Here is a 272519-nt window from a genome sequence, read left to right as displayed (position 1 = left end):
ACTGAGATGACTTTAGATTTGGTCTGAATCAGAGAAGGCTCACAATGTGTTTGTTTTAAAGAGAAATCATGAGTAGTACCATCCTTGGTGTTGGAAATGGTCTAAGGATAGCCAAGATCTACAAAAAGGAAATATAAGGGCTAGCTCTTAATTCACCTACCACTCATTCAAAATTTACATTCATTCAGATATGAAATATTTTTATACCAAAAATCATACTATGCTGGAAAGGATGTGGGGGACTCTTTACACTGTTGATGGGAATGTGAATTAGTACAGCATGTGGAAATCACATGGAAATATGTATAGCATTTCCTAACATATGGAAATCAGGGTAGCATTTCCTAACAAATGAAAAAAATTGAGCTATCATTTTATCCAAATGTACCACTCCTTAATATATTCCTGAAACAAAGACTGCATACTCTAATGATAGTTGCATAGTCATGTTTGTTGCTGCACAATTCACAATAGCTAAGTGATAAAAACAACCTAGGTACCAATCAATAAATAAATGTACAAAGAAAATGTGCTATACATACACAGTGGAATATTATGCAGCCATAAAGAAGAATAAAGTCATGTCATTGCACAGAATGGATAGAACTGGAGATCATCATATTACATGAAATAAGCCAGACTGAAAAGGTCGAATATCATGTTTTTTTCTCACATGTGGACTCCAAAAAGAAAAAATTTAAGAGGAGAAAGGGAAAAAGAAATCCTAGGAAAGTAGAAAAAGAAACTATTAGCGAAAGGAGGTGGGGGAAAATTAAAAGGAAAGAGAAAGGAAGGTAATGGGACATGGAAATAAAGTATGTTATATGCATGTACAAATATCCAAAGCAAAACTTACTATTCTATACAAAATAATATGCTCTAAAGTTTGTTTTGTTTTGTTTTTGTTTTTGTATCAGGGATCAAACTCAGGGTCTTGCACTTGCCAGGCAGGTGTGGTGACATTGAATAGTATTTTTAAATATCATACTTTTCAGGGAGGATTTTCACAGTTTTGATGTAAGAGATCAAGAAAAGCAGAGCTTCTTACAACTGAGTCTAGTAACAAATTTAAATAAAAGAAAATTTTATCTTTAAGATTTTAATTAAATTTATTTTTATGATTTTTATGTTTATTAGAGCATTTTTACTTATACCTTTTTTTAGTATTAATCTCTATATAATTATTAGTACTAATCTCTACCTTCATATGTAATTTGTACTGTATTTTAAAGTAGTAAAACATATCTCTAATTATATTTGTATAAATTAGACCTTTATGATCACACTGACTTTCTTTCCTTTGAGTTAATAAGGTTCTATTTACTAAGTGAATTTGTTAGTAGAGAAAAGGAGCACAATGGAAAACTTGATATATAAATTTCACTAAAAGTGCCTCTTTTATATGTCAGTGAAATGGCCAAAGTCTGCCACTATTGTCTGATCATCTAGCCCATTTATTTCAAAAGGAAATCTGTAAAATAATTAAGCTGGGTTGCGAAAGATGGGTCAAGTTAAAATAAACAAAGTTCTTTTGCCATCATTTTCGGGAAAAGGAAATTAAGAGAGAGCAAGTACACTCCAGTCAACATAGGTAATGTTTGTATTTCAAAAGGAAAGAAGTTTGCTTGCTTGTGCTGTAGAGTAATGCTAATAAATGATATTTGCACATGATTGGCCTATTTCTCTAGCAGAAATGTTTAAAGAATGATGGATATCAAAGGCTCTCCGTAAATCGGAAGTTCAACAATGTATGTAGAGCCTCAGTTATGTTTAACTAAAATATTCTCATTGTCATGACTTTCTTTTTGTTGCATTCTCCCCCCTTTGCATTTAAGTTTTTGTTGTGCCTCATGGATTAATTCTGCTGGGCCTCCTGGGGTTGTGATCCTCATTGTCTTTTCCTAGGATATTGTCTAAAATTTTTTGGAGTGCTGGTTTGGTATTCACGAAGTTCCTAAGGTGCTCTTTGTCATGAAAGTATCTTATTTCTCCATCAATTTTGAAAGATAATTTTGCAGGGTACATCAATCTGGGTTGGAGGCTGTTTTCTTTTAGGGCTTGAAATATAGCACTCCAAGCTCTTCTTGCCTTGAGGGTTTGCATTGAGAAGTCTGCTGTGATTCTGATGGATTTCCTTTGTATGTGATTTGTTTCTTTTCTCTAACTGCTTGTAGAACTTTGTTCTTCAGTTGAGTTTCTGGAATCTTAACAATTATATGCCTATGTGTAGATTTGTTTTGATCAAGGCTATTTGGAGTCCTATATGCCTCACTTATCTGTATGTCAAGTTCTCTTCCCCTGTTTGGGAAGTTTTCTGCCATCACTTCTGTGAACATTTTTTTTTTATGTCATTTGCACTCTCTTCTGTTTCTTCATTGACTCCAGTCAGTCTTATCTTATTCATCTTTGTATCGTCTAGCAGCTGCTGGATTGATTTCTCATGGTCCCTTACAATTTTAAAGCAATTTTTCTTTTCCTTGTGACTAACTGCAATCTTATCTTCCATATCTGAAATTCTGTCCTCACATTGGCTCATTCTGCTGCTTAGACTTTCAATGGAGTTTTTAATCTCCTGGAAATCTACCTGCATCTGTGTAATTCCATTTGTTTCCTATGTTGGTATTCCATTGTGTTCCTGAGCTCCTCTCTAGATTTATTAATCATGTCTTATACTATGAGCACAATCTCTGCTGTTATCTGAGTAATTATTTCTGATTTCATTTTTTCCAGATCTTCTTTTGTTGCCAGTTCAGGGAGTCCAGCTGGTTGAGTATCAGAGTGTTCCATCTAGTTTCCCTTTGGGGTTACTGTAGGTGATCTGGAAGTCTTGTTTTGAGACTTGTTTACGTATTTTCTCATTTCGACGGGGGTGAGGTTGGGGGTAGGGGTGCTGCTGGCGCCCACATGGCTCACCTCCTGTGTGCTGGCAGGGGTCTTAACTAAAATATTCTCAATATATCTTCTAAACATGGCTCAAACATAAAATTTTTGTAGCAAAAGCATTTATCGGTACATTTTAGATATACATCATGATAACATTCAGCATAAGGAATTTGTACCAGTACATGATACATCTTGCTTCTTTCTTCCCCATTCCCCCTCCCTTATGTACAAAAGCTTTGTTTCCATTGTTTCCTTAGATTTTCTCTTTTCTCCTTGTCCCTTCTTTTCATACCCCTCCCTCATTCCCCTTCTCATTTGAACATTTTCTTCCCATTTCCCAATGTCTATTATACATTTTAGTCCTTATTTTCACTTTTGGTTTCTCACACCAGAGAAACAATGTGGTATTAAACATGTGTGTCCCATTTATTTCACTTAAGAGTATGGTTTCAAGGTCCATCCTTTCAGCTATAAAATGTGACCCGTGAGCAAGTCTTTGGTTTTGTTTTTGTATGAATACTGCTTTTCTAAAAGGGGAAAACCTTAGATCTTTCAGAAACTTTAGATGTCACTTAATCTTCCTGCTAACAGCACCTTAATTCTGGCCTCCAGGTGGAGCCCGAATGATGTAACCTGGTTGCCAGCCCTCCTGATCTGGGTCCTGCTTGCTTCTCTAGACTTTATGCTCCCATTCTTCACTCCAGCCAAGTAGTCAGACTGCTTTGTGATTGTTTCCTGACTTTGTCCTGGCATGAAGTTGTTCCTGGAAGGGTACTAACTTTGTATCTTTCAATTGGACTTTCTTGAAAGAGTAATTTCATATTCAGTAACAATGTCTAGAAACCAATTTTCTATTAATATTAACTACAGACCTCTTTTTAATGCACAGTAAATGACTTTTATATGTATAATTTTCAAAACCAACCAATTATAGGGTGGCAATATTAATGGTTGGAGAATGAAAAGATCAGCAATATATTGTGTTATCAGCCTTAGAAATTCAGCCCACCAGCTTGCTAACTTCAGGTTCCTGTTCTGTAGCTAGTGTAGCATAGATGGTGTAGCCCATCATTACTTATGTAATTTTCATGTTTCTATTTTGAGTCTAGAGGCCACGCAGGAAACAGAGGTGTCAGTTCAGAATGAAATCATTCCAAATTGAGACTTTAGAAGCATGCATGTTATATCCAAACATAGGCTGGTACCAGGTGATTCTGAACATAAGATGACATTTATCTCTCAGCCTGTTTTTTTGCTGAAGCCCTGTCTCATGCCGTAGTATTATTCTTAATTTATTTATGCTCTCAACTTGGTGAGTAATAGATAGGTTACTGCTCCAACACTGCAGAACACAGCATATATAAGTGCTTTCCCTTAACATCAATGTGAAAGGGAATCTTGGAGTACAAACTACATTCAGTTAGGGAATCTTACAAGTAATATCTCTCATTATTCAACTATCTTGGTATAGTGTGTGTGTGTGTGTGTGTGTGTGCACACATGTGTGTGCATACAAAAATGTTAATTGAAACCAAATTTTACAGGGATGTTCCAGGTATAAACAGAGGGAGCTGATATAGGTGAAGAAGAGTGGGAAAACCCTGCTATCTGCTCCATATGACCCAGAGGTGGCCCTTGGGAAGGCTCCATGGGAAACTCTGAGGTCCTTGGACACATTGTTTTAAAACCATTGACTTGCCTTTACCAGCTTGCTCAAATTGGAATGAAATAAATTTTTAGTTGATTAGACCAAAGGAGAAACCAGAAGCTATAGTTTGGATCTAGTGTCCCTAAAGGTCCTTGTGTTAAAAGCTTGTCTTCTAGAGTGGAGCTACTTGGAGGTTGTAGAACCCTTAGGAGATGAGGCATAGTGGGAGGTCTTAGGTCACTGGGGTTGCCCTTTGACCCTTGAAGGGGATACTGGTCCCCTAGCCCATCTTTCACTTCCAGGTCATGAGGGGAAAGATTTTGCTCTACCACTCACTCTTGCTGTGATATGTTGTCCCCTGACCAGAGGCCTAAAAGCAATGTGCTTTCTTGATCATGTATAGATCCTCAAAATCTGTAAGCCAAAATAAACCTTTTCTGTTTATAAATTGATTATTTTGGGTATTTGTTATAGTGCCAGCATACTGATTAACACACCAATCTTTTTTATTTCCTAGTGTTCAGGCTCCACTACTTTAGCTCAGTTAAAAGTCTTCTTCCAAGTGACTTGAGCTATCAACATCAGACCCTGAAAGCACCCCTTGTTTCCTCTTAATTCTGTACCAGTATCTACACCCAACTTTAGCATATCAACATCTCATCAGACTTCACTACATACTGAAAACAACTTAGGAAGGATGATAGAAAAGTAAACACTTCAGTGGTGGTGAACCTATGGCTTGTGTGCCACAGCAGGCTGTTTTTATCATTGAAAGCTCTAGAAGGTTCGCCGACACCACAGAAAGATTTTCACACATTACCTTAAAGCCACTAGTCTAGGAATGCTCTTCATGGCATTATTTGTAAATGCAATAACTGAGATCCAACTTAAAACAATAGAATGACAAATAAATTGCTCTATATTCACACAATGGAATGCCTAAAAATGCCTTTAAAAAGTGCCTAAAAAAGCCAAGTCACAAAAGACATGAGAAGAACAACTGTTATATAAGTTTAAATATACAAAAAGCATGCCAATTTATTTAATTTATTTTAATAGTAATTGTATGAATATATGGCTCCCCATCCACTGTGGATGAATTTATATTTAAATTCCAAATGGTGCCCGAGGAAGGATAGAGAAGAAAGCCCTTGCTCACTGTTTTTGTAATCCCTGGAGTAGTGGGTTGTAATAGCATGACCCAAAAGGCTGCTTTAGATCCTAATCAATACTAGGAGAGGATTCAGGGTAAGGAGTAGGGGGTGGGTGGAAAATAATAAGTTGAAAGAGAAAATCAAGGGTTGGTGGAATGCAGTTAAGCACATTTTCTTCAGAGGAAACAGAGACAATATAAAAAGGAGAAGTTGCCCACTCTGCCTTTACCACTCATGGTTTTATAGCCTTATTGAGCTGTTCTCTATATACCTTCAACAATCTAATGAATCAAGATCAGCCTATTAACCCCCTTTGGCTTCAATGGCATGTTTCTTTTTTTCAGTCTTATTTCTCATTCAACATAAGCTCCTTCATCTAATTCTAGTAGCTGTCGCTCATCCAGTGGCTCGGTGTGGCAGCTCCAACATTCACCCTGATGATTGCCCCTTGGCAGAAGCCACTGGATAGTTACTGGCATAATTTAGCATTACCCACACTTCACAGATAAATTATCTGATGATCAGAGTTAAAAACAAAACAGGCTGGAGTCAGATAGGAAGAAGTAGATATGGTTACCTATATAATTTGAGGGGCACAGGTTAAGATAAAAATATGAAGTTCCTTGTTAAAAAAAAAAAAAGCAAAAAATAGTGGTAAGTTATTAAAATACAAAGCCTTTTCCTTTCTTCTGCAATATCTCCTTCAACTTGCCATGCTGTTTTTTAAATTTTATTTTTAATGTCAATGAAAGTAAAGAAAAATTAAAATTTTACATTATTGGTATGAATTTTACCATTCATCTTAATATTGTACTAAGCCAGTTTCAAATATAAATACAAGACCACTTCACTCACATGTGCAGTTACCAAAATTACACTTAGTCTACTGTAGTTCATATATACGTATATATTTCATTCTTTTCAGAACAGTCGAAACCCTGCACACAAATAACTGTTTTATTTTACTTTTGATATTTTTGTTCTAACAACAGTATCTTTGGTAATTGATGAATAAGGAAAACCTGGAAGGAAAAGGAGCTATAGATTGCCCTATCTTCCCTCTTCCTTTGATGTTATCATATTCTATGTAAGTAGTTGCCTGACACAGGAAAACAAGTAAGAATGGGTGTGATGTCTCATTATTTTTCAGCATGTCATTGCCTTCTTTCTCTGATTACAACAGATCCTGGTTCCAATTAGAAATGTGGCCTCTAGGGGTTGTCAGTGCCCTGCTTGCTCAGCCATAGACTTAACACACTTTCCTTGCTTCCACCTGGAGTCTCACTAAACTTCCACACACCATGTACACCCAGAATTCTGTGTCAGAGAGCATTGTGAATACTCTACATGAAAGAGGTGGTAAGGAAAGATGACTTCACTTATAAAATACAGGCTCAAAAAGAAAATGATTAGTAACTTTAAGACAGCAACAGAGTATCAAACTAAACATGGGGCCTTTCTGAGTGCAGAGCCTTGGCAACTGCACAGGCTGGATGCCCATGGAGCCAGCCAGCCCTGGAGGAGCTGAGCCGGAGTGAACTCATATCTGATGCCCAGGACAAATCTCTCAAAACGCCTTCTCTAGTAATGCAGGGGAATGTGTTGGCTGTGATCAAGGAATGCCAAGAAGATGAGAAATAAAATTAAAAATATAAAATAAGTAACATTGAACTGGTGCCCTCGGGTTCCGTGATAGTTAATACTACAGTCTGAGGGTGTGTGACCCCTAAAATTCTTATGTTGAATCCTAATCACCAAAGTAATGGCATATATAGAATTCTTGATGGATATTCTTTTTTCTTTCAGTCTTTTTTGGATACATCACACCATTACCTTGGGGCCTTCTGTTTTCCGGTAAGAAGTCAGCTGTTTTCTTTCTTTCTTTTTTTCAAATCCTTTATACTATGGTGCGCTACTTTTCCGTTGCTATTTCAAGACTTTTCTCTTTGTCATTGGCACTTGGCAATATTGTGACGTACCCATGTGCTCCCTTTGAGTTTATCATACTCAGAGCAGTGGCATAGCTAGAGTTTGTGGAGCTTGGGGCGATGCTTCAGTGCAATAGTCAAGGCAATCTTGGAAAGCACTCAGTACAATTTGTGTGTAACAGTTACACACCTAGAAGACACTGCTGCGTTCAGATGACATAGGAAACCATAGCTTAAGGTAAAAGAACCATAAATTATTATCATATAAATTTCCTTTTGGCTAATAATGTGCTTCCCAGGGCAGACCTCCCTCCCCTGGCCTGTACACCACCCCCAACGCACACACACACACACACACACACACACTGACTTGAAATTTATTGATTTCTTTGGATGTGTAGATTAAGAATTTCATCACATTTGCAAATCTTTTACTATTATTTCTTCAAAAATTTCCTGCCCTTATCTCCTTCTTCTTTCCTTCTGGAACTCCTTTTTTTCATACATGGGTATATTTGATGATATTTGTTGGTGTTCAAAATGGCATGCAGAAAATTTATTTTTTTTTCTTTTTCTTCTTGCTTCTCAGATCATCTCAATTGATCTGTCCTTAAGTTAGCTGATTCTTTCTTCTGCCTTCTCAAACCTGCTGTTGAATGCCTCTGGTGAGTTTTTCATTTCACCTATCCTAGTTTTCAATTCCAGAATTTCTATTTGGTTCTTGTTTATAATCTTCATCTCTGTTGATATTGTTTATTTGGTGAGAAAGTATTCTTTTATTCTTTTTCTTTGGTACTGGTGATTGAATCAAAGGCCTTCGTAGTGAGCTACATTCCCAGCCTTTTTTTTTTTTAACATTTTATTTCGAGACAGAGTTGGTAAGTTGCCTGGGCTGGACTAGAACCTGTGATCCTCCTGCCCAGGGTGATGGGACTGCAGACATCATTCTTATATTTTCTTTTAGTTTTTTAGCATGATTTTCTTTAGTTCTTTAATCATATTTGCAATACTTACTATAGTCTGTTTTTAGAAAGTCCAGCACTGAGGCATCCTCAGGCAGTTTTTTGTGGCTTTTTTCCTTTTGTATGGGCTACAATTTCCTGCTTTGTTGCATGTCTTATAATAATTTTTGTTGTAAACTGGACATTAATAATATATGGGGTCACTCCGAAAAATTTGATCAATAGGTTAGGTTGCAGTTTGGTTTATAAGTCCTTCTATTTTTATATGTTGGTGACAATTCACAACTTTTAAAATTTAGCTATTTATTTTCCAGTCTGAGGTATCAAACTAAGGTCCTCACACATACCAGGCAAGTGCTCTACTACTGAGCCACACTCCCAAGCCTTTTTATTCATTTTAAGATGTGGTCACACTTGGTTGGCCAGGTCGAACTCAAACTTGTGATCTTCCTGCCTCTGTCTCCTAAGTAGCTGGGTTTTGTTTTTGTTTTTGTTTTGTTTTGTTTTTAACAATCTTTAGCAGTGACATCCTAAAAGGCCAGAATGCTTTTCCATGAAATTTGCCCCCTTATGACTTTGAAATAATACGTGATGGTCTTCATTTAGTAGAATAAAAGTTAGTGACTTATTCCATTGAAAAACATAAATATGCAAGGCAAATATGCAAAGATGCCTTCCAAAATGTAGTTAACTTTTAAAATTAGTGTTTGTTCTGGAAATTTAGGAAATATAATCTATTTAGTATATCTTTATCCCAGGCTCCTAGGGCAGTGAAGCTCAGCTGGTTCCAGCACCCAGAAGGAAGCTCCCCGCCTCCATCCCAGGCTCCTAGGGCAGAGGGGGTGAGCTGGTCCCAGCACCCAGAAGGAAGCTCCCTGCCTCCATCCCAGGCTCCTAGGGCAGTGAAGCTCAGCTGGTCCCAGCACCCGGAAGGAAGCTCCCCTGCTGCCATCCCAAGCTCCTAGGGCACAGAAGGTGAGCCGCGTGGGCGCCAGAAGCACCCCCCCACCCGTGGAAATGAGAAGACACATAAACAAGCCTCAAAAACAGACTTCAATATCATCTACAGCAGCCCCAAAGGGAAATGAGATGGAACACTCTGATACCCAACCACCTGGACTCTCTGAACTGGCAACAAAAGAGGATCTGGGAAAAATGAAATCAGAAATAATTACTCAGATAACAGCAAAGGTTTTGCTCATGGTGCAAGACATGATTAATAAATCTAGAGAGGACACAGATAAAAAAAATAGAGGATCTGAGGAATATGATGGAATCCCAACATAGGAAACAAATAGAGTCCATGAAACAGATACAAACAGATTTCCAAGAGATTAAAAAACTCCATCAAAAGTCTGCGCAGCAGAATGAACCAATGTAAGGATGGAATTTCAGATATAGAAGATAAGATTGCAATTAGTGAGGAGGAAAAGAAAAATTGCTTTAAAATTGTGAGGGAACATGAGAAATCAATCCAGCAGCTGCTAGACAATGCAAAGAAGAATAACATAAGACTGATTGGAGTCAATGAAGAAAGAGGAGAGAGTGCAGATGACATAAAAAAACTCTTCACAGAAGTGATGGCAGAAAACTTCCCAAGGAGGGGAAAAGAACTTGACATACAGATAAGTGAGGCATATAGGACTCCAGCTAGCCTTAATCAAAAAAAAATCTACACATAGGCATATAATAGTTAGGATTCCAGAAATTCAACAGAAGAATAAAATTCTACAAGCAGTGAGAGAAAAGAAACAAATCACATACAAAGGAAAGCCCATCAGAATCACAGCAGACTTCTCAACGCAAACCCTCAAGGCAAGAAGAGCTTGGAGTGATGTATTTCAAGCCCTAAAGGAAAACAGCCTCCAACCCAGATTGATGTACCCTGCAAAACTATCTTTCAAAACTGATGGAGAAAGAAGATACTTTCATGATAAAGAGCACCTCAGGAACTTCATGAATACCAAACCAGCACTCCAAAAAATTTTAGACAATATCCTAGGAAAAGACAATGAGGATCACAACCCCAGGAAACCCAGCAGAATGAATCCATTGGGTGTGACAAATTAAACACAAAGGGGGAGAATCCAACAAAAAGAAAAAGTCATGACAAGGCTTTTAAAACTTTTGACTTCATCTCCCTAATGAGTGTATAATTCGATCTTATTATTGTACTGATTAGTATTTTTCTGATTCTAGAATTGCACACCATTCCTTGTGCTGTACTGGCTATTTATCATCTTCTTATGTCTACATTTTAATTGGGTTGTCTATTAATGAGCTCTAAGAATTCTTTATATATTCTGCTCATAGGTTATATGCATTGTAAATATGGTCTCTTTAAGGACTACTTTTCATTTTAATGATGTCATTTAAAGTTCTAAAGTTTGATGGAGTCTCATTTATCAATTTTTTTTCTTTTATACATCATGTTTTTTGTATCCTAGGTAATTCTTGCCTACCCTGAATTCATAAATATTTTCCCTTATAATTTCTTCTTAAAGTTTTATACTTTTAGGCTTTCTTATTTAGGTTCATAGATCCCTTCAAGTTATTTTCATGTATGGAAAAAAAGGGTTGAGGTTAATTTTTTATATACGGATACCAGGTGTTCTAGTGCCATTTGCTGAAGACACTATCTCTTCCTTGGCTCTTGAATTGAGTTTAGATTCTATAAAATGCTAATGTTAAATAATCTTTCAAAACTCAGTGGACCATATATGTGTGGTTCTATTTCTAGATTCTCTGTTTTATTCAAATGATCTATATGTCTTTCCTTACACCAACACTTTCTTGATTACTGTAGCTTTAGAAGAAGTCTTAAAATTGGGTGCTAAACATCTTCCAACACTGTTTTTGTTTTTGGCTTTTCTGGGTCCTTTGTACTCCTACATAACTTTAAAATTTCAATATCCAGTTCTTCATTTACAGCAAGTATACACAGACCTGAATTTTTATATATACCTTGTGTTTTCTAATCCTGCTAAATTCAAGTACAAGTTCTAGGGGCTCCTAGAGATATCGTAGTATTTTCTCTGTAGATGATCATTTCATCTACATATAAAGATTTTGCTTCTGCCGTGTCAATCCTATCCTAGTCGTGTCATTTTATTGCCAGACTATTTTGGTTTAGACCTATGTTTCAAAGTCTAATGGACAGATGAAGAGTAGGCATATATGCCCTTGTTCCCCACTTTAGAGAGAAAGCATTGTATCGTCTCCATTCATAGAAGGAGTTTTTGTTGGAAGTATGGAGTACATGTCTTTGATCTGTTGAGAAGGTTCTGTTCTACTTCTAGTCTCCTGATAGCTTTTACCATGAACAGCTGTAGAATTTAGTCCAATACTCTTTCCCCAACTAGTGACAGGATCATAAGGTTTTCTCCTTTCCTCTGTTAAAATGATTGCTTTTGGGGGTAGATCTTCCAATGCTGAACCAACACTGCCATCCCTATAGTAAAACCACTTTCCACATACTGCCAGATCTGACTTCTAAGAGTTTGTTTTGTTAAACAAATTTCTATCTATGTTCATACTTTTTTCTTCTATTATCTTTATCCAGTTTTCGGATTAGCACAATGTTGAGTTCCTAAAATGAGGGGAGAAATGTTCCTTCTTTTTTCTGCCTTAAATGTTTGATATAATTTATCAGTTAAAATGTTTATGAGCCTGCTATTGTCATATAGGTAGGTTTTCAAGCTAGGAATATACTTTCTTTAATAGGTGCTATTCAAATTTTATATTTCCTCCAGAGTTAGTTTCATTAATTTGTCTTCTAAGTTACTTCTTAGAAGTTGTCAAATTTATTTCAAAAAAGATTTTTGTAATATGCTTTCTATATCCTTTTAAATTCTGTAAAATCTGTGGTAATGTCTCCTAAATCTTATATTGTAATTGAAAAAATGTATAACTGATATTGTGTAACAGGAAGAAAAGGTCTAAAAGAGCAGGGGAATTGAGAGGGCTAGGGGAAGGGAAAAAAGGGAAAGGAAAAAATATGAGAAGAGGAAAAAAATGGAAACAAGGTCTTTGCAAATAGGGAAGGGTGGAGGGGGTGAAGGGAGGGCAAGGGAAGGGGGGGAAAAAAAAGAACCAAGAGACTCATGTAATGGTACAAGATCCCAACGATGAATGTAAATATTTTATACCTAAAGTGTACCAATAAAGTTAATAGGGAAAATAAATAAAATAAAGAAGTATATCTTTGGCTGATTTCCTTGGAAGAATTGCATTGCTGCTTCTCACAAATCTTGTCAACATTGACCTCTGGCTCCATGATTCTTCCTTTTCTGGTCCACCTCTCATTTTCATTTCTTTTCTCTATAATATATAATTAAGTATAACTTATATTTTGGGGGATGGTTTGTTTCCAAATCTTAACTATGCTTCATTTTTCTCATTTATAATATAAGAGGTAACTATCTACTTGCTCCACCTAGAAGAGTTGTTGCAAGTTTCAAATTAGATGTCCAGACAAGCATAAACTGGTTCTGCTGCTTCCTAGTTTTATTTATTTATTTATTTATTTATTTATTTATTGGTGCCAGGGATCAAACTTAGGACCTCAAGCTTGCCGGGCAGGCACTGCGCCTGCTGAGCTACATCCTGGTGCCCCCTGTTAATTTCATTTCTTTGAGTTTTTTCCTTTCATACTGAGATTGCTAATAAGATGTATCCTGATTGTTTCCTACTAGTAACCATAGTTTCAATATTTCATGTGCAATGGAATTGTTGCTGCAGATTATCATATGGGATGGGATCTGATATTTTAAATGGCATTTATACTTCAAATGTTAGCAATTTTTTGAGGAATTGTATTCTCTCATCAATTGAGCAAATGTTTTTTTCAAATTTGAAAGCATTCAGAGGAAATCAGAATTAGCAAGAAATATTTCCAATATAAACCAGTATAAATTTAAAAATTCCCATAGGAACATTCCCATCAAAGATATAAAAAAAGATACTTGATAAACTGGTCTGCCATTCCAGGTCATCATTTGGTAGTTAGCAAGGTGGACATTCAGCAGTTGATTATTGGATAAAGTGGCTCTTCGGTGGCTTGGCTTTCTAGGGTTAGCATTCTGCAGCCTGGCCTGCTTGTCTGCATGGGGGAAAGCTTGCTAATAGGAAAGAAAATATGTACAGCCTCTACACAGATATGTTGTCTAATTGTTTATAAGTATAGGTTGATATATTGCTTAGGCAATTAAAAATAGTACAAAACAAGATATTTGAGACAAGTGTGTGAAGAAAATGTGCCAGAGGTAAGAGGTGGTAAGATGAAATATACCTGGGGTTAAAAAGTAGCAAACCAAATGCATCTGATAAATCCCTGCTCACACATTTTACTTATCAGAGGCAATAAAAACAGTATTAAACATGACTATCATAATTTCAATTAGATTCTACTGTATATAACAGACAATCAAAATAACTGTTGCTGAAATGAAACAAGCAATTATTTCCCTCTCACATAAAAGAAATCCAGTAGTGAGCAGTCGAGGGCTGGAACAGAGCTTCTACATGTCATTGGGCAGGGACTAACTTTTTTGTTAGTATCCTGGTACCTAGAAGGTTGCGGTCCCAGAAGGTTGCTGAAGCACCAACCAGCATTCCTGAAATAAGGGCTGAAAAAAGAAGGCAGAAAAGAGACACCTGTCTATTGAATCAGCCCTCATTGGGTAGCATCTCTGGAAGACTCATGCAATCCAGATTTCCTTGTGGGTTTAGAGTCTTAACTATACTTGAATTCAAGGAAGCTGGGCAACATGTGCTTTTGATAATAAAAAGGAAAAAAAAAGAATGAATATTGTATTTGTTATCAGTCTCTTCTCTTTTCTCCTTTTGCATTTGATATTCACAAATATTTCTTATCAACTGCTTAGAAACACGATATTAAACTTTGGCAGAATTATTAAAGATTTTTTTCATGGGGAGCAATATAGAGTAGTCTCCTTTATTAGATGGCAGAATTTATTTAAGAAATATATTTAGGGGCTGGGGATTTGGCTCAGTGGTTTCGCTGCCTGCTGCTCAAGTGCAAGAACCTGAGTTCGATCGCCAGTACCTAAAAAAAAAAAAAGAAATATATTGAAATATTTCATTTTAAGACCTTAATCATATTTTAGAATTTTAGGTGGCACAGTGGCACATGCTTGTAATCCTAGCACTTGGCAAGCTGAGGTAGAACTGTAAGTTTCTTGGGCAACTTAGTGAGAGTCTATTTCAAAATAGAAAGGGTTGGGGATGGAGCTCAATGTGAAGGCCCTGGGTTCAATCCCCAGTACCACCAAAAAAAAAAAAGGTCAATTTCTTTGCTAACATGAATTCAACCAAAACAGATACTTTCTCTGGCTGTTGGTGGCATGGATGCACAGGCCCTAGGAAGATAGTCAATGAAAATGTGGTTATCAGAAGCCAGCCAACAGGGGGCAGGGTGTCATTCCAAGTTTAGTCAAGCACATTCTGATAGTACAAAATGATACTCCGTTGGGGCAATAAGGAAAATATATATATATATATATTTATTGATAACAATGTTTGAGGGTTATGTTTGTGTTTGGGAATTAGAGTATAGCTCTTTGAGCTTCAGCAAAGTGGATCACTTCTTGTTCCACTTACTAAGCAGTTACTCTCCAATCCTCCTCTTCCCCAACACCTAGCAACCACTGACCTGCTTTCTCTTTCTACAGATTATCTAAGGAAACCTCTGATCTCCCATCTTTCCCAACAAAATGTGATATTATTCCCATATACATTTTCATTCAGCTTCCTCCTGATACATTATAATTTGAAAGGTCTTCACCACTTCCCTCACCCTCACACGACCCCCACACATGTGCTTAGACACATTGTGCATTAAAGTGAAGTGATTTTACCTTCAGATTTCTCAGTGATTGAATCTAGTGTCATGTACATACCTACTTACTTAGATTCCTAGGTAGAAAATGTTCCTTTTAATAGAGTCTTGTAATGTTGTTTGTGACTGAGAAGGGCTCTTGGTAAACCTCCAACTTCAGCACATCAGCAACACATAGACCTAGAGACGTGACAATATGAGTATACACCAATGTATTAAAATTCTTGTATTTTTGTTACTTTGTGGGTAAAAAAATCATACATTGAGTTTCCTTTTTTCCTGCCTATATTGCTCATTGCTCCTGAAACTTCTATTTTATGACCATTATTTTTTCAATGAATTGATATTGGAGACGCTACCGTGGGCCAGCCACTGTTCCAGCCAATGAAATGCAACAGTGAACAGGACAGAGAAAATTGCTATCTTCTTGGAGTTTATATTCCAGTGAGGGAGACATAAACAAAGATGTGATAAACTGTCATTATGTGATACATAGTATGAGGCATTGAAGAAGGTAATGGGAGAGAGAACAAGACAAGGGACAGATGATTTTTTAGGTAGGCTCACCCAAAACCTGATGCATGTGAGAAAGTAGGTTGGGGGAATAGCTGAGAAACAAAACTTTGTCTCAAACATTCAAATAATGGTCATTAGTAAAAAGCTTTGAAAATAAACATTTGAGAATTTAAAAAAACTTTTTATTATAAAAAGTTTCAGATTTATACAAATAGGATGGTATAAAGAACCCCCGTGTAACTCGTTACCCCAGGGTTATGACTCTTGTTGTTAGTTCTGTAGTTATAAAGTTGCACGGGTTTTTAAGCAGTCTTACCTAATCCTATTTTACAACTTGGCAAAAAGTTATTTAATTACTATAGAACTCACTTAAATGGGTAGAGACATTGAATTGTGAAAGTCAAATATACATTCTTTAAAAAATGGTACTGTGACCCATAATTGTTGCTCACAAGAGCTGGGTTGTAAAAATACTGAATGAAAAAAATATGTTGAAAGACACAGATATTTCATTTTTAACCTAGATTACAAGAGCATCCAATATCCACCCCCTAAAGTCCCGGGGAACTGTCAATAAAATGATAGCTATATTACTATCTATTCCCAGATTCAAATTAGTGTATCGGACCAGCTTCTTACCTTTATCTGAAATACCAACCCCTTGAATTTCCCAGATGGTTAGGAGATCAGGTAGCACCAATTCCAGCTGATGCCTGGAAGATATATTTCATAGTCATCTAACACAGACAAGCTTTGATTAATTTGCAACCAAATACTCTGTTAATCAGAATATTTGTGCATGTCAGATATGGGCTCTTGAAGCAAAGCACAAGGAAACTAATTTAAATCAGGGACTCTGAGTGGGGATGAAGCAAAGAAAAGCTTAGAAGATCAGAGGATGAGAGAATTTTACGCATTCAGAAAAATTGCCTATGCATTGTATTACGTTAAATATATGGAACTGCTATTTATATAGATAAAAATATTTGAATACCAATAGATACATATACTCCAACCTAATTCATACTGCCATGTTTTATACTCCATGTTCATTTATCTACTCCATAATCAGGATTTCAAAAGACTATATTATAAATTATCAACTAAATATTTAATTATATTCAGGGAAACCTACTAAGAAAAATAGGGTATGCAAAAATAGGTGAAATAAAAAGAATTTTCAGAAATCAGAAATCCATTAGTTAATTATGTGTCCCATGTACATTTCTTAACTAACATGTATGAGACAAATTCTTAGTACTAAATAGGATAAATAGAAAGGTCTCCCTTCCATGAAGTTACTCTAGAAGAGAGAAATATGTAAAGAAACAAATTATCATAAAGGTTCATATGTCCTTCAACAGAAGCATGTAGAAACTATAGTATGAAAGCAGAAAAGTTATGGATGTAATTTTTTGGAGGCCACTTTTTGGAGAACCTACTCTTTGGATTGTAAAATGTGAAGTATAGTTTGTGAGGAGTGTGGGTCTAAGAAAGTATTTCCAATAAAAAGTACTAAGTCTTCTAGGAGTGTGTGTGTGTGTGTGTGTGTGTGTGTGTGTGTGTGTGCTGGAAGAGAAAGTGTACGATAGCGGGTAAAAGAAAAGGCTGCTGGGAGACAAAGCTGGAGCTGCTGGGGGAGGGGCTCTTAATTTACATCGACTTTACTGGATAGGACACGGAGTAGTTTTAGGTAGGGAAACAGGATGATCAGACTTGGATTCCAATATAACCACTTCGGTAGTTGTGTTTGGAGAATGAATTGGAAAAGAAAAGTAGTTAAAAGTAGAGTCATGGAGCATAAAGAACTGTTGGACATCAAGCAAAGTGTGGTTACTGAACAAAACCAATCACCTCCCAAATCTCGTGGGCTGTTTCATAGTGTATGTTTATTGTATTAAGGAAATATCACCTATTTTCATTTGTTATATGGAAAAATAGTACTGAAAATGCATGACTAAAATGAGCAATGTACATTGTTAGAGGTGGTACAAAGAAGTTGTTTGAAAAAGTGTAAAGCCCAGGTCTCGCTCCATACTACCTGCTTAGTTGAAATTCAAGGTAAGTTAAATAACATTCTTCTGCAAAGATCCTTCTTTTGTAGTTAATCCAGGTAGGAGGAAAAAACTAACTCAATTAAATTAACTTTGATCAAATGTCAATTCTATCCTTATTTATGAAAGAAGTTCTTGGAAGAGCAACTGACTGTATGCTCATCATGTCTTGAATATTTTTCAAAAATTTCTTGAAGAAAATAAAGATGAAAGCCTTGAAATACCTTTTAGGGACATGATGTACTTCCCACAACCAGTTTTCTAAATCAATCGCAGTTCGATTTCGGACTACATATGTGGGCCTTTCTTGAGGTACTAAATTATTAGAAGAATAAAAGCACAGGTTAAGCATAACATACAATAGAGTTACATGTTAAAGATGTCTTAACTTTTAATTAAAAACTTCAAGGAATTTAGTCAAACATATATTTTTGTGATATCAAAATAGAAAAATAGAGGAGAACCAAAATGACAGAGTAGAAATTAGCAGCAAAATACAGCCTCTCTGGGACCCAGAATCCAGACACCTGGAAATTAACAACTTAGTGAAAAGAAAAAAATAAGTAGATCTCTGGGAATCAGGAGAAAACTGAAAGGAAAATTAGAAACTACAGAGCAGTTGTAGAAATGGACCACAACACAGAGAAAAAGAACGAAGCAGTCTGGAAGCTTACCCTAGCTTCCCATCTGGGGAACCTGTCTCCACAAACACAAGGAAAGCCTGCAGGGTTGGGAGCTCCAGGGAGAAACAGTGGACTGGGCCAGCAGCATTAAACCCAAGAAAGCCCAGGACTACTGTAAGCTGCAATAACAGCATGGGGTTTTACTCCAAAAGGGACTCTTTCTACATCATAGGCAACAGTTAGAGAAGGAATCCAGTGTGGCATCCGTCGTATTGCCAGACAGTGTTTAATCAGATGCCATTTCAGGAAGGGGTTGATTACGTAAGACTGAGCCTAAGAACAATTAAAAAACCAACAACTTCACTTCAAGATTCCCACCCTCCCACAGGGACTGGGTGAGAGACAGGCACAGGAGTCAGTTGTAGAGAGAGTACTGGCTAGGACATAGACCCCCTGAGAAGTTTAAATGGAGGTGGGGAGGGACATGGAACCCTACTCTCTGTGATTAGAAACTGAGAATGGTGTATGTGGCTTTCAAAAGTGGCGGGGTCTGAAAGTGCTGGTATTAAATACAGCAGTCTGCTTGACGAAGGCCTTGTCCTGCTTCCTATATCCAGCACAAATCAAAAATCTAATTACTTTCCCCATCTACCAATGTGAGCAGGGACATACCTCAGCTTGGACAGATGCCACAGGGTGGAGTCAATGGACAGAAGGGTTTCTAGAACAGAGGGGCACCTCACAAACCCACAGGCTGTAAAGCTAGGCAGAGAAAACCATGACTTGCTGGATTCTAAAACTGTGGATCCTGGAAAGACACCATTCAATCAAAAATATACAGAAATTTTTTTTCTTGGATTCATTTTTTTTCTTTCTTCTTCACTGATTTTCTTGGGGGTTGGAGAATTGTCCTTTTTCTTTTGTTTTAATTTCATTACTTTTTCCTTTTAATTTTTTCTCTTTTTTCCCTTTTTTCTTACTTGTTCTTTTCTGCTACTTTTATCTAGTTCTATTATTTTCCTTTTACTCCTTAATAGGATCCTTTATCTCACTTTTCACTCCTCCTTATCTTCCATTGCTTAACTTCAAAAATTTTATTATTTCATTCTCCCATTCTTCACCCACTCTATCTTTACTAGCATAACAATTAAGCTTTATTAATCTTATTAAGCTTTATTAATCTTAGATAGTTAACTGTATGCTATTACTGTTGAATATCTTTTCTATTGGTAGTGGATATATAGTTGTGACATTTAGTGGATTTTACTGTATGTTGATATTTGGTTCATCTTAGTGTTTATACTATAATTATAGATCTCTGTTATGGCTAAGGGTGGTACATTATTGGTCCTTACAGTATATCAATATTCAGCTTGTCTTTGAAGATTTTATTGTTGCTAATTTAGCTGCTATTACCAGAGGGCATAGTTGTTGCTATTAATAGGTTTTCTCTGTATGCCACTATCTGGATTGCCTCTGTGTCATTAACCACACTGCAGTTCATTTCCAGAGAACAGGGTGCCAATTACACTGCATCCTCTTCTCCCAAGTTAACAGAGGTGACCAGATCTTGGCACAGAGGCAAAGGCTTATAGTTAGCCACACCAAGAATACATCACTGAAAAGCAGACACTAACTAAAAGAGCTTCATATGAGCAACAAAGTTATTTCACTGTAAGCTCTCAAAAACCTCAATGAGCACATGCACGCGTACACACACACACACACACACACACACACACACACCCCAAAACAAACACACCAAAACAAAAATAGAAACAAGGCAACAAAATGTCTCCCCAAACTCCCAGCTCTCCCAAAGCTGATCCATGGAGCATCAAGGGAAAGGAAATCAAAAGCCATATAGCTGAAATATTCAAAATGATAACAGAGGAGATAAAGAACTCAGTAAGATGCTCAGGGAGTTCAAGAAGATTTAACTAAACAGATAATGGATTAATAAACAAAATGATCCAAAGTTTACAGAAGACACTAATAAAAAGCTAGATGATCTATACAAAATGATTAGCAAAGAATTAGAGTCCACAAAAAGATACCAATCAGAAAAAAATTAATTCAACAGGTGAAAGATGACCTAAAGAAAATTAATTTAAGATTAATTGGAATTAGCTAAAAATCAGAAGATAGCACAAATGACATAAAAAGCCCGTTTACAGAAATACTAGCAGAAAACTTTCCAAGTATAGAGAAAGAATTAAACATGCAGATAAGTGAGGCATAGAAAAGCCAAAAAAACTGTGATCAAAAAATAACTTCTCCATGATATATCATAGTCAAAAATCCCAACAGTCCAACACAGAGAGGGAATCTTAAAAGCTGTTAGAGAAAAGGAATCAGAGAAAAGCAACAAGTCACTTATAAAAGCAAATCCATTAGAATTATAGCAGACTTCTCAACACAAATCTTAAAGGCCAAGAGAGCTTGAAGTGTTTCAAGCCTTGAAAGATAACACCTTCCAACCCAGACTTATATATCCTGCAAGATTTTCTTTCAAAATTGATGAAAAAACAATTTCCGTGATAAAGGACACCTAAAATAATTCATGATTACCAAACCAGTACTACAAAAACTTCTCAAGGAAATCCCAGAAAGAGACAATGAAGCCAACAACACCAAAAAGTCTAATTGAAGGCAGGATCAGCAGTTAACCAGAAAGGAAATAAGCAACAGGAAAATAATCCAATGAAAGGAATCTCAATACCTCTCAAATCAAGGGAAAAATTAGTAATTAGTAATTAGAAATCAAGGGAGAAATTAGTAATAACTCTCACATGAATTGTCTGAATTCCCTCAATCAAAAGACACAGATTGGCAGAATGCAAGAAACAAAACTCAACAATATGCTGTATTCAAGAAACAGATTTAATTCTAAAAGGAATGCAAAGACTAAAAATCAAATAATGGAAAACAATATTTCACACAAGGGAAACCAGAAAACAAGCACAAGTTGTCCTACTTTTAGACAAAGTGGACTTCAAGCCAAAACTGATCAGAAGAGATAAAGAAGGTCACTACATATTGATTAAGGGAACAATTCAACTGGAAGAGATAATAATTACAAACATATATGCACCAAATGCCAGCATGCCCAATTTCATTAAACAAATACTAATGGACATAAAAGATCAGCTAAACATCAACACAATTATAGTGGACAACCTCAATACCCTATTATCACAAATAGATCAATTAGACAAAAAAAAATCAACAAAGAAATATCAGAACTGAATAAAACCTTTAAACAAACAAACTTAATAGATATCTACAGTGTCCCATCCAACAACAGAAAATACTTTCTTCTCAGCAGCATGTGGAACTTTCTCCACAATAAACCAGATGGTATCCCAAAGCCATGGTTAAAGAAATGCAAAAAAAAAAAATCAAAATTACCCCTGAATATTATCAGAACACAGTGCAGTGAAACTAGAAATCAGTGACAGAAGAAACCACAGAAATTATGCAAATACAAAGAAATTAAACAGTAGTGTTTTGAATAATCAATAGGTCAAAGAAGAAATCAAGGAAGAAATTAGACAGTTCCTAGAATCAAACAGCAATACCAGTACAATATGCCAGAAATTAATGGGACACAATGAAAGCAGTCCTAAAAAGGAAGGTTATTGGTGAGAATACTCACATCAAAAAAACAGAATAAATCCAAATAAACAACTCGATGATACACCTCAAGGTCCTAGAAAAAAAATCCAAAGCCAATACAAGGAAGAAAATTATAAAGATCAGAACAGAAATTAATGAAATTGAGACTAAAAAAATAATTTAAATGATCAATGAATCAGAGAGTTGGCCTTTCAAAAAATTGACAAAATAGACAAACTCTTAACCAATCTTACCAAAAACGGAAAGAAAAGACCCAAATAAATGCAATTAGAAATGAAAAGGGTGAAATCAAATGTACATTGCCAAAACCCAGAAAATTATTAGTAACTACTTTGAGAACCTGTACTCCAATAAATTGAAGAACTCAGAAGAAATGGATGGACTTCTAGACTCATATGAATTACCGAAACTGAACCAAGAAGACACAAAAACCTTGAAAAATCCAATAACAGTACTTTTATAGATTCATGGAAAGGCATAAGAAAGTCATTAGATCTTTTAAACAAGTAATTTACTTTTTTAATACAATTTTCAACTAAAACTGCAACTCTTAGCTAATTTCTATACTCTGTCAAATAGTCTTGTTAAATAATATAAACAAAACCAAAGAGAGTAGACTCAAAGTAGGTCAGTAAAATTAAACACATTTTAGTAAGTTTTATTCATCTTTCTTTTGCATGCAAGCTATGTGGAAATGAACTTTGGGGAATCCTTTTCATGTGTGTTTATTGGCATTTCTTTTACTTCTAATATCTCTTGTTGGCTATGGTTTGTGATGAAATTAAGAATAATATTTTGACCCTTAAAAGTAGCCTGTTGTTTATAGGCAAGATTTTAAGCATCCTGCTATGTGTGACCGGTGAAGTCTGCACAAATGAATACCAAAGAATTATGTTGTAAAAATATTTTCATTTTACAAATTAGCTCTTAAGAGGATAGATAAAGACCTGCAACCTCCACATGGGTTAGTGGTAATGCTGAGATTAGTGGGGTCCAAATTGGTATTACTAGTGGCCTGCTTTGCTTTTTTGAGTTGTTTTGCAGTAGTTTACTTTGTCTTTTGTACATTAAATCAAATTTGGAATTACTTCCGGAGGCAGCACAAAATCCACCTGGTACCCTCCCACTGCACTGTACAAGGAGCAGGAGCTTTTACACATACCTGGTGCTCGTCCCAAAATTGGTACCTTGTAAGCAGAGCTGTTCCGCAACTCGCTTGCCAGGCTGCAGCACTGAGAGAAAGCTGCGATGCACCTGGGGCCGAAAGTAATCCGCACTGCTCTCTCCATGCAGCTGTCCTCACTTTCACGGGCTCCATCATAACAGCACTTCTGGATGAAAGGGTGTTTGAACTGGGATGCTGCAGGGACAATTCAACTGTTCTCAGCCAAGTACAGATTCAAAGTCTCAGGTCTGAACTTAGCGGCTCTGAATCAACTTCCTCCCTGGTGCCCTCTGCCTCACTCCCATCTAGTACCAGTGGTCAACAGTCTTCCTGCTGGAATAGCTCTCAAAATAGGAAATTGTTCCTTGTGAGGCAGCCAATTCTATTTCAGAGGGTGTCACTGCAGAAAAATTCTTCCTGACATCTTCTAAACCAAACTCTACTGTCACTCGTACCCTTATTGGTACCGACAGGGTTAATCCTCTTGTGCTTCATTCTTTCTAGTAATTACTCAGTACTTGATAGTATGGTCTTGCCTTAATTTAGACTGTTTTCCTATGACATCACTGGTTTCCAAACCTTCATACAGTTATACTTCTTTGATCAAGGCAGTCAAGCTACAAGTCTGGGTGGGTATTTGGAAGAACATTTACTTAAAAACAAAAGCAATACCAAAAAGAAAAAAACGAAGGGGACTTTAGAGTTGATGAAATCCTTTTCCGTCGCTTAGAGATGAGGCAACAGAGGTGTGAAGTAGTCACAGCTGCTAGGGACCAGAGCCAGGCCTGGAGCCAAGAGCCAACATCATGAGGGAGATGATTGGACCACAGTATAAAAGGGCTGCTCCTCTCCCAGTTTTTAAACTTGCCAAGATAGTTGAGTTTTCAGAAACTCACTATGCAATGACAAAATACTGATTACAATTCCTGTCTGGCCAGCTTGGAGTACGGCATTGCCAAGAAGGAAGTTCTAAAAGGAATCAAGTATTATAAATTACCATTTACTGAGTTCTTCCTGAGCTAAGTGTTTCACCAGCACAATCTCATTTTATTCTCAAAGCTCTGTGAGGCAGAGAAAAAATATCCTCAACAAAGCAGGGGCTTTGATACCAGTCCTATTCAAATTTGAATTCTGCCTTTGCCATTTACTACTTCCCCATGACTTTGAACATGTTACTTAATTTTTTCTGTGTTTCCATCTCTTCATCTGGAAAATGAGAATAATAAGAGTACCTATTTCATGTGATAAATGTGAGTATTCAACAAGAAAATATGATTATGGAGCATGAACAGTGCCTGGAATACCGTAAGAATTCTATTAGTCTTACCTACTATTTTAGCCTTACAGTTCATCAGAACTAGTTTTTGTGAGAATTTAATGGAAGCCCTACATTTAACTGGTGTGCTAGCTACTCTGATAGAAAATAAAATGCACAGGCAATATCTCGTGACTCTGTAACCATAGAGAATGGACATGAAGGATACCTATTTCTTTTAGGTTAAGACTGTACTAAACCAATGTGGGTTAATTTACTCAGTTTGCTTTATCTCTCTGGAAAATAAAAGTGGGAAGTGCCTTTAGATCTTTTCACCTTTTCTACAGCAATTAGCTAGAATTACAAAATATTGCACATGCAGTTATTTCATTATAACTTCTGGGAAAAAAATGAAACTTTGGAGCACCTAGATTGTCTATTTGCTCTTTCACGGATCTTCTTGATCTGTGAATGTTCTTATATGATCCATCTGTTAAAAAAACAGAGAGAATGTTCCTCAGAATAAACATTTCCATCAAATTATCTAAGTACTGAAAGCAGTTGCAGAGTCATAGCAAACCCATTTTATCAGATATCTTGTTCTATTTCCCACAGTAATCCTGATCTGTACCATTAGTAAAAGGATATACACAATTAGAGTAAATGTGTCTTGGTAGCAGTGTCATTATGCGCTCTTTGCAAGTGTATTGTTTCAAGAAGCTCAAATATGATTTCTTAAAAAGCACCAAATGCACACATTTTAAGGTGGTTTGTTTATCTCTTTAAAATGTATTTAGTGAGTACTCCTTTCTTCCAGGCAAGAAACCCAATACTTCATTAAATCCTGTCCCTATCCTCAAGAATGAAAGAATAGTTCATTCTAGTAATGTTAATAACATCTTACTGAGTACAAGGTATCATTATGGGTGGAATTGTCTCCCATTACCATCAAATTATAATGAATTCCATACTAGTTAGGGGTAATTCATAATTTCTCTATCACTTTTGACAGATTAAATATAATAATTTATTTAAACAAAAATATGGAAATTGAATCAGTGATAATAATTACAATAAACCCCTACCAATGAAGAAAAGCAAAGAATCAGATGGCTTCACTGGTGAATTCTAACAAATATGTAAAGAATAATTAACACCAATCTTTCTCAAACTCTTCCCCCAAAACTGAAGAGACAATTCCAAACTCATTTTGTGAAGACAACATTACCCTGATACTAAAGCCTGCAAAGAAAATAAGAGGCTGATATCTTTGATGAACATAGATCCAGAAACACTTACCAAAATACAAATCCAACATATTAAAAGTTCATGCACTGTGATCAAGTGAGATTTATCCCTTGATGCCAAGATGGTTCAAGGTGCAGTGATAAATAAATGTGTGATAACACATTAACACAATGAAAGTTAAAACCACTTAATGAAATTCAACATCATTCCATAATCATATTTAAGGAAAAAAATTTACTGACATTTAACATCCTTTCACAATAAAAACTCTTAACTAAGATTAGAAGGAAACCAACTCAGCATAGTAAAGACTGTACATGTAAAGCTCACAGTTAACATTATAGTCAGTGTTAAAAATGAAAGCTTTTCCTCTAAGATCAAGAAAAAGTTAATGGTGTCCACTCTCAGTACTTCTTTTTAACATTGTATGGGAAATACTAGTAGAGTACTACTAGGCAAGAAAAAGATAAAATTGGAAAGGGCAAAGTAAAATTGTTTCTCTTTGAGATGACATGATATTTATTTATAGAAAAATTTAAAGAATTCCATGTAGAAAAACTGTTAGAACTAAAAATTAGATCAGTAAATTTGCAGAATACAAAATAACATACAAAAATCACTTGCAGGGCCAAGGATGTAGCTCAATGATGCCCTCCTACCTGGCAAATGCAAGGCCCTGAGTTCAATTCCCAGTACCAGAAAACAAAAATCATTTGCATTTATATAAATTAACAATGGAATATCTAAAAAGAAAATTAAGGATGATTCCATTTAAAATAAGAGTAGAATACAATACTTAGGACAATCTTAAGAAGGTGAAAGACTTATATGTTGAAATTAATGAAAGAAATTAAAGAAGGTACAAAAAAAATGGAAAGAATTAGAAGGCTTACTATTGTTACAATGTCCATGCTATTCAACATGGTCTACAGATTCAGTGAAATCTCTATCAAAATCCCAGTGGTATTTTTTTTCAGAATTAGAAAAAACAATTCTAAAATTTGTTTAGAACCACAAATGAACATGAATAAGAAAACCAATAGAAGAACAAAGATGGAAGAATCACAATACCTGATTTCAAAATACAGTAATCAAACAGTATGGTACTAACAAATATATATATTTTCAATGGAAGAGACTAGAGAGCCCAAAAATAGTCAACATATGATGGTCAACTAATCTTTGAAAAGGGTGCCAAGAATGTGCAGTAGGAAAAAGATAGTCTTTTCAACAAATGGTGTTGGGAAAACAAAATACAAGCAAAAGAATGAAATTGGGACCTTGTTTTCTGTATAAAAATCAACTCAAAATGGAATAAAGATTTAAGTATAAGACCTCAAACTGTAAAACTACTAGAAGAAACATGGGAAAACCTTTCTGATATTGGTCTTAGAAATGATGTCACTGGGCCAGGGATTTGGCTCAGTGGTTCTGCTGCCTGCCTCGTAAGTGCAAGGTCCCGAGTTTGATCCCCGGTACCCCCCTGAAAAAAGAAATTATGTCACAAATATAACACCAATGCCCTAAACAACAACAAAAAAGTAAATAAGTAGTATTGCATTAGACTAAAATACTTTTGCACAGCAAGGAAATAATCTACAGAGTAAAAAGGCAATATATAGAACAGGAAAAATATTTTCAAACTACATGTTTGATATGAAATTAATCTCCAGATATATGAAGGACCCCTACAACTTGATAGTCAAAAAAGCTAGTTAATAATCTAATTTTTTAAATGGGGTATGGGTTTGAATGGACATTTATTATAAGAAGGCATACAAATGGGCAATAGTTATATTAAGAAGTGTTCAACATCACTAAATATTTGAGAAAAGCAAGTCAAAACCACAATGAGATATTGCTTCATACCTATTAGGATGGCTATTATTAAAAAAAAGGTAGGAAGTGTTGGTGAACCTATGGGGATATTGAAACCCTTGTACACTGTTGGTGGAAAAGTGAAATAATGCAGCTGCTATGGAAGTTCCTCAAAAAAATAAAAATAGAAATGCTGTATGATGCAGTAATCCCACTTCTGGGTATTGATCCAAAAGAATTAAAATCAGAATCTTAAGGAAGTACTGTGATTCCCATATTAATTGCAGTACTATTGACAATAGCTAAGATGGGAAAACAACCTAAATGTTCACTAACAGATAAATGGATAAAGAAAATATGATATATGCATACAATGGAATCTGATCCAGCTTTTTAAAAGAAGAGAATTCTACAATATGCAGTAACATAATTGAAACTTGAGGATGTTATGCTAAATGAAATAAACCAGTCACAGAAAGAAAAATGGTGCATGATACAACTTACATGAGGGACGCAAAATAGTCAAAATCATAGAATGTAAGAGTGGAATAATAGTTGCTAGGGGCAGGGGAAGAGGAACTTGGGACTTCCTAATCAATGGGCATAATTTTCATTAAAGCAGGTTAAATAAGCTCTACAGATCTTCTCCATGTAACACTGTATCTACAGTCAACAATAATGTATTTTACACTTAACCATTTGCCAGGAGGAGAGATTTCATGTTAAGTGTTCTTACCCCAAAATATAATTATTTTAATTTTAAAGAAAGAAATGTTGTGGAGGCAGGATTTGAGAAAGAATAAGTGCAGGGCAGGAAAAGCACTTATTTTTATAATAAGAATATTTATGTTTCTTAGTGGGGAAACAGAATTAATTACCAGTTTGTTGGGAATCATTTGCATTTGCATTGGTGAGGACAGTGAGTCCTGCTGCATCGAACACTTCAGCATTGTTTCTGCCACCACTTGCTCCACAGGCCTGGTCACTTTTCCCTGAAGCTCCAAATACCTGTTCAGAAAGGAAATCATTCCCTCAAACACAGCTCAGTGGCCATCACAGGACTACAGTACTTGACTTGTGGAGAATGATAGTTTCAAGCCCATCACTTACTGAATGATTAAAATCTAATTTTGCAGTTTTCCCAACCACTTCTTACCTTCTCTAGTTTTTACTTTGTGGGTTTATGAATATTCACTATGAAAAATTCACTCAGGAACTAACCTGAAGGATAACTCTCATTTGGGAGTTTTTAGAAAATGATTTACACTCCTCTTTCTTAAAACTTGTACATTGAGTTAATTAATAAAATATCATTTGATGGAATGAATGAATAAATAGATGAAATACTCACTATCCCTCATGGTTCTTTTCTAAGTTCTGAGAAGGAAGAGACCCTGTGTTTATGTCATTGCACCAACAAAGATGGAGCAAAACACAATGTAAGAATGCTCAATGAATTACTTTTGGTTAGGAGGGTTTAGTTCTCACAAAATTTGTAACCATGGGCTATATGACCCATGAAAGTGATTCTTGGTGACTGATTTGGGGGGGGGGGTGGCCACGGAAAGAGCAGGGAGAGGAGAAATAACTATTCATGGTGGCTATAGCTTTATCATGTGGAGCCATATTTTCTCCTGCACCATGACCTCACTTCCTGCTTCTCTTTCCAGTGAACTCAACACATTCAACCTATTCAACCCGCTAGCATTTTAAGCCATATCCTTTCCCTGGAGTGGGAAAATAACTTAATTTTATATACTTGTTTAAAAGTTTCTCTCTCTCAGATTAAATATGATTATTGTTTATTCCAACTAGTAGCTTAGTAAACAAGATGATGCTCTCAGTCACTAAAGGGAAGATGGTTTGGAATTGGTAATCTTGAAGGTTTGTTTCTAAACATAGATTTAATGGTGTTTTTGTTTATAAGAAGTTTGAATTTTAGCATTTCATTGAGAATAGTTCCAAGTAAAATGTGTTAATATAAAATAAAATGAGTTAACAGCCAACATCATACTAAATGGTCAAAAACTGAAAACTTTCACACTAAAATCAGGAACAAGACAAGGATGCCCACTATCACCACTCCTGTTCAATTTAGTTTTGGAAACATTAGCCACAGCAATTAGAAAAGGGAAAGAAATAAAAGGAATAAAGATAGGAAAAGAAGAAGTTAAACTGTCATTATTTGTTGATGATATGATACTTTACATAGAAGACCCAAAAAACTCCACCAAAAGACTTCTAGACTTAATTGACAGATTCAGTAGAGTAGCTGGATACAAGGTCCACACTCAAAAAACAATAGCCTTCTTGTACACAAATAACAGACTCACTGAGAGAGAAATTAGGGAAACAATTCCTTTTACAATAGCATCCAAAAAAAATGAAATATCTAGGAATCAATCTAACAAAGGAAGCAAAAGATCTCTACACTGAAAACTACAGCACTCTGAAAAAAGAGATCGAAGAGGATACAAGAAAATGGAGAGACATCCCTTGCTCCTGGGTAGGAAGAACCAATATAGTGAAAATGGCCATACTTTCAAAACTACTATATAGATTCAATGCAATGCCAATTGAAATTCCAACAATATACTTCAAGAACTAGAGAAAACAATCCAAAAATTCATTTGGAACCATAAGAGACCTAGAATAGCTAAAGCAATTCTAAGCAACAGAGAGATGGCTGGGGGTATCACAATCCTCAACTTGAACTATACTACAAATCTACTGTGATAAAATCAGCATAGTATTGGCAAAGGAACAGACCTGAGGATCAGTGGAATAGATTAGAAGATGCAGAAACAACTCCAGACATGCTTAGCCACCTTATCTTTGACAAAGGAGCCAACCACCATCATTGGAGGAAAGATAGCCTATTTAATAAATGGTGTTGGAAAAACTGGATTTCAACCTGCCAAAAATTGAAACTAGACCCATACCTATCACCATGCACTAAACTAAGATCAAAGTGGATTAAAGATATAAATATTAAGACAGAAACACTAAACTTGCTGGAAGATAAGTTAGGTAGAACTCTTGAAGACATTGGCATAGGAAAAGACTTCATGAACAAAGCCTCAGCAGCACGGGAACTAGGACAAAGAATCAACAACTGAGATCTCATCTTATTAAAAAGCTTCTGCACTGCAAAAGAAACCACCAACAGAGCTAACAGACAACCTACAATATGGGAAAAAATTTTTAGCAGCTGTACCTCAGACAAAGGACTACTATGTAGAATATATAAAGAATTGAAAAAAATCAGACCCCCCCAAATTCAAAGACCCAATTCAAAAATGGGCATCTGAAATGAACAGACATTTCTCAGACAAACAAGTAAAAGCAGCAAACAAATATATGAAAAAATGTTCAACATCACTCGTCATTAGAGAGATGCAGATGAAAATAACCCTGAGATTCCACCTCACCCCACAAAGAATGGCTGCTATCAAGAAATCAACAAATAACAAATGCTGGCAAGGTTGTGGGGAGAAAGGAACTCTTCTCCATTGTTGGTGGTAGTGCAGACTGGTGCAACCACTGTGGAAGTCAGTATGGAGATACCTCAAAGAACTAGGACTAGAGGTCCCATTTGACCCAGCTATTCCCCTGCTGGGTATCTTCCCAAAAGAATTAAAAGAATCATACCACAGTGATATATGTGCACCCATGTTCATAGCAGTACAGTTTGTAATAGCTAAAGCTTGGAAGCAGCCCAAGTGCCCATCAACTGGAAACTGGATAAAGAAAATGTGGTTTTTTAATAAAATGGAGTACTACTCAGCCATAAAGAACAAAAAACTAGAGTCATTTATAGCTAAATGGATGGATATTGAGGCCATACTCTTAAGTGAAATAAATAGGACACACCTGTGTAAATACCGAATAGTTTCACTAGGGTGAGAAACTGATAGTGTAAACAAAGGTTAAAATGATTAAAATGAATAATTGATAATTTGAAATAGGAAAAAAAGTCCAAAGACGAAGGAGTGAAGGGAGGGGAAGGGGAAAGGAAGAGAGGAAAAGGAAAAACTATGAGAAAAGAAAAAAATGGAAATGAAATCTATGTAAATAGGGAAGGGCAGGGGGGTGAAGGGTGCACAGGTAATGGGGAATCTTAGTTTTCATTATCAATAACGGGACTATGATGGTAAGTGTAACATGTTTTAAATATAATGTGCATTATTGACACCAATCTCATAGAATTGTTTTAAATATCCACCAAGACAATAGATGTAAGGGCTTAGAGTAAAGCTTAGCATATAGTCGGGGTTCAATAAATGTTAACTCTTGGAATTATTACCCTCCAATTGAGCTGAGAACACAGACACTGGTATATTTGCATTTTTTCTTATATTCTCCCATAACCAGCCCATGGAACACTGAGAGAATCATGGTGGCCACTTGGTCAAAAGTCATGCATGCACCAGTAATCATAAGTTTACTCTACTTAACTCTTTCCATAGGACTTTTGATTCTTTCTTGGATGTCATATGCAATATTTTCCGATACTGTTAATGCTACCCACAACTCTGACTGAGTTTCCATAATAAGTGATACAGCTTGGCCTGGAAAATATTCATCTTTACTCGGAGACAGATAGATCTAAAATTAGTTTAAAAAAGAAAGAACATCTTAGTGTGAGATTAAATAATCATTCAGGAGGAACCCAGACTGGAAACAATTATTTTTGTCTCACCTGGAGCTGGTTGCCACACTTTTCTTCAATATTCAGGCAGACTGAGTCAGACACTAACTCTGTTGTCGACTCTCCTGGGATGATGTAATAGACCAAAAGATGTGCTGTAGGAACCATGTATTGAGTCACTGGAAGGTTTAAAATTTGGGAAGCTAAAGCTGGGATTCTCTTCTCTGTGCCAAAGTGCACAATTTTCCCCTTAGATGAAATCTAAAAATACATAGCAAAAAATAAGCATCAGAGTTCAAAGAGCATAAGTTCAAAGTTGGGGTAGAAATAAAAAAGAATTAATGTCCATTCATCATTTACTGTGCATCAGATACATGCACATGAACATGTTCAATCCTCACCATTTTATGATATGGTTTTATTCATTCCATTTAGTAGTTATAGAAATTGAAGGTCATAGATGTGGACCAAGGCAGTGATGGAATATGAATGAGAACCTTGATCTTGTTTACCCAAAGCCCTGGCCTTCTCCAATATATTATTCGGCTGTTCTTCATAGTTTGTATTTTAAATAGCAAGGAACAAAGTTTGGAATCACTATATCCATTATTGAGATCAAGATTTGAATTCTTTGCTTTGGAAATAAGGCATATTCTTAAGAACCTTTGGAAGGCCAGTGTCCTGCTGTTTAATAGTGCTTTGATTAGCCATGAAACATTGCTGGAGTCACTGACCAGTCTGGACACTGAATGAAAGTTTTGACCAAACCCTTGGCAATATATTGTGGAAGGAATATTGATTTAGGTGTCAGAAGGCCTCCAACAAAATCCTAAACCTACCTACAAGTACTTATGATCATGGAAGGTCATTCAACCTTTCCAGTGTATTCCATTGTCGCTGAACTCAAAAAACTGTCATGAAGCTTTTGTGAATGTGCTTTATAAACTGGGAAGTACTAAAGTTCATTCATTTATTCACTAAATATCAATTGTGTCAGGTAATAAGTCATTTAAGGACTATTTGTATAAGTAAAGAGAATGTTGCAAACAGGACACTGGATGTAAATAAGATATTATTGAACTTACCAAATAATTGTAGTGGGTAATTTTGTCAATATATGGACTTTTAGGGGTAACAGTTATGCTCAGACGTTCTCCCACAAGCAAACTCCTGTAACTATATGTCCAGCCAAGGGAAAGGAAACTTTGGCTGGGTGATGAGTAGGTCACTGCTTGATAGTCAATGCTGGTCTGATAGTTTTCAGGAAGATATGGGACATCAGTTCTAATCTAAAAAAGATAGTACAATAAGTGAAAACTGCTGATGCCTAACTGCATCAGTGATGATGACAATGGTGGTGATGGTTAACTGCTAACACTTGTCCTGTATTTTTTTAGTACCAGGGCTGACTCTATGTACTTCACATGTATGAATATGTCCATTTGGGTTTTTTTCTTTTTTAACATGTATGAATTTGTCCATTTACCTCACAAATCTTCAGACTTCCCAACACCTTATGAAAAGACAAGTTAGTCACTGCCTAAGATAATGTTATTGAGTGACTACAGAAAACCACTGGTTCAAAAATAATAAAATTAGGTGCCAGGGATTTATCTCAGTGGTTCCGCCTCCTGCCTTGCAAGCACAAGGTCCTGAGTTTGATCCCTGGTACAAAAAAAGAGAGAGAGAGAGAAAGAAAAGCAGAAACTTTAAAAATAATAAAATTAACTATGAAATTTTAGGCTATTGTAGAAGAGTTTGGTGAAATCAAAGGAAAGAAAAGATTCTAGACCAAAGACTGACCTTCCTTCTGAAATGACATGCCAACTTATTGATCCATTTCTTAGTGCCAAACGCTGGCAGAAGATGGTATTTGAGGAGAGAAAAATGTGGAACAAGATATGGCAATCATTTTCCCCGCAGAGAGGCAAGTATGTAGCACTATATCTTAAATTAACAAATTAAAATTGTATATATTTATGGTATATAACATGATGTCTTAATATATGTATGCATTGTGGAATGGTTGACTCAAGCTAGTTGACATCTTACTACCTCACGTATTTATATTTTTGTCATGAAGGCCCGGGGATTTAGCTCAGTGGTTCCGCTGCCTGACTTGCAAGCCCAAGGACCCAAGTTTGATCCCCGGTACCAAAAAAAAAAACAAAAATTTTGTCATGAGAACACTTAAAGTCTACTTTCTTAGGAATTTCAAGTAATAATAATTATCAACTCTAATCACATGGTGGTATTATATGATAGATTTCTTTAACTTGACATTTTTCTGTATAAGTGAAATTTTGTATCCTAGACCAAAACTCATTCCTGCCTTAGCCTTTGGTAACTACCATTCTACTCTCTCCATCTATGAGTTTGGGCTTTTAGACACTACGTCTAAGCAAGATTATTTGACTTTGTCTTTCTGTTCCTGGTTTATTTCACTTGATACGTAGTCCTTCAAGTTCATCCATGTTGTCACAAATGACAAGATTTTCTTCCATTGTAAGGCTAAATAGCATTCCATTGTGTGTGAATATCACATTTTCTTTATTCATTCACCCACTGACAGATACTTAGGTTGATTCCATGTCTTGGCTATGGTAAATAATACTGCAATGAACATGAGGGTGCTAATATGTCTTTGCAATCCTGATTTCCTTTCTTTTGGATATATACACAGTAGTGGGATTGATATATATGGTAGTTCTATTTTTAATTTTTTAAAGAACCTCAATTTGTTTTCCATAATGTCTGCACTAATTTACCTTTCCACTAATAATGTGAAAGGATTCTCTTTTCTACATATAGTCATGAACACTTCATTACCTTTTATTTTTAATAATGATTCTAACAGGTGTGGTGCAGTAGTTCATTATTATTTTCATTTGCATTTCCTTGAACATTAGTGATATTGAAAATTTTTTCATATAGTTTGTTGGCCACTTGTATGTCTTCTTTTTAGAAATGTCTATTTAAATTGTATCCCCATTTTAAAAATTGAGGATTTTGTTGTTGTTGTTATTAAGTTGAATGCCTTATGTGTTTTGGATCTTAACCCCTTATCAGGTATGGGGTTTGAAAATATTGCTTCCCATTCTGGATGTTATCAATTCATTTTGTTGACTATTTCCTTGGTTGTGCAGGAGCTTTTCAGTTTGATGCAATCCTATTTACTTTTGTTTTTGTTAGCTGTACTTGGGTCATATTTTAAAAACCCATCATTCAGATCAATAACTGATTTTTAAATGCTGATTTTTTTAATCCTCCAGCTTCACTGAAGTCTTTTACTAGTTCTAATACCTTTTTTTGGTGGAGTCTTTGGGGTTTTTGTAAAATAAGTTCGTGTTATCTACAAATAGAGACAATTTAATTGTTCTTTCCCCATTTGGATGTCTTTTATTTCTTTTTCTAGTTTGATTACTTCCAAAATTATGTTAAATACATGTGGAGAAAGTAGACATCCACATAAAATGATGGTGCCACTGCCACTTCAAGGATGCCTGTAGGTTGGAACTGGCACCAAAAGTTGTGGCCCTGTGACACATAGGAAGATAAGAGATCTGGAAGATCCCAGCAGCCTTCAATGCCAAAACCTTTAACCTCCCCCCACCCTCTGCAGCTGTAGATACTCAGAGGACTGGCTGTTGTAAACCCCTGTAAGCTACATCAATGATGACATCACTTGCCCTCACTAAGTCCAGAGAACTAGCCCACCCAACCAATAATTACTCCATCAAATGCATAGACATCAATGCAAGGCAACAACAACAAAAAACCATGAAAAGTCAAGGAAGCATAATGCTACCAAAAGAACAAAAAAATATTCCAGTAACTAACCCTAAAGAAATAGAGTTAACTGAATTGCCTGATAAAGAATTCAAAAGAATTATTTTACACTCATTTTCAAGGCCAGCATCACCCTGATACCAAAGTCAGAACAAGAAGAGAAAAATTATAAGATAATATCTATGAAAAACAGAAATGCAAAAGTCCTCAGCAAAAACACTAGCAAACCAAATTCAACAGCATGTCAAAAGGATCATTTACCATGATCAAGTAGGATTTATCCCTGGCAGGCAAGGATCGTTCAATGTACAATAATCAATAAATGTGATATAGCATATTAACAGAATAAAGGACAAAAATCACATAATTATCTCTATAGATGCAGAAAAGGCATTTGGCAAAATCCAGCATCCTTTCATGTTAAAACTCTCCATAAACTAGAGTAGATGGAATGTAACTTAATACAACAAAGGGCATACATGGCAAGCCCACAGCTAACATCATACTTAATGGTGAAAAGGTAAAGGCTTTTTCCTCTAAGATCAAGAAAAAAACATGGATGCCTACTTTCTCCACTTGTATTTAACCTAGTCATAGGTCCTTTTTATAAACATATGTTCCATGCTTTTCTAGCTCTTGAACAAGAGGCTGGAGCCATGTATGTTTCATTTGAAGCTGAATAATTAGATATCATTTGCTGACATTTCATCCCTGGTTAAGTCTAAAAAGAGCTATATCATGCATTCACTCAACCCATATTTACTAAGATGTGTAAGGAACTATGCTAGCTGCCAAGGACAAAAAGGTGAACAAGATAGACATAACTCTTATCCTTGAGAAACTCAAAATCTGTGAGACAGAGTTAGCATAGGAAGAATCTATCCCATGAGCAGAGGGCAGTTAGAGAAGATTCCGTGGAGAATGAAGCTAAAAGCTAACATCCAAATAAGTAGGAGTTAGGGGATTAAACCGAAGAACTGTCCCAGGTAGGAGGAATAAAGTCTCTGTGGCAATAGAAATCAGGGTGTTAGGAGGCTGCCACTATCCAAGATGCTAGAGTTAGGAGCGTGATGGAAAGAATGATGAGCAGTCAGTTTGTAAAGGCAAGCAGAAACAAGGTTAATCATAGTCAGATTTGTGTCTCACAATGATCACCCCATCTCCCTTTCCACAATAACGGGAGTGACTGGGAGGACAGTGAGGAACTGGGTGGCTGTTGGGGGCATCCACTGAAATAGGGAAGAGTCCAGGTTTGAAGTTGGCAGGCAGTCCTGAATTTTTGGGCAAAGTAATATTTTTGCTTCTTTGAACCATTCAAGAAAAAAGACATGCAAAAGCAGTGTTGTAAGCTTCTTGAATCTTTAGCATGATGGATGGGAGCAGATGGAATCACTGAGAAAATATATAAAATAAGAAAGAATGTGTCATTTGAGGAGAGAGGAAGGTCTGGGTGGATCCCTGAAGATCCCCCCTTTAGAAGGTAAACCAGGACTGCCAGTTCAAAATGGAGGCTACGAAGAACAAAGAAAAAAGTGAAAAGGAAAGAAACATGAAAAAATGAAGACCACGATAGACTGTTTAAAGAAAAAATAATAGTCAACTACACCAAATGTCTCAGAGAAGGCAAGAAAGATAAGGACTGAAGACTATCTGATGGTCTTAGGAAGCAGCTCATCCACTTTCAGTGGAGTCGTAGGGGCAGAAGCCAGATCTCAGCAGTTTAGGGGAGCTTGAAAGGGGAAAGGATGTAGGTGAATTTTTTTTAGAAGAGCTGCTATGTGAAGTTAGGAAGAGATGCTGTTACCTGGAAATAATGAATAAGAAAAGATTCTGTTCACATTTTTATATTCCAGTTGCTGTTCTTGTTCTAGACTTTTCAGATTTGGTCTTGTATTTAGCATAAGAAAAAAAAATCCCTAAATACAAAATGGATGAACCTGATCCTTTATGAAATGGTCAGTATACTAAATTATATTTTCTGTTGTCAGAAAATGTTTCCAAACAGTTCACTGAACTTATTTGTAAAATCTTCCCCATCTGTCCTGTATAATCACTACCATACAGACTGAGGCAATATTAGAAAGCACAGCAAATGGGAATTCTGCTTACGTGAAACTCCAGAGCTGTCACACCAGTGGGAATGTTAAGCATAAATGAAGCTATGCCATTATGATAATTTGTTGTATTTTTCCTTGGATCCAGGTCTCTTTTTTCCTGAGTTTTATCTACTATTTTTGCTTTCAGGATTACTGGAGTCCCTCCTACAAAACGGGCAAAGTTATCCTTTACCTGCACCTGTTGGACCAAATCCATTGGAATAGTTAATATTTATTTTGTTGCAACAAGTAAATCTTTTTTTTTTGGTACTGGGGATCGAACTCGGGTCCTTGTGCTTGTGCAGCAGGTGGCGAAACCACTGAGCTAAATCCTCAGCCCGCAACAAGTAAATCTTAAGGTACTTCCTTCCTTTTTTCCCAAGCATACACTTGGTTGGATTTAACTCAGTACCTAAACGTGGTTATCTTAATACTATGTTTTCATCACTCCAGGTGTATAAGATACAAATTACATTCAACTCAATTCAATGATGGATATTGAATGTTTAATAAATCAAGGTTCTTTGCTATGTATCTGTGGTTAAACTACAGGTTGGGTGAAATTATTACCAGGCCTGGATCTGAGCTATTGTTTTATATCATGCTCTTGCTGGTTACCTTGTCCTATTCTTCATCTCTCACAATTATCTTTGTCATTTAAATACCTATACTAGTGGTCATAGAGAAGCAAAATCTCTCTGAGATTCATTTCTTCATTCTTCCATAGATGAAGTGACCAAACAGTAAATGAGAAAATGCACCCATATGAGATTTTCTAATCATCTAACCTTGATAAAATATGGAATTCCAGGCTTCAAAGAACGAGGAGCAGCAACCAAATCCAGTGTGTAGGAAGGCAGGTCATATTTGACCTCAGTTTCATCAGTTTCTTTGAAGAATCTGCCTACTGGAATAACATGCATTGCTTTGAGAATTTGGACAAATGCAGCATAGTACAATGATCTGGGTGGGTCCCCATTCTGTTTCCAGGCATATTTTATTTAGATAAGGGCAAGCCATTCACTTATTCTTTGGCTACTTCACACAAAATTATTAACTCATGTTGGATAATTTGCTGTGGCCACTTTATGAACTAGTAAAGTGTGTCTCCCAGGAGTTGATAAGATCCCCATATGTCTGTTTCAATTAGTGTCCTGTTCCACACCACTTGTCAGATCATTTACCCCACTCTTTTCTTCACATAACCAGATCAAAATCTCATGAATCCAGGAAATTGACAAGAGGAGATACATGTGAAATAGATGGCTCTTATCTCCAAGGCAACATAAACAAGTAGTATGGTAAAAGATGTGTTAAATATTTAATAATATGTAATACAATAGCCAGATGACTCAGAGATGCTTTCATAAAGGTAATCATTTTATAATCTCATTTATTTGTTACAAGTAAAATTTTCTGGTACCAGCATTAACCATAATTTTTAATGACATAAAAAGATATCTCATGTGCATAGGACTAGGGGGTCATCATTGCAGAAATATGTATTTAATGAACATTTCCCCTACATGGTGCTGGTGGACAATATTTTGGTCAACCATACCTGTATTTGCCCAACATTACACTAATAATAAGTCGCAGATTTTTATTCAAACTTTGGAATAAGAAAGAACTTTGAGAAGTGAATCCATGAATAAGTTTAAGATCTCACCTTTACTTTCTTAAGAATGAGAATGCTACCTGTGTTAGTTAGCTTTATGTCACTGTGATGAAATACCTGAAAACAACAACTTCAAAAAGGAAAGGCTTATTTCCGCTCAGAGTTTCAGAGCTACATTGCTTTTAGGTTTGTGGTGAGTGAGAAAAATCACTGTGGAAGGGCATGGTGGATGAAAGCTGTTCAGAGAACACTAGAACATGATAGTGGGCTCCCTCTTCCGCTTTTGTTTCATCTAGGCTCCCACCCTATCAGATGATGTGACCATGTTCATGGTGAGTGTCCCTTAGGAGGTTTGCTGTCCCACGAGACAACTGTCTCTGGAAACACCCTCACAGACACACCCAGAAGTGTGTTTTCTAATTTCCTAGGTGTTTTCCAATCCAATCCTGTGGTCAGTCAAGATTCACCATCATGTTACCTTTGAACTCCAAACTCAGGACTTTTTCCCATCAGCCCTAAAAATCAATGTTGTACTGGAAAATGACTATGTTTGGGGAAACACTTATTTTGGAACTGCTTGGATTCATTGTGCTAATAATTAACATAAAAATTCCCATTCATTTCTCATAAGAACATACTAGAAAGTCAGTTTGTATGTAAAGCTATTATACCCTGTTTTCTGCCTACCAGTTAGATGAGGAAGCAGAGAGATATTTATAATTAGGAGATAAAGGCAAGCACATGTAAAAATTTAAAATATTTAACATATTAAACCTACACCAGTGAAATACCCTCTGAATCAATGGAACTCACCTTTGGAGTTTCTTATTAGCTCTCTTGGACACTGTTCATAGTGCAAAGTCCTTCTCTGTTTGTATGGTTCACACTGCGGAGCAATTTTCTCTGAAACAAAGAGAAGCAACCAGAACAGTGAGATGTTTGCTTTGCTCTTCTATAGGCAGTTCCCCATTACCTGCCCCGGTCAACCTTGAGCCAAGTCTTCCCTCTTAATTCAAGTGCAGCTTCCCTCTGCTTCAATTCTCATCTTTGATGAATGATGTTTTCTATAGACAATAAGAAGAACATATCTTTCCTAGAGGAGATTTTGAAATTTGTGTTCATATTTGGGACAATGAATGGAAGAGAATTGTTTAACACATGAGAGATACTAAAGAAATAATTTCCAATTTAATAGCCATTTATCACACTCGTACTATATACAAGACATCATAAACATGATCAGGACTTTGTCCTTGTAGAGCTCATACTCTGACAGTAACATAAGTGGTTTAATATAGAATAGGGCTTCTGAAAAAGAAAGATGAGATCTATCACTGGATGTTCACAAGGATTCTCAGGTGTATCGATGATAATCATGATGAAGGAAGAATACTGATGTTAGTGAGGTTCATCTATTCCACTATAACAAAACATTTCTTGCTTGAAATATATTTATATTTATATTGCCAACTATATCATTTTTCTATGGTTTTTTTCTTTTTGCTTAGGTGTATATTTGACAAACCCACACTTCTCTATCTTAGTAGAACCAGAAAATTACTTCATTAGCCATAAAACATTAAGAATTTCAAGAGTACTATAAGAGCTAGGTTAGAAAGTTTTAATTTTCAGATTCATGTGGCTCCAGAATGGCAAACATATTTCATTTCAGGGGTCAAATTTAACTAGTTGGTAGTGCTTGACTGAGACTGTTTGAGAAAGATTCTGAGGCTCAGTGTTTTTTTTAAAAAAACTGTAATTAAATACCAATTGTGGGAAGAGGATTGAAGCAGATTTTCCTGGAGTATATTTGCTGATTCTAATCTTGTTGTTGTCATAAAATGTCATATGCAAATATTTCTAAAGATTGAATATTATGGTGACTTTGCAGGTAACTACATTGCTCAGGTATCAAAAATATGTGAAACTATTCACATCTTTCTTATTTATGGCCTAGTTTATATAAACTGATTGTCAAAAGCAGCTATAAAAGGGCTGGGGATTTAGCTCAATGGTTTCACCACCTGCTGCGCAAGCGCAAGGACCCGAGTTTGATCCCCGGTACCAAAAAAAAAAAAAGCAGCTATGAATTTGATTGTACTGGCCCCCAAATCCCACTTTTGTAGATGAGCTATGTACAGTTACTTTGGAATTGGAACACTGGCTTGCCTGCTTTGTATTTACATAGGGAAGATTTAGATGTTCCATCTCTTGGAAACCACAATCACAAGCAATACCTTTCGACCATATCGGTCTATTCTTTTCCTTATGCTCATTCAAAAAGTGATGCTAGGCTTCCCAATCCTATTTACCATGCATTGTTCTACAGATTACTCAGCCCAGTAGGAGAAGGCCGCGCTTGAAGAAAGAAGGAAGACTTGGCTCAAGGTTGACCGGGGCAGGTAATGGGGAACTGCCTATAGAAGAGCAAAGCAAACATCTCACTGTTCTGGTTGCTTCTCTTTGTTTCAGAGAAAATTGCTCCACAGTGTGTACCATAAAAATAGAGCAAGGACTTTGCACTATGAACAGTGTCCAAGAGAGCTAATAAGAAACTCCAAAGGTGAGTTCCATTGATTCAGAGGGTATTTCACTGGTGTAGGTTTAATATGTTAAATATTTTAAATTTTTACATGTGCTTGCCTTTATCTCCTAATTATAAATATCTCTCTGCTTCCTCATCTAACTGGTAGGCAGAAAACAGGGTATAATAGCTTTACATACAAACTGACTTTCTAGTATGTTCTTATGAGAAATGAATGGGAATTTTTATGTTAATTATTAGCACAATGAATCCAAGCAGTTCCAAAATAAGTGTTTTCCCAAACATAGTCATTTTCCAATACAGCATTAATTTTTAGAGCTGATGGGAAAAAGTCCTGAGTTTGGGGTTCAAAGGTAACATGATGGTGAATCTTGACTGACCACAGGATTGGATTGGAAAACACCTAGGAAATTAGAAAACACACTTCTGGGTGTGTCTGTGAGGGTGTTTCCAGAGACAGTTGTCTCGTGGGACAGCAAACCTCCTAAGGGACACTCACCATGAACATGGTCACATCATCTGATAGGGTGGGAGCCTAGATGAAACAAAAGCGGAAGAGGGAGCCCACTATCATGTTCTAGTGTTCTCTGAACAGCTTTCATCCACCATGCCCTTCCACAGTGATTTTTCTCACTCACCACAAACCTAAAAGCAATGTAGCTCTGAAACTCTGAGCGGAAATAAGCCTTTCCTTTTTGAAGTTGTTGTTTTCAGGTATTTCATCACAGTGACATAAAGCTAACTAACACAGGTAGCATTCTCCTTCTTGGTCTAGGCAAAGTGATTGTGAGAACTTGGACAAGAGGATCAGATTGGACAACCTCTCATGGTTCTATCTGAGAACCATCGGTCGTACAAGGGTATTACTTAACCTTACCTTGTTACTGATGTGATCACCTGTACAGACCATAAGGAAAAAGCATGGCACAGAGTTCAGTGCCCGGATGGAGATGAACCAGATGGACAGAACCAGCACTGCAGCTTTCTTACTCCTAGTCCACCTGTCTACCACACCTTGCTGCTCCCTTCATTTTTACTCTATGAAGTCAATCAGAACTGTTTTTAAAAACACATAGGTGAAATCTCAAAAACTTATTTAAAATTACCAGGTCGTTTAACTTTAAAAGATCCAGTTCCTGTTGTTGTAAAGTCCTCCTTATATTTAGCTTTAATTGTCCAAAGGCCATATCTGTAAAACAACACATTTAAAATTTACATATCAGGCCGGGGATTTAGCTCAGTTGTTCCGGCGCCTGACTCACAAGGGTAAGGTCCCGAGTTTGATCCCTGGTACCAAAAAATAAATAAAATAAAATAAAATTTACACATAATCAAATAATATATCTTTAATTTACCTAATGATTGTAGCTGCTTACTATGGGCCAAGGACTAAATGCTTGAGGACTAAACATGTGAGATCATTTAATCATCATGAAAATACATGGTTCTATTATTAGAATAATAGATTCTATTATTATCCACATATTACCATAAAAAAACTGAGGTCCAGACAGAAGAAGTAACTTGCCCAGGAACAAACAGCTGGTAGGTGGTGTGGCTGGGATTTAAATTTTGTCATTCTGACTCTAAAACCCTTGACCACACTCCATGTTTAGATGACCCTGACAGCAGCTTCAGTTTTCTGCACATTCGAATTAATATATAATACTTGAAAGATGTATTAAAATTATGAACAAAAATATGCATTTTAGGAAAAATCATTGTATATGCCTGAAATTATCTTCATATTACTGATTCTTTCTCTAGTAGGTCATAGTGCTGTACATGTATAAGTAGAAAGTATTTTAAATTTTTCAATATTTAAATATTGATTATTCAGTTGATGAACCAAACTTGAACTTAATCATATTATGAGCTATAATATATAGTTTGCCAGGAAATCAGGACCATATTTTTAGGAACATTGATTAGGTTAAATGTACTTAAATGATACAAATACATAGTTTTAGAACTTTTACAACTCAAGGCCAGAATGTCATTATTTTTAGGGGGCAATATGGTAGAAGCCAAGAGCAAAGATGAGCTTTGCCCTCTAGAGTTCAGGGTTATCATTTCTGCCCCCCTCCCATTTAATGATTGTATGACCTTGAGTTTACTTATCTCAAAAATGAGAATGATGGACCCAGTAGAGTGTTTAGCACATAGTAGGAGACCCATAAACGCCAGTTCCCTTAATGTATTGAAGTGTTACACTTGCAAAGCATTATGTAATGTAAAAGCCTGAAATCATATTTCAAAATATTATCCAAGTTCTAGAAATGTTATTAAAATGTCAAAGAAAGCTCCAAAGCCTCTAAGAAATACAAAATGTATATTGTTTTTATTTTGAGACAGGGTCTCATCTGTTCTTTTCTTTCCTTTTTCTTTTTTTTCCATTTTGTTTTTCCATTGTGCTCTTGGGATTTTGTGGGCAAGGTCTGTGTTTCCACAGTGTCCACCACCTAGACTTCCTGTGGAAGACCTAAACTGGACAGAGTAGACTACCTTGGTGCTGGTAGTAGGAAATATTATATCAAGCCCCTGCCTGGATGCAGAAGAGTTCAAGCAGATCCCACCTTCCCTTGGCCTAGGACATCACCAAACCTAATAAGAATAGCTAAAACCAAACTTTCTTTCATCGCCACCTTTCTGTTAACATGTAAATGGCTCATTTGACTATTCAATAACCTCCAAGTGTCTCCATTGCTTTTAAGAGCAACTTAACCAACAAACAACTGAAAATACTTAGGATTAGATAGGATCTTGAAGTCGGGAAAAGTGACAATCCCAATATAATTTTTTTCTTCTACCGTGGCAACTTCTGAACCTTGTGGATCCTTCAAGTAAAAAGAAAAACAAAAAATTAAGTTTAATCTTTTCTTAACAACTTATAAATACAGAAGCTACACATAAACATAGTATGTGCTCAATAGTTCTTATAGAGATATACATTAATGTGTTCTAAGAAATGTTGGTCTAGTGTTGAGACAATGACTCATGCTGGTTAGGCTTGTTAGCAAAGACTACTGTCAACAGTATGAAGGCTTATTTTAAACAGGCATACATAGAACTATAAATATTTAAGATAATGTTAAACTCTTAGCAGTTCTCTTCCCCATAACCTTCCTTCTTGAATAGGACTTCTACAGTGACCTTCCCCAAACACCATTTTCATAATTTCACTGCATGGCCAAAGGCTCCCTTGGCTCCCTGTTGTCTTTGACATCAAATCTGAACACATGTGGTCCTGCCACAGCAATCGCCTCTCATATGTTCCATGTCTGTGCTCCATAAGGAAGTCTAACAAGCAAATAGGAGGATCTGTGAGGCCAGGCCTTTATGACAAGTTCACTAGGTTCTGTCTGTCCCAATATAACTCCCCAGTCATAGACCATGGTAGTTCATCAAATTTGCCACTGTCTATCCCAAAAGTGTTTCTAGGCTGGTTAGTTTGGTTAGTTATAGCCACACCACTGTTACTGTCAACTCCATGACCTGCCATCTTGCTTCTTCTGAGTCCAAAACTCTACCTGGTCTGTGTGTGCGTGTGTGTCTGTGTGTGTGTGTGTGTTACTGGAGATCAAGCCAGGGATTTTATATCACTGAACTATATCCCCTGGTGTTTTTACCTTAAGACAAGCTCTCGATAAGTTGTTTAGATGAGACATGAACTTACAATCCTCCTGTATCAGCCTCCCTCAGGACTGGGACAGGAATGCAACACCACACCCAGCTCAGACCTCTACTCTTCTGCACACCAATTTCTCTCTATCAAACCCTCTCCGTGGTTTCCTTTAAGACCCAAATGAGAATGCACCCTTGTCCTTTAGCAATTCTTTCTAGAGAGGGGGGCACTTCATCTTTAGTGTTGCCTTCCCTTCAAAGCTGCTTTGCTATAATAGGTTTTACATCACCAATTTCTTGGCTTGCTATGTATTATATATGCTGGCCTGGCCTTCCAAATTCAGATGCTCATAGAGGGACACCAAAATACCCCAAATCAAAGGAGAGAAGCTAAGTACTAAGGCTCTAGAGATAGGCTTGGGTTTAAATTCTGATTCAGCTAATTATTAGTAGTAGGACGTCAGTTGGTGTTTAATCTCTCTAACCCTTCGCCTTCTGTTCTATAAAATGTGGAAATGATATTGATTCTTTATGGTTGTTATGACAACATAATGCATGTCATGTACGCTTATAAGTACTTCATTTTATGTTTCCACCACCCTTACATATAACAAGAGGATACAAACTCCTCAACTGATCCACTTTAGAAATGGACCATCAAAAGGTGTTCTTGAATGGAGCCATTAAATGTTTCAATGCTTAATTATGCATAAAAATTATTAACTAAGATCAGAGAAGTATAAATTACCAGGTTCTACTTACTGTAGATGCTGAATAAATGATTCCTGCAATTTAATATTGAATAGTTTAATGTCGGATATGATTAATTTTAGAATAATGAAAACTCTTCAAATAAGGGAAATGTCAGAGTTAAATTTCAATTTAAAGTAATGGTATACTCACTATAAATGTCAAAATAACTTCTCTTGGAGATGGTTTTAAGTCTTTATCCAATGAATAAACTCTAACTTTCACTATAAGAAAAATTGCCACCGTTAGAAACTATTCAATTCTAAATGATCTGGCAATACTATTAGCAACTCTTTAACACAAGGTCTATGACATTTTTTGAGGGGGAGGGGGTACCAGGGATTGAACTCGGAACCTTGAACTTGCAAGGCAGGAGGCAGAACCACTGAGCTAAATCCCCAGCCCTATGAAATTTAAAATAAAAGTAAGAGGCCTGGGATGTAGCTCAGTGGCACTGCGCCTGCCTGGCAAAGGCAAGGTCCTGAGTTCAATCCCTGGTACCAATAAATAAATAAATAAATAAATCAATCAAAAAAAGAAAGAAAGCTCAAAACATAAAATCCAAGCTTAAAAGTTCATATTGTGATGATGAAATTTAACTTGTATTAAAGTTGAGAAGAAAATTATTTTCTAAAGAAAATTCCTGGATAGATTCTTTTAAATATTTCTCTTTATGCATTTAAAACATGAATCAACATATTAAGAACTATTTCTACTTGACTTTTTGTATTTTTAATCCGCTGCTAGATAAGAGAGCCTTCAGCTCATTAGTATCTGAAATTATCATAGAGAGGAAGAACTGAAAGTGAGCAGTATGAACATAATCCAGTAAGTCACAGGGAAGACACAAGCAAGAATCTGCATATCTAAAAGCATAACTAAGTATTTGAGCACTCTGAAGGATGAAAACCTCACAGACCTGACCTCTTCTAAGACACACAGTCTTCCTCTGATCAAGTACCAAACGATGGCTCTAATCCTGGCTAAGGCCAAGTGTACTGGCAGGGACTCTGCCCTGCTGCTAAAATTGCCGCTGTGACCTCTAGCTTATCTCACCTAATTAGCATCATCACCCTCACCATCACAGTCAGTGCTCATCCAATCAAATGCTCGTGCACTCAGTCTATCCCAGTTAGCTGGAGCTTCCTTCCCCCACTGAGATAATTTGTAAGAAGGAATTCACTGAAAGAATAGTGAAACCTCCAAATCAAACATAAGGTGACAGATATTGCTAGGGGAACTTTGCAATTTATTTCACAATTTTTAATGTTAATATAAAAGTGAAATATTTGTTAGAAGACATGCTATTGAGGACAAAAAATAGGAATTTTTTAGTTAAGATTCAGGATCTTTATCAAGCGTAACTTCTACAATGCATCATCACATTCTGCACATGGCCTGGTCTCCATTAAGCTTTCTCCATTGTTTCCTTCGTTAAAATAACCAAATTTGAAAGATGCCTTAGCATCATTCCTGAGAAGGTGTTTTCTAATTCCACCTTTAAAAGATTCATATTTTTCTTATTCTTTGTTTCTATAATTTATAATTTAATCTTATTAGCTCCTTATTTTTGTGTATAATATAAAGTAACATCTTATTTTCATGTTTTTCCTGAAAGACACCCTTGTGCCCCCAAAATTTTCAAGATCATCCCACTTCTCCCCAGTGGAATAAAATTCTGTTGTTATTATACCTGATTGGTCCAAATTGTAAACAGATCTGTCTGTCTGAATAAAAAGAAATCCATTGTCATAGTGTAGTGGAATTTTTGTTTCTTTTGAAAAATGAATTGATACAACTTCTAAATATACATGTGAAACTGCATTTGGCTCTCCAGATAAATCTTTTCGTTGTATCTGTTTAAAAAAGTTAATGAAGGAATATTATATAATAATCTTAAAAGTAAAACACTGCTTTTTAGATATCTATGCTAATAATTTGATTATATCCAGTAAACATAAAAATTCTGAAAAATTAATACAGTAAATTAAAACTTCTATATTTTGTGCCTTATAAAATTTAGTTTGAAATGTACTTTCAAAAATGATGCAATTCAATGTCTCTTAAAAATGGTAATAGCTGAAAAAATAAATTTGTATTATTTGTTTATTATTTATTTATTATTATTATTGTAAAATAATCAAAAGTAATTAAGAAAAGTCCAGAAATGAGGCCGAGGATTTAGCACAGTGGCACCGTGCCTGCCTAGCGCAAGATCCTGAGTTCGATCCCTGATACTGGAAAGAAAAGAAAAGATTAGAAATTCAAAAGCTTAAGGGCCTGGGGTTTAGCTCAGTGGTTCTGCTGCCTTGCAAGCTCAAGGACCTGAGTTCGATCCCTGGTACAAAAAAAAAAAAAAAGAGCTTATCAGTAATAGAAGCATAAGAGAATTGAGGTGGGAGATTTATGTCAGGTAAGATGGTGGACTAAATGACTTGTCACTTGGTGGTATGAATAAACAAAATATTTTTCATTTTTGCAATTATATTTGAATTTGTGCTGAAAGTCTAAATCTTTCACTGATGTTTTTCATGTCTGTTGATCATAATATAATTAATATGTGACCTTATTTAAATATATTACATTGTGTCAATATATTTTATAATAATAAACACTTCTCTAATTTTCCTAAAATGTTCACAAATTTGAAAGAAAAGTTTTTTGGTCCAAATACAAAGAGAAAGTATAAAAAGTCTATGATAGATACATATTTTAGAAAAAAATATTTTAAACAATAAAATGTTGTAGTATATACTTTAGAAAAACAAATGTTCAAAATATCTTCATTCATTTTCCTAAAATTTTTAGGCCAGAACCAAGCCCTATGTTTATATGTGTGTTGTAGGTACATGTTCAATCCTAATATTATATAAGGTTTAAGTATGTAAATTATGTCTTCCTCATAATCATCATACAATTTTGACCCAGTTACATACGTTGATTGATTTACTTTTCAACTAGTATCACCAAATATTTTCATCTTAATAGCCATTACCTACTTTACCCAGACTTTCACAGTTCCTTTTGTTTTGGATACTGGGGATTGAACTCGGGTCCTTGCGCTTGCACAGCAGGTGGTGAAACCACTGAGCTAAATCCCTAGCCCTTTTCACAGTTCTTTAATTATCTCCAAATCAAAAACAGATTCTTTATTTAACCTTTACAAATTACTATAAATATTAATGTAATGACACTAATCTCACATTATCTAGTCACTTCGCTTAATAATATGATATATCACACTTTTAGTCACACATAAAATGGATCAGTGGACCATCTATTTGTAATTTTACAAAGAAATATCTTACATATAAAATAAAATGTAAGAAGGATACCTACAATTAAGTTTGCAGAGTTTTGAAATTTATTTTCTGGAGATAAATCAACTAGGTCAAAAGAATATGTAAAACTTTTGTCAGGAAAACTTTTGATAGAAACGATCACAGAAAATGATTCTGAGTATCCATAAGCCTGAATTACTACATTTTCAGAGGTTCCAAGATAGAATACTTTAGGTGCTGAGACAACATACCTGTTGAAACAGTAAAATTATACAGTCAATCTCTTAATAAAAGTTTTAATATTTTCACTTCATAGAATCAATATAAATTTATATTGATGCAAATTTCTTCAACTTAGCAATATATTTTTTATTCCTCAAAAGTTTGTTAGCTGTGGTAAAGCCAGGATACTTTACAGAAAACATTGTAAGGATGAGATTTCAAGAAGGTAGATAAAAGTGATCTTGATCAGCTGTATCTAGGAAATGTTTAGTAGAGCTCCCTATAAGAAGTGCAAATATAGATCATAATTCTACCTTTTGAATAAGTCACTTTCAAGCAAAATACCAATCAAACAGTTACTCTTCTCTGGAGGCAAATATGAGAGCATTGACAAAACACACAGTGTTAGGATACAAGTCAGGCGTAGCTCACAAAGTGCTTATATTAAAACACAGACCAGTAGCAGTGGAGCAGAGGAAAGAAATTCACTTTGGTGCCTCAGAAATCAAAAGTTAATTTCATCAGACATTGATTGAATTCTGCTTTCTATAAAATTACAACTAAAATCCATTTTATATGAAAATGATATCATTCACTTACACTTGCTCCTGTCCCCAGCTTCCTCCCAAGAAGAAAAAAAGACAAACTATGCTTAAAATGTGCATGGCTGGAGTAGCATAAGACCACTGACACAATCTTTCTTGAAACTGCCCTGCTTTTTGTGAACTCAGCTTGAAGAATTTGTTTAAAATAGTCAAGTTAATTATTAATGTCAAATAGTAGGATTTCTGAGAGGGAAACCTTGGAATTTAAATAACTTTTTAATATCCATGGGTATTCTGGGATTCAAAGAAGAGAAACGATTTTGATTTGTTTTGGGTTTTTTTGGTTTTTGTTTTTTGTTTTTGGTACCAGAGATCGAACTCAGGACCTTGTGCTTGTGAGGCAGGAGCTAGAACCACTGAGTTAAATCTCCAGCACGATTTTGATATTCAAAATGGAAAAGACACCCTAATGTGAATCTATAGGGAAATGTTCCAAAGCCAGCAGAAACACAAAATATTTGAAGGTTTGTCAAACATGGTGACAAATATTTGGAGCCAAAAACAAACACACAACTAAAACAACAAACTTTCTGGTCAAATTTCATACTATTATCAGTACTTGGGTAATTTAGGCCACAAAGAGTTCACATTTTCAAATATTGTGCTGATTGAAAGGAAGCCATTTAGGAAAGTATCATAATAGTCTGAGGAACGTATGATAATTATCCTTATGTTTTGACAAGACTTATGTACAGAACAGTATTTCATCTAGGATTATCAAAGATACAGAATCGTTTTCTGAGTGCTATATTTTATATCGATTCCATTTTTGACAGGAAATTTCCCCAAATGTTGTCTAAGATTCACTTCCTTGTTGGACAAAGAATGTTGACCTGAAGCAGAATGTTGTAACCATGCCATCCCAATACCAGAGCTATTCCAACCCAATTGATTTTATGTATGTATATTAATGTTCTTTGCTCATAGCTATAAGAAATAATATTCTAAATCTTGTTTCCAAATCATAATACATATTATTATTAGAAGTAAATGTAACAAAAATGAAAATGTATAAAATTACATTCAGAAAACTTGTTAGAAACAAAATGATGTGACTATCAAATCGTGAAAAACCTTTTTGTTTTGTGTTGATTTGTTTTGTTTTTTAGTATTTGGCTTGAACCCAGGGTCTTGCATTCACTAAGCAATGCTACACTCTCTGCCAAATCTTGAAAGTCTTAATATCTATATACTTTCCCCCTAAGTTAGACATGTCAAGTATAGTAGCCAACAGAGCTCCAAGGAGAAGACTTCTGGGCAGCCATACTACTGCGTCCAGCACTGAGGAGCAGAGCCACCCTCAGAGCCAAGGAAAACAGAAACATTGAACCAGCTGGAACAGAGGTTAGGTAGAACTCTTGAAGACATTGGTGTAGGAAAAGATTTTATGAACAAAACCTCAGTTGCCCATGAACTAGCACAAACAATCAACAAGTGGGATCTCTTCTCATTAAGAAGCTTCTGCACAGCAAGAGAAACCACCAACAGTGTGAAGAGACAACCTACAATGTGGGAAAAAAATTTTCACCTGCTGTTCCTCAGATAAAGGTCTACTACCTAGAATCTATAAAGAACTTAAAAAAAACCAGACCTTCCAAATTTAAAGACCCAATCCAAAAATGGGCATCTGAAATGAACAGACATTTCTCAGATAAAGAAGTAGGCATAGCAAATAAACACATGAAACAATGTTCAACATCACTGGTCATTCGAGAGATGCAAATGAAAACAATGCTGAGATTCCACTTCACCCCAGAAAGAACGGCTGCTATCATGAAATCAATAATAAATGCTGGCAGGGCTATGGGGAAAGAGGAACCCTGCTCCACTGCTGGTGGGAGTGTCGACTGGTGCAACCACTGTGGAAATCAGTATGGAGATACCTCAAAGAACTAGGACTGGAAGTCCCATTTGACCCAGCTATTCCCCTGCTGGGTGTCTTCCCCAAAGAATTAAAAGAATCATACCAGTGATATATGTGTGCCCATGTTCATAGCAGCACAATTTGTGATAGCCAAAACTTGGAAGCAGCCCAATTGCCCATCAACTGGAGACTGGATAAAGAAAATGTGGGTTTTTTTATAAAATGGGGAACTACTCAGCCATAAAAAGTGAAAAATTAGAGACATTCATAGCTAAATGGATGCACATTGAGGCAATACTCTTAAGTGAAATAAATAGGACACACGTGTAAATACCGAATAGTTTCTCTAGTGTGAGAAATTGAAAGTGTAAATAAGGACCGAAAGATATAATAGATAATGTGAAATAGGAAGAAAAGGGGCAAAGAGGAAGGGGAAGTGGGAGGGTAGGGGAAAGGAAAGAAGGGAATGGAATTAATATGAGAAAATGAAAAAATGGAAACAAAATCTTTGTCAATAGGGATGGAGGGGTTGAAGGGAAGGCAGGGGAATGGGGAAAAAATAAGAACCAAGAGAGATTATGTACAGGTGCAAATGTCCAATGATGAATGTAATTATATTGTATACCTAAAATGTACCAATAAAATTAATTTTTAAAAAATATAATAGCCAACAGATCAAAATAAAACTAACCATTGTAGGAGTTCCTATAAGACAAAAATGAAATGGAAACAAAAACCCTAATTAATAAACTTTTTACTGTAAAATTTATATAAAAATAACTGATCCTGATGAAAATAATTTCAGCCCAAACAATAAAAGGAGCATGGAGACCTGTGGAAGTATTTTCACAATATTGAAAATTGGCCAGGAATTAAATTGGTAATTAAATCATAAATAAGGTAATATTTCATTGATGAAAATTTTTCAGTGGTGTTGCACCTGCCTGGCAAGCACAAGGTCCTGAGTTCAATCCCTGGTACTGGAAAAAAAAAGTCAATATGGGTGACAAATATTTTATTAATTTAAAAATTTTGATTAAAACAGTTATGTTCATAAACTTGTATCATTGTAAGGCCTATCATAGCCTGTTGGCACAGGAAATCTTTTTTGTGATAACTTAATGTAATAATTATGGACATCTCTTGAGCAGGACAGTCATAGATGGCAGTATGTACTGTTGAATACCCCAGGTCTTCCTCAGCTGTCCACTAGCACTCTTCGTAGTAGTCAGTGAAGATTACCATGGACATACTCTTCTTTTCTGTGTTATGGAGTCTTGAAGCCTGATAGTAAACGGGGCATAGCAATAAAGAGTTGGCAGTTGAACTGTTCTGGTAAAAGTATTTTAGCCATTTAGTTCTCATTTATGAGGATGGTTGATAAATTGTAATTACACAAAGAAAGACTTTATCATTATACTTAACCAAGTTTTATTTTAGTTTCCAGCAAAACTGAAGGCATAGAAAATATCTGTAATCTGCAAAAGGTCAAGTCTTGTGGGAAATGAAAGTGAGCATATTCCAGCTGTGGTTATGAAAGAAGATGAAATCTTTGCAAGTGAGTCCTCAGTCTGAAAGGCAATAATATTTCATCAGTAACTTATTCAAGGTGGCAATAAGTTTTTAAAAGTTTAGATTTGTAGAAGAGAAAAGATTATAAGCCTAAGGTTTTTAAAAATGGAATTTCTTCTTCTAAAGTTATTTGTTCATTGACCAAATGCCAAATTCTGATGCAACCTAGGAATCTCTAGAGTAATTAGACACAGGCAGTTCTTGTTTTGCATAGGTTCCATAGTATCTAAGAGCTGGTCTCAGCATTTTCACATTTCATTTGAGCCTCTTAACCATGTTGTTAAGAAGGCATTGGAGGGGTTATTTCTTATAATAAAACAACTTTGATAGTGTAACACTCCTATTTTACAAATAAAGTCTCAGAGAGCTTAAGTTTCTTATCCAAAGTCATAACTTGGGGCTGGGGATTTAGCTCAGTGGTTCTGCTGTCTACCTTGCAAGCGCAAAGACCCGATTTCGATCCCCGGTACCAAAAAACAAAGAAACAAAACAAAGTCATAGCTTGTGCTAGAATCCAGATTATTGAATGCTTAGAACAGAGTTCTTTATTCTAGAATAATGCCTTATGTGAAAGATTCAGGCTTATGAATTTACTTGATTATGGCATTAGATATTAGAGGAAATCGATCACTACCTTTTTATAGTACAGCAACTTTGTTACCATGATTCACATAATTAGATGAGGATGTATATTTTTCTGTGGAATATAATTTGTAATTTTTCTGGTATTTATTTATAACTAGCTGTTCAATAAGCATTAATTTATTTAAATTTTGAATAAAATTGGAAAAAATCACACTATAAGTAACAATAGTCATAGAATAGAAAATGAAAGATGTGATTTTAATATGGCCCTAGATGTGCCTTCTATGACCACAGAAAATCATTTAGTCACTCTAAAACTCCCTACTTAATTTGGAAAAAATAATTCCTGTACTGTTTCCTTTATCGCAGTGGTTTTATGGGATTCAGATGAAATGATAGATGTGAAAACACTTTAAAAACTTTAAAATACTAAGTGATTCTAATGCTCTGTTCCTTAGGGACCTTAATCTATGGAGGCTAATACTAAAAATTAATATTTATTTAATGGTGCATTATTAACAATATTTATGCTTTTTAATTTCACCTTCATAAAGATCTGTTAAGATGACTCTCTTAACATTTCACTGGGACAGCCCAAGAGCCATGTTGTACAGAATCACCTTGGGGGTCTTGGAGCTTTTGGAATGATAGGAAAAGGTCGCCATGAATCTAAAATTTGCCACAAATATTTCTCAAAGTAGTTGGTTCTTAGTAGTTGATCCTTAAGTAGTACTGTGTCAGTTGAGTAACAGAAAAATCATTTAAGAAATATTTATTATTTCTAATTTCATATGATATTCTTGTCCCTGCTGCTTATATTTGACATTGGGATCATTAAGACTCATACACATTCACTTGATAGAAAAGGTTAATCTGTATTAGCTATTTGGAGTAGTGTTTCTCAAACTTTTGAAATCCTTCCATGAATAAACCTAAGAATGTTACTTCAAAAATGTGGGTATCTCTACATATCCTTTAAACTATTATTTACTCTTTTAACTATCATTTACAACTCAGTTATCTGACTATTTGGGGGGGCTCCCTAAAGTGGTATATAAATAAGAAAATCCTAAAAGTTCAGAAAATGTATGGATGGTAATTTTATAAATTCTGAGAATTTGTATTGCAGCTTAAAGTGAAATAAGATTTCAATTGTTAAAATAAGTACTTAACCTTACATTAGATTTAGTCTTCACTGTATTTCATCAGGGTAGGTATAAACAGAATTTTCAATGGTTGTAATAACACAGAATCCTAGAATGTTAGAACTTAAAGGCATATTGGAGATATCTCATCCAAGCCTTAACTTTATTTCAGGTTCAGAGAGGGTAATCATTCAAGTTTACAGAATGAGGCCTCCATCCCAGGCTCCTAGGGCAGTGAAGCTCAGCCAGTCTCAGCACCCGGAAGGAAGCTCCCCCACTGCCATCCCAAGCTCCTAGGGCACAGAAGGTGAGCTGTGTGGGTGCCAGAAGCACCCCCCCCGCCCCGTGGAAATGAGAAGACACATAAACAAGCCTCAAAAACAGACTTCAAGATCACCTACAGCAACCCCAAAGGGAAATGAGATGGAACACTCTGCTACTCAACCACCTGGACTCTCTGAACTGGCAACAAAAGAGGATCTGGGAAAAATGAAATCAGAAATAATTACTCAGATAACAGCAAAGATTTTGCTCATGGTGCAAGACATGATTAATAAATCTAGAGAGGACACAGATAGAAAAATAGAGGATCTGAGGAACATGATGGAATCCCAACATAGGAAAAAATGGAATCCATAAAACAGACACAAACAGATTTCCAAGAGATTAAAAACTCCATCGAAAGTCTGCACAGCAGAATGAACCAATGTGAGGATACAATTTCACATATAGAAGATAAGATTGCAATTAGTGACCAGGAAAATAAAAATTGCTTTAAAATTATAAGGGAACATGAGAAATCAATCCAGCAGCTGCTAGATGATGCAAAGAAGAATAACATAAGACTGATTGGAGTCAATGAAGAAAGAGGAGAGAGTGCAGATGACATTAAAAAAACTCTTCACAGAGGTGATGGCAGAAAACTTCCCAAGGAGAGGAAAAGAACTTGACATACAGATAAGTGAGGCATATAGGACTCCAGCTAGCCTTAATCAAAAAAAAATCTACACATAGGCATATAATAGTTAGGATTCCAGAAATTCAACAGAAGAATAAAATTCTACAAGCAGTGAGAGAAAAGAAACAAATCACATACAAAGGAAAGCCCATCAGAATCACAGCAGACTTCTCAATGCAAACCCTCAAGGCAAGAAGAGCTTGGAGTGATGTATTTCAAGCCCTAAAGGAAAACAGCCTCCAACCCAGATTGATGTACCCTGCAAAACTATCTTTCAAAACTGATGGAGAAAGAAGATACTTTCATGATAAAGAGCACCTCAGGAACTTCATGAATACCAAACCAGCACTCCAAAAAATTTTAGACAATATCCTAGGAAAAGACAATGAGGATCACAACCCCAGGAAACCCAGCAGAATGAATCCATTGGGTGTGACAAATTAAACACAAAGGGGGTGAATCCAACAACAAAAAAAGTCATGACAAGGCTTTTAAAACTTCTGACTTCATCTCCCTAATGAGTGTATAAGTCAATCTTGTTATTGTACTGATTAGTATTTTTCTGATTCTAGAATTGCACACCATTCCTTGTGCTATACTGGCTATTTATCATCTTCTTATGTCTACATTTTAATTGGGTTGTCTATTAATGAGCTCTAAGAATTCTTTATATATTCTGCTCATAGGTTATATGCATTGTAAATATGGTCTCTTTAAGGACTACTTTTCATTTTAATGATGTCATTTAAAGTTCTAAAGTTTGATGGAGTCTCATTTATCAATTTTTTTTCTTTTATACATCATGTTTTTTGTATCCTAGGTAGTTCTTGCCTACCCTGAATTCATAAATATTTTCCCTTATAATTTCTTCTTAAAGTTTTATACTTTTAGGCTTTCTTATTTAGGTTCATAGATCCCTTCAAGTTATTTTCATGTATGGAAAAAAAGGGTTGAGATTAATTTTTTATATATGGATACCAGGTACCATTTGCTGAAGACACTATCTCTTCCTTGGCTCTTGAATTGAGTTTAGATTCTATAAAATGCTAATGTTAAATAATCTTTCAAAACTCAGTGGACCATATATGTGTGGTTCTATTCCTAGATTCTCTGTTTTATTCAAATGATCTATATGTCTTTCCTTACACCAACACTGCTTTGATTACTGTAGCTTTAAAAGAAGTCTTAAAATTGGGTGCTAAACGTCTTCCAACACTGTTTTTGTTTTTGGCTTTTCTGGGTCCTTTGTACTCCTACATAACTTTAAAATTTCAATATCCAGTTCTTCATTTATAGCAAGTATACACAGACCTGAATTTTTATATATATCTTGTGTTTTCTAATCCTGCTAAATTCAAGTACAAGTTCTAGGGGCTCCTAGAGATATCGTAGTATTTTCTCTGTAGATGATCATTTCCTCTACATATAAAGATTTTGCTTCTGCCATGCCAATCCTATCCTAGTTGTGTCATTTTATTGCCAGACTATTTTAGTTTAGACCTATGTTTCAAAGTCTAATGGACAGATGAAGAGTAGGCATATATGCCCTTGTTCCCCACTTTAGAGAGAAAGCATTGTATCGTCTCCATTCATAGAAGGAGTTTTTGTTGGAAGTATGGAGTACATGTCTTTGATCTGCTGAGAAGGTTCTGTTCTACTTCTAGTCTCCTGATAGCTTTTACCATGAACAGCTGTAGAATTTAGTCCAATACTTTTTCTCCAACTAGTGACAGGATCATATGGCTTTCTCCTTTCCTTTGTTAAAATGATTGCTTTTGGGGGTGGATCTTCCAATGCTGAACCAACACTGCCATCCCTATAATAAAACCACTATCTACATGCTGCCAGATCTGACTTCTAAGAGTTTGTTTTGTTAAACAAATTTCTATCTATGTTCATACTTTTTTCTTCTATTATCTTTATCCAGTTTTAGGATTAGCACAATGTTGATTTCCTAAAATGAGGGGAGAAATGTTCCTTCTTTTTTCTGCCTTAAATGTTTGATATAATTTATCAGTTAAAATGTTTATGAGCCTGCTATTGTCATATAGGTAGGTTTTCAAGCTAGGAATATACTTTCTTTAATAGGTGCTATTCAAATTTTATATTTCCTCCAGAGTTAGTTTCATTAATTTGTCTTCTAAGTTACTTCTTAGAAGTTGTCAAATTTATTTCAAAAAAGATTTTTGTAATATGCTTTCTATATCCTTTTAAATTCTGTAAAAGCTGTGGTAATGTCTCCTAGATCTTAATATTGTAATTTAAAAAATGTATAACTGATATGGTGTAATAGGAAGAAAAGGTCTAAAAGAGCAGGAGAATTGGGAGGGGTGGGGGAAGGGAAAAAAGGGAAAGGAAAAATATGAGAAGAGGAAAAAAATGGAAACAAGGTCTTTGCAAATAGGGAAGGGTGGAGGGGGTGAAGGGAGGGCAAGGGAATGGGAAAAAAAATAAGAACCAAGAGACTCATGTAATGGTACAAGATCCCAAAGATGAATGTAACTGTATTTTATACCTAAAATGTACCAATAAAGTTAATGGGGAAAAAATTTAAAAAAAAAAAAAAGTTTACGGAATGAGTTGGTTTTAGGTTATTCTGGGTCTTACTCCAAACTTATATATTCTGCTTTGTATAACACCTTTTCAAATTCCCAAGAACAATAGATTTTTCTAATGGGCATTTACAAATTGCTGAGGTGTAATTTTCTTTTTTTTTAGTAACGGGGCTCGAACTAGGGACCTTGCACTTGCCAGGCAGCATTTACAAATTATCTTTCTAATTTCAATTTTAACTAAAGCAGGAAAACTGTCTTTCTTAACAGCATAAAATCACATCACACCCCTTATAGTGGGCAGAATTCTGATGGAAAATGTCAAACTCACGTCGCCCTCCCACATATCTGTGTTTATGAGTTTCTTCAGCTCGAATCTGGTTGGCGAGGAGACAGCATTCCTTGAAAGCTTGGATACAGCGTGGGCCTACAGTAATACGTTCAGCTCGCTTCTCACAGCTTTCATAGTCATGACGGGCTCCATCATAACAACATTTCCTCAGCAATGGATATTTGTATTTAGTAGCTGAATGGTAATAATACAAGTCAATGCCTTGATTATGCATAGAATCATAACACCTCAAACTTAGAAGGAATCCTGAGGGATACTTGGTTTCTACTGACAAATGATGTCCATACCTACAACAGCCATAACTCATTGACTGACCAGCCTCTCCTTGGAACTACTCTAGGAATAAGGAGAAGGTGATCTCACCAGGTAGTCCCTTCCAGTTCACTAAATGGTAAAGGGCTTTCTGCATCTAAGCTAAATATTAATTTTGGCACTGGCACTTTGAGTTCAGCACACTTTAAATAAAATAAGTTAAATATCAAAGAAGTCTTTTGGGTGTTTGAGGATGCCTGTCATTACTATATAGAAATCTCCTTCTCTATGCTAAAATCCTACATTTTCAGATAGATCTTACATGACATAGTTTACAGACCATCACTAGTGGTATCATCCATCATTGTAAGTGCTCAGATCAACCAGTCTTTCTCTTTTCATATCATTAGAACAGATAATGAAGGTTAGAATTACAATAATTCTTATGTAAATAGAATAAACTATTGTATTAACATAAGCATGATTATTGGCTGAACTCAGACCACTGACTTCCAGAAAAGTGTTCTTTCTACTATAAGATGGTCATTTATCAATAATTTAAATAATTCCCATCAGATTTATTTTCCAAAGGATACTCTGAAATGCTATTAATTGTTAAATATATGAAATAGAATAAATATTTCTAAGTATACCTCAAGTTAATCAAATCAAAGATCTTGTCAAATTAAAATGGAAGAATATGATTTTAGGTGAAGTTTGTAGAGAAGAAATATTTGTGACAAAGGTTAATATTTTGGATTTTAGAGACAGAAATAATAAAGCCTATTTACCTCAGATTAAGGCTATGGCAAGTGAACTACTGGGTTTATTTGGTTTAATCTTCCTGAGAGAGCTGAGCTAAATCTCCATACATATCTTTATTTTCACCTGTTCCTTTTGAAATAGGAAAAATTATATAATGTAATTTTCTATGCTCATAACCTTTTAACAATCACATGAAACCTTTGGAGTACCTTGTTCGTCTATTTTCTCTTTCAGATTTCTTTTTCGCCTGAGAATTTCTTTACAAGGTTCATCTGGGGAGAGAGAGAAAGAAAGAGAGAGTGAGAGAGAGAATAAAACTCTAAAAAGTAGCCCCATAAAACCAATTTAAAACATTAATAATTCATTCATTCAACAAATACACATTGAAACTCTGCTTCAGATTAAGCATTATCCACACATGTCATAATATGACTTGTTTTATCATAGTAGAGGTTGTTGTCGGGCAAATTTATTTTCACTTGTTTTATCTTATCTGAGTATGGTTTTGAATCCTGTTACCTTTTTGATCCTTTGATTTAGAGTGAGTGACCATCTGGAGTGAGCAAAATTTATGTTAATCTATTTCTCTTTGAGGTATAGTTTACACATGTAAGCATTAGTACCATAGCATCAAGTATAACTGTGAACAACTTTAAAAGCATAGGAAGAAGATGACCAAAATTCAATCTCTGCCTTTGAAGAGTTCAAGCGCTGAGGGTAAAGACATAAAATCAAGTATAAGAATGCACAAAAACGAACCGTTACTATGTTATTTATAATAGCTACTATTGTAGTTACTATATTGTTAGTACTCCCCACAGTATTCTCTTTATAAAAAAGGAAGATCCTAAATAGAAGAGATGATTCTTATCCTAATTTCTCCAGGCTAATAAAGTGGAAAGCAATCTCCATGAGTAAAGGCCCAAACATGTAAAAAAGAGCATGGTCTCATTCAAGAACTACACTTGGGTTTGTAAACACAAGTTAAAGAACACTTGGGTTTAAACACAAGTTAAAGAACAGGATGAGAAATGGTTGGAAAGAGCCAGGAAGAAGATGATGGAAGGCTGTGAGCACTGCACTGAAGAATTAGTACTTTATCCTAAAGGCAAATGAAACCTTGGTACCAGGGAGTTACAAAGTCATGGAATTCTAAAATCAGTGTAGAGAATATTCTGGAAGAGGTACAGAAGTAGGGTCTGCCAAGCAAATTATCAATATAAATTTCAGTGATAAAGATGCTAAGTGTATTACCATTTTCTTGGGAGTCATCTACATTTGCGTTGGTGATGAAGGTGAGTCCAGCTCGATGGAATACATCAGCGCTGTCACGGCCACCACCTGCCCCACAGCCCAGGTCACTCTTCTCTAAAGCATGAAACAACTGTCCAGAAAGGTAAAATGTTGAACCTATTCAGATATGTAAGTCATCACTCCAAAGGACTAAAGGTACTAGTCATTACATAGTTATAACAAACCTGTGATGTACACAGGGCATTCATTTGTCAACTGACCGAAGTTTATCCTTCTGTATTTATAAATACTTATCTCGTCAAAATTAAATCAAGAACTGAATTTTAAGCAAATGGCTTTGGTGATATTTGGGAAAACTGACCCATAGTTTTAGTATATGCTACAGGCAAGATAATGTCTAAAATAAATGAATGGATGAATGAATAAAGTAAATGAAAAGGAGGGAAATAATTTTTAAGTTGCTAAGAAAAAAATAAAAACACAATCTCTTGTGCCTTTAACGAAGGGTTGTGGGTTCTAAATTAGGGAGTACTTATAGATCAGGCTGATTCAAGTTTTAATTTTGATCCTAAATATCAAACCTAGGTGGTACAAAGGATTAAATCTAGGTCCTCATGGAGTTGCTGTAGCACTAAACTATACCCCTTATCCTCCTAAATGTATTTAGTGTCACAATTTCTCAATTAATTCTTCCTTATTCAAAGAAATTTGAGCCTAGAAAATAATAGCTGAATGTAGTGAAAATAAATGGGAACACAGAGAATTGAGTAGTTTCAAAATTTTTCTGTACTACAGATTTTTTTTTTTTTTTTGGTGGTACTGGGGATTGAACTCGGGTCCTTGTGCTTGCGAGGCAGGTGGTGGAACCACTGAACTAAATCCCCAGCCCTGTACTACAGGTTTTAATGAGAGTTCAAACAAATCCCCAAATTTCCCATCCAGTCCTTTTTTATGCTTCTATAACTGCCACCACCACCCTGCCCCAGATCCTCAAAGTCTCCCAACTGATGGTAAATTTACTTTCCTTAATGTGTTCCCATGGTCATATGTTTTCAAAGGACTTAAATCTACATTTTGAAAAACGAAAAAGATTGACGTGCTTTGGGAACTAACACAGATGGGTTACTTTCCTAAAACCACCATACTGTTTTTTATAGAAAAGCAGGCAAGTGTTCCCTTAATTATTTGCTCACAACTTGTCCTGGTGGCCACACTTTGTGAAGCATTGCATTGAACCATCCACCCTGTTGTAACTACTGAACAGCATGATTTAACTCTCTGCGTGGGCTTTTTGACTCTTGTTTGATTGTTCTTAGCTGTTCTGTCGACTGCTGTTAGTGCCACCTATGGGTAGTCATAGGTGAATGAGTAGCCACATCAAGGAACACAGTTTGAGCTAGTGGTGTAGCTCAGTGTAGAGCACTTGCCTAACAAGCACAAGTCCCTGGGTTCGATTCCTAAAACCATAAAACAACAATAACAACAAAACAAAATCACATTCAGAGAGAAACTTGGAGAATACAACAGGCATCTGCATCTGGCAACACATGAACTTTAAAGGCCATTTGAAAAAGAAAAGATCTTTTGTATGAGACAAAACTGTCCAGAGGCAGATGCTCTGATGGCCTCCTTCATTTAGAAGGACACTGTTGTGATGTGTGATTTCTGTCTCACCTGCAACTGGGTCCAGTTCTTTCCTCCAATATTGAACACAATTGAATCAGATACTAATTCTGCTGTCTCTCCTGTGATGATATAATAGACCAGGAGTCGGGCTGAAGGAACCATATTCTGGGTCACTTGAATATTTATACTTTCATAAGATGAACCTGGAATTTTCTCCTTTGTGCCAAATTGTATGATTTTGCCCTTGGATAAAATCTAAAAATAAACAGTTGAAGCAACAAGAAGTACATAAACAAGATTGTGGTTCAGGATGGAGCTTGGCACTAGAGTAAAAAGCTATGTTAAAGACAAATAAAGTAACACATATGTATATTCCTAGTATGTCCCAGGAACTTTAACATTTATTTAATTCCTTTAATTCTCACAGTATACCAGTGGGATGGAACTATTACCTCCATTAAAGAAACAGAGGCTCAGGAACTAACTAAGCATCATACTGATTTTAGTTCAAAATCACATACCTAAGAAATTGTACAGCTAAAATTTGTACTTACATGTGTTTCAAATTATATGCCATCACTAAAATCTCCTCTGTTTTGTTGATTAGAAAGAAAAACTGAGTAAGTGGAGTGTATCTTGTTTGGGGGTTAAGTTTTAAAGCCACGGATTAGATTCTAAATTGAGGCTTAAAATTTAAAAAAAAATTACACAAAGCAAAAACATCTTCAAAGGCCCCTTAAATTGTCCTCAGCAAGGAACATTGCATACATGGTTTTGGTAATGTACATAGTTTTTCTCATCAGTCAATATTTTTCTATAATCCTCGTTTTCTTCTTCAAAAATGTTGAAAAAATATTGAATTACCCTCTGGTTTGGCTAGGGTATCGGAATAATTCATTTCATTTTTTAGCTACTGTCAGAAAGCTCGACATTTTCTTCATTCTCTCCTAGGTTTTAACAACAGGTTTGATTGATCTGCTTCCTGTTTAATAGCAGTGATATAAGAGGGATGCTGCGACCTAGCAATGAAACAGGTATGATGCAACAATTCTTTAGAGCAGGATTTACCCCCTAACCCTTTGTGCCAGTGAAATGCACATGTTTGAACTAGATGCAGGCAGATAATCTCTGGCTTATCATGCCCTATCTCAAGGGTTTTTGAAAAGCTGAGATTCAAATTAAATGATTTTCTTGAAAGCACTTTGTAAATACAAATGTAAGGAATGGTTGAATGCTCCTCTGTAAGCAAGGGAAAAATATTCCAGGTGGGGGAAAAAGATGTAAATGTATCATTACTGTACTTACAAAATAATTATAATGAGTTATTTTGTGACTATATGGACTTTTGGCAGCGAAAGTGATATTCAGATATTCTCCCACAAGCAAAGCTTTAGAGTTTTCAGTCCAATCAATAGAAAGATAACTTTGGCTGACAGATGAGTAGGGGATGGCTCGATAATGTTTGCCAGCTTGGTTTTCTTCTGGAAGGTCTGTGACATTGGTTTTGACCTGAAAAGGAAAGTTTCAAAAACATACATAGATCATGAGTAATACTTTTTATAAAGTATACCCTTTAAATATTTGCATTATAAATTTCTAAATTTCACAATTATTAAATGCTAAAGACAACAACAACAACAAAAGACCACCTTCCATTACTCTAGTTTTGACAGCTGGGGTATTAAGCAACTTTACAAAATAACTTTGGAAAATAATGATGGAATTAAGGGACATGGTCAAAAAGTCTGATGAAATGAAGAGAGAAGAATGTTGCAGAGACAAATGCTGACACTCTTCCTAAATAATATGGTAAGCTGGGAGTTCTCTTTCTTAGGGATGGGATACAGGAATAGAGGCAGAAGAAATGAAGAGGTGAGGGGTTAGCTCTAACTCTTGAAGCGAAAGGAGTCACGAATGAACATCACAGAGACGATCCGGCCCAGTTTCATTGTGAAGTGGTGACACAGAAGAGTGCTTATAAACACAGAGTGGGGCAGATATGATAACATGGCACCAATATCTGTCTACAGATAGCAGAAAGGTTACCAACTCAAGGTTTGATGTCAAATGTGTATTGTTTTGCATTCCAATGCCACTCCTTATTAATTTTGAATAAGTTATTTAATCAAAGAGAGGTTAGAAACCTCACTTTCCTCAGCCACAAAAATGACAAAGATAATGTTTTATACCTCATATTGCATTAAATATGTTCTTCATAAGGCTCTTGGCACAATGTCTTAATACTTAGCACTTAGTAAGTGCTCAATAGATGATAGTGAATATATACATGGTGCTGTTGTTGACCTGCATTGTCAACTTACTTGTATTTTATTTGAGATTGGGAACTGTGTGCTGGGAGAGCAGATGATTAAGTAAACTCTAATAGAGAATAGTTTGTACTCTCTTTAAGGAATGTAGGCTTCCACATTTGACCCTTTTATGGTCCTGAAAAAAAGATAAAAAGTGTGGAGGGATGTAACAAATAACCCTGCCCTGTACTAGGGGGCTATGACTGGTACTTGCTTTTTGCTTTCCATAATTCAGCTATAATTGTTTTCTATCAGGAGTCAGACTGAAGCTCTATGTGACTCAAATGGGTATGTCAGATGGCAGACTGGGTGAGTTTAGCACCTCTCCCAATGGCTGCCACAGAAACTTAGGCCCTGGTCTGTGAAGTGGCAGGGCTCTGCTGAGTTACATGCAGATGAGGTCATTGTGACCCCAAATAAAACCCTTTCCCCTGAATTATGGCTTCTCACTGACCCAATGGGTTGCTTGCTAATTGCACCCAGTCCCAGTACCAGTTTGTTCTATCGAAGCAAGATAAACAGTGCTTACTCCCTGACAGCCCTGCCTAGCACCATCATGCCAGGTGTTCAGCAGTATTTCACTAGATACCATCAAAACATACCTGGCTCCCTAGTTCTTCCCACAACTGTATTCAATAAATACTGGATGCACTTGGGGGGGCTTTGTCTTTGCTGCCATCACCAGCATTGACCAGATCCCAAGACCTAGCTTCTACCTAAGTTTCATTTCCCATCTTTATTCTTTGCCTTGTGCTGTAGTGGCTCACAGGAGGCCAGGATCTACTGGAGGGGTTCTGGCAACATCCCCTTCCCTGTTCCCTATAGGGGAATGATATTTCTACAACTGATGTTCGCCACTGTATGTGCTTATATTCTGAACCTTCCAGATTCTAATATAGTCTTATTGGTGTAAGAGAAAATACATAGTTAATTCTCAAATAAAAATGGATGGATTAACCTTCCTCTAGGACCATTCAACAGATTAGCAGATTGTCTCTGGTACTCATTTGCCTTAATACACATTGTGTTCACTGAACTCATATAAATCTGCCACATCTGCTCTGCACACTATTCAAATTATACGACAAAATGTATATATCAAGCTGGGCATGGGGGTGCACTCTGGTGATCCTAGTACTCTGGGGCTGGTGCAGAAAGATTACAAGTTTGAGCCCAACCTGGACAACTTAGCCTGACTCTGTCTCAAAATTTTTAAAAGGGGCTAGGGATGCAGCTCACTGCAAAGGCCCTGGTTCCAATTCTCAGTACTGCCAAAAAAAAAAAAAAAAAAAGGAACATCATCTTAGAACTACAGCAGGAAAATTTAACTCACCGAAAATTCCAGTGCCATCACTCTAGATGGGAGATAAACCAAAAACGAAGCCACTCCATTACTGAGACTTGTTACACTTTTTCTTGGTTCCAAGTCAGATGTCTCTTGGTTTACATCTACTGTTTGTGCATTCAGGATGACTGGGACCCCTCCTACCAATTGGTCAAATGAATCCTTAACCTGCACCTGTTTGATAGAACAATTCAAGTCCATTTCAACAATTCATCACATCTTTCAAAGCACCAGCTCTGAAATAGTTTTCCTTTTCTCCACCAAAGTATAAATTAATTATGTTTAATTCAGTAATGTGAACAGAGTTCTCAGGTCATAGAATGATTCCATTTTATTTAATCATTCTTAAATGAATTCCCTGATCAACCAGACTCAGAATGTAAATATTCTTTAAGCCAAATAAGTGTGACAAGATTGTCTACTGTCTAATTTCTGTATTTCTTTAATTGCATTAGAGTGAGATAAAAGAGAAAATGGAGCAATCACTTTTAGGAATGATTCTTTTGGGTTTGAGAAACATTAAATAGATAAATTTTCTTTCTGAACTTCTACCACCAGTACATATATATAATTATATATAACACATAAATTCCACAGATAAGTTGCTTTTATATGTGATATAAAATATGTGATGTTTGTTGTAGGCTGGGGATGTAGCCAGGTGGCACCATGCCTGCCTGGCAAGTGCAAAATCCTGAGTTTGATACCCAGTACAGAAAAAAAAAGTTATATATATATATATATATATATATGATGTTTAAATTTGTTCTATATGTCATATTTTATATATTCGTTATATATTATATATCACTATATATAATATATGATTACATACATTGTATGTGTGTATATATATGTGTGTGTGTGTGTGTGTGTGTGTGTGTAAGAAACTACAAGCATATTCAAAGCTTGTTTGAGGCTTAGTAAATATTTTTTCCAATAAGCCAGCAACATTGTAAGTAATAAATCACACATTTTAATTATATAGTCATCCCTCAGTATCCAGGGAGATTGGCTTTAAGACACACCACAAATGCCCAAATCTAAGGATGTTCATGTCCCTCATGTAAAATTATATAGCATCTAAGGATGTTTGTGTCCCTTATAGAAAACTGTATAGCATTTGCACATAACCTACTCATATTCTCCCTCATCTCTAGATTACTTACACTTAATACAATGTAAATGTTATATAAATATTTGTTATACTGTATTGTTTAGGAAATAATGACAAGAAAAAAATCTGTACATATTCAATCCATGAGTGGCTGAAACCATGGATACAGAAACCATAGATTATAGAGGGTTAACTATACACTTAATTTTTTAAAGTAACACATTTTTCAAAAAATGAAAAAATTATGCTCTTGGCTTTCAAAATTAAGGGCAGGGAATAGAAAGTCCTGTTTTGTAAGTATTATAAAATGTAATAATTTATTTAAAAATATTTAAAATAATAATACATAAAAATTAAAGGAATATTTGAATCTATACTATCAGCATTTAAGAAAGAAAATGTAGAGGAAGAAGAGAAAAATCAAAGAGTAATAAAGAAACAAAAAGACAGAAAAGAAAGTCAGAAATAGAGAAAGTCAAAATAGAAAAGATAGGCTGGGGATTTAGCTCAGTGATGCTAAGCCTGCCTCCCAAGCACAAAGTCCTGGGTTTGATCCCTGGTACCAAAAAAGGAAAAAATGGAAAGCAAAACAGAAAGATAAAGAGACCAGAAATCTGCATAGAGACTACAGAGACAAAGTGGAAAACACAGAAATACATACATACAGAGAAGCACATCAGAGGTTTAAAAAGTGGTAAGAAAAGGGCCGGGGATTTAGCTCAGTGGCACCGCACCTGCCTCACAAGCACAAGGTCCTGAATTTGATCCCCAGTACCAAAAAAAAAAAGTGGTGAGAAAAAGGGGTCTATTTTTAAGGAGTCATAGCTCTAGTTTAAGCCTGAGAACTTGCCTTGAAATAATTTTAAATGTTAGCAGTTTTTTCATTATGGGCTTATGGAATTTTGTTTACACATAATGTAATACAATGGATATTCAGGGAATGCCTAACACAAAGCTAACTTACTAAAAACTAGCTTGTGCTCTAGAACTAGAAATCACTCCTGAGATTGCAGCTGGCCCATAATTTGCCACGCCTGCCTGCATCTGCAGGAAGGCTATGAGTTCCCTCTGTGATGTGCCTCTCCAGCACCTTTCTCCCATTTGAGCCACCATGTTTTCCATACACAGAAAAGGATGTGTGAATAGCCAGGTGAATACCCAGGGTTCGCCATGGCCCCATCTACCTTGATGGAATATGGAATCCCGGGTTTCAGAAAAAGAGGAGTAGCAAACAAATTCAGTGTGTAGGGGGAGAGGATGTATTTGATGCCAGGTACTTCTGCTTCTTCAGAAAACCCACCTAAGGAAACAGCAAACATCATGTTAACATTTTTAGAAGTCTAATGATCTGAAGGGTTACCTATGTTGTCACTATGTTCCACAGACTCACTCATTCAATCACCTCCTTCCTGCACTCACTCATTTTCCAACAGTATGTAGATCATGGTTCTTGGTTGAGGGGAAAGTACAAAGAGGAATTTGCACCTTGGGAGTTTCCAAAGCCTCTGTGTAGAGACACCCTTGTAGAAGTAGAGCTATACCTGTGAACTGACAACAGATGACGAGGGACACTTCTTTACAGCAGTGGCCTGAGTTTCAGTTGAATATGTTCAAGGGAGTAAGAAGAGGAAACAGGTAGGCCAGAGACAGCCTTACAAGTGTGCACAGTTAGATCACAGGGATATAGAGAGAAATGGAAAAGAATCAGAAAAAGAGCTTGATGTCGAAAGAGCCCCAAGGGCCCACTGGAGAAATCACAGTATTGTCATTCAATGGCTAAAAACTAAGTTATACATTAAGAATAACATATGAAGCTCTAGTATCCTCAAACTTCTTCCCAGTATTACTAGCACTCCCTACACATAATCTTATACTGCAGCAAAACTAAAGGACCTTCTATTCTCAAAGACCAGCCTTCATTGTTCTCCCTTTTGTCTGTAGAGGAAGCCCTGCTTCATTCTATGTACCATTCCCGTCTTCAAACCCTACTTCTGCCAGGACTGATCATCTTCATGACATCATTGCTGCTTTCCTCTGAAGCCCAATAGCATTAAATTCATTGCTTACAGCACACATAGAGTTCTTTCTTGTAACTAAGTTCTTTACCGTCTTACATCAGATGCTCATTTATAAGCCGCACTAGTGTTGGAATTATACATCATTCATATTTGTAAGCCTGTGTGTTCAGCAATAGTCTTCAAATATCTCATAAATATTGCTTAAACTGAATTTACAGTACTTGAGATAAGTTTCAGAACAACAAAAATTAGAAAGAAACATTAAGATAATGTTAAAAACAATAGCTAGGGCAACATTCTCCAAAAACCACTGGGCATCTGCTATATGCAAGGTGTTCAATGATTGAGTAATTAACTCAGTTCTTCAGCTATCATAGAAGAAAAAAATTTAAATGGTGAAAGAGGCCTTAGGAATTACTCTTGGGAATCTAACTCTTATTTTGCACACACACAAAATATGAGCTCAGTGTAGTTAAATTATTTATTCAAGGTTAGTTGAATGTTCAGTATAAACCTGAAAATATGAATAACAGTAATCAAGACATGTTAGAAGTAACACAAAGAAAGTATGAATAACAGTAATCAAGACATATTAGAAGTAACACAATTCTGATCTGATATGCAACAGTAATTAACAACTATTAAAAATCATTGGAGGGCCAGAGATTTTGCTCAGTAGTACCACGCCTGCCTCACAAGTGCAAGGTCCTGAGTTCCATCCCTGGTACCAAAAATAAAAGCTACTGGAGTAGAAATCAGAGCTCTAGACAAGATGATAAGCATGCTAAGGAAGTAATAGGTGGACCTTTACAAAAAAGAGAAGGAAGAGGAGCAATAAGTGCTCCGAACAGGAAGAGAAAAAAGAGAAAGTGTAACACTTATATGGCACTTTTTTGGTGACAGTATGTTTGTTTGTTTCCCCCATAACTTGAGACTGAATGAGAGCCTTGCACATGTTAGGCAAGTGCTTTACCACTTAGCTACATTGCCCAGTATTTTTCAATTCTATTTTAATACAGGGTCTTGCTAAGTTGCCCAAGCTGGCCTTGAACTTGCTGTCCTCCCGACTTAGCCTCTTGAGTAGCTGAGATTACTTGTGTGTGCCACCGTGCTTGGGCATAGGTGCTGTTTAAGTGTTTTGCAAACATTCACCATAACCCTATGAGATAAATGCTACTTTTACTGTACTCATTTTAGGAAAATACTATTACTTCTAATTTTAGATAGAATTCCTGAATTTTATATCTAAAAAGGGCATTAAGAAGCAACTCGTTAGGGCTGGGGATTTAGCTCAGTGGCACCACCGCCTGCCTTGCAAGCACAAGGTCCTGAGTTTGATCCCCAGTAACAAAACAAAAAAACCAAGAAGCATCTTATTGAACTCTATCACAGCACAGATAAGGAGACCAGAAGGACGATAGGACAATCATATATTTGCATGGTACTATATCAAACATTTTTACATACATAATCTTATTTTGATTTTGGTTCTCTCCAAGTGAGAACACCAGGGTGACAGATGTTCCAGGCAGATGGCTGTAGAGACGCTTAGGAGGTCAACTGGGCAGTGTCATCCCATTTTTGCCATTGAGATAATAGGGTCCCTGTGCTACTCAATGACTACATACCGGTAGAGCTCTGCTCTAACCCAAGTTTTTAATGTTATAAAAAAGTAAAATTTAACTATAAAAGAAAATAAAATTTGAAGAAACTGTAGAACTCATTTACTCCCTTGATATGCTGTCTAAATATTTCCCCAAAGAAAGTTAAACACACACACACACATACACACACACAACTTACCTGTAGCCTCTACAACTGTTACAGCAATATAAAGGTACTTATCATTTAAATCTTCTAGACTGTTATATGACAGTTCTTTAATTGCCGTTTCAGAATCAAATGTGACTTGAGCAATTCCATTTATCAGCTTTTTAAAAGGGAAAATGGAAGAGTTACTTTAGAGAAGAACTTACAAGGAAGAACTAACAATATCCTCTTTGACTAGCCTCCAAATTGAGGGCAAATGTCAGAGGACTGATTTAGCATCACCAGTGAAGTGTCTGACGAGTCCACAATGAAGCCCAAGATGTTGTTTTCTAATTTATTTGTATAGAATTAAAGATGTAGAAGAGTCTTGAGCATCACGTGGTCCAACAGGGCCCTGGTACCCACTGCCAAAGAGGCTTCTTCCAGTCCTTCAGGCATCACCCATCTTTGCGTGGCTCTCACGCTACTTTCGACCTCAACTAAGAGTTTGTTGGATTTTTTATTTAATTTGTGCTTTACTGTTTATAAATTTAAACACTAATTTAATGACATACAGGGAGTAAAGGGACAGAAGTTAAGGGACATCATATTATTTAATTATTAGAAATAGCTTTTCCCTGGTGATGTGCCTTGGTGGTAGAGCACTCGCCTAGCATATATAAAACCCTGGGTTTGATCCTACAACTGAAAAAACAATTTTTGCCTTATCTTTTACTCTGAAATTATTTTAGTGTTTTAGTTGAGGCCAGGCATTTTTGTTGTACTTAGCTTGCTTTGCCTCTTTTCTTTCCTTTTCTCTCCTCTCCCCTCCCCTCCCTTCCCTTCCCCTCCTCCTCCTCCTCCTCCTCCTCTCTCTCTCTCTCTCTCTCTCTCTCTCTCTCTCTCTCTCTCGTGCTAGGGATTGAACCCAAGGCCTAGCCCATGATAACTACAAGCTCTATCACTGATTGACATCCTCAGCCATGATTTAGCTTTGAATCTTAGTGTCTATCTTAGAATCTTGCATTTTAAAGAAATGTTCAGCTGGGGAAGTAGCTCATTGTTAGAACACTTGCCTAGCACTTATGAGACCCTGGGTTTGATCCTCAGTACTGCAAAACAAACAAAAATTTAGTTATATCTTGAATATATGAGTCTGTCTTTTTAAAAAGTAAGGGCTATATAGTTGATGATGTAAAATACATAAATATGCAAAAGTAAACAAACACGATATGAACCCATATCATCTATGGTATAATGTATTATTTTTCATTCTTTTTATTTGTACGAGGGATCCAACTCAGGACCTTGCCCTTGCCAGGCAGGCGCAGTGCCACTGAGCTAAATCCCTGGCCCTTCTATGGTATAAAGTAAAAAATACTGAATAAAGAAAGGCGGGGCAGGGATTTAGTTCAATGGTTCCACCGCCTGCCTTGCAAGCACAAGGTCCGGAGTTCGATCCCCTGTACCAAAAAAAAAGAGGGGACCAGGGCTCTAATCTTAATTCCCATAATCACTAGGCCTTAACCTGAACAAATAATTGCACAAGTATTTCTAAAGTGCCTAATCTTTGCAAGAAAATATTCTGTCTCAGGGCATACAGTGGGAATAAGTTAGACCTGAAGAATTTAAAAATAAAGCATTCCAGTAAAGAAGAGTTTTTCACCTTTAGAATTATTAACATTTGTCTTTTTATTGAGTATAACTGACAAATAAAAAATACATTTACATATTTTGAGATACATATATGTTGTGAAATGATTACTACCATCAAGCTAATTAACATACCCCTCATCTGTATACTTACAGCAATTCTTTATTTCCTCCCCTTAGAAATATTTCATAACAACACAAGTCAAAAATTATTCACATTTTGAACAGGATAACTCTTTGCTATGTGGGGGTGCTCCGTACACTGTAGGAGTTTGGTACCACTCATGTCTTTCCCCACCAAGTCTCAGCAGCATACTCTTTGTTGTGACAACCACAAATGACTCAAGAGATTGTCAAAGGTCCCTTCGGCGGTAAAAGTCACCTCTCATTGAGAACCACTGTAGGAAAGTGTGAAACAAGCTCTAAAATGACAGGCTTGGGCCTAAAGGGATAAGAAGCTGGGACAGTGAACCTATTTCAGAAGAATTACGGTGAGAAAGGGTGTTGATATAGACACTTAGAGTAAGAAGGAATTGAGAAAAGAAGAGGAAGGAGGGTACAGAAGGGAAGAATAAATACCTGGAGGCTGGGAAACTACTAAGTTTGAGAACAACAGGCAGGGCAGCAGGAAAATGGCGCATGATCAGCTGGCAGGAGAGACTGAAGCCAAGGAAAGTTGCCTTTACTCGAAAAGTAATGGGAAACCGAGAAATTTAACCTTCAACTTCGCACCTATAGAGAATGAAGGACTGGACTAGGGAGTTTTGAATAACTTTTCATCCTTAAATCATTCTTAGGTCTGAGCAGACATGTCTTAAAACCTTACCTTTGTGCTTTGCTTTGCTTTTTGCATCATTTCTTTCCCATTATCTTGTCTTATTCCGAAAAAGACAAAAACTTGAGCTTCAGTGACTACTTGATTGTGAAAATACCTGACAAACAATATCATGAAACTGTTTTGTTCTCATGGTTATAATAAAATTCAGATAAAATGTAATTATTTAAAATTACTTAAAGCACTTGATATACTTCCATTCACCGTTATATTTCATCCTCATAAAACCACAATAAAATCTAGAATATGGATTTTTTATTAGTATGTAGCAGATGAAAGAGCTCATCTCGGGGAGATCAAAAAATGCAGCTCCAGCCAACACTACTTCTTCTATGATTCTGATATCAGTGGGGAGATTCATGGCAGACTTGCTAATGAATCACAGATCTCACTTAGGGCAACCACCAACAAGGAGAGTTGGCACTCAATTTAGCTAGTTAGTAGGAGAATAAATAACATTCTCACCTTGCTTTTATAGTAATTTCAAAATTCTTAAAGTTCTTGTAACCAATGAAATTACTTTCTGGTTCTATTGAAACAAAAAAATGTGGCAAGACTGAAAATAGAAACAAAGAGGCAATATTACCATTTAAATTAGAGTAGCCTTTAAAACACAGCAAACAGCCATTTTTCTCTGGTATAGTTGGACAAGCTGTAGCATCAACACACTATCCACCTCATCATCATCATCATCATCATCATCATCATCATCATCATCATCCTCTCTGAGACTTTCTACTCCAGTAGAGTCAACCCAACCTTGATGTACCAACAGCACTTGGCTTATATTTTTATTATAGCACTTATTCTTTCCTCTAGAATATGGGCTCCTTAGAAACAAAAAAAAGACCATTCTCTATTTTTTTCTTCCTTTTTTACTCTTCTCATATATCTTAGACACAATATATGTTCAGTGAGTGTTCACTAAATCGATGAGGAAAGAAAATTCTGGCTTACTTAGCATTTCCCTTTTTAGTCTAATAGATAAAACCTATCCAGTGTCCTAGTCAGGATATCCCTAATGCTAGTAAAAAAGAGAGAGAGAGAGAGAGAGAGAGAGAGAGAGAGAGAAATACAATTAGGTATAAAAAAGAACACTAAGGCAAAAGTAAAAATTAAGACAAAAAAGAAGCTGTGTTTTTTCCCTATTTCTTTGGTATCCTGATAGTCCAAGAGAAAACAATTCAGTCTGTTGAAATGGAACTATGTTCTCTTCATACTAACTCAGACTGTGAGGGGCATGGATTCTAATAACTTACACTATAGTTAATAGAAAACTAGGTGATTGGATGAGCCTGATATTGAGGACAAACAAAGACAGAAACACAGAGGAAGTGAGACAGATGATTTCAGATATGGCTATGTGTTTTCTAGATGGTGAAGGCTAAAAGTAAAAGAACTAAGTGATTTTGTTGCTCTGGACTGTGTTCCTACACAATTGAAGACCAAGGCAGGTGTGCTTTCTCCAGGATATGAGGCACAGGGAATTATTTCTTCCTTCTACTGGATATCTGCTTACTGTGTAGCATGCATGAGCCTAACAAAGAGGCTACACCAGTGAACAAGACAGACACAAACTCTGTCCCCAATGAGTTCACAATCAAAAGAGAAGACAGACATAAGTAAATAAATACATAGATAAACATCTAATCTACAGTGATGAACACTGATATCCGGAAGTACAGCAGATCCTACCCAGGAAAGAGAACTCAAGGAAGTCCTATGAGTAAGTGGCTTTTAACACGAGACCTCAGTAAGTGTTGGTTGAGGGAGGATAAAGAGAAAAGTACTGAGGCAGAGAGACTATCATGTGCAAAGCCACCATTGCTGCAAGCAAGAGAGCTGAAGAGTAAATAAAGTAAGGCTGAAGGGGAGCCATGTGGGGACCAGTTCAAAAACGAAGATTTTAATTCTCATTATCAGAGCTATTGGGGACTTTCCAATAGTGAAATAGTATGAGATTTGTATATCAAGAAAATTTTGGCTAACACAAGAGAGAGAGGTTGGCAGCAGAGACACCAAAAAGGAGGCTTTTGCAGCAGCCCAGGAGGGAATCTGGTAATGAACTGATGAGGGCGGCTACTAGGAAGAATAGGTGGACAAACTGTGAATGTATAGGGAAAGTCACAAAAGCATCTGGAAGAAGGGAGGTTGGTAAAATTACATATTACAGGAACCTATTATCTTTAAGGTTGAGTTTTGTTATAACAAAATTTTGCCACTCTTTCCCTTGTTATTTGTTAAAATATGTGTTAAGTATTTATTCTTCTCCCTATTATTATGAATCTCCTGAGGGAACAAAATATGGCCTTAAGCCTGATGTGGTGGTGCATGCCTGTTATCCCAGGACTCAGGAGATTGGAGCAAGAGGATCTCTGGAATCTGAGGCCAATCTGGACTGCACAACTAGTTCAAGGCCAGCCTGCGGGCATGTAGCAAGACTTTATCACACACACACACACACACACACACAAGCTTCAATCAGAAGGTAAATTTGGTTACAGAGCATACAGATACTGTGGTAAAATACTTCAAAAAATGGTTACATTAAGCTATAGATTAATTATTAGTCCATTCATATGGTTAATTTAAAAGTAAGAATATCTTAAATTTTCAAATTAACATTAGGGATTTGTGAGCCAGAAAAAATAGCATTGGACCTAGGCATAAAGAAACCCAATAGTCTTTGTTCTGTCACTGATTATAAGACTTAAGTGAATCATTTATTTGTCTCAGTAGGTTCAACAAACTTCATGTCTCATTATTTCTCCTGAAACCATAATTCTAGAGAGGACCTTAACAAGTCAAGCTCTTCAGGGGACTAGATCTCTTCCAGTCTCTGACAAGGAACACAAGTCCACAGAGGTTGGTTACTTGCTCAAGGTTAGCATATGGCAGCTGGAACTAGAATTTAAGCATTCAAACTTCCACCACCACCACCTCCCACTCCTCACTAGTACTTCCAACCATACCAGCAGGTTGCCTCCTCTCCATGTGGAAGTGATTTGCATTAGAAACATTAGTGAAAATAATTATTGCCAAACACCAACTTTTTATAGGTAAACATAATTGTCAGAAATTACCATGGGGTTTGATCTCAAAGTACGTGGTTCCAGTTGTTGAAAAGTCTTCCTTATAGCTAGCTTTAACTGTCCACACACCATATCTGTGGAAGTAAAATATTTAAAGTTACAGATGTCATAAAATATTTTTAATTCACCCAGAGGAAATCTAATAAATTCCTATTTTAAATTTGTTAACTTGTGGCTTAAATTTATTAGAATATATTTCGATATAAGTAGCCTAAGTAAGGATTTTATTTGGGACAGATTTTTAGGTAATAAACTGACATAATTGAACATTATTAGGATAGTACTTTTTTATATATTGTTATTTTTATTAATATAAACATTACTGCTGAGAAATTGGTGATATCTTAAGAATTTACTTAATCCTAGAGGTTATGGTAAAAAAAATACTAAAAACCACAATACACAAGAAAGTCCATAATAATGTTTCTAGAAACAAGACAATATGAAAGATAAATTCCATCCCTAACATAAGTGAAGCTGTGGTTGAAGAAAAAAGTATGGTTTGTTTAAAAAGGAAAATGACCTGTTTAATAACCTTCATCCAAAATTTTTGTTCCTATCATTCAATTAAGTACTGAAGATAGAAAACGAACAAGATAGAAGAGGAGTGATCTCATTAGAGTTAATGTTCACGCAAGTTCAAATTTTTACTTTTCCATTTACCAGTAGTTTTGACTAAAGCAAGTGGTTTTTGTGAAATAAGAAAAGTAAAACCTACCTTAAAGATTGGTTATGTAATCAATGAATGATAATATGTTATTAACATTACTCATATGTTTATTACCTTTACCCCCTAATCCAAAGTTATTTTCCTTTTGCCTCACAAATCTCTAATATATAAGTTTGGAAATTTAAGATATTCTTATTTGAAATAATTTATATTAATGGAAAAATAATTAACATCTAAATAGCTCAATCTCTCCATTGTTATTATGTTAACATTATTACTGTTATTATCATTAATTGAAAGTGTACTCTCCAAATACGCATTATGTCAAAGTGGTGATAAATAGCAATGGACATTACAGACAAAGCCCCCAGCCCTCATTGAATTTATGATCTACTGGGGGAATAAAAAGGTAAGCAAATTAATCAATAAGTAATTATGACATTAAGGTGTCACAAAGAAAATACACAAGATGCAGAGATGGAGAGAAAAGAAAGTGGAGGCTACATTGGATCTCCATCAGGAATAGCCTTTTTGCAAAGGCAGCATTTCCCCTGGTGGGCACATTCTAAGCAGAGCAGAAAAGAGGTGCATAGGAACTGAGTCAAGAAGGTACTGATTGTGATAGACTCCCGTGGCTGATCCATGATCTGCCATTGGAGAAGTGGCACAAGACAAAGTCAGAGAAATGGTGATAGTGGGAAAGGATAGTTCAATCCTGCACTATCAAGCTTGTGGAATTTTCATGCTATTTTTAGACTATCCAAATTATCTGACTATCCCAATTCTGTCCCACATTTTTAGAAAAAAAAAAAAGTACTAGTAGAATGAACTGAAAGCTCCTCTCTCCGGGGCAGAGGAAAAATGACCGTAAAAAGATTTGGTTTTAAAATTATATCATAGCCACCTTTAGGTACTTTTGTCTTATACATCCTGCTCTAAAATCCTTGAAAGGAATTATGGATTCTTTGTTTCTATTTTGCATCTCTCACTCCTATTATGATTTCTATGTACTAGGAACTTATTCACTAAATGTGTTACATAGAACCCTGTTTAAACATGTTCTTAAAATGCTTTCACATGAGGCAAAATAGAGGAAGGAAGAGGTAGGGGAGGAGGAGGAGGAGGAGGAAAAAGATTTTATTTTATAACACTCACAGCAAGGAATGAGACCACACCAGCCTTTTACACAGCATATTAGATTCCCTCAGAAGGAGGAATTGTTGGTTTTGATGGGGGAAAAAAGAAGAAGGAGTAAGACCAATTGGAACACCTTTTGCCTGTTTCCAACTTTAATTTCTATATGTAAAGAGAATGGATGAGAGGGTTGGGGAAATATTTTGGGGGGGGGTATGGAAGGGGCAGTTTGTTGCCCAAGCTGGCCCAAAATTCCTGGTCTCAAGCAATCTCCTGCTTCAGCTTCCAAAGTAGCTGGGACTACTAATGTGCTGGGCAGGGACTTTTTTTTTTTATGCAAGCAACTGAGCATAACTTCAAAAGATTAAAAGACTTTAAAAGATTTTGCATATCTACCCTTTGCTAAGCCTATATGACTCCACTTGACTGCTTATCTGCTCACAAGCAAAAGTTCCAGATACACTTTTTTACAAAAAAACACAAAACTTTATTAACAAATATTTATACATACTCAGGATAAGATGGAATCTTGAAGTCAGGGAAAGAGGTAATTCCATAATAATCATTTTCTCCTACTACGTCAAATTCTAATCCATCAGGATCCTTTGAATAAAACAAATGCCATTGTCTTAGTTCATTTTCTGTTGCTATGAAAGAATATTGATTATGGATAACTTACAAAGAACAGAAGTTTATTTTGAGGCTAGGAGGCTAGGAAGTGGCATCTGGCAGGGCTCCCATCCTGCTTCATTTTATGGTGGCATAGAGGAAGAAAGAGCAAGCCCATTTGTAAGAGTTTGCTTTTATGACAAAACCATACCCAGAGGACTGACTCACTCTAATGAGAAAAGACTTAATTCATTCCTAAGGGTGAACCCTCATGACCTATGCATCTTCCACTGTTCTCTACTTTCACCACTGCCATATTGGAAATTAAGATTGCAACACATGATTTTTTGAGGGGAGGCAGGGCATATTCTAACTGTAGCAGTCCTCAAAGCATAGAGCCACATTTTTACAATTTTAGCTGATTATATATAACCTTTGACCTATGGGCCATTTACGAACAAATATTCATGACTTCAAATTAAGTATGAAAAACAAAATTTTATTAAATGTTATGGAAGGCAAATACAGTTCATTTAAAGCCATTTCTCTCCATCTTTTTGGTATGTTCCCTATTTTATTATCCAGGAAAGGCTATACTCTTTATTCTACAATTTTAAAAAGAAGTATGATAAAATATAAATAACAACAAAATAACTGATGCTTTTAATATGCTAAATGTGAACTTAGGCTTTATAAGTACCAGAATCCAATTTGAAGTTTTCCAAAGTAAATATTCTATAAACTATATTTTTAGCTGACATTTGATACATGTACAATATAATACTTTGAGCTTGATACAACCCCTAAGATGATTCAGAAAACTTGGAAGTTCTCAGAAAGCTTAACCAGAAAGTTATTTGGTTTTCAGTTTAGCAAATTATCAAGATGAGGTTTTGACTTTCCTTGAACTCATCAAGCTTTCAGTTAAAAAAAGAAAAGCAAAGCACCATTTCTCATAACCAAAACTGATGGCTGAAATTTTAAGGTACTTTCGTTCTTGAATTACAAGTTGTAAAATATACAAAAGCCTATTTTGAAGAATGGCATTTGTAGCTAAGTATCTTTCTGCCTGTTCTTCATCCCATCATCAGTTGTGTGCAGTCTAAGAGGATCTCTTCTTCCTCTGGCTCTGGGATCAGCTTTCTCAACCCTCCTTCTGCCTGTGGTATCAGGGCTGCACATCACTCAAATTCAGCCATGGAGACGTGGAGTAAAGAGCCTATATCCACACTTCTGCTATTCTCCAATAGAAAAAAAGAGCATTCAGGTGACACTGCTTCTGCTTAGTTCTCCTGCAGACGTTCTGTAGGTCTGCCAGCTTATTTACTATTCTCATTTTTTAATATCTATTGTCATGTTCTCCCTGTTCCCATAGATTAATTCATGCTGTTTAATACATGGACTGGTCTTCATTATTTTAATAGAACCTATGTGAACTCCTTTCATTGAGGAAATCCAGTTTCTCATAGTTATTCCACTGAAGATAAGGATTATATCGCTCTTCACTCTCAGCCGTATTTTGTTTTCCCTCTGATTTCCTGTATCATTTGTCTCAGTGCACACATTATTGGGTTATATTACAGTAAGATTTTGTTGTCTAATATCTACTCTTTTGTATGTTGTATTCTAAATTTGTTGGTTTGTTTGAGTAGCAAAAGGTATTGCAGTCTATAGCAAAAGACCATTACTAATACACCTACTGTTAATAAGTGAGCACTTATGACAAGTTATGATTTTTTTATTTCTCCACAAAAAAAAATGTAGGTGTGAAAACTGGGTAAAACCATGAGATTGATTACAAACTTACAAACTGAGTAAGACCATAGGCTCTATTATGGCCATCTATTATGTGTGTCATATCTGATAAATGATTGAGAAATGGTAATGGTAACCTCAAGGTTTAGCCAAGTTTTCCACAGTATTAGTATATTAGCTATTAAATTCTGAGCTCCTTAAAAGTAAATAGCATGGATTATAATTCTTTGTCTTAAATTATGCAATTAAAAATTTTTGTACATAATAGGTATTCAATTAATTCTTGATGAATGTGCTTTAAAAATAAATCACTAAGGGGCCGGGGATTTAGCTCAGTGGTTTTGCCTCCTGCTGCGCAAGCACAAGGACCCGAGTTCGATCCCCAGTACCAAAAAAAAAAAAAAATCACTAAAGATGTACTCCAATGGCTTAGTTCAAAATCCATCAAATTGCTGGCTTTAATTTTTTTTTTTTTTTTGGTACCGGAGATCGAACTCAGGACCTTCTGCTTGCGAGGGAGGAGGTGGAACCACTGAGCTAAATCCCTGGCCCAAAATGCTGGCTTTAATTTTTATGAGCTTTTTATATATGTCTATTTGTAGAGGTACAGATCTATAATGGTATATTCATAATAAATGTTTAATAATAATTTATTGGATATGGAATGAATTAGCGTAGTGTGAGGTCAGGTCCTAAAAAGTGAAATAAAGTATTTTTTAAATAAATTAAATACTTACTATGAAAGTTAAAACAGTTTCTCTTTTGGCTGGCATTGAGTCATCATTCAGAGAATAGACTCTCACTTTTACTGTAAGAATAATTTATATCATTAAAAACTGCTAAACACAAGAGTATTTTGATTTTTTAAAACAATCATTCTTGGGCCAGTGATTTAGCTCAATGGCCCTGCACCTGCCTCGCAAGCACAAGGTCCTTAATTTGATCCCAGGTACTGAAAAACAAACAAACAAAAAACAATCATCCTTAAAGAGCTAAATCTTATTTTAAAAATTCAATATACACAAAATACATATTTGAAAGAAAGAAAATGTTAGTTAATAGTATACATTACTAAAAAATCTTAAGAGCCTACTCTGGAATTTCTTTAAAGAGCTACTTCTAGTGAATTTAAAATAGAATTCACTTTATTAAAATATATTTATATATGAATCTTTGGGAATATGTTCATAGTACAAAATTAGTTATATGTGTAGTTAGGCCATTATTTACCATTAATATTATAGTACTAAACAGTGACGGTTATATGAGGGTATAATATTGCCTTCTATTAGGGTTAAGGATTTTATTGGAAAATTGGGTGTTTGATTAGACATTGTGTACTCTTCCACTTATGAAAACCAACAAGGCTCCAAATCAGTTCTTATTGCAAAAGACAGCCTTGAGAAAGTAAAAGTGACCTGGGTTTGATTGTGGTTGTGCTTGTGGTTGTACAGCTTTGTCGAGGTAGCAAAGTCTGCGAGCGAACTCGGCACCTTGCGCTCACGAGGCAGGATCCGGGACCACTGAGCTAAATCCCCGAAACCTCTACTTTTAAACAAAAGCTTTTGTTTGGTTTTTAACTCATAGTTGTTTGATACATATTGATCTAATTTCTTCCAATAGCATATTGTAATTTCTCTAGGGTTTTGCAGATGCTCAAATCATTTCATGGCCAAAATTTTGCCCACATAATAAAACAGATCTGGCACCATAAGCCTAACATCTCTTAGAGGGTCAATATTTTATGCAAGTCTCTACAAAGAAGCCACACCAAAACTAATCTCCTTTTTCCCCTCTCCGGTACCGGGGACTGAACTCAGAACCTTGAGCTTGGTGAGGCAGTCGCGGTGCCACTTAGCTAAATCCCCAGCCCAAAACTAATATTAATAAGCAGAGAAGATGAATGCAATATCTCAATAAATTTCTCACCTTCTTCTCTCTCCTTCCTCTCACACCTGTATTCCAACTTGAACCCTTCCTCCTGCCTTATGAATATCCCCTGGCTATGCCGGGAAGGGGGTATTTGAAGTAATGAAGGAGAGCTAGATTAGGAAAGGCTGCTCTCTGCAGGGTCCTGAGATCACAGAAAGAGTGAAGTAGGAGTTGACAAGGCAAAGGAGGGCAGGAAGACACTGGGCAGAGATAACGGCACCTTATGCAGGACTTGATGTGGATGAGAAAAAGGTAGAGCAAGCAACTGAAATGAAAGCTCCCACTTTGAGCTGGGAGGACTCATGGTAGGCGAGGAAGCTGGAGAAGAAATCAGGAAACAGGCTATGTGGAACTGAAGAATTTGGGCCAATATTCTTTTTTGGGGGGGCGGGGGGCTACCGGAGATCGAACTCGGGTCCTTGCGCTTGCGCAGCAGGTGGCGAAACCACTGAGCTAAATCCTAGCCCTTGGGAGATCCTAATGTCCTTTAGTCTATAAAGTCTTGGAGACTCAAGCCTTTACCCTAAAGATGCTTACACTAAAAGCCTTTCAAGGATATTTAGACTAAATATGTCATTCAGGACTTTAGAGCTATAAGCAGCAAGATTTGATCAGTTTTTAAATCTTTTTTTTTTTTTTTGGTACTGGGGATCGAATTTGGGTCCTTGCGATTTTGAGGCAGGCGGTGGAACCACTGAGCTAAATCCCCGGCTATTTGATCAACTTTTAAAAATTACTTTTAAGTAATTCTGTTTCTTTTATGTACTATTTCACAGATTAGGTAGTAGTGGAAAACACTTTCCTAGTACTATGTGCTAAACACTATTTGAAGCACTGCATATGTATAAACTCACTTAGTTTGCACAATTCTATCAGGTATATTGGATTATTATCTTTAACAGATGACAAACATAGAGCTTTGAGAGTCTAACTAACACAGAGCTAGTAACACGCAAGCTGGGATCTGAACTAAGATATGCTGGCTCTAGAGTCTGCTTTTCACCATTATTTCATGAGCCCTCACTAATGGGCCAATAATATTTAGAGGAATTTGTTTGGCTTTCCTCTATGATTAGAACAGTTGAGGTTACCTTATCTTTTTACTGTAAAGTCCTGATACGTTCTGACAAAGAAGAGTGGAGCAGTTCTTAAGGAAAGCCTTGTTAACTAAGAAGGGTCCCAGCCTCTTAACATTAGGCTATATACTTACTGAGTAATGACTGATGACCCTATGTGGTAGAAAGTGTGAACAGTACCCAATTAATGAAACATCCTCTAATGTAGAAGGAAGACAGGGGTAAGGTTATGCTTGACTCTAGGTATGATTAAGTTTAAAAGTACCTAAGCTTTATGATCAGAGACTATTGCCTTATATACCAAGTCTCCTTCTAAGAGTCAAGGGATGGTACTACTCTGGGTATGGCATTCTGTCTAAGCTGATAGCCAAGTCCTCATGCTTTCTAGGCCTTTCCTTTTGAGCTGATCATAAAAGGTGTTCCTGCTGAAATGGTAATTATAGAACCCCTCACCGCCTCACTATTGTCATCAGGAGCAGCAATCAACATTTAGCAAGTTCCCACCATGTGCCGAGTTTTTCAACAAAACCTGCTGGTCCTGCCTCCTTTTCTCTGTCCTTCCTCAACAATATCATTAAACATTACAGCCTCTGTCTTGAACATACACATCTCATAATTTCATCTCTGAGGTGCTTAAAGACCAATGATGGTGAAGAAGAGAAATGAGGGAATTGAAGCTTTGCAAACATGTGTATATATTAGACAACGGTAATATTTTTTCTGTTTTAGTTTTGGTTTACTGGGGGAAAATCCTAATACTCCTCCAGCAAAAGGTTTCAATTGGCTGTTCTTCTCTTCCCCTTCTAACAGAAGAACTGTACATTGAAAGTGTTTTAACAGACAACTTTCTTAGGCACAAGTCCGTCGAAAACTAATATCCATTCATTTTTGTGACCAATTTATTCTTTAGTTTTCCCAGTTTGGTAATTAACTCCAGAGTCAATGAAATTTTTCATGAACATGGATCTATAAAAATTTATTTTCCTTTACCATAATTGTTTGCAATTAAGTCTTCTATTTGTTTAACAACATTTTACAATGTTTAAAAATCTTTTTTTCTATACCGGGCATAGTGGCACATGCCTGTAATCCAAGCACTTGGGAGACTGAGGCAGAAGGATTGCTGTGAGTTCAAGGCCAACCTGAGCCACATAGTGAGTTCAAGGCCAGCCTGAATATCGAGACCTTGTCTCAAAAAACCAAAAACAACAACAACAACAACAAACAACCAAAAAATATCCCAAAGAAAAAAAACTTTTATTCCTATTTGAAAATAACTGATAAGACAGACAATGTAATTGTTGATTTTGCAATTTACTTAGCAAATTCTCTATAAATTTTAAATTAAAATGCTATTTGAAAAAATAAAAGTCATTAAGAATTGAGAATCTTTTGAGCAAGGTGGAAATCTGTCTCCACTCAATTTCAGGTGTTTTAAGTATTCTACAATACAGCATCAGTTTGTCCCCCAAGAAAAAAGTATCTAACACTACCTGATTCATGTGGAATATAAGCAGGTTTGTCTGTCTGAATGAAGAGAAATTCATTGTCACTGGTTACTGGAATTTTTTTCAATTTTGAAAAATGCTTTGATATAACTTCTAAATACACATATGAAAGCAAGTTTTGTCCTCCAGGAAATTGCTTAGGTTGTATCTGTAAAAGAAAACATTGGTGAAAAAGAGTAAACTAATTCTAAGGTTATAGAGCATGTTGACTTTCCAGAAACCACTGTAATATTGTTGTAGCAAAAATAAGTGTGTATATCTTATTTAAAAAGCGGTACAGAAGCCAGAAGAGTACAGTAATTTTGTCCAAAGCCCTTCAGTGTCTAATATTATAATCAAAATTTAGTTTTAATGATTGAAAGTCTTATTGGTTCTACATGTCCTAAATTTTACACACATTTAATGAAATGACTACTACAGAAGCTCATAAGAAAGTTTCACTTAATCATCTCACGGGATTAATCCATGCCCTCCATTCCCTCTGTACAATATCCTGACTGATGTTCTAGACACCTTGTATTATAGCATACACTTCTGTTCCCACAAAGTAGATCCACACTTCCCACCTTTGTGTACAAAATTGTAAATATATAACTCCTTTACTTTCAGTGCTACATGAATCTAATATGTAATAAAAGGAAAAAAGTATTTCTGTGAATGTTTAAGCTTTGGAAACATGGGATAAAAGTTAATCACTAAAACAAACAAACAAACAAACAAAAATCAGCTGGGGATTTAGCTCAGTGGTTCTGGCGCCTGCCTTGCAAGCGCAAGGTCCTGAGTTCGATCTCCAGTACCAAAAAAAAAAAAAAGTTAATCACTAAAACCAACTAAGAAATTAAGTATGTGATATTATTGTAGAAATTTGGAAAACAATATAAATCCACAGATTTCTGCACTCAGATTGCTTTAGAGTATCTTTAAGCTCCCTCTTCCTCCCCCCACCTCACTTGTGTGCACTGGTGATTGGACTCAGGGCTGGTTCAATGAGCTACATCTCCAGCTTCCTCATTTTTTATTTTCAGACAGGATCTCACTAAGATGCTAAGTTGCCCAGGCTGAGATCAAACTTATGATTGGTTTGCCTCATCCTCCCAGAGTGTTGGAATTACAGGTGTGTACCATCATACCAAGCTTCTTTCTCCAATTTTAAGAAACAAAGTACAAAAACAGAGATGACTTTAAAGTGTAAACATAACAAATAAAATTTGGCACTCTAGTCAGTGGATTTACACTTTAAAGAAGACTGTGGCACAACATCAAACGATAAAGATACTTTTTAATGCTGAGATAAAATGAAATGCTTACAATATCATTAATTTGTATGATCCTTTCACCTTCATCTACTTTTTAATTAACCATTTTAGCACTGGTCAACAGAATTTTCTGTGAGGATGGGAACATTTTATATATTTGCCTCTCAATATGGTGCCCATTACTTACATGTGCCACTGAAAATGGGGTTAATGTGACTGAGGAACTGAATTTTTGGTTTTAGTTAATTTGATTTATTTAAATTTAAAAGTAAATAGCCATACCTGGCTAGTGGCTACTGTGCATCTTATCAGATAAGAGAGTATCTACTAAAAAACATACTTTTGGGAAATCAATTTTAATTCTTAATAAACCTACTAAATGAATCGGTTATTTGTTTAGAGATGGAAACATTCAGTATCAAAAACATAACTGAAGTTCGAGCCCTGGTACCAGAAAAAACAAAACCATAATTGAGGGGGCCGGGGATTTAGCTCAGTGGTTTCACCAACTGCTGCACAAGCGCAAGGACCTGAGTTCTATCGCTGGTACCAAAAAAAACCCCATAATTGAAAGAACTTCTATGTTTGATTGGTACCGGGGATCGAACTGAGTATATATACTTTTTAAAAGATAAAATATATGGAAGACTCTCAGCATTGACATTTCATAATTATAAAGAAGAAATCATTTACAGTGTGAGCTAAATATATACAAACCTAAAATTACATATATTTTTATTTTGCATATAATTTTTATATATTTAAAAAAGCAAAACAAATATACAAAATAAAAGTATTTCAAAATTAATAAAATTCTAATATAAGCTCTTTATAAAATTTCAACTTTTAGTTTCTTTATAAAGAATTCACTTTAGAGAAACACTGGTCTCGGGCCGGGGATTTAGCTCAGTGGTTTCCTCACCTGTTGCGCAAGCTCAAGGACCCGAGTTCGATACCCGGTACCAAAAAAAAAAAAAAAGAAACACTGGTCTAAATAAGCCCCAGAGCTCCTTCCAATACTGAAACTCTGTAATTTTTTTCTGATTCTTTAAGTATCAGATTTTTAGTAAGATTTGAATTGCAAGCAGGTCTCTAACCAGTAAATACTATAATGTCTTAATAGAAGTTAGTCAATCTAGCTTGTTCTTTCTATTAATTGTGTATTGTCAAAGACAGCTATTCATTCCAGTAATCAATTTTATTTCAGGGCTATAATTAAAGATTATTGGAATTTAAACAAACATGTTAAATAGCATTTATGCTGTTTATGAGCAATGCACTACAGATTAGCATGAATATTCATATTTATATATTTCTTTATAGTGATACTTTTCACAGCAAGAGGGTATTTTTATTTTATATGCAAATATTTTTGTATCAGTACAATTTGGGAGAGGGTACTAGGGGTTGAACCTGGACTCTTCTGCATGCCAGGGAAGTTAAGTCCTCTACATAGCACTGTATTACACCCTCTGCCCTTTAAGAAAAATTTTTTTTACATGGAGTCTCATTAAGTTGCACAGGCTAGCCTCAAACTTCATCCTCCTGCCTCAGCCTTCTGAGGAGCTGAGATTACAGGTTTGTGGCATCAGGTCAAGAAGCACAATTTTATTTTCCAATAAGAATGTAAACATTTACATGCATTACTGTTTAGAATTGTCTGTTTCACTCAGATTATCATTAGTTACTGATATCATCTAATAATCACATAGTGGTAGAGTGGCACAAATGATTAAATCCCTATTTTCAATATTCAAGCTTTTATAAAATATATATGCTACCTGTCTCACAAGCACAAGGTACCAAGTTTGATCCCCAGTACCAAAAGAATAAATAAAATTATAAAATATATATATATAAAGAAAATTAATGATAGATACATACTGTTAAGACTGTAGCATTTTGGAATTTATTTTCTTTGGATAAATGAACATAGCCCGAAGAATAACTAAAATATTTATTAGGAAAATGTTTTATAGAGATTGTTGCATCAAATGCTTCACTGTATCCATAACCTTGAATTACAATATTTTCAGGTGCTCCAACAAGGAATACTTTGGGTGCTGAAATGACATATCTGTTGAAACAGGAAAAGAAAAGGTACAGTAGCTGTACAGAGCATATTTTCTTATACTTCTGATAATTCTCTCACTTGATATACTAAAGTAAAATTTTCTTTTGTGATTTATGGTAATTTTAGCATAGTTTCCAAGAAGAAATAACTTGTGATTAAGCCCTGAGAAATAGAGGTGGAGATCTGGGTTACATTTAGAAAGATAATAATAGCACTTCCCCTGGGCTTCTGCTGCCAAGGGTGACTCAACAGTGATGACTAGGTGTTGACTCTGTAAATGTCCCCCTACCTCAATGAAGATGAAAAGCAACATAGGCACCAACCATACAATGCCAGCTATATCATCTGCTGGCTGAGTGGCTGAGGTAAAGCCACTAACCTCTGAGGTAAAAATTATTTATCTGTAAAAATAACTTTTTAAAAAACTTGGCTGTGTTAAGAATGTATACATTAAAGCACCCAGCATGGTCAGTACTCAATAAATAAGATTCACTAGTTTCACTAAATTAGTTAAGAGGAAGTAACCTTAGAAATATTATACTAGTGGATGGATAAAGATAAAGATAGAATACAGTTGGGCTGGAGGAATGTTCTGGAAATGGAAATAGTGGTGGAGGTCCATCATCATCCTGTAACAATAACAATAACAATAATTGAATAGTTTTATGTCAAAGGCATATGAGCAGTTTACATAGAATCTTTTAATCTTTATGAGAAGTCAATGATGTCGGTACTAGTACTCCTATTTTTCACATGATCAGCGGTTAATTAGATGAGGTCACATATTTTATGAATAAATGAGCCAGGACTTTGTATTCAATTCTCTGTCCCTTGTTATGTGTATAATTGAGGTCAAGGTAGCAAGCACTGATGAAACCATAGTCTGTTTCCTTGCTATTATGTTTCATCCAAATGACACAAGAATGGAAGTGAATTTATACAAGATTTTGAAACAATTTTAGTGTGTTTTTTTCATTGTCTTATTAAATGGAAACTTAAAATATAAACTGGATTTTTTTTTGGTACCGGGGATCGAACTCGGGTCTTTGCGCTTGCGTAGAGGCAGTGAAACCACTGAGCTAAATCCCTGGCCCATAAACTGGATTTTTAAATAATGTATCAGAAAGTATCTAATTTTTTAATTAATTTATTTATTTATTTATTTATTGGTACCAGGGATCCAACTCAGGTCCTTGTGCTTGCAGGCCAGGCGGCGGAACCACTAAGCTAAATCCCCAGCCCGAAAGTATCTAATTTGAATAGTGAGGACTATGTCTTATTACAAAGAAAAAGAAGTGTGCATCAAGCCCAAAGGACACAGTGATTTAACTAATTCAAGTGGTCCAACAGGCATAAAGTGCACCTGTCACTCCTAGTGAAAGAATTTTTCAGGCTCTTATCAACATTATGGCATTCTAAATGTCTTTGAAAATCAGCAAGTCTTTAGTAGCAATGAAATTAGTTTGGGAGCAATTAAGTCCTTTAAAGCAGCTGGAAATTCTCCTACGTAACAGTTTGGACCTGCTAAAAGGCAAACTGAAGAATCTCCAGATTTCCAACCATCATCTAACCTATAAGATCAGCAGGAGACCAGAGAAATTGAGAAATGGTACAAGGATACATTTTACTGAAAACTTACTTGTGCTGGAAACTATTTTAAACACTTTATATGGCAACACACACGCACACACATATTCAGATATAGATATATATATTTCATTTTATTCCTACAACTATTCAGTGAGGAAGTCTTATAATTGCTCCCATTTTAAGATAAGCAAACAGCTAATTAACTTGCCAAGGTCACTGAGCTAGTAAGTTATAAAATTAACGATGAACTTGAATAGCCTGTTCCCAGAAATAAACACTCTCAACAGCTGTCCTAAACTGAACTTATTAAAATTGTTGCAATCAGAAAAATCTAGGGATTAAAAGCTATTTTAATTTCAATGTTCTTATGAGCCTAATTTTTTCAATTTAATATGTTGTTTTGAGTAGTCTTTTGGGTGGTACTGGCAAGACATAAACTATTTAGTATTTAGAAGCCCTTAGAAGATGACTCTGGAATCAGCTCCTGTATTTCATCTTCACTGATATTCATCCATATGAAGAACTTCATACTTTTATTTTCTCTTAATAGCTGCAGAGAATCAGGCTGCTGAGCTTGCAAAGAGGGAAGAACGTTACTTTGGGCTTTACAAAGTACTCTTTCCCCCTGAAATTTACATGGCTTGCTCCCTCACTTCCTTTGACCTGTTTGTGTGTCACTTCCATAAGAGAATCTTTCCTGTCCACATTTTCAGATAGTGCCCATCATTTCTTTATCTTCTTACTTTATTGTTTCTTCATAATACTAATAATTACCAGTCCTTATTTATTCATTCTTTTATTGGCCCATTCATTAATTATTTTGCCTCTCCAGTTAGAATGTTAGCTCTAGGAATTGTCTGTTCCTGTCTTCTAATCTTCACTGCCTGTCACATAGTATATACTCAATAAATACCTGACGAGTCAATCAAAGTATTAATTACTAAGTTGTAAATGGCATTCTCTCCCACTTTTTAAGAAAAAGTGAGAAAATACCTTTCATTAAGGGCCAATGTAGTGCCATAAAATAACTCAGAATATCCCTGGACAAGAACTATGGGATCCCCCAATCATAACACTAACGTTCCACTAATTCGAAGTCAGTTAATCTGCATCTCTACAAGCTTCAGCTGCTTGTCTTTCAAAAAAAGAATGACTTCAGTGATAGACCTAGCATGCATAAGATCCTGGATTCCATCCCTAATACCAAGTCAGTCAGGTACTGTACCTAAGATAACAGGTGATTGTGGCCATTTTATGACATCCAAAGTATACATTTATATGTGTAATATATTTAACATACTTATTTGTTTAAATTTATGACAGAAAGAAATAAACTGAAGCGATAAACAGGGCCGGGGATATAGCTCAGTGGTTCTGGCGCCTGCCTTGCAAGTGCAAGGTCCTGAGTTCAATCTCCGGGACCAAAAAAACACAAACAAATAAATGAAATGATAAACAGGACACCTTAATAAAAGTCCTGCGTCAGTTTTCTACTAGCAAGTGATTTGGGGCTAAATACCTCCTCTATCTGGATTTATTCTCCCATATAAAATGAATAGGTTTCATTAGATAATATCCAGTTACCATTCACTACTACACTATACTGTAAAATATCTAGAAATAGCTAGATATAGTTTAGCCAAGTGTGATAGCACACACCTATAATCCTAGCACTCAGGAGGCTGAGGCAAGAGGATCACTGTGAGTTCGAGGCCAGCCTGTGCTACACAGTAAGTTCAAAGCCAGGCTGGGCTACAAAGTGAGTTCAGAGCCAGCCTGTACTACAAAGCAAGACACAAGACCCTGTCTCAAAAAAAAGCGAGACAGGGCCTGGGATTTAGCTCAATGGTGCCACTGCCTGCCTTGCAAGTACAAGGTCCCAAGTTCGATCCCAGGTACCAAAAAAAAAAAAAAAAGCGAGACAGAGGAAAAAAGGATATAGGACCTGGGATTTAGCTCAGTGCTTCTAGCACCTGCCTCGCAAGCACAACGCCCCGAGTTCAATCCCTGGTACCAAAAAAAAAAGGATGTAGTTTAAAAGATAGAAGATTTCAGTAATACTAAGTGTTATAAGGAATCACCTCATAAATGTGGAAGTAATTGCAACAAATAGATTTTCAAATCACAGTATTAGAATTGATCCTTGGGTAACTCTGGTTTAACTGTGTTTAGTCCATGAAAAACTTCTTCTCAGCTCAAATTAACACAATCTGTTGATTTTACTTTTTCAGTCATCTTAACTAAGATACATTGTAAAATGCAAATGGTTTGCTTTACTTACATTTGTTCCTGTCCCCAACTTTTCCCCAGGAAGATTAGAAAACAAAGTATTCTCCAAAGGCCCATGCCTAGAGATGGTATAAAACTGAATATAACCTTCTTGATGCTACTTTCCTTTTTAAGTAAACTAAGCTTCTAGAATTTGGGTAAATTAGTTCTCTGATTAATAATTAACATCAGAAAAAGGGATCTCTAAGAAAATGAAAATTAGATTAACATACCCTTTTATAACCAAGGATAAAGATAGGGGGTATTTTACAGGAATTTATACCTAGGGGACTTATTTTTAGAAATATAAATAAAAAGACTATAAACTGGGAGTTTGGGACAATAAAGAATGGCTCAGCACTAGAAAACATGAAGTCCCATTCCCTTTGGCCTTCTGTAGACCAGGGCAGTTGCCCTGACTTTATTTATGTCTGGTAGGTTTCAACTATTTCTGATATGGACAGAGACCTACCTGGGTTAAATTTCAAACTGAGAGGATTTTAGAGTTGAGTCTGAATTAGAGAAAGCTCACAAGGTGGTCGCTTTTAGACAAGATTAAGGTGATAATATCCTGGTGCTAGAAATAGTCTAAGGATAATCTAGTTCTGCAAAGGGAGTCCAAGGATTGGTTCTTTGATCTCCCCAGTCTAGAGAAGCTGAAAACAGGTGGAGAAAAGATTGTGACTGGCAGTGAGAGAGCCACGGTGAAGACGTCAGCCTCATAAATAACAGAACACTTCAATACAGAATGTGTATACTCCAATATCTATTAATTTATATACCCCTCATTCAAAATTTCCACTTATTCTAACAGGGATTTTTATATAAAATATTATACTTTTCAGGAGGATTTTAATTACTTTGATATAAGAGCTCAAGAAAAAATTCTTATAACAACTGAATCTAGTAATTAATTTACAAATAAATAAAATTTTATCTCTAAGATATCAAATTTATCTTTATGATTTGTACATTCACTAGAATTTTTTATTTACATCTTTTCTTATTACTCCTTCCTACCTTATTATATAGTGTGAAGTATAACAGATGTCTTTAAACGTATTTGTATAAGTTAGATATTTATGGTCACATTGGGATTCCTTGCTTTGAAATAGTAAAATTCTATTACCAAAATTTTAACACTAAATTTGTTTTTTTTTAAAAAGGTGCAGAAAGGAAAATTTGATATATAAATTTCACTAAAGGTGTCTCTTAGATTTATCATTGAAGTGTCAAAAATCTATCACTATTGTCTGAGCATCTAGATCATTTATTTCAAAGGGAATTCTGTAAAATGATTAAGCTGGATTGCAAAAGATGGGTCAAGTTAAAACAAATAGTTCTTTTGCCCTCATTTTCTGGGAAAAAATTTAAGACCAAGAAAATCCAACCAACAGAGATAATATTTTTATTTTAGGTGCAAAGAAGATTTTCTTTTCTTTTTGTTTGCTCATGCTAATATTTGCAAACTGTTGGCATGTTTCTCTGGTAGAAAACTTTATAAGAATGATGGCTTTCAAAAATTCTCAACAGAAGGAATGTTCAACAATTGATGGATTCTCAACTGTGTTTAATTTTAAAATTTCAAACTGTCTCTAAATATGACTCAAAGACAGACTTTATATATTAAAATGTGACATTTGAGTGAGTCTTTGTTTTTTTGTTTTATTTTGTTATTTTACAAATACTTCATTTCTAAAAGAGGAACATCTCAGATCTGGCAGGAACTTTGACGGACATTTAGCCATTGTTAGGGTTTGGATCGTAAATATCACCCCAAAGATTTGTGTTGGGCCCCAGTTTCAGCAAGGTTCAAGGTGGGGCCTTTGGGAGCTGATGGGATCGTGAGGGCTCTGTCCCCACGAATGCATTAATCCACTTCTGGATGCATAGGTTTTGGGATACGATGTAAATTTTAGGACACGGGGTCTAGCTGAAGGAAGTATGTCACTGGGTTGTGCCCTTAAAGGGTATACTTTTTCTCCCTGCCCCTCCTCCTTCTCTCTTTGCTTCCTGGCTCCCACGAGGTGAACAGCTTTCTTTATCCATGCATTTCCTCCATGATGTTTTTTCCTTCTCCACAGTCCTTAAAGCAACCAAGCCAAGCAACCATTACACTAAAACCTCTGAAACAATGAGCCAAAAATAAACGTTTCCTCTTTATGAGTTGATTTTCTCAGGTAAACAACTTTCTCATAGCAACAGAAAATCTAACACAGCCATCCTGCTAATGCTACTTGGATTCTGTCCTCAAGGTGGAGCCCAAATGACTTAACCTTGTTCACAAGGTTGCTCCTGATCTGAATCCTGTTTGGTTCTTCCATCTCAGTTTTCCCATTCTTCATTCCAGTTAAGTAGCTGCATTGCTTATGATTATTCATTGACATGAAGGTGTTCCTAGAACGGTAATAATTTTGTATGTCAATGGAATAATTTAAAAATACTTATTTCACACTACTTATTAAAAATAGTCTGGAAGGGCCGGGGATTTAGCTCAGTGGTTCTAGCGCCCGCCTCTCAAGCACAAGGTCCCGAGTTCGATCCCCAGTACCAAAAAAAAAAAAAAAAAAGAAAGTCTGGAAAGCCATTTTCTATGAATACAGACCCTTTTTTTCATGCATGATAAGGATTTTATTGAGTATGATTTAAAAAACCAAACAACTTGTAGGGAGGTATGAAAAATAACCTTCCCGTCCAACCTTTGATCATGAGCAATGGACAGATCAGACCAAGGACTGGGAGTAGTGAAAGAGAGACTTTTAAAAATTTTTAATCAAATACTTTATTAACTTTTTAAAATATAAATGGAGGCTGAGCGGGGAGGCCGCGGACAAAGAGCATGTCGGCACCGAGGAGCGCCGGCCCCGCGGCCGCCTGGAGGCCCCGCATGCCCGCCCGCATGCCGAGGCTGCCGCTCCTTCTGTGGCTCACGCTGCTAGCGTGCTGGTGGGGGGGGGGGGGGCATGGCGATGGGGTCGCGGCGCTGCCCCCAGGCTGCAAGCAAGATGGGTGGCTCGAGGGAGTGGCAGGGCGGAGGCGCCCACCAAGGGCAAGGTGGTGTGCAGCAGCCTGGAGCTTGCGCAGGTCCTGCCCCCGGACACGCTGCCCAACCCCATGGTCACCCTGGGCTGGAGCCATGGCTGAGAGGGGCCAATGAATGCCAGCCACGCACCGGAAGGTACCGGCTCCCCGACGAACACACCGGCTGCAGCAGGAGTTCATGGCGCTCCTGCCACCACACACAGGTGCTCAGGCCTTGGTGTTCATCGGCCGCTGGGCTCGGCTCTGAGGCACAGCTACAACTTCTGCTGTGATATTGAAGAAAACTTGTGAGAAGAGAAATCTTTGCCGTATTTCTGATCTTAGCAAGAAAGATTTGTGCCTCTCATCATGCAAAGCAGTGATGGGATCCATCAGTGTCTTGTAGATGTTCTTTCAAGGGTGCTACTGAGAATGTCCATTAACGGAATGTTGCTCCAAGAATGATGCAGGCAGGGCCAGCTGAAGAAGCCACGATGCATCCAGACTCATGGTCCTTAATACTGAAGATATTTTAAGTCTTTATATTCTGAGATGGTTCATTACGCCGTGATAATTGAACCAGGATGCTGATTTCTGTGACGACATCAGGATCTGGGAGTGAGGGGAGGACAAGGGGCTGTGCTGCCTCCTCTTGGACATCAGAGAGCCCCTGTGATGGAGGTGCGGAAGCCACACCAGCCCCATGCACAGGATCTTGCTATGTAGTTCAGCTGCCCTTGAACACAGTATGTAGCTGAGGCTGACTTCAAATGCATATCCTCAGTCTCCTGGTGCTGGGATTACAAGCATCCTCCACCACATCTGGAAGCAGTTAACAATTTGCCGGCAACACGTGAGCTGATACTCTCTTCCTGATAAACTGTGGGACTGCATAACTCTGTAATCATAAAACCTCCTAGCCCCAACTGTGATTAAATGTGAGTTAATGGATAATGATGCTTGTTAGTTTTGGGACACTAGATAAAATCTGTAACAGACCTAAAGTCCCAAAGTAAACTACTCAACTCCTTGTTTGCCCAGAACTGATGTTCCTGACACCACAATCTATAGAACAAGCTGCAAATGTCTGCTGACCATCAATACGTGACAGTCAACCACTAACCTTTGTGCCTTTTCTTTAATTCTATATGTTAATTTCCCCCTCAACCCCCTATAAGAACAGCCTCGGACTCTGAGCCAGTTGCCTCTCTAAGCTATTTTGCTTTGGGAGTGCCATCTGGCCAGACTAATAAAGGTCTGTTTTACTTTCCAACTTGTCCGGTGTGTTCCTTCCCGGGTGTCCTTCACTGCAGTCAGCTCCTCGGAGTGTTTGGTAAGGCCCTCGGTCTTACAACACTGCTGCTCCCGGCTGGCCACACAGTCATGAAGGGTAAACAAGTGGTGCTCCAAAGGGGACTGTCCTGTACAAGCTATCTTCTTCAGGTTCACCTCTTTGCTGATCCTGAAATCAAGATTTCAATAGCTCAACATTGCTGGTATCAGGATGACCCTCACATAGAAGAAATTTGTTGTACAACTTTCTAGAGTAGGCCCAGGGACACCATAGCCACATAAAATCCTCAGATGCACTTCACAGTGCAAAACAGCAAAAAACTGGAGGAGCAGAGCCCCCCCCCCCCCGTGCCAAGGAGGTGAGCTATGTGGGTACCAGCAGCACCACTCTCCCCCACCCCGGTGGCTGTGCTGAAACAGTATTTGGATCCACAGCACAGAGGTGCAGGGGGTCATAAAGCACATTATTTTGAGCTCCAGAAGATAGAACAGAAGTGAGCAACAGAAAGAGGGCCTCTCTCAGGCTCCTTGATGAAAATGGAAGTCCATTGGAAAAGTGAAGAAAATCTCTGCAATAAAGGCACACCAGACTACTGTAGTTGCACACTGAATCAGGCAGGATGGTGAGTGACTGCAGTCCCAGCACTCTGGACAGCTGAGGTAAGAAGGTCACATGGTGGAGTCCAGCCCGACCAATTTGGTGAGTTAGTGAGATCCTTAGTGGGTATCTGAAGTAAAACGTCTGAGGATATAGTTCACTGAGGAGATGCAGAATACAAACCCCAGTAATGCAAAAGTGAAAAACTAACAGGTGAGAAAGAGAAAAAAAATTCATAGATACTTAGATAAAAATAACAAAAGAAGTGGCCACTGATTTATTTAGTATGAAGCAAAAATGGCTGTCATGGGCGGAGGCAGGGGGAGAGTCCCCACAGTTCTGGGCCTGACTCTCCTGAAGATGCAGAAGGTTGTGAAAGAATCAGATAGAGACCGAAAGCATAGAAGCAAAGTTGTACTGTTATTCAGCAAGCATGCAAGAGTACAGCTGCCTTCTCCCAGAGAGACAGGCAGGGGTGCCCGAATGGAGCCACCATTGCAGGGGGGCTCAACGTGCTGGTTTTATAGTAGTGGGGGCCTATCCTGCCTCTGGGCTGAGGGCGCCCCTACTTGATTGGTTAATGATTAACTTAGCTCATTACTAGGGACAACAGGGAAGGGTCTTTTCAGGGGCCATTTACATCTTAGGGCCAAGTGCTGGGAGCAGTGCTACATAATTTTAGGGAAAAATCATTTGATTAGGCCTAGTTCTCCTGCCTACAGCCCAGCTATGGCCTTCTGAGACATAATTCCATTTTGGCCTCAGGTCACAACTGAGACCTCAGTGCTCCTGTGATGCTGTGATGCTCCAGGACAAGACCACACCTGCAGGAGACACCCTGGGAGGATCCAAACGTTCATCTGCTTAGTTCCTGGAAGGAACCAAATCTTCATCTGCATAGTTCCTGATTGTTCTTAGATTTCCACTGCCCCCCAGTCTTTTGTTACACCTTGTTTATCCCAATGTGAAGTACTGAAGTCTGCATTTCATTTGTTACATCTGTTTCCCCATGTACTGAATAAAAGGTGCTGCAAGCTAGGGGGTCTTTGTCTTTGCTGCCCAGAGAAGCACTGATCAGACTCAAAGCTCAGCTTCTTCTCTGTAGGGAACAGGGAAAGGGGACATTACTAGAACCTCTGCAGTTAAGTCCTAGTCTCCTGCGAGCCATGGCAGTACACGGTGAATTATAGGAAAGGTAGAAAAATGAGACTGAGAAGAAGCTGAGCTTTGGGTCTGATCAGTACTGCTCTGGGCGGCAAAGACAAAAGCCCCCAGCTTACTGCACCTTTTATTCAGTACTCAGTACATCGGGAGAAACAAACGTAACAAATGACTTGCAGAGAGTTCAGTACATCCGGGTAAACAAGATGTAACAATCCAAGAAAGAGGGCCTGAGTAGATGTTTGTTCCTCCCAGGATGTTTTCAGTTCCCAGGATGTTTCTTGTCCTGGAGAATCACAGCTTCCCCGGATCATTGAGGTCTCAGTTTTGACTGAGGCCAAAATGGAATTATGTCTGGGAATTCCATAGCTGGGCTGTAGGCAGGAGAACCTAGGCTAACTGAATGATTTTTCCCTAAAATTATGTAACATTGCTCCCGACACTTCTCAAAGTCTCATTTTTCTACCTTTCCTGTAATTCACCATGTACTGCCGGGCCTCGAAGGAGACTAGGACTTACTGCAGAGGTTCTGGTAACGTCCGCTTTCCCTGTTCCCTACAGCCAAGGTTCTTTTCCCTTTTGATCTTAGCAAACCAAGCTTTGCAGGGTACAGTGTGAAGAGGAGGTGCAGCCTCCGCAGACCGTCAGCTTTTTATGGGTGGTTAAGCCTGTTCTGCCAGCTATATGAATTCCTTTGGGGAGGGGCTCATCTCTCCCTTCCTAGGGGTCTCTATCCCTACAGGGCTATAGGCTTTTCTATTACATGGAGACTCAGGTTATGGAACCCCAAGACATGAGCTCACTTCCTTGGCAACATCTCCAAACAGAACTTGGAACCCTTGCTAACAAGCATCACAATCTAGTAACAGCCATCTCCCAAGCTCATGTGGCCCGAGACGGTCAACAGCGAACATGTTGAGCTGCTTCTCCACTTCCAGAGGCCGCAGCCTCAGGACCCCAGGTAGAGAAAGTATCTGTGAAAGACTAAGAAGATGGCTGACTCCATCCAGATGCCACAGGCCACACTGTAGCAGCCACATGACTGTCACAGACACCCCAGGGACAGTCTCCCCTGGAGTGACCACCAGTGACCTACCAAAATCAAGGTATCCCAGTGAAGTCTCCCTAAGCCTAAATACCAATGGCACAGAAACTGGAAAGAGCATGGGGCAGGTATCACCAGGCCCAGAAACACCCAGTAGCTCTGAGCAGGCCTCCTCAGAGCTGGGCACAGAAAACCTAGAGAGTCAGAGTCCGGGGGGGCAGGGGGGGACTGAAGTTACAACCACCGGCCCCCGAGAGACACTGAGAAGCCTGGTGTACATCTATCCAGGCCTGGCTGCCACTATTGGAAACAACTTCACAAAGAGCCTTGCAGAATTCTGGCCAGTGTGGTCCCTGTAGGCAGTCAGGCCGCTCTCATTGTCTGAGCCCTGCCTGCCTGTTTCCCTGGGCAGCCAATCCATCTGTGGTCCCTGCTTCCCAGGCACCTCCACCACCCACAGCTCTACCCGATTGGCCCTGATTTTGGGAAGACACATCATGACAAGATCTCTTGAAAATTTCATCTCCTTTGAGGGCCTGTGTGATAAAGATCGAGATGTGTTGTGTTTGGACAATGAACAGCTTTTCACCACACACTGGGTAGAGGAGGAAGGAGACACGTTTACTGTGTCACCTCAGTTGGAGTTAGAAGAGGCCATTAGGCTTTCTGAGCTAAAGAAAGATTCTGAGCTCTTAATTCATTCATTGCCTTGTATACCAGAGGATCCTAAAGTGCCTTGTCCAGGAGAAGAGAAATCCATCCACCACAGAGCTACAGGCTGCTGGAGAAAGCTGTATTATGTGAATGGCCACACTTTTCAGGCCAAACGCTTCAGTAGGCGAGCTCAATGTGCCGTCTGCATAGACTGTGTAGGGGGACTTGGCCACCAGGTGTATAAGTGCACCAACTATAAACTCTCAGTTCACAAGAAGTGTCACAAACTTGTCACAATTGAATGTGGGCAGCGTTCTTTACCATCAGAGCCCAGGGTGCCAGTCAATCCAACATCCATGGCTTCAGATCCTGCACACACAGCAATCCCACATAACCTTTCAACTCATCAGGCTTTAGAACAAGTTGATGAAGAGAATGAGTCAGGGAACACCGGGGAAGGTGGCAAAGCTTCATCTAGTCTAGGTCTTCAGGACTTTGACTTGCTCCGAGTGATTGGTAGAGGAAGTTATGGGAAAGTACTGTTAGTCCAACAGAAAGAATCAAATCATATGTATGCAATAAAAGCAGTGAAAAAAGAGCATGTCAATGTTGATCAGATACAGAAAGAGAAAGGCGTTCTAGACCAGGCATTACATTGTCCTTTTCTAGTTGGGCTGCATGCTTGCTTCCAGACAGAAAGCAGACTGTTCCTTGTTCTAGACTATGTCAATGGGGGAGATCTACTGTTTCATGTGCAGCAACAAAGACGCCTTCCTGAAGAACATGCCAGGTTTTACTCTGCAGAGGTCAGTTTAGCAGTCAACTACCTTCATCGGCAAGGAATACTTTACAGAATTTTAAAATTAGAAAATGTATTATTGGATTTAAAAGAGCACATTAAACTCATCTATTTTTGCTTGTGTAAGGAAGGCTTACAGCCAGGAGACATGACCTGCACTTTCTGTGGCACTCCTAATTTTGTGGCTCCAGAACTTATAAGAAGGGAAGATTACAGTTTCAGTGTGGACTGGTGGACTCTTGGAGTTGTGATATATATCATGATGATCAGAGAGACTCCATTCGATCTTTTTTTTTTTTTTTTTGGCACCAGGGATCGAACTCAGGACCTTGTGCTTGCAAGGCAGGTGCTGGAACCACTGAGCTAAATCCCCGGCCCTCCATTCGATCTTGATGAGAGCTCTGATAACCCTTATGAAAACTCAATCAAGCATGTCTTGCAAGTAATTTTGGAAAGAGTCATTGTCATACCTCGTTTTCTGTCTATACAAGCTGCAAGTGTCCTAGAGGGTTTTCTGAACAAGGACCCAAAAGAACGACTGGGTTGTCCTCCTCATAGGGGCTTTGCTGATATTCAGGAGCATCCATTCTTTCAAAATGTAGACTGAGACATGATGGAGCAAAAGCAGGTGGTGCCTCCATTTAAATCAAATATCTCTGAGTGATTCGGTTTGGAGAACTTTGATCCTGAATTTACTAATGAACCTGTCAGGCTCACCCCAGATGATAATGATGTTGTGAGGGAGCTTGATGGATATGAATTTGCAGGTTTTGAGTATATCAATCCTCTTACAATGTATGAAGAAGGGGTCTGATTTCCATTTTTCAACTGTGCATTTTGCTTATGTTCCCATTTAATGCTTGGAAAAACTTGTTACCAACCTAGATAGAATTAACCATTTCAGAGATGTATGGAAGCTAATTTTAAGTTATTGTTTTGAAGCTATATTTAGATGTAATACTTGATTCTTGTAGTCTATAGTAGAGAATATGGAATTTTTTGTTCATAGATTAGATTTTTATGAACTGATTTAAATAACAATGAGGCAATTGCTTGTTAACCACACTTGTATATACATTTCATCCCTAATATTTTTTCTTTTTACTTATGATACAAGAAAACAATTTGTCTTTTCAGTAAAATATCTTGCCTCCAACCACACTTTTGAAACTGACCACCTTTTGGGGTCAGTTTATATACCCTTCAGGAAAATCCAAAAAATACCAACAACTGTGAATAAAAATATACTTGTATCTTTTTTATGTGAAGAAAATACAATATATGACTACAGACTTTGGAGGGATAGTAGTTCTCATGAAATGGGGCATCTGAAAAAGATTAAAAGATGATTTGTTAAATGTTTATAAATTTTAAATTGTTCTAAATTTAAAACTAGAGTTAACTAAAATTAAATTAAACTAAGATTGTACCATTATAACTTATTTACATTTAGATGATAATGGTTACCTTTCACATCCTTGGCATAAAAATGATACTAAAACAGAAGGATGATCTATAGCATCCTAATTTTAGTTAATGATCTGGTTTTGAATTTGGAATGATTTAAAATTTGTAAACATTTAAGGAATTGTCTTTTGGCCATTTTTAGATGACCCATTTCATGAGAAATATTACTTTTCCAAAGCTTGTACTCATGTATTGTCTTTTCTTCATATAATTTAGTTTGAAACTAATGAAAACATCAAAGGAAAATGTTTATAGACATTCTCCTATTCATTTCCGAGGCATGTACATTTCTCTTAATGCCTGGAACTTGTTTTAAAACAAAAAGCAGTATTCACAACATAGACTTATAGAGAATTCTAACATGTCAGAAATATGTTTAAGATCTCGCTTTTAAGTGTTGCTCTTTTCCATAGGGCATTTCAGAGTGTAGAATAATCACCCAGGGTATTTGTTTACCATGTTTATTACTGAGCCCACATTAGAACTCTTTTGGACTTTCGAACCTCATTTTGAGAAACACTTTTTTCAAGATATTTTTTTGTCCTCCAATTAAATAGTAGAAAGTGTGTTCATGGTATAATATTTTAAGATGTTATAAGCAGAAATTTACAACTTTATGAACATTTTTGAATGAATTTTACATGAATGACTTCATTAGATACCTTCCTTGTTCCCCTCAACCAAATCTTATCAGTTTTCTGCTAATGATATCCAAGTGATGAGCATTTTTCTTTATTGAGGTTTTCACCATTATTCAGGGTGGTCTTTAGCTTTTCAATTTTTTAAGTAATAAGATTAACTCTATATTTTATACAGAATTGCATTACAAATATGTTTTCAAGTATTTTTGTAGTATTTAAGTGTTATGTCAGTTCTTTTCATGTCATACAGTAATTGTCTCAAAATACTCTTTAGGGGAATAAGTCATTGTATAGTCAGCATGGTTGACATTCTGGTGTTCTAAAAAAATTTATTTTGCATAATCCTGTAGTCAGATCATTTTATGCATATGCAGCTTGGGTTAAATTTCAAGTACTGTGTTCAGCACTGGTATATTTACTGTATACACTTGTTTTATTTTGATTTCTGTCATGTAGAACACTGCCTTGGTCATCATAATGTAATCTGTGTTGTGTTCTTCTTTTTTCATGTTACAGCCCTCAAAAAAACATTTAATATAAATTCAAAACAAAAAAAACAAAAAGAAAAAAACCAAATCCTTAACTTATATTTTGCCCTTAATATGTAGCAAGTACATACATTTGGAAACTTTTGATCATTATAAGGTCCATATTTTACCATGTATGAAATCTTGATGTAATGCAATTATCATTATATTAAAAAATAGTAATGTGTTGGTTAAAAAATATATATATAAATATAAATAAGGGGGAAAAACATAACTAAGTGATAGCATTGTTTTTCAAAATAAAATTGCAATTAACACTCAGATCTCCAAGCTTGAAATTCCATAAATAATTTCAAAGTGGTGGATTGTAATATTTCATATGCCACTGCTTATCTCTTACGTCTTTTTAAAAAATATGGTGGAACCTGCAATATGTAAGGTTGTGTGAGGCCCTGCTACACTGTGAGAAAGTACTGCCAGGCTGGAAGTGCTTTGTTACAGACAAGATTCCTAGCATTACATTTGAGGTGGCAGAGAAATCGATTTCATGGGTAAGAACACTAATCGATATTAATATTTCAAATGTAGGTAACATCATTGTAAACATCCTTAAATCACTTAATCTACACCCTTTTATGCCTTCACTAATGTTCCTATGGTTCATGTAAGTTCTCTCTTAAATAGGAGGACTTGAAATGAGACAACTAGAGCAAGGTTAACATGTAGGGTAGACTTTAAAAGAAACTTTCATATCACTTGCTGCTACTGGGGTCCAATTCCTTTTTATTACACGTGAATTAACACTGCTCTTAATAAGCTTCCTTTACCAAATCAAGAGAAAAGAATTTTAGGTGATGAAAGCAGATAGTGCACAGCACTCAAACAACTATTTAAAAACAGGAGGGAAATTATGTGGCAGTACAAAGCACCCCGGAAGTCTCAGTGTAATTTTAAGCTTTGATACCAGTAGAAGTACAAAAGCTACAATGTTATAAAATATCATCTGAAAGTTTTAATTTTTAAAATGTGGAATATTAAGCTTTTAATTGCAATTTTTGTTCCAGTTCCTCTTCTATTCCCTTTAAGAGACACTAGGAAAAAATAAGAATAAAAGCTTAGTATTCCAAATCTGCAAAATTGAAATTTTCAAATGATGCTTTATAAAAGTTTGCAGCTTTTATACCTGCTGCAGAACCCTGGGAGGCAGCTGCACAGTAGGGTGAGGCTTAAAACTACCCTGAAACTTTTGGGACACCTTGTATTTTACTCTGCTTGTTATCACTAGACCACCATGTTGATTTGCGCCATGAAAATATCCTCTATTATGTTTATTTAACAAGGGGGAAATTATCAGAAAACATGAAGGACCATTAAGAGTTTACAAGATGCAGTATGTAGCGGATAGAAATAGAAAGGCCATAACTGAGGCTCCTTATGACCACAAACATGCCACAAACCTTGCAAAGAACATGAGTGACAAGTGTTTTCCAGCAGCTTTTCTGTGTACATAGATTGACAATAATGATCAGCAACTCAATGATACCATGGGAAGGAAGAACCTTCAATACCTCTCAGTGCTACAGCCTGCTCCTCAGTGCTACAGCCTGCTCCTCAGTGGCTTCACGACCACGAACACACCCATGTGTGGGGCTGGGTGAGTGTCTCAGTGGTAGAGACCCTTGATTTTATTCCCAGCACCATGTGATAAAAAAGATCCCCATATTTTAATGGCAATACTGCACAATCCTAAAGGCACATGCAGCAATATGGGGGGGGGGCAGAACAATTAGATGGGTACTATTTTTTAAATCTAATTTTAAAAATTAATTAAAACTTTAATTTAAATTTAAACTTCTATTTCTAAAACCTCACAGAGCTCACAGGCACTGGCCTGCAAACTAAGCAAATGCCTCTGTGTCAGCTGGGAGCTTCTGCTTTGCAGTACTTGTAACTGCTCACATCAACAAGGACAGGAAGTGTGTTGCTGCTTTGACAAGGTCTCTTCCTTTCCCATGCAGTGCAACTGTCACTGTCCAGGAGTTTGTTGAACTCGAGGTCTTTCCTTTTGGTGAAAATATTAACTTTTCTATTTTTTTTTTTTTTACAAGAGAAGTATTTCTCCAGCTTTTGTAAATGAGGGGTTCATGATGTCTTAGGTCCCATTTCTCACTTTTATGAGAGGATGGTATTAGACAAAAACACCCCAACAAAATTGCCATCACTGGACAGTTTGCTCACAGCTGCTCTGCATAAGTCTTTGTCTTCACACAATTGTGACATGACATCTAGGTCTTGAGGTCTTTCTTTGGTAAGTGGCACACACATGCAACATATGCCCTTGTCAAATGCTAAAGTGTGAAGGTCAAAGTAGTATTTGGCATAAATACTGATAGACATATTAACATTAAACTTAATCAGGTCCAAGTAATGCCTTTCTAACTCATTTATGTCCTCAAGTGTAACATCCTTGAAGATCCGGCAGAACTCCATATTCCACAGAGTCTCATCATCCCAATCCTTGCAGGCAAGAAGAATGGCTCCCAGGACACTCCTTCTCCAGTTAGTAGGACAGCTATCAATCTCAGTGTAAGACAAAAGCCTTTCTATAAAAACCAAGGTTGTTATTGCACATTCAGTTGGTAAGCGTGTGGCACTAAAAATAATAGCAACAAATCCGTAAATACACGTGTTCAGGATCATGCTCAAAGTATTCCTCTGGAAGCTTTTCTCTTGTGAGTGGATGCAATTGCTCATCAAAAATATCCAGGCATCTGTTTGCATCTCTGTTCTTTATGAGGTAATATATTGCTAGGCTCACACATTTTACCATTATTCTAGGAATAGGCTGGCTGAGTGTACTGTGATCTACAACTATTGTTGAGAATGAGCTATATTTCCTAGTAAGCTGCCCTGGAGATACACGGATGAAGTTGTTGTATATCATCTGAGCATCCACACATGCTTGACATTTGTTCAGGAAAATTGTGCTTGCCCTTGGATGGTCAAAGGTACAAAGCTACAAAGCTACACTGTCTGGGCTCCTGGGTCCTCCTCCCAAGCGGATCCTCCTCAGGCTCTGGCTCCCCAGGGGCAGAATGTCGGTGGCTCTGGATGCACTTCTCCACCCAGTCCCTATTAGGAGGCTGTGGGTCACTCCCAGGCGCAGCCTCAGGACTCGCCCACCACCCTTAGGGCTCAAGAGAGACTTTATTTCTCTATCTTTCAAGAATGGGTGTCTACCTAACAGGCTGACACACCCCAGAGCAGTTACAATGACCAATTTAACCCCAGCATACAGTTCCCTTACCTTCCTAGCACACAGTTCCTTTTCCCTTTTCCTCATTGGCTTGAGGGAGGGGGGGATCTCCCTGGTTGGTGCCTATACCCTTGGCCTGCACCCTCTGTGAACATTTTGTGGGGTTTCAAAGCAAATGATTGAGCTATAGGGGGTAACTTTAACTGCCAGTACTTTTGCAATCTGAGTTAGCATACTGAATGCCATTTTGACTATTTACCCTCCCCTCTTTACTTAGAGACTCTTTTAGATGCATGACCTCAGTCATGTGCACAGGCTAATAGTTTTCCACTCAGAATTAAAGACCTTATCCTGAAAATAGACCACTTTAAGTTTCTATTTCCTACAGAGGCAAATTTAATAACTTACAAATGTAGGCAATACAAAGACGGTCAATATTTTGTGTCCTGTTGTTTCCAGAAATTTAGTCCACTGGATTGCTGCCTTCAGTTGCCTGTTCCCTGGCTAGTACAGGACAGGTAGTTTTACTCATAATTGTTCCATGTCACTTGCATGTGCCTCTTCTGAATCTAGAGCCCACTAGAGAAAGGGAGATCTTCTCAGAATCAAATCATTCTAAATCGAGACTTGCATGCAAGTTATATTCAAAAATGGTAGGCCAGCATTAGGTGATTGTGAGTATAAGATGACATTTGTCCCTCACTCTGCTTTATGGCTGAACCCCTTGTTTTATGTTTTATTATTAATAATTTATTTATACTGTCAATTTGGTGGGTAAAATCTGGATTTACGCTATTGGTACTACAGAGCAGAGTGTATTTAAGTGTTTCCCTTAACATCTGTGTAAAACAGAATCTTAGATTTCAAACTATGTCCAGTTAGGGAACTTTATAAGTAAATATCTTTCATTAGTTTGTTGTCTTGGTAGTGTGTGTCTGTCTTTGTAGTGTGTGTGTGTGTGTGTGTGTGTATTTAAATAAGTTTAAAAATACACTTAGCTACAAAACATTGATTGAAACCAAGTCTTACAGAAGTTCTATGTGTGAATAATTAGAGTGGCTCTGCTCTTGCTAAAGAGTGGGAAAGCACTGAGATCTGCCCATTTCCCCACAGGCATGCCCAGATGCTCCTTGAGAAGGCTCCTTTGGCACCCTTAGGTCCCTGATACACAGTTTAAAAACCATTGCCTTAAATCACAAACAATCTCTTCAAGTATTCTCCTTTATTCATTCCATTCCTGCTACTTCCCTCTAACAACTTACTCAAATCAAATGATCAAACCAAAGGAGAAATCAACTGCTACTGTGAGACCAAAAGTGACTCCATTTTGCTAATGTGAGACCAGAATGACTCCATTTTGTCCAAAATGGAGCAGTCTCCTTTGTTCTTTCAAATTAATGATTAAATGTGCTTAATCTGGGACAAAAGACATGATCTGTAACTCAAGATTCCTAAGCTCATTACTCAGCCATCTGTTTGCCCTAAAAACAAGTGTCCCAGGCCCACTATCTATAGGACAATCTGTTAACGTGCTGACTATCCACACAAGGTGGTCATGACCATTAGTCAGGATGTCTGCTGACCATCAGTATGTGACAGTAGACCACTAACCTTTGTCCCCATTTTTCTTGTAAAAACCTATACATAATCCCCTTCAACCCCCAATGAGCCTAGCCAATCAAAATTCTACACTTCATACTTGCCAAATGTTAACCAATCATATGGCTGCTAATGACCGAAGCTTGCTGTAACCTCTATAAAAACCCTGCTAATTTGGAACTCGGGGCTCTCAATCTCGATCCGCTGTGTCGGTGACAATTGAGAGTCCCTGCTTAAGCTTGAATAAATGACCCTCGTGTGCTTACATCGGAAACGGCCTCCTGGTGGTCTTTGGGACTTCGTAATCTGGGCACAACACTACAGTTTGGATCTGGACCATCCACCCAAAGTCCCATGTATTAAAAGCTTATTTTCCAGGGTGGCTATCCTGGGAAGTTGTGGAACCTTTAAGAGGTGGGGCCTACTGTGAGGTCTTCAGGTCACTGGGGGCTGACCTTTGATCCTTGAAGGGGATACTGGTACCCCATCCCCTTCTTTCTCTCTTTTCCTTCCACACCATGAAGGGAGAGGTTTTGCCCTATCAATCATCCTGTTGCTGTGGAACAGGCCAATAATAGTCCAGGTTCTTGTGTATAACAAGGAAAGAATCGCAAGTTTATACCCAGTAGTAGGTAACAAGCAGCTACATTTATTGACAATCACCAGAAGTTGTGCTCAGGGCAAGTCCATGCCAACAAAAGATAAAGCACAGATCAATATAAGGGCTGAGGTAACAAAAAAGCACATCACACAGGTCAAAGCACACAAAAATCGCAACAGCAAGAGAGCAACAAAAAGAACAGATAAATCAGGCTTTCAGAATTTAAAAGCCAGGTGCCTCTCACTGAATCTCTAGGCGTCAGCTGTCATTGACAGGAATGATTGACAGTGCTGAGTCATCTTAGGGGCTCTCAACATGTATGCTTGTCCCAGAATTCACTCTGATTTTAATTATATTTATGACATGTAGTACCTATTTATGAAACTGTAATGACGTGGGAGTAGCGTAAAGGTGACCAGAAAGTCCGGCTGGGAGATCCAACATACATGTGCTCTCGCCTAGAGCATCAGAGATCTGGGTTGTTATTTTATTTTCTATCCTTCTTAGGACAATGGAAGCAGGAATAACCTTTTAGAATTAAATGGAGGGAAGGGAGCAACTCCCTGGCCTCCACTGTTTATAACTACACTAGTAACTACATAAAGATACAGAAGAAAACTTGCTCTCACTATTCTTGTAGTCACCAGAGAAGTGGGGTGGGATAGCATGTCCGAAAAGGTCATTTAAAGTTCTAATCAATAAGGAAATAGGAAAAGATTTCAGAGTAAGGAGTAAGGAAAAGATGGAAAATAATTAAATTGTGTTGGAGACAAGGCTGTGTAATTCAGATCTCACAGTCTTGAGGTAGGTGTTATTTTGCCTCAGGAACAGGAAAGTATGCCGAAGGCCGCATGCCCCTTGGCTATGGGCTGAAAGCCCATAACCCAGCACTCCTGAGGCAAAGCTGCCTCTACTGAGGACTTTTGGGTATAGAGAAAATCTGGTTCCTCATTAACATAATCCCACTCACCCTTTCTCTATAGTTGCTGTTCCCTGAAATTCAAGCTACCCTTTCCCCTGAGCTTCTCACTGACTAATAAAAATGAGCCAACCACAGAGTTTTATCTGAGTTTCTCTGCTAGAGGAAGGTCTCCTCCTGGTCTCCCCTTTATATCTTGAAAATTGTCTGTTTCTTTTTATTCCTTGTCTTCCCTAAAAGGTAGTGGAGGGTCTGATCTGCCCCAGTAAAGTTGAAAGAGAGGTCAAATGTTGATAGAATACACATTTTTTTGTCACAGGAAACAAAGTCAATATAAGAGGAGAAAGTGCCCATTCACCTTTTCTATCATTTTATAAGCTATTTAAACTATCCTCTCTGTGACCCTATTATGAATAAACTCAACTCATTAACTCACTCATAGGCTCCACCAACACCCCTTTTTCAGATAGTCTTACTTCTTGTGCAAGATAAAGTTACTTCATCTAATTCTAACAGCTGTTATTGATCGAGGGAGTGACAATGGCCCTTTGGTTGCTTGCTTTCTGAGCTTTGGCATTCTGCAGAATTCAGTTCTTCCCTGGGTAGGAAAAAGCATGCTGATGGGGAAGAAAATATATATAGTCAACATACAGAAGTTTTGTTCACATTTTTGTACTAGTATAAATTGATGTCTTGCTTGTGCAATTAAAGAAAATAAATACAAGATAAGACACTATGTAAGGAGCCCAGTATGGTGGCACACAACTGTAATCCCAGTACTCGGGAGGCTGAGGCAGAAAAATCACTGAAATTTGAGGCCAGCCTGGGCTACATAGTGAGCTTAAGACCAGCCTGCACTACAAAGTGAGACTTTGTCTCAAAAAAGAAGAAAAAAAAGACATTAAGACATGTGGGTGAAGAAAGTAGCACAGAGGCAAGAGTTGGAAAGATAGAATGAAGGTGGGATTGAAAGTGTACATCTAATAAACTGCTTGAATATTTTACTTGCTAGAAACAATTTTAAAAGTCTTAAATCTGACTTTATATTAATTAGAATTAGCTTCTACTGTAAATAACTGAGGCCAGGATATAAAAGGAAGTTAGGCCACAACTGGTTTTCACAATAAGGAAGAAAGAAAAAATGAATGCTAGGTTAGTTAGCAGTCTGTGACACAAGTGTTTTCTTCTTTTCCATTTGATATTCACAAACATTGAGGACTGAACACTTTGAAAGATCATATTGAACTCTAGGAGAACTATTAGATTTTTTTTTCCTGAGGAAACAAAATACTCTCTTTTACTAGAAGACTTCTAGAATTAAAAAAAAATCAAAATATTTCTTTACTTCAAATTTTTATTTCATTTTATTTTTTAAAAATTCAATTTTTTTCTGCTAGTATGCTTTCAATCAAAAAACCCTTCCTCTGTTCATCAGTGGCCAGATATGGACAGGCAACTAGTAGATAGTCAATGGAAAGGCAAGTACAGGTGAAAGGAGACCCTCTTTAAATTAGGATTTTAATTTCTAATTCTAGCTAAGCTATTTCTCCAGCTCCCTACAGGTAATTTCATGTTGGGAGTAAAAACTTACCCTCTCCCCACTAGGCCAGGTTCAAAGAGTGTGACAACAAAACAAGAATTTCAACACATCTCTCTTCTTCTTCTTCTTCTTTTTTTTTTTGCTACCCAGCATCAAACTCAGGACCTTGTGTTTGCAAGACAGGTGGCGGAACCACTGGGCTAAATCCCTGGGCCTCACATCTCTCTTCTTGACTGGAGCCCACAGCCTGGTGAAATCTACATATGCTTATTTCCTGGTTTTTGTTCTATCCCTCCTATACGTTGAGGTGTCTCTGTGTGTTCCAGAAAGGCAGGTTAGCTGCCTTCCAAATTTGGCCAGATTTCAAATACACTCATTCTTCCTTTTCATTTTTTTTTTTCTTACTCTCCAGGATGGGCCAAGACTGAATGAAGTCAGGTAAGACACAGATGCAGGCCTCTGGCTGGAGGCCCCCAAAACATCAGAGGCCAGCCAACAAAGTTCAGGGGTCAGGCTAAGTTTGGTCAAGCAGACTTTGCTAGTACAAAATGATCCCCTGTTGCAGCACAAGTTAAGTTTACCTATTGATAACGATGTCTAGGGGTTGTGTCTGTGCTTGGGAATTATTCTGTGGCTCTTTTTTTCTTCAGTGGCCATTTATCCCATTAAGCAGTTACTCCCCAATGTCTCTTTTCCCCCCAAACCTAGCAACTATCAATCTGCTTTTAGTTTTATTACACCCAGTGAGAGAGAACCAACCAGAGACCGATATTAAATCCACACAGTAGTTTATTACCAGCCGGCACCCGAGCTGAGCATCAGACTCGAGCCCCGACTCGGGGGAGATTAACATATTTTATACACTTTTGAGGCCAACAGTTTCTAGGCCCCCCTATGGGATAGAACTAGCAAACCAAGCAAAAGGTACAGAAGCAGAATGTCCTGGCGTTAGAACATTTGTAAAACAATAGTTGATTAATTGTTGTTTCTAAAAGACTCTCTAAGGGGAGGAGGTTTCTAAGCTTCCTCCTTTTGAGTTCATCTAAAGGGCAGGCAGGTGGGTCATTCAGGAGCAATATGGAGTCTGTCTTGCTAACTGGGGTCCTTCAGTTTCTCCCACCTTGAGATAAATGGGAGAGGAAAAAATAGTGCAGGTAAGGTTATGTTTTTCAACCACAGCACTATTGGAATTTTGGGTGAAGTGATTCTTTGTTCTGTGCATCATGTGCTTTTTGACACTTATTAATAAGACTGATAATAATAATTTGACAAGAAGCCTTATCTGGATACCATTGCAGACTTTAAGGGGCACAGTAAGGAGGGTGCACAATAAATACAAGTTTCAGGTGGGAAAGAAAAAAAAGAAATAATGAGTCCAAGGCAAATAATAAAACTGAATGTTAGCAATGTATACATTCTATACTAATATATATCATCTGAACTTTAATTAAAAATGAATACAGGGCCAGGGATTTAGCTTAGTGGTTCCGTCGCTTGCCTTGCAAATGCAAGGACCCGAGTTCGATCCCTGGTACCAAAAACAACAACAACAACAACAACAAAAATGAATACAATCTCCTTTTAATGTTAAATGGTGCTTTTGAGGCATTCTGGCTTTCTGCAACTCCAAGGGCTTCCTTTTGTGCTGCAGAATTAGTGAAGAAACATCACTCACTTAAATGTGAACTCTAATAGTGCCACCTCTTGGGCATCCCCTGAATTTCCTATTAAGCCCTCTGTCCCTCAGAGGGAAATGCTTAATGCTGCTTATAATGAGACCCCTCTTCCAGCATTAGCTTCTCTTCTCCAGATTTCTGAGCCAGCCATAGTCAACTACTTAATGTTTGGACACAACTGTTTTGTCTCATTCACAATGAATTACTTAACATCCAGCTCCTTGTCAAATTCTTCCCCTGTCCCCTTGCCCGGATTTGCCTTAGTTGTTCTCTTTCCCAACCAAATTCTTCCACATCTCCCTACTTTTATTATGTTCTTTAAGGTCTGCTTCAAAGCCTAGGAGGATACTTCTTGGAAACCTTGCCAAATAATAAATCATATAGAAAACTTACTAAGAGCTAGGCACTGTTCTATGTTCTTTCAAATGCATTAACTCATAATTACCAGGAAAACTGCAGAAAGTAGAAGATGACTATTCCATCTCACATATAAAGAAACTGAGGGAAGGCAGAGGGAATTTCTAAAATGTCATAAAAAATGGACCATGGACTACGAACTAACTCTATCCAATAAAGGGAATGAAATAGGAGGGAATGAATATGAGGTAATGTTAAGAAAAAGGCTCTGGAGGGCACTAAGGAAGGAAAGAATTGCATTAGGATGGGACTTTTTGTATAAAGCATCCAGCTAAGAGCAGAGGAGTATAGTAAAGGCGAGGTAATGATTGCATTGGAGGCTTCTGGAGTCGGTGCAGCCTCTCTGAGAGCACCACGGTCCTTGGTGTACTACAGAAATGGAAGGCTGGAGTAAAAGTTGTTCTTATTTTCCTGACACCCTGCAAAGTATCTGCTGGATTCTCTTCAAAAAGTTGTTGCACATATGCACTTGAACGCCGCACTTTCAAAAGCCCCAGCTGAAGCTTCGGTGACACTTTTTTTCCCCCGACACAAGGTCTTACATACAGTTCGGGCTGGCCTCGCTCCCCAAACCCCTGAGGACGTCACCTCAGAAGCAGCTGCGCGAGGAGAAGCGTCCCGCTAGACACACAATTCCGAGTTGGGGACAAGCGCTGTGTCCCTCAGGTCGTCCTAGGACCCAGGAGCACCTTCGCCTCAGCGGTGGGAACGGTCGTGTCGGATGCCGCAGGAAACCGAGCTTTCCGCGGGCTCCGCACCCCAAGGTCGCCGGCGTCGCGCGGAGGCCTGAGGTGTCCAAGCACGCCAGGCTCGCACCACAGCAGGCTCGGCAGTCCTAGCACCCCTCGCCCTCGCGCGCCAGACCCCAGGGCGGCAAGGTAGGCGGGAAGGTCCGCGAGAGGCCCCGCCCACCTGCTCTGGGGCGTGGCCTATACAAGTCCCACCCCAAACGCCGCGGCCCCGGGGCAACCGGCGCAACACAACAAAATGGCCGTGGCGACTCCGGGAGCCTGAGGGGAGGACTTGCGCGCTTCCGCCTCGCCTCGCCCCGGTGGGGCTGCTCGGCAGGTCTTAGGCGGTGAGAGCCCAGCCTGGGCGAGGCTTGCCCTTCGGCATCCGCACTGGGCGGTGGGGGCCTGCGGCTAAGGCGGGAAGGCCTGGCTCCAGCGTGAGGTGGGCCGGCTCTGGAGGGATCGCGGCGGGGCGTGTGCCGGGAATGGGATTGGATGGCACGGATGGGAGGGCCGGGGCCGGGCGGGGGCTGTGGAGAGGTTGGGTGACCGAGAGGCCTGCGGAGGGTGGGCGGTGGGCAGTGGGGAGTGGGGTGCCGGGGCGGGAGGGAGAGGCGGGCCCGGGGTGTGGAGGCCGGGATACGGAACGCGAGGAAAGACAGGAGGTCCCATGTGTTTCCGCGTCTCTAAAAATGATAGCCTGTCACTTTGGAGTATTCACGTCTCACATACAGCTCTAAGTACTCTTCATGTATTAACTCATTTGGGATTTTAAAATAATGTGTGAGGGATTATCTTCCTGATTTAGAAAGTGATCGCATTGAGTACCAGAGACCTGGTCATTTGCCTCACCTTTTAAGTGAAAAATCTGGATTTGTATTCAGTCTGTCCGGTTTCAGAATCCAAGTTCTTGATTGCAAACAATACATTACCACTTCTTTTGTAAATGAGGGTAATAATTCTGATCTTATACAGCATCTGTGAGGATTTTTATGGTAATGTCTTCAAGAATGTTTAGCATGATCCTTCAGTCAACAAATATTTGTCTATTGAAAAACAAAGTCCCTGCTGTCTTGTAGGTTACAGTCTGGAAAGGGAGGCCAAAAATTATATAGTTTCACAAGTAATTATTTAATTCCAATTGCATAAATGTTCATAAAGGGGACTACTTGTGCATAGACCATGTCTAATAAGGAGATGTAATCCTTTTGTGCATCTTGAGAGTAGAAAGGCCACCTTCTTAACTTTTTAGAGTCAAGCACAGTTCTGGGCACATAAAAGTTGCTTCATGAAATTGGATAAGTAAATAAATCAATGGAAAGTGATTAAATTTGCGTTTTCAGGTATCTGAGTAGAATGAGAGAAGTGGGAGAGAGGAAATTAGGGTGTTAATCAGAGCACACGGGCCAGGATGTTGCAACAGAAAGCCAAGCAGGCAGTTAGGTTGGGATGTAGAGAAATGGGTGGAAGTTTGAGTAGAGGAATGACAATATATAGGTCTGAGTATTGGAATGGATTAGGAGGTCAGATTATTTGTTGGGATAAAGAAGAATGAGTACTTTGGGAAGACAGGATGGATATAGAAGTGTTGAGGTGGGGTTCTAGAGCTATAAGGAAATGGGAGAGACTAACACAGTATTAGGGGAATGGGATAGAATTTGTGGGGAAACTTGAATGGGATGGGATTAGAAAGGGAGAGAAGCAAAAGTGAGCAACACAGATTGGGGAGTTGACTTTAGAAAGAGTTGCCTGGGGGTAGAGACTTTGAAGAGGAATAGGTGATAGGGCTTGAGAAGGCTAAGGAGTAAGGGTATTTCAGTAGGTCAGAGAGTATGGGATGAATTAGAATTTTAGGGAAAGTACTGAGGTATGAGGAAAGGGCTAAGAAAGTAGTGTGAGGGAAATGGGGGTGAAAGTGGGTGGATATTTAAATATGAGGGTAGTGTGTTGGGAGAGATGGAAGGTTTTGGGATGATCGAGATCTGCCTCATTTGGAAATCAGTGAAGAAGATAGAAAGCTAGGAATGGTAGGAAAGGCTGGACAGAGATAGAGGTGGCTAAATCTAATCCCTGGTGGATGGGTAGATTGTCAGATCAGTGCAAGTATCTGAATTTTTTGGGTGGCGGGATAGTTTTGTAGCCTGGTCATATGATTCTGATATCACAGTATTCCAAGGCCTTGTTCTTGCTATATAAACCATCCTGTAGGCCTTTAAAATGTGTCTCCAGCTCTAGACATCTATTGGTTGTTTTCTCTATTGCTCCTTCAGTCATTCTAACCCTACCTCTCAGCTTTCTTCTCTTTTCCATTGCTTGGTCTTTGTTGGTGTTGGAAACCACATCTTAGGGTCAAGTTATGTCCCATTTGTTCCTTAAAATTGTTATTCAGGATTTAATACCTCCACTCTGTAGTCTTTGAAATAGTGCCAGCCATTCTCAAACACTGAAAATCTTTAGTTCTGATTCACTGAGGTAGTGTTCTATGTGATGTTTATTGTCCAAGATTTACAGGAGCTATGGCAACCCAAGGAGAGAATCTGGGAATGCATCGTGACTTTGAAATCATCACTTATCTTTTATATTCCAAATCATAAAAACAAGGAATTCTTCTAGGTTTCTGGAATCATTCTAATATATATTATTTAACTAAATGATTAGCCTAAGTTTTACTAATTAGGAGATATAACAAAGGACCTCACATAGTCAAGGGAGGAACTCTGGTTAGTTCACTATTTTTAGAATTTAGAGAGAAGACTAAGATGAAGGATATACAGTAATTATATTGCATAAAAATATGTGATGCTTTTTTAAAAACACAGGTAATTTCAAAACTATAAATTATTTCTGTAGCATTTATTCTTTTATATAATGTGTCATGATATGGATAAGGATATTTAAAAGTGAAATTGTGCCCAATCCTTCCCCTCTTTTGTTTTGTGTTTTTTTTGTGTGTGTGTGTGTGGGGGGCTTGCCTTTATAAAAATACTGTTTATCATCCATTATTCCATTTTACTCATCATTAATTAAAATTTTACTTAAATGCCTGCCTCTTAACTCTTCTGGAATTTGAATTATTCATGTTTAGAAGGCAAATACTAGATCAGCTTAGCATAGACTTTTTCCGGAGAAGAATAAGATAATATTAGATGTAAAAATTTTTACATGCTTTTGAAATGAGGACCAAGAGTCTTGTGGCCGTGACATAAATAGCAGTTATGTGAATGGCGAGGGGGGGGATGGGAGTTGGTGGTGGTGGTGGTTCTGACTCATATGGATAGTTACATATGAAAAAAATGAAAGAAAAAGTACAGATAGAGATAAGTTTACAGTTTAAAGCAGTGAAGGAAGATATACAGTGAGGCATTTGGCCATATTGTAATTTGTATCTGTGAAATAATAATTGACTTTAAAAATTGTAGTAGGTTTTCTTTTTCCAAACTGCTCATCTGTGTTTTGATGATTTCAGTGATCCTGTCTTATATAAAATTTTCTGGTTTTCATTTATGAATTGTTTTAATAGTGTAATCCATTAATCTAAGTTATTTAGTGACATTTACTTATGGTTTGTTTTAAATAAGGCATCATGCTAGGTGGTAGAGAATAAAACAAATGTAATCTGGCCTCCAGAAAACTCAGCTATATGACACAACAATGAGGAATATGAGCTTTGGAATCTGATCAGGATTCAAATCTTGTTTTAACCAATTAGGAATCTTTGCACAAATTAACCTCATCAGTAAATAGGAAATAGTAGCCACCTATCTTATGGAGTGGTATGTCACTGTGATGATACACATAAAGAACTTATCACAACATTTGGTTCTCAGTAAGCCCTCGGTAAATGTTAGCCTCTACCATTATAGTCTTTAGAATTAATATTAGTAGTAGCAGATCATATTTTGAGAGAGGCTTATGTTTTTGGAAGTAACCAAAGTTCATTTAGTGTCATGTTTACTATATAAAGTCAGTGGTTGAACTGGGAAAATAAAAATGGAATATAGCTTAAAGTGATGGATCTGATTTCAAACAGGACCAAAGAGGAATTCTAGAAGTGTTTTGACCAAGATAAGTATTCCTAGAATGATTGTATTATAGTCATTGAAGAGATTATATCTGCTAAGTGCTGGTTAATTGAATATATTAATGAATTCTGTTAGTGGCAGCTCTCCTTTATATATGCTGTAGATACCCTAACCACTTAAATTCTTTCATAATTCTAGTCTGTATAATACCCATGTACCTGTGGAGACATATTATGTATTAACAGGTATACCAAAAAAAGGAAGTATTTTTCCTACTTTCATAGCACTGTACTACTTCTGACACCAAATGTGTGGGAGTTGTTTTTACACATACCCAAGCACTTCTGTAGTGGTCACCAGCTGGATGTGGTCACCAGCTGGATGTCTTCTCATTCAATTTAATTCTGAAATTATCTACCTGGACTGAATGTTGTATCTTACAGTTGAAGCACTTGGTTCCACAAGACTGCCACTAACCTCAGATGCCAGTTGCAAGTAATAACTTGTTACCTGTCCTTCGAACTGGCTAGCTATAAAATACAGCTTCTACTACCCCATTTGGATTCTATTTCCTTGCTCTAGGCTTGTGGCTTGTGGCTCATAGATCTCAGGGGAGCTCTTTGCTTGTATTTATCCATTTATTATAAAGGATTCAAATAAACAGCCAGATGGAAGAGATATATTGGGTAAAGTATTAGGAAGGGTCATAGAGTCTGTGACCTCTTTGGCAGGCCGTATTCTGTGCATTCTTTAGCAGGCTGTATTCTATGTAAACTTCTATCCAGAAGTTTACTAGGGGCTTCTTACAGAGAGGTGGAAAACTTGTAGGCTGTAGCACCACTAAAATTGCCAATACCCTTTTGTTAAACTATTGGTTTTATAGGACTCCAGTTAAAACAGCAAAAGCAAGATCAAAAGCAAGAAGGGTCCTTGGAGAAAGTTGTGTGTACTTTACTTGTACTCCATCCTTCTCAGGAAACTCTGCTGATCTCAACAAGTACTATCTAGTTTCAGTGGGTCCTTGTGCTACAGTCTTTCTGATATGCAGCCATGACATCTGGTAGGGGGCCCATGGACAGCTAGATGAGGGGAGGGAGTCACAAGATGCAGTTACTTTGGCTAGGGTTTGGAGAACAATTCTCACTGCAGTTCTAGATGTAATAACTTGATCACTGAAGAAGAATGAACCTTGCTAACTGTAGTGAAAACTCTTACAGGTTTTGATGATCGCCAGGCTGTGTTCTTGCAATGAAGAAAGGCTCTCTGCATCAAAAGTTCTCCAAAACAAACATGTCACCATCATCTCACTCTCCTAGTCCATCATCTCTTACATCCAATATGAGATCTAGGTCACTTTCACCTTTACTTGGATCTGGGATTCTATCTTTGCATTCTGAAGAACAATGGTCACATGAGGAAGTCAAGTATACAAACAAAAACAGTGTGCTTTTGGACTGTCAAGACGAGAAAGGTATTGCTTTTTAATCAAATAATTTGTCTGACCACATATGCTTAGGCAGAAATGGAAAATATTGAGCTCATATTTTTGGTCATAATGTAACTCCCATCCTGGTACTAACTAGAAGTGATGTTTTTATGGATAGAAATTATGTAAGGACAGTGAGGAGACTGAATCTTTGGGGTGAGGATGAAGATGTCTGAGCCAGTTAGGAGTAGGAAATTTCTAGAAAGAGGAAGCTTTATTTCCCATGGAAGTTGTAAGATCTTGTGCAAATAAGTTTTCATAAATTAGAATACATTGGACCCTTGACTTATGAGCTCAATTCATTCATGAGGGCTGATTGTAACTCAAGTTGATCAGGCTCCGCTGCCCAGGCTTCAAAGTCTCTCTCCTGTATAATTTTAGACCACACTTTCTTCCAGGCAGATCTCAGGGTCCTTAGAGAGACACTGGCCCAGGATTTCTCAGTTAACCCCACATAGGAAAGGATGTTGTAATGTTCCTTCATTCTTTAAGGGTTAAATCTGTATCAGAGACCATCTGGAAGCACAAGCGACCAGCATTCAGGTCCTAACTCAAGACTTTGGTCATAAGTTAAAACTGAAATGCTCATTGTAACCCAAGTTGTTTGTATGTCAAGCCAGTTGTAACTTGAGGGTCCATTGTTAATAATTTCAATATCAAGGTTTATATAAAAATTAAAAATTTTAAATGTCAAACATTTAGCACAAAGCTTGGGATACAACTAAAATTATATAATATAGTTAAGAAACACTGTAAAGTAAAATATTAGTTATTTTGATTAGAAGTAGGTGACTTTTCATTTTTTACATTTGTATAGATTAACCTTTTTGTTGTATAGTATCAAAATGATTTTTTTATATTCATATCTGCCTCTACTGATAATTATGTTTCTGTAATTTCAGCACCTGATTCACGTGTAGGAATCCGATATATTACAGAGGCTCTCATTAAAAAACTCACTAAACAGGACAACTTGGCCTTGGTAAAATCGCTGAACCTTTCACTTTCTAAAGATGGTGGCAAGAAATTTAGGGTAGGTTTCCAACAATTTCTGAATATACACATTGATTTTAATTTTCTTGTGCTTTAAAAGTACCAAGAAAAATAGAGAAAGGAAAAAGTCTTTGATCTTATCTTATGTTATTAAATTTGTAGCAGGCTTTTTATTGTTTCCAGTGAAAGAAGACTATCTCCAAATTTATAATTCCCTATTAATCGATATTCTATACATTATTGATTGTCTCTAGAAAAGAGATTGATAAACTACAGCTTGCAGGTCATGGCTTATAAATAAAGTTTTATTGGAGCATAGCCATATTATTTATTCTGTGGCTTTTTATGCAGTGTAGTAGAAAAGCTTAATAATTGTCACAGAGACTATATGGTCCATAAAGCTAAAAATATTTATTATTTGGCCTTATTGTAAAAAGTTTGCTGTCCCTGCTTTAGTGTGTTCGTTATTTTCCTCATAACTACACAACATGAATAAATTGTAATAGCTTAGTTTTTTAATTGGGAAAAAATAAAACTTAGATTCTATCACATTAGTCACAAAAATTCTAGGAATGTGAAGAGGTAAATAAAAATAGTACAGAAGAACTGACCAACAAAAACTGCTATAAAAGTTATTAGGAAAGAATATAGAATTTTTTTTTTAACTGGGAATTGAACTCAGGACCTTACACTTGCCAGGCAGGTGCAGTGCCACTGAGCTACATCCCTGGCAAATATGTTTAAAATATTAGAGTAGGGAAGGCTATCCTATGCAAACACTAACCCCTTATACCTCAAGGAAAAATACTGATAGATTTAGCTTACAGAAACATTTAAAAGTTATGTTTAATAAAAGACATCTTTTTAAAAGTTAAAAGCAAAAATCTGACAGGTAGCATTTATAACATTTATAACGGTATCCACGTAATATGAAGATCTCCAAGTCCAGGGATGTAGCTCAGTGGCGCTGCACCTGCCTCGCAAGCACAAGGTTCTGAGTTCAATCCCTGGTACTGGAAAAGGAGAGGAAAAAAAAAAAATATATATATATATATGTATGTATATAAATCTACAATTCAATAAGAGCAGAAAAGAGAGAACAACATGTGCAACAGATATGAAAACACAGTTCAAAAAGTACTATAAATGATCAATATCAATATGAAAATGTGTTCAATTCATTAATATCAAAGAAATGTGAAATAAAACAATAGTTTGAGAATAATTTTCATCGTGTGCATCTAATGGACAAGATTTAAGAAGATTATTTCAGTGTTCAAAAAGTCATGGGAAATGGGTAGTTTATGTTCTTGTGGACATGTGAATTGATATAGCATTTTAGGTGGGTGGTTGTATTTATCAGAGTTTTAAATGTGCTTATTCTTTGATCTAGTAATTAAGTTTATATTCACTGAATTTATATCACTGACCCAGAGATTCTCTTCTTTGATGTTTATCCTACAGATACTATTTGTACATGTATGCAAAAGTCTCACTATGCTATTTTTTATTAAGCATTATTTAAATAGAAAAACTGGAATTAACTAAATGTCTGTCCATAGGAGATTAGCTAAATAAATTATAGTACAACATACTATGAAATACTATGATTTTTTAAAATGTGATTTAGAGCTCAGTGTGTTAACATGGAAAAATGTCCACAGTTGTTTCAGGGAAAATAAAATAAATTATAAAGCATTTTATTTATCATGTCTCAAAATATTTTTTGAAATTCTGTTTATATATGATAAAAATAAATAGAGAGAACTGGATGCTAGCCATACCAGCCTCTTCACAATGAGCAGTGTAATTTTACAGGAGAAGGGGGTTTGGGAAGAAGATGTGAGGACTTGAGTGTTTTTGTTTTGTTTGAAATTTTTGCTGAGATATATTGCTGAAATTTTTGCCTTGTATAATTAAAAAGGGAAAAGGAAACATACTGGTGTTTAAAAGTTGCAAAAAGGAAATATCAAATTAATACTTAACTATGATATTATGTGTCAGGGTTTGTGTCAGACTTTGGAGGTAGATACAAAGGTAAATGAGTTTGGTTTCCAGTCTGGGCATTCAGGGCTTAGTGTGAAGAATACCCAGGGCTAAGAGGAGAAACAGAGAGAAACAGAAAGCATGCACAGGTGAGACCAACTCTGTGAAAAAGCCTGGAGAAGCTCTTAGAACATGGGCCCAGAGCACAATGAGAGGAGGACTAAGGAGGGGGAACTTCAGTCAGAAAAAGATGATAAAAGAATGTTACAGGATAGTCAAGTAAGATAAAATTGGAAATCAGTGGATTTGGCAGTTAAAAAGTATTTCTTTTGTTTCTCAAACCCACCAAGTTCATTCTTTCAGGTCCTCTGCATTTTTTTCCTCAGCTTGGTATTCTCTGTCCCTAGGTGTTCACCCAACTGGCTTCTTGTTATTAAGGTAACCATAATTAGTCAGCCTCTCCTTCTTCAGTCAAGAAATATTTATTCAGCTTCCCTGTATGCCAGGCAGTAGTGCTGTAGCAATATACACAACAGACACAATCTGCCTTTCATTCTTTCACAAGATGTTGTCTTTATTTTCTCATTAATTTTATTTACTGTATGAATATCTTGTTTGCCTATTTGCTTATTGTCTGTCTCTGTAAATGAGAACAAAAATCTTGTTTTTCTTATTCACCACTATATTTCCTATACCTAGAACAGCTCCTGGCACATAATCCATGTAAAGTATTTGTGGAATGGATGAATGAATGGTAATTTTGGAAAGAATTATTTGAATACATTTATGTAGTAGAATGTGTATGGTACACAAAAGAGGGAGGAACACAGAAAAGTTGAAGTAGAGGGAATGGTATTGGGAGAATTCTTGTTAGACAGTTTGAGCTTCTTAGTGTATATAGAAAATGTTATTGTCTACATTGGAAGAAGGAAGGTTTGGTGACTTGAGAAGAGTTGCTACTTGTGGTCAAGGAGAGGTGTGCTAGGATTGTCTAAGAAAGTAGTAAGGGTTTATTATTCTTGGATGGCTGATCACAACAGCCCATGATGTACATACTTAAATATTGTGCGTGTATGTCACGGTATCTGTTGTGTAAAGTGTTTACTCATTTGTTTCCGATTAGTATATCGAGAATTTGGAAAAATGTATTAAGCTTGAAGTGCTGAATCTCAGCTATAATCTAATAGAAAAGATTGAGAAGGTGGACAAGCTGTTAAAATTACGAGAACTCAACTTATCATATAACAAAATCAGGTGAGTAATAGTTCTTTAGGGAGCATCGCAGAGTCTTCTTTGTTAGAGAGGTAGGCTAGTGCTATCCCTATAGTGAGGACTCCTTTGAAACAGCAGATGTTTTGATCCTTAACCACTAATTGGCTAGCCCTTTACATGTGATAACTATCTTTATGTTTTGGCATTACTTACATACAGAATGATATTTTTTATCTAACATTACTGAAGATGCAGATACATTTTTTTGAATACCAAATTTTATCTTAATTCCATTTTTGGTAGGAAATTTCCCCAGATGTTGTCTGGGACTCACTGTTTTGTTTTATTGTGTAAAGAACATTGACATGAAGCAGAATGTTTTACCCCTGGCATTTTGATTTCAACGATATTCCAACTCATTTGATCTTTATTGACATTCTTTTCTCATTGCTACAAGAAATATGCTCTTAGCCAGGGATTTAGCTCAGTGGTTCTGGTGCCTGCCTCGCAAGCACAAGGTCCTGAGTTCGATCTCTGGTACCAAAAAAAAAAAAGAAAGAAATATGCTCTTAGTCTTGTTTCAGGTTTATTATAGACAAAATGATGATGAATCAAATCTTGAAAATCTTTTTGTTTTGTTTTGTCTTTTTGGTGCTAAGGTTTAAATCTTCTAAGCATGCAGCTTACCTTTGAGCTACATCCCCTGTGGCAGATCTTGAAAATATTACACGTCTGTGCTTCCCTCAAAGTCAGACTTAATAAATATGATGGCCAACAAATCAAAACCAAATGACTAGCAGTTGCAGAAGTTACAATAAGACAAAAATGAAATAGAAATAAAACATAACATCAAAGTCGTCAATAAGATTTGTATAAAAAGAATTGATGTTGATGAAAATAATTTCAGTGATATAAAAATGAAAATACAGCTTAGTTTTGCTATGTATAGAAAATTGATCAAGAAATTAATTAGATTGCTAGTAACTTCAGAAAAATTTTATCACTGCAAATTTATCTGTATGGGTGATAAATGTTTTTATTAATTAAGAAATATTCTGATTATAATACTTGTATTCATAGGCACAATATCATTTTAAGGCCTCCCATATCCTGCCAGCGCAATTAATCTTTCTGGGATAATCTTTGGTAGGACTGTAGAAAATAGCACAGTATGTGCTGTTGAGTTCTCTAGTTTCCTTTGACTGTCTGTTAGTAATTTTCACAGTAGCAGTAAGATTGCTACTTGTCTTATGTTATGAGGTCTTGAACTCTGACATTATTGGGATTACTGGGCTCAGTGCTAAAGGGTTGGCAGTTTACCTGTTCTGAAAAATTTGTTTTTAGTTACTTTGTTCTCATTTATGAGAAGGGTTGATAAATGAAAACTATGAAAACTAACCCTACATGGAACCATAGCTCTTAAAATGAGAAGGATTTCATCATTGTATTTAGCTAAATTTGACTTTTGTCCTTTTGTTTACAGCAAAATTGAAGGCATAGAAAATCTATGTAATCTGCAAAAGCTAAACCTTGCAGGAAATGAAATTGAGCATATTCCCATATGGCTAGGGAAGAAATTGAAATCTTTGCAAGTCCTCAATCTGAAAGGGAACAAAATATCATCGGTAAGTCATTCAAAATAGCAAGAATTTGTTTTTAAAATTTTAGGGTTTGTTGATTAAAAACCTAATTTTTTTTTAATGAGATTTCTTCTTAGTCCATTGACCAAAGACCATATTCTGCTAAAACCCAGGATTCACTATAGTAATTAAATACAGGCAGTTCTCATATTTCATAGATTCCAAAATAACTAAGAGTTGCTTTCTTGGATTTTCACATTTATCATGTTAGAGACCTTATTCCCAGTTTACAAGTAAACCCTCAGAGAGGTCAAATCTCTTGTCCAAAGCCACAGTTTGTGCCAGAATCCAGATTACTGAATGTGTCGTAGAGTTCCTTTTTCTGACAAAATTACTGTATAGTAAAGTTCTCAGACTTATGAATTAATCTTGATTATAGCACAGGGTGTTGGAGTAAGTTGATCACTAGGTTTTTATAGTAGAACAACTTTGTTAACACATAATTGATTAATGACATATTTTTCTCTGTAGTATAATTTATTATTTTTTTCTGGTATTTATTTACAGTTTGCTGTTCAGTAAGCATCTTCTAGGTAAAAACAATGATTTATTTAAATGTATATTAAAATTGGAAAAAATAGAAAATAAAAGATGTAACTTCAAATATAGGCCTAGACTTGGCTTCTTTGACTTTAATTGCTGTAAAACTCACTGTTTAAATTGAAATACAGGGCCAGGGATTTAGCTCAGTGGCGCCGCACCTGCCTCACAAGTGCAAGGTCCTGAGTTTGATCTCTGGTAGCCCCCCCAAATTAAATAAATAAAAATACAGTAAATAACTTGTTTACTTCTTCCTTTACCAGAAGTATTATAAGGCTCAGATTAAATGATATGTATGAAAATGCTTTTAAAACTTTAAAACACTGTGTAAGTCTAAGGCTATGTTTTTTAAACTGCCACTCATGGGCCCAGTAATAAGAAGCAATATTTATTTAATGCAGTGTTATAAACAGTACCTATACTTTTTGTTTCATATTCATAAAGTTTTGATAAGATAACTCTGTTCTTTCACTGTGATAGCCCCAGAGCCTCAGAGCACAAGCTCCATGTCATGTAGAGAATCGCCTTGGAGCTCTTGGAGCTTATGGGCCTAGTGGGAAGAGGTAGCTTTGAACCTTAAACTTGACACAAGTAGTCCTCGAAGTAGTAGTTGATCCTTAAGGTAGTATTCAATGTCAGCTGAGTAACAGAAAAATCATTCAGGAAATATTTATTATTTCTAATTTCATATGATGTTCTCATCCCAGTTTATATTTGACATTGACATCCTTAAGACTGATGCACATTCACTTGAGAAAAGGATTATTTGCATTAACTATTTGGAGTAGTGTTTCTCAACTTTTTAAAATCCTTCTTTGTATAAGACTCTTATTTTAAAAATGTGAATATCTACCTATCCTTGTGTCTGTTGATCACAATTGATAACTCATTTATCTGAAAATTTACTAAAATTTTTTGTAATCTTTCATTTCTCAATTTGTGCAATTAATATGAGAAGATAATAGATTTAGAGTGACAAAGGCTTGAATTCGAATCCTGTTTCATTTTACTTAGAGGCTCTGAGCCTTAGATATGTCACCTACTTTCTTTGAACCTCAGTTTCTTAACTATAAAATTAAGATGATATTTTTATTATAGGTGGTTGTGAGGAGTCACAAATGAAATGATATACAGAAAATGCTTAATACTGTCCTGGTACACTGCATACTCATTTGCTCCCTTTCTGTTCTTCCTTCATACCATTACTTTTGGATAATGGATTTCACAAATGGTTTCTTATCATGTTTAGAGCAATTTCCTTGATTTATTCTTTTCTTTAAGTAGTTTATGATTTTTAAAGTGAATATATCAATAATTACTATCATGTCATTTCAGCTCCAGGATGTAAGCAAGTTGAAACCACTTCAAGATTTGACTTCTCTGATCCTAGTTGAAAATCCAATTGTGACCCTTCCTCATTACCTCCAGTTTATCATTTTCCACCTCCGTTCACTGGAAAGTTTGGAAGGTCATCCAGTAACTACTCAGGATCGACAGGAGGCTTTTGAGAGATTCAGTTTAGGTAAGATGACCTTTTCAAAAAAATCTAAATTTGAATGAGAAAGGAATTTATTTTCAGAAGTTATCTAGAAAAACATATTGTATCATAAATTTAATAATGCTATAAAAACTTTCAAGGAAAATGGTATTATAAATCAATTAATAAGTTCAATATTTATTGAATATACTGTGCACCAAGCACTGTACGTAGCACTAAGGAAATAGTAAGCAAGATATATAGTGCTGGCCTTTGTGCAGTTATGTTTTTGTGGAGAAGACAGACAAAAAGCAAATAAACTAAGGTAAAAGCAACAGAGAAGCGCCCTCTTTGTGGTGTAGTATAAAGGAATGGCTCACTGCACAAGTGACATTTAGGCTGAAGGCAAAGAGATGAAAGGATTAGCCATGTGAAGAGTGTCACCGAGGAAGAGGGAGCAGGTTTTTAAAATTATAAAGACCCTGCTGAGTTCAAGGAACTGAAAGATCATATGAGCAGAGGGAAACCCAAGAAAAATTTTGGAGAGATAGGGAGTTTTGAGATGGCACAGGGCTTTGGGGTTTAGATTTTATTCCAGGTGCTGTGTAAAACCATTGACATGATGTAATTTATAAATTAAGGAGACCATTTTTGATGCAGGACAATGACTGGGACCAGGCAAAGTGGTGATAAAGGGGCCCTTTGGAGGCCATGTCAGTAATCCAGGCTAGAAGTAACCTATACTTAAATTTTAGATATGGAAATAAAAACTGGGTGGATAAAGTTTGAAGATACAATCAGCAGCACTTTCTAAGGAATTGGATAATTTCCAGGCTTCTCGCTTAACTGGTTAGAGGATGATATTGTTTGTGAAAATGGAAGAATTCAGAGTTGTTTTGGTTTTGAGACAGGATCTTGCTATGCAGTTCAGGCTGGCCTTGATCTCACTAAGTAGCTCAGGCTGGCCTTAAATTTACAGTAGTCCTATCTCAGCTTCCCAAATACTGGGATAACAGGTGTGCACCACCATACACACAAGTTCAAAGTTTTTTTTGGAGGGAGTACATACAGAGTTTGAATATGTGAGACAACCATGTAGAGAGTTAGAAATATAAGCCTGTTATTCAGTGAGATCTGGACTAGAGATACAGGTTCAGCATCCCTAATCTGAAAATCTAAAATTCAGAAATGCTGCAAAATCCAAAACCTTCTGAGTGCTGACAGGTAAAAAATTCCAGACCTGACCTCATATAATAGGTCAAAAAGGCACACTAAAAAGTTGAATAAAATTGCTTTCAGAGTATGTGGGTATATAAGGTGTATATGAAGCATAAATTAATTTTGTATTTAGACATGAGTGCAGTGCCTGAGATCTCATTATGTAAGTGCAGATATTCTGAAATCTCAAAAAAAAAAAAAAAAAACAACTCCGAAATCTGAAAAACTTTTGGTCCCAGACATTTTGGATATGCAATACTCAACCTGTGTAAATTTGGGAGTTATCAGCATAAAAGTAATACGTAATTCCTTGGGAGTCAGTTTGCTCCTTCAGGCAGAGAGTGGGAAGAGGAAGAAGGGCAGCCAGCTAAGGAAACTGAAGTAGAGAGGCCAGAAAGGTAGGAGAAAACCGGAAATAATGAATTGCAAAAGTGCAGAGAGAGGGGGCTGGGGATTTAGCTCAGTGGTTTAGCCGCCTGCTGCGCAAGCGCAAGGACCCAAGTTCGATCCCCGGTACCAAAAACAAAAAGTGCAGAGAGAAAGTTTTAAGAGAGGAAGTGGTCCATCATACTGAATGTTGCTGAGATGAGAAGGAAGTGAGCCCTGAAAAGTGTTGCAGATTGGCACTTTGTGATGATCTTGACAGAAGCAGTAAAGGAGAGGTGGAGGTAAATGCTAGATCATAACAGACTGGAGAATGGCAGACAGACATTTGGCTGAAGATTTGAAATTTCCTCTTACAGTTTCTTTCTTTTGGTACTTAATAAATAAGCTTTTTTAAAACAAAAGTTTAAAAGTTAAAAGAAAAACATTCACTAGTAGTTCCCAGAACAGGAAGTGGGCAGAAACAAAATGCAGTTAACCTCAAAGCCTATAATACTGAAAGAAACAAATAATATGTCCAGGAGCAGTGGGAGTGGGAGGCGGAATCATGCCTCAGTGCTCTTATTCCCTGAAAATACAAGAGAATGTGATTAGAGAAAAATCAGAGAAATCATCTCTGGGCAGGAGGAACACTTTCTACCCCAGAAAGGAGAGATCTGTGCTATGCTATACTGTGAGGTATGGGTTATTTTATTGCTTGGTGTTGGGAAAATAAGGGAGTTCCTCCTGGGTTCTACTTTTTCATTGTGTTCATCAACTGAGAAAGAGACTACATTGAGTATAAGGAGGTTGGAGGAAAAAGTGGAAGATTGAAAATAGTCACTTTTAGAGTGTTGTGTAATGAGCCTGTGTACTCGGCCATTTGAAATTAACTTTAATCCGTTTTTGACTATTAAAAATAACAATATCTTACGGTTTAACCCAACGCAAGAAACTTGGTAAATTTTTATAAATTTGGAATTCCTTAAACTGCATTTTTTTTTGTTGTGAAGTTTATGTTTTCGAGTCATTAAAAATATAAATAATACATGTGAAAGTCATTTTATAAATACACTGTTGTGAGAAATATGGAAACTACTTATTCATTTATGCACTGAGATATTAATTAGGAACCTTTAATATGCTGGGCTTACAGGATCCAGTGGTTAGCTAAATTGATGCAGTTTCTGCTTTCATGAAGCTTCATCGAGGAAGGCAGACAGCCAGGTTATTTGATCACGTTTTATAATTTCCTGTGTGACAAGGGCCAGAGCAAGAAGTTCATGGTGGCAAGGGAGATCTCTATGAATTATGTAACCTGTGGAGACGATTAGGGTAAAATCTTCTCAAAATGCTTTTTAAAGTTTAAGGGCTAATCCAGGGACAGTGGCACATGCCAGTAATCCCAGCACTTGGGAGGCTGAGACAGAATTGCTGAGAGTTCAAGACCATCCTGCACTACAGAGTGAGTTCAAGACCAGTCTGAGCAACATAGCAAGACCTTGTTTCAAAAACAAAACAAAGCAAAAGTTTAAAGCTTAAGGACTAGAGGATACAAAATAGGTCCACAGGAGACAGATGATAGCAGTTCCAGGCTGCTTTTTGTATAAAAGCCTGCAAGTGAGAAGAAGCATCATAAATCTAAAGAGCCTGGATCATTTCAGGAAAGTTGTAGGGAGATATGTATGCTTGAAGAGGCCGAAGAGGGAATTGCAATCAAATCATGAAGAGCCCTGTCTGCTCTTTGTGTAAGTCCTTCAATGTATAATTAATGAAATCAGATAAAACTTTTCATTTTTATAGGGAACTGGAAAAAAACTCATTTTCAACATACTAACTACAAAGAACTTAATTATTATCTTTTACAAATGTCATCTAAATAATACATTCAAGTAGGAAATACAATGATAAACAAACTATTACATTTTTATCAACAGAAGAGGTAGAAAGACTGGAAAGAGACCTGGAAAAGAAGATGATAGAAACTGAAGAGCTTAAGAACAAACAGAAAAGGTTCCTAGAGGAAATTAAAAATCAAGATAAATTAAACAAATCATTAAAAGAGGAGGCCATGTTACAGAAACAGAGCTGTGAGGAACTAGAAAGTGACCTAAACACAAAAAATGAATTGGTGAGTGTGTTTTATATAGTTTTGGCTATATTCTCTTAAGGTAGAAAATTCTTTGCCCTTGGGTCTAAAAATATAACTTCCTGACCATAGTATGGGGAAGATGTGATGTAACAGAAATAGGTGCAAAAGGCTTTATGAATTGTAGTTGACTGTGCACTGTGCTACCCAAAAGACTGATATCTGGAGTTGCATTATATGAAGTATGCTATCCAGTACAGAGGGGGATGCTCTGTGGTACAACCCCACACTATGAGAAGTTGGTAAGACTTCCCCAGATATTTGTATTTTTCTTTCCCCTCCCCCACACCCCATTCACTCCCTGCTCCATCTTTTCTCTCTATCTCCCTCCCTCCTGTCCCACCAGTGTTTGTATTTTTTAAAATAACAACATTATGAGTAACACTTTACATTGGCAAAAATTTGTAAAAGGTGATTTGGCAAAATTAAGTACATTTTAAACAGATATACCATATGTCTTAGATATTGCATTTCCAAAAATATATCTTATATAAATGGTAGCAAGAAAGTACATATTATATGTGTTAGTTACTTTTCTTTAATTACTGAGACAAAATACCCCACACCCAAAGTTGGAGGGGAAGAAGTTTATTTGACTTACAGTTCATAGAGGTTTCAGTCCATAATCAGCTGGCCCCAAAGCTGGGATGGCAAACAAGCATCTCAGAGGAGAAACAGCATGGCGCGCACAAGGTAGCAAAAGCATCAAGCGAGTTTAACAGCATCTTTTTGCCCCTTTTATCTTATTCAGGCTACTTAGGGTGGGTAGCACTCACACCCTTAATCCTAGGGCCCTTGAGCCTAGCAATGCATCATGAATCAATTCCAGCTTCACACACGATAGATCAAGCCTGTGACCACATGAGGCTTTGGGGGGACATCTAGACCTAAACCATAACATTATATATCTAAGTATGTATATGTGTATATATACTTGTATACATAGATAAACCATATGTATATACAAGGATATTCACTACAACATTGGCAAAAATTGCAAATATCTAAAATGTCTTGTCAGTGGACATCCATGTGGTTGAACAGAATATATGACATGGGAAGATATTGACACATTTTACCATGTGAACAAAAGCTGCAAAGCAGTAAATCAAGTATGATTCTATACTTAAAAATACATACTAGCATACTTGGGAAAAAGGCAGAATATGTACCAAACTCTTGAGAGTAGTCATTTCTGAGTAGTAGTTATAGAACATTTTCAAACTGACCTTTGTCTACAATGTCTAAATTTTATGTAATTGGTCTTATGGTTAAAATAGGGGAAATGGTATTAAAACAGAGAAAGATTTGGACAAACTAAGTAGCATAATTTGAGAAAGTACTGACCGGAAGGCTTCAGAGGTTTTGAGGCTGTGTTATATGAAGAACGCCTAAAGAAACAGGGGTGTCCAGGCTGGAGAAAAGGAGACTTGGAGAGCTGTGACACCTTCTCTCAGATATTCAATGAACCTTTTGATAGAAGAGGAATTAAAGTTATATATCAAAGCCCCATGAGATACAATTATGACCTAGTAAATGGATTCATAAGAAAACAGTACTCATTTAGTAATGAAAAATTGCTAACTGAAATAAAATGTGATAATTAGAATATGTTTGCTTTCACTGAAACAGGCAGAGGCTGATCATATTCTCAAGATTTTTGGGAAAGCTTAAGAATGTTAGATAGGAAGACAGACTAAATGACCCTGAAAAAGCCCTTTTTAACCCAGACGATCTAATTTTGTAAACTATTAGATTATTTTCTCTAAAAAAAAAAAAACACTGATATCCACCTTTTTAAAATTACCAAATAAATAAAGTCCTAGATATGTTTATTCTTTTTCCATCTCTCTTTCAAGATTGTCACTTTGGTCTATTCAGTTTGTTAAAAAGAAAAAATTCTGCCTAATCGCTTATTTTTTTAAAGACAGAGTGTTCCCTTTTCTGTGTGGGAAAGGAAGTTGTAAGTTGAACTATGATTTCTTATCTACCTCTTTCTTGAACTCCTTTTTGCCTGAGAAAAGGGAATGTGATGGAAAGTCAGGACAGCTTCCCCAGCTCTGTTATTTACAATTTCAGAGCATTTGTAGGTTCCTTCATCTGCCTTTCATTTGAAGGTAGTTTTCAGATTATCTCAGTTACATACCTTCAGATCAGTGTCAGTTTTTTTTTTGTTTTTTTTTTTGGTACCGGGGATCAAACTCGGGTCCTTGCGCTTGCAAAGCAGGTGGTGAAACCACTGAACTAAATCCCTGGCCAAGTTATTTTAAATTATATATACTTCAGTTGCTCTCCAGTCCATAATAAAGTGCAGTGGACTGATGAGTAATAAAGCCAGTAGAGAATTACATGGCAAGCAATTTTATTTGAACAGTGAATTCTTTTCATCATGTAGTATTTGTATTTAAAATACAAAAAATAGAACACTACTATGGTAGTAACATTTGTGAACATTTAATCAATTTTCCTGAGTTATAGTTCTTTTTTAGAACACAGAGCCCATCTTTTATTACTAAGATAAAATATGACATATATGCTGACTCTCTGGTGCATGTTAGTCAACCTGTTGAAAATCTTGGCACTATCTCCATATTATGGTTTGTTATATCTGCCTGGTTTTCTCTTTTGCTTATTTCTAATGTTGTTGATATGTTTGTGCTATGAATAAATGTTTTATAAATTGTTAACAATTTTGCTCTTTTTTCTGTGACTATTTTCTTTTTGGTACTGGGGATCAAACTCTGGACCTTGCACTTGCGAGGCAGGCAGCGGAACTGCTGAGCTAAATCCCTGCCCTTCCCGTGACTATTTTTATTAGAAATCAAACTGTGCTCTTCTCTGTTATTATTAACAATTTAAAAACACTTGTATACATAAAGTATATTTATTTTAAATTCAGAAAATACAAATGTATACAGTAGAAACAAAGGTTTACTCTTCCCCTACCCTATTTCCCCAGATGTTAATATGTAATCCTTTTTCCATGTTTATACTATATATATAAAATAAAATACAATATGTTCTTGAATTTTAAAAAAGGAATTTTATATTATTAGCCTGCATCTTATCTTTCACAAAACAGTATACATGGATAGCTAAGTTTAAAAATGTATATAGCTGGGGAGCCCAGGATTTAGCTCAGTGGCACTGCGCCGGCATTACAAGCACGAGGTCCTGAGTTTGATCCCCAGTACTGCAAAAAAAAAAAAAAAGTATATAGTGAGGATTTAGCTCAGTGGTGCCAGTGCCTGCCGCACAAGTGCAAGGTCCTCAGTTCAATCCCAGATACGAAAGAAAGAAAGAAAAATCTTCCTCATTTTTTAAAAGTCTGTATTGTGTTCCATTGAATTGATTCTATATAATTTAGTTAGAGTCCTCTTACTGATAGATATTTAGGTCAGTTTTTTGCTATTAGAGATAGTACTACAAAGAAAATCTTTGTGGGTGTGTGTGTGTGTTTGTGTGTGTGTGTGTGCGTGCGTATACTTTATGTACTTGTATTTATTTTTTTAAAAGTTTTGAATTGTTTTGGTTTTTTTTTTTTTTTTTTTGAGAGAGGGTCTGGCTATGTAGTTCAGGCTGGCCTTGAACACACTATGTAGTCCAGGCTGGCCTCAAACTCATACTGATCCTCCTGCCTCAGTCTCCCAAGTGCTGGGATTACAAGTGTGTGCTACCATGTCTGCCTCTTGGTATTTCTTTAGTGTAAGTCATAGCAAGTAGAATTACTGTGTAATTTTAAAAAATTTTTTTGTTTTGTTTTGTTTTTTGGTACCGGGGATCGAACTTGGGTCCTTGAGCTTGTGAGGCAAGCGGCTGAACCACTGAGCTAAATCCCCGGCCCCTAATTTTTAAAAATTTTGATAAATGCAAATCCCACTTCAAAAGCTTATAGCTAACTTACACTGCCATGATGGTAAGTGGGAGAGTCCAGTTTGTAATTGGACTATTATTATTATTTTCAATTTATAAATATGATAGAAAAATGGAATCTTGTTATTGTTTTAATTTCATATTTCTATAGTGTTTAGAGAGTTGAGTATTATGTATACATTACTGGTTATTTTGTATTTCTTTTTTTGGGAAAAACTTTGTTTCATAATTATTTAAAAAGTCAAAGACATATAACAGTACTAAATAATTACATGCCTAATAACAGAACTTTATATTTTATATTTCTTCTTTAAAATGACAGCTTATATTCTTTTGTCCATTCTTCTGTTATTCCAAAGGACTGTTACATGTTTAAAAAAAAAAAAAGAAAGAATTCTGGGTCCTAAATAAGAATTTATATTCTAAAACTATTTTCCAGTTTATTTTGTAGAATATCTAATAAAAATTTCATCTACAATTCTATAATTTCCAGTTTTATAAAGTAATTTCTCATGCATTAGACCAGTTCCTTTATAAGAGAAAAGTAGCATTGAAATAAGCTTTCTGGTGGCCATTTAAACCATAGTAGCACCCTTACCCCACTGCCAGTTAGTATTAACTGAACTTAGTCCTTATTCTTTTGCAAGTTATTTAATTTTTGTACTTCAGTTTCCTTGTTTTTCAAGTGAGGATGTTTTACTTGTACTGCTAGCCTCTTAGACTTGTAAGAATTTAATGAGGTTATGAATGTGAAAATAATTTGAAATGAATCAAGCAAAGTAATGGAAGGTGATAAATTTATAATTCATAGAGTAATGATAAAATGTGTCCATGTAAGAATAATGAAAGTACTGGTAGCCACTTCTTATGGTAAGTTGTCAATAAAGAGATAGTTATAGTATTGTGGCTTAATTCTCTAGAATTCTTCATGGGACAGTATCTGTTTGCTTCTTCTTTTAGCTCTTGTCTTGGTTTCTTGCAGGCTGTTCTCTGCTGATTTTTTATTCTTCCGTAAAGGTAGTTCTTTTAGGGCTGAACTGCATAATCCTTTTTCATGGTTTGCATGATAACTTGCATTAATATGCTTGTACACATCTTAAGTTTTGAAGCTGGCTTGCCTCATTGGGAAATGTGTTTGTTTGTATATGTATTTTTTTATAATGGATGTGTACATTGGAGAATGAATTTGAACGTGGGGGAAAGAATTTGTATTATTTTTCCTAGTAGTAAATATGTTAACTGCAGTCATCTCTTGATTATCCACAGTCAATAAGCCTAGGTCACAAAAATACTTTGAAATTTCTATTTATTATATAGTATAGTATAGAATAGTATATAAAAGCCCATCCATTTGCCTTTGGTTTGGCCCTATTGTCATTGAGCTTTGGGGACAGAAGCCCAAGATTAGTTGGTGCTGTTGATCCTGAGTTGTTTCCTTGAGACTCAGGGCCTTATGGGCATTCAGTGAAAATATCAGTGTTAGTCGTGTGTGAAAACATCCTGCAACAGAACAGCACATGCAGCTTGGGACAGTGGACTGAGTGTTAGAAATCAGGCAACTTGGAATTGAACACTGTTTCTTCTGCTAGCAGTTGTACGGTTGGACAAGTCATTTAATCTCTCTGTGCAGCTTTTATCATCTCTTAGTTTAGTGAAGATTTGGTGAGATAGCATGTGTAAAGCATGCAGTACAGCATGTGGCACACAATCAGTACTTGGACAATAGGGATTCCACTTCGATGGATCATCAGGAGGTGACTGTAAGCTACATCATGCACGAGTGTGATTTCCTAGTCTTGTAAAATGTTCGTTTTTTTTATTCTCTTCAACTTGATTTTTATATTAATGAACTATTTCTGCATGTTTTTTTGTCTGATCTCTTGTCAAACACTTGACAAAATAGAAAAAGGATAAAAATCACTTAGTGGACCTTTGAAATAAACTCAAAGGATTATTTTAGTAGAAAGAGGGCAGGTACTGGTAGTTAGTTAATAAAATGTTTAGCTTCTGCCACTAGTCTAAATGTAACTTTTGACAAGTCACTTCACCAACCTGAAACTTAATTTATTTATAAATTCAAGTAATTAGATGATTCATATATCCTCCTTCTAGCTTAAAAATTTTTTGAGTCACTGTTATAATTATAGTGGAATTACTTTCTTAGAGTTTTAATGTTTTTATATTTGGATCTGATTGAGTTTATTTACATTCCTTACACTATTACAAAAATGATGTTTGAACACTTAAAACTAAGATGCCACTAAATCACAAATTACTACAACAGTACCGTTCAAAGCAATTATTTCTAAGTAGTTACTGTTAAATATCATTCCCACTATAAATTGAAGCTGTCATTAAAACTAAAGACTAAGCTAAATAAATGAGGGCTAATTATTGGGAAATTAGGAAGTAGGTACTTAAGAGGAGTTACTTAAAAATAATTGATACAGAGCTATCTTCATGTTTAGATAAAACAAATTTAAGTGATTTTAAAAATCTTTATAGTATTCTGAAATAGTATGTAAACTTCAAAAGTCTTTTAATGTGATCTCTTCTGAAATAATCTGTAATTCTTTTTTGTAATATAGTGTTGAGCTAAAATATTCTGAGCATTGTGCTGTTTGATGTAGTTTTAAAAAATATAATTATTAGTTGTGATGAAAACTTGCCACATCATTGCACCTTTGCACTAACTTACTGATCCTACATGTTGCCTCATCAAATTGGGCCAATAGCTGAAACGGAAGAACGTGGAACTAACACGCGCGTGTCAGAAGCAGTATGAGCTGGAACAGGAACTGGTCTTTTATAAAATTGATGCTAAATTTGAGCCACTAAATTATTATCCATCAGAGGTGAGGTGTTTGTTTGTTTCTTTGTTTAGTAATCCAAAATTAAAGCCTATATGAGATGGAGTGGAGTGGGGCTGGTGGTGGGAATATTTAAGGAATTTTATCACTCACAACTCTACTTTCTTATTATGAGGGCATCAGCAGAGTAAACAGTACTTTGGTTGAGTCTATGATTTATTTGGCTCAGGGAGTTAGAACATTTTTCTAAAGAGGTAAAAGCCCCAAGAGGATTTTTTGCTGATAGCTATATCTATAACCAAAAGCTACCATCTTAACCCTCAGTTACCTCTCTTGAGACTATAGGTTGATCAGCTGCCTGAAATCCAAACTTTTGAGAAAGTGTTTCAGAACCATACAAGAGCCGTCTCCTGAATGGTTTGTTCAGTTTTCATTGGGTTGAGTATAAACAACCATTATTGGTACAGTGTCATAGAAAACAGAGAACTTTCTAAGACCTGGTAATTCCAACAATATCATATATTGTTTAATTTTTTTAGATTCAAAATTAAAATTTATTAAACTGAGATATTACTTATATCAAGCAAGAAGCCAAAATAAGACGCCCAGATTTCCAATTTATTTTTTCGAGGATTGAACAGTACCTTGAACTTGCAAGGCAGGCACAGCACCACTAAGCTAAATTCCCAGCTCGCCCAGATTAGTAATTGAACAATTAATCAGTATACTAAAAATCACATACCTGTATGTGTTCTTTATTCAATTAATCCATACTTTCACTCATCTTTTTTGAGACCATTCTTAGTTCACATTCCTTTTTGGTATATTAAGAATAATATAAAATTTTCAGTTCCTAGGTATGTAAGATTAATATAAATTTAGCCAATTCTGTGGTACATTTACCATTAATAAAATGAGAGTAGGGCCAGGGATTTAGCTCAGTGGTTTCGCTGCCTGCTGCACAAGCGCAAGGACCCGAGTTCAATCCCTGGTACCAAAAAAAAATAATAAAAAAATAAAATAAAATAAAATAAAATGAGAGTAATGTCATTTGACTATTTGGAAGTTAGGGTTAAACCATAAATCTGTTAATTTATTTTGCTTATAGGATGCTGAAATTGATATCACCCCTGATGAGAGCCCTTACATTGGCAAATCCAGATACAAGAGAAATATGTTTGCCACAGAAAGTTACATTACCAGTAATGCCCAGGCAGTACAGATCAAGAAGATGGAGCCAGACGAAGGGGAGCAGCTTAGAAATGAGCATGTGAACTTGAGAGACATTGCAACACTGGATGTACAACTGGAAGACAGAGAAAAAATAAGTGCAGGTTAAACAAAGTTATTTTAAATTCTTTAAAAATACAAAAAGATTAAATATGTAAGCCAATTTTGTCTCATAATTCTTTTAATTAAACATGCTGATGCTATTGTTGCTTACTTGAAAAATCTAAACAAGTAGTGACTTACTGAACAGATTATTTTTTAAAGATTCCTGTTGTGCTTGAGAATGGGGTTTTTGACAGTAATTGATGGGAACATGTCCAGGAGATCCAAGAAAGTATATTTCTATCCTGCCAACAAGCACTGGGACTTCTATTGAAGCAAATAAAGAACCATTTTTATTGAATCTTATATTTGTAGCCAAAACTAGAAGCAGTGCTGTGGATCAGCTGCAGCAGAGCATTTTCTTAGTCTTAGGCCTAAGGCTGGCCTCTGACTCTTCCTTACATGCCCCAAACTCTGCCTTCCCAACCACTCCTTCACACACCCCCAACCCAGCCCACTTGAAGAATCTTAACACCTCTGACAATTCACACAGGGGAAGAAGTCAAGCCAAGAGGCACTTCAGAGATGCTACCAGTGTCAAACTCTGAATCTGTTTTCCCACTCAGCTGTGTGGCTGTAGAAAGAAAACAGCAACCTGAGTTTGTACATCCCAGTAATCATAACTTATTGTTAGGCTTTCACTATCAGATGAACAGTTCATCTTCCTTTGGTAGCTAAATGGAAGACAATGAAAGGCCAGTAGAGGCTGACTTGGCAAGGGGAGAGAAGAAACTAAGTTCTCCTTGTCTGCATATGCTACATGCAGGGCTCTGGAGGAAAAAAGCAAAAATCAGACACATATGGAGGCTAGCTTCAGAGGTTTATAGTTTTGATATTTTAGTATATGTGCTGCCGAAGGTCACAGGTTTATAGTTTTGAAAGGGAGAGAGAAAAATCTGAAATTTGAGATAGAAGGTGCTTGATTTAAGGTATCATCCAATAGTGAATATTTTGATATTGTGTCCCATCATAATTTGCTTCTAATACAGTGCTGTTTTTGTTTTGATACCTTGAATCTTGTTATAACTTAATGAAATTTGTACTTCCCAGCAAATCCTTATTCTCTCAAAAGAGTTCATTAGTGGGCTGGGGATTTAGCTCAGTGGCGCCGCACCTGCCTTGCAAGTGCAAGGTCCTGAGTTCGATCCCCAGCACCAAAACCACAAATACATAAATAAAATTTTTTAAAAGTTCACTAGTATTGGAAATATCAAGTAAAGTTCCTTTTATGTTAAGAACTTTACAAATAAAAAGATCAATTTTAGTTCTACTGCATATCATGAAACAATTTAGTTTTAAGGATTAACTGATGGAAATGAAAGCCATCATAAGTAATTACTCATTAAAATTTCTGTAATTTATGACAGAATTTAATTGAGAGGGAGAAAGTTATTGAAAAATTTGTGGGAATTTCAGAATTCAAGATGTTTCTTGTATGTGTGTGATTGAGTATAATTTTTTAATTTGCAGCACAAATGCGACTGTCAGAACTGCATGATGAAATAGAAAAAGCAGAACAAAATGTTTTAAGAGCTACTGAAGAATTTAAACAACTGGAAGAAGCTCTACAACGGAAAAAAGTATGTAAAAGCAAAGCATCCATGCTAAGATGAAATGAAAAATAAAATATGCTTTTCCTTTAAAACCATATAAAATTTTAAATCAGTATAGTCTGATTAATTATGGAATAATAAGCTTCAGGGTCAAGTATCATTCTAGCATTTATCAATTATATTTATCTTTTTTATGATCATGTCCTAGTAACACATTTAAGATGTGTAGAAATACCTCAAAATTTATGTGAATGATGTAGTCCTACTTTATTAGGAAAGTGGCTACTTTACTCAAGGAAGTTGCTTCTGGATATCTCTTCTAACTTTATTGAGCACCCTCTACTTGTGAGATCCTGGGACCTGGATTAAATATCAGAAGACATCTCTCCTATAACACAAGCATTGTCAAACACAAGATGACAAGAAGCCAAAAAGAAAAAAAAAAGGATATAAAATGTGGAATACAAAAAGATGAAATTAGTATATCCTTCTAAATTACTGAAGTGTGGCACAGTTTAAACTCATGATATATTTGCATGGGGGAATTTTTTTTTTCTTTGGTACTGGGGATCGAACTCGGGTCTTTGTGCTTGTGCAGCAGGCAGCAAAACCACTGAGCTAAATCCCCGGCCCCGCATGGGGGAAATTTTATAAAAAATAACTTGACAGTTTTTAAATGTGCAAGTTATTTATGACTTGAAAAAAATCAGCATTTCAAAATTATGATGGTAATATCATACCATAATTTGTAGAACAAGAATGTGGATTTGGAGTATGGATTCTTTTAAAAGATACAATGTAGTGTTACTTTCACATTACATAGTAACTAGAAATTGGTTGAAGCTTCCTGGAAATTTGCTATATCCTAGTCACTGACTGGGCTTAGTCCCGTATAATGCATAGAAGAGACATATATCCCTTCTTTCTGGACAGACTTACAGGAGAAATAGACAATAAACAACTTTAAAAATTAAGAGAAAGGAATATATAGTTAAATAGCATCAGTGCTATAGGAAAAACAAAAAATTAAGAGAGACAATAAAGAGATACAGTTTAGATTGTGAAGACAAAGGTCTCTGAGGAGGTAACATTTTGGCTGAGACACAAAGGATGGGAAGGAGCCAGTGAGCCAGAGATGGGAGAGCAGTATTCTAGGCAGAGATGGCTGTGGGTGCAGAAGCCTTCAGATTAAAGATTCCTGTGCAGAATGAGGGAATGTGTAGTGGAAGATGAAATTAAAGAGTCACAAGGTTAAATATCATGCCAGCTTCATGGGCATTTTAAGGAGTTTGAATTTTATTCTGTACACAATAGGAAATCTTTGAAGAGCTTTAGTAGAATGGCTGATCCTATTTGTCTTTATATAAGGTCACTTTGGCAGCTGCATAAGAGTGAAATGGGGTGAGAGAGATGGAAAGAGAAGCAATTTGTGTATTTTTTTTTTTTTGGTACTGGGGATCAAACTCGGGTCCTTGTGCTTGCGAGGCAGGTGCCGGAACGACTGAGCTAAATCCCTGGCCCTAGATTTATGTATCTTTTAGGAGGCTGGTATTCAGTCTAGGAAAGAGATAAAAATGGTTTCCTTGAACCAGGAACATGGAGGTGGGCATGAAAAACAAGCTGACCGATTCCTGGTCAGATTGGTAGATCTGACCAGGCTTCCATTTGAATTCAAAGTGGGAGGTGAGCTGAAGGAAGCTATCAAGATTGTTTTAATAGTTAAATAAGAATGTTTTATAATAGTGGTGATAAAAGCTTTATATAGACAAATTCACAGATATAACTATATATGTAATTTTAAAATACATGCTTCTAAAATATGCTTGGAGAAATGGTTATTTTAATTTAGTAAATATAAACCTACATTGTTCTTTACACTGTTCATTTTCTTGACTAGCTAACAAAGGTAAGTTTCAGCCTGGTTCTTAGCAGTAAAATAAAAATCTCAATGAGAGTTTTCTGTATTTTACAATTCTATCCATTGAGATAATTTTCTCAGGTAATACAGAATTTTCAAAATTTTTCTGATTAGAGTATTGTGATTATGGGCAATTGCATAATTTTTTCACACTTGTACAGACTTTGAGAAACATTTGTACCTTTGTATAATTCAGCTGAAAACTATTAGAAGTAGCAGATAAAGTTATTGCTATTGTAGAATTTATTGGTTGACTATCTTCATATTAAACCACCTGGAAAACTGTAAAATAGTAGTAAAATTATCTAAAGTTACACAGAGTCTTGGTTCCATAACCTTCTAGTATGACCTAGGGCAAGATAATCAAATATTCCATGGTTGAGTTTCTCCATCTATAAAATTAGGATAAGCCAGGTGTGGTAGCACATACCTGTAATCCTAGCACATAGGAGGCTGAGACTGGAGGATCGCTTTGAGGCCCGTCTGGACTACATAAGTGAGTTCAAGGCCAGTCTGAACTACATATCAAGACCCTGTTTCAAACAAACAAAAAACTGGAATTAAATATACTTTCTACCTGATACGTTTTGAGGATTAAAGTACGTGAAGAGTGTCACACAGTGTCTATCTCACAGTAAATGCTATATAAAGTCAACTATCCTAATACTATGATTATGGTTAATCTTTTACTACAAGTTACTTATACTAGAATGAAAACTTCATTTGCACCTGGTATTAATTATCAGAAACTGTAAAATAAGGTTTTCTACATATAAGAAGCATAAAAATGTAAGATATATATGGAGTGCCTAGATAACTACCACATATTGCTTTAAAAACTTGGTAGAATATTTTTTAAATTTTAGAAGATGTTATCTTTATAAATCAACATTGCTGTCCTTTGTTAATTATATTTTGGGGTATGGGGGAATTAGATTTCAGAAGCTGAGAAAGACCTTCTTTTCAAGCAGTTAAGTGGTAGAATACAACTTCTAAATAAATTACGCCAGGAAGCTCTGGATCTAGAAATGCAGATGGAAAAGCAAAGGCAAGAAATTGCTGAGAATAAGAAGGTGATCAAGGACCTGCAAATAGCCACGGATAGCCTTGATTCCAAAGACCCAAAGCATGTAAGTAAATTAAGCAACATTTGTTACCAGGAAACCAGGTATGCAGTTAGGAATCAGCCACTCGTTTCCTTGGCCCTTGATTCTTTGTGCCCTTGATTGAAAAATTCAGTCAAGACACATAGGTCCTACAGAAGTATCAGTAGAATTTATTGTAAAACAGGTACAGAGAGAAGGCAGGCAGTGCCAGGTAGTCATCTGTACCATGAGCAAGTTTGATACATTTTTATTCACACACAAGAGGTTCAGAAAACTAGGAAAATTGTGATGCTTATGTTTTACTTAGAATTTACTTTGGAAATGCAAAATGTCATCCTTTTTGTTTAGATGGTCAGTGTTTCTTCAGGTACTTTAATCATGTAAGAAACTTACAAAAAAAAGAAAAGTTCTCAATTTAAACCAGGTCCCAGCCCAAGGCAAGAGGGTCTTAAAGAACATTTTCATTCCTGATATTGAGCTGTAGAGTATGGCAGCCAGAATTCAGTGTGCCTTGTTCTCAAGTTAGATGGTCAGGTGAACAGATATATCAGAAGGAATGTGCACAGTGTATAATCTTAAGATGTCAGTGGGCTCTGTGGGATCATTTTGGATCTGAGACCTAATAAATATATTGAAATTTTTCTTTACTTAACTAGGAATACATGCTGTCTTGGCATCTCCCCCACCCACTTTGTTCCCTAGGCCAGCTAATGTTGACTACCTGCCTTACATTTTGACTTGTTCTGTGGAGACTAGAATATTATTGTCTAGATAGTACATTTTATCATTTTCAGCAGCATAGTCCTAAAAGTCTTTTAGTTTGATGCACAAATTCTGTGTGTGTGTGTGTGTGTGTGTGTGTGTGGTGTATGTGTATGTATATGAATGTGTGTTATATAAAAATACATATTTATAAATGTGTATGTATGTCCAAAACTAAACAACCTAAAGCTTAGAAGGAGTTAGCTTTCAGTGATGTTGGCTGCGTGTTACAGTTATTTTCAATGGTTAAATTTTAGAGCAAGAGAAACTTTCTCTAAGATGTTCTCAAAACTTAACTCTTTTTTCTTCCTTGCCTTCTTTTCTTTCTTAAGAGCAGAAAGAGCTGACAATATTTCTAAGTCCTTTTCCTTCCTCTTCTGTAGTCCTTTATACAAATATTCTACTATGTCTATCTATTGTTTCACATTGTTTTGTTTTGTCCTTAAAAACAAAACGTTTCTCTGGATTGTGCCTAAGATGTGATCAGGTCATTAGAGGACCATCAGGCACCTGTCTCTGTAAGCACTCTGAGAAATCTTACAATGGCTGTACCTTATCTAATATTTTAAAAATAAGTAAAAATATTTCCTACATATTTTCCTGGTATATCTTAGATAATAAGGTTATCTAGATTATCAGAAATCATAGAATTTTAACACGATAAGGACTGTACTATAATTGCTGTAAGTGCTTGACAAGTTATTTAATTATTTTTTAAACATTAGATGTGGTCAGCTAATTTTGATAAAGGATAACTTCATCATCATAAATAATAGAATATTTCTAACAAAAGTTCAATGCTTAATATTGAAATCAAAGTAAAAGTCTTGATTATTTTAAGGAATTTTTGTTAGATGAAAAATCAGATATTGTAAATACTATGTATAATGAGATCAGTCATATCTTACTTTATTGCATTTATTTGTTCATAAGTCTGCCATCCGTGTAAAGCCCAGAGGACAGGGACTATATCTTACTGGTATCTATGTCCCTAGGGGCCAGCCCTTTGTTTATCTAGCTGGGGAAAGTAGGGAGGAACCACCCCACAAGCCCTCCCTTAAACTCACTTGCTGCCCCCTCCCATTCTGTGACCTAAAAGTCTAATTAGAACGTGGACTGTATGTTTGCTTTCTATAAACTTAGCTGTTGCATTCCTGGCAGATGCAGAGTTTTTCTGTAAAGAATTTTATCTAGAAGGGCTAAATGAGACTGAGGAGTGGTGTCCAAGTTCTGAAGGTAGCCCTGATAAATCTATGCTAGTGGGGATAAAGCATTTTAACCAGACTTGTTTCCTTTTTAAAGGTTTTGTTAAACTACTAAGTTAGTTGTTAAAGTTACAGCTTCAATCCCAGCAGCAGAGGTTATCTCTTGTGATTTGTTCACCTAGAGCGGTGATGGCGAACTTTTTAGAGCTTAATACAAACAATCTGCTGTGTGGCATGTGTGCCATAGGTTTGCCTTGAAGGAGCATCTTTTTCTAATTTATGTGAAGTTGTATTGGTCAGTGTTAGGTACCCCATTTTAGGCTACAAAATATGAGCCTTTTAGCAAAAGAAAGAGTCAAGTGTGGAATTTCTGCATATTTTTCTTTTTTCTTTTTTTTGATACCAGGGATCAAACTTGGGACCTTGCGCTTGAGAGGCAGGCAGTGGAACCACTGAGCTAAACAACCCCCCCCCCCCGCATATTTTTTTAAGACATAGAGATTTATTTAATTGATTTGTATTATCTAATCAGATGAAGTTATCTTTTTGAATAGCAGATAATATTTAAAAGTAAAATCTTGGGTTGGGGATTTTGACTCAGTGGTAGTACACTTGCCTAGCATGCTGTGAGACCCTGGGTTCAATTCCCAGCACCAGGCACACACAAAACAAAACAAAAGTAAAAGTTTAATTCTGATGAGATAAGGTAGAAGAGTGTCTGGTGCAGTGCTCAGTATTTTGCTGGCAAAGCAATTTATCATGCATCCCCATGAAGTTGTTGGCTTTCTTCCCCTTCAATTTGCAGAGGATGATAATGTGATTTAGAAAGATTAAATGATTTGCCCTAAAACCACCCCTTTGGGAAGAGGCAGGTCCCTTGTTTAAGCTACTACAGTGATCCTTTCCTTTAAAAAAAGATTAAAAGTCTAAAGAAATTATTTTAAAATTAGCTCAGAAACAAGTCTAGTCGAGTTTTAAAAAAAATAAGTATTTAGATTTCAAAAGGGAAAGTTATTATTTAATAATGAAATCCTATTTTACTTGTTCATTTGTGCTGGAAGCAAAATATCACAGGAGCAAACCTAAAAGGAAAATCTATATTCCCCAGTGGAAGCAAAAAGGCAGCAGTTCTCTAGGGAGTTAGCCTGTCCTGATCTTCGAAGTGCTAGGGCGTGATTGGCCCTCTGGCCCTCAGCAGCTTCCTGTGTTATGATTTAAAGAGTGAACGAGTGATGGGTGGGGCTTGTGTACAGAAACTGTTGGTGATTGGTTCGGCCGAGCTGTATTTCACTCTTGGCCAGGAATGTGGTTTGAAGCGCTGGGAAGTTACCGAGGTTCTGAAGCCTTTACAAAAATGTGGCTGTCAGAGAGGGAAATGCACAAGAATTTGAAGACAGCATTAGAAAACGTTCCGCCCACAGTTCCCCTGTTCTCAACGGCTCAGTTTTGACAGGACAGATTCGAAGTTAAGGTATGATTATTTTCTCTCTCTCTCAATACAAAGGCTTTGAATTGAGGAGGAGTCAGCTGTAAGTTCCTGTTTTTGCAATAACTCGTGTGAACTCCACGGTAGTGAAAAATCGCAGAATGTACTCTTGCTTGCATGTGCTTTAATGCACGTCATTGGCATGTTGAACCAAAATTTTATTCTGCATATAAAGTGGTTTCGGTAGGTTTTTTTTAAAATGGAGACTTAAAGATTGATTTGGGTCTGAGTACAGTGTTTTGGGAATTTTTTGTGTTTGTTGAGCCATAAAAATCTCACTTACTTAGGATTTTAGCATGTAAGCAGTTATCTGCACTTACTTTTCAGAAGGTTTGAGATAGATATTTTGAGAATGTGGGGAAAGACAAGATTTGAACATTCCATTTGTTTTACCAGTAGTAAAATGAAAACTTTCAATCAAGTGTGCACTCATTTAATCTTCAGAAATAAAGACTTGTCTTAGTAGTATTTTGGGGGAGCAGATCTCTAAATTTGAGAAATGTTCTTTTATAATCAAATGGGTCTCAGACTTGAGAACCTTGGCATGTGCTGTTGAGACTGAAGCACTCTTCTGTCCTGAAGACTCTGTCTTCAGTTATTGTTCTATTCTCTGATCCTGTGGGGGCAGATTTAAAGCCCTGGAGTGGGGGGTGGGGTGAATGGGAGGGAAAGGTTCTCTGGGGAATTATTTTGTCTCCATAAGAACAGTTGCCTAAGGAGACCTGGGCAAGTCATTTGATGGATCTGAGACTCGGTTTCCTTTCATCTTTGTAAAATGAAGGGTTAGACTAGATCATTGGTTCACTCTTTTCCCTGGCACACCTGAGAAGTACAATCCACTCTTCAATTAACAGTGGCTCTCTAATGCAGTGACTGTCAGGGCATGTGGAATGGTAGAGGGGTGTGCCACCCTGAGGCCCTCCATCTCAAGATTCACTGGTCTTTGAGATCCCTCTTAGCTCCCAGTTTTACTAAATGTAAAAGCAAAATACTTGTTTGCATAAGGGAGTGAAAGTGAACTTGAATTCCAAGTATTATCTCATGCCTCTATTTTCCTAAGACATCTTTTTACAAGTATATTTAATGTGGTTTTTCAGATTGAAAAGGCATTATTTATTATTATAAAGTCTTGTAGTATAAAACTCATCAGGAAAAAATCTAGTTCTCCCATCTCAATATAATCCTTTTTAACATTTTTAGAATATACATCTTTAATCTTTCTCAATAAATATATGCTGAAATACTCAATTTGGGAACTTTTTTAGTTTTTGTTTTTTTATTAGTACATGTTTGGAGTACCTAATGTTTACATTCCTCATGGGAATTGGTACATGTACATAACACATCTTGATTCTTTTTTCATCCTTTTCCTCTCTCCTCTCTCCCCACTCCTTCCATCTCTTGATCCCCTTTGGCAACTTTTTAAAAAGATATTTAAATCCCAGCACTCTGGGAGGCTGAGGCAGGAGGACTGCAAATTTGAACCCAGCCTAGATAACTTAACAATTTAGCAGGACCCTGTTGCAAAATAAAAATATTCAAGAAAGTAACAAGGGGGATAGCTGGGGATGTAGCTCAGTTCAGAAGCCCCTGGTTCAATACCCAGTACCAGGGGAAAAAAGTTTAACTTATAATTAAATTAATTTTAATACCCAGCAAATAACACTTAACTTAGCTGCATTAGCTACTACCTGTGTCTGTGAAAAAATCATTTAACCCCTTGATCCTCAATTTTCTTATTTGGAAAATAGAGATAATTCTCATATCAGGTTATTCTGAGGTTTAAATGAAAACTATTCATGTAAAACAGTATAGGATCTGACACAAAATAAATGTAAACTATATTTTATTTTCTATTTTTTCCTTTAAAAATGTTAGAAATTATTATTTGTAAAATTTAAAGAACCTTGGGGTTTTGCTGATTTTTTTTCTTTAATTCAGTCCCATGTGAAGGCTCAGAAACGGGGTAAAGAACAACAGCTTGACATTATGAACAAGCAATACAAACAACTTGAAAGCCGTTTGGATGAGATACTTTCTAGAATTGCTAAGGAGACTGAAGAGATTAAGGACCTTGAACAACAGCTTACTGAAGGTGAGAATTTACCTGTGATTTAAAGTAAATCCACTGTTAACAAAAGAAAGATGATAGGCATTAATTCAGGTAGTGACTGAATATGAGTTAGCTCTTAATGCTAGTGTTAGGGAAATGTATGTAGAGTACCCAAAATGTTTAGTTGAATTTTTTAAAAATTTATTTTCAGTTATGTTTTATTGTGTTGATGCCTAGTGAGTCAGGTCATCCCATTCAGTGGGGAAAAAGTCAGTACGTGCCTGTGATAAGCTCTGTCATGTGGTTGTCCTCTGGGCATAAAACCCTTTCAGGAGCAAAGAGCTGATCGGCATGAGGAAATCCAGTGGTTAGTTACAATAAAAGTGTAGAAAGAACAAAAAACTTTTTAAGTTCTACTTTTGTAATACAAATGTAAATAGAGACATTCCTGTAATAATAGAAGAGGAAGAGGACAATAGGCTGTAATGGTGACAGCCTAAAGTCTCTGTCCCCATTGTACCATTATCAGTGTGTCACTTCGGACAAGTTTTATTTTTGTCTTGATGACTAGCTGTTGGGAGGTTAAAAAGAGAGTATTCATAAAGTGTCAGACAACATAGTGGGTACCCAGTATATGTTGTTTTTGTTTTTTAGTTTTGTTGTTTTTTTCAAGGTTTCAGGTCATATTTTTATGCTGTTAGTCTTCAGGTCTAGTGTGTGGCTTTTTTTGTGTGTGTTTAGCAACAAGAATTCAGTTTTGCTCTATGTTTTTTATTTATTTGGAAATTATTTAAACTTTTACAGTGTAAGTCAGGTATTTTGTAAGCATTTACCACTAAATATACTATTTTAATTGTATACTTGCTTTATATTCCTATACTACAGAAAATAAGAAAATTATCATTATATCTTGAAAAAGAAAACTAAGATAAGATAAAATTAGAATCTTAGAACTTCACTCTTAGCTATAACAAATTGCTAAGGAAACAAAGCAGTACTTTAAACATATACATTATTATCCCTTTTCTGTCCTGCTTAGGCCAGATAGCATCAAATGAAGCTCTGAAGAAGGATTTAGAAGGTGTCATTAGTGGGTTGCAAGAGTACCTGGGAACCATCAAAGGCCAAGCAACTCAGGCCCAGAATGAGTGCAGGAAGCTACAGGATGAGAAAGAAACATTGCTGAAGAAGTTGACTGAAGTTGAACAAGAGAGGAACGAACTAGAAGTAGTTGCCATGGATGCAGAAAATATGAGGAAGGTATGATTTGTTTCTTCCTGTTTATTTTCTTTAACTTCAGAAGTAGAAAATCTCCAAAGTAAGTTGAAAAGTTATAAACAGTATAGTTGTAAGTGAAAAAAGGTATTAGTGGCCATTTGGTAGTTTTTTCTTTTTAAAAGTTGGGTATTTTTCTTTCTTTAGCTGTGGTATGTTTGCAATAATTATTTTTCCTTTACTAAGAAAAGGAAATTGTTTTAGCTATATTTCTATCCCTGAAAGATATTGTGTCAAATAACTCTAAAGAATATGAAATTGTATCTATTAAAAATGTATTAAAAAGGGGCCGGGGATTTAGCTCAGTGGTTTCGCCACCTGCTGCGCAAGCACAAGGACCCAAGTTCGATCTCCAGCACCAAAAAAAAAAAAAAATGTATTAAAAGGTCTGGGGAGTTAGTGGCACTGCGCCTGCCTCATATGCACAAGGTCCTAAGTTTGATCCCCAGTACCAAAAGAAAAAAGAAAAAAATGTAGTAAAAACAAAAGCAAATGCCGTATTAAATATTCATATTTTATTATTTGTACAGCAAAAGTAAGCACAACATGGCTTATCTTACTCGCTGCTATTATTTGATAATTTTGAGATTATTTTACCTATAACAAGCCAGATACAGTGTTGTATTTTGCACCTTTCCATTCCTGATTTGTTGCCCATAAATTTTGAGATTTCACTTATGCTATTTTAGTGTTTTGGCATACTTTATCATGCATGAGTCCCACAGATTCCCAAATCTCATGCTCAGCAGTTTGGCTCCAGAAATCTGAGTATTTTTTTAGTGTTATGGACTTTTTCAGGAATATAAAAATATTTAACAGCATGTATTCACAATCAGCTTAAGAAATAAATCATTACAGATATATTTGAAAACTTCTCTGTACTCCCAGAGACAACAAAATCCTTAATGTGGTTATTATTTTCCTGCATCTCTAGTCTGTCATTATATATGATAACATCCATAAACAATATATAGTATTGTTTTCTGTGATTTTAAGACTTACAAAAAGGCAAGATAGAATACATATTCTTTCACACTTTCTTTCTTCATATTTATGTTTTTGAGAATTATGCACATTAATATGCACAGCTCTATTTTTATTGATGTATATAGCATTCAATGTATATACACCCCACAAAGTTACTGTTTATTCATACTCCTTTGAGGGGCCAATTGAATCATTTTCATTCTTTTACTATTATTAACAATGCTAGGTATAACATTCTTATACATGTCTTGAGCCTGAGCAATGCAGAGATTGGATAAGTGTCCTCAGAAGCCCATGTTTGAAAGGCTTGGTCATTAGGCTGTGGCATCACTGGAAGATGGTGGAACCTTTATGAGGTAGGCCCTTATAGAAGGAAGTTAGACCATTGAGGGCATGCCCTTGAAAATATTGGGATCCTAGCCTCTTTCTTTTTGCATTTTGTCTGCCAGAAAGAATCTTAGGCCTCCTCTGCTATGAGCTCCCAGTATGATTTACTGTGTTCCCACAGGCCTAAGGTAATAGGGCCAGGTGACCATGGACTGAACCTCTGAAACCATGAGCTAAAATAAACGTTTTCTTCTTGCAAGTGGATTGTCTCAGATATTTTGTTACAGTAATGGAAAGCTGACTCACATAGCAACTATGATCAGAAGTAGATCGGTGAGTCAGAAATTATGTACATCCGCAATTAACTTCACCACATAGGTATTTTTCTTGAGTCATTTGAGAATTAGTTACAGACATCATGAGCCTTTGCCCCTGAATATTTCAGCACATGTTTTCTAAGGACAAGGACATTTCCCCAATGTAAACACAAAATTATCAGATGCAAGGAATATTTGCTAGACTTCATGTTTGCCAATCTGCTGAGTTTTAAATGGTGCCTTTCCTCCGTCTTTTTATTATGGAAATTTTCACACTTTCAGAAAACTTGAAATACTAGTTCAATGAATATCTGTGAGCCCTCTTGGATGTAATAAAAAAATATTTTGCTGTATTTATTTTCTTTCTCTTATACATATGTACTTTCCCCCCAACTTATTAGAAAGTTGTAGACATCATTACATCTTTCGTTTATCACACATCTCTTAAGATGAGTTTTGTATATCACGACAATACCATTAGTACACCTAGGAAAATTAATAATAATTCACTAACAATAAGACATCTAAGATCTGAACCATAATTCAAATTTTCTCGATTATCTGTAGAATATCTTAAAGTGTGTGTGTGTGTGTGTGTGTGTGTGTGTGTGTGTGTAATCCAGGCTGGTAGTACTGTTGTTTTTTCCTTGTGATTTAATTCATTTCTCTTTGATTCATGTAAAACAGTATCTTATTTTAACAACATTTCCCCCTAATTACTGGAGAGGTAGGACCTTTCATTTGTTCAGCGTTTCCTCTTCAATGAATTTCCTATCCTTTGCCCATTTTTCTGTTGGATTATCTGTCTTTTCTTAATGATTTGTAGGAATTCTTTATATATTCTGGATATTAATCCTTTGTGGATTACATGTGGTATCTGCATTTCAAACATACAGCCCAAGTGTCTCAGATACCAGGTAGTTTTTGGAATGCCTGTTGAGAAGCTCTTCTGTACAAGTTCTCATCACCAGATTCTCTGTATTAGTCCAGAATAGTTTGATCTAACTCTTCAAGAACTCAAATAGGTGAAAGTTGTAACATTTAATCACATGCCCACACATACATGCATACACACACAAAACAGGTGGACTAAAATAAATCAGATCTGCAGTATCCTAATCAATATGTATTTATAGTCTTGTTAGCACACATTCAAGTTACTTTATTATCCTTACTATTTTTTTATTTTGGTACTGGGGACCGAACTCGGGTCCTCGCGCTTGCGCAGCAGGTGGCGAAACCACTGAGCTAAATCCCTGGCCCCTATTATCCTTACTATTAGAGAGTGCCAGTCGCCTTTCTTTATCTTGGTAAGTAAACATACTGTGGTTTAATTGGAATCTGGGATGAAGGTTCATATCCTGACTTTATTCTTTTTCTAGGTGCACAGCACTATGCAATTTACTAAAATGGTCATTCTCCAGTTTCTCTCTGTAAAATTGTATAAGTTGCTTTCCATAGTAATTGTGAAGATACAATGAAATAATGAATGTGAAAACATTTAATCCAGTATCTGATGGAAAATAGACTTTAAATCTTGCCTTTTCTCTCCACCCTAGTCCTGTTTTCCTTTTGTATTTTGAGATCTTTTAAAGTATCACACAACTGGTTTCACTGGAAAGCAACATATTTTTTTTTTAATTTTTTATTTTTTTGGTACTGGGGATCGAACTTGGGACCTTGCACTTGCAAGGCAGGCAGCGGAACCACTGAGCTAAATCCCTGGCCAAACAACATATTTTAGCTGGCTGACTTTCCTCATTGCATTTAGTCAGGATTCTTTTTTCCAACTAGGATATGCACAGCTGGAGACTTCATCATGATGCTGATGAAAACTTTCTGTGCCAGGCAGCAGTGGCTGGCTAGCATTTGGTTCACAGTACTCAAATTAATGACATGTAATGACTTGCAGATGCTTAAGCAGCATGGTGAGGGTTCCACAGTTAAACACACTGAATTTTTCCAGGAGCTTGCAGAGCTAGAAAGCGCCCTCCAGGAACAGCATGAAGTGAATGCATCCTTGCAGCAGACTCAAGAAGATCTCAGTGCCTATGAAGCTGAACTAGAGGCACAGCTAAGACTAAGGGATGCTGAAGCCAACCAACTCAAGGAAGAACTGGACAGACTCACAAGGCTTACACGGGTAAGTAGGAGGATAAGCCAACTAGAAACTAAGTAGCCTGTGCCTTAAAGTATCATCTTTTTCTGTATATCCTAAGATTAAATGTAATCTTTTAAATATAATGTATATGGAATGAAGGGAAGGGCACATTTTTGAAGTAAGACATTCTGAGTTAAAATATTAGCCCTGTATGAACATGGGCAGATTATTTCATGGCTTGGAGCCTCCCAGCCTATTCCTCCTCTATAAAATGGCAGATGATGAGGATAAATAAGATGAAGGGCATGAAAGCACTTGGTCATTGCTATTCAATAAATTCTAGTTCTTCTCAGAATAGCTTTACATGACTTCTTTTAAGTTGATGTTTAATTTTTCTTTTGCTCTTTACTTTTATGATTGGTTGAACTAGCTACAAGTTTGTTATACTTGCAAATTAGAGAAAACATTATCTGTCTAATCAATAGGTATTGATTGGCCATTGAGGGCCAGGTGGTGTGGATACTCTTGAGAATGTACTCACTGTCCTAAGGAGCTGACAGTCCAGCAGGTGAAACAGGTGAGGGAGAAGAAAGGGACAGGGTTTTATGGCAGAGGAGCAGGTAGTCAGGAAGGCAACCCTAAAGAAATAATGTTTCAGCTGAAGCTTGAAGGATGAGTAGGATGTAGCCATGTAGAGGGAAAAGAGTGAAAGACATAGGGTTAGGAAGGGATGAGTATGAGTGTTCTAGACAGAGGAGCACAGAGAGAGGGTGTAATGCATCTGAAGGCTGAAAGTGTGCCTCTAGGATGCCAGGTGCAAGGAGAGAAGAGAGAAAGAGAGTGAGACATAAAAGTGGAAAGGGGCAGAGGCCAGCCAGCAGTAATATATTTTTTATCAGATGGAAAATACAGTTCTGTTTAGGTTGATAGCCACATGGGCTGCATCTTCCTCCAGGAAGCCCACTTTAACCTTCCTTTCTGCCTGCTGAAAATCTGGGTTTAAAACTCTTCTTTGGTTTTCCTGTAGCCTGTGCTCAGTTGAGGCATTTATTCACATGTGTGATGATCACCTGTCTTCCCGGAGTTAGACTGAAAGCTCAGTGAATACTTCAAATGTATCTGCTTGTTTTCTGTTTTCTCCATGCTCATGAGAAGGCTCAATGTGTGCTTATTGGACAAAAATGAAATAAGATAGTTTGAATTTCAAAAATGCATGTAAAAGAGCATTCAGATAATTAGAAAAAGAATTAAAATAGGTATGTATTTATACTTAGTTGTATTATTGTACTCCCTTACTTATCAGATACTAGTCACTTGTCAATTGTCAGGGTTGCATTTCTCAAGAGTACCAAGTTTTGAAAACATAAGATCAGAGTCAGAAAACAGGAAGTTGGGGGAAAACAATTAAAATCACAGTAAATACATATTTTTAAATAAGTGAATAAAATTTCTAAATATCCCCTTATAAATAAAATTTCTTCTTTTCAAGCAAGCCCTTTACTAGTTTGATAGATGTATATTGTCCTTTGTACTTACACTGTCCCCTTTTTTTGTTTCCTTATATTTCTATAAAAAATGTAAGTGCCTGGTTTTTTTACCTATTCAGTTAATATTAAAAGAATATCTGTCCCCCAGCACCAGAACTTCCAGGATTAAATCTTCAAAACACAAATCAGTATGGACCATAAAAGATCTTGTCCTTCTGATCTACAGAGCTACAGATCTTTGTTTGGTACACTTTAGTTATAGGAAACCACATGTGAAACTTGTTAAGCAGAGATTCCTGGGGCCTGCCTTAGAGATTCTGACCCATCAAGACTGAGATAGGCTCTGGAAATCTGCATTTTTAACAAACACATCACATGATTTTGATAAAAGTATTTGAAGTCTGGTTTTAAGGGTAGGTGTTTAAGCCACCCTGGAAGATTCTGATACAGGCTACCCAGGATAAGCTGGTTAATAATTTAAGGAGCATGTAGAAAAATTATCTGGGTTTTTAGATTTCAGAGTACTAACATGAAACTGATTGTTATAAAACTAACAGCAAGTGCTTCTGTGTATAGGTAAACTTATTTATGCCTTTTGGGTTCATCAGTTGCTGTTTAACACTTGCATTTCGTGTCATTCATACCATCACAACAGTTAGAGCAATCAGCTCTTCAAGCAGAACTGGAGAAAGAAAGGCAGTCCCTCAAGAATGCCCTCGGAAAAGCCCAGTTCTCAGAAGAAAAGGAGCAGGAGAACATTGAACTCCACACAAAACTTAAAGAGCTACAGGTAGAGATTTATTGCTTTAGAATTTGGAGTATATTCATACGTAAGACACCTACAGATGATATCTTTTCGCCAGGCATTTAGGACCCTGTTCTTACATGTAGTAAGCAACTTGAATGATTAGAAAGGATTCTGGGTGGGGCAGCACTGTAACCTGTCTTCTTTTATGACCCATGGTTTTAAGATTATTAAAATTCATATTCTTTGTGTGGTTGTGGTGGTGCAAACGGGCGGAGGCAGTGTCCTTAGTGAACAGTATACTGTGTAAGTCCATGGGGGAAAGCCATACCAATACCATCACCAGATTTGTCACCAGACTTGAGCCAGTGTCCAGTGCATTTCTCTTCCACTAAAACATCTTTGAAATTATCTGTGAATTTAACTAGAGTGGGGTACGGTAAGACTTCTTAATTGCAAACAGTTTTCATAGTCTCTTCAGAAAGGATTCCATTAAATATGTAATCATTTTATGTTTGTGAGGAACATATTGTGGAATATTTTTATAGCTTAAAATACTCTGCCCTTCAAATTGCAGGAGAAACAGGTGGACAGGATTTTCCAGATAATTAAACTTTCTCAAAGACGACAGATGTCTAAACAAACAAGTACCTGAACCAGCACTCAGATCTTCAAATCTGAGGTCAAGGGCTGTTTGGCAGGCTGAGGTGGCAGCTGTTATCACCAGAAATAAAAAAGGGTAGAGTTGTGTGGTTTGGGGAAAGGCTTCCAAAACCCATGCAGGGAGATTTGTGATAAATAAGACTAAACTCACCCAAATATTCTCTTCTTCCAACACCCCAAATATTTTTCTTCAAAGTTTAAGGAAATATAATACCTATAATGTAATTTTTGTTATTACCATTTCAACTTCTGAAAGATGTACATATTTTTCATTGTTGTATAAGAGAGGTATGTGCATGTGTGTACATGTACTTTGGGTCTTCATTGGATTATTAGTTTTTATTTTTGCTGTGGAAATTTTCAAATAATCACAAAATCAAAGAGAATATTGTCAACATTCATTGTTTCATTTAGTTCACCTATTTTTGGCTGACAATTTTTAAAGAAAATCTCATACATGTTTGCTTAACCCTTAAATACTTCAGTGCCCATCCACAGAAAAGACTGAAATATATTCTTTAGGGGCCTTCTCCTCCAAGGTAGAAACTGAAGTCAGCTTTCCAAAAGGCTGGCCCATCATCCTGTGGGAATATTTCAGTTAGAACTAGGTTCTTTGGTTATTTGGCCTGATATCTCTTGGTATAGAGTTCAAGTTACTAACAACTCTACATTTGCATTTTTCAGAAATCATTTTGTTATGGTGAACCAAAACCTATTCACACTAGCTCAAAAAAGGAGACAGCTCTAGGAACCAGAGTCACTCTGTCAGTCTTTAGGGGTCCTCCTGGCTCTCTCATTTCTCCTTTCCTAACTGTGTGGACACTATATGTGGCTCAGCCTAGACCTCAGTCCTGAGCTGACTATCTCTTCAGGCTCAGCACTTACATGTGCTATACTGAATCTTGGTTCAGATGAAGGAGAGAGAATCTATCTTCTATATCATAGCATAGCCTACCTTTAAACTTGCTCAAAATGCTTACATTAGCTGACTGTTGTACAAAACAACACAAAGCCTATTTTATAATAGGTTTTAAATATATCATGTAATTTATTGGAAACATGATGGGGTGAAAATATACAAAACAAAATCTGAAAAATGCTGACAGTGCAGTACAGTGTAGAGAATGGATTGTTTATCCTCCTGAGAGCTTGGCAGACTGGGAGCTGTGGCTTCCTTCTGCCTCCCAGCATCACAAAGGAACATTATAATGCATTATCAGTAGCCCTGGAAAAAATCAAAATTCAACATATATTTTCTTTCTAAAATCAAATAGTAAAGTAAGGGACCATCTGTATGTAGTACAGAGAAGGCCATGTCTGGACATGGGCAGGACAGTTTACAGATGAAAAGACCCCAGATGGCATGGGGACTTAAAAATATTAACTGCAGGGCCAGGGATTTAGCTTAGTGGTTTCGCTGCCTGCTGCGCAAGGGCAAGGACTTGAGTTCGATCCTCTGTACTCCCCCCCGCAAAAAAAAATTAACTGCAATTCTTGATTCTCCATTTTAGTTAACAATAATAGACTGAGGTTGAAGTAGATTCATCACTCAGGTTTTACAGGTATTTGGAGGAACATAATTGCTTAGGACTATTTTGCTTTATAATTTAGGGATATTTGAGCAATTTCTTTTTATTTGAAAGAGGCACTGTCTGAATTTAGTTCTGTGGGCTAGATATGCTCATTCATTTGTTTGTAGTGAAAATATACTGGCAAATAACAAATACTCCTCGTATCACCCCCCTCTATAGGATGACAATAACTTGTTAAAACAACAACTAAAAGATTTCCAGAATCACCTTAACCATGTAGTTGATGGCTTGATTCATCCAGAGGAAGTGGCAGCTCGTGTGGATGAGCTAAGGAGAAAACTGCAGTTAGGAGCTGGGGAAATAAGGTAAGGAAAAATCTGGACCTCCTAATATGGAGTATGCTTCACAGCCTCAGAGTTGTGAGTGTGAGGTTCGGTGAACTCATCTTCCTAAGTCCTGTTAATGGCTGATTTCTTTTGCTGGGTTCTCCTTATGATGTTCTCAAGATGGAGACATTCAACTTCATTTAATGGTAATTTTCACTGATTTTTTTTTTTACATTTTAGGTCTTTCATATTTTTTGATAATGTTTAATTAAAAACATAAAGGTATTTAAGAGTCTTACTTGCAAGTTCATTGTATATGGTCAGGAAGTATTATGGATTTTAAACAGAAACAACTATCAGTAGAAAACAGGATTATTACAAATATATGAATATTCTTTGCCTGACATGGGCCTGTGTTTTCAGGCTCATGATAAAGTTATCACTTGATAAAATTATCATTTGCATATAGGAGGTACTCAGTAAGTTGCTGGAAATTGACACTACTCCCTTTGCATAGTTTTTTTTTGTTTTGTTTTTAATCTTGCACTAATGTTAGCAGCATATTTATATCCAGCATCAAAAATAAAATGTCACATATATATAGTATTTTCTCCTTTCCAGAATCCATAGCCCTTCAGATGTCTTAGGAAAAAGTCTTGCCGATTTACAGAAACAATTCAGCGAAATCCTTGCACAGTTGCAGTGGGAAAAAGAGGAAGCACAAGTTAGAGAGAGAAAACTCCAGGAAGAAATGGCTCTGCAACAAGAGAAACTGGCAAATGGACAAGAGGAGTTCAGGCAGGCCTGTGAAAGAGCCCTTGAAGCAAGAGTAAGAAAAATGGGCAAGGGCAGCTGTAGGGCAGCATGTGGTGAACACTAATGTTTTGAGCAAATGACAATGCTTCCTTTCTTGTGTAAATTCAGCATAACTGTTGTTATTTTCACTCATACCATATCTAGCTGAGTGTGACTAAATCCATCCCTGAATATGGTTAGTGAGGTCAGAGTCAGGCCTGTTTGTGGCACTGTGTTTTCTTTGTTTTAGAAGCAAGTGAGAAATGTTTTATAAAAGCAGATAAATAATACCACATTTCTAGAGTATAGTGTGGTGCCAGAATCTGAGTTTTTGGACATAATGAGGCAAATGTTCAAATGGATCCTAGAGAGCATTTAAGATACAATCATCCCCAGTAATTCATTGTACAAAATTTTGTTATTCTCTCTCTTTTTTTTTTTTGGTACCGGGGATCGAACTTGGGTCCTTGCGCTTGCAAGGCAGGTGCTGGAACCACTGAGCTAAATCCCCGGCCCTTGTTATTCTCTTATAGTAAAGTGAAAGATAACTCCATAACAAAATTTTATTTTTCTTAAAACATATTTTACTTTTAAAAATTTGATTTCCTTACAGATTAATTTTGATAAGAAGCAACATGATGCAAGAATCCAGCAGTTGGAGAATGAAATTCACTATTTGCAAGAGAATCTAAAAAGTATGGAAGAGATTCAAGGCCTTACGGATTTCCAGCTCCAGGAAGCTGATGAAGAGAAGGAGAGAATTCTAGACCAACTGCAAGAGTTAGAGAAAAAGGTGGGACGACTAGGAAAGTCAGACACATAAGTAGCTGCTGTCCAGGTCCTGCCCTGGTGAGCCAGTCACCTTAGAGGAGTGTGATTCACATTCACCTCTGGGTGTTTGCTGGGCAGAGCTGAACTAACCTCAGAGAGACCTGGATGTGTGTCATTCAGTCAAATATCTGAAACAAGAGTGTCCTGATAGATGGAAACAGGAGAAGTAAGAATGTAAGGTTTAACTTTAGATTGAATTAGATGATACTTAACAAATGATAATGGGATGAGTTTTTCTCCTTAAAGATCCTTTGGCCATATGGATATATCCATAGAAAATTACCTTTATTACCTCCATATTTTCCTTTCTAATACTCTGGCCTCTGATGGCCTTTCTCCATTCATCCTCAATCATCTTTTCCCATTGTCACATCATGGACCTTGTTAAATTCAGAAAGTGTACCTGGCACTTCTAAAAATAACTGTGTCTCACTGTGATTGTAACCTTCTATTTTGCTGGTACCTCTGGACTAACAATTATCAAGCTTATGGAGATTCCAGTTCATTAGCCCCACTTTCTCTGTCTTTTAAGCCCTTCCTGTCTTTATTTTCTTTCTTGCCCAATTTAAGTTCCAAATCCGCCATAAGCCCTTTTTTTGCAAGTATCTTCAAATCCCTTGCCCTTTTTTCACTTCCCTGACAAAACTGAAGTTACCTGCTTTCTTTGGGCCTGTACCCATACTAGGTGTTCCTAGAGAAAAGAAAAATCACCCGCCCAGCATAGTGGAATCACTACAATCTCAGGGTCATCAACCTCACATAGTCATCGTTGTCCTTTCTTGGGTAAACTTGCTGTCCCATGCTCCACCTTTTCATATCTTCCCACTCTTCATACCTGTCACCTACCTTCTTCTAGCCTCAGTGAGTGATTCACTTCATACTTCACTAAGAACCATGAGTTCCCAAGTCCTGTTGAATCCATCTCCAAAATATATCTAGAATATATATAAATTTTTTTGTTCCTCTGATGCCACTACCCTTGTCTAGCCATTTTGTCTTCTCTGTACAACTGCTGTGGCCACCCGACAGATCTCCCAGTTCCATTCATGACCCTGCCTTCTTTCTAAATGGTAAATTGCCTATAGTCAGTCCCTCTTCACCTCATGGCTTCCACTGTTCTTAAAGACCAAGATCCCTAAGCCTAGGAGACCCTGCCTGAAATGCCTCTGTTTCAAACTATTCTTTTTTCACTATGTTCCATCTTTCACTTCTTCAAAAATGCTAAGTTCTTTCTTCATCATCATATGCCCAGGGCCTGGATTCAGTGATTTTGTGTAGGTGCCAAGAAATTTTTCTATTGAATGAATGAATTTATGATCACTGTAATTCTTGACTAAGAAAACTGATTCTTTAAAAAGTTTATCTCAGTTTTGAGAGTATTTGTTCAGTGGGTATTTATGGAGCACCTACTATATATCAGGTATTGTTTTAGACATAGTACATGCAGCAGTGAACAAAGTCTCTGATCTTCTGGAGCTTACATCTTACTTCATTGCTACCAAGTGATACATCTGTATAATGCTTCTTTTACTTTAGAAGAACCATGAAGATGCCAGATCTCAGGAGCAGTTTCTTAGTCTGGATAAAGAACTGAAGAATCTGAAGAAAGCTGTGGCTGCCTCTGATAAACTAGCTACCACCAAGCTCACCATTGCCAAAGACCAGCTCAAGTCCCTTCACGGAACTGTTAGGAAAATTAACCAGGAGAGAGCAGAGGTTCGTCCACTGGACCAGAACAAGTGTCCACCAGAGCTGTTGCTATCCACAAACATAGTAACTTATATTATGGATCTCTTGTTATAGGCTTTGGTTAGTTTGTAAATCACCATAAAGTTGTCCGTTTTTCTTAAGATCTGAAGATTATGTTTTTATTGTCACAACCCCCAAGAATTTATTTTGTGCTGCTGTGGGTTCTGTGCCCTATTGAGTCCTGAAAGGGACCATCAAATGAAGCATGCCATCCCTACCTTCAAAGCTTAGAGCAACCTCTGTTAATATGTACCTGCATGGAGGTTTTAAAGGCTTGCCTATAATTCCTCTGAACCTTAAATTTTTCATTTTGTGCAATTGAATGAAAATATGTTACCTCATAGGACTGTTACAATTCCTGACTGAGGCAATGTTTGTTATGGTGATTTATAGGCTGTAAATGCTAATGAGATTAAGATAATAGATGAAGCCAGGTATGGTGACACACCCCCCAGCATTTGGGAGGCTGAGGTGGGATCACCACGAGTTCTAGGCCAGCCTGGGCTACCTAGTAAATTCAAGGCTAGCCTGAACTACATAGGGAGATCCTCTCAAAAAACAAAAACAAAAAGATAGTACGTACCACTCATGGAAGACTGTGGAACAGAGAAAAAAGTTTCCCTACAGATTAAGTGTGATAAGAGGTAATATGATGCAAGAATCTGGCAGTTGGAGAATGAAATTCACTATTTGCAAGAGAATATAAAAAGTATGGAAGAAATTAAGGCCTTACTTGGGGCCCTGGGAGCAGGACAGGCTGCTCTACAATGGGAACAACTAAGAGAATTTAGGGTTTTGTACCATGTGTATAGGACAACCAGGCACTGTGTGATGAAAGTAGAGATGTCAATCTGAGAGGAGGAAGGGACAGAGATGACGACCTGTGATAACTGGGTGCTTGTCATACGTCCTGTAGGAGTTGAAGGAAGCGGAGAGATTCAGCAGAAAGGCAGCACAAGCAGCCAGGGACCTGACTCGGGCAGAAGCGGAGATTGAGTTGCTGCAGAATCTTCTCAGGGAGAGAGAGGAGCAGGTCAGTGTTGTATTGGTCCCCTAAGCCCTTCTTACTGGCTCCATCTCAGTTCCTAAAAGACCATCTCAAAACCCTCTGAAGTGGGCTGGGGATTTAGTTCAGTGGTTCTACTGCCTGCCTTGCAAGCACAAGGACCCGAGTTTGATCCCCAGTACCAAAAAAACAAAAAACCACTCTGAAGTGCAGACAGTGTCAATCAATACTTTATCCTCTACTGTGTGCCAGGTGCAGCACAGTGTAACTATTTAATAGAAGGAGCAAGGCGATTTTCTCTTGGGAAAGAGTAAATAAAAATTACGGAAGTATAATCAAGTTGTAAGATAAGTGCATTTGGGAAGGAATTCATTCATTGGCAACTTTGTATTTTTTTAATAGCTTCAAGTGGAGGTGGAGAAGGCAGATGTCAGTACTGGAGGAGCAAACTCAAGGGTGCTAGAATTGGAGAGTCTGAAAGAGATAATGGAGAGGCAAAGGGCAGAGATCACAAGGCTGCGGAGTTTACTAGACTTCACTGGCGCTGGTAAGGCTTTGATTGTGGCAGTGGTTTTATCACTGTAAAAGCGAATTGTCTTGTTTTTCACATTTAGAAAATGTATTTAACTGTAAGAAAGCAATTCCATGCTTAGAGAGCTGTGATAATTACTTAATAAGTTAAAGAATTAAAAAAATATTTTAAATGTGGTGCTAAGGGACTTGATTTGAGAGACAAAGTGTTTGTGTTTAGTTTAAAAAAAAATAATGTTCACAATTCTGTCTCTGAATTTGCTGTCTCTGAATTACTTTGTAATGGAAGCACAAAAGAATGTGCCTGTCCTCTTAGTGTCAGCTCAAACTAATTACCGAAGGGCAGTCTGAAAGGCAGCTTTGAGGAACTGATAAACTTCATTGGCTCTGGTGAAATCTTTTTTATATGTTGAGAGAGGAAGTAGATAATTTCATGCCAATTTCATAGAATGTCTTTCCTTTACAGATAACAGAGGCTTTGAAAATGTTTTAGAAGAAATTGCTAAACTTCAACATGAAGTTTCTTTTCAGAATGATTACATCAGCAGCCTAGCAGACCCTTTCAAAAGACGAGGCTATTGGTACTTCATGCCACCACCACCACCATCGTCAAAAGTAGGAATACTGAATTTTCCTGAAGAATGTATAACATTAATTCCTTCCCCAAATTTGGAACAGGTGCCAAGAGTATTCTATACTAAGCCTGCATTGAGGTTCTTCAGTGTTTTTAACAGTTGAGATGAAGATAGGGCCTTCACGTGGAAGAGGGTAGTTGCCTGTCTGTGTTTAGGTAGTGTATTGTGGGCTTATCTGACTGAGGATGCTATAAGAGGATAAGATGACTTGAGCCATCTTATTGTGTAGAGCCTCAGACAAAAGAAAAAAGTACCTGGATTTCATTTTCTTTTTCCAAACATTCTAGGCCTAGTGCTAGGCATTGCTGGGGTACAGTGATGAATGATACAGCCCCTGTTCTCACAGCCCCTGCTTTTAAAGAGCTCATGGGCCTTACCAATGTAATTACAAAATAATGACATGCATGCAACAACAGGTTTGACCTGTGTGCTCTGCTTACAGAGAGGTGTTAAGGATTCGGGAAAGAAGGCTTCACACACACAGTTGCAAAGTCAGTACTTAGCAAGCAACAAAGAATGGGCTATTAGGAGGGAAGAAACAGCTGTGTGGAAGAGGAGAGTTGGCTTAGCCATGGCAGGTAACCTTGTAGAGCTGGAGAGTTTGATTGGAACAGTGAAAGGTAAAATTGGAAAAGTAGATGAAGGTCATTGTTGTATGAAAAGGACCATAAAACCCCTTTAACTTAATTATTTGGGTCGTGGGAAATGGATTGTATGTTAGCATGACCAGAGTTAGGAAGGATATTCTAGTGAGTATAGAGGCTAGACTTGTAGCAAGGTGAGATTTTTATGGAACTGTTTGAACTCAGTGAGGTGAAGTATAGAAGAAGCCGGAGCTACATTAGTGGAGCTGGAAAGAGATGGGATTAAAGGATCTTAAGGAGACACAATTGTCAGGATTTGGTGCCTGAATGTGGGAAGTGAAGAGCAGACTACAAACTCCACTTCTCTAAAGCCAAGGGGCTGGATGACATCCTGTTAGAATCAGCTGACAAGCAACAGTGAGGGAGAAGCAGCTCAGACATACCAGCATCCCAGGGACTTGTAGGGTTACCCAGAACCTGAAGAGCAGAATCTGAGATCCTTTTCTCAGAAATCTGAAAGAAGAAGCCAACATCCTGGGCACAGCCAGGCTGGAAATGGAAGCACTATAAGTTAGAGCAAAACGTTGTAAGGGTGCAAGATTGGAGGCTAGGCCTACAGACTGAGAAGGGGGAGAGAATAGCAGAATTGAGCTTTATAGTCATGCCACGCTCCCAGAACAGCACACTAATAGTATCTTTTCTTGAAAGTTTGCTGGTTTCCTTTGCCTCAGTTGCTAGGCTATTCAGGACAAAGCAAAAGAAATTACCAGTGAAGATAGGTACAGGGAGAAGAGAGGCTAATACTTAAGAATCTGGTCTCTTAGGGAGAGCTTGTTTTCATTTCTCTCTCTGCACAAAATTAACCTAATCAACTAGTCAGATAACATTTCTATGTGGTCAGGGACTTGTTTTTTCTGGAAACTGTACCAAAAGGTAGGATAGGAGATAGATGTTATTAAATAATTTGCCTGGAGAGATAGGTAGACATCATTTGTTTGCTTTTTCCCCAGTTCTACTCCTTCACTTTCACAGGCCACTCTGCTGTGATCCCAGCGTTGCACACATGGCCCTGCTCTCCATCTGCATGGCCTCCCTGAAACTGTAAATAAACTGAACCAAGAGTGCAGACCCGTGGTTTTTGTCACCGTGTAATCACTTCTCATTTCTTTCTGTGAAAAATAAGAATCATGATAGTGCTTTCTCGGCTTTCTTATATCTCAACTTTGCACTAATATTTCTCAAAATCAGCCTTCCCATTTGTAACAGACAGTGTGGTTTCCTGTCATTTATTTTAGGTTTCCAGCCATAGTTCCCAGGCCACCAAGGACTCTGGTTTGGGCCTGAAATACACAGCCTCCACTCCTGTTAGAAAACCATGGCCTGCACAACATGAGGGGAAGGATGGCAGCAGACCTCCGCCTGCCTCAGGACACTGGGTCTATTCACCCATCAGGAGTGGGTTACATAAATCATTTTCTAACAGACGTAAGTCACATTACATAAGGGAAATTGCGTTTCTCTTGCCTGTTTAATTAATAACCTTTTACCAGGTCCCTGAAATCTACAGACACTGTCCAGACTCCTTAGCCTGCCTTGTAAGGCCTTCTGTCATCTGGTCTTGGACACTGACCTTTGTATGCCCTTGCATACCATACCTGACTGCTTGAGATATGTGCCAGGTTCCTCAGACCTTTGTGCTTTGTTTTGTTTTGTTTTGTTTTTGGTTTGTGGTACTGGAGATTAAACCCAGGGCCTCTGGCATGCAACATGAGTGTTCTACCTCTGAGCTACATCCTCAGCTCCAAACATTCGTGTTTTAAACTCTCTGTCTAAAGTGTCCTTCATCATCTCTCTACCAAACTGATTCTTACTATCCTTTAATAAGACTAGGTCATCAAACAGCACTGCTTTTATGGAGCCTTCCTCTGTGCTGCTTCCTCCAAGCCAGCTGAGCAGCTTCTTTGCCTATACACCTAGAGCATGGGGTTTCATATCCTTGTGAAATGGCATTAACCTCATTCTGCTGAAATGAAGTGTCATAGGTCTGTCTTCCAAAGCTCTAGAGGGAAGAGCTATAGTCACATAAATCCCAGCTTTTGCACTTAGGAGCTGTGCCAGGTTCTTTGTCATTGGTAATAAACAGATCTATATCTTGCTTTTAGAGGAGACAAGCCGTTACATTGCAGAGTGTCACACATCATTACTAAATGCTAAGTGCTATCTTGTCTCATTGCACATCTCTTTTGAAGCATGAAGCAGACACTCAAATTATTGTTGAATAAAGACTGAAGGAATAAACTAAGCATAAGAAAAACTCAAGCATCTGCTGCTGAAAATACTCTGAATTCATGTTTTGATTCCTTTTGATTTTTTTTCATAGTTTTATCCTTATATCTCCAGTATCTTGGGCTCACTGCTGTTGCTTCTGAACCTGTTTATCTAGTAAGCCATGGGGTAACATGCTCTTCTGTCTCTCTGAAGATGCAGACAGTGAAGGAGATAGCCAGGAAGAAACTGGGTTGGATGACCGAGAGGAATCCCCGTTTGTGCCTCCTCCTGGATACATGATGTACACCGTGTTTCCTGATGGTTCTCCTATACCCCAGGGCATGGCCTTGTATGCACCGCCTCCTCCCTTGCCCAACAACAGTGGACCTCTTGCCCCTGGCACTGTCATTTATGGCCCACCACCTGCTGGGGCCCCCATTGTGTATGGGCCTCCACCTCCCAATTTCTCTGTCCCGCTCATCCCTATGGGTGTGCTGCATTGCAACGTCCCTGAACACCATAACTTGGTAAGTAGAAAGATGTCCTATTCTCTGTCCACACTCCTTCCATGAGTGCCTCAAAATGATACGCAATTGAGTCATTTATTTGTGGGTGGGTTGTATCCCAAAAGAGTGATTATGAGGCTGATATTTAGAACTGAGCAAGCATTCTCTTACAGAAATACTATTTTGAATAGGATTTAAGGTCTCAGGCCAGTCTGAAACCTAATTTAGCCATTTTATAACAGAAATACTGTCCAAATATTAACCATTTTCATATATTTTTGTATTGATAGGTGCTATATTATATATAGATATATTCATATATTAGTGCCTATGCTTATACACTTGTGTATATGTGTATGTACTCACACATACAGTATGTACACACACATAAACATCATGCAACAAGTTTTGGTGGGAATTATCTCTGGGTGGTTGGATTTTTTTATTATTATTATTAATTTATTTTCATAGCTATTTTTGTACATCCATTTTGTTTTCTCCCTGAATGTTACAAGCATTTCCCCATGACTTTACAAATGTTGTTAAACAGTGTTTTAATAATTACACACTATTTCTTTATTTGTAGATACTATAATTAACTGTATAAATTCTTACTGTGTTTCATATTCTTTTAGGCAAGATTTCAAGAAATGATTACTTCCTACTTACTAGATGATTTTCTCATATTTTGATTCTAAAACAATGAAACTGCATTCAAACTCCTCTTTCAAACTCAAAGCCCTCAACAGATCAAAGGGCAGATAAGGGACTAGGACACCTGGTCCCATGTCACAGTCCCATTTTTCTAGGTCAGATGAGTTTCAGGGGGTCTGTGTGCATATACATGGTTAACAGTGGTAATCACTCACATTCTCTTGTGGATTTTCAATGTATGTTGTAATTTGTAGCAATTCTGTCTTTTCAACACATATTGATAATCTCTTAAACTGGTTCTTTTACTCTACAAAAGTACCCAAATGCTTATAGAGATTTCATGTGCACTTTTATACCTCCCTACATTTGCACATATTTAATTCTTCAGTCTGCGTTGTTTGTTACCTTTATTCATTCTTCCAAACCCAGACAAAACACCTCTTCCTCTGGGCAGCCTTCTCAGGTAACTCCACTCCCATCCATCTAATGGAGGGAAAGATCTCAATCTGTCTCTACTATAGGTGCTGAGCTCTGGAGGCAGAACTTGTCCATAAGTGGCTTGGTGAATGTTTCTCAACTGTGGTTGTATTGATGAAAAAGAAGTTCTATTAGTCCGTCAATTTCATCTATAGCGAGTAAAAAAACAGCTTGACGTAAATTTTCTTTTTTTTTTTTGTACCAGGGATCGAACTCGTGACCTTGCGCTTGCGAGTCAGGCGCCGGAACCACTGAGCTAAATCCCCGGCCCCATGACGTAAATTTTCTTTTCATATTAAATTTTTAGAAACCACCATCAGTTTTCAGGTCATAGACATTACCATTACCACAGTTCATTTCAGTTTGTGGCTGGAAAGAAGGGAGACATCCTCTGATGTTTAGCGTGACATTTTTTCTTTGTTCAGGAGAATGAAGTTTCTCAATTAGAAGACATAATACAACATTTAAAATCAAAGCAACAGGAAGAACAGCGGGTGAGAACATCCAAGCGGCAGTGTGAAAAAGAAATGGAAGAATTGCATCATAATACTGATAGTCTTTTGCAAGAGAAGCAAGAATTAGAACATGAAGTAGAAGAATTACATAGAACCATCCAGAAGCATCAACAGCGAAAGTAATTATCATTAGCAATTACATTTTTATAATTCAGATGGATATGATATTATTTCATTAAGATAACCTGAGTCAGCACTGTCTAATTAAACTTTTTGTAATCTTGGAAATATTCTAGAGCAGAACTGTCCAGAACAGTAACCCCTAGCCACATGTAGCTGTTGAGCACTTGAAATGTGGCTATTGGAACTGAAGGACAGAATTTAACCTAATTTGAATAAATTTAGTAGCCATGTGGTGAGTACCATTTTGGACAGTGCAAATCTCAGTTCTCTTGGCCAGTAGTAGCTATTCTTTCATGCCCTGTGGACCCTCTTGGAGAATGACACAGGATTCCACTCCCCTTACTGTAGTGAAAAACATGTCAAGGCTCTCAACTCCTCCCTTCCCCACACTCCCCTAGGCATCTAGTTGGTCTCCTAGTCCTGCTGACTCTGTATACAAAAAGCTCTTGAACTGGTCCTTCTCTGTCAGTCATCTCAGCTGCCCTGCTCTTTAATCATTTTCGTCCTAGCCCACTGTAATAGTTTCAACACTAGCCTCCACATCTTATCCCCACTCCATCCTGAGACACACTGACTGTCAGTACCACTAGAATATACACCACCGCCCAAAACCTGAACTCCACCTGCCTTTTTTATCCTTCTCTCCCATACACAGTATTTGGTCTGAACCACTTACTTTCCTTTGATCTCTCTAGGCACCATGTTTTCCCCTGCCACCACACTTTCGCAGTTGCTGTCCTCTGCCTGAAATGCCTTCCCTACCCACTCCCTAACTCCACCCTGTTTTTCAAGACACAAAGCCTTTTTCTTCTCAGGCACAGACTAGGGGTCAGCAACCTCATGGGTAGTGCTGTTGACACACTTATTGTGAGGAACTCAGGCTCCTTGAGGGCAGTAGCTGGGCCCCTATCTCTGGGTCCCAGCACCTGGCATATTGCATGCAGTATCTGTTGATGAGGCCAGATATGTATAGGCCCATCTTCTGTAGAGTCCATGAATTATGGCAGTTGTCTAGTTTTTGTCACTTAAGTCAGACCACCCCAGGCGGGGAGGAGGCCTACGGAAGGCACAGAAAGTGAAACATGGTCATTGCCATCTAGGAACAGACATAGGACTAACCTGGCAGGGGAAAGCAAGGGCCACTCAGAAGATTTTTTTTTTTTACTCAGAAGACTTTTGATGTTGATGTTTGGAAGGTTTGGTGTCGATGTTTGATGGTTGGAAGGATGGTTATGTCTTATTTACCTATTATTTTTGTGAGTATTTATGTTGACAGAGAGCTGTTTTGAGTTAGCAGTGCTGGGGATTAGACCTCATAAATGCTAGGCAAGCACTCTACCCACTGAACTATATACCCAGCCCTTTTTAATTTTTATTTATTTATTTGTTTATTTTTGATACCAGGGCTTGAACTCAGGACCTCATGCTTGCTAGGCAGGTGGGGCGCCACTGAGCTAAATCCCCAGTTTGTATTTTTATTTTGAGACAAAGTCTCTAAGATGCACAGGCTAAGCTTGAACTTGTGATCCTTCTGCCTCAGCATCCCAAGTAGCAATGAGGTTTTTTGAGGGAGATAGCAGGGTTGGTTGAATAACCATTTCTTTTCCTACTTATGAAACTTGAATGAAATGATCATTCTAGGAAATATGGGCAACACAGAAATGTACAAATAAGAAGGTAAACATTATATATCTGTATCCCCTCATTTAAAAGACTCTGTTAATATGCTATATTTTTATATTTTATGCTGTTATGGATAATCAGTCCCATTTTCAAATAATTTTGTCATGTTAGCCTTGAGTTATTGAGTCATGTCATACTCTTTGACTTCAAATATTATCATAGTTTTACTCTAGCAGAAAATAATCTCAAAATTAGGTAATCTTTGAGTCAGACTGTGAACTGGGCCTTGAGGACAGTTTTAAGGGAATTTATGATCATTGGAATAGTAACTTATTTTATTTTTATACTTACAAGGATAAGTATATTAACATTGTTTTGGCCAGATGCTGACAATATAGTAATATTTGTTATTATAATTTAAAAGGAGAAAGAACTCATCATACATGTTATATACTATGTATTTATTGGCATTAGCATTCTATGCTTAATAAAAAGGTAGACATTGACCTTGAAGATAACCAAATATAACTACAGCTCTTGTTCCTTCTCATATAAAGTTATAAAATCAGTATGCATGATTTTAATAGGCTACAAGTATTTATACTGTCTGCATTTAAAATCTTTTAATGCTTGTATGTATGATTTTTAGGGACTTCCTTGATGGAAATGTTGAGAGTCTTATGACTGAACTAGAAATAGAAAAATCCCTCAAACACCATGAAGATATTGTAGATGAAATTGAGTGTATAGAAAAGACCCTTCTGAAACGTCGCTCAGAGCTCAGGGAAGCTGACCGACTCCTGGCAGAGGCTGAGTGTGAACTTTCATGCACAAAAGAGAAGGTATGACCTGTTGTGGTTTCGAGCACGGGCTCCCAGCAGGTGAGACAGCTTACTGTTGTCTGCCTGAAGGAGTACAAAGAGAACAGGTGATAACACAGTCCTCCCAAGTCAGAGAGTTCCAGGATGGACTCTGCTAGTTAAGGAGCCATGAGAATTCGGGCAAGTCATTCAACCTTTGCTTTCTTCATCTGTAAATTCAGGCTAAGAATGTATAGGCTGTTTAGTATGCATTAAAGAAAGTAGTATATTTAATACTGCTAAAGTTCATTCCTAGCACACCCTACTTTCTTATCCTGTTTTTTGTTGGTTTGCTTGTTTTAATTTGAGCCCTGCTGTATTTTTTAAATAGGCCAGTTGGAGTCTTATGAAGCTACCATGGACAAGTCTTCATTTTTTCTTACAGTTATAATGAAGATAATGATACAGAATATCTTTGGTCTGAAAATATTATTCTTTAGAGCACAATACCGAAGAAAGTTAGAGAGGAAAAGGAGCTTCCTTTTCCCCACTTGGCAACATATTGGTCATTTATAAATGCCACTTTGTTTAAACATCCCTGGCAACCCTGTAAGATCATGTTAGCTCAGGCTCTGGCTGGCCCAGAGTCACAATTTGAAGTTCTGCCTCTCCAGGAGCGTTTTTAGTTAGACAAGAATTCCAGGATTAAAAATGTACCTTGCAGGGCTGGGGATTTAGCTCAGTGGTTCCGGCGCCTGCCGTGCAAGTGCAAGGTCCCGAGTTCGATCTCCGGTACAAAAAAAAAAAAAATAGGGCCAGGGACTTAGCTCAGTGGTTCCGGTGCCTGCCTTGCAAGTGCAAGGTCCTGAGTTCGATCCCTGGTACCAAAAAAACAAAAACAAACAAAAAATGTACCTTGCCCACATGGAATACCTAAGGAGCTATTTTATTTCAGCTTGAGTCTAATAGAAACCTGTTGCCCAAGAACTGACTTGAATGGTTTTAGTTACTAAAGAAATTCTGTGAGTGATGACTTTAACAAGAATCTTTTCACATGAGCACTTCCTTCTGTTGTCACATTAGGTTACTGTGCCAGAGAACAGATGTTAGCAAAAAACTGTCACTGGAAAAGAGAAAATGGGTGGCATTGATAGTAGGCACAAGTAGTAAATGAACCAGGACTAAGAAGTTCTTTGTCCTTCATCTTCCCAAAATGACTCAGAGAGGCAGCTTGGTGATGAAGGAGGAAGTAGCCTTATTTTGTAAGAAATGTGGCAGACATGTTAAAACCCGACACAGGAGAAGACAGAAGGCTACTTAGCAGTATGGCCTCTGTAGTTCCTAGTGAGTTTTGTCCAGTGCTTTGCTGATTAACTGACACAAAGCCAGCTATCTAAAATAGAGTGAACTCTGGTGAAATTTCTAGCTCTTCTGGAGCTTGACAGCCCTTTTGCATCCTCATAGGTTATTTAATGTTTAATATTTAATTTAATGTAGAGACTACTCTAACTTTAGTACAGAGCTTCAGTTGTAGGGCTGAAGGTGAGTCAGTGTTCAAACAAGTGCAAACCAGACTTACTTTTGGACCTTTTGATGACATTGTTTTAAACCTTTTTTAGGCAGAAAAAGGTGTTTTAAAAAGTGTTTTTGCTAAATCTTGTGTAGAAAGATTTTTAAATACTTTAAAGGTTTTAAAGGCATTATAACTATAATTGAATCATGATCATATAATGAGTTTTCACTTAAATTGATATTATCAGAGTACAGAAGGGCCAGGGATTTAGCTCAGTGGTTCCACCGCCTGGCTCACAAGTGCAAGAACCCAAGTTCGATCCCTGGTACCAAAAAAAAAAGAGTGGGAAATAATTATTGGGCTGGGGATTTAGCTCAGTGGTTCCCACGCCTGCCTCTCAGAGTGCAGCAAGAATCTATGTGGAGGCCAGGGATTTAGCTCAGTGGCACCACAGCTGCCTTGCAAGTGCAGGGTCCTGAGTTCGATCCCTGGTACTGGAAAAAAGAAAAAAAAGAAAAGAATCTATGTGGAACAAACACTTCATTGCCATTTGATTGGATAATTTTAATATAATCAAATGACAATAGTATTATGGATTATTTTCAAATAAATAGATCATCTGCAGTCTTGCCATCTTCAAATGAGTGTGCTTAGGCTGTTTATCTGTTTTTGTTGATACAGGTGTAGTTTTATATAGTTGTTCTTTTGGTGCTTATATAATTTTAAATTTATTTTTCTTGGCTTTATGTTTTTAAGATTCTTTCATATTACTATATTGTTATTTTATCATTTTAAAGGCTCTACAGTATTCCGATGTGTTCATGCACTATCACTTAATCTTTTATTTTTGAAGTTTTGTATCATTTCAGTACATTTTTATGTACAGTTCTTCACTTCTGAATTATTTTATGAGAGTTGGAGGGTCAAAGTGAATGTTTTCCAAAAGAGTTGTACCAGTTTACACTGCCAGTAATGGTGAGTGGATGTTGTAGCTGAATTGCTTTTAATGACAGTTTCTTTTCTAGACAAAAAGTGCTGTTGAAAAGTTCACTGATGCCAAGAGAAGTTTATTGCAAACCCAGGCCGATGCTGAGGAGTTGGAAAAGAGAGCTCAAGAAACTGCTGTTAACCTTGTGAAAGCTGATCAGCAGCTGAGGTAGGTGTGGTCCCTAAGTCACTGAGGCATGCAGTGAGGTGAATGGTAAGTGTGGTTTCAAGGGGATAATAATTAGTTTAGGATAAATAATGCATGTTGCTAAATCCAAAGGGCCAGAGGGGAACAAAGTGCTATGTTTTAGATTGCTCCAGGCTGATGCAAAGGATTTGGAGGAGCACAAAGTCAAACAAGAAGAAATCTTGGAAGAAATAAACAAAGTTATAGCAGCAAAAGACACAGACTTCCAAAGTTTAAATAAGAAGAAGGAAGAACTGATGGAAGAGTAAGTAAGGCCTCTATAGGCTGCAGAGGGCTGGTGCTGGAAGACAACTCTGGGTTTCAGTTTCCCCGAGTGTCTGCTTCAGTACTATTGGTGCTTTGCAGGCTTCAGAACCTGCGGAGAGATGTCGAGACAGCAGAACGCAATGAGGATCACCACCTGAATGTCCTAAAAGAATCCGAGACCCTTCTTCAGGCCAAAAGGTCCGAGCTAGAAAAGCTGAAAAGCCAGGTATGGCAAGAAAGGCCTGGAAAGACAGGCCACATCATTATAAAACCTACTTATATTTCATAATTATAAAAGTAGTACATATTTGAATGTAGAAAAGATCGGAAAATACAAAATAAAGAAAAAATGAGGATGTCATAGTATATAGTTCCACGTAAATGTGAATCCCAACTCAGTACAATATATTATTGGTCAGCTTTTGGTCACTATGACAAATCCTGAGATCATCAGCTTTTAGAGAGAAAAGGTTTAAAGCCAGGTGAGGTGGCACATGCCTATAATTCCAGCATTCAGGAGGCTGAGCCAGGAGAATTGCTGTGAATTCAAGACTAGCCTGAACTATGCAGCAAGACCATGCTCAAAGAAAAACAAAAGAAAAGATTTAGCTGGGTGCTGGTGGCATATATTTGTAATCCCAGCTACTCGGGAGGGTGAGGCAGGAGGATCACAAGTTTGAGCCCTGTATGGGCAACTCAGCAAGACCCTGTCTCAAAAAATAAAAAGGGCTAGTGATATAGCTTAGTGGTAGAGTACCCTCTGGACCCAGTCTCTATCACCAAAGAGAGACAGAGGTGGGGGGCTGGGGGGAAGGAAGGAAGGAAGGAAGGAAGGAAGGAAGGAAAGAAGGAAAAGAAAGAAAAAGAGAAGAAAGAAAGAAAAAAAACAGGAAGGAAAAAAGGAAGGAGGGGTTTATATTGGCTCACAGTTTTACACGTTTCAGTCTGTGATCACTTGCCTACTGCTTTGGGCCCATGGTGGCACATAATGGCAGGAGTGTGTGGTGGAGGAAAAGTGCTCACCGCTTGGCTGGGAAACAGAAGAGATTCAAACTGTAGCAATTATTGAGTAAAAAAGTGAGATTTAAGACATTTTATACTTGAGATCATTTCTGTTAAATGTGTTGATAAATATTTGTATTTTTAGTCTTTACTGAAGTATGAAAGTGGTCATCTAATAAGGGAAGATTGAGTATTTTGCTTTTTTCCTTTCACATGTTTGTATTTTCCACTTTGTCTGCAAACAATTATGTATTGCCCTTAAAATTGTATTTTTAAATTTTAAAAAATGAATTAAAAAAATCTCTACCTAACTTTGGTTGCTAAGGTTGTATTCAAATGGAATAAGGTAGAGATATGGAAGTTCTTTGAAAACTGTAACCTGAGGGATAATCACTATTATCATATTGTTATTCCTGCTGTGGTTTGAGGGATGCTTATAGTACGTGAGCTCAATATTTCTTTAGGCATTTCATGTTTGCACCTAAGCTTGGCTCCCTGATTCTTGAGGCTGGAGTGTTAGCTTCTGACTTCCCTGACGTTGTTTACCTAGACTAAATATGTGAGATCCAGACCAGCACTGAAGGCTGTATGGCCTTGTCAGACTTTGCATTCTTCCCTTTTCAGGTGACAAGTCAGCAGCAGGAGATGGCTGCCTTGGACAGGCAGCTAGGGCACAAAAAAGAGGAGCTGCATCTACTCCAAGAAAGCATGGCCCAGGCAAAAGCTGACCTTCAGGAAGCTCTGCAGTTGGGAGAAACAGAAGTAGCTGAGAAATGCAGTCACATTAGGGTATGTGTCTCAGTAGGTTGTCTTTTTTTTTTTTGGTACCGGGAATCGAACTCGGGTCCTTGCGCTTGCAAGGCAGGCGGTGGAACCAGTGAGCTAAATCTCTGGCCCAATAGGTTGTCTTAAGACAATGCTTAAGGACAGTGCTGTACTATATTGCCTTCTCTGGTTGCCATTTGATGTTATGTGGCTGTGCTGTCTGCTGCTTTTTTTTTTTTTTAAATTATTGGAACAAAATTGTATTTTAGAAGAACTCACTACATAAGGTGACAGAATTCCAAAATCAAATTACATGAAAATATACACCGCAATTTCTTTGTACAATAGGTGAGGAAAAATCTGCAGTGTAGAAGAATAGAGGCAAAGAAATATGAAGGACTAAGAAGGGTGTGAGGGCAAATGGCATTTTTAATAGCAAACCCAGAAGTAAAAAACCAGTAGCTATGCATGCTTTATTTATCCACCCTTAATATTGGACAATTGAGGGCAAAAATAAAACCAAACAAGAATTTGGTATTGTTTGGTGTAAATTTCAGTAAGCTGAATTTAGAACCAACAGTTTTTTTTTCAGTTCTCGGGATAATGACTGGGATCAAGAGCTCTCAGTGATGACTGGGATCAAGAGCTCTCAATGGCCAAAAAATGTTATTGCTACATCCAATCCAAGGGTGCAACTAGAATACAAAAAGGGCAAAGCACCTAGTGATGACCACTCCTCTGGCATCATCATTAAAAATCAAGTAACTCCTCATTAACTATTTCAGTATTTGAACTAAATGACTTAAGAACTTTCTGGCAGATAGAAGAGACAAAAGCAAAAGGGAGTGTGTCAAAACAAAGAAGATAGAAAAGTTTTGTAAAGTGAAAGGAGTTTAATGAAGCCTTAATGGTTCAAAGGAAATTAAATGGAAACTTTTAATCCTAATTGCTTTTCATCTAACATGCTTTAAGGAGTCTTTTAAAACTGATAAACAATGAATGAGGAAAGAAAACCTGCTAAAATCTTTTAGAATTTACACGATTCTTATTCTACTACAAGAAAGCATTATTTTACAAGGTGTGTATGTGGATGTACATGAACAGTATATATATTATCTGGATCATGTTGTGCTATGTACAGGTCTTTACAATTCTTCCTGAAGGTTAAAACAGTTCATTAGAATTCAAAATGTGTAATCATCTGAAAGTTGGCACTTCTTAGGCTCTTGTCAGCATTGATGACTGGCATGTTTTATTGCAGCCCAGTTCCAGCCAGTGTTTGCCAACTTGTTACAACAGAAGTCCAGCAATAGGTGGGTAGAGTGCAGGAAAACAGTGCCATGTTTCTCAATTGGAGACCCTGAAATAAGTGAAATTTCTAGCTGCTTAATAAATGTCACTCAAAAGCAGTTTCTTGGCTTTTTCTTACACAGCAGGCAACTTTCCTTTTAAATTCTCCATTTCTGTCTTCCCTCCATTCTTTTGCAGCATCCACATTAGCAGGTGAGTCACCATTAGGGTCCACCAGCATTGAAATGACACTAATCATGATGGTTTCCACAGTGTGGATAGGGAGCCAGTGTTCCTCTGGTTTTTCATAACCATACTTATCCTCACCAGGTTCATGAAGAATAGAAATGCAAACATCACCATTTTTATCAACATTGGGGTGCCAGATTTCTGTAATGAATTTCACTTTAGGAGGCTGGAGGGGATAATCTTTTGGGAAAGTGAGATGAGCCTTAAAAACACCACCTTCATAAAGTGTATCAGGAGGACCAATAATAAGGACTTCCCACCAGTAGAGATCATTGTCATCTATTAAACCTGCTGAAAAGCCTTCCACTGGATTTTTGTTGAGTTAGTTTTTGTAGAGATTTCAGTCCATAATCAGCTGGCTCCAAGGCAGAGTGGCACATGGCAGAGGTTCAACAGTTCATGGTGGTGAAAGACAATAAATCTGTCTGCTGCTTTTTCGTGGAGCCCCCCTCATACTTTCCTGGATATACCCAAGGTTTTCCTGCCTCTTGCCCTTTTTTTAATTCTATTTCCTCTCCAAAAAGTCCCTTTTGCCTCTGTCACTAGCCAGATCACTAGCCTACTTTTCATGGCCTAGCTATTTGCCACCTTCTCTAAGAGGACTTCTCTTTTTCATTTGCTATCCTAGCGTTAGTGGCACTCTGTATGTTTCCTAGAGCATCTTAGCTTTCATAACTATGTTCATTTTCCCTGCTTTGCCTCTGCTTGGGGTATTAAGCCCCTTGAGGGCAAGTACCATGTCTCAACCAGCCTTTTTTCTCTATAACACATTGCTCTGCAAATAGTAAATGTTGGGTCTACCAACATTTACCCTGAGTACCAGAGATCAAACTCAGGGCCTTGTGCTTGCGAGGCAGGCGTGGGGCCACTTAGCTAAATCCCCGGCCCTATTGGGTATACATTTAAATGAAGACTGTGTTGGGGCTGGGGATTTAGCTCAGTGATTCCGCCGCCTGCCTTGCAAGCGGAAGGATCTGAGTTCGATCCCCAGTACCAAAAAAAAAAAGACTGTTATTGCTTCTTTTATACAGAAATATGTGTATACAAAATATAACCCTGTTCTTGTAAAAAAGCAAGAATCAGCTTGTTACTCATTAGAAGTTTTATGAAGTAAAGCAATAACAATTGATTTTAAAGGAATTTCCATTCATAATTTCATAAGGGGGAATACCTTTTTCTTTTTTAAACACAGGAAGTAAAATCAGTTCTTGAAGAACTGAGTTTTCAGAAAGGAGAACTGAATGTCCACATTAGTGAAAAGAAAACTCAGCTTGCACTTATAAAGCAGGAAATTGAGAAAGAGGATGAAAATCTTCAGGTAGTTTTAAGGCAGATGTCTAAACATAAAACTGGTAAGTTTAAAGAAAAACAATCATATAAAGTTTGGATTGAAAATGTATGTATTGCAGGTTATAGAAAAATGGAAATGACCAGGTAAAGTTCTTTTAAGGTTTAATCTTACTGCCACTAGGCAAAGAAAAGCACATTGTAAAAGGAATGTATTACTTTCTCCTATTGAATTTAATAAAGTTTATTTAGAAGCAAAATAATCATATTCATGGCTAACCAGAGTATACTGATGGAAGGATACATATATGCTAAGCATTGAAGTGCAAACTGAAACACTAACCCCGGGTTTACAACCCTTAAAATTCACATCTGTTGAACCAGTGAGCCCACTTTTACCCATCAAGAAAGGATGAACCTTTATGTGCATCACAGCAGTATTTATGATAAAATTTGGAAGGAAATTACCAAAATAAAAGCTGCATTTTTAATACTTAATGACACACAAAAATGCTCGTGAGAAGAGTGAAAAAATGGATAAAAACCAAATATGGAGTATAGCCCAGTTTAGAAAAGTATGTATGTATGTTTGTGTGTACATTCCTCAAGGAAATACTTCAAGTATTAAAGTCATCATCTTTACCTGTTGGAGTAATGATATATTTTCATTCTTTTTTTTAAAATTTTCATTCTTTCTCTTACACTATTTTTAAATTTTCTAAATGTTCTACAGTGAGCAAATATTCTTATAATTCAAAGAATTAATATTTAAATATCTGTATTTCAAAAGCCAAAAATACTGTTATATAAATCTCATTCTACATTTTAAAGATTTTCCTATTTTGATTAATTTTTATCTATATAAAATATGCTTATTTGATTCTTTTATGTGGAGGTAGATGTTTTTGAACTTGATCTTCACTAAATGTTTTTGTTAAAATGTTTTTAACAAATTAACAGTACTTTTAGAAAAGCTTTTTCATTAAACTTATTATTAGCACCATTTATTTAGACCAACACAATTTTTTAAATTGTCTGTTGTTTCTTCTCAGTCAATAGTATTTGTTTCATTTTATAAATGTTTCATTTAATAGCATGGACTATACTTTGTTTCTGTCTCTTAGAATTAAAGAACATTCTAGACATGTTGCAACTTGAGAATAACGAGCTGCAAGATTTGAAGCTACAACATGACCAGAAGGTGTCTGAGTTGGAGAAGACTCAAACTGAAGTGCTTGAGGTAACAAAGAGAGCCCCTGTACTCTTAGCAACCTGCAGTCTTTTCTCTTTTAGCATATTTGAGCTCTCTTTTATCTGATTTAGGAGAAGCTGGAGTTAGAGAATTTGCAGCAGACAACCCAGCAACAGAGAGGTGAAATAGAATGGCAGAAGCAGTTGCTGGAGAGACACAAACGGGAAATAGAGCGAATGACTGCTGAGATGCAAGCATTGCAGTCATGTGTTGAGTGTTTGAGCAAAGAAAAGGAAGATCTCCAAGAGAAATGTGACAGTTGGGAAGAGAAGTTGTCACAGACCAAATGGTGAGAGCAAAAGCAAACAAGCTCGGAGAAGCAGTTTAAAAATTAGAACATAGAGAAAAGAGGGAAAATTACTCTGCAAACTTGCTCTTGTAATACAATTCTTCAGTAGCATTTATTGTGACTTTCCTTTTATCCACCCCCTCAAATAATCTGTTGTGGCTTTTTAAGTGAAGTAATAGCACGGTGGAAATAAAGGGAGAGATATACCTTGTTCATGGGTAGGAAGACAGTATTATTAAGATTTCATTCTCAAAATAATCTATAGATTCAAAATGATTGCAATCAAAATCCCGGTAGGCTTTTTTTTTTAGAAACTGACAAGTTAGTTCTAAGGTTTATGTGGAAATGCAAAGGACCTAGAAGAGATTCTTACAGTCTTTTAGATACAACACCAAAACAACTTTAAAAAAGAAAAACAAAAATTTAGGGCTAACACTTCCTGATTTCAAGACTTTCTGTAAAGCCGAGTGTGATGGTGCACACCTGTAATCCCAGCCCTTCGGAGGCTGAGGCGGGAGGATTTTTGTGAGTTCAAGGCCAGCCTGAACTACATAGTGGGACCTTGTCTCAAAGGAAAAAAAAAAGACTTTCTATAAAGTTACGTTAATGAAAACACTGTGGTATCAGTAAAAAGTAGACAAATAGATTGATTAATGGGCCAGAATAAAAGTCCAGAAATAAACTCACATATGTGAACAACTGCTTTTGACAAAGATACAAAGCCATCTTTTCAATAGAGAAGAGATAGTCTCTTCCCAAAATGTTGCTAAAACAACTGGACATCCACAATGTAAAAAATGAACCTTAATCCATACTTCACACTGTATACGAATACTAAGTCAAAATGGACCGAAAGCATAAATGTAAAACCTAAACATGAAATTTCTAGGACAAAACTTTTATGACCTTGGGTTATGCAAAAATTTCTTAGGTATGATATCAAAAGTATGATCCATAAAAAAATTAGATAAAATTGGATTTGATCAAAATTTAAAACATCTGTTCTTCAGAAAATACTATTAAGACAATGAAAAGATATGACACTAAGTTGGGAACAAAATCTTTACAACGGTGTATCTTCCACAGAACTTATATCCAGAATATATGTGTGTGTGTGTGTGTGTGTGTATTCTCAAAACTGAATAATGAAAAAACAACCCAGTTTTTCAAATGGGCAAAAAATTTGAACAGATGTTTTACTCTAGAAGAAATAGTAAATAAGTACATGAAAAGATGTTCAATATTGTTAGTAATTAAGGAAATACAAATTAAAACCACAACAAAATAAATGTCCATTACACACTTTTTAGAATGACCATACGAAATGTTAACAAAATACTTTCCATATAGAATTTATGAGAATGTAAAACGCTATGACCACTTTGGAAAACAGTTTGGCAGTTACTTAAAAAACAGACAAACAAACCAGATTTGGACATTTCCATTCCTAGGTATTTACTCAAGAGAATGAACGCATATTTGTACACAGAGTATACACAAATTTCATAGCACTTTTAAGTGATTTCCCAAATGTCCATAAGTTACCTATAAATGAATAAATACTGGTATCTGTACCATGGGATACTATGCAGCAACAAAAAAGGAATGAAGTATTGATATATACAAGGATCAATCTCATGGTGCTTGTGTTGAGTGAAGGAGCCAGGCAAAAACCAGGCCCCATGTGTTCATGCATCTCTGATGTGGGTAAATCCTGCTGTTCATGCAGTTGCGTTTCCTGCTTTTTCACTTATCACAAGTCAGCAATCCATTTTTATCACTCAGATTTTTAGAATTCTGAATGTTCTTCATGTCTTTACTGATGATTTTTATAAAACTTCAGTTTAGTGAATCCCTTTTGGATTTTTTTTTTAAATCTATCTTTTAGAAAGCTGGTAAGATTTCTTTTGAATATGAGTTTCAGGTTCTTATATACTAAGAATTGTAATCATTCAAACTTCCCATAACTGCATATTGTGAAAATCATATCTTGCATGTGCTTAAATATTTTATATTTGATAATCTGATTTATTCTGTGTGGTAGGGTTTTAGTAGCTACAGAAGAAAATAGCAAAATGGAGCAATCAAACTTAGAAAAGTTGGAATTGAGTGTCAAGCAGCTGCAGCAGGAGCTAGAACAACTGAACAGAGACAAGCTCTCACTGCGTAACGACATTTCAGCCATGCAACAGCAGCTACATGGTATGGGTAGCAGAACTGGAAAAATGTGACTTATTTTCCCTTTGTTACCTTCTTTGTTTGAATGTTTTTATTACAGAATTCATGCAAGTGATCATGGGGTTTCTTTCTGAAATTAGATTGTAGTGGCTGCAGGATGTAGCCCCAGTGGTAGAGCACTTGTCTGGCATGTAGGAGAACTGGGTTTACTTCCCAGCAATGCAAAAACAAATTAGACTGTAATAATGGTTGCACAACTCTGAATATACTAAAACTCTTTGAGTTGTACACTCAAAGGACATAAATGATTATGTGAATTTTATCTCAATTTAAAAAATGAATTCATATCCTTAGAGAACAGTTTAAAAACAGCAAAAAAAAAAAAAATGAAACAAAAATTACTGTTGGGCTGGGGATTTAGCTCAGTGGTGCCACCGCCTGCCTTGAAAACGCAAGGTCCCGAGTTCGATCCCTGATACCAAAAAAAAAAAAAATTACTGTTGACCTCACCACTCAGAGATACTTCCTATTAACAATTTAACTACCCTTCCATATTTTTCCAAGAGTGTGTGTGTGTGTGTGTGTGTGTGTGTGTGTGTGTGTGTGTAGAGGGGGAGATTACCAAACCTTTGTAAATATTCATGATTTATTTAGGAAAAGTTGCTGTTAATATACGTATTGAGCCTTTACTGTGGCCTACACATACTGCATTTTTTTCATTTAATTCTTGTAACGTTTTTATGAGATAGAGACTTATTTTATTCATCTACAGATAAGGAATCTGGAGCTTAGTTTTCTTATGATTTTTCTCAAGGTTACAACTAGTAGTTGCCATTTCTACCAGCAATATAGAAGGTACCTATTTTTTTTTTTTTTTTTTTTTTGGTACCGGGGATCGAACTTGGGTCCTTGTGCTTGCGCAGCAGGCGGCGAAACAGCTGAGCTAAATCCTCGGCCCTGAAGGTACCTATTTTTAAACTGTGTATCTTACCAAAATTATTAGCTGCAAATTTTTTATTAAACGGTTTTAAATACAAAGTCTTTAAAAACCTGGGCTCCAAGCTCAAATCTGGATTATGCATGTAACTCTTTTGGCCTTTAATAAAATATGTGGCACCATCATTCATTTAAACAAAACAAGTTTAAATTCACTTTTTCTGTATCATTTGGGGAGTGTGGAAATCTGGGATGTATACATACATATTTTTATTTTATGAAAATTATGTTTCCATAGAAAAACAAGAAGCAGTAAACTCACTACAGAAGGAACTAGTTAATGTCCAGGACCATTTGAACCTAGCAAAACAGGTAAGGTTAAGAAGTGTAATCTTAATATCCTAAAGGCATGTAGATAGTTGTTTGACATAATGAAAAAAGTCAAGAAAGCTGGTTCCTTTTCACACCAGCAGATCCCCATAGGGACAGCAAATAATTTTGGTGCAGACCAATGGTTTTCTAATTTTTTTAGCCCTAGAACTCTTGATTAAAACAGTTTTAATCAAAGTAAAATAACTACCAGTAAAATTACTAGTAAGTAAGATGGTGGCCAGACCAGAGCCGAGCACAGTTCCTTAGCAACCCCTGTGGCATTTGGGACCAGAGACACCACCTCTTCTCCAGGGGACAGGTGGGGCCTCCAGTCTAGGCTTAGATTTGATTACTCATTACTCAGAGTTGCAGAGTCAAATGTTGAGTAGAGCAGATCTTTGACCTTTGTACTTCTGATGATCTTCCTAAAGGTAATTCAGCGTTGTCCAGTGAGAATAGTGCTACAATTTGAATTTCAAAGAGCATCAGGCAGATTCTAGGCCTGTTTCTACTACCTACGTTAGAAGTTAAATTAAACATCTGAATTATCTTCCTTGTACCTTTAAGATTCTGTTTCTAAGACATAAAAATAACTTAAAATTAGGGCCAGGGATTTAGCTCAGTGGTGCCACTGCCTGCTTCGAAAACGCAGGGTCCCAAGTTCCATCCCCAGTACCAAAACCAAAAAAACAAAAAACAAAAAAACTTAAAATCAGGCTGGAGATTTAGTTCAGTGGCACCACACCTGCCTTGCAAGTGCAAGATCCTGAGTTCGATCCATGGTACTGGGAAAAAAAAAAAAAGTAAAATCAAAGTAGTCTTCTAAAAATTGTACTGAGGTTCTTAGGAATATTTTCTGTGTTAGAAAATGGTTAAATCTTTCAAAAATGGTTAATTTGTGTTTCTTAAAGAGGTATTTATTATTTTCTGACTTTTGAACCTGTATGAATATTTCAAATAATAACAAAATGATGTTAGGTTTATTTTCAATAAGAAATAAGCCTTGTTTATAGTTTTTCTTAATTTTCTTATGGATCATTTGAGGTGAATGTTGTGTATTCCCAGTGACAAGGCAGCTAAAATGGAGAGAAACTGAGTCTTTTGCTGAGGTTTTGCCATCTTATTTTACTGGCTTAAAGAGAAAAGCCAATAATTGAGTCTGGACCTTTCTGTAAGTTTGTTGAGATGATAAAGGATATGAAACTTTTATGCTTTTCATTTTGTCAGACGTAGTAGGTGCTAGATTGGCACTGGTCCGCCCTAGCAAAGGTGGCCATCTGAATAATTTCAATTTGTTCTTTCCCCTAAAGGACATGCTTCACACCAGCAAGTGCCAGGATGTACTGCGTAGTGAGCAGAGCAGACTCCAGAAGAACATCAGTGAATGGACAGAGAAGTTTGAGGACTGTCAAAAAGAAATGGAAACAAAAAAGCAACAACTTCAAGTGCTTCAGGATGAAATTGAAGAAAACAAGCTCAAACTAGACCAGCAGGAAATGGTACTACACATTTTTGATTGAAAGGAGCTATTCTGTTACTTGTGTGAGCTTTTTCCCTGTGGCAAAAAGCTGCTGAGAAATATGCCTCATAAGACCATGTCTTTTAACTGCATGTGTAACCAGGGCTGGTTTTTATACCAGCAGTGGGACTCTTTTGGGATTAATATAAATTAGGAGCTGTTAAAGTCATAGGACGCAGGTTTTGTAAAGAAACTTAGTGGCCACATGCCATTAACTGCTTGCATCCTCTCTTCCTGTGCTGGCCAGGTGGCTTCCCAGCCCCTGCTTGACCACCTCTGCAGAGGATCTCTCTTTCTCTCCCTTGTCCCTTCTCCCCTCTCGCCTTTCCTCTCCCTCTTCTGTTGAACTGGAATCTGTCTCCTGTTCATCTGGCACACCATATTTGTTATTTTATGACCAAGGCTACTCTTTATTAAGAATTTTCAGAGACTCCAGAAAGAGACAGAAAGTGAAGAAAAAAAATTAGAAGCCAGTAAAGTGACACTGAAGGAGGAACAGCACCAGCTGGAAAAAGAGTTAATAGACCAGAAAAGCAAACTGGACCAGGTGCTCACAGAGGTGTTGGTGGCGGAAGAGCGTGTCAGGACTCTGCAGGACGAGGAGAGGTGGGGTGAGAACGTGGAGAAGACGCTCTCCCAAGCTAGTATGTATTCTGAAACATTGGTCTGGGTGGGATTGCTTTGCTGGTTGTCTTGTAAAGTGTAAGGGACGCCCAAGCCCTGGCCCGAGCCCAGGAAGGAAGTGGGAGAAACAAGGGGAGACAGCCTGTGAAAGATGAGACAGGCTCAGGAAGGCAAGAGGGACTTATCTCTTTTTTGGAGAAGAAATTTGATTCTGTGAAGGACCAGTGAGTCTTTTTAGTTTACTGCATTGCCTCCTTTGAGAACATTAACTCAAGAAAGTAGAAGTGCCAGAAAATACTCTAAAGTACATTGTTTATGAGCTTTAATAATAATGATCTATTGTGTCCCAGTGAGTCAAAAAACAATATTAACAATTCTACATCTGTCCCTAGTTGACATAATGAATGATAACAAAATACAGACTTTTGCTTTTGAGTCAGTTTGCTGCCTTTTGAGCCATAGATAAATGAAGTAAACATGAAAATCCAGGGCAAATGATCAGCAATAAATGATTTTTCTTTCTTAGACTTCAGGGGTTCAATAATACACAGAGAATGTTGGGTGTCTGAAAGAGTTACTAGTCCTTTTTCCCTGTGAACTCATGATATATCCAGACCCTCTCACTTCATAGTGAAAATGAAACTGAACAAATATGCTGAGTTCTGACCATGGCAGAGATGTTCAAAAGTACAATCTGGGAAGGGTGCTATTCTAAATAGGGTGATGAGAAAAATCTTTTTTAAATGTCACTTTCATTGTAAGCATTTTTATTGAGTACTCAACTGTGTCCCAAGTGTTTGCATCTGTGATTCCCAAACTGTGCTCCTCATCTGTGAAATAGCTCAAAATCCTGTGCTTTTTCTGCTGCACCACTGGCGTGCTTCCCTTTTATATTAAAATCAAGCCTTATAGGCAACATTCCAGCAGTCTGTTCTATGTTCCCTGCAACTCAGGGTGGGGACTGTATTTGGTCTCACAGACTAAAAGGGAAGATAGTTGCTGTCTGTCGCATGGGACCAGGCCCTCTGGGAACCAGGTACTTCAATGGTTGCTTTAGCTCAGCCTTTGCAGTGGTCACAGTGGGCTTGTCAGACTCGGTAATGCAGGAAAGCACCAGAATGGGTGCTCCCCAATGGGTGTGTATCACCATTTCAGTCTGTCTGCAAGGGAAGTTAAGCTCTGCCCACAACCATCCCAGGGCCTCTGGCCAACCTCACTGAAATGCTGGTTTCAGAACGGCAGCTTTCAGAGCGAGAGCAGCAATTAATGGAAAAGTCAAGTGAGCTGCTGGCTCTCCAGAAAGAGACAGACTCTATGAGGGAAAACTTCAGCCTCCTGCGGAACCAGTTCTTGACTGAAAGAAAGAAAGCTGAGAAGCAGGTGGCCAGCCTGAAGGATGCACTGAAGATCCAGCGGAGCCAGCTGGAGAAAAACCTGCTTGTGAGTACCAGCTGCACTAGCAGTTTCTGAGGAAATGATACATTTAAAATTTTAAACTGCAAAACCACCTCATTGTAAAGTCAGATCACCCATCATCAGCCTGTCTCCTAACCCACCTGTTGGTGATGGTGTATTTCTGCATAATTTGTTCCCAAAGCCCACAGTAAGTTTTGCCTGAGACCTGGCTGTAGACCCAGAGGTGCTCTGGCTGCTGGCTGGGCAATGTCCTGACAACACACAGAGCAGAGAGCGAGTGCTGCTCCCTGAGCTTCCACTGTGCCCCATTGCAGGTGCAGAGGTGTTGGAGAGAGTGGTAGACATCTTCCCACAGCCACAGGCAGTGTTCTCAAGTTTTCTCATCCTGGGCTTTTCAGTCAGCATTGGCTTTAATCATTGTCCTAAAACCAGAAAGCTAAGGGTACCATCCTTTTAATCGGAAATAAACTGGGGAGATGATAATCAGCGCATTTATGGCTGTATGGCCCTTATGCGGGGAGATAGGTGAGCAGTGGGCTGGCTTAGGGGGTAGGTTCTGCCAGCGCTCTCTGGAGGGATTAATGGAGCCTTGTTGTGTAAAAGGCACTTGTAAACTACATGTGTTTCTGCAACTAGTGATAGAGAAAATGAGTGTGAAGATAAAATACAGATGTCCAAAAAATCCTCCAAATAATTCTATAATGATGAATATTATTATTCCCATTTTATGGACAATTAATGTAGGCTCAGAAAGGGAAAGTAAGTTATTTTCAGAGGTAATGCTCCAGATTTAGGATGCAGACTTTGGTCTGACAGAATCTGGCATGTATATATTCCCAGCTGCAGTACCTGCTCCCAAAGGGCAGATAGATTTACCCCCAACTTTATAGCTAGAGAAGCGAAGGCCCAGGCAGGAAATGAAGTTACAGAGCTAGGAAGTATGTAATTCAGCAACAGTCTCTACCTGTTAGACAAGAGAGTCATTTTCCTCTTCTGTGCTAGGAGCAAAAACAGGAGAACAGCTGCATGCAGAAGGAAATGGCAACAATTGAACTGGTAGCCCACGACAACCATGAGCGGGCCAGGCGCCTGATGAAGGAGCTCAACCAGATGCAGCAGGAGTACCTGGAGCTCAAGAAACAGGTGTGTGTTGGGAGCCCCACCTGGCCAGCCTAGGGCAAGAGTGGTCAGTGAACACTCATCCCCCCAGGGCTCAGGCAGGTTATATTATTTTTAGATATCCTTTAGGAGGAATGTTTCTTTATGGAAATGGTGAAAAAGCTGATTATATAAGAATGTTCATCAATGCTGGGTGTAGTGGTGCACGCAACATATCAATTTATAGGAAGATCCTGTTTCAAAATAAAAAAGGGCTATAGATGTAGCTGTGTGCAGTTCCTAGGTTCAATCCCCAATACCAGAAAGAAATCGTGGTGAGAGAACTATGTTAAAATGTTAGGTTTTATGTCAGAAACAGGTCTATAGGAGCCAAACCTCTAGGCAAGGAAAAAAATGGTCCTGGGGAAAACTTTGATATCATGTAGTGTAACCTGGAAGAGAGCATAGGAGCTGTTCATGCTCAGTCTCTAGCCCAGGGTGCTGCTGGTGTCCTTTCACCAGTGTTGGCATCTGGACCGTCCCTGCACTCCAGGGGACCTGCCATGGCCACTGGGTCGGCCTTGCTAGACTTCGTTCCCTGGACCACCCCTTGTGGCCATTCAGTTTCATTTGTGCTCTCACACACCCTCACCCTGTGAGTCAAGAAAACAATGTCTTTTTAAAGTTATTTAGGGCCGGGGATTTAACTCAGTAGTCTTAAACCCAGCTTGTGACACTTCAGCAAGCCTCTAGACTGCCCAGGCCACCAGATTGTTCTCTATCAAATGAAAGCATCTGACCAGTCCCTTTCAGCATTCACATTTATAATCCAGATCACTGATGACTTTTGTGTCAGTACATGGTCCTTTTCTTATTTGGGGTTTCATCTGATAGCTGCCAGCTAGGAACCACTAAGGTGCTTCATAGAAATTCTGAGCTCGTACTTCTAAGCAGAAGATAACACTTCCATGTCCAAGTGAGATAACAGAAGATGAAAACTTACCTAACTTGCCCTAAGTCAGTGGTGAACCTATGGCACGAGAGTTGCAGCAGCTGTTTCATTGAAAGCTCTAAAAGGTTTGCCGTCACGGCATTAGGTCATACTGGTAATGTATACTAGAATTGAGAGTGGAACTCATTGAACAGCTCACTTTTAAGTTAAGTTCCAAACCTTAACTAATGGTGTTTGACACCAACTTACTATTTAGATGGCAAACCAAAAAGATCTGGAAAGAAGACAAATGGAAATCAGTGATGCAATGAGGACACTTAAGTGTGAGGTTAAAGATGAAATCAGAACCAGCCTGAAGAATCTCAACCAGTTTCTTCCAGAACCACCAGTAGATCTAGCAGTTGTTTTGGAAAGAAATGAAAACCTGGAAGAATTGGAAAGCTTGAAAGAGAACTTTCCATTCACAGTGAATGACAGACCTTTTGAAGAAAAACTTAACTTTTCCCAAGTTCGTATGATGGTAAGGGTTTGTCCTGCTATTCCCTGGGGTTCATAAAAGGATACTTTGGTACTCACTTCCCGGAGTTAAGCTAAAAACAGATTTAGGGGGTGCCAGGGCAAGAGGCGGGGGGAGGCTGGTTGGTTCCCACTGATGGTACTTGGTGACTTATTGATGTCTCCCTTTTCTTTCTGTAAAAGGATGAGCACTGGCGTGGAGAAGCACTGCGAGAGAAACTGCGGCACCGTGAAGATCAACTCAAGGTTGCCCTTTAAAAAAAAAACCAGAATGAGCTACTTGGCACTTTGAAGAGAATGCGGAAATTTCTTAATTCAAGTCTGCTTTCATACCCTCTCTGTTGCAACAGTTTTATAGATTACATGACGGAAGCTCAAAGAGGAATGGCAGTCAGTGTTCAAAATCACAGATTCTAGCGTTAAGAGTGTAGCTCCATGGTAGAGTACTTGGACTTTGGCTTTGATCCCCACCACCACACACACACACACACACACGCACGCACGCACGCACGCACACAAATTCTAGTGTTAAGTCCAGCGTTCTTTAGTGATGCTGCTTTGTACCTCAACTAAAACTAACAGGACTTAAGTACTTGGGACAGGAACATCATAAATCAGTGGTTGGGGGAAAGATCAGGAATACTAGCAAAGTAGGCTTGAGCATCAGGTAAAGAATTCTTTGGCTCAGAACACATCAAATTTGAAGCCCCTGTAAGACATCCAGGAAAGATCAATCTATAGGCAGCTGAAAATAGGAGTCTAGAATTTAGGAATGGGTGTGGACCTAAAGATTGGGGGTTAAGAGAGTAGGTGGGAATTGAATTGTGTGAGGGAGGGAGAATGAGAAAAGACATGCTTCACCTTTGGGGGGTGGCTTCTTAGGGGACGCAGAAATCCTAAACATTGTTACAGTAGGAAGAATGGGCCTGAGTACAAGGCCCAGTTAAGGACAACACAAATGATAAAAGCTTATACACACGAAGAGTATCTGTCCTCTAGTACCTCTAGCACCTCCCTCTTTTTTTTTAAGGACTCAAGCATTTTCAGCAGTCTTCCTTAATTTGAGTCATATTAGCCCATCAAATGTTAAATATGAAGAAGCTGGTTAATGGTTCTGGTACATTGATTCTGATTAAAACTTTAGTTACTAACTTTAGTTAGTTTTTCAGGCCCAACTTCGACATTGTATGTCCAAGCAAGCAGAAATGTTAATCAAAGGAAAGCGGCAGACAGAAGGCACTTTACACAATTTGAGGAGACAAGTGGATACTTTAGGGGAATTGGTCACCAGCACCTCTCTAGATTCAACGTCATCAGCTAGTCTGTCTCAGCTGGAGCCTTCCCTTGGAGAGGACTCTCAACTTGGACCAAGTCAGGTAAGAGGAAACCCTTCAAGAGTTTAAAATGTACATGGAGGTAGCCGGGCATTTAGCTCAGTGGTTTTGCCCCCTGCTGCACAAGCGCAAGGACCGGAGTTCGATCCCAGGTACCAAAAAAATAAATAAATAAACCAAATGTATTTTGGGGATTTAGCTCAGTGGTTTCGCCGCTTGCTATGCAAGTGCAAGGACCCGAGTTCAATCCCCAGTACCAAAAAATAAAAAATAAAAATAAAGCATTAAAAAAAAAAAGTTATATGGAGGGCTGGCTCAGTGGTGCCACTGCCTGCCTGGCAAGCACAAGGTCCTGAGTTCAATCCCTGGTACCAATAAAAAAAAAAAAGTTCTATGGGAAGTATTTAAAAGCAGGGTTTATAATCTAGGCAAGACTATATGCCACCTTCAACTTTGGAACACTTGTCTTAGCAAAGACTTTTTGTGGTCTCTGGGAAAACTGAAATCACCTGGCTCATAGATGTAGAAAAAGGAAAAGCTGGGCCAGGGATTTAGCTCAGTGGTTCCACCGCCTGCCTCATAAGTGCAAGGTCCTGAGTTCGATCTCCAGTACCCCCCCCAAAAAAGAAAAGGGAAAACCTCAGATGGCTTAGGAAGTAGGCTAAAACTGGAGATTTGGGGATCCAGTTGTCAGAGCATAGTTAATTCTGTGTCATGTCCTCCACTTCTAGATATCTTTATTTTCTACTTGGTCAATATAAAGGCTTAGTCCTGTGAGATCCGTTTGAGTCCTGTAGTCTTGCTGTCTTGGGGAAAGATGACTGACAATTCCTGTTATTTTGCAGCAAAAAGTTTCAATGCATGTCTCTTAATCCAGAGTCTATAAAAAATGCACTTTTGCAAAGCAGGAACATGATACACTATGGAACTGGAACAATACTAACAATATTAATAGCTTCCATTTTTGAGTGTCTACTGTGTGTGCATAAACACTTTACATGTTACATTCCATTTTATACGTATATCCTGGAAAGTTCAAATTACTCCTGTATATAAGTCAAATGTATGAAATGGTTAAGTGACTTGGTCACACACATAGCACAGGATAAATCCAGGACTTAGAAGTTGAGCCACAAGGAACATTCAAGGTTAACTGTCTCTTTAATATAGGTTCAAGGTGGGGGGCAAGTGACTTGCATAGGTCACACAGCGACAGCAGCACAGCCAAGACTGAATATGATTACCCTCACACCCTGAGCTTCAGGAAGTGTGTGTGAGAGCACCAGCCACTGGGAGCAGGCGGGCTGTGGAGCCAAGACAATGAAGAGCTGTAAGAGCAGAGTATGTGGAGGTTTAGGACCAGGGTTCATTGGTCACCTGATAGAGTTCAGGTGATCCAAAGGCAAAGTAACAAGACACTGGAGGACAGTGGATAGGGGCGAGGTTGTTAGAATTGTTTACAAGTCTGGGATTGTAATCCAGGCCTGAATCAGGTTGGAGCTGGATGCTGTTGAGCCTAACATTTTATTTCCCTTCCTTTCAGAGCTCCTTCCACGTTCTGCAGGGTGCATCAGAACCACCAATCAGTTACTGACACTCATGCCATCAACAGCTTCCTGCTCACAGGGTATGTTAGCGATCGCCACTGGCACTGAGCTAGCTGGAAGAGCTTGAATTCTAAGCCTTGTAAAAATAATTTCTCTCATTTTGTTGTGTTTCATTTTAAAACCATGTTTGGAGCGAGGGATAAGGGTCAGTGGTAGCTAGCTAGCATGTGTAAGGCCCTGGGTTCAACCCCTAGCACCACTGAAGGGAAAAAAAAAAGCAAATATATACCTTAATTTATGTATCAGTGCTGTGTCTTCACTAAGTTTTGTTAAAAGATGTTTTCAGTATTAATTCGTTCTCTACCTTAATGTAGGAAAAGAATGGTTCGCCCAAGATGAGGAATACTGTCTCTTACAATACATCTGAGGAAAAATACCTTTTCTACTACCTTAGTAACTTCCTAATGGGAATGCCATTAGATTTGTAGCAAGATAGTGAATGAAGATGCTGAAAGTCCACAGATGCTCACTGTGTCAGTACCATTAATGCCAAGGTTTTTACAAGTCACTTGTACACATGGAAATAGTTGTACATAATTTAAACCAGGGACCTAGGTGGCCTTTAATATTGGAATTTAATAAAGCCAATGCTGATTCTGACTGCATTATTTGAACCTATATACTGTATTTTCAAAGAAAAAGAATTTCCTTAACTTAAAGCCCTTCATTTATAGTATTATTTTTGTGGTCTACTTAAAATCTATTTTTTGTATGAAAATAAAAGATACAATCAACTTGTCATCTGACTTTATACTTCATAGATCATTCTATAGCAAAGCCACCAAGTCATCTTAATTCCTAGAAAATAACAATCTTGTAGATTTCCTATCTTTACTTAGAGGTTAAAGTAATTTTACTTACCAGTGATCACTTCATGATTCACAAATGTATTTCAGATACTTTGCCTTGGCCAGAAATATTGTGAAAATTAGGAAAACTTAATACTTTGGAGACTGCCCCGTGATAAATTCATATTAAAAATATTCAGACTAGGGCTTGGAGATTTAGCTCAGTGGTTCCGCAGCCTGCCTCACAAGCGCAAGGTCCTGAGTTTGATCCCTGGTATCAAAGGGGAAAAAAAAGTATTCAGACTGCAAATTACTATAATTCATGGCTCAACTCCATGATCTACATTTCTTTCAAAACAGTAATTACTATCCAGTTGTGTGGTAACAGTTATTCCCAAGGAGAAAATATGTAATAGATTCAGTTTAAAAATATTCCCAAGAACTCCTCTTCTAGGCCACTGGACTGCTTTTGAGCCATAGCCAGCGCTGTACGTCACAACACAGGGACATACTACAGTAATCCCTCTCCACTGTTTATGTCACTAAAAAGTTGTTTGGCTAGAACTGAACCGTTAAAATATAGGATAATTATGATAAAGACTGTAGAAGTAGGCTGGGCATGATGGGACACATCTATAATTCCACCACTCGGAGGCTCAGGCAAGAGGATTGCCACAAGTTCAAGGCCAGCCTGGACTACATAGTGAGTTCAAGGCCAGCCTGAACTATAACTATATATATACAGCCTGAACCTGTCTCAAAAAAGCACCCCCCCCCAAATAAAAGACTATAGAAGTGACATGCAATTTATTAACTGGTACAGTATTTCTAGAAGTTACTTCTTTCCAAAACAAAACATGATTTGTCTTTTGTATTCACATTTGCCTTCATTTCACTTTCTCATGTCTTAGCAAAATGCTTAAAGCCCTGGCCTATTCACAATGATGTTCTTAAGGACACAATTTTCCAGGCCCATGCTAAATGAGGGTAAAATGTCTTCTCTAAACTGCCACACAAACCCTTTATACACCCACAGGAACAAGAATGGAAGGGAGTTTGGTCTTTGCTTCTGTTTCAGGTGAGTGAACGGAACAATTCATCTATTTTTTTAAAAAAACTAGATATATGAACAAAAACATTTTCAAAAAATTTATGTAAGAATTAGATTGAGTTATTGAATACAGTATATGGAACCAAATATTTGATTTCAAAAAACCATTTTTCAAAATAATTTTTACAGTCTGTTAATACCAAAAACCAGTACCCCCCCATTAAGGTTACTGGATCAAATACTTTATTATCCATGAAAAATACTTGAACACTACTGGAATGCATCAACAGTAGCAAGCACCAATTACTAACCAGAGGCCTTGCAGTAAGGATGCCACGTGATCCAGAGGAGCAGGCAACCCAAAGAAGCAGTAACTGCTCAGACTTCATCCTCTGAAATGTTCTGCCTATTGTCTGGCACACATGTAACAATATGATGATCTGCTCTATTTTTGAGCACCCAAGTTTATTACAGGGGATTACACATGCAAATAGTAGGATGTGGCTCCAAGTACAGTCAAGGGAGAACACTATCAGCCACCAATTGTGCTGACCACAAATTAAAGCAGTAACTGAAAACACTGCAAGGGTAAAGCAAATACAAGGACAAAACTAGCTCAATTACTCAGTGGTTTTTTTTTTTTTTTTTTTTTTTGCTGCATACATAGACCTCTCTCCATATAATGAATAAGCACAATTCTGCAAAAACCCTGACACACCGATAATTGTTCACCTTAACAAATTCTATTGTTCGGAAAATAATGCAACCAGTTTTAATTTAATCTAGATACAGGTACTTTATTTACAAATATTTAGATTAATAGCATTTTGTTACATCAAATGAAGAGTACAGCAGTCTGAAATCCTTCTGTCACAAAAACAGACCCACTGTAATTAACTTTGGGAATCGGTATTGCACCTAAATAAGCCAAAGTCTTCAGTTTGTGATTGCTACACCTTATGTCCCAATGGGTGGTTTGTCTTGTTTTGTAAATATATACACACACCAGCAGGTCATGGTCCCTGGGTGAATCCCTAGTGATGCAACAGCGTAAGCAAAATGGATCACTGTAAGTCTTTAACAGAACATGTCAATCTACTCCAGAAATCTTATTTTTTAAAAAGTTAAAGACAAAAATAAAGATGAGTCCACAAACCATCCAAATCCTATTTTCTGCACATTCTAGTTTTGGCTTTAACATTGTACAATACTCTGGAACTACATGTGTATAACCCAGAGAGATGTAATTTTACTTTAGTGTCTGTAAAGAGGGATTTTAAATGTGTACTTTAAACACAGCAGTTGAACTGAGTGCATTTTATGAGATACGCTGGGGTTTACCTGTCCTATACTTCAGATAACTTCCCAACTGCCCGCCACTGAACCATACACTCAGTTAGAAATCAACAGAAACAAACTTAGTAAACAAATGTCTGTTGTCTAAAGAAGATTCTCTTACAATGCATATTCCAGTGGCCAAACCACCTAGTGCAAAGTGTAACTTATCAGCACAAACACTGAAACACCATTAGAAACACTTTCCCATTTACAAAACAATTTATGCCAACATGATATAAAATAGCCCCTCATACCAACACAAGGGATAACCCTGGATTATTTCACTACAGTGTTAAAAATGCACAATTTAAAATCCCTTAATAGCTGACTTGTGGTTCTGGCTATCTGGTTTAGAATCTGACCATTCCAAGAAGATAAAGGTATAAAAGCTTAAAATGTGCAATAATAAATCCAGCCTGTTTTCTTTTTCTATACAGTAAGGCAAGAATGCAGCCTGTAATGCAAAATGTTTACAAAAAGAGAAAAGCAGGTTAGCACATTGCCAATTGCACAAGAAGAGTTAAGAAAATCAGCAGGTAAGCCACAGTGCAAAGATGGAACAGAATCTGCTAGTGTTAATCTGCTGACGCTAGGAGCTCTTTTCCAGCACAGCGTCCTCAAACTGCCAGCACCAAGGGTGTAGCCAGTACTACTTGTGAACTGCAGTTGTGTCTATTTCCTTGTGTGAAATGGAAGGGAATAACATGGTCACATACAGGTCATACTGTACAAACTGGTATTTTATACTGTTCCAATGCCAGTAATCAATTTATTTTCTTCATTAAAATAATATACACAGAATGTTGTTAGTTCGGTTCCTTCAAATTTTATACATATTTACTTTGTTAAAGAGAAAAGGATAAAATCATGTAAAAAAAAATAAAGCTATTAAGCACAAGAGAAAAGATAAATGGATATTTTTCCCTGTGCAAGGCTAAGACAGAAGCAAATATGAAGAAAAATGCCACCCCACAATGGAATTTATTCAACAAAAACAAAAGCAGTTATAGAACCCCTTCTCTACCATCAGAAGTCATTTCACAGCAATGAACTTATCAGCTACAAAGAGACATACTCGTACAGTTAAAGATGGGAAGAAAGGCCGGAGATATCATCAAATTAAACCGTACAGTAAGACAAAGCCTTGCAAAAGAGGGAGGGTAAAAATTGTGAAGTCCAGCATCAGTGCTCAGTTTAAATCATATATTGGTGACATACCTATCACGAGGACAATCAAGGGGGGAAAAAAAGTCTAGATTTACCATGCAGGAGAGATTTATTACTCTACTTGCCTTTGATAACCTGATTACATCTAGTTGTTTAGCAGTTTAGTATTGTGTTAAACTGTTTTTACAACAGAGTTTTTTCTCTTTTAATTAAACCCAGTAAGATGTACAGAAGACAACGAGGCAGTAAAAAGTACTGCTTCCAACAGATAGAGATGAAAGGTCAAATGAGGGGCCACAACAAAGAGGTCACTAGCAGCCACAGCCTTCTCTTTGGGGTTGGGGTTCACTGGTTAGCCGGCCTCCCTGTGGGGCTGAGGGTTTGTGTTGTACACCAGACTCAGCAGCATTCAGATCCAGGCTTCCATCCTGAATGTTCTGATAGATTTTCTTGGCAGCCTCCAGAAAAGCATCTTCTACATTCTCTCCCCTAAGAAGCAAATGATAACTTTATTCATGAACCAGACTTTTCTGCAAAAAATAAGACATTATACACTGACCTTTTGCTAACCTTTAGTCAACTGCCATGATGTCTTCAACTTAGCCACTGTTATCTAATAAGAGATTACCAGAAGACTGAACTAAGAGAGTAACATGGGAAAATTTTGGTGGAAAGCTTATGAACATGGTACTAAGAACTGTTTCTACAAACCCTATTTGGATAATTATGTGTGTTCTAATCATTTAAAATGCTGTATGTTAACATACACTGTATGAAATAGGCCATTTTTGAAGCAGGGCACTCCAAACAGAAATAAAGTCTCTCTAAACATGCTGCACAGGATTCCAGAAATGGATCTGATCAAGCATGAACTGTGCCGTTATCATGGGATGATGACACAGTCATGCTTAGCCATATCAGTTCTCTTGGAACCAACAGTACAAATAAGACTAAACAAAAACAGGTTAGCCTCCCCTCATCACTGCAAGGACTTTGGTCTCAATCAATAAAGAAATATGATCGGAAATATTAGGGGTCCAGTAAAGGACAGGGAAGAACAACTAGAAAATGTTCACTATGCTTCTAATTAGACACTATTTCTTTAAGTCATGCTTTTTAACATAAACAGAAATGTATGAACAGGTTAGCCAAGCTTCAGCCCAAAGTGCCAAACTCAACCTTGGTTGTGAAAGTCAAACACTGGAAATACAAAGTTTCATTTATTAACCTGGTTACCAATAGGCATAATCAAAGTACGATGTTTTAAGTAACAAAAATTCACATTATTTTGAAATGTGAAACAGGAAGGGATTTTTGCTTACTATTCTTCCTGAGCACACATATAATATAATATTACACACATAATACATTCTACATATATATGGTTCTACTTTGAGTAAGGGAATATAACTGAAACATGATCTGTATTTCAGCCATACTTACGTTTTTGCACTTGCTTCAAGGAACAATAAGCCTAAAAATAAAATTCAGACTATAATTAGGACATTTCAAACTAACAAAGCACTCTTTCCAGTTACATCTGAATAGGTTCCCATCAGCTGTCAGTACTCTTACCATAGTATTTTATGAAAGAGTATGTGATATTGAGATGGAGGGCATCTTTGTATTTGTTTTAAATAACTATATTCTAAGATGAATTTCACAGAAACAGAAACACATTTCCTCATTCTTGAGATTTTTGAGCAGTCTGCATTTTTTTCAAAATTGTCAAACTTGCAGTATCAAATTCCACCCTGCCTTAGAAATTCTCCCAAGTGTGACTACTAAGTAAAAATAAACCTACCATTTTCTTCAGCAAACTGTTTGGCTTCTTCATACGTAACATCTCTCTGTGCCTCCAAATCTGCTTTATTTCCTATGAGAATTATTACCTAATTTGTGATCAAAAGAAAGACATCTTAAAACCAAAAGAACCATTTAAACTAATAATGCAAATTCTGAAATCCAATATTTTGACAGAAAAAACTGGGTCCAAAATAGGAAATCAAGTATTAGCAATTATCCACCAGGCATTAGTAGTACTAAGAAGCAGCTTAGCAAACACCTAGGCCAGTGGCTGACCAACTATCTACACAGAACAGACTGTGTTTTTCAGTTTGTGGACCCTATATGTTCTCTGTTTTTTTTGTTGTTGTTGTTGTTTTTTGCTGTTTTTGGGTTTTTTTGTTGTTGTTGTTTATAACCCCTTACAAATGTCGAACATTTTTAGCTTGCAGGGCATTCAAAACCAGGCTGTAGGTCCAGCATGTTCCAAAAGCTGTAGTTCACACCTGGTCTAGGCCAACAGTATGATTTCTCTGAGTAAGAGTAAAGGGATATAGGAATGCTGTGAAGTTAAGCACAAAATGTCATAAACATGGACATTTCCCCAAGGAAGACGACTTTCATCAGGCTTTCAAAGATTCTGGAACCCCTGGGAAATTAAAAAACCACTAGCTCAACTCTTTCAGGATACAGGTAAGAAAATTAAAGCTCAAATAAAGCAATGGGTCTTGCCAAAAGCCAGTGGTAAAATATTAGAACCCAGGTAGAAAACCCAAATTGTGACCTACAAATACTGTCCTACCCTATACTATCCTTAGGCCTAAGTTTGTACCAACTAGTAATAAATATCTCTGTATGTATCTATAGGAGGCTGCTGGATGTGGGAGGGGGTCACAAAGGAAACAGATTCAAATCCAGGGCCAAACACTACACACCTATATCCATTCTGGAATTATCTACACTAGAAAAGTTGTGCCACAGCTCTGCAAAACTTTAAGAAAAAAGTATATAGCCTTGGGCAACAGCAGTTTTGACTTTCACTTGGGTATGGAAAGTTAGGATTTATGGATAAACTATATACATATGTATACATAAAGCTTATTTTGGACACCACCAACCACTTCCCTTTGCCAACAGACATACTAATACAGATTAATGTCCACATTATGAAAGAATGGCTTTAACTATAAGGTTTCTACCACTGAATTTTTTTCATGTTAAATTACAGCACTTTACTCTTCCACTCTTAAAAATCTGTGTCCAATGAAGTAAACATTTTTACCTGCATGTGAACTTTTTGCAAAATAGTACAACAAAAGTGAACATTCTTCAATTAATATGAACAAGTGCCCAGTGAGAAGGGAAACATGTTTACATACAGCCTGTTAGTCTTTTGAACAATAAAATGACACAAATAAAAATCAATTTTTTAGAATCCAGCCTGGTACAGTGACAATGTACTAAAAGGACACTCAAAACAAGAAATACTGCTTCCCGGGCTCGGACTGGTAGAGTGTGTAGTTAGCATGCCATAGTTTCAATCCCCAGCACCCCGCCGCCCCCCCCCCCACACAAAGGTGGGAAGAGAAAGGAAAAGAAAAAAAGAAAAATACTGCTTTCTTCTCAATACTTTCTGTATTTCCTTGCAGGGGATGCATAAAATGGCATGCTAGTAACACTGAGGTACAAAAGACAGCAATAAAATGAGAAAATATATAACTTCTACATAGAAACGAAAGACAACAGTATTTGAGCAGTACCTCAAAGAGATTTTTTCTTCCTGAAGATCTGGTTAAATTTCGAAAGGTATAAAAGAAGCACAAAGAATATGCTTAACTTTTTCACTACACTCCTCCATGGGCCCTCTACACTGAGTTTTTCTGTTTTTAACATTTTACTTTAAGTAACTACAGACTGGCACACACACAAAAAAATATCAGAAATCTTGTGTACCTTTTACTCACCTTCCCCAATGGTAGCAACTACACCTTATTCTCTCAAAACTAGGAAATCGACATTGGTACATTCTATAGCTCCTTACATTTCAATTTTTACATGCTTTTGTCTGTGTGGTTGTATGTATAGTTCTATGCAATTTTATCACAGGTATAGATTTCTGTCCCCATAATTAGGATACAGAACTGCCCCACTTCTTCAGAGGCACTGCTCTGTGCTGTCTTCATAGTCACACCCAGTCCACGTTCCACCCCCATCAGTAACCCCATCAATCACTAATTTGTTCTCCCTCTCTACAGTTTTGTCATTATGAAAATGTTGTAAATGGAATCACTCAATATGCAGCCTTTTGAGATTGTGGTCATGTTGTTGGTTTTGTTTTCTGATTTTTACTCAGCATAATGCCCTTGCCATCCATCTAAGTTGTTACGTGTGCCAACAAGTCATTCCTGTGTGGCTGAGTAATACTCCATAGTGCAGATGTACCAGACTGTTTATTCACTATCTATGGCCAGCTGGATTGCTTCCAGTTTTTGGCTTCTGCAAATAAAGCTGCAATGAACATTCATCTATAAGTTTGTATGCACACCAACAATGGGTTTAATGTGACAATGGAAAAAAAAGTTCTAGGCCCAGTTCTAGCAGAGCAGTCATGCTGTGTCAACTGACTTTTAATTTTTATTAAATTGTTGTTCCCTGATAAGGTGCAATCTTACCATTGATTACATATCGAACTTTGCTTCTACGAGGCACTGCGGGTATAAAGCTAAATGAGACACAGGGCCTATTCTTGAGAAGCTCAGTGGTTTTCCTCTCACTGTTCCTAAAATACCCTTCCTAGCATCTAAGGAAATCTTACCCAAGACCCAACTCACTCTCCATTCCTCTGTAAAGCTGGTTTCTCGACAGGGCACTGCTCATCCCTGGCTCCACAACACTGTAGCAGTCACTATTTCTAACTCATTTCACAATCTGCTTTGCAACATACCAATCTGTATATATGCTTGCTGGTTCTCTCTCAGCTAGATTTCAACATCTTGGGGACCAAGAACAAGAGCTTATCTTTCCATACTGCAGAATCTAGCATGGAGACTGGCCTTTAAAAATCTCAATAAAGGCCAGGGATTTAGAGCTCAGTGGTTCCTCCGCCTGCATCGCAAGCGCAAGGTCCCAAGTTCGATCCCCAGTACCAATAAAAAATAAATAAAAATAAAAATCCCAATAAATATTACCTCAGTCTGGTTAAAAGCCTCTTTTTAAAAACCATGCAGAATATTTTTAAAAATTAAAGTCTTATGATAACTGTAGAATCATATAGTTCTAAGAAATAGAACAGATATCCCTTGTACATTGTGCCCAGTTTCCTCCAATGTTAATATTTTACAAAACTAATACAAAGCCTTTCTAAAACTATAATTTCAGATTTCAGTGTACACTTGACATGAGATCACCACCCTGTTCATATTTTTTTAAACCCAAAAATATGAACAAAAATCAAGAGTAGTGAAGTGGCAGTCAGACCTGAAAAGTGTTTTCTTCAGTTCATTCAAGAATAAAATAAAGATTCTCTCATTCATAATGTCAAATGTAAAAATCTCACCAGTAAAAGGCTTTCCTGTTTGGGTTAGTTTGTATCTTAAATTTTCTGTATAGTAAAATGTTATTTAACTTACAGTATTTGGATTGGTGAGATTCCTTGCATCTGTCAACCAGCTGCTTAAATGGTTATATGTACTTCTTCTGCAAAAGTTAAAGTTTAAAGTTACTGACTTCCATATACAATCATCAAACAGAAAAAGAAATTCCAATACATATTTAAAATATATACTTAAATAGTTCATAAGTCTCTTTTCAATTTGACTACTCTGAAGAACAATGTGAAATGCAAACACACAATTTTCAAGTCCAGCCAAACTCATTTTTAAATAAGTCAATATCCAACAGCTATGCTAACAATATATCAGAAGTAAACTGTTTACATCTAAAAGCAATCCTAAACAGATCAATAAGCAAAGAAAATTCTGAATCGGGATTTCTAATGTGAAGTCAAAATTAAAATGATCTTGAAATCATCTAGATTTTCAATCACAAAATGTATATGAAGTACTATCAATATGCCTAGCCAATGACAGTCAATGGAAAACATTTTTGTATCTGCCCTTAAATTTCAATTAGACACCAAGATAATCACACTGTAAAATGGTACATAATTCATCTTTCCTCAATAAAAGATTAACTACAAAGCATAAAAACAGCCTTTAAAGGCATTTAATACATTTGACTGGAAATTCAAGTCCCCACATATTAGAAAGTTTATCCTAATTTTGTACTCTACTGACAGTTTGGGGATTCAGACTGGCATTACTTCTCTCCTTTCTCTAAGGGAGAGTTTAAAAACTCATTTGGCTCATTTGCCAAATCAGCCCTAAATAAAAAACCAACTCAAATACCAAAGTTGGGTAAACTTATGATAATTTATAATTTTCTGACTTTATCAGAACCTAAACCTATCACTAAACTGAGGAACATCTGCAATGTACAATTTACAATGTTATACCGTTAAAATCTACTAAAGAGAATAAAATAAGATTACTGAAGTTAAAAATGTTTGACTTGAAGACCCAAAGAACATTAACCTATCCTGTTCATTTCACATGAATAAACAGAAGCCCATAAAGAATTAAAACAGCAGAATAAGGCCCAGAAGCTTTTCCTCATAGTGTTTCTAGTTTAGCCTTGCAAATATATTTTCTGATTTCCAGCTGCTAGTGCTCAGTAATATTGACTATTCCAAATACTTAAACTTTCTCCAGTGGGAAACGAAAAGAATTCCCTACTCAGATTTTTTTGGGGGGGCAGGCATTATATCATATTGTACATAAGTCACTACCTACCTAAACGTCAAAAAAAAAAAAGTCACAAACCTCATTTCCCCAACAGTTTAACATTTTCTAAGCAAACAATGGTCAAATATTTATAGAAGTACAAGCTTTTACCACTGTTCAATATTTGTCAACAGTGACTTTATAGAACGAAAATGTTTTTCTTTGTGTATAAATGTTAAGTCCAAACATACTGACTATGAATTTAAATTTTAAAACAGGAAGAGGGGTGAATTATAAACTGACACCATTCTAATAAAAAGAAAAGCCTACATACACATCCTTTGTTAGTATTATCAAGATCATATAATACATTATTATTTACATGTACTGTACTTTATTTCTACCCATGAGTCAGGTAATTGTTACTAGTTTATAGTTCACTGTAATCATAATTTTAAATCTGTGAATATAATGCAGGTGTCATTCAAATAAATATTCCTTAGTTGGAGGTACTAGTGCTGAAAAAAAAAATACTAAAATATTCCTGACTTTGGGGTGGATATTAGATATATCCAACAGATTTAGCCAAACAATTGCCAAGGTAAGCTTGGTGTCAACTTAGAAAAGCATCCCATAACAATTATAGTTAATGTCAAAAATAAGTATTACTGAAACAGGAACTACCATATTTGCAAAATGTCAAGGACTGCCAAAAGAAAAAATTGGGGGAAAAACTGGCACCATGACTCCAATATCAATGTCAATAAAATCAAAAAGTGACAATGATACTATAAAGTGTCAAAATCAAGAAAGCACCAAAAAAAAAAGAAAGCATCTGTCTACAGCTAAGGTACCTTTTTTCAGTAACAGTTACACTGAGATGTCATGATCGTACTATATAAAGCTTACCACATTCAAGTACACAATTTTGTTGTTTTTAGCATATCCACAAAGTTGGGCACTGATCACCACTATCTAATTCTAGAACATTTTATAGGACCAGAGAGAAATTCTATATGCATAATTCTCCATGCCTTGGGAATTTTCTTTCTGTCTCTACATTTGCCTATTCTGAGTATTTCATAAATGGAATTATAAAATATATGCCCTTTTGTGTCTGGTTTCTTTCATTTAGCATAATGTTTTCAAGGTTCACCCACAGGTCGCATGTATAAGTATTTCATTCCCTTTTAAAGCTGAAAAACATTCTGTCATATGGATATATCACATTATATTTATCCTTTATCAGTTAATGGTTTTTTCTGTTGTTTCTACATAAAACACTTCTGGTGCCTGCAGTAGACACAGATTTTACTGTATTTACTATGCTTAAAGGATATGTTTAAAAGCGAAAACAAATTACATTTCAAGCACACATCATATTTAAATTAATAATGCATGGAGTTTTTAATTATACAAGCCTTCAGGAATGCCGTACTCATAAAATAAGACAGTTCTGCACAGATGGTCAGGTTCTTTAACAGTCATTCTACAGTATCATTCACTCATCATGTTACCAACCACCTGGCTTCAGTGAGGACCATTAAGGCTTGGCTCACTGTTTTGCCAAGACCATCCAGTTCTAGAATTTACTGAGACTTTATGTACTATAATTACAGGAAGACACTCTTTATTCTAAGGCACCATTTCCCAAAGTGTGTTCCTCAGTAAAATACATAAGAAACACCAAATTAAACAGTAAAAAGTTTTCTGACTACATAACTTCTCAGGGTCCTAACATGCTAATGTACACTGTGACTCTTTGAGAGGAAAAGTATAAAGCATTTCCCAAACAGAAATATGCTTCAAAGTAATTATCACTTGGTCCCACTCACCTATCTCTACCCCCTCAAAGAGTCATGCTGCTTTTGACTACTCTCCATAAACAAGAGAGAGGGTTCATTTAACAGCACAGAATCTAATGGAGTGGCAATTTTCCATGTTCTCCAAAGTCAAACCTTTACAGACCAGCTTTGTTAGTTTTTATCAACTGCTTTGAGTTTCCAGAAACAGCCATGCTGACATAAAAGGGTTTTTTTCCCAGTACTGGGGATCAAACTCAGGACCTTGAGCTTATGAGTGCCACTGCACTAAATCCCCGGCCTGATGTTGACATAAATTTAATCCTGCTGCAGGTAGCATTTTATCTTTTTATTTTTTTGCGGTAGTGGGGAACTCAGGAACTCAGGACCTTGCGCCTGTGAAGCAGGCATAACACCATTGAGCTAAATCCTCAAATACTTGCGCTAAGCCCAAGGTAACATTTTAAATCACTTCAATCCATGTTAGGACAAAAAAAGAATTTAAGCAAAACAATTAAAAATTCAAGTGTTATCTATAAATCACCACTAAAGTTTAAAAAAAAGTCGTGTGTTTCATGAGATCTCTTTATAGTCCATTATACCCAATTAACAAAATTATATATTTAATTCTTTCTTTGGCCTTATTTTCAGAAAGTGTAAATTTTAATGCTAAACACCAAACAGACTCAAGAAACTGCTTACTTCCTACTTAAGTGAAAAAAAGTTTCATACAAATCATTTGTCATAGCCAAGCATCATGGTACACACCTCTGTAATCCCATCTACTCAGGAGGCTGAGGCCTGGGCAACTCACCAAGAACTTGTCTCAAAATAAAAAGGACTGAGGTTACATAGCTCAATGGTACAGCACCTGCTTAGCACACATGAGGCTGAGTTCAATCCCAAGTACCACACACACACAAAAAAATGTTTCTGAAACAGTTCAAGTGATACTGCTTTTCAGAACTGTATTCAGTTCTGAACTCACCATCTAAATTTTTTCTTCAATCACACTAGCTTTCAGAAAATAAAATTAACATGTTATATCAAGTTTTACACAGCAACTTAAAAGCCAAATTATAAATGCAACTTAGAGAAGCCAAATTATAAATGCATTTAGTCATCCAATTACAAATTAAGGAATGCCTACATCAATTAAAAAAGAAACATTAACCAGGGTAAATTCTATTGTAAAGTATAAAGATTGAAAAGTTATTCACCTCTTACCTAGTGATATCATACACCATAAGTGCACCTGCAGCTCCTCTGTAGTAGCTTCGTGTAACAGCTCTAAACCGCTCTTGTCCTGCTGTATCCCATATCTGCAGTTTGATTTTTTGGCCACTAACTTCAATAATTCTTGTACCAAATTCAACACCAATTGTGTGAGGACAATCAGCCATAACTGTAAGGGGGGAAAAAAATCCCACCTTTCAGAAAACTTAAGACTAGTGGAGTTAAATACTAATATTTATAAGCTAAAGGCTAATTCTACCACTTGGGGAGGTGGCACAGCAAAGATTTAGAAGTCAGGGAAATAAATGTGACTGGACTAGAGTAAGGGTTAGCAAAACTTCTGTAAAGAGCCAAAAGATAAACATTTTTAAGTTTTGTGGGCCAAAAGGTCTCTCTCACAACTACTCAAACCTTCCTCTGAAACATGAAAGGAGTCACAGACAATACATAAAATAGATATGCTTATTTCCCAGTAAAACTTTATTTATTAAAACAGGCAGGGCCAAGGATTTAGCTCAGTGGTTCTGCCGCCTGCCTTGCAAGCGCCAAGGGCCTGAGTTCAATCCCTGGTACCAAAAAAAAACCCCTCTATGGCAGGTCAGAAATATAGCTCAGCAGCACAGTGCCTGCCTGGCAAGCACAAGGCCCTGAGTCCAATTCCAGGTACAAAAAACCCAAAAAAACAATAACAACAACTCTATGTTAAGCAGCACAAAAATGCTATAGAAATAATTTTAACAATATAGAAACAATTTCAAGTATATTTAGCACATCAGTTACTATAAATTGGCCCCTTACTCTGTCACCCGAGATAAGAGCTGTACTCTGAATTTTAACAGGTCGGGGAACATAGAAGAATACTATTTTAAGTATCTCACATCTGAGTTAACAAATTATATATGCACCAAATACTCTATAATGAGATAACAAATTTCTGTAACAAAATGAAAGAATAATAAGATTTAAATTTGACAATTGTTCTATGTATTTAAAAAAAATTAACTTTGTTTTGATCATTATAAAATCTCAACAAGTGGATCAGATTATATATCACATACAAGTCAACAGTCTAAAATACCAGTGGTAATATTTCATTTCATCTGCACCTACTTAAAAAATCACGGTACCTAAGGGAAAAGTGCAAATATAGGAAAAGACTATATTTAAATGCATAAAGCACAATGAAAATGATTGTTTAAAAAGTAGAAATGTGATAATAAAGAAAAGTACTGTTTTACCTCACATATTGAACTTACATTTTTTTTCTGTAAACTGATGAAGCAAGCAAGATTTTCCTACTCCCATGTCCCCTGTTTAAAAAAAAGCATGAAGCGGCAATTAAATTTCTCAATTTTATACCCTTATACGCAATGACTGCTATTTCCCTTACCATAACACATCAAAAGTTTCTGAGGAAAAAAAAAGTTTCTGGGATACTTTTTAAATTTTTAAACTCTTTCAAAGTTTTATGAGTTCCTCCTCCTTAACCCATGCACAGAGGAAAAAGAGTAACAAATAAGGCAGCATACGACACCCCAAAATAACTGGTCTTGTCTTACCTCTCAATTTTTGTATTTTTTTGTAGAATTTCATAAAATAAAATAATTAATTTATATTACATAAAAACAAACCATAATAAAAGCCTGAAGTATTACAAAATTACATAAACTTAATAATACAGCAAACTGCTGTAATGTGACGAATTCATTGAAAAGCATTTGGACTTTCACTGAACTAAATCCCTGGCCCTTTCATCTGTAATCTTACAACTATGCATGGATAAACAGCATTAAAACTTAGTATGAGCATAACCTTCTTGAAATTTAAGGGAAAAATACCAATAATTTTATGTGTACTATATAACTTATTTTGAATGAAACAATGTTCTCTACCAATTTTGGTAGAGACTTTCATAGTACTTTTGGAATATGTTAGTCCTACTAAGAAATTAACCTCATTTCCATTAACCCAGCACTATACTACAGAAGTATCCAGGGCCACAATGTAAAAGCTACACTTAGCTTCATCAAAGTTTAGTTCTAAAGTAAGACATAGTTCACTTCTTCTGTAGTGGTATGTTTCAAATGTTCTGTATGTTAACCTTCCCAGGGAATGAGAGTGTAAGTTAAATAAACTTACCAATAATAATATATTTAAAGATGTAAGAGTAGTTGTATGGTGCAGTTGCCATGGTGGCACTAAAAACAAAGAAAACTGTATTACTTCAGAAAGAAAGTACACACAAATTATCCACATTTATCACTGCTATCCTTTGAAAAAAAATGTTCTGTAAAGATACATATATATGTGTATATAAATATATACTAAAGTATCCTGATTACAAACAAAATGTTGGTTACAGTAAGTCAGTAAAACTGTATTTCCCAAATTGATCAATAAACAAAAACTCCTGAATGAATGTTATAACATCCTCATGCATTTATTCAAAGAAATGAGAAAATATATATACCCAAAACTCCAATATTTCACTTCAGGAAATAGCAAAAAGAAATGTTAGTTTGGAAAACTACAAACAAGAAAATCTTTATATAAATTTAAGCTAAACATCACTATAATCATCTCTCCCTTAAGATCCCCTTCTCTGATAACTGATCAATTAGGTTCTGATAGTCCACTTGTCAGAAATGGTTTTAAACAGAATGGTATAAAAAGTAACCACTACTTACAAGCATAACTTTTAAATTCTGATGTTAAAATTAGGTTAAATCACATAAAATTCTTACAGATTAAAAAAAGAAGGGATGTCAATTATTACTGGCAATTTCATATGGCTGAACTTATATAAAACTTGTAGAGTAACAATACACTAAGTGCCTGCTATATACTATCCTAGGAGGTAAGAAATACTACTTACACTTGTCCTTTAAAATTTTTGAAGTTTCTATAATAAGATATTTTAAAAGATTACAGCCCCATTCCTTAACCTCACAGACTTAACCTAAACATTTATTTTATTTTTTTTTTGGTACCAGGAATCAAACTCGGGACCTTGTGCTTGGGTGGCGGGCGCCAGAACCACTGAGTTAAATCCCTGGCCCTAAACATTTATTTTAATAATTTAAAAAAAATTTTTTCTGAGCAGGGGATGGTGGCAAATGCCTCTAGTTTCAGCTACTCAAGAGGCTGAGACAGGACTCACTGCTTGCAACCAGCCTGAGACATATACACCAAGAACCATACTCAACAACAAAAAATCTCTCTAAATAATTCAGTATGTCAGACACTGTGCTAAGTGCTAGAGAAACAAAGGATAAACTCTAATATCAGTAGTAACTTCTAATAAAATTTATTATCAGTTTTCAGCTTAAGGAAAGTAAAAAATTCCATATATATAAACTTAACCTATTTAAAAAAATTTGATTTGTACAGTACTGGTCAATATCACATTACACAGTGTGATATGACTGGAGAAAGTCCTTTGTTGAAATTAACACATTATATACTGTATTTCAAATAAAATATCTATGAAGCTAAGAAAAAATTTAACCTGTAGAATGTTTACCATAAATGATCATCAAGAAAGAGGAACTTCTTAATTATAATAAGTTATTGAACAATCCCTGAACATAATATAGTCTTCTTACTTAGCTATATGAAGGTATTACACTCAGTACAAATAGGTGCCTTGCTCCCCACTCCAGCCTGGCATGTTGTAACACATTTATAATCAGTCTTCTACATCACAGAAAACTTCCTTAACCAGTTCTTTCAGGAGAAGGAGTTTTTCTAGTTAGATTAACTACAATTCTGAGGACAACTTTCACTTCTTTTCCAGACACCAGTGATGCAAAACTTAAAAATGAACTTGTTCTTGAAGCTAAACTTGCTCTGAATTATTCACCAGCTCTCGGAAACAGATGCTAACAAGGCAAAAAAAAAAAATCTCTTAAATTAGAAATAATATTTCAAGGTTATTAACTTCTTAACCAGCCTTACCTTTTCTGTGTGAAAGGAGTACAGACTCTGTCTAATAAATTTTAATTCTTAAAATTCTTTCCCTATTCAAACTTGTGTAAAAGTAATTGGTCAACCCTGAATTACTGTATCTACTATGCTCTTCCTCTTGATTTTCCTATTTCTCTTCCCTCTTGTAACTAAAAGTTATAGCTTTACATTCTTTGTTTCCTTCTATTTTACTGTTAAAATTACAGGGGTTTGGGGCATGAAGTAGTAGAACACAGGCTTAGCATGCACAAGGTGCTGAGTTCAATCCGCAGCATGCACACATACACACACACTAATATGGCCTCTAATAATTCCAATTTATACTTCAAATGGTCTAAACATGAAATTATAACCCAATTATAGTTGTAATAATTTGTGTACCTGCTAATTACTAGGCAAAACATTATCTACAAAGATAACTAATTTAAAAAAATAATTTTAAGCATTAATACAAACATTTCAAAACAAAATAAACACCATTTCAGGTAGAATATCAGCACTGTGTCTTCATTTCATCAGACAATTTTTGGTCTCCAGTTTTTTAAAAATTACAATAAAAATCCTAAAAGAATTAGAGGAAAATTACTCAAAAACTCATTAACTTCTGTACACAAAGAAGGCAGAAAACATCTAACACTGTAGCCACTGAGTAATAAGTCCTCCTTTTCTTATTCTAAGAAACTGGTAGGTTTAAATATATTCCCATAGTTCACAGATACATTCAGTCAAAATCATACATTTGAGAACTATATTCAAAGGGTCCCTTTTAACTGTTTCCCTTTTAACTATGTTTAACAACATTGCTTTAACAATGGATTTCTCATCCGTATGGAGATACCTCAAAGAACTAGGACTAGAGGTCCCATTTGACCCAGCTATTCCCCTACTGGGAATCTTCCCCAAAGAATTAAAAGAATCATACCACAGCGATATATGTGCACCTATGTTTATAGTGGCACAGTTTGTAATAGCTAAAGTTTGGAAACAGCCCAAATGCCCATCAACTGGAAACTGGATAAAGAAGATGTGGATTTTTTATAAAATGGAGTACTACTCAGCCATAAAGAATGAAAAACTAGAGTCATTTATAGCTAAATGGATGCATATTGACGCCATACTCAAGTGAAATAAATAGGACACACGTGTAAATACTGAATAGTTTCTCTAGTGTGAGAAACTGAAAGTGTAAATAAGGATGAAAATGATTAAAATGAATAATTGATAATTTGAAATAGGAAAAGGTCCAAAGGTGTAGGGGTGGCGGGAGGGGAAGGGGAAAAGGAAGAAGGGAAAGGAAAAATTATAAGAAAGAAAAAAAAAGGAAACAAAGTCTATGTAAATAGGGAAGGGTGGTGGGGGTGAAGGGCACATAGGTAATAGGGGAAAAAAATAAGAACTAGGATACACCATGTTCAGGTACAAACACCCAATGGTAAATGTACTGTATACCTAAAATGTACTAACTAATATAAAAACAAAACAAAAAATCCCAATGATTTCCTCAACCTCATTTCTCAAATATGAAACATATTATTAGTAAGGTAAAAAATACACTTTTGCTCAGTTTTAGAAGGGGGAAAAAATTTTCCCTTGTGACTGAAGAGTGCTTTTGCTTTATTTTCTCTGAGAACCCAAAGGTTCAAAAAAGGGGAAGAAATGCTGATTTATTTTAAACACTGAAACACAAGTCCACTAAACATTACAATTTTTACCGATTAAAAAAATTTGGTAATATCCTATAATTTGTATACAACTACTGGTGTAATTAAAATGCACCCGCTTCCACTTTTTAGAAAAACCATTTGAATAAAATTGGCACACAGGTAAGATTTCTTTAAGAAAAAGATTACTACACCAGACAACAGGCATTAAATACCTATTCAACAAGTGAACACTAATAAAACTGTTATGGACACAATATACTTTAAGCAATGTGCTAAATAAACACTTTATATATGATTTCATTAATCATTACTACTATCATTATAAGACAGTTTACTATCTTCATCTTACAGATGAGGAAAGAAATAAGACTCAACAGTTAAGTAACATGTGCAGTTACAATTTAAATGTAAGTCTGCAATGAATCTATCCCTGTTTTGCCTGCAGAGATCCCCTCTTAAGCACTGTACTATCCTACTCCCTCCACATAGGGTTGAGGTACAACATGAATGAAGCTCTGTAATAATGCTGTGGGACAGATCTTTCTCAGTTCACTCAGTTCTAATTTAATATTCTGAAGAAGTATTAAATAATTACATTAAGAAGATATACTCTGATAATTTTGTAGACACAAATAGTGTAATACTTGTAGCAATAATTTTAGATACTTAAGTTAAAGGGAACACTCAATGTGATAGTCTGCACTACTTTTCTCTATATTGTCTTATGTAACTCATAATTCTTACTAATGTGAAGACTAAATATCATCATTTCCACATAAAAATTGAAGAAACTGAAATTGAGAGACATTCCCCAATCTGGCCAGTATTACAAAGTTAGACAGAAACTGAGCCCATATCTGATGCCAAAGAGTATGATTTAAAAAAAAAAAAAAGTATGATTTTTCCCTACCTAAAATAGCTTACAAAGGCATATACAGGTAGACAATGGGCTGGGATTTAGCTCAGTGGCACTGCACCTGCCTCACTGGGCAGGGTCAATCCCCAGTACCAAAAAAAAAAAGGCATATATAGTTAAACAAACTTCTCAGCTGTCAACAGAAACGTTTACTGAATGCAGAATAAACACTCCTAATTGTGCTTATATGCAAGTGGCCCCCTTAATTTGTAACTTTTTTTCCACTTAACAAAAGGATGGATTTCCAGGTCGCTACATTTAGACCTAAATGGTTACTCAACAAATATTAAATATTAATCATTGTTGTGCCAAAAAAGCACATGGTCTCCTTTCACTAAATCAGACACCTTCTCAAATAAGATTATACATACATACCGGTACATATGACTAATTCTGAGATGTACAAGTACAGATGTGAAGGTAGATATTTCCAAACACACTGCTTACAATTCTGAAATGCCACATTTTTTTAACGCTATTAGTAAATTTAAATATCCTAAATATAGTCCAAATCATCCTTTGGGCCAGAAATCCACTTAGAAGCATGCTACGGAAACAAAAGGTTCAGTCCATAGATTACAAGTATAAGTGCACTTAATGCATCATTTTTACAGCAAAAAAACAAATAATCAACATTCCCATCAACAAAGAAATGGCTGAATAAAGTACATCTGTAGTATGAAATATGCACATACTATAAAAAACCATTTAGATTTATATGAATTAATCTGAAAATATATACACAATTTTGTTAAGTAAAAATAAAGCATGTCGCAGCATTTCATGCAATAGCACACCTCATTTTCAAGCATACACACATTTAAACCCTACATGCACAAAATGTGGAATACAAACCTAACTGTAAAAAATGAATGCATGGGCTGAGAATTGAAGAGGTAAAAAATGAAACTATTAACTTAGAACATTTCCAACATTATTTCTGCATTTACTGATAATATGGGGAACATCACATGAAGCTAGACACATAACTGGCCTCAACAAAAAAAAATCCAATAGGAGAGGACATTTTTTTTCATTTTTTTTTTTGTTTAGTGTAACTCCTTTTTGAGTTTGCTTCTACATTATGTCTTCCACACTATTTAATAGCTATTTTATTCTACTCCTTAGAACACATGTTACTATGTAATTTTTACATAACTCCAGACAGCCGGAAAATGCAAACTATTAAATATGCCTGGTAGTTGCATCTTCCTCATTGTTTACAGTTTTTTGTTTTGTTTTACATGCAAGACATTTTATTAAAAACACCAGAACCAAGACAGAACTTTTGTGATTCCAACATAAAAATACCTGTTGATGGGGGCGGGGATTTAGCTCAGTGGTACCAAGCCTGCCTTGCAAGCTCAAGGTCCTGCCTTTGATCCCCAGGTACCAAAGGAAAAAAAAAATACCTGTTGAGTATGTACTAAATACAAAGCACTGCAGTGGACCTTGACAATAACAGTCAAAATAGACAAAAATGTCACCGCCTTTGTAGACCTCAAGAACAGAAGCAATCTGATTTGCTCACAGCCCCACTAAAGTAGAATGCTACTTGATTTGTCAGTCAGGGGGACACAAAACTTGTACAGTTAACCTAAACATATTGAGTGGGTCAGTTTAATTTCTGCAACAGTATTGAAACCTCTACAAATACCCCACTCCAGAAATCCATTAAAAAAAAAACCTGACATTTCACAAGATATTTAATATACTTTTATATACACAGTAATGTGAATGATTAAAAACACTAAATTGCTCAATGTATCCAGAGGAAGGCAAAATCTTCCAGCTAATTATGTTGGTAAGCTATAAATAGAAAATGCAGTATCCCAGTATTGCACCTTTATTCACAGAAGTACTTAACAAGAGCCACAAAAAAATTTTAAAAACCTTGCATGCACTACAGTTACAAAGATTAATAATAGTGAAAATTTTACTAACATGTCTGAGATTTGCTTTCATATAATTAAGTATGGATGGTACCAATGTACACAGATGAAGCAAAGCAGATCACTGTTGACACTGGCTTATGAGTATAGGAATGCTCAAAACACTATTTTATTTTGCATAATTTAAAATTACCTAGAATAAAAAGGTTTTTAAAAAGCAAAATGCAGGGCTGGGGATATAGCTCAGTGGTTTCGCCGCCTACTGTGCAAATGCAAGGACCCCAGTTCGATCCCCGGTACCAAAAAAAAAAAAAGTAAAATGCAATTTTATCTCTAACATGTCTGTTTGTAAATTGTCTCTTGCCATGGCTGACATTTTAAATCACATAAAAACATTTCAAGTGTTTTTAAAAAATGAAGTATCTCTCAAAAATCCTAATTTTAACATTTTATCTTACATATTTAAGATTTTCCAAAGATATTTTATATTTAAAAAAAGTTTTCAGAAAATTGAAGTATGGAATGATTCTAAAAACTATACATGGAATATAAAAAGCAAAAACATTTTAAAATCTAACTTTAATTGCAAAGAATCTTTAGTAGCTACTAGAATTTAAGGTTTTGCATTTGTAATAACTATTTACTGAGTACCTAATATATGCCAGCTACTTTATAAACAATCTCTAATCCTAAAAAACTCACTTTACAAATAAGAATCAAGTCAGAGAAGCAATATGTTTGTGGTTATATATCATTAAATGGAGAGCTAGAATTAAAATCTAGGTCTAATTCCACAGCTCTCCAAAGCCACGCTCCTCTCATTCATTCAAAAGGTGTCACATGGTGGGCAAAGGTACGGACACTGGGACATTTACTGTAAGTCAAGCAATGTGCTAAGGGTTTTCTTTTTTCTCCCCCCCCCCCAAGGATTTTCTTTAAATCCATTTAATCCTCAAAACAACTCTACAATTTAAGTACAACTATTCCCTTCATAGATAAGGACACAGTCTTAGAGGTTAGATAACTTGCTTAAGGTCACTTAACTAACTAGGAAGTGACAGTATAGGAGAGTAAGAACCCTAGGCATTAAGACTCCAAAATCTCAACCACTACATGCCTCAAGGCATGCACAGATAAAAAGGTCCAAGCAGAAATGTGAAGAAAAAACGCTGGAAAGGCTTGGAGGGAAGAAGATTAGGAGCTAGATTATTCCTAGGTCAAGTCTGTCCTCAACCTCATCTAAATAAAAGATACTGTAGCTGGAACAGTAATGCAATGAACAGTAAACTTCGTCAAATCTGGTTCTGATTCTTGCTGTGGGACGAGCAGGAAAGCACCTGCCTTCTTGGAACCTGTTTTATCTTCATATAAAAAAATGGAAATATGTACTGCCGTCTTTCCTCTGAGGTTGGGAAAATGAGGATTTGGCAACAGAACAGCTGACACGACAGACTTTAGGCCATAAAGGGGTAATCAGTTGTAATACAATGCAAACAAGAAAAAAGGAATTAAATTGCCTCCACCCGCCATAGTCAGTTCGTAACCCTGGTCTCAAGCTGCGTAGTACAGAATACACCAGCTAGTGTAGAGAGGCCAATATGAAGAACCATTAACCAGCTACATCTCAACTTCAGGCCTCTGTCGCCCCCCTTCCCTTAGAAAACAGGGTAACTCAACTTATCTCCCAGGGCTCCCCGGGGCAGGATAAACGTGTGAACATACCTAAATCCGTGCCTGGCACAGTAAAATGCAAACCCTTGGAACGCTCTTGATCCATCTCCTTAAATGCTAGAAACGCCAAAACTTTTTTCCCTCTTTAGTTCTAGTTACTACGCAGGATTTGGGCCGTAAAGGAAGTCCACAGGCTTTAGAGGAACTACCAAAACCCAAAGCTCCCAAGCACGAATCCAGAGACCCTGTTCCCACTCACAAGGACACCGAAGCCGGCGCGAGACGCCGGGGAGGCTGCGTGGTGCTGCCTTTTGTGCTCGGGGACAGACGCGGCCTCTAGGGTGGGACTGCCACTTCTGGGGCTCGCGTGGGTAAACACCAAGCGGGCGGCCTGCAGCCTCGGGACAGGCGGCAGCAGAGGGGCCTGCGGGACCGCGGCTCTGCCCCCAGGGCCGGGAGGCTGCAAGAGGCGGGCGAGGCGAACACGACCTTCCCGCACGCCGGAGCCCTGCGCCGGGCCAGGTACCCGAGGGTCCGGGGCAGCGCGGGGGACACCTGCGCCCCCGCACAGCGTCCTGTCAGGCTCCCTCTGCCGACCCCCGGGCCCGCCGAGGGCTGCAGGCCCGGACCCCGGGCGCCGCCCGCCTGCGGCCCTATACGCCGCCGTCGCCACTCCCGCCCCTCGGAAAGGTCGGGCGAGGTGGCCCGGGCCGGACGGACACTGCGGAAGGCCTGGGTTACCTGGGGGGCTGCTGGTGGCTGGGCAGCTTTCCGGGCGGGAGGGGGGCGTCAGGACGAGGAAGAGCAGGGAGGACGCGGCGGGAGAGGGGGTGGGGGCGGTCGGCCGAGGCCCCGGCAGGTAGGCGGGCTGGCCCGGAGGTGCAGGCGCACGGGCGGCAGTAGCGGTGGCAGCGGCGACTGCTCCTGCGGCTCCCTCAGGATCTTCCTCGGGCTGGTCCAAGATGGCGGCGCTCCCTGCACAGGGTTTCCTGTCACCCTCGCAATGGGCCGGACCACAAAAGAAGGGGGGAGGATGCGCGCGCAGCCGGCGAAGCCCGGAAGAGGGTGGAGGCGGCAGGCCTGCTAGCCACGCCCATTCCTCAGTCCTTCCCTCGGACTCGTCGGGCAGCCACGCATCCCGCCCCACTGGCCCTAGAGCCTGAAAGGGCTGGGGAGAGCGTTTAGGCGCAAGCGCGGTCTCGTGTCCTCGCCGCCTCGGGCACTTACTGCACAGGTTCGCGTGCAAACTATGGGTGAGTCTGGGTCTCCAAGAGTGGGGTTGTCACTGTGGATCACTTTCACTGTTTTTAATGAAGAAGCTTCAACTTACCGGATCTTTACCGTGTACTGGCAAATGTGCTTAGCGCACATTAATTGCATTCATTCAAATTCGTGTACTGCTCGCTTCGTACATGGCTATACCGGTTAGCAAGGCAGACTAGGTCCCTGCCAAAGACCCCAGAGACACATCACTCCATGGTGGCCAACCTGAGGCTCGAATTGGTCAACTCACTTGTCCAAGATCGTGCAGCTAGGAGGTGGCCCTTTCTGCCGTGTTCCACCTCTGTCTCTTTTAACCTCTCTTCAGTGGAATTGTGACATTTTTCACAACTTGTCCGCCACGTCCCATCTTCCAACTTGTCCTCTTTTATTGCCACATCAGTCTTGGTTAAAAGCCACGTTTCGACTTTCTTGGGCCCTGGAAATTTTTGCCTTGTGACTTGGTTCATGTAGATTTATTTTTATATTTATGTTTAATTTGTATTTTGCAGTTGTATTTGTATGGAGATAAATATATTAGCCATTTTCTTTGACATTAGAGTTCATTTTTTTCTTCTGATTTTAAAAGAATTTAAAACATTTGTGGGTCTCTAAAAGTAGTGTGGACCCCAAGCATCGTGTTTGCTTGGCTAAGGAATAAGAGCCTCAGAACCCCCAAAATGAAGTTCAGGTTCACTTTTGGCACTTAAGACTTCTTTTTTTTTTTTTTTGGTACCGGGGATCGAACTCGGGTCCTTGCACTTGCGCAGCAGGTGGTGAAACCACTGAGCTAAATCCCTGGCCCACTTCAGACTTTTGATAAATTGGTTTTGCCATGATCAAATGAGACTTCATTGGAAAAGTGTATGTCAGTTTGTAGATTTATTTTCAGAACGACCTGAACAAATCCTTTTCCTGCAGCCTGCATACCATAATGGTATGCCTTTTAACATCACTTAACTTTTCTACAAAATAAGGACAGTGACTTCTAAATCACATGAGTCCTTGTGAAAATTGAATGAGACAGTACTGTATATGCAAAATGCTACAAGAACTCAAATGGGAATGATTATTATACCATAATTAATGTAAACTGATTTTGAAATTGCTTTCAGCCCTAGAAGTCTGTAATTCTATTCCTAGATTATCTAACGAGTAGTTTGTTGTCACATTTTAACATTTTAGAAATTAAGAAATTTGCCTATGCCAAAATAAAAGAGAAAGCTGCGAGCCAAGTGTAATGACTTGTACAGGTATCAACATGAGACTGGATAGAAAGTTACTATATATGCGACTGTCAACTGAATTGAAATCTTTATGTATAGATAATGTTACAGGAAATAATACCAAAAATTAAATATGAAACATATCTCCCAACCTGTTAACTGTTTGATATGCGGAGTTCTTGTTCTCTAGAAATCAAAGAATGAGTCCAGGAACAAGGGAGGTTAAGAGTAGGAAATATTCATTGGTAGGAAAGCACCTGAGGGCCAGGAGGGGTCCTGAGTGGGTAGCCGGGAAACCAAGTTACAGAGGAGTTTTCGAAGGTAAAACCCACGTGAGTACAGCGTGGGCCACAGCCATGAACATCCAATAAAGTTACAAGTATAGTCGCTTAGGTAATAGTGGTCCAATTGGGAAACAAGTCTCATAACAAGCATGGATGGAAAGATCAAAGATTCTCCTAGGAAGTGGTGGGACCAGAGGTCTCTGGTCACTCACTGGGGTGGCTGATGTCTATCTAGACTTCATTAGGCCCAGAGTTTGTTCTTTGAGGAAGTATGTAGGTCTGGTCATCTTGTCTTTATCTTGAGGCCGGGTTTCCAACTGATGTGTCTCTGTTGCAGCTATGGTGTATTTCACCTTTATCCTGACCCTCTTGAGGACCTAGCCCTATCTGACTGCCTATAATATTTCTACCTAGCTTGGGCCGGGGATTTAGCTCATTGCCTGCCTTGCAAGCGCAAGGTCCTGAGTTTGATCCCCTTTACCTGAAAAAAAAAAAAAAAAAAATATATATATATATATATATATATATTTCTGCCTAGCTCATCTATGTTTACCAAGCCCTTGTGTGCCAAGGGGTGTCCAAAAATTATGTGTATTTTCTCGTTTAGTTCAAACAACATCTCCATGAAGCCAGTAATATATTCATCTGATTTTATGAATGAAAAAAACTGAGTGTCATACATATATAAATTCATACAGTTAAAAATTGGCAGTAGGGACTTGAACCTGACCACATACGATTTCAGAGCTACCTTTCCTAAGCCCTACCCTATGCTTCCTGATTTGCAGTTGTAGCACCAGATTCAGTTTAAATGTAGATCCCTAATTGTTGCTTAAGACTTCACTTTGGTGCAACTTTGACCAGAAACATTGTTGTGAATTCAGAGCCCCTGTCACATACTAACAAGCCCCAGAATATTCAGATGGGGGGACTAATTGCAGCACAATTAAAGACTGTCTTTTAGGTGTCAAACACGTGCCAGCATTTCCAGCTAATTCTTTTGAAGATTTTTTTTTTCTTTTTAAGAATCAGTGTCTGTGTAAAGAGAGGTATACATGGAAAATTCATTGCAGTGATATAGGGGGAATAGATGTAACTCCCCAAACCTGCTAGACATCTGAAACTCGAGTTCGTGTTCTCTAAAATCAAAGAATGTTTGTGTAACTGGACTCTAAGAGAGGTTTTTCCTATTGTCCCGGAACTGCTGCTGAGGCCAATCCTGAAAACAAAGGTCCAAACAGAGCCTATATTCTTTGTTTGAAGAGCTGCCAGTGGCTGGAACTATTGTGGATAGGTAGGTTAATTAGATATCTTGTGGGCAGTTAGACAGGGCCGACTCTTGAGGAGCCCACATGGAGGACAGTCAAGACACATTCACTGAAGGTCAGCGTTGTAAAAGAAAAGAAACTCCTACACCCACCTGCTTCCCCTAGAGATGAATAGCAGTGATCGATATTCTAAATAGGTATCCATCACCTGGGTGGGAGCTCTTCCAGGAAAGATCCCGGACCCAGCCCTGACCGAAAATCCTTGCTCATTCCTTATATGCTTGTAATGTGACTTGCTTCCCCGATTTGATCCCCATTTAATAGATATTATCTAAGCGACTATACTTGTTGTAATCTTATTGGTTGATCATAGTTTTGTCTCACCTTGTGACTTCCCATTGGGTCAATATTACCTAAGGGACTGTACTTGCAGTCTTACTAGTTTACTATAGTTTTGCCCCACCTTGAACCCACCTCACCTCATGGCTTTGCGCCATAAAGTCCCCCTGGGAAACACGGTCCCCAGATATCCCATTTTCCGGTCCCCTTTTTGTCTCTCTTAGACAGAAGTTATCTTTCTCTCAATAAATTGTTCTTATTCTTAACCTCTGTAGTTCCTAGAATTCATTTTTCCCTTACTTTTTGGTGTCTTTTTTGGTACCAGGGATCAAACTCAGGGCCTTGTGCTTGCCGCAGGCGGCAGCACCACTGAGCTGAATCCCCAGCCCTCATGTTTTCGATTTTAGAGAACATGAACTCAAGTTTCAGATGTTTAGCAGGTTTTGCGAATCATATCTATTCCCCTTGTATTGGAACCAGCTACCTTCCAGCAAAGCAGTGGAAGACCCATTGTTCAAGAATCCAGCTCTAACATCAATTCTTACCTCCACTCTTTAGTCTCCAACCCAGTCCCCATTCCTGCCCCCTCCCCCACAGACACACCATCATCGGTGACCAGCGGAAAGATAGGCTGGACCAATGGGAAGAAAGTTCAGCCTGGAGGGGACTCATCTTTTCTTTCTCTACATGGGGCCTTCTTCTCTAGAGCCAAAGGAGAGGGGCTCCAAGAGACTAACTAGTGAGGACTGAGTGTGGCTGTAGCAAGAGGGGACCGGCAGTGGCCACATATCTGTTTGGGCAGCAGACTCTCTGATCTGCTTTGCTACACAAAGGAAAACAGGTGGAGGGAGTGGGGTGGTGGAGGCTCTAGTTGGAGAGAGGTGGAACTACTCTCTCGTCTTCTCTCCCCCCCGGTCCCAGGCAGGAAGACTGTAAGGAGGTGTTGTTATCAGAGGGCTGGTGTGAATGCCAGGGCTGGAGGTCTGTTGGAAAATACAGTAGATACTTGAAAGACCACCCATTCCAGAGGGAGACACCTCCAGGTACCGACTCTGTCATAGCCACCTGGTCTTGTTTCACTTCTGTATATATTTTTGTAATTTCTTTTATAAAAAGAGATGTTATTTAGCTGGGTGTGGTGGCGCATGCCTGTAATCCCAGCACTCAGGAGGCTGAGGCAGGAGGATTATCATGAGTTTGAGGCCAGCCTGGGCTACAAGGGGAGACCCTGCCTCAAAAAAACCAAGAAAAAATAAAAATAAATAAATAAAAGGTGTTATTTTACATGTACTACTTTCCCAAGCCTAAACATTTAGTCATTTCCAAATCACATATCTGTCTGTTTACTAAAGCCAGATTAATTCATCTTGTCATTGGTTTTATAGGCTTAATTTTGTAATTTTCCTCATATGTTTTTGAATTTTGACTCACAAGCTTATCCTGGACTGCAGATTTTTTCCCCCTTCTCCACCCCTTTTTGTCTAGTGGCTTTAGATTGCCACCAATCCAGAATCACGTATTAAAATATTGGTGTTCCAATTCCTTGGGAGATATTGAAGATATAGCAGAACTAATGTAATCTGTACTCTAAATTTTATTACCATATGCATGTGCTTCCTAACTTTTAAAAACTAATATATTTTGAAGTATGGTTGATTAACTCCCAATGATACATAATTTAATTTTTGGGGGTGGGGGGAGGCCAGGAATTTAGCTCAATGGTTCCTCCGCTTGCCTTGCGAGCGCAAGGACCCAAGTTCGATTCCCAGTACCCCCCCCCAAAAGATACATAATTTGACAAGAAAAAGCAAATAGTCAAAAAAATTCTGGCTTAACCAAAAAGGAAATGGTAATTGGTATATTGCAGAAATTTAGCAGGCTGACAAGTTAAAATCAAGGAGATGAGAATCTGTAGTCTCTGTATATGAAAATGATTAGATTTGATTTATTGTCATGAAAGAAAGTGATACATAAATGTAAATACATAGTATATTCAATTGTAAAAGAAATGTTGTACCCTGCATTCCCATATACTTTTTACTGATGCCAAAAAAAATAATACTCTGAAGTCAGTATTGCAGACAGCTAAGTTAGTTAGAAATTATGTCAACTGGACAAGGCTGGGCCCTCAGCACAGAAAACAATTAAAGCACAGTCACTAAAGGTTAACCCTAAAAAGAGAAACTACTACACGCACATATTTCCCCTAGGGATGAATAGCAGTGATTGATATTCTAAATAGACATCAATCACTTGCTAGCCCATTCCTTCTGGGAAATCCTGCTACTGACTGGCTTCCCCATTTGATCTCCATCTAATCAATATTACCTGGGCCACTATACTTGTAATCTTTTTTTTTTTTTTTTTTTGGTATGGGGATCGAACTCGGGACCTTGCGCTTGCGAGGCAGGCGCCGGAACCACTGAGCTAAATCCCTGGCTATACTTATAATCTTATTGATCATGGTTTTGTCCCACCTCATGCCCACTTTATGATTTTCCATTGGATTTTACAGTTTTGTCTGACTTTGTATCCACCTCACCTCGTGGCTTTGTCCCATAAAACACCTTTGAGAAGTGAGGTGGGCGGGCAACCCGCTTACCAGTCCCCCTTCTGTCTCTCTTAGACAGAAGCTCTTTTTGTCAATAAGTTTTTCTTACTTTTAACCTCTGTTGTTCCTAGAATTTATTCACAGATTTTAGAGAACATGAACTTGAGTTTTAGATATCTAGTAGGTTGAGAGTTATAATATTTCTCTTGTTCGGATTATTTTGCTTATTTGGAGTACTTGTTGCCCTATATCAATAGTTTATGAGGGTATGACAATCTACAGTTTCAAAACAAACAAACAAATCACATAAGATAAAAAGCATACTTTTGTCAAGAAAAAACTTGAAGACTATTTTGTCTAAATTTTCCTCTGACATTGGATCAGAGAGCCATTTCTTTGACTAAATGCCACACAGGGGCGGTTTTGATTCAGAAGCCATGTTACATGAAACAAAATAGGAATCTTTGAATTAGAGTCACATTACCACATAATGTGGCAAAATAACCACACTATGATATTCACATGGAAACAGACGTGCTGAAAAAAATAACTTCTTTCATTGTATTTTCTCTTTAAAGCAGGCACTTATCTACAAATAGAAAGGGCAAGTTGACACTTAAATTATGTCTTTATTATTGTACAGTGATGCCTTGGTTCACGAACCTAATTCTTTTCATGATTCTGGTTGCAAACCAAATTTCTCCATAAGGTCAACACCGAACCTAACCTTTTGATTTGGTTTTCATCCAATTTGATTTTCAGTCAGAATTATGGGAAGAATTAAGTTCATGAACAGAGGTACCATTTACTTTGTTTAACCTGTACACTACACTTAGTTGAAAATGTAAGGTGGCGCCTGCCTTGCAAGTACAAGGTCCCGAGTTCGATCCCTGGTACCAAAAAAAAAAAAAAAAAAAAACCCCAAAAATGTAAGGTGGAACAGGGGCTGGGGATTTAGCTCGGTGGTTCTGCCACCTGCCTCTAAAGCCTAAGGTTCTGAGTTCGATCCCCAGTACCAAAAGAAAAAAAAGTAAGGTGGAAGTATGTGTGATCTGACACAATAGTCACTGGAGGTGACAAAGGCATAAAGATGGTAGATGCTGTCAAAAACTGAGACTTTATACTACTTACCAGCTAAGTTAGCCTGCCTCAGTCATATGAGTATATGCAGAAGATGTGAGACCTTTGGTTCAGAGGTAAAGGATTTTATTCTTCACGGCACAGCAGGCATCAGTAAGCTTGGATTTATTCCCTCTGTTCCAAGTCCCATGGGTGGTGATACAAATAGGGTATCTGGACATGAAAAAAAAATGAGATTCAATTTATGGTCACCAGGACCCATATGTTTAACTTAAGTAAAGACTCAAGAAGTTGCCTCCAAATTTCAAGGAGGGGTGCAGGGTTCTGGTGAGGACCTAAAAGTGCACTGATTCACATGTATGAGGAATTCAGTGATTAAAGAAGTATAAAAGTATCTCCCACGTTACAGAAGAACCCTAAGCTTAGGAAAGTCAAATTCTTTATTATGGGAAATATTTCTATCTCTGCTCTGAAAAGAAAAGTTATTTCTATCCTCCAAGACTGTTTGCTCTGCAAACATCTGTTGAAAGATTCTAAGACAAAGAGGAGCCAGGCCTCTCTTTACAACCAACCAATTTTTTTTTTTTTTTTTGGTACCGGGGATCGAACTCAGGTCCTTGTGCTTGCACAGCAGGCAGCAAGACCACTGAGCTAAATCCCCAGCCCATATATATTTTAACCCAATGGAGTTGGCTCTGGACCGCTGTCCAGCTCCAGTTGTCTTTTTGGGTTTTTTTGTTTTTTGGTATTGGGGATTGAACTCTGGACCTTGTGCTTGTAAGGTAGGCAGCGCAACCACTGAGCCAAATCCTCAGCCCTTAGGCCTCTCCTCACAAGCCATGCAAAAATACTTGTCTCATAACAGGGGGAGGTTTTATCGTCCGTAGCAGACTGTATTTGGTGGAAGGGGACAATAAACGAATGGTATCCGATTAAGAAAGAATGTGGCTTTGAAAGTCAGGTTGACCTTGCTCCATTTCCAGCATAGCTTACTATTAGCTTTTGGCCTTAGTCAAATCACTTAACTTCTCTGAGCCTCAACTATAAAACAGAATAATAATTCTACTCCCACTGAAAAAGTGTATCTGAACATATCTGACGCAATATCTGAAATATTCTAAGCATTCAACAAATACTTGAAACTTTCATCCTTCCTTCATTTACTGAATTCCTCATACCTGTGGATCAGGTGCACATTTAGGCCCCTGCCAGAGCCCTGCATCCCTCTCTCAAGTTGGGAGGCAATTTCATAGGTCTGTACTTATATTAGAACATATAGGTTCAGGTGAGACTCAAAATGATAGTGGTTTTCACAAGATAGAATTTATTTCTGGGTCCTGTGGAAGTCTGGGTGGGTAGTCCAGGGGCAATATGGCAGCTTGAAGGTGGCTTGGTTGCTGCACTGCCACCCAAAAACATGTTTCCATGTCATAGTTAAAAATGCCTAGGGCCGGGGATTTAGCTCAGTGTTTCCACCACCTGCTGTGCAAGTGCAAGGACACAAGTTTGATCTCCGGTACCAAAAAACAACAAAAAATGCCTAATCAAAAAAAAAAAAATAGTAGCAGAGCATTTATCAGTCATAACAGTTGCAGTAGACCAATCCAAATGTGTGCTGGCTGGTACCCTGCCCTGGTACATCTAAAAAGTAAAAATAAATAAATAAATAAAATGCCTAATCCAAGACAAGTGTGGTGGCAGACACCTAAAATCCCCGTACCTTGGGAAGCAGAGGAGGAGGATTTCAAGTTTTTGAGTCCAGCCTGGGCAATTTAGTGAGATCATGTCTCAAAATAAAAAATTTAAAAAGTTCTGGGGATGTAGCTCAGTGTGAAGGTTCCGAGTTCAGTTCCCAGTACCACACAACAAACAACAAACAAAACAAAACTCAGACATCCTGAATCCAGTTGCCACCAGAAGAGGGGAGAAAAGGAATTTGCTAGTGTGTGCTATCACTTTAGGTGTCTCACCAGAAGTTGTACACATTACTTCTGCTCATGTTCTATTAATGAGTCACCTGGCCATGCCCAGCTGCAAAGGATGCTGGGAAAATTATTCTTTGTTCAGGGAGAGTATTACTACTAATGGAGGAAGAAAATAATGGATATTGAAAAGCATTTATCTATTTCCGCCACTCAATACTTTTATGCTTAAGAGAGGACTGGCTGGGCCAGGGATTTAGCTCAGTGGTTCTGCTGCCTGCCTCGAAAGTGCAAGGACCTGAGTTCGATCCCCAGTACCAAAAAAAAAAAAGAGAGAGAGAGGACAGGGATTAGAGTGGCCTGAAGGCTCAGGAAGTTGGAATTAAATCCCAAGGCCACCAAGATGAGCAGTAGATCAGGAAAACCTTTCCCACCAGAGTCATTCCCTCAGGGTACTTATTTGGGGTTCTCTATGGAACTCTGAATAAATAGCATCCCTTTGTCTTGCTTGAGTTCTGAATAATTTGAGGAATATAACAGAAAGAAGCAGACAAAGGCCAGCATAGTCACTTTCTTACAGATACAGCCAGGTTGGAGAAGAGGATTTTAGAGCTAGTGGCTGATGGGTACCTCTAAAAGTGAATTCTGGACCTGAGCTGCAAAGTCTAGGACGGAGCTGCTGAGGGGGCAGAATCCTAGGAGCGGTTTCCTGCCAGTAAAAAAAAGACAGTGCTGAGATGAGCATGACCAAGTATTCTCAAATTTGCAAACAAATCAGCCCTTCATCTTCCCAGAATGCATAAAGTAAGGAGAGGAGTCAGGAAAAAATTGTTCCTCAATGAAACCAGGATGAGGGAAAAGGAGTTCCCTTCTGAACTCCTCTGTTCCCTCTGAACAAAGAGTAGGGCTTAGAAATAGCAGAGCAAGTAAGTGTAATGGAAACTGAGAACATACAAGTACCCAAGATGACAACTCAGAAATTACCCCTACACTAACTGGATTGGAGCCCAGCCTTGCCTCTAGTAGCTGAGACTTTGGATAATAAGCTCCTTAAGGAAGGCCTTTAATTTTTCATTTTCTTGTCTATAAAATGAGGAATTGCAGTACTGAATTCCTCTAGTAGTTATTAAGATAAAATGAGGTTAAGCATGAAAATCTCTTAGCCTTGTGTCTGGTAGGGATTAAAAATCCAGGAAGCAGACATTGCTATTATTATTTCTGGGAGCCAATTAACAGATCCTGAAGCAGTTTCTCCAAGTAAACTGGGGAAGAAGAAAACCTTTAGCTGCTATCATGGAGTCCAATAGACATCAAAAGGATTTCCAAAGAGGAATATAAAGAACAGCAGAGGGAGAAGAGGGGAAGAACAGGAAATAGAGCTCTGCAGGCTTGGCTGGTCCAGAGAGGCTGGCTGGCATTGGTCTGGGTTGGGTCTTCCTTTTCCTATATCCTTGTGCTACTCCAAATGCGCAAGTGGGCCGGGGATTTAGCTCAGTGGTTTTGCCACCTGCTGCACAAGCTCAAGGACCAGAGTTCAATCCCCAGTACCAAAAAAATAAAAATAAATCCAAATGTGCTTGTGTGGTGTGTACACAACCATAGACCACTCAAGATTGATCTAGAGTCTAGCCTCGAAACTCCTTGCTCTCAGAAGAGGATATTCCCTTTATAAATCCATTAGTTAGGACAGGCTAGGTTTTGCTGTATAACAAATGATCCCTCAAATCTCAGTGACTTACAACCTCCGAGGTTTATTTCTTGCTCCTCTTGTATTTATAATGTGTCAATTACCCCCATGGCACCTCATCTTCCCTCTAGGACTCAAGCTCTCTTTCCAGAACTTTGCCACATTCCATGGCAGAGGGGAAAAAAGAGCCAGTGAACAACATATTGAGGTTTCAAGCTCCTCCAAAGTGACACAAACCACTGTTCACATCATGGACCAGAACAAGTCTTCTGGCCTGAAGGTGACAGAATTAGGGGAATTCTCCTGCAGGGAAGTGAGAAGAGGGGTCCATTCCACCACAACAGACTCCCCCCCGCCCCCCACAACACACCCATGAGCCAGGAACAGGCAGCTCTGACAGCTGCCTCTGTATAGTAAGGAGGGTGGTATCTGTCCTGTGACCCTGACAGAGCAGGGGCAAGAATTCAAATGAGACCACAGATATGACTGTGGTCTGTCAAATGTAAAGTCCCACACTCCCTCGAGGGAGTTCCCTTACTGCTCTGTGTGTACATCAGGAGTGGTAACAGTGCTTCTTATGAAATACCTCGCCCTCTCTCTGCACAGAGGAAGACCTGCTGACCTTATTAGTGCATAACTGGGTACTTCTTGAAGCACTGTCCCCAATTCAGTCTTCACAATGACCCTACAAGATAGGGAACGTGGATGCAACCCACATTTCCCTCTAGAGATGAATGGATGACTACTATACATTAAATGGGATACTATTTAGCCTTAAAAATGAAGGAGATTCTGACACATGCCACACCATGGATGAACCTGGAAGACATCATGCCAGTGAAAGAAGCCAGACACAAAAGGACAAACACTGCATGATTCCACTTGCCTGTGGTCTCTAATGTATGCAAATACATAGTCACCAAAAAAAACAAGGTGCTTCCCAGGAGTTGAGGGGCAAGGGAGTGGACAGTCATTGTGTAATAGGTATGGAGTTTCAGTTTGAGATGAGGAAAAAGTTCTGAAGAGGGGTAATAGTGATGGTCACACAACAATGTGTATGTACCTAATGCAGCTAACTTATACACATAAAAAAGGCTAAAATGCTAAGAGTGACATTGTATCTATTTTACCACTACAAGTACAATTGCAGCAACGACAAAATCCCCAAGTCTTGGAATGTCTTCAAGCCTTGAGCGATTTGGCTTGTACAACAGACACCTTAACCACTGTGTAAATAGGTGATGACATTTTAGAAGCCTGACACTGCTCACAAACACTTCTAGGTATAAACATGGTCAGTTAAGCACTGAACCGAGAGGGCTCAAGGTGGAGATTTAACACACCTGTGTGACCTTGAGTAGGTTCTTCCCCCTCCCTGGACAGACACCTTTTTAACTAGGTTCCTGTTATGTCAATTAAGAAAACCAAAATCCAAGATATGAGCAGACTGGCCCAAAATGGGCCAAGCTGGACTAAATGGGTTCCTGATCCATTGCCTTCTCAAGACTTAAATTCCAACTCTACAACTGATTAGCTCTGAGACCTGGGTCACCTTTTTCATCTCCCCAGGCCTCAATCTCTTCCTGTGTAAAATAGATGTGGCATGGTTTATCGGTGTGAAATGTGTGTGAAACCCTCTTTCTCCATAGCCCCAGATCCTCATTTCCCAGCCCCTGCCCCTCTCTCCCCAGCCAGGGGCCAGCTGCCTCCTGAAGGAGACCCACAATGCACCTTCAAGGTTGAGTCTGAGCTGAGCCTCAGTACAGTTGAGTACTTAGCTGAGTTAGACTCCCCAGAGTGCAGCATCTGTGCTACTATGACAAATGACACTTGAATGCAGATAGACCTAATTTTAATGAATTATTGTGTTTAAGTCTTTCTCCCTCATCCCATGGTCTTGGCCAAAATCTCATTCCTCTCCAGAGACGAGAGAAAAAGCTATAGGAAGGGAGGAGAATTTCTTCCTGCCTATATGTTTATTTATAGGTTTATAAATACATAGGCATCTTTAACGCCTGACCTTCTCCACCCTGAGCCAAGGAGGAAAAGTGCCATTTCCTGTGAGTTCGGTGCTTCATAAGTGGCATAAGTAGAACAAGGTGTAAAATAAAAAAACAAAATCGCTTGTTTCATCCAAAACTGAACCCAGGGCAAGTGGGCTTTATGGCGAAGTCAGTAATGCCTTCTAGTGGTATTTGTTGTACGACAATATCGGGGAGTCACTGGTTTCCCAAAATTACTGAGAAAACCACTTACTACTTGCACTGTCCCTGCATCTGTTTGGGAAGCAAAATGGAAAACCTAGCCTGGTGTGGTGGCACACATCTGTAATTCCAGCCTCTCAGCAGGCTGAAGCAAGAGGGTCACAAGTTCAAGACCAGCCTGGGCAATTTAGCGAGACCTTGTCTCAGAATAAAAAAGGGCTGGGGATGTTGCATGTGGGAGGTCTTGAGTTTGATACTCAGTACTGGAAAAAACAAACAGACAAACAACAAAAAACAATATAAACCTGGAAGCCCCAGAGGAGCAGAGCATTTCTGAAGTCTTCCACAAGAGGGCGCAGCAGGCCCGCACAAGGCCAGCTCTGCAGCCACAGCACCCTGTCTTTTACTAGATAGGTCCCAGGTTTGGCAGAGGTATTCCTTAACCTCTTGATTAACTCCTTTTCGCTCTCCAAGAGGAGGTAGAGAAGCTTTTGGAGTGAGATAGACTTGGATTAAAATTCTGGCTCTACCATTTCCTGAGATATCAGGAAACTGGTTACAAGCTGTTAATAATCAATGACTTCTTTCCAAGGTGGCAGAATTGTGAAATTATAGATTCTTGGCACAAGAAGGGACCTAGGAGATCAGGCAGAAGAACCCCTGCATTTCATGGATGTAGACACTGAGGCTCAGGCTAGACTAGAGCCCAGGACTCTCAGTGCCTGGGTCAGGGTTCCCTCAGCTACATCTGGTTGCCTTCTCTTCACAATGGGTGTAACATCAAGTGTATTTGTCAGTGAATGAAGGAAGGAAAAGATAAAAGGCTTTTTAACCAACAAGCTCCTATCTCCTTTTAGAATAAGGACTTTGGGTCCAGGCAAAAATACAGACTGCTGCTTTCCTCATCGGCCTGCAGCAGTCAGTAACTTGGGTAAAGCTCTTCCCCATGGTGTCCTCATCTCAGTGGTGGGAAACATAGTGTGGGGATAAAAATAGCACCTGCCTCATTCAGTATTGCATGTCTGTCAGTCCCAGCTCAGGGCTTGGCATTTCATAGTCACTGCATAAATATTAGTGCCTCTTTTGGTGCATGATGCTGGGGTTTGAATCCAGGGCCTTACAAATGATAGACAAGTGCTCTACCACCAAGCTATACCACCCCCCTCAAAAGTTCTTACAAATCTAAGTCACATAAGCTTTCTGAGCTTCAAAGTTCTCATTTATACAGTGGGGATTTTTCATATGGCTATGGGAGAATTAAATGGGACAACACAGAAACCCTCAGCGTTTCTGTGTTATGATTTAAATCTAAAAAATCCCCTAAAAGTCTTGTGTTCAGGGGTGAGGCCTGGTTAAAAGAAGCTAGGCACACTGGATTAAGAATCCACCCTTCCTCACAGGCACAAGGTCCCGAGTTTGATCCCCGGTACAAAAAAAAGCCCCCAAACCAAAAAACAAGAATCACCCTACTCCCGTGTGATATAACTGGGAAGGGTCCTCCCTTCTTGCTCTCCTTCCTGGCTGCCATGAGGTGAGCTCTGCCAGGCCCTTCCACTATGATGCTTCTGCCTTGGACTGAACCTTCTGAAACCATGAACCAAATTAAATCTCTCTTTTAAGTTGCAGGTGTCAGACACTTTGTCCCAGCAGTGGGAAAGTTGACGAATACAACCTGCTTCATCACAATGATACACAGATACAATAGATAATAAGTATTAATTTCTCTCCTTAAATAAAACAGGGAACTATTTCTAAGAACAAAGAGGAATAAGTGCATTTCTGCCAACTCCAAAGACACATCATGCCCAGGGACACATGGTTTTCCTCGGGTGTCCTATGTCCCATGTTCCTGCAGAGCTCTTGTCAGAGGTCTCACCAGCCAACCCACCACTGAGTCCCCATGAGTCTTATTTTCTCACCCCCATAGCTATGGCATTAGACCTACTTTTCCTCTAGATCTTTGCTATAACCTCTGCATCTCAAAAGGATTGATGCCACCTGGCTAGAGACTCACCCCAAGGGATGCCTGTACAGGGCTCCAGCCCACTGTTGCTAGGCAGGAGTGTAGGTTCCTTGTGATGCTCATTTCCTAGGGCTGCTGTGATGGAGCGCCACAAACTCTGTGGTTTAAGATAACAGGAATGCACCATCCCACAGTCAGGCTAGAAGTGAGAAACCAAGGGATGAGCGGGGCTGGGGGCTGCCTGAGACCGCCCCCCTCTAGCTTCCGGGGTGGCTGTCCATCCTGGCCATTCCTTGGCTTGAGGCTGCATCACTCCCATCTCCGCCTGTGTCATCATGGCACAGCCACCTTCTCCCTGGGCATGTCTCTGCTGCGCTGCTTACCAGGCACCCGGATTAAGGGCCCAGCCTACTCCAGTGTGACAACAGCTTAGTTTACATTTTAAGCTGCTTCTGCAAAAACCCTGTTTCTGGGCCAGGATTTAGCTCAGTGGTTCTGCCACCTGCCTTGCAAGCTCAAAGTCCCGAGTTTGATCCCTGGTACCAAAAGACAAAACAAAACACAAAAAACACACACACAAAAAAATAAAGTCAAATTCACGGGGCCAGAAGTTAGGACTTGAACATACCTTTTGAGAGGGAGCACAATTCACCTCATACCACTTGTTAAAAGTTTTTCAAAAATTTCAAATTTTATGAGCTCTACTAATTTATTAATATTTATAATGTCTGTATAAAAATTACATTAATAAAATTCTATTGAATCACTGTGTTAACTTATTGAAAAGGTAATTATAAATAATATACTTTAAATATTATAATTATAATTATATTTATAATTATAGCTTATTCATTATTGGAAGTTGATTACTTTTGAAAAAGTAACTAGATATGTGAAACAAAACATTTCTGTGCACCTGAAAGGCTCTTTTTTGGTTGGTTTTGTTTTTTGCTTTTTCAGACAGGGTGTCGCGATGTAGTAGGCTGGCCTTGGACTTGCTATGTATCCCAGGCTGGTCTTGAGTTCATGGCAATCCTCCTGCCTCAGCCTCCCAAGTGCTGGGATTACAGGCATGTGCCACTGTGCCTGGCTGAAAGGCTCTTGGGCCATTGCCCAACTCCTTTCTCTGGACTGTCAGAGTGATCCTTTTTTAAACAAATGTGCTTATGTTACTCCTCTGCTTGGAAACCCTCCATGACGGCCAGTAGCCATTAGCAAGAGCTGACAAATACTTCCAACAAACACTTCCAGCTGCATCTCTACTACATCTTCTGTGCTCCGGAAAATTACACTTGAATGTCTGTTTGCTTGTTTGTTCTGCAGCACTGGGCATTGAACCCAGGGAGCTACATACCCAGCCTTGATTCTCTTGCCTCAGCCTCTCAAGTAGCTTGGACTACAAGTGTGGGCCACCACTCCTGTTTTAATGTGGCACAGGACAGAAATTCACTTCAGTTTGAATATTTGCTCCAGAAACAGTTCTCATTCCATCACTCCACTCCCCTGCCCAGCCTGTTCTTATTCACTATCTATCCTTCAAGGCTCAGCTCAAAAGCTACCATGATACGTGTCAGGTCTTCTAATATCCTCCCACCCTCACCTTGGTTTTGCATTTTGCTTCCCTTCCCTGGCTTTCCTGGTATTATAGTAGGTAGAATACTTCACTATGGTGCCTCCTCATCATTGCTTCTCTCACTATGATTGGAGCCCCTGGAAGACCTCAACTTAACCTGGTTGTTGTATTCATTTATGAGGTGTGTTAGTCAGCTTTCCATCACTATAACAAAATGCCTGAGACAATTATTTCAACTCACAGTTTTGAAGGTTCCAGTCCATGATTACTTGGCCCTGTTGCTTTGGGCCTGTGGTGAGAAAGCACCATCACACGGCAGGAGCAAAACCACTCACCTCATGACTGGAAAGCAAAGAGGAGGAAGGAGGGTCCCACAATCCCTTCTTCACGTGGTTTCCTCCCATATGTCTCTGTGTCCTAAACTGCACTTATAAGGTGTCTTACTTTCTCATCACTGAGACACAATACCCAGTACCCACAGCTCTAAGGAAGAAAGGTTTATTTTGGCTCACAGTTTGTAGAGGTTCCAGTTCACAGTCAGCTAGCTCCATGGCAGGGCAGCATGGCAGAGGGGCATCACAGGAAAGAGTTCATAGCATGGCAGGCAGGAAACAGAACAATTAAGGAGGAAGGAAGGAGAGACCCTTCAGGCCACACCCCCAGCGACCCACCTCCTCCAACTACGCTTCACCTCTCACCATCACATTCAGCTATACACTCATCAAATCACACCCCATGATCCAATCACCTCCCCAAACTCCCACTTATGAACGTATGAGGCTTTGGGGGACATCTAGATATAAACCATAAGGTCGCCAATGGGAAAAGCTAGGGGACATTTTCCCATGAGTTGTGACCCTTTCCCACATCTTCTGTGCTCCATAATTATGAAGCCCATTAAATCTGGTTACTGTGCAAAACATACCAATCAAGGGGTGTTCAGATTCTGGATCAGGAAACTTTGTGCCAACACGAGACCACGGTCTCAAAGACCTGATCCCGAGACTGGCAGGCCCCTAACTCCCTCATTCCCTGTAACACCTTATAAATCCTTACTCTAAGAGACAGCTGCTTTGGGCACTTGAGAGCCAATGGCCCCTCTCAGGTCTTTATCTTAAATAAAGCCTGTCCTTGCTGCAAGTTTTTCTTTTTCTCTCCTTCTATGCCTTACAGAACCCAGTCATATTATGGAAGGCCCTCTTTCTTCTTTTTTTTTTGGTACTGGGGATCAAACTTGGGACCTTGCACTTTTGAGGCAGGAGGCAGAACCACTGAGCTAAATCCCCAGCCCCTTAATTTACTTCTTTAAAGACACTCTATCTCCCGGTACTGGGAGTTAGGACTTCAACTCAATGTGAGTTGGGGGAGGGAGCCAATGTGGCCTATAGGAGTCATTTCTTTTTTTTAAATAACTCAAGTAATATAGGAATGTATAATTATTATTGTACCACCCAAGACAACAGGTGAGGTTGGAGGCCTCCTTTCCCTGCCCCACTCTATCCAACAGATAACTCTGCCGGCTCTGTTTCAAAGCCTTCATGTGTATGAGTTCACCTATGGAAAGACATAGCTTTGACATGCTTTTTTCCTGTTACATAGCATGATCACATTATCTTTATTCCTTTACAAATCTTATCTTACTCATATTTTTATATGTGTATTTACCCTGGCCCTTTCCCTGACTTAAGGTTCAGATATGAGTAAGCATTTCAGAACCTTCATTGAAATATTGAAATGAGTAAAGGCCTGGAGTATAAGTCTCATAGGAATTTTCTAGCAAACACCTAATATTGTAGCATCTCCTTTCCTTGCTTGTAAAATAGAGGACAGCCAGGCGTGATGGTGCACAGCTACTAGCTTGTAATCCCAGCTACTCAGGAGGCTGAGGCAGCTTGGGCAATTTAGATCTTATCTAAAATAACATTTAAAAAGGGCTGGGGATGCAGCTCAGTATGAAGCCCTGGCTTCAATCTTCAAAGAAACAAAATAATAGAGAATCATAATTGTCATAGTCATCTCTTAGGATTCTCAAATTTTCTGGCATTTAGAGACCTGTCTTGAGTTGTTTTTTTTTTTGGTACCAGGAATCGCACTCAGGACCTTGTGCTTCTGAAACAGGCATCGGAACCACTGAGCTAAATCCCCAGCCCTGTCTTCACTTTTATAGTCAATTAGTGCTGTCACAGATTGCATCCTGCATGAGTACTGAAACCTACTATCTTCATTCACCATGCGTGCATGTGTGTGTGTATGTGTGTGTGTGTGTGGTGCTGGGGGCAGAATCTAGGGTCTGTTACATGCTAGACAAGTGCACTGCCACTGAACCTCCAGCCCCAGTTTCATTTCTTTGACATTTCTGAGAATCCCAGGGATGCCTCCATTGCCACAGATCCAGCTGTTGCGGTTGAACTCTCCTGATCATGCAGCCTGGCTGGTTGGTCTGTCTGTCTGTCTGTACCTCTTTACACAGGCAAAGACCCAGACTCTGCCCATTTCCCCAAAGCTCCAAATCTAATACCAGCAGATTCAGGTTTCAGGATTTTACCAGAGCCTTTCTGATAGCATCGTTACTGTTCTTTCCATTCTCTCCGGTCCAAGAGTACAGCTTAGGTTAACCACCTCACGTACCCCACCCACATCACTGCTTCTACCAGAAGCATAGGAGGGAGGTCCTGTCAACATATGCATTTTGCAGATGAGGAATCAGAAGCTCAGACAGGTTGAGGAACTTTCCCAACGTCACTCAGCCAATAGGCAGGACAGCAGACCCTGACTGGCTAGTATCAGTGGCAGACCGCAGCTAATTTTAGCTTTTTCACACAAAGGCTGTAAGTAACCGAACCATCTAATGAGATTCTTATTCCATTTTCAATTGTCTTTCATTCCTTCTGATTAAATCAAGGAAGGGCTCAACTTGTTTCTAATAGACCTTTAAAAGTTTTCTAACACCATGCCCGACTTCCCTTTCTAACAATGAGTAGGCAACAGTATCCAGCTAGAACTTAATCATACTGTTTTGTTTCTCTTGTATAAATTTTTGGAAATGATGTTGATTTCCGTAAAAAATGAAGTTGTTCAATTGAGAAAACTTGACACACCCCTATAAATGTTCTTGAAAAACACATCTAAGTTACTAAAGGTGCATAGACTTGCAGGAAAGTATTAACAACTACACTAGCTGACAATAGTGTGGTTAATTCATTAAAATGTCAAAAATTGTGAGATGTGGGGCATCCAGCCTGGGGAATACTTCCCATAATGAAGAGGAATTTCAGACTGAACTGGAATTGTCTGCTGGCCTCTTCAGTTTCAGGGGCCACCTTTCTCCTCCGATTCTGGGAGGGACCCCAAGAAGAGGAGCCTCCAGCCAGGCAATCTGCAGCCCCAAGAAAAGCCTGTTAACATCACAAACTCAGCTTTTCTATTCTGCTGCTTTCTTTTCTAAACTTCTCCATTTCAAGGGGGATTTCCACCTCCCTGTGCATAACAAGAGTCTGCTGACCATGATTTTCCCCAAACAAAAAAGAGGAGTCCGTTTCCCTCTCAGATGCAACTTCATGATAGGCTACTTTGCAAAGGTGGTTTTGTTAAAGGCCCAGTAGAGCACTATGTCTTAAAAGTGGCCTCCTTTCTAGCTTTGTCCCCAAATGAGTGTGCTCTAGGGCTCACTGCTCTGTGTGAGAACTTCTCCTAAAGTACAGCCCTGACCTTGGTTTTCATTTCATTATTTGCATTACTGGGGATGGAACCCAAGGCCTTTGTACTGAGCTACATCTCCGGCCATTTGTTTGTTTGTTTGTTTGTTTAAACGAGGTTTCCTTGAGTGGCTAAGTTGCCCAGGCTGGACTCACACTTGTGATAGTCTTGCCTCAGCCTCCCACAGTGCTGGGATTATAGGCACGCCCCACCATACCCAGCTTGGCCCTCTCTGGCCCAGACACACTGAGCATCTCTGGCTGATCATCTCAGTTGGCCTTGGGTGTCCTTCATGTTTGGACCAATACAGAGCATTGGCTAGGAGACTGGGGTTCAGTGCTAGGGTGACCCCAGTTTGCTGGAAGGGTAGATTCTTGTCCCCTGCTCCCCTCTGCTTCCTGGCCACCAGGGGCCGAGCACCTTTTCCTCCTCCATGGCCCCTCTGCCATGCTGTTTCTGCCTTGGAGCCAGCTGACCATGGCCTAAAACCATGAGCCCAAATAAACTCCTCCTTTAAAAAAAAGGACATAAATGAGCACATTTACCAGTTGCACTGGTGGGAGCATCAGGTAGGCAGGCCACAGAAAAGTGGAGAAATCTCTTTGAGGTTTCAGGTGTTATCTTACAGCATTCTTACCTTTAGGGTTCATGGAAGCTAGAGGTTTGCTAAGCTCAGTGATACACTCTGAGAGGTTCATCTATTAGTCATGAGGATGTTAGTTCAGACACAGAGTTAAAGTGATTGGCCATTAAAGGGGCTAAGATAGTCCAAGATCACTTTGGCTTTCAACCTACATTCTATTGCTCCCTGATCATGATGTTCTTCTAGTCAGTCAAGGACTGCAGTATCTTTAATATGGATGCAGCTTAGTGCAGGGCATTTAGTTCAGTGGAACCACGCCTGCTTCACAAGCACAAGGTCCTGAGTTAGATCCCTGGTACCACACACACACTCACACAAAATGGATGCAGCTTTCTTAGCCCAGGATTGGTGGGATATACCTGTAATCAAAGCTATCAGGGAGGCTGAAGCAGGAGGATGGAAAGTTCAAGCTCAGCCTGGGCAACTTAGTGACTTAGTGACTTAGTGAGACTCTATCTCAAAATTAAAAATACAAAGGGCTGAGCATGCAGCTCAGTGCAAAGGCCCTGGGTTCAATCCTCAATACTGGGAGGAAGAAAGGATATAGCTTGCTCAGAGAATTTCAAGTCACACATTTCTCTGGCTGATCTCCCTGGCTTGACTTTCGAAGCCCTTCACCATCAGCCCAGTGTGGTGAGACCCTGGACACTGGCATTCTATATTAGAGTGACCGCCAAATTCCTTTGTGGGCTCTCTTCCCTCCTTAGGCCTCTGTTTTCCCCTTGTTAGAAAGAGAGAATCAGAATAGATGACATTTTTGGGGCTGAATTTATTGACCAGCTCCAGATCAAAGAGGCTTTGCTACTTTTGATTGCTTTATGCCTGACTTCGTTCTGTCAGGAAAAATAGGTCTGAGGGGTGGTGGGAATTAAGCTGCCCTGCCCTCTTCCTGGGGAGTGGGTCCCTTACATCAATAAACAGGATCCACAGCTTGAGAGCTGCTCACATTTGATCCCTCAACACTAGTTTTAGTGGAAGAGCCTCTTGCCTTGTCTTTTTTTTTTTTTTTTTTGTACCGGGGATCGAACTCAGGTCCTTGCGCTTGAGCAGCAGGCGGCAAAACCACTGAGCTAAATCCCCAGCCCTTGCCTTGTCTTTTAAAAAGGAAAACAGGACTTGGTTATTTCTTTCTTTTAAGGTGCATGAAACAGTAACCAGCGTAAAAATGCTTACACAGTGAAAGAAAACAAGGCAAAACAGGAGCACTCGAGGCAGGGCTTTATTGGAAAAGGAGCTGCTGATCTACCTCCAACAATGGCGAGAGAGGGCGAGACTGACTGGGGTGAGGTTTATATAGGGTGGTGCAGTAGGGAGCGTATCCTGAGAGTTGAGCAAGGGGACGCCAGGTGATTGGAAGGGGAGGATCGCCTGGGTAGCAGGGTGGAGCAACAAGTTGGGTTTTGCTTCTCCGGAGGGGGTAGGTTTTACTTTTCCGAAGTGGCTCATTTCTGTAATCGGGAACCATTTTAGGAACGGAGCCATTTTAGAATGTAGGACCATTGGGGCCATTTTGTCTGGTAGAGAACTCTATCACACAGGAACTAGGAACATAGCTCAGTGGTAAAGTGCTTAGGCTGTGTGAGGCCCTGGGTTTTTTCAATCCTCAGGGGGGAAAAAAGTTTGGACAATATAAAACATACAAGGAAAAGAGTGAAAGTCAAATGAATGTTATCTGCCCCCCTCCCCAAGATATCCTTCATAAACATTTATTGGTCATAATTTCAGATTTTTTTCTAAAAAATACAAAGACAGAGATCTTTACAATGAAGATAGGATTATTTCAGAAATACCATTACAGTTTTTTTAAAAAGTGAAATCATAACTCTTATACAAAAACAAAACAAGCACTTTTCATGTTTCCATTGCTGTGACCAAAATCTGAGAAAAAGGGCCAGGGATTTAGCTCAGTGGTTTCGCCTCCTGCTGCACAAGCGAAAGGACCCGAGTTGCATCCCCGCTACCAAAGAAACAAAAACAAAAACAAAATCTGAGAAAAACAATTTAAAGGGCAAAGGTTTATTTTGGCTCACGGTTTCAGAGTTTCAGTCCATGGTCATCTGGCTCCAAGGAAAAAACATCATGGTGGAAGGGCCTGGTGGAGGAAAGATGCTTACTACATGGCATCTGAGAAGGAGAGAGAGGGAGGAGGGACCTAGACACAAGATGACACCACACCCCCCCACCTACGTCCTTCCACTGGGCCCCACCTACCGCTAATCTGTTTAGCCATGACCCATGGATTCATCCATTGATGGTGTTAGCATCCTCATGGTCCAATTACCTCTCTAGTTCCCACCTTTGAACATTGTTGCTTTAGGAATCAAGATACCAATATATGAGTGTTTGGTGGACACTTCATATTCAAACAGCAAGATTTGTCAAAGATTTTATTCAGCTAAGTATTTAATGAAGTAACAAGTAGCATATTATAACTAATTCAAAGGAGAATGTGAAAACAGACGTACATAGGCAATCAAGAATAGAGAAATAGAGGGCCAGGGATTTCGCTCAGTGATGCTGAGCCTGCCTTGAAAGTGCAAGATCCTGAGTTCAATCCCTGGTACCATAAACAAAACAAAACAACAGAAATAGAGCCAGACACGGTGACACATGCCTGTAATCTCAGGACACTGGGAGGCTAAGGCAGGAAGATCACAAGTTTGAGCCTAGCCCAAGCAATTTAGTAGTACCCTCTCTCAAACTAAAAAAAAAAAAAAAGAAAGAAAAAGGGGCTGGTTATGTAGCTCAGTGTGAAGGCCCTGGGTTCTATAAAAAAAAAAGCTGAGGGCTGGGGATTTAGCTCAGTGGTTTCGCTGCCTGCTGCGCAAGCGCAAGGACCTGAATTCGCTCCCCGGTACCAAAACAAAACAAAACAAAACAAAACAAAAAAGCTGAAAGAAAATTGGTAATCAATACAACATGGATTATTGTCTATAGGACAATAATGTGATGTTTGGAATCACCTCTTAAATTGGACATTTTGGGGATAAAAATCAGTGTGATAGGCAAAAATGCTTGCCTTGTTACCACTTTGCAATAGCCTCTACAGTTGCAAAATAGCCCTAGAAGACCCCTATAGAACTTCATAACTCCCAAAGAACCTAAACAACACCCATCATTCTATTGAAGAGACCCCCAATAGACTTAAAATTTTCCCCAAAATATGTCATGAATAAAATAGCTAATATTTTGGGTACACTTACTATGTGCCAGGCACTGTTGCAAGGATTAAGTATGAATATTCTCTCATTTAATCCTCATGACAGCATGTAATTAGATCATATCATCATTCTGTTTTTGATGATGTGAAAACTCATCTATGGAGCAGTTAAGCAACTTGCTCAATGTCACACAGCTAGGAGAGGAAAAGCCAGAATTTAAGCCCTGCTTGCTACATTTCACTATTGTTTATTTATCCAACTCAGAAGTGATGAACCATGGATGTGTAAACCATTCCCCACGTCTCCGAATTCCTCGAAGTGGAATTGGTGAGTCCAAGACTAAGTGTATTTTACACTCAGACGATGCAACCAAATTATTCTCCAAAAAATGACATCAATTTACACTCCTACCAGCAGCCAACTTCAGTTTTAAAAAGGAATTTCCCCGCTTTGCCAACAATGAGTAATATCAATCTTTCCAACACTTGCTAGTCTGATGGGTGGAAATCAAAGATATCTCAGTGTTATTTTAATGTGCATTTCTCTTTGATGCAAGAATTCTTTAGGAATCGTCCAGAAGAATAATTGTCAGTGCCAAAGATCACTTTGTTCCTCCTCTTTTCCCCCAATAGTAAGCTCAAAGTAAGATGCCAAGAGGGGAAGGGACCTGTCCAAGGCCATCCTGAGAGAAGGGCCAGAGTTGAGATCTCACCAGGGGTTTCTAGCTTCTTTCTGGAATAAGTAGCCTTTCTTGTGGGCTCCTTGGCCACCAGTGCTGCTTGTAGAATGAACACCAGTGGGAGGGACTCGGGATTTTTCAGCAGTAAGGTCTCCTTTAAGTTACAGGCAGGCAAAGAAGATGATCAAATTAACTAGGCCATTTGAAAAAAATAAAAACCCTAAACACTCAATTTCTACCTCCTCAGCAATGGATCAAATACTTAAATGAATGAACAAATGAATGAATGAAGAGACTATAAGAAAACTGAGTCAGTTCTATAGTTTTTTGTTTGTTTTATTTATGAGACAGGGTCTTTCTAGATAGTCTAGGCTGGTCTTGCACTTACTTTGAAGCCTAGGCTGGTCTCGAACTTATAGCAATCCTCCTTCCTCAACTTCATCCATGCTGGGATAAAAGGTGTGCACCACCGTGCTGGGCTTCTGTTCTATAGTTTCTGTGATTTGTTAAAAAAAAAAAAAATCACAGAATAAAGTTTTGACAAACTGAACAATTTGAATTAAAACTTAAAAATGTCTAGCTTGCAAAAACAAAAAAACTCGTGGGCTTGAAAAGCAAAGGGAAAATGTATCCAAAATCCCACTTTCTAAGTACAAAAACATGCATCAGAAATTACTTCTGTATTCATTGACCAGTTACAGGAGCAGGAAAGATAAAGGCTGTGAGCAGTTGCTTGAAGATTTTTTTTAATCAATGTGGCTACAGTTGCTGTGGCTGTCATAATTATCATGAATTCCAGCGATGCAGCCAAAATGCCTGTGGAAAAGCATCTGGCATGAGAACAGGCGTGAGGGGGAATTTGTGTCGATCAATCACTGGTCCTCCAAAATGGAAAAGAGTCAGGCTCTAAAACCAGCCATACGTGCATTTGAACCATGGCTCAGCTGACACTTGCCTTTCCTTCAACAAGATGGGTACTGTCTTGCTTCCTTACCTCCTTTGTAAAATGAGTCTGCATCTCAAGATGCTTTGAGAAATGAACGAGGTAAGGGTGAACTACCCAGCACAGAGCCTGGTACATTTTAAAGATGTGTCCCTTTCCCATCACTGCTTCTGGGAGCCCACACTGACTCTGGGACCAGCCACTCCCTAGAGATGCTTATTGAGTAGTTGTTGTGCCAGCCTGTGCAGGTGCTGGAGCCCAGCAGGACTAGGGCAGAGGCAGGATCTGCTCCACTAGAGCCTAGAGGACATCTGACAGGAAGAGAAATCTTTTGTATACTCTGCATTGAGCTACATCCCCCAGTGTTATCCTCCCAAGTATTTAGGGTCTCAGACATGTGCCACTGTGGCCGGCTCAGGAACAGATAGTTGTTTTACTTGCCTTGCTGCATAATTTTTTTTTCTGATACCAGTGATCAAACTCAGGACCTTGTGCTTGCAAGGCAGGCATGGTGCCACTGAGCTAAATCCCCAGCCCTGCTGCATAATTTTTTATTAGTATGTGTTTGCAGTACATGCAGTTTACAATCATCTTGGGGAGTGGGTAGGTGTACATAATGCAGCTTGGTTCCTATTTTTAAAATCTCCTTCCCTCCTGTTTCCCTCCTCTAAATCCCCTTTCCTCCATTTTCATTCTTGTAGATATTATTAACCTTATCACATGATATGATGTACATTCAGTGAGGTTATTAGTTTCCTGTACATGGCATATCTTTATTCTCTTTACCTCCCCTTCCCCTCCCTCTCCTCTCACTCACGCTCTCTTGGACTCCTTCCCGTTTGCAAGAGGTTTATCCTCTTGTCTCCTTCTGTCCATATATTGTTGTGCTCTTTGTTTATACCTTGCCTCACTCAAAGGAGAGATACTGTATGTTACTTAAGCTTCTGTGTCTGATTTGTTTCACTCAGCATTATATTTCCCAGGTGTATCCATTTTCCCACAAATGTCTCTAATTTGTCCTTCCCTATAGCTGAATAGTATTCCATTATATATAGATACCACATTTTCTTTATCAAATAGGCCGTTGATGGGTATACAGGCTGCTTCCAGGATTTAGCTATTATGAGTTGTGTTGCTATAAACACTGGTATGCATGCATTGCTGTAGTGTGATGTCTTTAGCTCTTTGGGAAAGATACCTAGAAGGGGAATAGCTGAATCATATAGAATTTCTAACTTTAATTTTTTTTTAATTTTTATTTTTTGGTACCAGGGATCGAACTCAGGTACCTGCGCTTGTGAGGCAGTCGGTGAAACCACTGAGTTAAATCCCCGGCCCGTAACTTTAATTTTTTAACTGATTTCCATAGTGGTTGTACTAGTTTGCATTCTCACCAGTAAGGTAGAGGGTTCTTTTTTTCACTGCAGCCATACTAGCATTTGTTATTTTTTGATTTCTTGATGATCGCCATTCTTTAGGGACAAATACTTTTATAAAGATGAGTTATTTACAATTGAAGGAGAGCTATGAGGAAAAGAAGGCCAGAGCGTAGCAGGTGCCAAGTGAGTTGTGTGGGTGCTTGGCATACACATACTGGTCTCTGTTCTCAGGCCCTGGGAAAAGATTTGTTCTAATGTTTGGCCTTTGACACTGAGCTTCTAAATCCCTTGGAATTTCCTGGGTGTTAGAAGTGTGTTTTGTTCTAAGGAGGTAACTTTTGGTTGGCTCCCAGGTGGGGATCAGCCAGGAGAAATATGGAGTCTAATTATCAGCTTGTAGCTTTCGGCCCCATCTATTCTTCAAAGAAAGGAAAGGGGCTCCATAGTCAATCATGCCTCTGTGATGACAGCTCCATGGAAATCCTTGAGCCATGGGCTTCCCAGGCCTTCTGGGTTAGGGAACACACCCACGTATCTTGAGGGTAACATTCTCAACTCCTCAGGAGCAGAAGCTCCCGCACCTGGGGCCCTTCCCAACCTTGTCCTGTGTATTTCTTCATCTGTACCCCTCATGAAGAACTGTGTAAATGTAAGCCTAGTGCTCCCCTGAGTTCTGAGAGCTGCGGTAGCCAATTAATTGAGCCCAAGGGAGGGGGTAGAGGGAGTTCTCATCTATAGCCAGTCAGTCACAAGTCCTGGTGACTGTGACAGCCTGTTACCTCTGATTGCTGTCCTAAGTGGGGGCAGTCTTATGGTGATTTCTTTTTTTTTTTTTGGTACCGGGATCGAACTCGGGTCCTTGTGCTTGCACAGCAGGCGGCAAAACCACTGAGCTAAATCCCTGGCCTGGTTAGGGGGCAGTCTTATGGGATAGCCCGTGACCTGTGGGAGCCAGAATTCAACTGGACAAGAGGACCCTCCACTGAGGGCTGCATGTGTGGGGAAATGGCCCTGGATATGGGTGTCGAAAGTGTTGTGTGAGAATAGGAACAACAAGGCCAGTGTGGCTGGAGACCAGGCAAGGCTGTTGTCATTCAGGGCCAGCATCCCCAGCTCGGGAACCAACTTAGGAATTCTGGCCCCCAGGGCCCCCAGTGTAGGAATTCTGGCTCCAGCATCCCCAGCAGGGGTTCATCTCAGCTGCAGTCTGGACTTCTCAGGCCAGGGCTCACTACTTCTCAGGTGGCCTGGTGTTGGGTTGATTAGGGCACCCAGAAATTCAGGTCCAAACTGCTGGCTACTGATCTCTGCAATCAGGAAGTGAACACCAGGCCCTGAGTTCTTGATCTTAATTCTGATGTAATTTGTCATTCCTTTGCCAAGTCTCACTTTCCCTTCTCCTGTATTTATCCTGTGTTGTAATTATCTGCTCATTTGTCTTCTCCCACTGTTTTAAGAGCGCCCCATGAGAAAGGAGTGTGTCTTTCTCCTCCCTATCTTATAGCACAGCCCTTGCACATATGAGGTGCTAATCAGGGCACGTTTATTGAATGAATAATAAATGATGTTTTCTAAAGTTTTACTCATTTGATTTTTCTTTTTTGGTACCAGGGATCAAACTTGGGACCTTATGCTTGTGAGGCAGGAGGTGGCACCACTGAGCTAAATCCCTGGCCCTCATTTGATTTTAAGTAAATATTATTCTTTAATACTGTTTCATTGAACATCTTCTGTGTGCCAAATGTATTATATATGTTATCTCATTGAATTTTTTTAGAGATTGACATGACTTTGCCTCCATTTCTCCTTAGCTCTTTATTTTGAAGAATCCAGATATGCAGACAAATTGGAAGAACGATGTAATAAATGCTGTACTCATCCATCCTTTGTTTAGATTCCTTAATTTTGTCACAGTTGCTTTATTTCTGTGTGCATGTATGCACATAAACACACACACACACACACACATACACACACACTTTGTTTTTCTGAAACATTGCTGGTATCATGGTTCTTTACTCCTAAAATCTTTAGCACATATTTCCTAAGAACAAGGACATTTTCCTACACAATTATGAAGCCATTGTCAAAATCAATAAATATAAAGTACAATAATATCTGACAAAAGTCCATGGTTGGATTTCTCCTATTGGCTGAATTAGGTCCATCATCACTTTTTAATTTTCATTTAGCTGCATAAAGAGCTAAATTATTATGAGATTAGGGCTGGTCGCAAAATGGAGGTCATTGGGAATATGAGCTCCCTCCCCAGCTCCTCCTTTTCCTTTCTGCTTCCTGACTGCCATGATGCGAACCCTTCTGCCATGCATGCCTTTCTTCCTTGGAGCCAGCGGTCTATGGACCGAAACCCTAGAAAACGCAAGGCAATTAAACCACTCTTCCTTTAAATTGTAGGTGTTGGGTATTATATCTCAGAAACAAGAAAAGTGACTAAGACCCTGCCTCTCTCCCTCCCTCCCTCCTGTCCTTCCTTCTTTCCTTATTAGAATATCACTATGTAGTCAAGGATTCTTTTTGGCATTCAATGCATAGCAATATTTTATGGTATTGACAGTCATTCATTTTAATGTTCAAATTAGTCTCAAATTTGACCATTGGGAGCTGCTTTGAGCTGGCTTTTGTGTGTTTTGATGTGTCCAATAGCTTTGAGCACTTCTTTGCTTTCTGGCACAAGATATCCCAGAGTCAACTTTTATTCTTATTTTATAGAGGTGGGAAAGGAGGCTCAGAGAGAGGAAATGGCTGCATCCTCACAATATTTGGTGGCTCCTGATCAAGCTTAGCACTTTGGATTTACATTCTTAGAAAAGTAACTAAACTAATAGACCAGTCCTATGGTGCAAAAGGATCTTATCAAGACATGTAGATAAATGACTCTAAATCCAGCTGAATCCTTAGTTGACTGCACACACAGTTTGTCTGATAAAGTGGAGACATCTGGATAATAACTTGGAACTTAGATAATTAGCAACCTATTCCAAGAATATTTTATTTATTGAGGATATTGGTATAAGAGCATAGGCTTGGATTCAGGAATAAATAAGCTTTCCTTTAATCCTAAAAAGATTATTTCCTTGTGTATGTTTTTGGAAAATGAACTTCATCATGTTGAATCTCAGACTTTTCTATCTGTAAAACAGGATAAACATACTTATCTCCTAAAATTATATGGATTTATTCACAGAAAGTCCTTAGTGTCGTGTCTGGCACATGTTAAGTGCTCAAGAAAAGAAATCTACCTTTACCAAGGTTTTGTTGTTACCTAATATCTGAGAGGGCTGAGGATGTGACTAAGAGGCAGGGGGCTTCCCTAGCATGCACAAGGCCCTGGGTTCAAACCTCAGCACCAAAATAAAATGAGATAAAATAAAATCTAAGAGAATCCTGTTATTCAGTAAGCTATAAGTTGATAGAAAAAGCAATGGATTTGGATTCTGAAGACTCTTGTCCAGCCTCTGTGACCTTGGATGGATGAGTCCTGTCCCCCATCCATGAACTGCATTTTCTTCACATATGAATCAGAACTCATAATCCCTCCTCTACGAATACAAAGGCATAACTCCACAAATTGCATGAGGGCCTGCTATGTGCAGGGTAATCACATTCCTAACATGAAATCTAAAGGGTGAGCTTGACTAACCCATTTGACACAGGAGCCACTGACAATCTAGAGCCAGTGAGGAGCCAAGCTGGGTCTCCTTGACTTCCAGGTTTCCCTGGCCTCCAGCCCTGTACTCTTTCCTTTAGGTCACAGAGCTCAGAAGGGCAAACAAGAGGTAAACATGATGAAGCTCTGCAAAGCCACAGAGCCCTGTTAAGGTGAAAGCACATTATCATTGCCAAGTGGCTCTCCTTCCAAGGAGTATGTCACTGGGAGGAGAGCAAGAGATGTAGGATATTTTTTCTTTTTTTTCTGTCTTTGCAGTAACTTGTGAGAGTCTTGGGTTAGCATTGTTTACCAAGGACTCCTCTTGTACTTCAAACAATGACTGGGTGAAGGTAGCAGAGATCAGCCCAGAACCAAATGCCTCAATTGAATAAGCTGATTAGAAAAGCTCTTTGAAATTGTAATACATTTAGGGCACTGTTTCTGAGAAGAAAAAAACAACCCTGTGACTTCACTGGGTGTCAGATCTCCAGTTCAACTGGGAGCTTAAGAAGGAGAGGAAAAGTGATCCAAATTTTCAAGACTCATTATAGGGTCATGCATTGTGAGAGTTCATGGTGATGTGGCAGGCAGGTGCTCCTTTGTTTCAAAGATGAGGAAGATGCCAAAAATAAATTTAGAAAAAATGATGTTGAAAACTTTTAATTTTAAATATATGAAAATATTTGCTGCTTGCTAAAGTTTGTATCTGGAATGTCACCCAAATGTCCAGGTGTTAAAGCCTTGGTTCCCAGTTTGGGAGGGAGTAGGATTGGGAGGATTGGGAGGTAGTAGGATCTCTAAGAGGTGGGGCATATTGGAAATTTGGTCATTGAAGGTGTGCCCTTAAAGGGAAGAGTGGGTTCCAGGCTTTCTTTCTTTTTTTCACATTCTTGCCATGAAGTGAGAACGTTTGTTCTACCATATGCTCCCCACCATGATGTGCTACCTTGCCACAGGCTCAAAACCAATAGTGCTAATTGACCATGGACTGAACTCTCTGAAACTGTGACCCCAAATATACTTTTTCTCTTGTTAAGTTGATTATCTCAGGTACTTTGGGTTTTTGGTTTTTGGGGGTGTTTTTTGGTAGCGGGGATTGAACTCAGGACCTCAAACTTGCCAGAAAGGTGCTGTCCCACTGAGCTACATCCCCAGCCCTCAGGTGCTTTGTTATAGTAATGAAAATCTGACTAACACACAGCTGTTCCAGATTAATATGGGAGGAGGTAGTAGAGGGGCTGGAATATCCAATGATCTCAAACCTAATTTGTTGTGTCATAGCACAAAATGAGTTGATTTTTTTTTTTTTTTTTGGTACTGGGGATTGAACTCAGGACCTTGTGCTTGTAAGGCAAGTGGCAGAAACATTGAGCTAAATCCCCGGGCCCAGTGAGTTGTTTCTTTTGAGCTCAAGATAGGACTTGCTTCAAATGGTCTCTCCACTGTTAAGCACAGGGTCTGGCATCCAGTGGAAACTTAACATTAATGAGGGTATCTGGGGTGTTACTGGAAATCTTGACACCTCAGGGCATTTCCTATGATAACAAAAATCATTTTTAGTCTGTATAAATAAAAGTCATTCTTCCATTTTACCTTGGGAATAGTTAGTTATTCCTTTTCAAAGCTTTTAGCACTGATGGTGGAGTTAAAAAGTAAAAGGCCATGTATATTTGTAAGGGATGAGTGCATTAGGAAATTAACAGACTTCAATCTTGTTATCTTTATTAAAATTTCTTTCTTTTCTTTCTTTCTCTCTCTCTCTCTTTCTTTCTTTCTTTCTATCTTTCTTTCTTTCCTCTTGTGTTGGGGATTGGATCCACACTCAGCAAAAGCTCTACCACTGAGGTACATCCCCAGGCCCCTAAATTTTTATTTTATTGCAGTAAGAACACTTAACATGAGGTCAGCCTTTTAAACAAATTCAATGCATACAATACATTACTGATGACTATAGGTACAATGTGCTGCAGCAGCTCTCTAGAGCTTATTCAATTTCCTTATCCAAAGTCAAGAGTAAAGAAAGAGGTATTTGTGTGTGTGTGTGTGCATGTGTGTGTGTGTGTGCATGCAATTGTTTGACAGATCTCTACCTAGCTCTAGAATTCACAGAGGAGCAGCAACAGTTGGGTCTGAGGAAGGCCAGAATTCAAAAACTTTCAGAGTCATACAAGTAGGAAGCAGAGGCTCAAGGGCATTCCCTTTCGGAAACTTTTCCTTTTCCTGATGTTTGCTTTGTGGCCAAAGTGGCCAGGTGATAACCTCAGCTTCCAATTCAGAGGAACAGTTGTGGGGTTTTTTTGTATATCCTTTTATTGGTACATTTTAGGTGTACAACATAATGACATTCATCAGTGGAGATCTGCACCTTTACATACTCTCTTGGTTCTTATTTTTCCCCATTCCCCTGCCCTCCCTTCAACCCCTCCATCCCTCCCTATTTACAAAGACTTTGTTTCCATTTTTTTCATTTTCTCATATTTATTCCATTCCCTTCTTTCCTTTCCCCTACCCCTCCCACTTCCCCCTCCCCTTTGCCCCTTTTCTTCCTATTTCACATTATCTACTATACCTTTTAGTCCTTATTTACACTTTCAATTTCTCACACTAGAGAAACTATTTGCTATTTACACATGTGTGTCCTGTTTATTTCACTTAAGAGTATCATCTCAATGTGCATCCATTTAGCAATAAATGTCTCTAATTTCTCATTTTTTTTTTAAATGATAGGTTTTTAAAATTTTATTTATTTCATTTTTTTTTTTGGTACCGGGGATTGAACTCGGGACCTTGTGCTTGTGAGGCAGGCGGCAGAGCCACTGAGCTAAATCCCCGGCCCTTAATTTCTCGTTTTTGATGGATGGCTGAGTAGTACAATAAATTGAGTATAATTTTTTTGTTCTTTTTTTGTTTTGGTACCAGGGATCGAACTTGGGTCCTTGCACTTGCACAGCAGGCGGCAAAACCACTGAGCTAAATCCCCACCCCTGGAAGAACAGTTTTTAAAATACATACAGCATCTTGATCATTTTTACTTCCCCATCTTTTTCTCTCCCTCCTTATCCAGATTCTCTTCCCTTTTCTACAGTCTCCCTCAATCCCTGTTTCTTCCCCTACCCCCATACCAGGAATCGAACTGAGGACCTTGCTCTTGTGAGGCAGGCATGGCACCATTGAGCTAAATCCCCAGCCCCCCTCCCTCTATGTTTCTTAACATGGCTCTCTTGTTTTTCTCTTCAAATTATTTAAAGTTTGAGTTTCTCTTGTTATAGAAACCATGTGATATTTAATCTTTTGTGACTGACTTATTTCACTTGCTATTATGGTCTCAAGATCAATCATTGGTCTACAAAAATGACTGAAATTTATCCTTCTTTATGGCTCAGTAACACTCCATTTTGTATATGTACCACATTTTCTTTATCCATTCATCTGTTGGTGGTTATATAGGCTGCTTCAATGATTTAGCTATTATGAGTTGTGCCGCTATATGTATATATTATATATATATATATATATATATATATGTATATGTGTATTACTGTAATATGATGATTTTAACTCTTTCAGGAAGATACCTATGAGAGAAATGGCTGGGTCAAACGGAATTTCTATTTTTGGTTTTTTGAGAAATCTCCATATTGATTTCCATAGTAGTCATACTAGTTTATGTTCCCACCAACAATGTAGAAGTGTTCCTTTTTCTCTACAACCTTGCCAGTATTAGTTGTTTTTTGGGTCCTTGATAATAGTAATTCAGAGGAACATTGTTGTATTCCCTGGTAGAAGCTTTCCTCTCAGGCGCTTTGTGGTGGAGATACAATGGCTGCAAATTCCTTATCACTTCCTGTTGAGAGATAAAAGTTGTTTCTTTTCCCTTTGAATCTGGGTTTCCCTAAGACTGTTTAACTACCACTCTGTGGTGGAAGAGATGTTCTATCAGTTCTGGGGCAAGGCTTCAACCAAGCTAGCAGCTTCCTCTTCTCCTCTGTGTTAGTCACTTTCCCATCACTGGGACAGAATACTCCACACCCACAATTTAAAGGAAGACAGGTTTATTTTGGCTCATACTTTCAGTCCATGATCAGCTGGCTCCAAGGTAGAAATAGTATGATAGAAGGGACTGGGTGGAGGACAGCTGCTCATTCCATGGCACTCAGGAACAAAGGGATGAAGGGAGGGACCAGGGGCAAGAATACACCCTCTGAGGTCACCCCCACCCCCCACCCAGTGACCCACCTCCAACCAGGTCCTGTCTCTTCATGGCACATGTAGCTATTGATCCATTAATGGATGAATCTGCTGGTGAGTATAGTGCCCTCATGATGTGTTATAGTTTATATCTAGCTGTTTCCCAAAGCCTCTTGAGATCACAGGAGGTGCTTTCAGAGGTGATTAGATTATGGGGGCTTATAGCTGTCTTGGTGTTAGGAGGTAGAGCCTGGTCAGGAGAGGTGATCACTGTAGATGTGACTCAAAAGACTATGTCTCCCTTCCCAGCTCCTCTTTTGACCCTCTCTGCTTCCTGTTCCTAGTGCCATGAACTGCTTTCCTCTGGCATGGCCTCTTCCATGACGCCTGCCTTGGAGCCAGCTGACTATGGAATGAAACCTCCACAAACTGTGAACCAAAATAAATCTCTCCTCCTTTAAATTGTGTGTATCAAATATTACGTACCAGCGACAAGGAAAGTGACTGAGACTTGACCTAATCACTTTCCACAAGCCCTACCTCCAAACACATGATTCTTTCTGGGACACTCTAGAACTAAACCATAACAATCTCTCTTGCAGCCCTGAGGTAGTATGTGAAAAGTCCAGGCTATTCTTCTGGAGACACAGGCCATAAAAAGACCACTGAGGCACTGAGTGTGCAAATGTAGAAGTCATCTTTGGTGTCCTGCCCAGTCAAATCTTCAAGTGGCCAACCCCATCTGCCACCCAACTGCAACCTCATAAAAAGACTCTAATCAAGAGTCACCTAGGGACCGGAATTTAGCTCAGTGGCACCGAGCCTGCCTCACAAGCACAAGGTCCTGAGTTCAAATCCTTGGTACAGAAAACAAAACAAAACAAAGAAAACAATCACTTAGCTGCACTCAGAACCATAAGAGATAGCTATGCACTGTTGTTAGAAGTCTCAAAGTTTTGAGGTGGTTTGTTGTACAACAATAGATAACAAAAAGAAGACCTAAAAGTTGTAGACTTACAGCATCCAGAGTCTCAGGACATGAAGCTAAACAAGGGGAGTGGATTGTTAAGTGTTACCATGAGCAATTTCTCCCTTGGTTCCTGAACCAATTGCACTGGCTCAATTTCACTGAGCAGCAGAAAACCCAGACAACAGGCCCTTGAACAAGTTTCTTTCTTTTAAAATGTACTGGGAAAACCCATAACTGGGTCTATTATCTTCAGCCAATCATTTTTCACAGAAGTAAACTTAAAAGAAAAGAAAGAAAGAAAGAAAGAAAGAAAGAAAGAAAGAAAGAAAGAAAGAAAGAAAGAAAGAAAGAAAGAAAGAAAGGGGCTGTATTGGAAGGATATTGGGTAGCTCCAGGAATCAAAGAACTTAAACCATGGGGTCTTGAGAGAGACAGAAATCAGGACAGCCCTAGGCAAAAATTCCCAGACATCTTCGTAGGTCCTGCCTTCTAGAAAACTGCTCAGATGTCCTTCTGGCCAAATGTCTCTTCTCTCAAGACACAACTTTCTGCAAGGATCATTGCATTGGCCTATGGTGGCAGCAGAGCCTCTCTGGGGGGATGTGAGTGGGATGTGGAGTGGAGGAGGGTGGTACTCAAAAAGAAGGTGAGGGGCTGCTACCAAAAGATAGGGAAGGATGTATCTTGGAGGAGAGACCACAGGTGTTGCCTCCACACTGGAATTCAGTTGAGAAAAAGACTTCCAGCTCACGTAGCTATGTCTCTGACTCTGGCACTCATAAAGGAGCCATTTAGTCATCTGGGAAAGTCAGAGTTGTGGAAAAATGCAGTGTTATGCGGTCAAAAGAGCGCTCACAGTAGAATCAGGAGAGCAGGTTTTATTTTGCTGTTCTAAATCTTTGCAGATGGTATAGTTTTATCCAGAAAATTCAGGAAAAGCAGCTGAAAAAGCTCTTGGAAACAAGAAATAAGTTTAAACAAGTATCAAATTATGAAATGGAGATAATAATAATGCAAAATAAATTAATTAGAAAAAAGCACAACAGAACCAAACATGTTATTCAACTTAGCTACAATGACAATTTGTAAAGGGATAAACTCAACAAAAAAATTACAAACTTTGGACTAGCGGTTTAGCATACATAAAGCCCTGGCTTTCAGCTCCAGAACCGGTGTGTGGGGGGGTCTTTATTAAGAAAAAAACATCAAATTCTTCCCAGAGGCACAAAAAATGGAAGATGGGAACACTTAAAATAATCAAAATATCATTTCGCCCTAAATGAATTTATTCAATGAAACATCTCAGCTGAACAAACAAAAACAAACTCCCACTACCCAAAATCTTAATCAAGTTTTTCAACCTGAAAATATGAGTTTTTAAATATGAGTCTAAAATTCAGAGTCCCCTCTGTCCCTGGATGTCAGATCCTCATAGGCAAAAACTTCCTCCCCAGGTTTTGATTCTGGTTCTGTCATCAAATGACTTGTGACATCTTTTGAAGTAAACTTTTGTGGCCTCAGTTTCCTCATCTGTAGAGTGGGATAATTTTGTCATCTTCAGCTGTAGCAAATATCACATGAGAGAAGTGTTTGAAAGTATTTTATAAACTGCAAAGCACTTTTCAGGCTGTAGTTGACATTTTTGTTTTTATTCCCCAATGATCCCAGATAAATAGGAAAAAAATCACAAGCAAAACTGTCCATTGCTCACATTCTGAAGCAACAACAACAAAATGCTTTTTCTCTTAATGAGCTTCATTAGATGGTGATGTGAAAATATTTGCTTTCTATGATGGAGTAAGAAAAACTAGTATGGGCTTTCTGCTGCACAGGAGGAAGCAGTCATTGGCTTGCCTGCTCGTCATCATGGGACAGAGAAGGCGCTTTCTGCTTCCTCATCCCTGCACCCCTCGCTCTGTTGTCATTCCCTGTCTCAGTTCATTTTCTTTTCTTTTTTTTCTTTCTTTTTTTTTTTTTTGACAAAAGCTGTCCTAATGGACATCAAGGAAAATTTTTTTCTTTTTTAAAATTAATTTTATCGGTACATTTTAGGTATACAATATAATGACATTCATCACTGGACATTTGCATCTTTACATAATCTCTCTTGGTTCTTATTTTTTTCCCATTCCCCTGCCCTCCCTTCAACCCCTCTACCTGCCCCATGTACAAAGACTTTGTTTCCAGTTTTTAATTTTCTCATATTCCATTCCCTTCTTTCCTTTCTCCTACCCCTCCCACTTCCCCTTCCCCTTTGCCCCTTTTCTTCCTATTTCACATTATCTATTATACCTTTTAGTCCTTATTTACACTTTCAGTTTCTCACACTAGAGAAACTATTTGATATTTACACATGTGTGTCCTATTTATTTCGCTTAAGAGTATTGCCTCAATGTGCATTCATTTAGCTATAAATATCTCTAATTTCTCATTTTTTATGGCTGAGTAGTACTCCATTTAATAAAAAAACCACATTTTCTTTATTCAGCCTCCAGTTGATGGGCAATTGGGCTGCTTCCAAGGTTTGGCTCTTACAAATTGTGCTGCTATGAACATGGGTGCACATATATCACTGTGGTATGATTCTTTTAATTCTTTGGGGAAGATACCCAGCAGGGGAATAGCTGGGTCAAATGGGACTTCCAGTCGCAGTTCTTTGAGGTATCTCCATACTGATTTCCACAGTGGTTGCACCAGTCTGCACTCCCACCAACAATGGAGAAGGGTTCCTTTCTCCCCACACCCCCCCAACATTTGTTATTGGTTGATTTCATGATGGCAGCCATTCTTTCTGGGGTGAGGGAATCTCAGCATTGTTTTCATTTGCATCTCTTGAATGACTAGTGATGTTGAACATTTTTTCATATGTTTATTTGCTATGTCTACTTCTTTGTCTGAGAAATGTCTGTTCATTTCAGATGCCCATTTTTGGATTGGGTCTTTAAATTTGGGAGGTCTGATTTTTTTAAGTTCTTTATAGATTCTAGATAGTAGACCTTTGTCTGAGGAACAGCAGGTGAAAATTTTTTTCCACATTGTGGGTTGTCTCATCACACTGCTGGTGGTTTCTCTTGCTGTGCAGAAGCTTTTTAATAAGAACAGATCCCACTTGTTGATTGTGCTAGTTCACGGGCAACTGAAGTTTTGTTCATAAAATCTTTTCCTACACCAATGTCTTCAAGAGTTTTACCTAACCTCTGTTCCAGCATGTTCAGGATTTCTGTTTTAATATTTATTTATTTATTTATGTTTTGTTTTGTTTTTGTTTTAATATTTAGATCTTTAATCCATTTTGACTTTAGTTTAGTGCATGGCGAGAGATATAGGTCTAGTTTTAACCTTTAGCAAATTGAAACCCAATTTTTCCAGAACCATTTATTAAAGAGGCTATCTTTCCTCCAGTGAGGGTGTTTGGCTCATTTGTCAAAGGTGAGGTGGCTGAGTATGCCTGGAGTTGTTTCTGCATCTTCTAGCCTGTTCCACTGGTCCTCAGGTCTGTTTCTTTGCCAGTATCATGCTGTTTTTATCACAGTAGCTTTGTAGTATAGTTTCAAGTTGGGGATTGTGATACCCCCTGCCATGTCTCTGTTGCCTAGAATTGCTTTTGTTATTCTAGGTCTCTTCTTGTTCCAAATGAATTATTGGATTGTTTTCTCAAGGTCCATAAAGTATGCTGCTGGAATTTCAATTGGGGTTGCATTGAATCTATATAGCAGCTTTGGAAGTATGGCCATTTTCACTATGTTGATTCTTCCTACCCAGGAGCAGGGGATGTCTTCCCATTTTCTGATATCATCTTCAATCTCTCTTTTCAGAGTGCTATAGTTTTCAGAGAAGAGGTCTTTGATTTCTTTTGTTAGGTCAGTTTTTTGGATGGTATTGTGAAAGGAATTATTTGCCCTATTTCTCTCTTAGTGAGTCTGTTGTTCATGTAGAGGAAAGCTATTGATTTTTGTGTGTTGACCTTTTATCCAGCTACTTTACTGAATTTCGTTATTAAATCTAGAAGACTTTTGGTGGAGTTCTTGGGGTCTTCTATATACAGTATCATGTCACCTGCCAATAATGACAATTTGAATTCTTCTTTTTCTTTTTTTGGGTACCAGGGATTGAACTCAGGTCCTTCTGCTTGGGAGGCAGGTGGTAGAATCACTGAGCTAAATCCCCAGCTGAGTTCTTCTTCTATCTTTATTCCTTTTATTTCTTTCTCTTGTCTAATTGCCATGGCTAATGTTTCCAAAAGTATATTGAACAGGAGTGGTGATAGTAGACATCCTTGTCTTGTTCTTGATTTTAGTGTGAAGGATTTCAGTTTTTGACCATTTAGTATGATATTGGCTGTTGGTTTTTCATAGATGGCTTTTATCAGATTGAGGTGGAGACCAACTATTCCAGTTTTTGAAGAGTTTTTATCATAAATGCATGTTGGAGTTTGTCAAATGCTTTTTCTGCATCTATTGAGATGATCATATGGTTTTTGTCCTTGGCTCTATTGATATAGTGTATTACATTGATTGATTTGTGTATGTTGAACCATCCCTGCATCCCTGGGATGAATTCCACTTGGTCAGGGTGTATGGTCTTCTTGATGATCTTCTGTATTCTATTTGCCAGCATCTTATTAAGGATTTTTGCATCTATGTTCATTAGTGAGCTTGGCCTATAGTTCTCTTTTTCGTTTGGGTCTTTCTCTGCTTTGGGGATCAAGGTGATGCTTGCTTGCTTGCTTGCTTTTTCTTTCTTTCTTTCTTTCTTTCTTTCTTTCTTTCTTTCTTTCTTTCTTATACTGGGGATTGAACTCGGGTCCTTGCTCTTGCGAGACAGGCAGTGGAACCACTGAGCCAAATCCCTGGCCCCCAATTCCCTTTCAATTTCATTGAAGAGTTTAAACAGTGGTGGCAGTAGTTCATCTCTAAATGTCTTGTAGAATTGGGCAGTGACGCCATCAGGGCCCAGGCTTTTCATAGTTGGTAAGTTTTTAATTACATTTTCAATTTCATTGGTAGATATTGGGTTGTTTAGAATTTTTAGGTCCTCTTCATTCAACTTTGGTAATTCATACGTATCTAGGAATCTGTCCATTTCTTCTGTGTTTTCCATCTTACTAGTGTATAGGTTCTCGGTGTAGGTATTGATGATCCTCTCCATTTGTGCTGAGCCCATTGTAATTTCATCCTTTTCATTCCTAATTGCATGGACTTGGGCCTTTTCTTTCCTTTTTCTGATAAGGTTGGCTAAGGATTTGTCAATTTTGTTTATTCTTTCAAAGAACCAACTCTTGGCTTCATTGATTTTTTGTATTGTTCTCTTAGTCTCCATTGAATAGATTTCTGCTCTGATTTTTATAATTTCTTCCCTTGTATGAGCTTTGGGTTTGTCCTACTCTTCTTTTTCTAGAAGCTTGAGGTTCAGCATCAGGTTGTTTAATTGGGCTCGCTCTGTTTTCCTAATATGAGTATTCACTGCTATGAATTTCTCTCATAAGACTACTTTCATTGTGTTCCATAGATCCTGATATGTTGTATTGTCATTGTCATTGAATTGTAGGAACTGTCTGGTTTCTTCTTTAATTTCCTCTGTGACCCATTGGTTATTCAGAAGTGTGTTGTTCAATTTCCACGTGTTTATGATGCAGTTTCTTTTGCTTTTGATCTCCAATTTCATTGCACTATGGTCTGATAGTATACAGGGGATAACTTCAATTCCTTTGCACTTACTTAAACGTGTTCTAGGAGTGAGTATGTGGTCTATTTTGAAAAAGACCCATGTGCAGCTGAAAAGAATGTGTATTTTGATTTTGTGGGGTGGAACACTCTGTAAACATCTTTTAAATTCATTTGTACAAGAGTTTGATTGAGTTCTAGTATTTTTTTGCTTATTTTTTGTCTAGTTGATCTATCTGTGACAGTGGGGTATTGAGGACCCCACTACTATTGTATTAGTGCTTATTTGATTTTTCATATCTGTTAGTATTTGTTTTATATAGTTGGAGGCACTATTGTTTGGTGCATAGATATTTATAATTGTCATCTCTTCCTCTTGGATTGTTCCATTTACAAGAATGTAGTGTCCTTTGTCTCTCTTAATCAGTGTTGGTTTGAAATCCACTTGATCTGCAAAGAGGATAACTACTCCTGTGGGGTTTTTTGCGGGGGGATTCCTGTTACATGGAGTATTGTTTTCCACCCTTTAACTTTCAGTCTATGAGTTTCTTTTTGAATTGTGTGTTTTTTGTATGCAGCATATTGTTGGATCTTGCTTCTTGACGCATTCTGCCAGTCTATTTCTTTTGATTGGTGAATTGAGACCATTAACATTGATGGTTATTGTGGGAAATGGTAGAATTCAGCTATCTAGTTGTAAGAATAGATCACAAGAAGCTTGTTAACTATGAGAATTAAATCGTTTCTGGGAAATTCCACAAGTCTGTTTGTTAAAAGAATGCCAGAAAACTTTGAGACCTTGTAGAAGTCTCACAGGAGAAAAACAGGTTTTCCTAGTTTTCTTATTTACCATTTTCTGGGATCAGAGGACTGTAACCCAATGACTCTACGGGTGGTAAGAGAGATAGGACTCACTATGCACATCTGTGATGTTTATGGTGGGCTGGTGGGCTTGATTTTTGGCTAAAGTCGTCCTGCTCTCTTGATACTATCTGATAAGAAGAGGGCTGTGGTGTGCTCTTTGATGTACAGGATTAGTGAATAGAAACAGGGGACTTGTGAATTCTCTTGTAGCTGTCATGAGTCACTTAAAGTCACTGGTTATCATCAGAGGTAAAAATCAGAAAGACAATAGCCAGAATGACTAAGCTGCTTTCCTACATGTATAAAAGCCTTGCTTATTTCCTTTGTGATTGTCAAATAGTGCCAGAGGAATTAAACTGCTGTTCATCCCCCCAGCTGTCTCCTTTTCTTTCTTTAAAAGTCGGTGCTTTCCGGGGTTCCAGGTCTCCCTCAAGAGAGACCAACGACAGTTATAACTCATACATATTGACTTATCATTGTCATGACTTTTTCTGTTTGTTGGATTCTCCCCCTTTGCATTTAATTTCTTGTTGCACCCGATGGATTCACTCTGCTGGGATTCCTGGGGTTGTGATCCTCATTGTCTTTCCTAGGATATTGTCTAAAATTTTTTGGAGTGCTGGTTTGGTATTCATGAAGTTCCTGAGGTGCTCTTTCTCATGAAAGTATCTTATTTCTCCATCAATTTTGAAAGATAGTTTTGCCAGGTACATCAGTCTAGATTGGAGGCTGTTTTCCTTTAAGGCTTGAAATATGTCACTACAAGCTTGTCTGGCATTGAGAATTTGCATTGAAAGGACTGCTGTGATTCTGATGGGCTTTCCTTTGTATGTGATTTGTTTCTTTTCTCTCACTGCTTGTAGAATTTTGTTTTTCTGTTGGATTTCTGGAATCTTAACTATTATATGGTTATGTGTAGATTTTTTTCATCACGGCTAGTTGGAGTCCTATATTCCTCACTTATCTGTATGTTAAGTTCTTTTCCCCTGCTTGGGATGTTTTCTGCCATCACTTCTGTGAACAGTTTTTTTATGTCATCTGCACTCTCTCCTGTTTCTTCATTGACTCTGATCATTCTTATGTTATTCTTCTTTGCATCATCTAGCACCTGCTTGATTGATTTCTCATGGTCCCTTACTATTTTAAAGAATTTTTCTTTTCCTGGTCACTAATTGCAATCTTATCTTCTATAGCTGAAATCCTGTCCTCACATTGGCTCATTCTGCTGCATAAGCTTTCAATGGAGTTTTTAATCTCCTGGGAATATTTGGCTCTGTTTTCTGGATTCCATTTATTTTGTGTGTTGGGATTCCATCATGTTCCTCAGCTCTTCCAATTTTTTATCTGTGTCTACTCTAGATTTATTAATCATGTCTTGCACTATGGGCACAATCTCTGCTGTTATCTGAGAAATTATTTCTGATTTCATTTATTCCAGATCCTCTTTTATTAACAGTTCAGGGAGTCCAGGTGGTTGAGTATCAGATTGTTCCATCTCATTTCCCTTTGGGGTTCGTTTACGTGATCTGGGAGTCTGGTTTTCAGACTTGTTTATGTGTCTTCTCATTTCAGGTGGGTTGGGGGGTATGTGCTGCTGGTGCCCAGCAGGCTTACCTCCTCAGTGCTGGTGGGGGGATGCCTCTGTTCCTCAGTGCTGGGGGAGGTGGTATGGCAGCCCAGAAGGGTCACCTCCTTGGCACATGGGGGCTCTGTTCCTCGGTGCTGGGGGTGGTGTTATGGCAGCCCAGAGGCTCACCTCCTCAGTGCTGGGGGGCTCTGCTCCTCGGTACTTCTTAGTCCATTTTCTGTTGTCACAATTTTGCTAGATGGCACAGTGTCCAGTGAGTCCAGGTTCTTTCTGCCCCTCCCCCCAGAGAACTGACAGGGACAACTAATGAACAGGCAAATGTAACTTTTTTTTAACAGTAGCAAAGCTTTATTAAAGAAATTGGCTCTGCAGAGCAGGTTCAGGCCAAGTAAAAGTAGGAAAAGAAGTACACTATACAGCATGAGGGCAGGCCACCATGCAAGAAACACAGTGGCTGCAACGTTTATTATTATTTTATTATTTATTTATTTATTTATTTGCAGTACTGGGGATTGAACTCAGGACCTTATGCTTGTGAGGCAGGAATGGTGCCACTGAGCCAGAGCCCTGATCCCCAGGCCTACTTTCATTTTAAAGTGAAAGGAGAAAAAGAAACTTTTATTTAAAGTAAAAGAAGATAAGGAAAAGGTGAAGAAAAAAAAGAAGAGAATGAAGAGATATGTCTCGCAAGCAGGATGGGCCATTGCAGAAACAGGAAGACAGCAGAACAGGAAGATCACAGTGGCCATAAAGTCAGTGGCCACCATCTGTTATACCCTCTCAGATCTGGTCTGTCAGAAGTTATTCCTCCAAGGCACCCTGGATGTGATGAACAGGTCATATCCTGTTGTTCAGCCTCTGTTTTGTTCTGGATCTTTGTACACTTGTTCTTAGCCAAAAGACCAAGAAGCAATTGGATCTTTGTAATTGACAGGTTACATCCTGTTTTCCAGCCAGCCTACTGTGCCCTAATTTCCTGCCTCAAAAACATTCTACTTGAGACTAGATAATTTATAAAGAAATTTCTTTGGCTTATAGTTCTGGAGACTGTGAAATCCAAGATCGTGGAGCCAGCATCCACTCAGCATCTGGCAAGACCTTCTTGCTGCATGACAGAGGGCACCACATGGCAGATAGAGCATGCATGTTAGCTTGGGCCTCTCTTCTTCTTCTTAAATCCACTAATACCATCATGGAGGCTCTACCCTCATGACCTCATCTAATCCTGATTACCTCCCAAATGTTCTACCTGTAAATGCCATTACCATAAATTAGGGAATTAAGTTTCCAACACATAAACATTCAGGGACACATTCAAGTCATAGCATGGGTTTTTTTTGGTACCAGGGATTGAACTCCAGACCTTCTACTTATGTGGTAGGTGGTGGCACCACTGAGCTAAATCCCTGGTCCTGCATTTGTAGAATGAAAGGTTTTAGACTTGTAGAATGTGTTTTTATTTGTAGAATGAAAGGTTTTAGATTTCAGAGTGTTTGCCATCATAAACTTTAGAATCTTTATACACCTCAGTTTGAATCCTGGTGTTAGAATTTACCTTGAGCAATTCATCCTTTTTTTCCCTAAGTTTCAAAGTGTGTTAGGCATGAGAATAACTTCTAGCTTATCAAGAAGACTTGAAGATTAAATATGATAATGTATACAAAGTGCCTGGAACCTAGTAAATGCTCAACAAATGAACATGATAAAGAATTAACTGTTGTAATTACTATTATTATTACTTTAAGGGCTTTTGCAGCTCTAAAATTCTAGGATAATGTGTCAGTGAAAGGCTAAATGAGGAAGAAAACAAAAATGATTTCCTTAATAGGGCTTGAGTCAGTAACTGCAAGTAGAATATTTTCCTGGAAGATTGTGCTGCATTCAGTGGGGCTTGTTTAATCTTGGTGACTCACAGGAAAAGCATAGAGGGCAGATACAAATGGTGCTGGGCAGAGGGAAGTGCTGGCCAGGGGTAAGTGCTGGGCAGGGAGGTGGCAGATGATGACCCCTCAGAGTCTAGTCCAAGGGTTTTTTACTTTTATAAAATATGTTAAATTGAGGAACTTTTTAATTTAGTTTTTTTGAGACAGAGTCTCACTATGTATTCCAGGCTGACCTTAAACTCACTATGTAAACCAGGCTTGCTGAAAACTTGAGGTGATCCTCCTTCCTCAGCCTTCCAAGTACTAGGATTACAGATGTGGGGTACCATGTCAAGCCCTCATTGAGAATCAATTTTTTTCTCCCACCAAATAATTTTTGAAATGGGCATTGTTAGTTTCCAGCCCAAAGCTGGGCATTTCTTCTTCCTTGAAGGCAGATCCTGACACAGTATTGTTCAGGATTGGGCTATGATGCTCTGGGGTAAATGGTCCAACCTCCCATAAGGGGTAGGAGGAAGCTGGATTACTCCTGTCAGTGATTGGCTTAGGGATGACACATGACACAGTTGTGCCCAATAAAATCTGAAGGGATGTATTCTTCAGGACTTCTGGGAGAATTTTCCTCCTTAAAGGACATACCTTTAATTTCTGATAACATTGTAAAAGAGTGCTATTCTTATGAAGGATACATTCTTACACTGTTACTACTGTGGCAAATAACCACAACTTGGTGGTTTAAAATAATACAAGTTATTCTTTCAGAATCCTGGAAGTTAGATTCTTACTGAAACAGATGCATTTTTTTAGGGCTGTGTGCCCTCTTATGGCCCCAGGGGACACTCTCTGTCCTCACTTGTTCCAGCTTGTAGAGTTGTGTTTCTTGCCTTCCTGGGCATATGGCTCCCTCCTCTATGTTCAAGGCCAGGCAGTGTTGTATCTTCCAGTCTCTGTCTTGTTTCACATTGCCTTCTCCTTCTTGGTAAAATCTCCCTCTTCCTTCCCTAGGACACCTTGATTACATTTACAGTCTTTGGGTAGTCTAGGGTACTCATCCCATCTCAAGATTTTTAACTTAGTCACATCTGCAAAATCACTCTTGCCATTTAAGGTAACACACACATATTCCAGGAATTAAGATCTGGACATTTGTGGGGGCCATTAAGCAGCCTACTATAGAGAGGATCTGGGCACTAACTAGCAAAATTGCCTGTGCTTTTATTTTTTGATGCAGGCTTACTGTGGTATAATTTATATATAGTAAAATTCACTCTCTTTAACATACAGTTCTGTGAGTTTTGACAAGCATATAGTTGCATAAGTACACCATAGTCAAGATGTAGAACAGTTTCTTCACCCCAAGAAAATTTGCATGTGTGGTCACACCATCCCCTCCCCCAGCCTCTGGCAATCACTGGTCTGTTCTCTGTTCCCATAACATTACTATTTCCTTTTTGGATACAATGGAATCATAGTGTACATAAGTTTAAAATCTAGCTTCTCTCCCTTACCACAGCGCATTTGATATTCATCCTTGCTGTGGTGGTTGACTTGCTGAACTTGAGAAAGAAATATAAATTATTTTCTACTCTTCTGGGTTCATAGCTAGGGCAGACCCTAGTAACAAAAGAGATTCATAAGAGAAAAAGAAGTTTATTAAGGTGTGTAGTGTACACCCTGAAGCAGAAACCTCAATGAAAGGTAGCTCAAAGCAGTGGCTTAAATTTCCTCCACGAAGAACTGTAAGTTTTGGGGGGAAGTTACAAGACAAAGGAAAGCAGTTTTCAACTTTTTAGAGGGAGGGAATTGTGGGAAGGTGAATAAATGGGTGTAAATGAATAGAGTAATATTGTTTGCAGATTCTGCTGGCCCATCTCTGTGCTGATAAGAGTTGTCTTCCAATCAAGGTATAGCCAGTCTTTAGGGAGGTGGTGGAGGAGGATAGAAAGAACCTTTCCTGTGTTCCTCGTTTTGTTTTTGACAAGATCTCACTGTGTAGCCCAGGCTGGCCTCAAACTTGAAATATTCCTGCCTCAGCCTGAGTTCTGGTATTATTGTGTGCCACCACACCAGGCTGTTGCCTGCCTGGCTGCCTGCTTGCCCTTTTCTTTTCTTTTCTTTTCTTTTCTTTTCTTTTCTTTTTTTTCTTTTCTTTTCTTTTCTTTTCTTTTTTTTCTTTTCTTCTCTCTCTCTCTCTCTCTCTCTCTCTCTCTCTCTCTCTCTCTCTCTCTCTCTCTCTCTCTCTCTCTCTCTCTCTCTCTCTTCTTTCTTTCTTCCTTTCTTTGCAGTACTCAACTCAGGGCCTTTGCACTGAGCTATATCCCAGCCTTGTTTTTATTTTTTACTTTGAGGCAGGCTCTCACTAAGTTGCCGCACTGCCCAGACTGGGCTCAAACTTGTGATCCTCCTGTCTCAGCCTCCTAGAGTGCTGGGATTTCAGGTATGTGCCACCATGTCCAGCTGTTTCTTCCTCCATAATTGCCTTTAGCTCCAAAGCCTTTATGGCACAGAGGAACATTGTATGATTGGTGAGCCCAAGGAGTCCGAAATCAGCCAGGACAAAGGTACTTGGGCAGAAGCTGAGCCAGCTCTCCGGGGCCCACCTACTTCTGTGTTAGGGAATCCACACCCATTGCTCTCCCATGTTTGTCCCACATTGTTCCATTTCTTCCAACACCATCATTAGTCTTAAACAGGCCCATTTGGCTTGTCAGACATGTGCAGTGAGACAACTACAGCTTTCCTTCTGCGCAGCTTCTAATTTCTTTTAGCTTTCTATTTTAGGTACATTGTATTATGAAAATCCTGACCCCACAGAACAGTTGCCATCATTGCCCATTGCAGTGGCAGGATCAAATCACTGCAGGGGTGGCTTGCTAGGCTTGGAACCTAGGGCCTTGTGTGTCCGGGGCAAGTGCTCTACACTGAGCTACACCCTCAGCCCTGGGCCACTTTTCAATTAAACTGATGTGGAAGGAAGAGAGAAAAGCCAGTAGAAAATATTTGATTCGAGCTTAAGTCATTCATATTAGCCAATAGTTTGGCTGTTCTGTAGTATTCATTTGAATTATGCGGAAAACAGCACAGAACATTTAAAATAAGTATAAAAGTATCCAAACAGAATGATGCCAAATTTACTCATTCGATACACTGTGACCCTAATAATTCCCAAATACTAGTCCCACCTGATTCACAGGATTCTGGTAATGACTCACTGATAAAACACAGCTAATCACCCCCCCCACCCCACCCCCAGGGTGCCTGACCAGTGAGAGCTTTCCACAACCAGCTGGGATCATGGTTAGTTAGGAAACTGTATACAACACAGTGGCCAAGTCATAACAATAATATCTGCAAAGGAACAAATAAGGTGCTTCCACACTTCCTTCTTTATTTGATCCTCATTAAGCCTGTCTATTAGATATGACAGGTGTTATTTTATAAAGGAGGGGACTGAGTCTCAGGGAAGTGGCATAAGGTACCCTAGATCGTTGATAAGAGAAGAGAAAACAGGAGTAACTTAGAGCCTTTGACTCTTTTCTTAATCTATTCTTGCTTCCTGCCTTCCTCCCCTTCCTTCCTTCCTTCCTTCCTTCCTTCCTTCCTTCCTTCCTTCCCTCCATTAGGCATTTGTGGACCCCTAGCTGTGCCAGATCATAGGCTTGGAACTGGAAATTCCAAGAGGAGTCAGATATAGTTTCTTCTCTGAAAGAACACAGCAGGGGCAACAGATGTGTCTACAGGTAAAAGCGGACACAGTGTGGTGGCATCACAGAGGGAGGAAGGCCATTTATCTGGACCTTAAAGAGAAAGCAGCAACCTAGCAGAGAAATGGAGAGGGGAAGGCATCGTAGGCAGCGGGAACAGAGAGAGCAGATGCTTTAGAAGACACAAAAGCAGAAACTGTTGCTGGGGAGCAGATGTGGAGAAGTCCTGGCGAGAGCAGAGGAGGCTGGAGTCTGCTCAAGGAGGCTGCTGGAGGCTGAGCTAAGAAGTCTGGAAAGTGGTGGGGGCCACTGAAGAGTTTTCAGGAGGAAGATGGCAGGATTATAAGAAGAACCATGGTAAGAAGAGTCATCTGGAGACCATCATGTGGGGGATGATTAGGACAAGATGAGGCTGGAGGCCTCAGGGCCAGTTAGAGGCTGTTGCGACAGTGTAGTCCAGAGATGATGAAGAAAGATCTGAGGCAATGTTGATGTTGAGGAGGGAGCTATTGCAGAAAGGATTTGCAGGATAGAATTGATAGAACTTGGCAATGGAGGTGCATGCATTGCGGGATGCAAGAGGATTGCTGTGAAGTGGTAGCCACAATTTAATTCCTTTCCGAATAATGTGTCCTTACATTCATTTTTCCCTCAGAGGATATATTTGTATTTATATATTATCTCTTTATGAAACTGCTTTCTCAAGAATAGTTCTCCCTTTTCCTGGTTTCAATAGGTAGCAGTTGCCCCTGTTTTCTGCGGGGAGCAGCCATGGGTATATGAGAGGACTTTCTTGGCTGGTCTCCAGTGATTGGACCATTGGATACCTGAGCAAGTAGAGCCAATCAGTGTTTCTCTGGGATCTTGAAATTGGAACTGGATAGCTGCTGCCATCTTGAAAAGAGATGGAAGCCAGGTAGCTATTGACTATGGTTCCAGTTGCTGTTTCTGAGAAGTAGGACAATCTGTTCAGTAAATAAAATAATGAAATAGAGGCTCAGAGAGAAACAGAAAAGAGAAAAGTAGAGGGCCAAGTGTGTTCTCTACAGCACCCCGGAGGCCTGAGTCTACCCTGTCCTGAGGCTACAATGTGATTCTGGGATATGAGGTAGAGAAAGGACAAACAGAAAGCTGTGGGGCAAGAATTGAGAAGCCAGACAGAGCAAGGACAACTATGTGAAAATATTGTGAAACCAACAGATAAAGGTCAAGCTGGACCCCAAGACCCTCAGGCATGTGCAAAAGCAAAAGCACAGGACCCTGGTCTGTGAGCTTATTTGCATTACAGTTTTGACGTGGCCTACCCTACCGCCACCTCCTACCCCCATGGGCTTTGGGTACTATGACGTTTCTCCTAAAACCCTTGTACTGTATGGTCAAAAACTTCCTCTCCTGATGGGTGGGCTGAGTCAGGTACCCCAATGGGCCTTGACTCCTTTCAATCCCCAGCTGCGGATCCTTCTATAATCCCAGGACCTTAAGAAACCCAGTGCCTGCCCCTATTGGGGCTGTTAGCTCTTCTCATTGGCCTGTTCCCACCCCGTGGAGTGTAATTTCAGTTCTTTCCTTTTAATAAATCTTATTCTTGTTCTTCCTTCTGAGTGTCCTGCTCTATTCTTTGTTTGAGATATCAAGAACCTGGAAACAACTTGCCCAAGACCTTCCATCCAATAACAATTCTACCATGGGTACTCTTGCTTTAGCTCCAGCTTTTATTACTGTACCCAGAGGATTTTTATAGATTTAGCTATAGATATCATTCCCCTACTCACACATCAATACAGCTGTATTCTAGAAGCACCTTTGCATTTGTGAAATTACTCTTCAATAATTTTCTTTTTTATCATTCATTTGCTTTCAAAGTAAACTTTTACATTGAAGTGTAGCATACATACAACTGATACTCAGTTTTTAAAGATTGGTTTGCAGTTATTTTTTGAATTACTATTCAAAATTAAATAGAAGACAAATTCGCTAATCAAGTCCCCACAAAGTACTTAGTGAAAACTCTCTCTCCATGCTGGTAGGTAGGTATTGGGCCAATGGAGATGAATAAGATCCGTGGTCACGGGTAGATGGGTGTGGAGAAAGATATACAAACAATCCGAGAATCATTTGAAAAATTCTAAAGTGGAAGCATTTCTTTGACAAATATTTATTTAGTGTCCACTATGTGCTAGGCACTGTGAAAGATGCCAGGAAGTCAGTCTCATGGAACTAAGTACTACAGGGGATAGAAAAAGAGATGTGGCCAAACCTGGGACGGTCAATTAATTTTACCCAGAGAGCTATGGAATAGAGCGGTAGAATTCAAGTTGGGCTTAAAAGAAGTAGTAGAATTTCAGCAGACAGAGAAGGAAGAGAAAAGGGATTTTATGTTCAGAAACCAGCATGAGCTAAAGGTGGGTAGCAATGGTGCAAGGACACGCTTGGGGAGCTGGAAGATGCCTGTGACCAGGGGAGATTATGAATTTAGAAAGGGGGACAGTGGCAGGAAATGAAGCTGGAAGTCTTGAGTGTCATGTGGGACAGAGATATGTCCTGTTCACCAAACATCCATCTACTCTCCGCATTTTCCAGTCCCTGCAGTTGGAAGGAATCACATGACTAGTTTCATCAGTGGGCTGTGAGTCCTAGTC

General features: G+C 38.0%; 4 protein-coding genes, 1 long non-coding RNA gene and 3 pseudogenes across 15 annotated transcripts; 3 read left to right on the top strand and 5 right to left on the bottom strand.

Annotated features, from left to right (window-relative positions):
* Positions 1 to 14515: 14515 nt before the first annotated feature.
* On the bottom strand, positions 14516 to 51079 carry LOC101723821 (complement C5-like). Of its 7 annotated transcripts, none has more exons than XM_087183282.1 (19): positions 50929 to 51079; positions 50165 to 50357; positions 48519 to 48681; positions 46979 to 47049; positions 45197 to 45288; positions 43558 to 43640; positions 40720 to 40809; positions 39077 to 39195; positions 38302 to 38487; positions 33489 to 33692; positions 32455 to 32664; positions 32211 to 32360; positions 28631 to 28760; positions 25114 to 25176; positions 23429 to 23626; positions 18229 to 18319; positions 16590 to 16663; positions 15496 to 15614; positions 14516 to 14642 (listed from the first exon to the last, which is right to left on the bottom strand). In XM_087183282.1, the coding sequence occupies exons 1-18, from the start codon at positions 50991 to 50993 to the stop codon at positions 15532 to 15534; spliced, it is 2265 nt and encodes a 754-aa protein (XP_087039408.1). In that variant the 5' UTR covers positions 50994 to 51079; the 3' UTR covers positions 14516 to 14642; positions 15496 to 15531. The 7 variants fall into 7 exon arrangements, with proteins under 7 accessions (XP_087039408.1, XP_087039409.1, XP_087039410.1 ...); XM_087183283.1 differs by having other exon boundaries at positions 15504 to 15614; XM_087183284.1 differs by lacking the exon at positions 25114 to 25176.
* A 3132-nt stretch (positions 51080 to 54211) lies between these two features.
* Positions 54212 to 94003, bottom strand: LOC101710080 (complement C5-like). Of its 2 annotated transcripts, none has more exons than XM_004849462.2 (17): positions 93862 to 94003; positions 89801 to 89993; positions 86646 to 86808; positions 82882 to 82952; positions 80292 to 80383; positions 77968 to 78050; positions 75350 to 75440; positions 74876 to 74981; positions 72451 to 72577; positions 69814 to 69929; positions 67501 to 67686; positions 65164 to 65367; positions 63907 to 64113; positions 62233 to 62362; positions 61188 to 61250; positions 59941 to 60135; positions 54212 to 54368 (listed from the first exon to the last, which is right to left on the bottom strand). In XM_004849462.2, the coding sequence occupies exons 1-17, from the start codon at positions 93924 to 93926 to the stop codon at positions 54364 to 54366; spliced, it is 2097 nt and encodes a 698-aa protein (XP_004849519.2). In that variant the 5' UTR covers positions 93927 to 94003; the 3' UTR covers positions 54212 to 54363. The 2 variants fall into 2 exon arrangements, with proteins under 2 accessions (XP_004849519.2, XP_012929326.1); XM_013073872.2 differs by having other exon boundaries at positions 75350 to 75413.
* A 13184-nt stretch (positions 94004 to 107187) lies between these two features.
* LOC101723115 (cyclin-Y-like protein 1 pseudogene) lies at positions 107188 to 107926 on the bottom strand (annotated as a pseudogene).
* An 8048-nt stretch (positions 107927 to 115974) lies between these two features.
* Cntrl (centriolin) lies at positions 115975 to 196174 on the top strand. 4 transcript variants are annotated; one of them, XM_004849461.4, is made up of 44 exons: positions 115975 to 116196; positions 120994 to 121247; positions 122165 to 122295; positions 125365 to 125495; positions 126937 to 127078; positions 128969 to 129155; positions 132629 to 132822; positions 139449 to 139568; positions 140632 to 140857; positions 142326 to 142435; positions 145262 to 145456; positions 150827 to 150980; positions 151978 to 152198; positions 155811 to 155987; positions 158088 to 158222; positions 160592 to 160737; positions 161320 to 161527; positions 162107 to 162286; positions 163861 to 164040; positions 164990 to 165106; positions 165482 to 165626; positions 166077 to 166225; positions 168125 to 168314; positions 169311 to 169624; positions 171160 to 171368; positions 173645 to 173837; positions 176334 to 176464; positions 176607 to 176747; positions 176849 to 176975; positions 178376 to 178540; positions 181248 to 181407; positions 182467 to 182582; positions 182666 to 182883; positions 184928 to 185085; positions 186296 to 186369; positions 187680 to 187868; positions 188307 to 188532; positions 189747 to 189952; positions 190931 to 191071; positions 192235 to 192498; positions 192678 to 192740; positions 193664 to 193870; positions 195372 to 195455; positions 195750 to 196174. In XM_004849461.4, exons 2-43 carry the CDS (start codon positions 121025 to 121027, stop codon positions 195420 to 195422), a joined length of 7014 nt encoding a protein of 2337 aa, XP_004849518.2. In that variant the 5' UTR covers positions 115975 to 116196; positions 120994 to 121024; the 3' UTR covers positions 195423 to 195455; positions 195750 to 196174. The 4 variants fall into 4 exon arrangements, with proteins under 4 accessions (XP_004849518.2, XP_087039402.1, XP_087039401.1 ...); XM_013073602.3 differs by having other exon boundaries at positions 115984 to 116101; XM_087183276.1 differs by lacking the exon at positions 125365 to 125495.
* LOC106009752 (ubiquitin-conjugating enzyme E2 G1 pseudogene) lies at positions 179768 to 180377 on the bottom strand (annotated as a pseudogene).
* A 1870-nt stretch (positions 196175 to 198044) lies between the features above and the next one.
* On the bottom strand, positions 198045 to 220391 carry Rab14 (RAB14, member RAS oncogene family). Its single transcript, XM_004849460.4, has 8 exons — positions 220234 to 220391; positions 211523 to 211581; positions 210640 to 210693; positions 209375 to 209552; positions 205194 to 205260; positions 201584 to 201671; positions 201223 to 201253; positions 198045 to 200268 (listed from the first exon to the last, which is right to left on the bottom strand). Exons 2-8 carry the CDS (start codon positions 211572 to 211574, stop codon positions 200091 to 200093), a joined length of 648 nt encoding a protein of 215 aa, XP_004849517.1. The 5' UTR covers positions 211575 to 211581; positions 220234 to 220391; the 3' UTR covers positions 198045 to 200090.
* LOC147826104 (uncharacterized) lies at positions 218662 to 220395 on the top strand (annotated as a pseudogene).
* Positions 220396 to 220652: 257 nt separating this feature from the next.
* Positions 220653 to 249232, top strand: LOC106009769 (uncharacterized). The gene is made up of 3 exons (XR_015439853.1): positions 220653 to 220745; positions 248962 to 249041; positions 249162 to 249232. It is a non-coding gene; the product is annotated as an uncharacterized LOC106009769 (long non-coding RNA).
* The last annotated feature ends 23287 nt before the right edge of the window (positions 249233 to 272519 follow it).

The sequence above is a fragment of the Heterocephalus glaber genome, unplaced genomic scaffold (assembly GCF_053883595.1).
Source record: "Heterocephalus glaber isolate CG9 unplaced genomic scaffold, H.glaber_assembly_v1.0 deba00001479, whole genome shotgun sequence".
Classification (NCBI taxonomy): domain Eukaryota; kingdom Metazoa; phylum Chordata; class Mammalia; order Rodentia; family Bathyergidae; genus Heterocephalus; species Heterocephalus glaber.
Note: the sequence above shows the minus strand (reverse complement) of the source record. Positions and strands in the feature narration are given on the sequence as shown.

Coding starts and splice junctions, on each gene's coding strand:
- LOC101723821 (XM_087183282.1), bottom strand. CDS start 50,993: ATGCACATTTTAAGCATAGTTTGTCTTTTTTTCTTCTTGGGAGGAAGC. Junction 48,682..50,164: donor AAAACTCTGCAAACTTAATT/GTAGGTATCCTT, acceptor TTTTTTAAACAG/ATACAACGAAAAGATTTATC. Junction 18,320..23,428: donor AATTTTGGGACGAGCACCAG/GTATGTGTAAAA, acceptor CTAATAATTTAG/TACCTCAAGAAAGGCCCACA.
- LOC101710080 (XM_004849462.2), bottom strand. CDS start 93,926: ATGGGCCTTTGGAGAATACTTTGTTTTCTAATCTTCCTGGGGAAAAGT. Junction 86,809..89,800: donor AAAATGCTACAGTCTTAACA/GTATGTATCTAT, acceptor TTTCTTTTACAG/ATACAACCTAAGCAATTTCC. Junction 61,251..62,232: donor AGATGACTCCCAAGAAAATG/GTAATACACTTA, acceptor CTCTCTCCCCAG/ATGAACCTTGTAAAGAAATT.
- Cntrl (XM_004849461.4), top strand. CDS start 121,025: ATGAAGAAAGGCTCTCTGCATCAAAAGTTCTCCAAAACAAACATGTCA. Junction 173,838..176,333: donor TTTCATGCACAAAAGAGAAG/GTATGACCTGTT, acceptor TTTCTTTTCTAG/ACAAAAAGTGCTGTTGAAAA. Junction 181,408..182,466: donor GATGTCTAAACATAAAACTG/GTAAGTTTAAAG, acceptor TCTGTCTCTTAG/AATTAAAGAACATTCTAGAC.
- Rab14 (XM_004849460.4), bottom strand. CDS start 211,574: ATGGCAACTGCACCATACAACTACTCTTACATCTTTAAATATATTATT. Junction 205,261..209,374: donor ATGGTGTATGATATCACTAG/GTAAGAGGTGAA, acceptor TAACTTTTGCAG/AAGAAGTACATATAACCATT. Junction 201,672..205,193: donor ATCTCACCAATCCAAATACT/GTAAGTTAAATA, acceptor ATCACAAATTAG/GTAATAATTCTCATAGGAAA.